This window comes from Myripristis murdjan, chromosome 18 (genome assembly GCF_902150065.1).
Source record: "Myripristis murdjan chromosome 18, fMyrMur1.1, whole genome shotgun sequence".
Classification (NCBI taxonomy): Eukaryota; Metazoa; Chordata; class Actinopteri; order Holocentriformes; family Holocentridae; genus Myripristis; species Myripristis murdjan.
The window spans coordinates 15,531,001-15,775,974 of NC_043997.1; the positions used below are offsets into that span (position 1 = coordinate 15,531,001).

The 244,974-nt window shown below is 41.9% G+C and overlaps 11 protein-coding genes, 1 long non-coding RNA gene and 2 other non-coding genes across 21 annotated transcripts; 4 read left to right on the forward strand and 10 right to left on the reverse strand.

The window, feature by feature from the left end:
- Positions 1 to 4,580: 4,580 nt before the first annotated feature.
- Positions 4,581 to 6,136, reverse strand: LOC115377087 (alpha-2 adrenergic receptor). The gene has a single exon (XM_030076965.1). It carries the CDS (start codon positions 6,134 to 6,136, stop codon positions 4,835 to 4,837), a length of 1,302 nt encoding a protein of 433 aa, XP_029932825.1. The 3' UTR covers positions 4,581 to 4,834.
- A 3,684-nt stretch (positions 6,137 to 9,820) lies between these two features.
- Positions 9,821 to 35,899, forward strand: LOC115377091 (uncharacterized). Its single transcript, XR_003929880.1, has 3 exons — positions 9,821 to 9,902; positions 11,009 to 11,076; positions 35,351 to 35,899. It is a non-coding gene; the product is annotated as an uncharacterized LOC115377091 (long non-coding RNA).
- Positions 35,900 to 49,526: 13,627 nt separating this feature from the next.
- dok7a (docking protein 7a) lies at positions 49,527 to 82,542 on the reverse strand. Its single transcript, XM_030075737.1, has 13 exons — positions 82,489 to 82,542; positions 82,327 to 82,372; positions 80,597 to 80,827; positions 77,867 to 78,067; positions 72,458 to 72,577; positions 68,440 to 68,538; positions 66,772 to 67,598; positions 64,700 to 64,748; positions 63,849 to 64,448; positions 62,950 to 63,038; positions 61,035 to 61,104; positions 54,115 to 54,272; positions 49,527 to 50,868 (listed from the first exon to the last, which is right to left on the reverse strand). The coding sequence occupies exons 1-13, from the start codon at positions 82,540 to 82,542 to the stop codon at positions 50,737 to 50,739; spliced, it is 2,676 nt and encodes an 891-aa protein (XP_029931597.1). The 3' UTR covers positions 49,527 to 50,736.
- Positions 82,543 to 82,967: 425 nt separating this feature from the next.
- hgfac (HGF activator) lies at positions 82,968 to 97,196 on the reverse strand. Of its 2 annotated transcripts, XM_030076963.1 has the most exons (14): positions 96,974 to 97,196; positions 96,773 to 96,839; positions 96,181 to 96,274; positions 94,226 to 94,299; positions 93,962 to 94,105; positions 92,744 to 92,875; positions 91,562 to 91,672; positions 90,813 to 90,987; positions 89,771 to 89,868; positions 88,127 to 88,391; positions 86,628 to 86,767; positions 86,152 to 86,292; positions 85,273 to 85,415; positions 82,968 to 83,858 (listed from the first exon to the last, which is right to left on the reverse strand). In XM_030076963.1, exons 1-14 carry the CDS (start codon positions 97,079 to 97,081, stop codon positions 83,685 to 83,687), a joined length of 1,866 nt encoding a protein of 621 aa, XP_029932823.1. In that variant the 5' UTR covers positions 97,082 to 97,196; the 3' UTR covers positions 82,968 to 83,684. The 2 variants fall into 2 exon arrangements, with proteins under 2 accessions (XP_029932823.1, XP_029932824.1); XM_030076964.1 differs by lacking the exons at positions 89,771 to 89,868; positions 90,813 to 90,987.
- A 4,073-nt stretch (positions 97,197 to 101,269) lies between these two features.
- On the reverse strand, positions 101,270 to 142,309 carry rgs12a (regulator of G protein signaling 12a). 2 transcript variants are annotated; one of them, XM_030076958.1, is made up of 18 exons: positions 142,140 to 142,309; positions 139,444 to 141,322; positions 137,538 to 137,630; positions 120,759 to 120,780; positions 117,656 to 117,831; positions 116,963 to 117,055; positions 116,476 to 116,619; positions 115,535 to 115,717; positions 115,297 to 115,447; positions 114,849 to 114,946; positions 114,332 to 114,535; positions 113,887 to 113,960; positions 113,651 to 113,777; positions 113,013 to 113,109; positions 112,579 to 112,637; positions 111,092 to 111,203; positions 110,280 to 110,840; positions 101,270 to 102,111 (listed from the first exon to the last, which is right to left on the reverse strand). In XM_030076958.1, the coding sequence occupies exons 2-18, from the start codon at positions 141,232 to 141,234 to the stop codon at positions 101,822 to 101,824; spliced, it is 4,275 nt and encodes a 1,424-aa protein (XP_029932818.1). In that variant the 5' UTR covers positions 141,235 to 141,322; positions 142,140 to 142,309; the 3' UTR covers positions 101,270 to 101,821. The 2 variants fall into 2 exon arrangements, with proteins under 2 accessions (XP_029932818.1, XP_029932817.1); XM_030076957.1 differs by having other exon boundaries at positions 115,297 to 115,450.
- A 2,278-nt stretch (positions 142,310 to 144,587) lies between these two features.
- On the reverse strand, positions 144,588 to 146,288 carry msantd1 (Myb/SANT-like DNA-binding domain containing 1). The gene is made up of 3 exons (XM_030075738.1): positions 146,035 to 146,288; positions 145,576 to 145,869; positions 144,588 to 144,882 (listed from the first exon to the last, which is right to left on the reverse strand). Exons 1-3 carry the CDS (start codon positions 146,286 to 146,288, stop codon positions 144,588 to 144,590), a joined length of 843 nt encoding a protein of 280 aa, XP_029931598.1.
- A 4,082-nt stretch (positions 146,289 to 150,370) lies between these two features.
- dtx4a (deltex 4, E3 ubiquitin ligase a) lies at positions 150,371 to 166,637 on the reverse strand. 2 transcript variants are annotated; one of them, XM_030076530.1, is made up of 9 exons: positions 166,329 to 166,637; positions 165,498 to 165,712; positions 162,251 to 163,424; positions 154,502 to 154,563; positions 153,969 to 154,130; positions 153,768 to 153,829; positions 153,345 to 153,665; positions 153,155 to 153,244; positions 150,371 to 153,044 (listed from the first exon to the last, which is right to left on the reverse strand). In XM_030076530.1, exons 2-9 carry the CDS (start codon positions 165,703 to 165,705, stop codon positions 152,814 to 152,816), a joined length of 2,310 nt encoding a protein of 769 aa, XP_029932390.1. In that variant the 5' UTR covers positions 165,706 to 165,712; positions 166,329 to 166,637; the 3' UTR covers positions 150,371 to 152,813. The 2 variants fall into 2 exon arrangements, with proteins under 2 accessions (XP_029932390.1, XP_029932391.1); XM_030076531.1 differs by lacking the exon at positions 166,329 to 166,637 and adding an exon at positions 165,926 to 166,099.
- A 291-nt stretch (positions 166,638 to 166,928) lies between these two features.
- On the reverse strand, positions 166,929 to 167,000 carry trnaa-cgc (transfer RNA alanine (anticodon CGC)). Its single transcript has one exon. It is a non-coding gene; the product is annotated as a tRNA-Ala (tRNA).
- An 8,287-nt stretch (positions 167,001 to 175,287) lies between these two features.
- On the reverse strand, positions 175,288 to 187,237 carry coro1b (coronin, actin binding protein, 1B). Of its 2 annotated transcripts, none has more exons than XM_030075847.1 (11): positions 186,654 to 187,237; positions 185,494 to 185,705; positions 184,067 to 184,189; positions 183,587 to 183,716; positions 181,788 to 181,969; positions 180,268 to 180,387; positions 180,058 to 180,162; positions 179,775 to 179,920; positions 179,591 to 179,648; positions 178,839 to 179,168; positions 175,288 to 178,234 (listed from the first exon to the last, which is right to left on the reverse strand). In XM_030075847.1, the coding sequence occupies exons 2-11, from the start codon at positions 185,695 to 185,697 to the stop codon at positions 178,112 to 178,114; spliced, it is 1,521 nt and encodes a 506-aa protein (XP_029931707.1). In that variant the 5' UTR covers positions 185,698 to 185,705; positions 186,654 to 187,237; the 3' UTR covers positions 175,288 to 178,111. The 2 variants fall into 2 exon arrangements, with proteins under 2 accessions (XP_029931707.1, XP_029931706.1); XM_030075846.1 differs by having other exon boundaries at positions 185,494 to 185,701; positions 186,654 to 187,236.
- Positions 187,238 to 191,805: 4,568 nt separating this feature from the next.
- trnar-ucu (transfer RNA arginine (anticodon UCU)) lies at positions 191,806 to 191,897 on the forward strand. The gene is given in 2 exon segments: positions 191,806 to 191,842; positions 191,862 to 191,897. It is a non-coding gene; the product is annotated as a tRNA-Arg (tRNA).
- A 702-nt stretch (positions 191,898 to 192,599) lies between these two features.
- Positions 192,600 to 206,810, forward strand: LOC115376486 (oxysterol-binding protein 1-like). Of its 3 annotated transcripts, none has more exons than XM_030076094.1 (17): positions 192,600 to 192,949; positions 193,712 to 193,883; positions 194,234 to 194,442; positions 194,628 to 194,796; positions 195,019 to 195,130; positions 195,528 to 195,711; positions 196,872 to 196,989; positions 197,979 to 198,036; positions 198,150 to 198,314; positions 198,817 to 199,067; positions 200,956 to 201,071; positions 201,370 to 201,473; positions 201,645 to 201,740; positions 202,006 to 202,193; positions 204,056 to 204,291; positions 204,423 to 204,461; positions 204,598 to 206,810. In XM_030076094.1, the coding sequence occupies exons 2-17, from the start codon at positions 193,747 to 193,749 to the stop codon at positions 204,738 to 204,740; spliced, it is 2,325 nt and encodes a 774-aa protein (XP_029931954.1). In that variant the 5' UTR covers positions 192,600 to 192,949; positions 193,712 to 193,746; the 3' UTR covers positions 204,741 to 206,810. The 3 variants fall into 3 exon arrangements, with proteins under 3 accessions (XP_029931954.1, XP_029931953.1, XP_029931955.1); XM_030076093.1 differs by having other exon boundaries at positions 198,817 to 199,062; positions 200,951 to 201,071; XM_030076095.1 differs by lacking the exon at positions 204,423 to 204,461 and having other exon boundaries at positions 192,601 to 192,949; positions 198,817 to 199,062; positions 200,951 to 201,071.
- Positions 206,811 to 207,608: 798 nt separating this feature from the next.
- On the forward strand, positions 207,609 to 212,793 carry LOC115376446 (N-acyl-aromatic-L-amino acid amidohydrolase (carboxylate-forming) B-like). The gene is made up of 8 exons (XM_030076017.1): positions 207,609 to 207,649; positions 207,823 to 207,879; positions 208,475 to 208,720; positions 208,824 to 209,019; positions 209,190 to 209,283; positions 209,444 to 209,551; positions 209,828 to 209,940; positions 212,470 to 212,793. The coding sequence occupies exons 3-8, from the start codon at positions 208,479 to 208,481 to the stop codon at positions 212,713 to 212,715; spliced, it is 999 nt and encodes a 332-aa protein (XP_029931877.1). The 5' UTR covers positions 207,609 to 207,649; positions 207,823 to 207,879; positions 208,475 to 208,478; the 3' UTR covers positions 212,716 to 212,793.
- A 5-nt stretch (positions 212,794 to 212,798) lies between these two features.
- On the reverse strand, positions 212,799 to 218,886 carry LOC115376447 (claudin domain-containing protein 1-like). The gene is made up of 4 exons (XM_030076018.1): positions 217,790 to 218,886; positions 216,728 to 216,835; positions 216,345 to 216,482; positions 212,799 to 215,667 (listed from the first exon to the last, which is right to left on the reverse strand). The coding sequence occupies exons 1-4, from the start codon at positions 218,079 to 218,081 to the stop codon at positions 215,447 to 215,449; spliced, it is 759 nt and encodes a 252-aa protein (XP_029931878.1). The 5' UTR covers positions 218,082 to 218,886; the 3' UTR covers positions 212,799 to 215,446.
- A 1,589-nt stretch (positions 218,887 to 220,475) lies between these two features.
- LOC115376485 (uncharacterized threonine-rich GPI-anchored glycoprotein PJ4664.02-like) lies at positions 220,476 to 231,609 on the reverse strand. 2 transcript variants are annotated; one of them, XM_030076091.1, is made up of 11 exons: positions 231,498 to 231,609; positions 231,201 to 231,265; positions 230,821 to 231,029; positions 229,371 to 230,306; positions 228,009 to 228,136; positions 227,713 to 227,777; positions 227,333 to 227,541; positions 226,514 to 226,818; positions 222,754 to 222,815; positions 222,512 to 222,657; positions 220,476 to 222,365 (listed from the first exon to the last, which is right to left on the reverse strand). In XM_030076091.1, the coding sequence occupies exons 1-11, from the start codon at positions 231,588 to 231,590 to the stop codon at positions 222,277 to 222,279; spliced, it is 2,307 nt and encodes a 768-aa protein (XP_029931951.1). In that variant the 5' UTR covers positions 231,591 to 231,609; the 3' UTR covers positions 220,476 to 222,276. The 2 variants fall into 2 exon arrangements, with proteins under 2 accessions (XP_029931951.1, XP_029931952.1); XM_030076092.1 differs by lacking the exon at positions 231,498 to 231,609 and having other exon boundaries at positions 230,821 to 231,042; positions 231,201 to 231,256.
- Between the last annotated feature and the right edge of the window lie 13,365 nt (positions 231,610 to 244,974).

The window sequence follows — 244,974 nt, forward strand, 5'->3', positions numbered from 1 at the left end:
TTGGAAGATAAACAACTTTCTTCCCAAGACAGAAACAAGTGAAATGTAAATGTCTTACTACCAATATTTGGCCTGTTCCATAGACAATGAATGGCATTCTGAAATATAGTGGCAATTTTTAATCTCAAACTGATTTTCTTTGTTTAGTTGCATGATGACATTAAAAGCTGTCACATTCTAACAAGGGTTTTATCAATATCAATTTATAATGTTTTCACTCTCAACCTGCCTTCCATGCATACTTACATACATACTGTATCTTTTCGAAATCAATTCTCAGAAGATTTTTTTTAATCTTATTTCTCAGGTTTATGGCATGAAGAGTGAGTTGTTTAAAAAATATTGTTTGGATTTTCCAGGATTATAACAATGACATATAAAGGTTCTTAACTACCATTTAAACTTTTATATGTATCTTTTTTAAAAATTAAACATAAGTTTGGTGTGACATGACCATTGCTATTATTATTTATTATGAATATTTTTTTGTTATTGTGAACAGCTCAGCTGCCAAATAGCTCTCTTGGGATTACTCTTGCAATCTGAGAGTGGCAAGACCACATTTGTCATGGCTCCCAGGGTCTGAAGTCTGGCAGTAAATTGAAGCCAGTCAAGTGTGGAGGAGGCATAGCCACAAAACTCTGAACCCTTGGGTTTTTGACAAAATTTGCCAAATTTAATGATCACAGTGAGACATTTTATCTGTGTTGGGTACCAGAAGCAAAGTATATATTGAAGCAAGGCATCAGTATACCATCCAAAAACAATGTGTCGTTTTCAACAAATCTGTTAATCTAGTTTGGGACAGCACACAGTTTTTAAAATGTCTAAAGTAATAAGAAAATGTGTTAGAAACTGATGACACAGACTAGACTTGTGGGTGTTTGAACTTTCTACCTTTTCCAAGTGCATTAGGCCCCGCACCTAATAATATTTTCGCCAAACGCATTTACATAATGGCTTCCTTTTGTAACTGTTGTGACTGTACACATTCAGAATAACTGCACAATGTTAATTGTGTCCTTTCAACAAAACTACTTATCCCAACAAAAAGGGCAAGGTGACAACTGTCTGAGTGAGGCAGTTCTGGCAAAGTGCATTCGCTCAAAGGAAATGCCAGCACTCCTCTTTCCTATTCATAATAGTTATCAGACAATTATCAGAGAGCTAACTTTGATGCTCAAGGTGATTGTCAAAGGTGTTGGAGGTGCTGTTTTGAGATTCAGTGCAAGCCAATGGAAGTGGTGAATTTGCACACAATAACAAATTAATCAAGGACACCTAATTATCTTTAGTATTTAAGAAGCATTACACAGTGGATGACATTTATAGATCTCTGTTGGCAGCCACGGCATTGCAGCATCAACAGATCTGTGGCACAGTTTACAGTAGCCTGTAACAGAGAGAAACATAAAGGTCACGTTTCCACAATTCATAGTAGTGACATGACTTCAAGGATTATGCAGTTACGATATTAGTCTCCAGTTTCATAGCCAGAGACAGAGCTGCAAACAAACCACTGTTTTGCCAAAATATGAATCACCTAAAATGATATACTTGCATCCCTGGCGGTGTGTCCTTATTTAGCCCTGTGTGTGTGTGGCGTTGCTTTGCCACAAATAAATTACCATAGGGAAAAAACACTTAATAAAAGATCAACAGAGTGATGTATAGCCTGACACCGTCCTCGTAGAATCACTGCATACTTGTGGTTGAGGGCATTAATAATAATTTAAGTTTGTTTCTCATAAAAAAAGGGAAAAGGGAAGGCGAGAACATAATATTTGAATTTTTGTGGATTGCTTACCTGGCACTGGCTCGTTCTGCACACAGCAGGCTGGAAAGTATGTTTTTTTTTTTATAGCTAGAACTCTTAGTACCTGGACAAGTAATTATGGAGTCACTCATATTGATGAACAGCCCAATCAAACCCCCGCAGATATACAATATTGTGGTCATTTTTTTTTTGTCTTGCAGTGATTCAGTGTTCAGGCTGTTTTATACCTTAATATTGACGTCTGAATGGTTTCTTATGGTCAAAACCGGTTATGACAAACTGCAGCTTTCACCTTACATGTTAAATATTTCTTATAAGCTTAGTTTGGAAGAAATCAGCCTTCCAGTGATTTCGAAGGATTTTTAAAATTTGTTTTGGCTTTGTTTTTTTCTTTATTTGACGGTTCATAAGAGGAGGGATGAGATTGACATGCAACGCGAGTCTGCAGCCACTTTCCAGCCAGACGCAGCACAGTCACTCCCGTACTGCTGTGTTTGTGCCGAAGCCCGCCAAGCCTCCTTGATGCTCCAGCATGATTGTCTGACTCAGATCGGTTCAGGGGTTAATACGGAGCCCAATGCGTTTTATTCACCTCGCCAAGATGCTGCCCTCACCAAAGCCTATAAATCTCCAAAAGAACATTGGCAGAGCAGCAGAGGTTTCATCTCTGTTTGACCTTATCAAGAAAACCATTCAAGGCAAGTCTTGTTGACTCAAAAGATTTTTGCACTATTAAATGTCACTTTTAGTCTCTGACAGTGAGAGAATAGTGCAAGGGCTGTCTCATGTTCGTGAACCTTAGTGTTAGCACTAAGGGAGGAGGAAAATATTAATTATACTATATAAATACAAGTTAGGGTATGACATTCTAATTTAAATAGGTCCTATTAATATTAATACACACACAAGGAGGCAATAGAGAAATGCTTGCCTGCTCACAGTTGAACATTTGTCTTCTATTAATCACTTTGCACCTCACTGCTCATTCTCGTCTCTTATTTCTACAATTGCACAGACTGGGATATTGTTGTTGTTTTTTGACATAATTTTTGGTGGCTGCTAACAGCAATTGGAACAACAGCAGATGGAGTTGTAACCCATTACAAATGGCTTTTGGCTCAGGAGACGCAGCCACAGCAGAAAGTCGCGGGAAGACAAAGAGTTTGGTGGAGGGGAATTCAGTTTCACCTCTTTCTCAGCCACGGGGGCTCTGGGGAATATTAGATTATGAGGCTGCCAGACCCAACATGGAACCTGTTGTACTGAGAGGGCACTAAAACCCTGTGGCCCTAAACGACTGTGGCCACCAGAGGGACCAACCCCCCCCCCCTTTTTTTTTTGACCCAGTCACTGCATCTTCACCGATTTCACAGCCCAACCTCAGACTGCTGAATCTACAATCTTGTGGGGATTTCCAAGCTTCTGCACTGACAACTGTCGGCAAAAATTTGTTGCCCTGAACTCCCCTGATGGCGAGGAGGCGAGAATGAGCAATTTGGTAAATATCAGTCTGTTCAGAACTGTTTACTTTTTCAACAAATTAAGAGCCATCACTGTTTACGCTGAGCGTATGCGACAAAATGAAAAAAAAATTTGCATTTCAGTGCCTCTGCATAATCCTAAGTGAATCCTAACTGAAAATTAAACTGCTCATCTCTTTGGGATTTAATGAGCATCTGTTTAGTTGTAATTTGATGAAAGGCAATAGCCTACATCAGCCAGTTCTGGGGCTGTTAACATTGTTTTATGAATTTAAAAGTTAAATACATCCCATAAATTACCAGACAAGAATGTTCAAACGTGATTTGGTTTGTAATTGATGTTGGACGAGTGTGTGGTTTCCTTGGTTAGTCTGTCACCGTGACAGTCTCTCAACCATTTTCAGGAAAAACAAAAACAGCATTTGGCAGCCTTGTGAATTCTACTCAGGCACGTGAAGCACATGTGCGTGACCATCCACACAGCTCCACTTTCTTTTTTTTTTTTCTTGCAACATCACAACAGAAGTTTACATAAGATTTCTTCAGCCTTTATTTTGCATGACAGCAGACAACTTAAGCGGAGGAAAGATGTACTGCACTTTGCAAAATCTAAATAAAAAAAAAAAAAACAGCAACAAAAACAAAAAATACAGAAACAGAGAGGTAGTTTCTTAAAAATAAATGCCTTTAGGTTTTGCTCTCAGAAATCTTCAGTAGTTTTTGGCCATTGTGAAAATATGGACCTCTTTTGCACATCATATAAATAACTAGCTTATAGACTGGAGCATCAGCTGTTGGCCTTTCAGTGCTGTCTCATACCCTAAAGATCCACTGAGAGATCATTAACCTTGAGAAGACACTATGGTGGATTACTCTGCAGTTGCATTAATCTAAGCTCCCCAGTGATCTGCATTATCATCACTTTCTAGAAAATGCTAGCACCTGTCACCTGGAGGTATAGACACACCCCAGGTGTCCAGGAGTTTGCAGAATACTGTTTACTTGATGCGTCTAGTGTAATTTCATTCATTCATTCTTAAACTTTAGTGTTTACAGCAGAGACACTGACATGTCTAACATCATGGCAAGCCAACAAAAATTAAAAAAGTGCAAATTTTACCCACTTATGACTGAAAACTGTGACTTAGATGGTCGTCTACAAGCATGAGGATAAGTGTGCGCCCCACTAGCATCCTTTTTCTCCTGATTTCTTCCAGTTAGCCCCGCCTCTCTCTGTGCATCTGTAGAGAGCTTGATGGAGATGATTTACTATAAAGCATTACAGCACACTTCAGTATTGCGAAGGAAAGAACCGTGACGCTCAATAACGTGAATGGGAAAGCCTGTAAGAAGCCAGAAACTTGGATGCAAATACATGTGAGACACCCAGTAAGGAGGTTCAAGGTGTGCACTGGTGTGACTGAATTACAACAGGACAATGAGACTGAACAGTAGGAAAGGGTGTCAGTAATGGGACACGATCGGTTTGTGTTTCTCACTTTGATATTTCCTTGTTAATGTCATATGGCTGAGAGATTGTCGTGATCAACGGCGGCACAGTAATCCCCCCTCAGATCTAAAAGGACTTTTTCCATGACTTGCACAGGATCTTCTGGAAGGCGCGGCGGAAATCCTGGTTGAAGATGGTGTAGATGGCAGGGTTGAGGGAGCTGTTGCAGTAGCCAATCCAGAAGAAGAACTTAAAGAGCGGCTCGGGTATCTTACAGGAGTCCCTGCACACACCGTACAAGCTGTAACTGAAGAAAAAGGGGAACCAGCACACGACAAACACCCCCATGACCACGGCCAGGACAAAGGTGAACCTCTTCTCCCTGGCCTGGGACACCTTTTTCCTGGAAACCGAGCTCCTGCGACGTTTCCTCCTGGAGGTGAACAGGTCCATGGATTTGTTGCTGGCTCTGGACATGCGGCTGGAGTTTTTGGAGAGGGAGCTGTTCTTCCTGCTGGCCCTCTTGGTCCTCTTGGAGTTCAGGTTCTGGCCTTTGTGACCTTTGCCCTCTGAGGAGGAGCTGTCCTCCATGTCAGCCTCCTCTGTCTTGTGCCCGATGGTGACGGTGCGTTGGCTGGGCGTAGGTGGGCACTGACAGTGGCCATTCTCTCTCTCTCCATGAAAAGGGGAGGTGGCTTTGCTCAGTCCATTCTCTGTTTGGGTAGCACCATCTGGCCTGGGATTCTTTCCCGACATGCTTCTGGTTCTGGTTTTGGCCACCTGGTATATTCTGATATACACCAGGATCATGATTAAGCATGGAGCAAAGAAGGATGCAATGCTGGAGGAGAGGATGTACCAAGTGTCATCGTTCAGCTCACACTGAGGCTGAGAGCTAATGTCATTATTGCTGTCGATCGATATCAGCGGCGGAGAGGATATAAAGGCAGATATAAGCCATACAATTAAGATTATACACTTGACACGTTTAGGGGTCCGCTTGAGGTTGTACTCTACGGCTTGCGTGACGGACCAGTACCGGTCCAGGCTTATTGCGCACAGATGCACAATGGATGAAGTGCAAAACAAGACGTCCAAAGCCAGGTAAATGCCACACCAAACTTTTCCGAAATACCAGTAGCCCATAAGTTCATTTGCTAGAGAAAACGGCATCACCAAAGTGGCGACCAGGATGTCCGCGGTGGCCAAAGACACCAGAAAGAGGTTCTGGGGGGCTTTTAGCGCCCTGCTTGTCAGCACCGCTATAACTACCAGTATGTTTCCCACAACGGTAAACAGGATGAGAAAACTTACAAGGGCAGCAATGCCAGCAATCGCTGCTAGAGAGTATCCACTGTCCAGCGTCCAGGAGGCATTGAGCTGGACCACCGTGAACGCATCCATTCCGCTGGCGTTAAACGAATCCATCCCGACGTTTTGCACTTTATATAGATCCCGGACTGGTTGAATGTTGTCATGTATTCACAGTCACCCCTGCGATGACGGGAGAGTCCATCAGAAATGATCAGCTCCGCCGTAAACGCCAATATTCATATTGGGCAACGTGAAAATGCGCGCGCGCGTGTCACGGAATAGATTAGTAGTCAGTTAAATGCCAAGTCAGCCTCATCCGAGACTGGAGCCGGGGTCTCAAAGTAAGTGGAAGAAAAAAAAAAATATATTTTCCCATGTAGTGTACTCAGCTCCAATTTCAGCGGAGTTGAGTCTCGTCCAGCCGCTGCTCTCTATCCTTCAGCATAGTGCGCTCTGCCTCTTAATGATGCCCCATGTGTTGTTCTCATCAAACTAACCCATTTCTGCCCCGCCCCTGACACAGTGCATTATTTCCCATATCACTGTGGGAATATGATATATGGCTCGGCCCCTGTGTCGGAATAACTCATGCTGAAACTAAAGACAGGTCTTCCCCCGCTTTTTTGGCAACCATTTCGATCGCATCCGCAAAGAGCCCGGCGCATTTTGCTTCGCTCTTTTGCTGTTACACATCTAGATAAAGTGAATTAAATCCTCACGTTTCCTCAAGGCGACGCGCACAATGAGGGAGAAGTCTGGGTGTAAACGTGTGGGCAGAAATTGAGGGAGTGACAAGCCTCTCCAGCGCCTTGGCAAATTATTATTATTATTATCAGAAATTATTATTATTATCATCAGGCTGGTGTTATTATTATTACACCAGTGCATTCGAGGTCAGGATTTATGCACTCAGAGAAAAGACACTCTCTAAGCTGTTCAAAGTTGTCTCTGTAAGCATTTATTTCTGCTAGGAAAGAAAATGACATAAGAGATTCCCAGGCTATTCAAGGTCACAGCCATTCATTTAGTGAGGAACTGCAGAAATTGAACGATATTAGGTCAGAAATGTATTAACCAAAACACTACTGGCTTCCTTGAAGGACTATTATGTGTCTATTCAAGGTGTGTGTGTGTGTGTGTGTGTGTGTGTGTGTGTGTGTGTGTGTGTGTGTGTGTGTGTGTGTGTGCATGCGTGCATGTGTTTGTCAGAAAGAGACTGAATGTGCGAAAGGATGGGGGGAATTTGTGAAGTGTGAGGTGCAGTGCAGTTTGAGGCTCGCTGGGCTACACACACACACACACACACACACACACAGCTGTATAAATTAGATACAGCTTGGGTTTCTGACAATCTGGTGCAATTCACCCTCCCTTACACTTTCATACAGCCTGTTTTTGGTGGGACCTCCTTCTCTTGATGTGTGATGCCCATGCGCACACACACACACACACACACACACACACACACACATACACCTCTCTTGCTCTCTTGCTTGCTCTCGCTCTCTCACTCTCTTTTTCTCTCTCTGATACACACAGGCTTGGAGTTTGATGAAATGCTATGCTTATCAACAACAAAATGTTTGGAAATAAGTAGAAAAGTCAGCAAATTGTATATATGAGAAACTCGGCTGTAGCATGCATAAATACAGGTAGGCTGAAAGGAATGGCCCACTAAAGAGTGAATAGATTCAGATTCAGAATCAGAACCTTATTCTATGACCTAAAGTGAACTTGATTTATGTCTTTCTTTGTTTTTGCATTGAAAAATATGGATATGAAGGATATGAATGCACCATGTCATTGTCTTTTCAGTACAGACACAGCCCTGTGGGATGACCTCAGATGTATATATACAGTAAATCATAGTTCTTTGTGTTACCATATGGCCAGGCTGGTGAGGGTTATTTCAGTGCAGATAAACAAACGCTCTGATATGTAAATCACGTAACAAAGTTCACTGCAGCAGGGAAGGGAAACACAACAAACAGACAATGCAATGAGAGGCGTGCCATGCATGTAATAATATACATTCAACACTGAATCACATACATAAACTATACAGTGCATGGACACTGAAGTCACAGGAGGGGACTCCTAACCCTGAAAGGGCTTAATGTCATGTTTTGGAGTTTTGTCCTGAGACTTGGGTGTGTATGTGTGTATATTATATAATATATATATATATATATGTGAAGACACAAAGATGAACTGAGACTATGAGGCTGGTCTTCCATGACCTCTGCTAACCCCTAAGAGCAGCATACATTATGTATTTCAGCTGACATAGAAAGTAGAGGCATTTATATTTAATTTAAGTCCATGGTTACCTTTGTTGGAATTCTTGGTAAACCCTTTTTTAATGCCATGTTAGAATAAATAAAAGATTTTGTGTCAAAATTCTGCAGAAGTTTGTTGTATTTGGTTGGCACTAGTGTCTTGTGTAGTAACTTATCATGTCAGTAAACTAATAAAACATTCGGTGTTATCCCTGTCCAGTGACATCTTTCTTCTAAATCCAAATGAGCTAAAAGCAAAAGATTAAATTAACATGAAGATACCCCCCCCACCCCTCCATGATTTACTGAGGCCATGCAGTCATGACTGTTTTTCATGTCACCCAATCGCACGTCTATAAATTCAAGAGATCCTCTGTACATCGTCTGTCACCTAACAAATCATGACATATCATATTAAGTCACATCATATCATATATCCTCCCTCCCCCCATGCCCTGAGGCTTCTGTGCTTCACTCTTCAGATGCAAACACGAAACGTCCTTACAAATTACTAAGATTATAACTGAGATAATGACAGTGTTCAGGGTGATCTCAATGAAAAATGACAGAAATGTTTCCAAAATACAGATGTGGTTTTGGTGCTTTGGTTTTTGCACTTTGGTTCTCCTCAAGGACTGTTTTATTAAAATGTGAATTCATACAGTTGCAGTGGATTTGGCAAAGAAATGTTCAGTTTGATGATGGGATGCCATAATGTCCACATATCCAGAGGAGAAGCTTTAGGGCTCGCTGGCATGAATCCACTTGTAACACACCAGATTGGATCGGTGTGTGTTTGTCATACAGTAGGAAGCTTCACAGATGTCAGTGAAGCAGGCTTAAGGAGATCCAGTGTTGGGATCCGCAACAACAAAGGGCTCAACACCACCAAAACCTCACATGTAAACATCAGGCTTCACAAGCTCCAACAAGTTAGCCAATTGCTTCAAGATATTCTGGGCACAGTTTGACACCTATCAAAATGTATGAGACCTGTGAATGAGGATTATAGTGAGTAGTGTTACTGCATGAAAGGTATATATGACTTTCTTCTTCGATGCATGAACGTGGTGCAGCTGCATGTGTGTGCATGTGAGCGATATGCTTACAAAACTGTAAGCTTGGAGTTATAACTGTAAGCTTACAAAACTAAAAAAGAAACAAAACAGAAAAATATTCAATTGTGGTGATGTTTTCCCAGATCCTACTGGGAAAAGGTTTATTTTTAGGGTTTGGTGATAAAGGGATACCTTGCGTCACGGTGTGGGGGGAAAATGATCTGCCTTTGTCCTCCAGCTTCTCCAAAATGGTTTATTAGTTTCTTAACAGTCTTCATTCAAACCCAGCTGCACAACTCATGTCAGTGTAGTTAAATAACAGCCAACTAAAGATACTGATATACCCGTTGTTGGAGTTATGGCGCCGGAAATGAATGTAAGTCAGTGGATCATCCTCGCAAGTATAACAGCAAAATGATGTCACTTTTTCTCTGTTTCTCTCCATCTCTCTGTGTGTCTAGTGGCTGTTTGTAGGATTGTGTGTGGGCAGGTTGGCTTTGTGCAAAGCGGAAGCCTAATGGGACCCTTGTGAAAGGAAACCGAGTGAGTTATTTCCCTTACTTATGTGCTTGTCTTGTGCTTGCCATTCAAGCACAGTATACTCTACCTGTCGTTGTGTTGATGTACAGAGCAAGATAATAATCATATTTGTCTATACAGCACTTGGCAAAACAGTTACAAATCACTTTACAATGAATTTAAACAATCATAAAGTCAACAGAAAAAGCATTAAAGCAAGGTTTGAGATATAAAAAGCAAGGCAGGGGTAATTAAAGGTAGATCAGAGCAATAATAAAGGGACATTATGCATGAACTAAAGATGGTTAGTTATTTAAAAAGGAGATAGAAGCCTGAGCTCCTCCGGCAGATCATTTCAAAGTGGTTAGCAGCTTTGAATTCAACCACCTGATTGCCTCATGTTTGTTATCAGCGCGTTGGAGCAGCCAATAGGAGCCTGCCAGGCTGCGATCTGGCTCATACAGTGTGAAAAAGTCTGTGATATACCTTGTACTAAACGCTCCCATACATTAAAAAGCAGTCACCGTGACTTCAGACCTATATTCAAAAGCGACACACGTGACAGGAAGTCATCAATTTCCAACGGCAGCCGGCGACATGAGACGATACCATGACAACCGCGATGAAACCTTTTCTCACAGCAGGCATTTTGACATGAAACAGCAGGGTCAGCTCAGGTATGACTAATGACAGTTAAGCTTGTGTTGCATTTTATTGTACCAGAGCCGTTCGTGCTGGGGCCCCGGCTCTGTTACACCTAAAAGGAACACAGCCTTAATTCATGTCATTGATAACACCTGTATGTGCCTGGCTATTCATGTCAAAGTGGCTGCTGTGAAAAGCATCTGTACAGACATTTGTGAGCAGTACTAGCATTCTAGTACCACACCGCCCATTGTTAGATACATTGACATCTAGCTCCAGCTGGTGTCTGCTGAATGCCAGTAACTTTAGACATTTTTTGCATAAAAAGCCACACAACATCACAACATCACCCAAACAGAGTTGGATATGTAGTAACAGGTCTGAACGCACACTGAAAACCATCTTAATATCAGCTCATAAACTAACAGGAAAGTATTGCAAACATGGAAAAAACTGTGAAATGTGATCTTGTCTTTTTGTTCCAGTTGAATTCCAACCTGGAGACGACAGCAGTTCTGTGGACTGGGGAAAAAAAACAATGAAATGATTCAAGGTAGGACCGGTTATAGCTTGTTTAGCTCAAACCACCGAAATGTAATGCAAAATCACTGCAACACTGCTGCACCTGATGTTTCAGTCAACTGACCTTCAGAGCAAGAAAACACAAGTATTAACTGGGCCTAATGTGTGACATATTATAGTTACTAGTTGGAGTGCTCAAGTGCACACAGGTGAGTCAAATCAATCAATCAATCTATACAGTGTTGCTGCGTTCAAGACAACTTGGAAAAAACAAGCTCAAAATTAAAAAAAAATGTATTGCATAATTTGATGTGCACGTATGCAATCACTGAAATCAGGGTATGTTTCACTCTGATTCTAGCAATATGTAGAATTTAACAGCTATTTTAGCATCTCTCTGTTTTTTTTTTTTTTTTTTTTTACGAGCCACATTATGACTAGCTACTGGCTGATAGGACCACACTGTGGAGTGCAATGCAGTCACAATGGAGCTAGTGTAGGTTGTTAACATTACCGACCGTCTCCGCCAAACTTCATTCGGGCATCTGTGTTTTCCCCCGTGTTAACCTGCAGCATGAACACAATGATGTCAGAAGTTAGCAATCTCCAGGTCGGAGTTGCAGCTTCCAAGTTGTTTTGAACGCAGCATAAATTTCAATTGCTGTGAACTTGGTCTCACCTGCACCTGCGTACAAAGTGTGTGTGCAGATGGGCTTGGATGGCTTGTTTGCTCGGACCTCCACAACAAAACAATGCTGTGGTTGTTAGCAGACTCAAATTGGACTTTGCGTGTCTAGATGTTAGTGTTGTGATGTTGCTTCTCTTACGTGCGTTTAACCACGCAGGTTGAATAAGAGCACTTTTGTAACAAGAGCCTGGGGGAGTTGAGTCAGTGGTGGGAGGTTACACAGATTCACACACACTTTGTCTGAATGTGTGTTTCTTGTGACTAGTACAGCACGACCACAGCTTCGTACCAGGACCTGACCTAGTTACTCTTGCAACTGTTTTGTACTTTTAACTTATTGATGCTTGAAGAATGTTCACTTTTTTTTTTTTTTTTTTTTTACTATAAGTCGCTCTGGGTAAGAGTGTCGGCCAAGTCTGTAAAGTGGGAGTCAAACTTTTTTGACCTTCAAGTCACAAACCTCTTGTCAGGTTGCTGCCTTCCCAGCACTTGAGCTGCTGAACTCACAAGAGCTTTCCCTCTCATTTAAAACTCCATACATAATTGTCCTGTGGCTTGACTTTGTTTCTTTGGGGCTTCGCTTTGTGGATACACTGTATATCAGGTTGTCAACGTGAATATGAATATTTCAACAGATAACTTGTGTTGCAATGTGTATTCCTCAATTATTAATTGGATGCTCCTCTGAATATATCAGTATTCTCTTTTCCTGTGATATGCCCACAAAAACAGACGTATCTGACGGCACTTTAAAATTGCTTTACCATGTGGGGTTTAAGATGCTCTGACCATATTTTCCTCTCAAGAAGAAGTGCTTCCATTTCAAAGTGGAGTTGTGCTCTCATTTTGCATGTGGAAATTAAAAAAAGAGGAGAATTAGAATTTAAAAGAGAGAGAGAGAGGAGGAGAAAAGACAAACCTTTAATTGCCTGTCAAGGAATTGCATGTGAAAATCTTCAGCAGTACACATGAGGGCAATTGGCAATCAGCGGGGCCGAATGGAAGCGTGGTCTTTTTGTTTCAGGTGTGTGACTGGGTAGCGATGTTGTGCTGGGAGTGTGTGTGTGTGTTCAGTGTACAGGAAGGGACAGTGATCCCCTTCAGCAAAGACAGTTTGTGTTCGCTCCAAGAAACTCAGCGATGTTTAGAAACGACGCTCGTGCTTTCAGCGATAACGACTGCTCCATAGGATTACTGTGTGTACTTTCCTGCTGTATTGAATTTTAAGCGCCCTGCGATGATTGCTCTCCACACTTTTCATTTTCTTCGATAATATCGGCGTTTGAGAGCTGCTGTTTCTCAGGCGTAAGGTGTGCATAACCATTTCCCATGCTTTTTTGCAATGACATGTCTTTATCTTCGTGTTCACGTGAGATAAAATTTTCCACCATTTTTTCCCGGCAAGTGGGATGAGAGGACTCACTGGAATCCAGTTCACTACATTATTTACATTATTAGCCATGCTGAATACATTTTGGCCCCTTCCTACATCCGGAAATAGAAAAAGTAACATGACTGAGAATTTATCTATTGTGGGTAACATTACTTACTTGAGTTTAAATATTTGCGATCTCCTCTCATGCCTCTTTCTTGTTCAGGTCCCTTAACTTGTGCTGGACACATCATGGGAAAAGTATTTATGCAGGGAAAGTTTTTACTTCTAAGATAAGCCACCCTTTCATCCTTCTTTGTTATTCCTTGCGTGAACACCAGCCTTTTTCTAACCCAAGGCAGCGCCGCTCACTGCAGGAGCAGATACCATTGAAAGTACCGGCTGCTATTCACTTTTTTGTGCCATCCCTCATTTCGCTCGCTTGCGTCACTTTCTGTTAGAAATACACTATATTACCAAAAGTATTCGCTCACCCATTCAAATGATCAGAATCAGGTGTCCTAATCACTTGGCCTGGCCACAGGTGTATAAAATCAAGCACTCAGGCATGCAGACTGTGAAACAAGACATTTGTGAAAGAATGGGCCGCTCTCAGGAGCTCAGTGAATTCCAGCGTGGAACTGTCATAGGATGCCACCTGTGCAACAAATCCAGTCGTGAAATTTCCTCGCTCCTAAATATTCCACAGTCAACTGTCAGCTCTATTATAACAAAATGGAAGCGTTTGGGAACAACAGCAACTCAGCCACGAAGTGGTAGGCCACGTAAAGTGACGGAGAGGGGTCAGCGGATGCTGAAGCGCATAGTGCAAAGAGGTCGCCGACTTTCTGCACAGTCAATTGCTACAGAGCTACAAACTTCATGTGACCTTCAGATTAGCCCAAGTACAGTACGCAGAGAGCTTCATGGAATGGGTTTCCATGGCCGAGCAGCTGCAGCCAAGCCACACATCACCAAGTGCAATGCAAAGCGTCGGATGCAATGGTGTAAAGCACGCCGCCACTGGCCTCTAGAGCAGTGGAGACGCGTTCTCTGGAGTGATGAATCACGCTTTTCCATCTGGCAATCTGATGGACGAGTCTGGGTTTGGAGGTTGCCAGGAGAACGGTACATTTCAGACTGCATTGTGCCGACTGTGAAATTTGGTGGAGGAGGAATTATGGTGTGGGGTTGTTTTTCAGGAGCTGGGCTTGGCTCCTTAGTTCCAGTGAAAGGAACTTTGAATGCTTCAGGATACCAAAACATTTTGGACAATTCCATGCTCCCAACCTTGTGGGAACAGTTTGGAGCGGCCCCTTCCTCTTCCAACATGACTGTGCACCAGTGCACAAAGCAAGGTCCATAAAGACATGGATGACAGAGTCTGGTGTGGATGAACTTGACTGGCCTGCACAGAGTCCTGACCTGAACCCGATAGAACACCTTTGGGATGAATTAGAGCGGAGACTGAGAGCCAGGCCTTCTCGACCAACATCAGTGTGTGACCTCACCAATGCGCTTTTGGAAGAATGGTCAAAAATTCCTATAAACACTCTCCTCAACCTTGTGGACAGTCTTCCCAGAAGAGTTGAAGCTGTAATAGCTGCAAAAGGTGGACCGACATCATATTGAACTCTATGGGTTAGGAATGGGATGGCACTTCAGTTCATAGTATGAGTAAAGGCAGGTGAGCGAATACTTTTGGTAATATAGTGTAGGTGTTTGTGTCCAAACACCAACTAAACCACGACGGGCCGCTCTGCTGCAGAAGTGTATCTGCCAAACTGCCGTCAATAAGAGGCCACGGAGAGACAGAGGAACCAGCTTTAGATGGGAAATATAAAAATCAAATACATAAAGGCCTATTCAGCTGCAGAATGATAACTGTAAAAAGATTTATTCACTCGGAGTAAATAGAGTGTCTGCGTTCCCATCACAGTACCAGTAATAAAAACATCCAAAACAATAACTATTGCTATATTTTTGGTTCAGTCTCGGAGTATTTTTTGGCTTCACAGACAACAATAAAAACATCTTTAACAAATCAGATTGAAGTTGTAAGGAAGACGTGGCTGAGAAAGTTGAGTAGCTCATGACAGCAGGGCTTTGTTTCCTGATGAGCACAAATACCTCACTGCGAACAAACTATCTGCACTTCAGCTGATGAGCCAATCACACGCGGAGCAGCTGGCGGCTAGAGACAACGTCTGGAGCAAACAGACATCGGTTTCTAAAAATTTATTGGTCAAATTAAAATCCTTCCTTCTCAGAGTCAATGGGGCCAGACTGCGTTTTGGAGAGTTTGGAAAACTGAGTCACTTTGTAGGTGAAAAGTGTGTTGTATCAAGCTCGCACGCTGTATACGCTGGCATTGCTGTATACTCTTCAGTGGATTTGCCAGCTTCTTCAGTCACTAATTTAAAAGAAAAATGTGTGTGCAGGGGAAAACTCACAAAAGAAACCACAGAGTGATATGAAAAAAAATGTTGTTAATGGTTTGGATTCCATACCGAACAAAAAGTGCACTACTGATCCAGACATGCTGCCTCCAGTGACAGTCATCAATATTGGAAAATATCTCCTATGTAGCATGAGGGCATACACTTGCCAACAGTTTAAAAATGTTAAGTCATGCACAGTTGACAAACTGATGGGTACACAACCTGCAAATCCCAAAAGCTGGCCATCTGTTTCTACTATCTACCATTGTCCTGTAATGGCAGAGCTCCCACTGCAGCGGGACAGGCGACATATTTTCTAAGCCCTGTAGACCCATAAAAAATATATATATATAATAAAATCCATTTATTAGGCAGGTGGGCTCATCCACAGCTATTACATATTCAAAATTCATACTGTATCAGTACAAACATGCAGTGATAGACAGAACAGATATAATAAAACAAATACATCAAAGGAAAAGGGGCAGATTCATTTCTTCATCTAAGCCGTAAGATGATATAATTCTATCATTATAGTCATTAGTATTCTGGTTGCAAATAGGCCTTAATTAAGATTAGACTACATATATGTATATACCACAGTTCTGTGTCTTTTTAAAAGAACACTTTTCAGAATATCCCTCCAGACGAGAGCCAACCATGTTAGCCGCTCACTTGAGCCGAGCATTAGATATTAGCAGCTGACTCAGGGTCACTGCTTTGCACATTAGAGCTCCCTTAATGGTCTTTTAATTACCACACTTACGCGCACTGAAGGTACTGTGTTAAATCAGTTTTCCCTGGCTTTCAGTGTCAGCCTCTCACAGGAGCAGTACTTTGAAAAGGACCCCACCATTCTTCCTTTATCATGTCTGCAATTTCCCGCTGGCAGACCCGCAGTCTGCCGGGTCCTAGCTCCCACTGGCAGCAGCAGCACAGCCCGTCGAATGCCAAATACCTAGTTACATCTCGTCCAATGCAGTTAAAATCAGTTCGAATAAAAACAAAGTGTTAATTCTTTTGGTAAGTGACAGAGCTATTATGCACGGTGCTTAATAATGCTGCTGTATAGCTCTGTGGATGGCAGGTTGCCTTTGAAATGAATATGCTTTCATGTATTTAATAAAACTGCCTTTAGCTCTTTGTTGTTGGGTCTGTGTTCAAGGACTTTTCTCTTTTTGTCTTCCCTAGTCTTTTTATCTACTTCTTCAACAACACTTAAAAATCTCATAAGCTGCATTTTTCTCCCAGTTTCATTTGAAAGTGTTAGTGGCCAGGTTCAAGACTCATCCCTGGATTTTCTATGTATTTCTTATCATAAATGTTCACAAAACTGCGTCTGAAAAACATTTTTACAGTTGTGTTGATTAAAGTTGACTGTTAATTGGAAAAAACAAACAAAACAGTGACTACTAGTCAAACAAAAGGGCACGCTTTGTCCTCAGGTGTGTGGGTTTTGTGTGTTTGCGTGTGACAGTGAGAGTGTGGAAGCATGTGACTGTACTGCATAATTTCATAGAAATAACAAGTACACCCGGCTTGTGACCTTTCTGTCTACCTTAACACACAAATACCCAGGAGACACGTGGAGTTCACCGCCCCCTGGCAGCCATCCCGTTGCCATAAATGACTTGACGCCCTCAAAAGCAGTTTTTTTTTTTAAACATAATGAAGATGGCAATGTGTCTTCACCACATCCACCTTATTATGCTGACTGTCATCTTCATGGAGAGGGACACAGATAGGACTCTTATTAACATGCTGATTGTGTAGCAGCATGCAGGTGCGGAGAGAGAATTGATTTTAGCGGCAGCACCCAGAGTCAGAGGAGAGATTTCACAAAGGATAAGGGGAGGCTTGCTTGCTGCGCCGGGGCTTCGGCACGGCGGCAGTAATGCCCTTGCAGCGGGCTTCAGCCACATAACACTGGAGGAGCAACGCCAAGCAGCCATTTAAGGGGAACTGAACAATGAACGAGCAAATGGGCTCTGCAGAAGTGTGAGAGGCAAATTGTCGGAGGCGCACAAAAGACACTTACGAGGCACGACAAAGATGTCTGAGGGAGGCGCAGAGCAGAATGGGCGAAAGCTCAGCATGACTCCCTCAGTGTTATGGGTGGCATGTCATACAGGCCCAATTACATGCTGCTTGTTAGCATGTCATAAGTTAGACATGTTAATCATATGGTTTTAAACATGGTGAGACTTTAAATTTGTGTTTAACATGTGAGATATTGTGCAGTATAATACAGCGACAACATGCAGGCGTAATGCCATCACACACCTCTCTGGGGTTTTATCTGCTGCAAGATGCTTCATCACTTCCACCTTGGATTGAGATTGGAGTGGTGCTTTGAAATTAAAATCTGAATTGTAAGAACTTTGGTTATAGCACCATTAGGCCAACAAAAGTCATATCTTTAAAGGAGTTTCTTCTTTGTGTTCTACCCCATCACCGTGTGAGCAGCTGACACTGTGTCCACGCCTCATTATTATAACCGTAAATACAAGCTTTCTGCTACTTGTATTCACTAGCTGCAAACTTGGGATTTGCGCTTTCTGTGTGATTTTTCTCACTTTGCCACACAACATCATCAACCCATAAGATTTTGACAAGCATAGAGTTCATCTTGTTGTAGGTCCCCAGACAGTGCATTTAAGCTTCTCAACACTTTTATCCAGTTTCTGCACTGTAGGTCCAGTCCACCGGGACCCCCACCCCAGCCTGCCACCCGTATGGCATCGCACCCCCTCCCACTCCTCTCACAGGTGCTGAGCCCACAAGAGGGCGGCCTCATGTGCCCTCTTCGGGCAGTGCTTGGCCAGTCCCCGTGGCCGGTCCGGCCACCAGACGCTCAGCTGTGAGCTCCCCTCCCATGCTTGGCTTCAGGAAGGGGTCTTGGTCTCCCTAATCCAGGTGAGGTGCCTGCGTCACTACTAGGACTTTCCATAGGGAGTCTTCTGAACCGCTCTTTGTCTGGCCCCTCACCTGAGACCTCTCTGCCATGGGAATCCCTACCAGGAGCAACATGCTCCTTACAGCACAGCTCCCAGGGTCACAGGGTCACGCAAACCTCTCCACCACAATAAGGTTGTGGCTAAGCCAGAAGGCAAGGCTCTTGATTTACCATTCAGTCGTTGTTGTTGTTGTTGTTTCATCCCTCACCTATGGTCATGAGCTCTGGGTGGTGACTGAAAGAATGAGGTTGTGGATACAAGCAGCGGAAATGGGTTTTCTAGGGGTTGGGGTGAGGAGCTCGGACATCCATATGGATGAGTAGTAGAGCCGCTCCGGGCACATCCACCCGGGAAGAGGCCTCAGGAAGAGGCCTCGGGGCAGACCCAGGACATGCTGGAGGGACTATGTCTCCAGGCTGGCCTGGGAGCACCTTGAGGTCCCCCAGGAGGAGCTGGTGGATGTGGCCGGGGAAAAGACAGTCTGGGCTGACCTCCTCAGCCTGCTGCCACCGTGACCCAGTCCTGATAAGCGGATGAAAATAGATGGATGGATGGACACTTTTATCCTTATTTGTTCAGTTCATTCAAATGACAGGCTAGTGTTAGCTTTAGCATTTGCTATTAGCTTGTAAATCTGTGATGCTTTTTGTCTAAAATGGCTTGTTGCTCACCTGACTACTTGCATGTTTGTTGGTTGCATTAATTTGTAGTGTTTGTTATTGTCTGTGTTGCATGTGTTTTTAGCTGGCGTTTAACAACTTACCCAGGCAACAGTTGGAAATGAGCATGTTGTCTAAAACTGGCACATTTACAGAAATGTTAATTAATGTGCACTTTCCCTGTGGGGGAAAAATAACAGCAACAAATAAATAAATAAAAATTCCATTCCATTCCAACATTTTAAATAAATAAATAATTTTGATGGTCTAAAAATGCCTGGTAATCCAGAACCAAATTGTGCCAGCTCTCAAAGTTTTGTCAAAATTGCATTTAATGTATCTGATATATAATGTTCCTATAAGATTAAAAATTTTACTTTTAAAGGTAGCACCTCCGTCAGGCCAATCAGTGTATTTTTAAGCCCTGGAGCGCAAGGAGGCGATACATCCACATTGCAGTGTTGCATTTTAGCATTTACAGATAATCAGGTCTGTCTTGGTACTTTGCATTCACATCAGTAAATTACAACATTTCAATATTATGTTGTCCGTGAACAAAATAATCTGGACTGAAGGGGTCATTGTGAGGCAGCATAATGTGTTCACTTGAGAAAAAAATGTCATTAATTCAGAAAAACAGGGTTGTTTTTCCGCCATTGAAACTTTTCTCAGAATTCTGACATAATTACCTCATTAATTCAGAAATCAGAGGGTTTTTTTTCTCCAGTGAATGCACGCATTGTGCTTCCTCACCACTGGTCTCCTAAACAAGATCCTCAAAAAGAAAGGCATCAATCTCCCAATCAGCAGCAGCAGCTCATCGGAAGCGCAGCATCCTGCCTGTAGCTAAAATGTGTTAATAATCATCAAATAACCTGCCGAGAATTATCACTGATTTAGACGGTCATGATCAAATCTTTCTCTCCCTGCTTGGTGAAAGAGCTGCGTACCCTCAGGGTTAGACGTTACATGTAGTCTATTCCTCTCATCTCATCCATTTCTCTGAGTTGAGGAGACGGAGTACATTGAAAGGGGTGAGCATTATGGGTTTAAAGCAGGAGATTTTTTTTTTTTTTTTCAGATTTGATTTGGCACAGAATTGCATATTATTGCGCACGTGGCTAGTGTGGAAAATACATTGAAGAAAGTAAACAAATCATCTCTTTAATGTCATGATGTCAGTGTGCTGATGTGTACACAGTGTAATAGTGACATCCATTTTTAATTCAACCTTTGACCCACTGAAGCTCCTCCAAAAAACCCACAGCAGTCTCTTGTCTTCGCTGCTAGAAAGTGCTAGAAAATGTTCATGTGTCAGAAACGAAGACATTTTGACACAACCTGGGTTCATTAATGCATGAGATATTGCTCTGCACTACTTAATAACTGACTAGCAAATATGAGGGTCCTATAGGACTGCATTTAATGAGAGGAGCACTAATTACTCCTGTGCACAAAATCTTAACGAGCACAGCTTTGCCCATCAAGATTTATCAAGACCACTTATGCAAATCAAGTCCGTCATGATTTTTCAGATTTAGTTACAGCGATGTGGCATTACTCCCCTTGGTCTGGGGTTCCTACTCAGTTTTTAGACCATCAAGAAGCGACATCATTATTAGGGTTATTATTAATATAGGAACCCTCACTGAAATAGAGCCCGCTCTCTCTCTTAGTTGTGCTCCTCACAGCCTGTTGTGTGTTTCAACAAATAGCACAGCAGCCAAGGCTTCCTCATGTGGACGGAGATTAGTGCCAGCAGAGATTGTATTTGAATTGCAGAATTTTCTATTTGTCACACTCATACTGAACATCTGAAAAAAAAAAAAAAAAAGTTGAATAATTGAATTCAAAAATTGAGTTTTCCAGGCACGATCTGAAAGGAAACCAAATGTCATCATTCATTTTTGACTTTAAGCACTAATTTGAAATCCGGTTTCCCAAGTCCAATTCCGTTTTGTTCATTGAGATTCACCCTCGTGAGACAGCTACGGTATCTGGGTGAAAGGGACTTTGGAGTTCTTGAGTGATGACTGAAAGGCGGTCTTGTCCTGCCTGGCTGCCAGCAGTGAACCAACACTCTCCACTTAGCCAGCCCACAAGCCATATGACACTGGGCCTGGCTCATCTCCTCCTGACAATGATCGAATCTTTCTCTCCCTGCTTGCTGAAAGAGCTGGATGTCCTCGGGGTTACATGTTATATGTAATCCATTATAATGTCATCTGTTTTTCTTCCACACCAGCTGACACTCCTCAAAATGCCCAATCATCGGCTCAGACAAGTAAATTCTCCTCTGTGTGTCCGTCCCACGTGTAAAACGCTTCACAGATCGGAATCGGCGCTACTTTATGCCCACAGCTGTGTTTTTTTTTTTTTTTTTTTACGTCACAGTAAATTCTTTGTAAATACGGCCCCTGGTTGACAAAGTCTCTCTGGTGTTGTCATCGCGATCTGGCATTTACAGCGGAAAGTTTATTGGTTCAATTAGCCGTTGGCCGTCACGCAGTAGTCACTCATGTTAAGTGTGCAACAATTTTTGTCTGGTGAATTACAAGTAGAGCTGTGACAGGGTTGAACGGCTTGCATTGACTAGAGGTCAGGGACGGTGCACGGCCACACACACACAAACACACACACACACATATGTGCATATACATTAAAGGTCAACTGCAATACAAGTTTCATTTCTGTCAGGAATCAGGTCTTTGCTTTGACCCTTTATTGCAAACACAGATGGCAGTGCAGCGTGGCTTGGTGGTATAATTTAACTAAGGACTTGTTTTTTCTCTTACGAATATTTTTATGAAATTTTTGAGCATGTAAAGAAAAACATACAGTACATTGTATGTGTACACCGGATGTAACAAAGGACCTGTTAATGTGTTGTTGTGTCCTAATTATTAGAACTTTGAGGTCTGTGGACATTTGAATGCCCTTTGAAAAACTCTGTATTTGGTTGTCAACAAGAATCATGGTGTGGTGTGAAAGATGAATGCCTCTATTTGTTGACAGCATGCATCGGTAATGAGGTGCCCCATACCCTGTCCCACAATAGGCGGCCTAACTAGACCGGCCAAACCAGCTTAAATATCTGAGTCTGTATTGTTGCTGGGTGCCAAACTTCCAAGACTGGACACTTGTTTGCTAAAGATAGAAATGCTGGTGTGCAGTGTGCAGAAAACTTAGCGTGGGATGATGTCGATATGTTGATGTGTCAGCAGGTCCACAACAATGCACAGATTGTACAAAGATTATTTTGCATAAAGTGCCAGCTAATCTGTGTGTTTGTGTATGTGAGATTGCAGCCGGAACATCTGTGGTTGATTAATCTGCTTTATAGTGTAACGGCTCTGTTTTGAACAGACTTTATTGGCACTGGCATCCAGGACAAGCGCGACCTCACTAACTAATTAGTGCTTTGGACATTTCTCAGTCGCAGAGTCCAGAGAGGGTCAGCAGCCACAGTAAACGTGCCACTGTCGAGTTTTACTGTAGTCCACCATACACATGGTTATCACAGCAATATAATTACATAATTTAAAGGCCCCCTTCACTCAAAAATGTGTTTTTCTTACATCTATGTCCCCTAAAATGTCTGACCTTGACTACAGCAACTTGTAAGGTGGAGGTGTCTGTGCACACCCCTGTAATCTGAGATTCAGACGTACCTCGGGCAGCTAGATTTGGTACGTCACAAATCCCACAGCCAGTCCAGTCAACTGACAGGGCGTTTTAATTTAAAAAAAAAAAAAAAAAAAAAAAATCAACAAAACCAACTCAAACAAGGCTGCTTCTAATATAGTGTAACTAAGAGATTGGCTGAAAAAATAACTTTTACATGGATAGATTATCAAATACAATACAAGTTACAAGTTGGTGTGCATGCAGGTTGGTGGGGTGCAGGGATTATTTGCATATTTCTAGATCCACGCATGCGTAATGAGTACAAGGTGTACAGTTATATCTAGGCTGTTTTAAGGCATGGAAGGAAGTTTTTTTCATGAAAAAACTTCTAAATATGTATTTTTGACGTACAGAGAAGTTTTTTAGTGGCTTAATCAATAGCTGGATAAAAACCTTTTGTGTTTCAGCTTTAAAATCATTGACCTGGATGTTTATGCACACACGTACAGAAAAATTGGATCTCCACCTTCTATTCTGGTATTAACACATCATTCAGAGATGTGTACTGTGCCCATGGCTGATGTCAACAAACTGCAATGCTAACTGACAATGGACACAATATGCAGTGTCAGGTCAGATTAATCACGGTGTTGTTTGGCAAATACCGGAATGACTTTCAGCACTTCCATATTCTGAGGGTGTATCACTGAAAAGCATCTGTGTTAGACCTGGAGCCACTGCACATTTCCAACAGTAGCTCGCTGCTATCGTGGTGCCCCCACAAACTTCTATTAGTTTCAGTCGACCCAAACACTCCAGCTCTACTTTACGTATCGCTTACTTCCCCCAGCAGAGAACTATCTCTCCGCACACACCCTCTCAAGAGGCGAAATTCTTGCACTTATTCATCCCCTTCGTCAAATAACATTACAGTTAAAGAAAAGCATCAATAATTAAGGAGCTGACCGTGAGCACAGTGCATGGTTTAGTAATGAACCCAGTCATGATAATCAACAAGCCCCACTGCCTCGCAGCGAACAAAGCTAATGAGCGGCGAGGGATTTGATCCATCAGGGCAGAGAACACAGCACCGCCTGTCTCTTCATGGGCCTTTAATAAGTTTGGGGCCAAAGGTGGGTCACCAGCTCTCCAGACTCTTTTTTGGCAAGTCTCGTTCAAACTGCACTTTTAATTTTTAATTTTTCCCAGCTTTGTATCTCTTATGATCGACATCAGAAGTAGACGTATCAGCCACCGTGATCAGCTGCAGCTTTAATAGGCTGGAATAACCGGAGCGGTGGAATCTTGGCCCTCTTCGTCAGGACGCCATCCTTACTGCCTCTTTCCAACAACGTCGGTCTCCTCTGATTGATAATTCAGCCGTATCACTCCATCATCCATCATAAGTCCAAAGTAGATACTGAGATCTCAAATTGACTTTACTTCACATTGCAAGGAAGCTTTGCAAATGGATATGTTTTATTCAGCGAGGACTGCCTAACAATGCAATATGTCATTCAGTACACCCATGTCATACGGCTGTAATATATACAGTACACTCTCTGCAGGACTACTTCAGGTGCATCATGAAATATTCATCCCGCAATGTAAACATGGTCTCGTCCAACCCTTGCAAAGACGTTTAAATGCCTAATTTGCAGCTGTCATTCAAAAATGGAGTTTGAGACCTTTTCGCCACCGAGCTTCGCCAGTTCGCATCCTGTCAACCCCCAGGAGCCGACGTGCGGCCACGCTGAGCGATTGTTTGGTTTTGTACCCAGTTGAAGGAGTGTGAAGTCAGCAGGAAGCATGCGCTGCACAACAAATCCCTTCTGTCCATTTCACCGAGAAGCTGCTGCGGCCAAACTCGAGCAATTATTCATGGCGCTCAATAATTTAGGGGACAGAAGATTTAGCGATGCTGTGCGTTAGACCGCGAGGTGAGATTTGCGGTCTTGCATGCTGCTTTGTGCTTGAAATCTTTTTTCTTGGCTTAGTCTTACTCATCAGAGCAGTCTTGAACAGGTCGGTACTGTAATTATCACATCAGTTTCAGACACGCGGTGGCCACCCAACAGTGTAAAAAATTGGAAATTAGTCGCATTATACTGTTGAACAAGTTAGGCCTCTTTGGGCAGGTTAACTTTTGTTTAACGGATATCTGCACTGTATGCCCTTTAAATACTTTAGATTACTTTTAGACTGATATTTGATTATTTTAGGATTCACATGATGGTCATGATGTATGTAAGACATAAACAAGCTGTAGGTTTTTAAGAAACAGCAGTGGCACATTACTGTGTGCGTAGCCTTATAGTGTTAACAGCTTTCTACTTTAACCACCATGAGGATTTCAGAGAATTATGCATCATTTTTACATAATTTAATGAAGATGAAAATTCAGTACCTAGCATTGGTTCATCTACAATGCTAAAACTTACATCTTCTCTAAAGTTTATGTTTGTTTGTTTTTTTTTACAGTATGAAGTGTAGAACTGATTAAAAAGGGTTCTAGGTTATATAAACAGATTGTTTTCATGCGTATAAACAGACTTTAATCAGGCTGTGAATATGCAGGCAGATAAGTGATGTCACATCAGGCCACATCTGACCACTTCTGTGACGGCCCTCTGCTTTGTTATGATAAATTTCAGCATGTGTGGAGAGGGTTAGCTTGCAAATTCAGTTTGAATAGATGTTTTGTTTGGATGCACATTAGTTAATAGCTGTTTATGCTCTTCATTTCCTCCCATTGTTCTGAAGTGGATCAGTTCAGGCTGGTTAAGCGTTAGTACATTTATGATTTGCACTCTTTTTTTTTCTATGACGTTTATTCAAGGGGTTGAATAGGCTGTTATCATCTCTGTGTTATGAATGTCTTCTGTAATTCAATCAAACAAATTCAGACTGTCCTTTTCACAGAAGTGTGACTCATGGTTTATGAGTAACACAGTAAATGAAGGAGCTCCGGGGCCCTTTGGGCACATGAGTTTTCTCTAACCACACCATCTCAAATGAACAACACGTTTAGGTTCCCTCGTGGTGATTTTCCAGAAGCTTGGTTGGTCTTGCACGTTCGTAATAAAGAGCCCGGCGACCACAAGAAGGTCTTTGGTTTGTTTTCTATGTGAATGCTCCTTTTCTTTCCCTGTTTCATAGATGTAGAAGTCAGGTGGACAGACACTCCAAGTTAGCAGAGACCTGTCCATGTTTTTCCTTGATTTCTGCCCAATGCATGCTGGGATAGATTTAATCCCCAGGAACATGAAAATGTATTAATTTGGCATGTGAATCTTGGCTTAATAGAGATTCAATTCAAATCATGATCCACTAGTTGGCGGTTTAAGAACATTTATTTATTTATTTATTTATTTATTTATTTATTTAACTTGATGGAAGTTTGTAAACCAATATTCAAGTTGTTGACTCGAAGCAACGAAGCACTTTTATCCCTAATTTTGCATCCATGAAATAAACGCGAGCAATAAAGTCAGTCTGTACTTTTTCCTCTGAAATGTGGAAAGAAATCAGACAACAGAATTACCTGATCATTATTTATTAATTATTCCATTAAAAAATCAGCAAGAGAAGTTGCAATCCATGAATCCATCGCGTTCTGTGAGATCACCACAATGTTAAATTTTATTGTATTTTTTTTTTTAAGAACGTGAATGATTCAGCTGAGAGCATTTCATATCATATCTGGCAGAAGTCAGAGTGATTTTCTTTATTTTTGCCAGCAGATGAGTGCAGTTGGATCAGCAGAATTTATAATTGATGCATCGATGCAATGAATGAATGGTAACACCCTCAAGAATTAATCAGTTTCTCTGTGAGAGAGCCATCCTTGGCAGCAGGACGGCAAAACTGCATGTGGAGTCCATCCTTTAACTCGAAGCACCGTCGGAGCGAGTTTCTGCTCGGCTGAAGTGTCTCAGCGAGGCTCTGACCCTGAGCTCCAACTTCGCTGCGAGGAAAGAATCACATTATTATGAATTATCGATTAACGTGTTGATCCTGAGCAACTGGGATGTCTGGCTGTTCATAAACACATCATTTATGCAACTTTAAGCACTTAGAAGGACTTTATACCTTCCCACCCACTTCTGCATTTTCCTCCAAAATTATAAGCAAGACCTAATGAATAATTGATCAGGCAGCATTTTTTTTTTCCCACCAGAGGGACACTTACCATATGCTGTGTCTACTTTGCTGTCATGACCTTCTGAAACATTTATGTCACTCATCTTTAGTCAAGCCTGAGCATGGAGGCTGCGGATGAAAGTATTTAGAGTGTGGCTGTCTTTATGCAACAATAAACAATTAAAACCAAAAAAAAATCATCTAGTTTTTTTGAGTCTTAAAAGGCATTTATTTTTACTGAAACAAATGAAAACAACCTTTTTTTCTCAAGTAAATCATCATTTTAGTGGCATTTACTTGAAGTTATGCATTAGAAATAAACAGGATTGATCTCCAAATGTAACTTTTTTTTTTTTTTAACAGAAACAAGATTTTATGACTAAACATGGGATCTGAGAGCGTGTTAAGATAACAACTAGAAATCCCACAGTAAAAGTAGGATGAGATCGTATAGGCTAATTAAAAACAACAAAGTACAAATAAATGCATTTCTCACCTCCTTGAAGTCTCAGGTGTTATTAGTGTTATATTGTGAATGTTTTAAACTTCTCAAGGATGCTACAGACTTCATTATTATGCATGAGATACATTACCAAATCCACTTTCTCAATCCAAAAAAAAAAAAAAAAGATGGTGCCACTGTATGGGATTGCCCTTCTCTTCATTAAATTATGATAAACCTCAGACTCATAATCCATCATACCTGCCTGTGTTTGTCCGTCAGTCCACTTTGAGAGGCAGGCAGGGGATCAATGTGTGATGGAGCTCAATATACACTCGTGCAGTGAATAAAACAGATGCAAACTGAACAGGATTAAGTGACCAGTCCGAAGAATGAGGCAGAAAGGAAAATGTAGATGGTCTTGAAACTTTCCCAGATTTCCTTTTTCCTTCCCAGAGGTCCTTTCCATTTGAAATTGTATGATGTCATCACATTCACCTCAGTGTGAACTCGGATTCGCCCCGCGGACATCCAGCAGCACCGCTACCAGACAGCTTGGACAACACTGTGCTTCATCAATTCGATCCATTGGGCATGAAATGTGATCTAAACAATTTTTTTTTTCTTTTTTTAAGAAAAAACAAAAACAAAAACCAACACCACCATCCGGAAATTATCTAGAAGCAAAGAGACAGCACGGAGATGGTGGTGAGAGCAGTTTAGCATGTGGTCAGATGGTTTTCACTTGCCTCATTGAATGCCATCATAGAGTGATCTCAAAAGCAGTAGCAGGTGGCGGTGAGGATAGAAGTGCTGGAAATGTACTTCACTGAGGAGATTTTGTCCTGTAGGCATAGCTTTGTGGAGAGGGATTCAATCAATGAAATGTCCTCGTCATACTGCAAAAAAAAAAAAAAAAAAACCTCCATATTAACAAGTTAGTGTCATATTCAGACTGAAAATCTTGTTTTTCTTCAAAGTAGTGATAAAAACTCCAATGCAGATTCACTTGTTTCAAGAAAATTTCAGGGAGCAAGTATAAATATGTTGAAACAAGGAAGATCAGCCCACTGGTATCACAAAAATGACAAAAAAAAAATCATAAAACAAGTCAAATAGCACTGGAAACAAGTGGGATTATCTCATCCCACTGGCAGAATTTTCACTCGTTTGAAGAAAAAACAAGATTTTAACACTGAATATGAGACCAGATGACTTGCTAAGCAGGAGATTTATTGCAGTGCTGTCTCTACTTGCTCTGTGTTTTCAGAGAAGCACAGTTGACCTTTACCAAAGCACATTTTGTGGCACTCCTTCTCCTTTAAGAAAAACAAATCCCTCCGTTCAGTTGTTTGAAACTAATACCAATGTTTAATGTATTCCCAGTCATTTCCGCAGCATATTAGGCTGTCATATCGCATACTCTGACTAATGTCTGGCCTTCAGATCGGAGGTTCAGTTAACCAGCACATTACTGTATTTCACACTGACCATAACTTTCCTCACTCTGTTTTGCCCCTGCTTACTTTCCTAATTAAAATTTGAATATTGTGTTTATCTCGACAGTAAACCGAGTGAAACTGCGTCGCATTTAGGCTGCTGCAATGCCGGAAATGTCAGTGTGATTCCTTGCCCAGGGTTTGATCGAGAGTGAGCCCCCCCCCCCCCCCCTCCTATCCACCCTAAAGTTGAAATCAAACCCACGCCTTTGCAGTTGGGTGCCTTCCATCACAGATTTTTTGATGGATTAGGGCCACGGCGCCTGCAGGAGGCTCAACAGTAGATTTTGGCACGGCAGATCCAACTCTGATTTACACCCACTCCCCGCACTCAGCAGATCCACGCTCGAACGCATTCCACTCGCGCCACGCCGGGCTTTCCCTCAGCCCAGAACAGACCGGGTTTAATATTAACAGTCTCATCGACGATAAGCTTGTGTGCAAATGGGCTGAGTTGGCTTGGCTTGAAGTACGTCGGTACACACAGCAGGAACCCTGCTGGGTTAACAAACAGGCAGTAATGGGACAGCTGATGCTCCTGACTTGTTCACAAGTTGCATTGTATCTGCTGGCTGTGAAGGGGAAAAAGAAGAGGGTGCTTTGTGCTGTCATCGAGGCCCTTTCACAGTTACATGTAATCCCTATAGGTTACCTCCACTATGGTGCACATACACTTTATCATGTTGTCACAGCACTGCGGGGTTCTCCAAGCAACACGCTGCGTGGGAATCATGGCTTTGAAGCATCACATGTAATTATAGCTTCTCCTTTAATGGCCTAGAGTTGCTCATTGTTGGCTGAGACTTGCCTAAAGAGGAGCGAGTATTTCCATAAATGTGTTGAAGGCTGGGGTAAAAGGGGAGGGGGAACCAGTGGGGTGTTGTGCCCACTTATATTGACTTTGCCTTCCCATTCTGGGACGGAACAGAGGGTAATGTAAACAGGGCAGAATGCTTTGTAGCGGCACTTATCAGTTCAATGAGCTGTAAGCAGCTCAGCTATGCCATACATCAGTGGATCTTTCTCACCCCATCTGTGTTAATAATGTCTGACACCGCATGAAAATGAAATAATGAATCACTGCCATCCCTCTTATGTCTCTACAACTCTATCGCCACAGTTCCAGGGTGAGTAAGTGGCTTGCTTGAATCACTCCGGCGAAAGCGAGGAGCGGCGCATGTGCAAGGCGAGGCTAGAACAAATGTGCTCCCGTCCCATCACCCTCCTTGAGAGGCAGCAGACTCGCTTCCTCAAATTGAATTCCCTTTGCAACAATAGCTCACAGAGATAATAATAAAACACTTGGGAAGTGAAGGTTAATAGATCTTCGACTCCGTTGCCTGGCGCCTGCATTAGTAACGTCGGTCCATTGCAGCAGCAGACCTGCGCTAAATTAAAGTTTGATTGCTATTGCGTCACTGAAAATTTAGGAGTGTATATTGGGTTTAAAGGGCCTATTAATTGATTCCAGGAGCTAAATCAATTCATGATTAGGGCCAGAGAGTTCTTCCATGAATCATATTTATTGGTATTCATATCAACAGCCATTACAGGGATGAGAAGTCAACATCCGCACATAGGTGACCGCGCAAATAGAGTCAAATAAGCGAGAAATGTGTCATATGCTGCTTTAGACTCTCAGTAGAATAGGCTCTCACACTGCAGAACATATCCATTTTAACATGTAGTCTCACAGTCAGTGTTAAAATGGTTGAATTTCTTCAAAAAAGTGAAAAAATCTGCCAGCGGAATGGGATAAACCCACTTTCCTATGCAAATGAGCTTGTTTCATGATTTTTTAAAAAAAATGTTAAGTTCTATTTTCTTTATTACTGAGCAGATCTGCCTCATTTCAATGTATTTATACTCGTTCCCAGAAAAAGTTCTCAAAGAAGTGAAATTGCATTGGAAGCAAGTGGGATTATCTTATCCCACTGGCAGAAAAACAACATTTTAAGTCTGAATATTAGCCTAAATAACTTGTTAAGATGGAGATTTTTGCCTATCTTGCCAACCCTATCTTACAACAAACTCCACAGAGAAAAAAACAGCATCCTTGATCACTTGAATGATCTCCACAAATCACTCGATGCGTCTTTTCTACTCCCAGTGTTCAGTGATGGATCCTTTTTAAATGATATCAACAAATTTGTATCACACAGTCACAAGGTGTCAAATCCGATGACTGTATCTCACTGTAAATGACTCAACTCATTATTTGTTTGTTTAAAAATGAGGTAAAATGCAATCGGTGCAAATAAAACTAACACGTGGAGATTTCATTTCAGTTAGTAACTGATATTCTTATGTAGTACTACTTGAAAGAAAGTGTTATGTGATGTGGGAGATTTACCATCCACGTTTGAGGGTTACACATGTTTATTTCAATCATGACATTTCATCCTATTTTCATCAATAGCATCTTGTTGACTGTGTATTGATATTTAAGCTACATTATGCCCAGTTACAACGAAGGAGACAGATTTATTGGGTTAGAGTGTGTTATCTGTACAGTCTGTTTTACTCATGTCAGTGATCCCCTCAAGGGCAAACTTTACCTTTGGGTTTCCAAGGGAGTTTCCTCCACTGCCGCTCTGTCTGATATGCTGCACGTCCATTCAACATCATTCACTGTCACTGCCACGCTCAGATTCAGTTTTCCTAAATGTCCCTGCTGCAGAGGAGCAAACACTTTAAACAGCGGCAGTCACGGTAACAATGAAAAAACATGACGACGTGTGGATGAGAATGGCAAAATTGAATCTGTGGAGAATATGAACTGTTTTGTGAAAGGCCATTCAGCCTGTAAGGGAGCTATTTGTTCTTGCTGTCCAGTGTGTACTCCCAAACTATTGAAGCCAGATTCAAGGACATTTGTGAAACAGAGTCCAGGGCTTTCAGGGATTTAATAGATGTGAGAATATATTTGCTTTCCTATCTAAGGCCATCTTTTCCAAGGAAACTCCTTGACAACAAACTTTCTTTCATATGCGCAGAATGCTTCAGACCTGATGAGAAGGACACAATCAGTTGATTATTAGTTGATTAGGTCTGAGACACATTGTGCACAGACTGCATATCGTCCTCCCTGAATATAATTAGCATCAAACAACACTGCGCTGTAAATGAATCAGGAATTTTAAAAGAAGCTTCATAACTAACCATCAGGGTTGCACGGGCAAGCTTTGTTCAAATCCACTGTATTTTATTTTGAAGTTGATTAAACCTCTAAATAAAATCATCTCTCAAACCGTAAAAAAGGAAAAAGAGTTGTTGAATACACAGTACACCTTTCATATTTAGTGCATTTTCCAAAAAATATCAAATACGTCCTGCTGAATTTCAGGGAAATGTGTATAAAATGATGCACAAGACATCTCAATGTTTTCTGTTTGATGCAGCGCTGCAGCAATGAAACAGTGGCATCTTGGGTTTGAATATTTAGCAAAATGTGATGTAGCTTCGATGCAGCATTGCAACCAGTAGATACAGAATATGTGACACTGCTCTACAATATGGAAAACATTGTGTTTTTTCTGGCTCCTTAAGGAGAAATCTTAGGGAAAGTTAGAGTTCGAGGGGTTTCATTCTTCCTTTACATTATGCTTTCTCATTTCCATTGCACGGCGAACATGTTGCCGAAGCTTTTTCATGCTGTCAGAAATGCCATGAATTCAAAATTTTCATGCCCTTTGTAAGGCTACACAAGGCGCATGGAAGCCTCAGAGCTTTTTCCGCGGGAGTCCTAAGGGCACAGTCCTTAATTGAAAGAGACAGGGAGAACAAGGGATAGGTAGGGAGCACATGAGAGGCTAGAGTACCTCCTCTCCTTCAACCGATCAAATGGGGGATAAATGTCAAGCCATCGAAAGGCCAGTCTCAGCGCAGAAATGAAGAGAGCTGTTGACTCCCTGAAATGCCAGCAAGTATTTTGTCTCTGTGTAATTCCTCTATTTGAAAGGTACATGTGAAGAACACTCGTGTATAATAGGGAAAGAAAGCAGTACAGCTTGATTAATTGCTCTGTGGGAGTGAAGTGGACTGCTGGCTACGTCAATCTGCTTGAAGGTTTTAGACAACAGTGGGCTTTTTCCTCTCCTTGATGAAAATCACGCATTTTTCTAAATACATAGCGTAAGTAATCACCACATGACAAAATGGTAACTGGTTTAGATCCACCTCTCGGAGAAATTCAATCTTTTTAAGCCCTTTTCAGCCCAAATGTTCGGCACTGAAACCGTGAGACTTCCCCTCTGCCTCTGCACACTTTCAGACGGAGATGTTGGTTTCACTCGGCTGCCCCGGCTCTCTCACAGTTATTGAATTTTGGGGAGAAATGGCTCTCATGCATTTATCATATTTCCCATGCTTGCCAAGCTGGGTCAAGTGCTCCTGCGTGGCGTGGATGTTAAACTGTAATTGGAAATGAGAAAGAAAGCAAAAAACCCATGGGTGAACCGTTGACTAGTATGCCTCATCACTTACCAACCCCACAAAAACACGAGCACTGCGAGGCATTTTCCTCTCACTGTGGGGACTGAAATGGGCCCCACATTTAAAACGGGGAGCAGGAAGAACATAAATAAGGATGGAGCTGATATGTGGCGAGACGAGGTACCATACAACAGTCTCCGCTGGCTCTCTGCCCAGAAGTTGTCTTAACTTCCACGCCAGCTTCCCGGCAGGCAGCCTCACTTATTCATGAAAATGCTGATAGAGACATGAGAATGAATTGATTCAGGTGCTGCAGCTGAAATGCCGGGCTCACTCCGGTTCAGCCAGGGGAATGCGAAGGGAAGGGTTAGCACTGTGAGGATAGCGATCAGGGTTTTCCATTTCCATCTACATCTTGATAAGATACATTGTTGGCAGGCTTTCCGCATTGTGTTTCATTCTGATGAATACAATAACATAGAGTTGTGGTTTTCAAAGTGAGGTTCAGTGACCCCCAGCGGTCCTTAAGGGGCTTCCTCCAAGGGGTCATAAGAAATGTGAGTTTAATGTCAACATAATTCCATTTTTTTTCTGGTACAAAACGTATGAGTGATTAAGTTAACATAAATGTAATTTACGTCAGTGTCCGAGTGTAATTTTTGAACAATTTAATACTCAACACAAACTAAAATATCCCTTCATATCAGGATGCAAAATCACTTACTAAACACCTTTCACATATCTATAATAGCTGACCTCAATCCATGTTTTTTAATTTTAAATTCTATATATATATTTTTTTTACTTTGTAACTGCACCAGTCAGATTGGAGTTCACATGATGCTGACTTCTTCTTTTCTTTTTTCTTTTTTTTTTTTTTGTGAGTGGACCGATGACAGCGCAGAAGAGGTGGGGTTTCCTGATGCACAGGAAGCTGACATTGTACCAAATGGTGTGGATGGTAGTAGATGGTAGTACTTGTTAGCAGATTTCCAGAAACTGTAATGACGGTGAGTCAGAATGGCAGCAGACTGGCTGTGTTGTGGGAGTTTCTGCAAAATGTTTGGGGAGATGGAGCTCTGTCTGCTGATAGTGACTTTTACTGGGAACAAAGAGTAGCTTGTGTATCTTTAATTAAACTTTAACTTAAAAAAAAAAAAAACATATTAAGAAGTATTTTGGTCTCATATTCAGTCTTAAAAATCTTGTTTTTCTTGAAACGAGCGACACAATCTGCCAGTGGGATGAGATAATCACTTGTTTCCAAGGCTAATCAACACACAATTGTCTTGAATCAAGTCTCATTTTCTTTGATCCTACTGGGCTGATCTGCTTTATTCTGCCTTGTTTCAACATATTTATACTTGTTCCCAGAAAAAAAAAAAAAATTCCTCCAACAAGAGAAGCTGCTCTGGAAACAAGTGAGAATATCTCATCTCACTGGCAGATTTTTTTTCACTTGTTTGAAGAAAAACAAGATTTTAACACTGAATATGTGACTAGTTAGAATGGAGATTTTTGTTGCAGCGTTGTATGAACACACACTAACAAAACACTAAACTAAAAGGCTGTCTTTTCGAAAAGTCCGTATTTTAAAGGAATGGCCACACTGGGGCTTGTGTGCTTTTTGCTTTTACAATCCTCAAACCCCTCCTCGGTACAAACAGCAGTTAGATTTAAGTGCTAAACCGTGTCTGAGGAAAGATGAGTCACACCATTAAGCCCGAGGATCAGCAGTCAAGGACTTCCTTGCCTTCATGCAGGTGACGAGTGTCCATCTTTCCTTGGCTGACGTTCGATGGAACAGCTCGTGCATTTGCCTCAGGCGATTAAACCTCAGAGGTTTTTCGCTGGCTTGTTTACTTTCAGCCAGTATAGTTTTCACCATTGTGTTCTTCCTCACCACTACAGAACGGCGTGTGGCGTAAGCGTCACCATGCTGATCCTCGTGTGCAGCAATGCTTTCTTGCTCTTGGTAATGAAAGTGTTGCAATGTTCAGCGATGCATTATGTTTTATATACACCAAGCTTTCTCATCCTCAGGTTTGCTGTAACATCCTGGCAGATCCTTTACCACCTAACAATGCTGCAATCTGAATCCAAACACAATCCCCATGCATAACAAAAACCCGCCAAACACAGAGCATATTCAACATTAATTCCCCTCGATGCTCCTGCTCTTGACTCCCCTGCCTCTGTGCCTGCATGGAGGACTGCTGAGAGATGGCTTGGGTCATCGCAGGGTCAAAGGTCATCCCTTCAAGAGCAGGAACATATGTGCCTGTTCCTGTACACTCCTCCAAATTACCATGGTGATTGTCTCCTTGACAGCTCCGCTGCTGTTTCATGCTTATCACTACCTGCTGAACAAAGGACAAACACCAGATACATCACCAGCTATGTGGACATGTGGAGATCAACCTCCTAACTGCTACTTTCCCGAGGATATAATTATGGTGTCTCTCTGTGGGAGTGGAAGTGGAGGTGGGAGCGCTGTCTTTCCATCAGCGACGGTGAAGCTGTAAAACTGCATTCCAGAGTGGGAAATGTTACACTGATTGAATTAATGAAGATGCTATTTGAGCGTTAAGTAAAAAAAAAAAAAAAAAAGATCATTAAAAAAGTAACATTTTTATGCTCAAATGAGATATCTTAGGTATGTCTAATCACTTTTGAAGAAACTTGGAAAGGTAGTGTATCTTTACACTGTTTCAGTGACTGAAAATTGACACTCACTGGATTAATGGGCCACTGTAAATAAAGGTCATAATTTAAAATTTTGTAGCAGTTGCTGAAAATCCTTTGACTGTTCTGATTTTGATGAAACCCAGACGAATGATGAGTTTTGGCACTGTGTGCTGATGTTTAAAAAATGACAAACTGTCTAACTGTCTTGAAACTTCCAGCTTCCCTATCAAATTACACTAAATAGTCCAATCAAGATGCAAACTAACCTACTAACTCACTCACTCACTCACTACTATTTGTCTTTATTTGACATATAAAAGCAGAAAGGCAGGAGAGGCTGAGTGAGAGGAGGTGAAGATGTGTGCTGAAGGTCCCAGGCTTCATTTGAACACAGGATGTTACAGTTGCCTGTTATGTGCTTTAGCCAAAAGTTTTAGCTCAAATGTTTGACACCAGCAAAACTTGGAGGGGTGTTGCATCTTGTCACTCTGACCTGGCACTTAAAAAAAAAAAAAAAGAGTGATTGCCTAAAGGAGGTGCTCTAATTAAAGCTTAAAACATCAGCCTGCCATGCAACTGGTCAGATTTGACAGAGACCTGAAGCTCATTACTGATTGGCCCAAGGGGTGCCTGTATCACTTGCAGGGGATGAGATGTATTTTAATTTATTGTAGCTCAAGGTATCTAGCAACTTTAAACTGCTCATCCGCACATTGTAATAAATGAAACATTCAGCTAAAAGTAAGTTCTTTAAATGAAAAGCCTCTTTGAAGATTGGATTTCTTGCTAAAAAGTGAAATCAGTCAAACAATCTTAGAATAATATGACTTGCATGCAAATTAAATGATGATATTTAACTTAACTTTAAAACATAACTATAGGGCTTAATAAACTCCTTGTACAAATGATCTGTCGGGTCATTTTTTTTTTTTTTTTGCCAGGAGACAGCCTTTTTTGTCTCATGCTTTGAATTAAAATGTTTCCCTCATCAAACACAAAACTACAAGGTTTTGTGTCACGGAAAAAGCAATCACAGGATATGGAGTGAGGGCAAAAGTTGTTGGAAGAAGCCAAACTTTTCAAACAAAATTTGATGAGACTGCACACACACAGATTCGCTGTAGAATTTAATGCTTGATTAAAAATGAACATCGTTTAGGGACAAAAGTCTTAACTCTGAATTCATATTCATGGAAATGGCCCGTAGAGCGTTCATCTAATTACTTAAATCTTGAGTGGATATTAGCTGACAATTACGATGCAATATTGGTTAAGAGGCCAGCGTCTCTCCAAATTTCACACTGATCGAACACGGAGGGCACGATTGTCTAGCTCGACTTCACGAGTCACTCAGTCCACCGGGGAATCTTCCAGAATATTTTAGTGTACTCAGTAGAACAATTTGCAGCCGTGTGTTATGCAAAACTAATGAATCAGCTAAGTGTGTGAGAAAGATAATATGGATCGGTGGATGGGATGATGGGCAGTCAAGGAAATGAGCATCACATCAGTGCCACCCAGCTTCTCTCTGAACTCTGCTTTTTGTTTTTGTATTATTTCTTCCCTGAATGTCTCCGTTTCTCTTTGCGATTTTGCTACTGATGGATAATTTACCGAATGAATCTTAAATTGTTCACACTGCAAAAAAACTCCATCTTAACAAGTTGTTTAGTCTCATATTCAGTGTTAAAATCTTGTTTTTCTTCAAAGAACTGAAATAATCTGTCAGTGGGATGACCTAATCCCACTTGTTTCCAACGCTAATCAACTCCTTTCCAGAATTTTCTTGAATCAATTGTCATTTTCTTGATACCCGTTGGCTGATCTGCCCTATTCTGCCTTTTTGAAAAACAAAACTCAATATGTGACTAAATGACTTGCTAGGGCGAAGGTCAGTCCAATAGTATACCAAGTCCCTCTTCTTATAGTGTAACACAAATGAACCTTGCTATGAGTAATACTAACCAGTTTTCTTGACCAGATAGTAAATATTGCAGCATTTTTAATTAGCTTTATCTAAACTCTTGAATATTGGAAGTAAGAGCAGAACGCCGTGGTTGTAAAAAGTGCTAAAGTGTATTCATCTCCAGAGGGAGAGAGCATCCAAGTGGAAAAACGAGGCACGTGTCAAAATCATAAAAGCAATCTATTGGGGCAATTTGTGCACCTGCTTTATAGGATTGTGAGGCAATATAAGCACTGACATAGCGCTCAAGTGAAAAATGAACACTCTTCTATCTGGAAGGGAGAGAAAAATACACGATGCGGGCTACAAGCATGGTGTCCCAGAGATGGAATAAAGCACTTCTTGTAAATTCACACAAATGAAAATGGTTCCCGAGGCTGTGGAGCAGCTGTTGAGAGAGCCTTTGAATCCTTCTGTCAGTATCAGGTTTTTCTAAGAGGCGCAGATTACAGGAGTACACTGTGCTCCTCGTGTGAGTTTTCCAGTGATGGTTTCCTGGCCTACAGAGTGGGGACAGGCGTATCGATTCTGTCCCCCTATTCAATCCATTATCAAGCCTTTATCAGGATAGCCAGGAAGCCTGTGGTTATCTAATTTCCCATTTTATAGGCAGGTTGGAAAACAGCCACCAAACTTTGCAATTATTATAAGATCTCTGTATTCAAAGCTTTCACTTGATTTTTTTTTTTTTATTCACCCCTTCAAAACAATGTATTTACCATGGCAAGCTGTGTACAAATACATTCTTACTTACAGCAATAGCTTGGGGGACTAGTTGCTGGGAAGGGCAGAGGCGCACACACACACACACACAGAGAGAGAGAGACTTGTGCAGACGTACACACATGAATACAACACACATGCGCCTGTAAGCTCCCCGGTGCTGTTATTCTTGTACTGTTAATCACACAGCATCATTGAAGCAACAAGGGGCTTGTTCTTAATCCTAAAGTCTGGTGTCACTCTTAATACGCGTTTTCCCACAGAGCATACCAACCCAAAATATCAGAGCATGTGAAGGAAATCCACAGCCATCACAGCCATCAATGCCAAAAGTTTTGCCATTCGATGGAAATATGACAGGCCTGCCTCATGTTTTCTCCTGATCTTCCTTACAGTCTTTCTTATCGTTTGGTAAAAACTTTATGTTCCTCCACCAGTTGAGGGACCACGCATTGGCCAAAGTCTATTTGTCTGTTCATCCATTACACAAAATATCTCCAACGCCACTGATGCAACTGCAGGGAACAATGTGTGTCACTGCTGTGTTCCACATGATCAAAATGAACTACAGGGGGCGCTACAGTGTTTTTGTTTGTTTGTTTGTTTACTTGTGTTTATGTTATGCACAGTATCTTGGATGCAGCAGGACAGCCCAGTCACGCAGAACAAATGTTGACATTATTTTATGTTGCCGCAAACTAATTTTACTTTGAAATGTAGTGTTTTCAGTTGTCTGTGGCCTGGTTTACACTGAAGCGATCCAAAACTGCTGTGTTAGGAGGCTGGTGCCGCGCACAGTCAACATGACTTTGCTTCTGCAGACCGGGGTTCAGGTCCTGTGTCAAGTGAGAGCCACTAGCTAATATGCATAAAAGGACTTAACCATCATTTTTCATTCTTCCTGATTTTAACCATTTTAACCACTGTTTTTATTCCCCCTTGATCTTATTCATTGTTTGATTGAACTTCACTGATCTCCTTGTTGACGTGTGAAACATAATTTCGTTTTTATGTGCATATTACGCATAAAAATGACAAAGAAATCTAATCTAATCTAATCTAAACTAGGAAATGTTATGTATTTGGTAATGTTCACCATGACGTTTACCTAACCTTAACCATGTACTTTTGCTGGCTAATGAAGCTGCCGAAGCAAACAAAAGTGGACAAAGTAGCGAACGACTTCACGCATACACAAATGTTAACTGTCATGTGACGTTGATACAGGCTCCACCACATTGGCTGTAAGGCTACAAGTTGATATGCAGCATATATTTGGTTCAGAAACACTGACAATGTGTTTGTTGGTTTGCAGAAATGTAATGCATGATGCATCCTATTCCACTGAATGCTGATTTTTATATATTTTTTATTATTTTTAATGATATTTTTAATTTCATGTTGCTTGAATGCTGAACAGAGACCTTAATGGCCATTGATATCTGGGCAAAAATTGCGCTGCGTATGGTTAAAAAGTGAAAGTCTAATACACATCTGTATCAAAGACTACATCATCTGAGATACATGACCAAAGGCATAAAGAATTACATATGAACTTCTCTGGTGCATATTCTTGACATTAACAAAAGTTAGTACATTTCTTGAACATGTGACAACTGATCATTGAGCTGATTTCATTTTCTCTTAGTGGAATGATGCAGCCTAGTGCTGTTTTTCTACCATTTTCACATTTTCAAATAATACTGTTTGGCCAAAGCGGGCTGCCACAACATTATTTGACTGTTGGTACGTCACACACACACCGGCACTGAATAGCTCCTCCTCCTCCCCTTTCCCTCTGCTGCGAACAATCAAGGAAGATGAGGTTAAAAAAAATTCTACTCGCTGCTTCAATGCAATTATGCATCATTGATGGTGGGGGGGTGTTTTGATTGTTTACTGGTTTATGCTGCTCACACATTCACACCTCGAGCTGCGCGGTGCAAACACAGAGTACAAATGTTGACCGCTCAGCAGTTCATTTCCATGTCATCCAAATGGAGATCAGTGTACACTTGCTATGCATAGCATGAATGATATTACACCTTACCCATAGGTAAAGACAAATTCAACATATTTACATGAGCTTGTGTTTGTTTGTGAGCCCTGCATGTCTACCTTATTTATCTTATCAAGTTGTAGATCCACTATAAAACTGCAGCCACACGTATTGTTGTCTGTAGACAGTCATCGAGGTTTCATATCATGAAAGACATTTAGCAGATCCTTCGGGGATGCTCAGTGTTTCTATGAAGCTGCAGTGAAAAATAATCAGCGTGGTTTCTTTTATCGTGCCATGTCAATAAGTGAGAGGCTTTAATCTTTTATCATCACACCATGTCAAAATTCATTACTGAAACGTACATCAAACTGTGTTTGTTACAGTCCTCCATGAGATCATTCAGTATGAACCGTTAAAGGCGCCGTCTTGTTGTTTCTGTCGCTCTCTCAAACGCGTTTGCGAGGCTGCATGGTGTGACAACTCCCACTCTGCCTCTCTTTGTGTGCAAATGAAGAGCAGAGCAGGAAAAAAGACTGACAATTAAGTGCCTTTTTAAAAACACATTTGTTGCAATAAGTAGTGATTTAAAAAGCAGCAATCATCCGCTATGCATCACGCTGGTCTCAAAATCAATAGCACTGAAAATCCCTGTAATGATGGTGTGACAGTAATGAAGGGTTTATGATAAGTTCTCTCCCATTGTTTTCCCTGTGAATCTCTATTTACGTGCTTGACATTCATGTACAGCTACAGTGACAATCTATTTCAGGGTTTCGAGTGCACTATGTTTGCCTTTAAGCTATAAAAGGCAGGCTAGGAACATGTGTTTTTAAAAGAAATTGTAAATTGCTTGTGTTCTGCCAACTTGGCCATCATCACTTTCTCTGTTAGGTAATGACGCACTTTGTTTTTCTTCTTTGAAGGAGGAGGAGTGAATTATGGACAGAAATAGAACTGCTGTCATAGCGATGCCAAGACTGACTGACAAAATGACTCAGGACAAGAGTTGGAATTGTATTCATGCAATCTTGTAGAGTTAATGGCAAGGAGGTATATTCATTCAATCTAAATAATGTATTTTAGATTACCATGTTTAGATAAACACTGGTATGAACTAACAGGAGTCACCAAAAATAAGAATGAGAATGAAAAGAGACTGAATTCATATATTTTGCTGTGAGTGGGTTGTTGTTCAGTCGTGAGGTCAAAATGACTGTTTTGCTCAACTTTTCTACATTAGTCACTCCCTTATTCAATGCTTTACAATACAGCTTATTATTTATTTACCAGCACGTTGGCTTCAAATGAATAAATTAGCAACAACTCTGCTGTGCAGCAGTGTTACTTGGTTTAAAGGACTTTTGACAACACCTCCTGCAGGGTTTTTGAGGATACTCTAGACAGTTGTGATGTCCATAATCACTGATTATGTAAACAGCCTCTGTTCTTTCTTTAATTTTTGACTGACATGACACATGGAACTACTATTATTTTCCCATCTATTTGTCATTAAATTGAATTAACAACCATACACAGTATCTTACACCTCGTGGCTAACTTTACTGCTACTGATATGAAGGTTAACTGTCTATAATTGCGGTTAATCAGTGTTATGTAAAAATAAATACAGTTTCTACCGAAACTACAGGACTAACTACATGAAACTGAATTCAAAATTTTCAGCAACACAAATTGAACAGTTTCACTTTGATGCAGCTAGGTTTCATGCAACTTTTCAGTGAATCGCCAGCGGTGATAATACAATGCAGCTCTGATCGAACGCAGCTGCATAACAACCAAAGTGGCATGAAAAAGTTTCATATCTAACGTCGACTTCAGTCTCAAAACATTTAAGCAACAAGGAAAACTCTGAGTGGCAAGCCCGGCACTGCCCAAAGACATGAGCTTATCTTGCGAGACCCGGCACAGACAAGATGGATGATGATGGCTGTTTAAATCAGACTGATCCACAGCCTGATCATCCCGCCGCAGCACAGGGAAGTCTCCCTGGGAAGGGGAAAAGGACAGGAACGACCAAGATAAGCTTAGTGCAACTTTCTCACACTTTGAACAGACAATAGAACAGAAAGACGCTCAGTGCGTTAAAGCCTCCCTCCTGGATTAGAAGTGCTGTCAAAAATTTGTGTGATTTGTACAAGTGCCTCACCGGGTATTACAGCCTTGGCACTGACTAACATATACCAAGATGATTTAAAACATTTTGCTGAGCAATTTCCCTGCATTCTTCCAACCTACACCATATTGTGCCACCAAAATCCTCAGCCATATTACTCATCCCCAAAATGTCAACTCTTTCTGCACTAACATGATGAACATCCCATTTCATTCCCCTCCCCACACAATAGAAAGTATTAATAATAATAAACTAAATAACTGGCTTGCATGGCACTACAATGTGATGCCAATATCAAAGTACAAGATTCAATTGCCGATAACAAAACAGTAATAACACAATAGTGTGCAGTGGTACACAGGCAGATGATAATGTGTTTTTCTGATACAGTAGGTCAGTGTGTGTCACACAATTGTAATGCAAACACGTTGCATTACATGTGTAGTATTTCTGCATAAATTTGTTATTGCTAGTCGAAAAATATGACCTTTTGCTGACCAGGAATGGTGCACAATAACTCAGGAGGCTATCTGGAACACTCCATAAAAAATGTGTAATTCGTATATTGAGGTCATCAATTGTGAAAATACAGTTTATTTAATAGTATTTCTCAGTGCTCAGTTGCCTTTGGTATGGACTGCTAAACTGACCTTTTTTTAAAAAAAAAAAATTGTATTAAGTCTCAATCTGTGGAAGCGCAGCTGAATCAACACAGAAGGCAAAGCAACACAAGTGAATGAGGTATTCAAGGTCAGCTGGTCAATGGAAAGATCATTTCTGATTCCCCATGTCACATCCCCTTTAAATAAATTACATTCTTCATAAAAGTCAGGACAGTGAAAGACGCTCTAACGTCATGTTCAGACAGGACAGGTCATTTGAAGGCTCTTTAATATGATGCTGGGTTGGATCATATTGTGTTGTGTGGCTGTCAGTATTATTATTATCACTGGTCTTCATTTCAAATGAGCTTTTCTGACTCATTTTTGACTTTCCGGTGACATAAACACAGCAAGGTTAAATAAAGATGAGTAAAATAAAATATGGTAAGGTAACTGCAAGGTAGGGTACAGATAAGGCCACGTACAGTAAGGTGCCAGTTAAGGTAACATAAAGTTAGACAGTAGGAAACTGGGATGGCTTACATTCAGGTTCAGATGAGGAAATAAATATTCAGGGGTATTATTAGAGCTACGGTTGGGAAGCTGGAGGATAATGTAATGGTTTAAAAGGACTTATTCGTTGAGGGTCTACTATTCACATTCAGCCATCAGGTCTTCACACTGCTTGAACAAATGAACTAAATGGAATACTAATGGAAATTGATACTTGGGAGAGACACCAATTTAGAGTACATTTTTAGACTATAGGTAGGCCCAAAATGTGCCCATTGGTAAGCTGAGCCACAAGCTGAGCCAGTCGGTAAAAACAAGGCTCACACTCATCTCAAGAGCATCTTTGAATACTGAAAGGCTCATCACTCCTAGAGACACTCAGCAGGAAGAAAAACACTCTCATCAGGGTTAGTCAATGAGTGCATTAAGGGAGCCACTGTACCATCACTGATATACCCACTGATTCACTATTAGTGTTGGTGTGTGTGTGCACGCACGCGCGCGCTTGTGTGTACGGATGTATATGTGCGTGCCTTCAGTCTCTGCATTAATAGGCGGCCGGGCTGTGTGGCGGAGATGACGCCGTTTGTATCCTTAAATGTCCTTAAGTCATGCTGAACTTCTGGAATATGCGAAGCTTAGTGCAATTTAGTGAATTCAAACGCAGCATGTAGAGTGTGTGACTTTGGAAAATGAGAGAAAAAAAAAACTAGCATGTAAACACCACATAAACAAATAAAACTCGAAACCTGACAGGATCAGCCAATAGAGCGGCTGCAGCCCGACGAGAAGAGAGGCAGGAAAACAACAAGATTAAGGCGTTTCCTCCTCAGATGCCTTGTGGGCACCGACTGCAAAAGCCTCTTTGTGTGGGACATTAGGGCTTGTAATTGAGTTGTGCTGAACAAGGCCAATGACCAGGACCCAATGACCACAGCAAAAAGGTCAGTGGCCAGAGTTTATTGGGTTGCAGCGTGGAAATGCTACCAAACCCTGGAGGCTTTGACCATTTGCAACAAATCACCTCCGACAGATAAACCGATCAGCTGCTATTTGTGGAAGCATAACATTTACTTAGACCCCATGAGGTTGTAGGTTGAAGCGCCAGCGCGTGTGTTAAGAGACCATTGTTCAACACTTAGTGAAGCCGACCGCAACACTTGTGACATTACACGCTTATGAGAGCACAAGAGCTGCTGCGAAAACTGGAGATGACATATGTAAAGCCTATGTGGAACAGGGAAACTAGGAAGGTCTGATCCTTATGAATGACGCAATGTTGAAATTAAACGCTTTCACATGTCACTTTCATGTGGCATTTATTTACATTTCACCTAATATCAGTGTCCTTTATGCTCTCCGTTGCTCCACCAGACACTTGAAGTAACAAGTGCTGACGTAATCTAATTTGCTCCTGTGCAGTACATAGAATCGGAATTGATTGAAGCAAGGGGAAAAGAGTGACATGAATATCAATATCATGTTGTGAGAAGGACGATTAGGCGGATCAGTAATCAGTGGGGAAACACTGTAGTTTGTAGCACAGTAAAAATCAATTGTCCTGTAATCAAATTATGTTAACCTTGGTCACTTTAGTCGATTCAGAGGTGGAAAGTCACAACCAACAGGTGTGCCAGTTGCGCTAACTATGAAAGAGCAATGCTTTTTTCAATAATTATGCAGGGAGTGCACCACATGCACTTTTAACTGGACATACGTACTGTGTACTTTGTGTTTTTCTATTTGTGCATCTGTATATTTGACTATTGTTATTTTTATTACGCGTGTTGTTTGGTCTCCTGCCGAGGAGCGACAGAAGTAAATCTGATGTTCAGTAATGTGCTCTGTCCCTATCAAATAAACAAATCAAATGACGTAAAATAAAATAAATATATACTTACTTTTTAATGCTTCCCAGAAGGGCAACCACATGTGCAGATGTCACTAAGAGGCTGCGGGAGGTCTTTCTTCAGCAGATACATTTTCAGAAGCAGAGGGCCTGTAAGTCACTGTAAATTACTGCAGATATTTCTCTGTACATTTGCACTGTAGGACTGTTTTTTTTTTTTTGTTTTGTTTTTTTTCTATTAAACACTTAGATATGGTTTAAACTGCTTTTCAAACTGGCACAGGATTCATCTCAAGTTACACAGTTTTTGCATAGTTTTTTTTTTTTTTTTTACTTTCTTTGTTGTAAGCATGTTTGAATATGAAATATATAAGTAGTCTTGCTCCAAAATACGAATTTCCGTGATCTCCTGTACTGTTTACATTAATGTTCTGATCCAACTAGAAGGAATCCCTTCTTCCATCAAGTTTCTCTCCCCTTTACGTCTCTATTTGAAGGAACTGCTCCTGCCTAACTCGTACTGTGCTTGTGAAGGTACACAGAGATTTGAAATTTATTTGCCAGCTCAACTGTTTGACTTGCAGTCTGCGACCCAAAGCATTTCATCAAGGTGCCTCCTCCCTGCAAAACCCTTTTTATTCTGTTTTAATAACCTGTAGCACAATTACTGCGGGGTTGAAATGAAAAGGTCAAGTTATGGTCTTTTGACATGAGACACATCTTGCAGCGCAGCGCGGCCGACTGGCTGGGCCACGGGCGGTGCTTGTATCTGCACAAACAATACTGTATTTAATGTTCTTCTTTGAGAATTATTAATGCGCTGTGTGGCAGAAATTTCCTGTCAGGCCTACCAACGCTGCTGCCTGAAAACCTACTGATAAGCCATGCTCACAGTTCCTGAATAATTTATGCAATTTAGCCATTACTTCTTCTAAGTCATTTGAAAGGACTGGCAAAATCAATGATGAACTACCAAAAAGTGGTGGGGAGAAAAATGACCTTGTATGAATAATTAACCAAATTGAGTTGTCTGAATTTGTTTTCTGACACACAGTGTGAGACTGACAAAGCAAAGCAAGCAGAGTTTGATTTGCAAGATTACTTATTCAGTAGATGTAATTTTCTTTGAGGCGGAGAGGGAGCGTTTGGATATTAAACAAATCCAGCAAACAGAACAGGGCCTTGTTTGTCATGCACTCTCTACAGCCTTTGTTATATGAGCCCCAGCTGGTAAAAGTGGATTTGAACGCCGAATCTCGTACAATCACACTTGGTAATGGTGAGATAGAGGTGTGTGTGTTGTTGATAATGAATTAACAAAGCCTTACAATACATTGCTTGATGCATCGACCAGAGGATAGATTGCAATCCTGAATCAGAGAGACCTCAGACCTATCTTACCTTTGCCAGGCACACTGGGAGAGATCAAAACTCTCCCAAGAGAATTGGCTCTGGGTGTTTGTATGGTGAAGCAGCCTCCCTGATGACACCACCAGTTTCTCTGAATGTCTGCACATCATTTGTATTGTATGTGCAGCATTTATTTACTTATTTTATTCATGAATATACGATTCAGCTTTTGCATTTTCCAGATATATGACAGCGGTGCTATCTCTTGCTCAATTTAATGAGTAATTGAGTTTATAAGGAACACTGCGCTGCACTGTTTGTTCTGGGTCACTGAGCTTGCATCCATGTGGCCAGTGGTTGTGTGACAAGTCAATCAGAAGTGTGTCACGCCGAGATCAGGCCCACTACAGTATGCACTTGAAAATATGCGCTGGAGAACAGTGCATACATATTCGCCTTGTGTGCACATTTTCAGTGTAGCCCAGTGTGTGGCTCGCAGTAGAAATAATGTGCAAGACCTGCTTCTTTCCCCAGCTTCACACTCTGCTGCAGATTCAGGCGGCTGCTGGGAGCTGAACTCTCACCATGACTGGCCTCGTGGCCCTGTCCATGGTGCTGACCGCCTCAGTCACTTTACTCCACAAAAAAGGCTTCGCGGCTGTATCTCAAATCTTCTTGCCACCGCGGCTGATACGATACCATCCTGGGAGTCCATTAGAGAACTGCACAGTATAACTTCTAGGCAAAAGAGGAAGAAACTTACTTATTTCCAAATTTAGGTTAGTAAACTATCTTAAAGGCAGATATTGCAGTCTCAAATGGGAGGACGCACCACTTTGTTTACTAATGTTAATGATGAAGCTGAGGACGGATAAAACCCTGACTGACATAGAATAGTGCTTTCACTATTTTTTAATGCCTTTTTTGGTTTTATATTTTCATTTTTTGTTTTTTCATAGCTATAGTTTCACATATTTTGTAGTTTTCATGTATTTTTACTGTTTTGTAGACCTTGTTTTATACGTACTGTAAACAGGGTGCTTGTTCTTGTTGAAATAAAGGTTATAATGGCAATGAGGTTCATGCTAAGACTAAAAATCTATAGAATTAATGTAACCCATTTTAATGCAGGTCTTAAATGTAATGTTGGGATATCAAATGTACACAAAACATAAGTAATAGAGTGAAATGCTCTTACATTTTGGGTTATGGTGGGGTAAAACAACATGCATCATTTTTTACCACATCCTAAGATGGTGGGGTGCACTCGCCTTTGAAACCACACGGTCTGGCTTTAAGTCCCAGTCTCAATTCAGAAGCGCTACAAGTTTTTTTTTTTTTTTTTTTTCTTTTTTGGCTTTTTTGGCTTTATCAGCTAACTAACTGGGCAGCTAATTTAGGCCGTTAATTTAGCTTTAGTTTTAGTTTGTTTTTTGTTTTTTTCAGCTAAATGTCCTGAGCAGAGCCTGTACAGTCTGCTGCTCCGTGTGTTGGAATCCAGTTCAGGGATGAATCTACATGATGGCATGTGTGTGTGTGTGTGTGTTATGAAAGAAAACACAGTGTTCATTGTAAGTGTGTGTTATACAACATCATGGATCTATTTGGTTGTTTATCTTAGTCTGTCCTACCTCTTGGTCTATCCTTTCATATTCTGGACTTTATTCTTTTATAGCTACCTTTTATTTTTGAGCTTACTCACTTCTTTACCTCTACTTTCTGGTACTCTTAATATTTTATCTTGCTATTTTAAGCTTTCATCTATTTTTTATCTACTGTTTGGTTTTTATTCATGTATTTACTGTCTTTTTCACACTTCACCCTTTTTATTACTATTTTATTTTGGCATTTTGACGTTTTTATCTGTTTCTTATTGGTTTTAATCCTGCCTCTGCTGTTTCTTCACTGCAATTCACTACGATTTATGATAGCGTTTCCTCAGTTCCTCTTTTTATTGAGTACTTTATTGCATTTTTTTTTCTTTTTTATGTACATGTGTGTATGTGTGTGTCTGTGTGTGAGACGGTTATTGTTTTATTGTGTGAGGCACTTTGCGTTACATTTGTTTCTATGAAAAGTGCTATCCAAATAAAGTCTGGCTGATTGATTGATGGGCTGATAATAACAGCTTTACAGCTGTCCATGGAAAATAGTCCCATATACAGTTTACCTCTAGCAAAACTGAACACACACTTCAAAGCAGTGGCTTTTAGCTGTTATAAATACTACAAGAAAAAAAAGTGGTGCCTCGGAAAAAAAGGCATTGTCCTTGATCTCTTTTCACAGATCTGTACATACAATATGTCTTTCACATTTATATTTCATAACAATCCACAACACCTAAATAGAAAGCATCATATTTACATTATCAAAAAAATATATATAATCCAAATACAAAGATGGCTAGGATGGGTATATTAATGCATGACTGAGTATGAAACTAAATTTTACTAATTTGACAGTACTACTACACATAACAAATCAAATGTTTTTATATCTGCGCTGTCAGTACAAATCCCTAGGTGAGCACACAGAAAGGAAGAAAAATAAAATGCATGTGTGATTTCCGCCACCCTGGACAAGTGAGCCTTCAGTCCTCTTCCAGTCCTCTTCCAAATACAGAGTAAATAATATTTGAATAATTAATGCCCAAGGTGCCAAAGAGTAATTTCGGGGATGGTGCTTTTTCACATTATGTTGTCACTCGGTGATTAAAAGTCCAGTGAATTTCAGTATCTCCTTTGTGTTGCATTATTTATGAGGAGTTTTCCCACAGTAAATCCCATAGTGATTCCATATGAACTATAAAGCAGAAAGACAACAGAAGCATTGAGGATGGTTTCACACGGTCAATACAAATCCATTAGTTACACCCAGGCAACAAAAATCAACATTAATGAGGGAATAATTTTGCTGTAACTCGTTTTATAAACAGCAAGCTGGCTTGATACTCTAAAGTTACACCATTTTGAGACTGGACAGAAACTTTTTCAGCCCTCCAGCTTCCTGCTATACTGATATGGCCAGAAACTGAGAAATAAATGAGGATAAACTCCTCAAAAAAGCATATTTCGTCTTATTAGGGCTGGCCTGAGTGAGCTGTGAAATGCCTCTGCTCTGGGGGTTTATGGGGTCAGTGACTCAGCTCAGGACTGGCACATCTTCCTCTAAGTTTGCCTGCGGCTACAGTGCTGACATAATGCCATTTAATGAGACGCCTGAACCCACAAAGGAAACCTATATTGAAATGCTCCTCCTGATTCTGTGTCCAACTTTTTCAGGAGGCTTCCTTCTCACGTCGCTTTGGGATTCCTGAATCAAGCCTGAGTCTGTGAAAAGTCTCAACAGCACTGCGGCAGATGGCATTTTCTAAGATTTGACTATGTGTAGAGTGGCTGCAGTAATTTTCTGTCGAATTCATCAAGGATACGCAGAACAATTGGTTTACAGAAGTCAAATCCCACAGTCAGTCTCTAAGGATTTCTCAGGAACAGTGGGAGCTGGAAAAACTCCAGGAGAGCCATGTTTCTGGCACGTTTTACAGTTTGATGTTCTGGGCTGGCCAGGAAATCTCTGAGCTCAACAGTTCAGTGATGAAGAAATCATGGTGGGACTCCCTTTCTTCTCAGCTCCAGAGTGTGCAGACCTTCCTCCCGGCCCAGAGCGTGCTGAGTGCCGACTTTGTGAGCCATCTCTGTGGCAGTGATGTCGATCTGGGCGTACTTGGTGGAGCTCTTCCCTGTCGAGACACAACACAGACCCTCTGTTAACCAAGGATTTGTCACAAAAAAATGAAAATTTGTTGCTGACTTTTGTATTTTGGCAAATAGCATTTTTCTCCACATTTTACAGTATGGGCTGCCTCATTTGAAGGCTGCATTTTGTGGACTTCATGCATCACAGTCACTTGACAAAGCTGTTCCAATCCAAAATGCCCTGTGGATGCAGCCCAACAGAATCTGAAGGACACAACTGGTGTATCCGTTGTTGTCCTCCATATCCCAAAATCCTTTTTGCACAGTTATCATTTTGGAAAGCTACAGTGGTTGCTCGTTAGTCGGTTAACTAGCATAACTAAGAGTAAACTGCTGATTAAACATGAGGATTAAAATCTTTGCAGTTTCGTCTATATGAATTTTTTGAATGTCAAGATGCTTTGTTGTGGATTGGGTTTAACGGGGAACAATTGCTAGGGAGACCATTGGCTTGCAAGAGGGTCAAGCTTTCAGTCCTTCAGACACCACGGGTCCTATCTTACCCCCGGTGCAAAGCAGCGCCAAGTGTGACTCAAGTGTCTTTACTAGTTTCCAGCCAACACCATCCAGCGCCTACCATTGCTTGAACAGCAAATCCACTTGAACCCATCTGTGTACCCATGGGTTTGTTGGTCTTAAAGTGTTGTTGGTATATTGCTATCTTCGTGCACGAGCAGATCTATCTTCCTTTGCACAGAGGCGTTCCTTCTTACCTGGAAAATGTGCCATTATAGTGGCAATCCACCAAGGTGCAAGCGTACCTGGATTTTAAAGGGAGAGCTGGGACTCGGATTGGTTTATTGCATGTTACACCCAAAACACACCCATGATTAATTGAGAGAGCAAGTACAACTCTTTTAAGCCATGTGCCTGATGCAACGACCCTGCAGTTAAAATAGCAAAAGTGGACTTGGACACACCCTAAATGCACTTGCATTGTTCTTCAGACTGTGCCCTTGTGGCTCCGTAATGCTCAACCTGAGCAAGAGCTATAACCATAGTCACTTTGATGACATTTACAGATAAAACTCCATGCCTGCTCTAGCGTTGCACTCATTCTCTGGCTGCTACTTTTGGCAGCAATTATGTCATATTATGAAAAGCACACAAAAACGCAGCATGAGTAAATTCACAAAATTAAAGGACGGTCTTGTTCAGTGCATGTTATGTGGAGTTTCTGAGCCATGGCTCCACAAAAACAACACTGAATCATCTCAAAAAGCAAGCAATGAAGATAAATTTAGCTAACCTGGCATGACAACTAGTCCTCCCTCCTCTGAAGTGTGACAGAGTTCAAACTGAGAGCCACTCTGTCCTCACTGCCAACATGACCGCCTCAGATATACCATAGACAGCATAAAGCTATGTAAATTACCATGTTTTGCTATAATCTGCTTTCGCGTTTTCGGCCGTCCGTAAGAGAATGGACTACTGCACATTGCTGCCGCTAACCAGCACCATTGTTTCTCACCCTGCTTTGTATGAAAATCAAATAAACAAGATGTCAAGATTCATGGCAGAAGGAGAATGACCACGCCGCTGAGTGACATGGTAACTGACGTGTTTGGCACGTTATTACGGTCTGTGAGCTGTGAACACGCGATGAGGTTCAACATGAGGAACTGCTGGAGCTATGTATTCTACAGTCTCATTAAGTGTAGGAAATCAACACCACCTCCTAACGACACACAAACACACCCTGGAGGATGATCCCATTAGAGCCAGTGAATTCACAGCTGCGATGTGAATGCCCTGTGACTCCCTTTCAGTGGCAAAAATGGACACCCCTCCTCCTGGGTGACAGATTAATGATGGCGCATGCCAGGATGTAAACTGTATTGCTGACATTAGATATTAACCTCTCTCATGTCAAACCTGGACTGATCCTCATATTCCTGAGGGTAACAACTCTAATATCTGACATGTCTGACAATTACATCCCACCGTGGCGTCTCTGCTAACAAGGCCTCAGCTGTCGTTTAGTCAGACGAGAGCAAATCGTCGCAGTCGTTTAGGGAACAATTCCCTTAACTCTAAATAAAATGAAATTACAAGGCCATCTTGTATTTAAAGGCTCTTTTCACCCTGGCTTTGATATTGATATCCTATCTTATTTCAGTTACAGCGGCGCTTGTCTCTCTCTACAGTATCCAAACATATAAAATATAACACTTCAAACTAAATGTAACACTTGATATCATTTGAATCTGGTGGGGATTTTCCTCATAAATCCAATCTGGAGTAGTTTACCAGTAATATTATCTATTAGTACTAATTACTAGTAGCACTAATACTATTAAGAATTATGCATTACATTTTCCTGTAACCGAATACAGTATGCATTGCAGTTATAGTTTCAGTAATCACATTATAATTAGTGATCTAACACACAGGCAGTTAAATGTGCTACTTTCTTTAACCTCTTTAAGCTCTTTGTTACAAGAGTTAATAAGAGCTGCAGGTGTTCAGCCATTCTTAAGTTAGTTTGTGTGATACTTCCCAAGCTGCATCATTCAGCTGCGTTACATTATGGAAGCAACCCCAAAGCGCTCCATGGCATACTGCCCAAGCACATGAAGCAACTGAGGGCCTGTTGGTGTAATATCTGCTCCCCCTAGATCCCCCTAGTCTTCTCGACTTTAAGCCACGTCAGAAATACTACAGCTATGATCAGAATGAGAATGAACAAGTCGCAATTTAAATCACAAATTAAAGGCTGCAGGCTCTGTCTTGGGCAAAAACCTTAGTGGCACTATGGCCTTACTGGCTTAATTGACTACACTGCCTGGGTGCCTATACAGCATTATACTAACTAACTGTTTTTTAGTTAATACATGACAAAGAACGTCTTTTTTTTAATAGTAATTCCCATTTTTTGATAAAGTAGTTTATTGTGCTCCATGGCTGTCTGCCAGACATTCATTATTATTATATCCAGTATTTTGAGCAGCTCAGGTCTTTACAGAGGTAAACTTTTAGGCTGAATGTGTTCTGCAGATCTTCAAAAACAAGTAATGACCCCTGATGATGGCTTGTTTCTAATACATGCTTGGCGCCCTCTTTGTTGAAGCAAATTAAAGCCCTGGGCATTTTGGACGTTTTACAGTAGACACAATGATCCAGGGCAGATCACTGGGGCTTTAGAGGCAAAATGGGAAATCAGCACTTTCTGTTTCCACAAACTGGCTCAGCCACGTGCTTACTCTGTGCTGGGAGATGTGTAACAGTCCCTCGGACGCCAGGAGCGGCTTCCTGCAGCTCCAGCTCCATGTAGTTGAGCTGCTTCTTGGATGTGGGACTAATGGGGATGTTCACGTAGGTCACGCCATCACCCCGAGGCCTGTCAGGAACTGGCACCTCTGGTGGGAACACAAACACTGCCCCTGCCAAGGCAGGAGTAACATCATGTTAATAGAGCTCAGGGGCACGGTGGTTTGATATGTCCATCACAGATTTAAGTCTGTGATTTTTCTACTTCTTCTTGTGCCACATGGGTAAACTACCAATTACAAATGCTCAGAAGTATAAACCATGACAAATACCCCCAAAACAATTGGTTGATTGTAAAAAGTTTTGTTTGGAGTTGAGTTAGTCTTCTTCTTTTATCAAAAGTCAGAAATCTTGTTGGTATTGAACGACATTAAACCCCCACAGACGTATGGTCATTTCGTGCTATGGGGCAGTAAAAATTCATACTTATTGCCCCTTGAATCCCACCATCACGCCAGTTCAGTCAAGGCTTCACAGCGTTGTGAGCTACAGTACGTGCAGAGGTCCGTGTCTGGATCCAGTTCCTCAAACATACTGCGATGAAAATGTTCCAGTGTGTTTACGGGCCCAAATGTAATCCCATTCCTCAGCAAAATCCTAATTTAATATTGGACCTCCATCACGATGATTGAGTCATTCCTCTTGAATGCTGGCCACTTTCCAGGCACGTCTAGCTGCAAGTTGGTTGAACTTAATAACATAATATTTTTACTGTAAATCTGGCTCAGGGAAAAAAAAATGCCCTAACCTGGAAAACATGACAGGAACCTTGCAAGCAAAATCCAGATTACTTGATAAAAATTTCAAAGCAACACAGTGACACATCAGTGACAGGTATCCCCATGTAAAATTAGCAAACGTGGATAGGAAAGCAGATTCAGTCATTTGTGCTGCCGCTCTGTGCCTGATGTATTCAGAAGCAGAGAGCTGTTTTAACTGTCAAACAGACTTTAAAAGCAGCTTCACTTTGAATCAAAGGCGTTGCTAGGGGGTATTACATTAGTGGTGATGGGTAATGCTTCAAGAATCTTTGCAATTGATCAAATGGCACAGTCAGCAGAGAATAGGTGTGAAATAACACTGAAAAGAATTGTTACCTCAAGCCATTTTAACAGAACAGCCTTTCCTGTCAAACGCACAAATTATAGCCACCGTGCTGCGCAGAGTGCTTTGAGCATGTGATTTATCCCGGTTCTTAGATGGTGTCCAGCGACAACAGGAAGCCCTCAAAGAGCTTTTCCTGTCATAAACCTAAAAGCTATCCAGTGTCAAGAGGCACAGAGTCAAATTCATCGCAGGCTGGTGGAGAGCCGGTGACCTGAACGCCTTATTTATACAGTGTGGCTAAACCAGGATAAAATATGTGCATATCTCAATTATATGACATGTAACCTCCAACAGTTTTTTTACACCTTTATCTGCAATGCCAGGAAGATAGCAGTGACCTTCAAAAAAAAAAAAAAAAAAACAGAGGCAAAACACAGTTTAGACCATCTGAGGTATTTGCATAATTTGACTATTTTTTGTTCTCCCCTGTGAATAGCAATGAGTGAAGAGCAAGATGTGCTTTGTCTCTGATTATAAATACGACCTCCAACAAATGGATGGATTAAAATAGACTTCAAAATACTGATGCCAAGAAATGTATTTAATTCACATTACTGCAAGTTGTTCCCCCCAGACTATAGATCTTATGAAAAAAGATAACTAACTGTAACGAACATTTATTAGGGATGCCTACATTCAGAGACAAAGAAGTCAAACTGTGCACTGAAGAGTCTGAGATTAACATTTTGTCTCACCTGCCAAAGGCTGGTAGACTATAGAAAATTACCATGCAAGAACAGGTTTTACTGGACAAATCGATTAATGTGCATTATTCACAATGAATGTAACCAAAGCATTTAATGTGATTTTGTCAAAACACTGTCAGACACTCAACATGCATCTCTGTTTTGGCCAGTTGATGCAGCCTTTCAGTCTATATTAGTGATCCTGTGCATTTCCTCACTGAGGTGCAATTAGCAGTATGATCATGCAAGTCTCGTTAATCAATTGGTCAATGTAGAGATCCAAGTGCCAGCTTTTTAAATAAGAAGATAAGTTTGGACACTCTGGTCAATAACTAGTTCAGTCAGAATGCATATATGACCATCGATTCAAAATCACTTATGCCTCACACTTCTCCCTGTACACAATATATTATTTTTTTTCAGTCACCCACCAGCATGTTTTGGCATTCCTGCCTTCATCGGGCTGTCACGACAAATAAGACTAATCAAAAAGATCAATCAAAAAGTCAAACCTCCTTTAGAAAGTAAAGTTAGCACTCATAAACTCATTTTTGCATACTTGATGTGCTTGTGTGACTTCTACCGCACTGCCTAGTGTTTACTTGCCCGCTGTATTCCTCCTGTGCACGGCTCTACGGGCTCTAAAGAGTACATACCATAATTCCATAATTCCCCTAAGCCCTGCACACTGCAAAAAGCATTAAACAAAAACAGCGAACTACCAGAGCCCAGCTTGTACTGAGATGCTCACACACATCAGAATATGTATTTAATATAAAAATTAATAATGCATACACTATAGCCAATGCCAGCCTATGCCTGTGAGTATCTGCTTCACTCTGTGTGTCTGTTATTGCTAAACAACTGGTGTTCGCAGGTTTGTGGGGGGGAGTATTGATCAGTACAACAAAACTGCAAACCTGGATCTGCCGTCTTGCTTTAGACCACCTCAACAGCAGTATAAATAGCAAGAAACAGACAAACAAGTACAATAAATGAACAAACACATGAACAGCAACGCAGCAAGAAGTGCTTTTAAACAGATTTCATCCTTCTAGATGTGCTTGGTATTGAGTCATCTCATCCAGAAACAAAAACACTGATGGGGCTTCAGGATACACGACCACTTTCCATTTCATAGTGACTTCTTATTACATTTTCTAATATCCCACACATCTTAAATTCTTGGCATGATTTTCGATTTCTCTATATGGCTACAGCTGTGTTATAATTATACAATCATATAGATACAGCAGCACAAATGATATGCAGACCTTGGATGGTATATTGCATTTGGGGACAAAAGACTTTCACCTGTTATTGATTCATTTTTTTCTAAATGGCAACAGAGCCCATTACCCACAGCTCAGAAGCATCAACCCCAAGAGACGCTCATACAATCATTGAGAAGCCATTAGACACCGGCAGACTGTTAGTGGGTGCAGCCTTTGGCAGCGTCTGAGAGGCTTGATACCTAATTGATCAGACACCAAGCAGCCCTTGCAGGACTGTGGCGCTTTATAATGGCTGCCATTACGACAGCGGGTTTGCCCACAGCTCCGAGGCTGAGGGACTTTTAGTCGTCGCTACACCGTGAACCGGGCTGAAGAGGGGAGGGAGTGGATTTTGGCACACGCTGCACTCTGTGAAGCCTCGGGGGAGGATGTCACAGGCAATACCTGGAGAAGCTTAATGACCTGGACTCAGGAAGGTCAACTGGTCTGGCAGGAAATCAAAGGTCTGGTGACAACTCTGTCCTCAGAGAGGCGCACATTTAAGTCAGGTTTCCCTCTTCCAGCTGTTATTTTGCTGTGCTGTCATAACAGTAAGCTCTATTAAAAACGTGAAAACATACCCAGTTGGACCCAAGGGAGCCATCATTTCATGCAAGACACAGAGTGAAACAAACCGAGGAGGATGAAAAGGTTGAGATGTGGGAAATGAAACAGCAGGCCTTTGGATTTAATTCAATTCATGATTCACTAGTGTGCAATTTTATTCATGAATAATTTTTGTCCCTCACCATCAATGATCGCTGCAAGGACTATTGATTGGGCTTAAATCTTGGGGAAACTTGGGGAAATGATGAGTCCAGCATTTTGAATATAAACCTGATTGGACCACCACCGCTCAATATCTCAGACACTGCAGGGTAAAATTTGATGACAGTAAGGATGCATATTAATATTGATATCAGCAAATCTGCAAATTTAAAGCGACTGGCCAACCACAATGCAAACAGGCCAAGAAGTGGGGGACATCATGGTCACTCGCTTTATTTATTCTTTTTTTTTTTTTTTTTTGTCAGTTCACTGGTGATTGATTCAGTACTTTTAGAGCCATATACAAAACATTTTTTTCTTCTGAACTGTGAAAAAAATCTGATAACAGAACTACTTAAACAGCATTCATTCTAAAAACAACACAGTTTTTTAAAGAATCGTGACTGATTTGATTCAAAACACTTCATATTGATTCAGGCCAAATTCAGGGTGATTCATTCCATTTATTTCTTTTAGTAGACTGACACGGCAGACTTTACAGTCGTTGCTATGAATGTATTGTTGCACTCCTACAAGCAGTGTTGGGGAGTAACTACTTACATGTAATGAGTGTCACGCAATTTAATTACAAAATAAATGTAATTGTAATCCGTTAGTTACTGAGAAAAAAAAGTTATTAAATTACTGTTACTCATTCATTCTGTTGTTTTGCATCTTCTCGCCATGCAGGAATGCCTTCTTTTGGCAGATTTACAAAACAACAAAGCTGTTTTGAGTCCAGCACCATCAGGGGTAGGAGCTGTCTCTACACCTGCACAGGCTCCAGTCACAAGGCAGTATGCACTCAAAGGCCTGTTTCTGATTGGTTCTCTTGTATGAATTTGCACCGCCTCTCATGTCTGCCAATCAAATCAATGCACAATGCAAAGTCGACCACTTCAAGGCGGGTGGCCATGTTGTCGCACAAATAGCCTTTCTGTGCAATATTTTCCTTCTCAAATCAGAAAATGGAGGTAACATTACTGTTCAGTGTGAAACTTGTTTACCAGCTTATTTACCAGCAAACAGTTACATTACTTTGATGATGTAATTAAAATGGTTACATTACTTATTCCATTTTTAACAGTGTAACTAGTAATCTGTAACCTGCTACATGTCAAAAGTGACCTTCCCAACACTGCTGACAAATAGGCTAATGCGACAAAAAAACAAAAAATGCCAGCAGGAACCCCTGGGCCTTTGATCTGAGACATTTTATATAAACAGAGACACCTGAATGCAACTCAAACAGTCCCAGATAACACTCTGGTGTAAATGCTGAATAGTCAAAGTGTAAGCTGAGATGGCTTGGCCTTCCATACACCGGCCAACTGCACCACTGTGAAATGAGGACACAAAGTTGTTTTTACTATGAAGTTTAACAATGCCGAACATCATATTTTTCCTTGTTTGGACGGGGGTTCAACCTGCTCATCATGTAAACCTACGGCACTGGATGTGGCCACCTACCACACGCCCTCGTCCCTCAAATGCCTGCTGGGGTGGGATGATGGGAGAGAAGACATGGCAAACGGAGGCCATGTGTGTAGGTAGATGAGAATGACTGATGGGTTTGGTGCTACGCCATGACAGCCACTGGGACTTTCTAGAGCAGGTATGCATTAGACTGAGGACCTGTTTCACAGTGTGAGATGCCTAAGTGGCCAAACCTCCCCTGACAACTGTCCTCTCACCTCACATCAGGGCAGGTATCCTGTCACACATCACTGCACTCCCTATTAGACTATCTGTGAGTGTGTGTGTGTGTGTGTGTGTTTTCTCTTGACACAATCCGCTCTTATGCAACTCAAGTTATGGAGTTACATAAAATGCTGTTGCAGAAATAAAGACTCAGCCATTTCCACGTACGCTGCGGTGAATCCTCCTATAGGTGATGAAAAGGAGGGGTCCCTGAACCCGCCCCAGTTTTTTCTAGAGACGCATTAACAGCAACAAAGCATCCCTGAACTGTGCGCTTTACAGGCCTGCATGCGATTCACTTCAGATAATAACACAACATAAATTAACATCCTGATCCCTTTCAATTGCATGAGATAATAACGCTAGCGAATCTGATTGACTGAGTGAATAAGAGGTTATGTAATTCACAAGAACTCTTTCATTCCTCAAGCCGTCAGCCTGTATAACATGCAATTCTAATTGACAGGTCTCTTAGCTGGTTGCTTGCAGTTTTACACTTTTATATCAAATTTTATTCTACTGATATGGAGTAAATGTTTTTTTTTTATTGTGTGTTTGTGTTCAAATAAGTTTTACGATTATGTGGTGGCCTTACTATGTATTTTACTGTGGATCTCATGGTGTTTTTTATGTTTGAAGCACTGGATGAGACAAATTTCCCCTTATGAGACAATAAAACTGATCTGAATCTCAATCTGATGTTGAGCTGTAGGTGCGGCAGCCAGTTTGCAGGAACAGTTTTTCTGTCTGTGTCGCAGTCCGTTACCCTGGCGAGGTTCAGCTAAACAATTTTCATCTGTTCTCTATCAGTGTGCTGGCGGCTTTTGTAGACACTGAATGAGCCTCGGTTTATTTTATTTACAAGATTTATTCAACTTGTTTCATGCACACCAAGAAACAAGTGGTGCGCGTATGTCGATTGATGTTGCTGATTGATCATTTATTCACTTTCCGCAGAGAATGCCCTGAATGGCAGGATGCACTGTCTGGAAAGTGGCGAGGCACAGCCGAAGAAGCACCTCACAAAAATATCAAACAGTCCATTGAGGAAAATGCAAGAGTCGGACTCTTTTCAAGCAGATTTTAATGAAGATTTTTTTCTTATTTTTCACTAACTAAAACTACTAACTGATGGGAGTCTTAGTGGGCATGATCATGTGACTGGGGATTTGCACAAGCATCTCTGGGAATGTGCGCTCTGTGTGCATAAGTGAATCAGACGGTTTTTTTTGCATTGATTTAAAACATAAATCAGAATGAATCAATTTAATCCATTTATCATCCAATCCTACTTTCAAGCTGTGCTATCATGGGTCAGTGGATTCGCAAATTCACTCACCTTCAGTCTCATGAAGGGATCTCTGCTGACCGTAACTGCCCATTAGCTCGTACTTGCTCTTCTCTTCTGTCTGCAAGATATGAAGCAAGGGCTGAGGATTAAAATCCACAGTGAATGACGATACCGAATGCCTTTATTACGTAAGATGTGCGATTATGACTTCTTTTCAATAACAGCTCAATGGACACGTCATGATCATTTCCAGACAGAGGCTGATATTTGGGGGTTTACGGAAAGCTCAGAGCCTCGTCTTACTTCAGTGGAGACGTCGTCTGCAGGGCCTCATCATAAACAAAGCTCACCCATGCCTTTCAGATTCTGCCCTGTGATCTCTGACTCCAGACAGCCACTGCAAGCACAGCTACTGTGGTGTGAAAACTAGTGGAGGAGAGCAACTATTTTGCTCTCAGTCTCACCAAGACCTAGGAAGAGATATTTTCCCTACGTGCCCCTGATGCAATGTATCCATCCGGACAGTTTCTGGGTGATTTGGCGAGGGTTCCAGTCTGTCTCCCTTTATCTCAGTTTAATGGCGCTGGTTGGATATGTTCCTTTGAGGAGCTCAAACAGTCAAAAAAAAAAAAGTTCATTCTCAAGCTCTTACCTGGCAAATCCACAGCTCTCAGGTCATAAAGTATCACTGGGAACTATTTCCTGCTGAAGAACACCAGCAAACTGTATCTGTAATTCATATTTGTTGGTTGTGGATAGATACAGTTTGCCCATGTTCTTCCACAGGACCAGCCAAACTCCTCGAAGGCTGTGGATTATGTCAGGTATCTTTGTTAAACAGCTCCTGTTATCCATGGTTTGAGCTCCACAAATGAACACCCATCCAGCTCTATTGTACTGGGCTGAAGGGAGACAGAGGAGGTCAGGGCAAAGTGGAAACCTCGCCACACAGAAATCTGGATCAGGATGGACAGATTGCACTACAGGGAAATGGGACATTTTTAATATTTATTTATTTTGTATTGAACTGTTCCTTTAACCAGGTGAAAGGTCAGAGCCCTCTGTGTATGCCAAACACAGAAGAATTCCTCTAAATGGGACCAGATGCTCAAAGCAAATGGGAGACTATGAGCCTACCACAATAGAGTCGATATCTGTAATAAATATCAATGGACTGGGTGACTCACGAGTACTCGTGTGTCTCTACTTTCAGGTGGTTCGGAAACATTTACAAGCACTCTGACACTTCATTTCTCAACTGCTTGCATAAATCCTCCAAATTCACGTCCCATTTGAGAGCACTCTGCAGGTCCAGTGAATCTGTTCACATTTGAAAGCATCCGCCATTGAGATGCTGCTTGACTCCTCCTTGCTCACGGCTCCTCGCTGAAGAGCAAGAGTTCCTGAAATATAAGCTGTTACACAATCCACTCAGCGCAGCAGCTGTGAACAGCTGCCTCGGAGCAGAATGAGTCTTATCGCACACCCACATATAACTCAAAATATAACATTATTGGGGTGGACTGTACTTGTTCTCAGGGACTATAGTGAGGGAATGTGCTGTGATGCCACGATTTTAGCTCATCTCGCAGCTGGTGAGCATCATGCAAACACTGCCGACTTTTACGACTGCTTATTCCTGTCCACTCATGTTTAATGCCATGGAGCAAGTCAGTGAACAATTAGTTGTCACAGCACAGAAATGCTCAGACAAAGACCGATTTTACATTGTTCTTCCACTGAAATCATGCCCGAGGCTGTTGCTTTTCAAGCTGCTTTCAAAAACTAATATACATGAGCTGTTAATGTTAATTCTTCATAATTCCTATAAATAGGTGTTCCCAAGTTATCACAGGTTTCCCACAAGTGTTTCAGCTAAACTCAGACCACAAAGCTTTGTACAGTCAAAATGTGCAAGCATTTGATAGTGGAAAGCGGATTATAGAGTTCTGGATTGCCCTACCTCGGTGTTCTTCTCCAGCGCCCGACTCTCCATGATCTCATAAGCAGGATCAACCTTGCGTCTTTCCTCTTTACTGTTTGGCCTTTTGTCTGGTGGTAAAGGAAAATACAGCATGCTTTAGATATACAAAATAAAACTGATTTGTCCTTTTCTTTCCTTTTTTTTTTTTTTTTTTTTAAAAATCCATTCTGTGAACCGAAGCGCTCTCTTGGTATAAATGCATGAATCCCTGCAGATCTAAGGATGGGAACACTCAAACTCATGGTCTGACAATACCATAAAATATTACAGAATTGGAAATAGCATCACTTTGCTGTCTGGTGTTCCCGTGTGCGGTTGGGGATAAGTGCTTTATTAATCATGGATAATGGCACAAGGGATAGTTACATCATATCCTGTGTCTTGGTAAAGAGGTTAAAGACTCGGCGGCCAGTTTAGAGGCCATCATGTCATTTCCTGTGCAAATTTAAAACCCCCATTTAAACACTAACATTGGAAAAGACAGGAGTTCCTCTTACTATTGATACAGTATATACATAGTTGAGGTCCTATGTATCATATCTAATTTGATTTTATGAGTTTTGCTATAACTGCGATTCCTTGTACTTTCCGCAGCCCCAAAGCAGCTCTATTACACAAGCAACATCACAAACAGGAAAAACAAGAGCAAACATCACAGATTGCAGAGAGGGGGAAAAGTTCAAGAAAGAAAGAAAACAAGCCAGTGGGAAAGGTTTTTTTTTTATTGATGTCAAAGAAAAGAAGAGGACAGAAACAAAGAGATAATTTCAAAGGATGCAGTCACTTGACAGGAGAGAAAAACACCAAAGGATGTGCAGAGGCTTTGTTTGTTATCAGTGAGTTCAGTTTAAGAAGAAGTTGGTGAGGAGCCCTCTTACCTTCGCTGTTCACTTTACAACTATTCATCTCTTTGTATTGACCCTTCTCGTCCGCGCTCGAGGATCCGTGACCCTGAACTCGGCTGTGCAGCTCCTCAGCCGCCACGTCGTGCTCCAGGTTTTTCTTCAGGCACAGCCCAGAGGGCATGGGTCCAAACTGGGTGTGGCTCCTCTCACCAACGGGCAAAACTGAGCCGTTATTGCTGCGATAGCTTTCTGCAGGTGTGACACGTGGAGGCGGGTGGCAGCGCTCTCCTTTACACTTCAGGCAGTTCTCATAAATAGCGCTTCTCATGTCTTGCTGTGGGTTCGGGTCAAAAGTTGTCTTCAGCGCTTTTCCAAATGCAGAGCTCATCGACTCGTACACGTTCAGTCTGTTTGCCTTCACCTCTAAACTTGAGTACCCTAAAAGCTCGGCTAAAAGACTGGCTAATTTTTCCCTTCCCTTCTTTGGCAGAGGTGTTTCCAAGTTCTTCTCTGAGCTGTGAGTGTTTTCTGGTCCAGGGCCGGCGTCGCTCTCCGCAACTGTCTTTACTTCAAAAATGGGAGTGCGTTCCCTGGCAGCGATGGCACTGCATGGCAATTTGTCAACACTTTGATCTGCTGGATTGAAAACATGATGTTCTGGAGGCAAAAGTCTTCATCAAACTTTGGGTTCTGCCCTAGACTGTAAATCATCTTGGGTATTATACAAATCTGCAAGTTGTGTCAGTCATGAATTCTTTTCCAAACATGCGCAATAACTGTTCAGGCTTGCAATAATAACTGTGTGCAGTGGGGACAAAAATAATTCACATTTTTGTTGATTAGATAGATAGATAGATAGATAGATAGATAGATATTACACTTACCTGGTAGGGCAGGTGTCGCTGAGCCACCAGCAGGTGTGTATGGTGTCCCCTGTGAGAGAATACAGAAGAAAAAACTGAATACTTTGACTATTTACGCAAACAGACTTAGCTGGATGGTTCTAATTTGTCCTGTAAATAAACAGCCTCATGGTCAGACTTTTGAATGTCTGATGTTTTTGCAGGAGTTTTGAAGGCTCCACACTGCAGTGGGGCAGGGCTTGTTTTGTTTACTTATTTCCAGATTTGCTTCATTTATTTTGTAAGGCTACGGCTGCCAAATGAGCTGGCAGATGACTGCATGCATCACACGGAGCATATTCCTCTATTCCACCAGCACACTTTGTCATGAAGGTTGCTCACTCACACACAGCACCAGAAAAAAGGACCAGCCACAACCTGCTAGGGCACGATGGCATCTGCGTCACATAACATATTTGCACCATTAATTATGCTAAAACACCTTTTATGTATTGTCAGATAAACTGAGAGATGCCAAAGGACATATATTTGATTATACGTGACTTTTTGCCTGAAATTGTCCCTTACAAATATGAGCCAATAGACACCACAGGGGTGGATCCTGTTGCAGAGGCTGAATCTGCTGAATGCCCTCCCACACTGTTCGTGCCTGACCCACCAACTAACGACCAAAACTGCATTTCTAATTTATCTTACCCTGCATAAGAGCTGAATGAGACAAAAATGATGCATGTTTGTGAGCTGTAACAGTGTTTCCACCTGCACTCATCACTAAATGCACTACCAGTAGGTGGAGCTGTAGAATTTTCTGTGAAATGACTTGACATTTATACACAAGGCCAAAGAGCTCCAGTTAGTATTTTCTCTCAGCATTCATGGGAATCTGCAGTTTAACTGAAGTTAAAGCTAAAGCTCAACTTTTCAGAAAGTTCTTGTGAGTTCAAAACACAAGAAAATGCTCAGACGGTGTAATCTGATCTGAGTCATAAAGTATATGAAGATCTGAGTAAAAACCGATGAGCATGAAACTGGTTGAAACAACGTAACACTGCATATCACAGCCAAATTGGATTTATCTCAAAACCCAACAGCTAAAATTGATTTAGTCCTCAATCCAACAAGTCTTTCTCTTTCTGTTAAGACTAGACAATGAGAAAAAAAAAAATCAAACGCGTTCTGAACAAGGAGAAATGTAAACCGACCAGCATGATGAAAGGCCAAATCAAGTAAGCTGAGAAAACCAAGACAACTAAAACTAGAAGCTCAGACAGAGGCAGTGTTACTAGTGGAGCCCCTACCCCAGTGTTTCATGTTATGTGTGTATTCCAATACCAAGTAAACTGTACACATGGATGACATCATGGATAACTACTGTTCCTGTGGTGCCAGAGGCGGATGCCCTGCTGTGTGTCTTTAGTATTTCTCACGAAAACACTTCTCAAACTCAACAGCGGTAACTAAGTTTCTAAGCCTTTCGGACAGTGAGGAGAAATGCTGCAGTAAACAGCAGCAGAGGTGCTCGACAGGAAGGAAAACTGACATGGTCTAATTTTGCTGGGTGAAATGACAATGTCAACCTCGACTGGCTGCTGAATGCCCAACTCGCTAGACAGATGGGCCGTGGGATTGTTAGTTGTTCTGACACGAAACGCAGAGCGGCATCAAAATCGCCCCGCACAATACCACAAAGGTCATATTGACAGCAAGCTACAGAACAGATGATACCGTGATGATAAGGCCTGCTCACACAAGCTGCTATGATGATGTTATACAACAGCACTTTTGCAGAGAGCACCGTTAGAGGACCATTTGAAAGAGACAGACTTTCTTTCTTTCAACATTTCTTTTTTTTTTTCCAACAGACGTTCGACACAAACAGAGAGCCAGCAGTTACGGAAGTGTCTTTATGTAAAGTGCTGTGTTCATTTCTTTGGTGAACTCGCATCAAACAGTTCCTACTGAGGGGGTTTGCTGGAATACAGAAAGGCAACAAAAAACTCAGAATTCAGCCAGGATAACAGGAATGAAACGTTAAGGCAAAAGCAAGCGCAAGTGCACATTTAGCCCGAGCACAACAAGATATTTCACCGTACCTTAACGCCTCCGCAGGCTGAACAGATGGTCACGATGGTTTTGGAGACGGACGACACAGAGCTGCAGGCCTGACACGAATCAGGGTGTTGCTGACTGTCGTTTGAGGATGCCACCATGGATTTCATAATCTCCTCCGAGGAGACACTCAGACACTGTCTTTCAACAGTACCGTCTGAGTTACCGCCAGAAATTATGCCACTGCTGCCATCACTGTTATTACTATCACTGTTTGATGATCCTGCCGTGAGGTTTGAGGGGGCGGGAGTGTCCTTAGTTGGCGTGGAGGGTTCATTGTCTTTGGCAGCCACATTTCCCTCCTGTAACACACTCCTAGGAGAGTCATAGAGGTACCTAAGTGATGTGGGCACCTGGTACTCATGTCCTGGAACAGGAGGGCAGGTACAAGGGCTCAGGTCTAGAGCCACGTGAGGAGGCAAACTGAATACAGACCCAAATTCCTCCCCAGGGGCTATATCCAGGCTTCCCGTGTAGGAGGAGAAGCTTCCAGAGTAAGAGGAATGGCTGCCTGTGGCGATGCCGCTGTCAGATGAACTCTGACGGCCAATTTCCTGAAGCTGCCGAGGGGCCTTGGCGGTCGGGCGGTGTCCACCTCCCTGGTTGACTGAAAGCTTGTCAATGCTCTGCAGTGCCACTTTAGCCCCCGACTGGCCAGCGCTCTCAGCGGGGCTGGAGGCAGCAGCCGGCTCGGCCCAAATGGCCAGCCGGCTGCTGATGCTGCAGTCTGATTGGCTGGTGTCGGAGGTGTCGGAGGAGCCTGATATGCTGCGGTCGTCTCCCCCAGCGGACGGGCAGTAGGTGGACGAGGCTGCGGAGGACAACATCAATAAAGCTTTGATGAATTTAATCAACATTAGGCACGGCACTAATGAAAACGTTTCTTTCATCAATAAAGCCTTTCAAAGCATTCTAATATCATTATGTGTGTTTTTCCTCAGCCACTTCTCCCGCCGGTATTCACCACATAATAAGCACAATAAATCACTGGTGTACATATTGTCAAATTTGCAACTTTATTTTATGACAAACTGCAGCATTATTAAAAGTCTATGTACTGTTTCCCAACAGTCATTTGAAAGATGAGGAGTCACTATAGTTCATGTTCCACAAGCACTGTGGATAAATTAGGAGCAGGGGCACATATGCAGATCCAATGTAAGTTATACAGTAAATCAGCAATATTTACAAAATGCAAACACTGTTAGTTGCCTTTTCAACATTTATTCTGTAAAGTCAGTCACAGGATTAATCCATTGAACTTCCCTTATATTGTGTTACGTATCATGTATCTACTTGTTGCAACGCTTCACTGAAGCTACATCTCACTTATATCGAGTGAAATATTCAAACCCAAGGTGTCACTGTTTTATGGCTGCAGCATTACATCAAAATGAAAATATCTAGATGTCTTGAGCATTATTTTATGCACATCTCCCTGTAATTCAGCAGGACATGTTTGGTGTCTTTGGAAACCTTGGGATCTCCACTAGAATTTAAAATAAGGCTCTGCGGGTTTGAACAAAGCGACGTGCATTTGTAATGACGAACCCACCGATGGGACTGACAGAGTTGAAGAGGTTAAACAATCTTCTGCTGCTTTGAGTTTGTTAGAAAATGAGATGTGTGTGTGGTCCGTAACGGGGCTGTACCTGTGCTGCTGCGGTGAGAGAGCAGGCTCAGTCGTTTCTCCAGCTCCTGGGCCTCATGGTTCACCCTCTCCTCTGAAGACGCCTGAGTGGCGCTGGGGTCTGTCACAGATGTTATTCAGAACATAAACACCCAAACAGAGGCAATGAATACCAAAAATACATCAGTTTATAGCAACGAATGCCAAAAGTGCAGTAATTTATAAGCAATTAAAACATCAATGGGGAAATATCCCACAGTGTTGATTCATAACTGGCAACTATACTGGAAGCTCGTCCTGACACTTCCTTCTGCTATTGATATCCTGTTTGAATCCACTGGTTCACGGCGGTAAATCACGGGGCTAATTAGTGATGAGGTTAGCTTAGTGTGTCTTGCTGTCGTCACTGAGACGCGGGATCAAATGTGACGCAGCTGAGCATTTTGTACCGCGGTGACACGGGCGCAGCTGTGAAAACACATCCAGCCACTCCAGAGGAACATGAGGGGACACTGTAACCGTGAGGTCTCGTCTTTTCGTGGCACACAGACTACCGTGCACAACATCGGGTTGAGAGAGGATAAATAATTTCAGTGAAAAGATGCGAGTGCGATTAAAGGCAACGTGGCGCCATTAAAGAAACAGCGGCTCCTTGGGTAGCGAGAGTGATGTGTGTCTTTTACCCCAGGCCATGGCGAAGAGTTCAACGGTGCTTTGGAGAGGCAGGGAAAGGGGTCACACAGGGGAACACCTTGCAGTGTTTGTGCAACACTACAGGCTTTATTAATAGCGCTGCCACGTGGGCCCAGTGGTGCGCACACTGCTCCTGGTCTCTAAAGACTGACTGGTAGTGCTGTGTAAAGATCTAATGTACCTCGAACGACCAAGGTCAGCTGTAACACTGAATCGATTCTTTCATCTGTCCAGGCGTGCGGCATTAATGTGGCAAATGTGCCAAACATGAAAATGGGTGAGATCATCAATACGGTATAATAGCTTCCTCAAATAAAAAGCAATCAGATAGGACAGACTGTCCAGTAACCGCTTGGAGTCTCATGGCACCGATGTTCCCTTCCACAAGGTGCAGGCTGTTCATAATTCTTTATGGACCTTACTCCCTTGTCAGCCATTTTGGGTTTATGTCACAGAGCTGGTGCCGGGGTAGGTACCACTTCCTGACTGACTGGAACTAAAATACTAATAATCACCGCAATGGCAGGCTACAGCAGTTTATTCTGAAGTGTCTCATTCATTTTAGCTCACATACTTTTCCGGTATTTCCTTCACAGCCCGGCGAAATGACACTGAGCAAGAAGATAGCGATGATGTGGTGCTCATCTTTTAACATTATGTGCATTTCAATGAGGTTAAAATGCTCTAAACAAAAGCTGAATAAAATAAGGCTTATGGCTTCTGGGAGCAGACAGATGTAATTTATCTTCACAGCAGACTCGTGAAAACACTTGCAAGACGTTCTGGCGGCTTCAGTAAAGTTTCTGCTGCCCATTGCGATAGATCTTTTTTCACAGCAGCCATTTCAACACGAAGCAGCAGGTAAATGCAGCCGTTGCTAATGACAGGAATTAAAACCGTTCCGTTTAAGTGAGTCAGCATGAACACCACCTGGAACTGAACATTACTGAATGTCATCAGCAACAGCACTTGTGTTTACCCTGCTATTTCATATCAAAATGGCTGCTGCGAAACAGCTCTAGTCCTCAAAACTACCAGCTTGTCCTCGACCAGTCGGGGTTTAACATCTCATCAAAATAAGTAAGTCCAATATTGTTAGGAACTGGACATATACTTGTTATTTCACAGGTTCCCCAGTGAAAATGTATTATATGAATGGCTCTTAACAATGACTGGCCTCTGGAATCCGTGTTATTATGAATCCAAATACAGTTTTGGGTAAGGTCCACCCCCAAGCGTTGTGATTGGTCGCAGCACTTGTTGTGCTTCCTGCCCATTGGCTAAAACAGCCTCGATGTGGCAGCTGTGAAAGAACCTAACCCAACCACATCCTCGACCTCTAAACCATGTGGGCATATCTTGTGTGGAACTGCCGCCTACGGGAACAAAGTTAGCAGACTGAATGGAGAGAATGAGAGACAGGACAGAGAGAGAGACAGAGAGCGAGGTGGGAGCACAACAAGCAAGGGTGAGAAACAGATAAGTGGAACGCGCGAGCAAGCTATTAATCAAAGCAGAGACGAGAAGAGAGATGGAGAACGAGAGAGCGTGCAAGCAAGTGAGTAAAAGAGATAGAGAGACAATTATGAGCAAGAAAGGAGGAGCACTTGGTGACCAAGTATGAAATGGGGGGGCTTAGGAGGCGAGTTTGGGGGGAGAAAAGAGGGGAGGGGGGGGGGCGGTGGAATCCTGTGGATGAGGTTACACACATGCCCAGAGTGATTAGGAGGGTTTGGCTGCTCCGCTTGTGTGAACTGTGACTTTGACCCCTCACTCTCCCTCTGACATCCTCCCTGCTATTTATTCTACTACACACAACAATAATAGGAGTATGAGCTCAGCCTGCGATTAGGCGCTGAGATGTGTGAAAACAAGAATACCCACAAGCCCCACAGCTGCCCGATCTACCTTTTCCTATTAGCGTGGATGATCAAAAATGTGTACAATTTGTAAAGCTGTAAAAGTGGACGGCAGCGGAAACAAACAATGTGGACCGGCTTTAGTCATCGGACAGTGTCACACCAAAATGTGCGATCAGATCAGCTGAAACAGAAGCGACAGCATATGTGGACGCTTGTCTACGTTTTTGTTTTGTTTTTTTTTTCTGACTTTTTTAAAAAATTTTTTACTTTAATCCCACTTGACAAGGCAGCATATAGCAGAGTGGCACAAAAGACGGGGAAATGAGAGGCAATTAGGCTGTGAGCCACATTCAAACTGACAATATGGTAACTTCATGGTATGTGGCTTCACGTGTTGAGTCACCAGGACATTGCCTCCTGTAAGTTTCCATAGGACTCAAGGTTATGTGTGTTTCTCATGTGATAAGTCACCGCTTATTTTATTTTTCATCTTATTTTTCAAGCTGGATTGCCAGCTGAGGAAGAACAGATAAGTTTAAAAAAAACTTTTTTAGTACAAGTTATGAACTGCCTAAAGAAACTATTCATCAAAACCCTTAAAGTTAAAGTTTGCACCATGGAAGGCAATGGAAAGCCGTGGGCTTGGTGCTCAAAGTACAAGCACACCTCTGTGTTGCATATAAAATATTGCAATTTTGTTCTAGCCAACTTTTAACCAATATTCCCAAGCCTTTTCCAATTACATGACACTAAGATCATGTTCCTACATACATTTTTAGCTGCAAATCTAAATGACTAGTAACAAAAAAAAAAAAAAATCCTTGCTGGCCTCTGGTGCAGCCCATCCTCCACCTCTCCCACTGGTAGCCAGCCTCTCTCGTCTATACATAGAAGATAATTGAATTTGCAGCTATAATAAAAGTTAGCATGGTAGTTATCCTCTTACATGTTTAAGGTGACCCCAACATTTACTTCCACCACCGTACACTTAAGTCAGGGGATAGCGAATTTCATTTACTGAAATTATAATTAGTTTCAAAGATAATTCAATTATTAAAAAAAAAAAAAAAAAAGCAGCCGTCATAATTCCTTCACATCAAAGCTCATGCATCCATGCAGGAATCCTCCGGCTTACTCTGCCCAAAAATGGATTCATTCCAGGAAGGCAGCAAATGGTGGCGTGAAACACCTAGCTTCAGCGGAGGTAAATCCCCAGGAGCCGAGACACTAGAGCAACATTTGCTTCAATTAAGTGGCCAGTTAAGTGTTTGCTCACCCTGCCAGGCAAGAGTGCAGCTAATAGCTAAAACGGAGCCAAATGGGAATGATTAACGTCATTTGATTGCATGGATATCCACTTTCCTCCTTTAATATAGTGGGCCTTACGACTAATTTGCCCCCCGCCGCTCTGCATGGATCTCTGAGGGTCAGTTGTTTTTTGCAGTCCTTCCTAGCTGAGCAGCATTAAACACCTCTGGTACTGACCCGGCAGAACTGGCCGCAGTCCAAAAGGGCCTCTGGTGGGGGAGATGCCTCTGACGATGCAGTCGAACAGAAAGCTGATCTGCTCGCTCTCCGTAGAAGTGAGGAAGAAAACACCAGCCCCTGTGGGAAACAGAGTTCATTAGCGTCTCTTCTGGTTGCATTTTCCCCAACTTTTAAATTCACCAAGTAGTTGCATTTTACTCGGCACACAGCAATGGATTGATATCAAAGATAAACTTGCATGTGGCATAGGGTTACATTAACTTAGTTATCAAAGTTGTGGCTTTTTTACTACATTTTTAGAACATATCAAATCTGTAAATATTCATTTACAACCAAAAATCTCATTTTTTTTTTTTACGACTCCCATTTCGCATTTCACTTTAATTTACTGTGTCATCAAATGGTGAAGTGAAGCAGCAAAGGTCAATGGCTATGCTCCCTCGTGGCCCCTTGACCTCGCTCTATGTACCCAACCTGCTGTTCATCACTAAAAAGCCACACTGGGTGTCGCCGACAAAGGGTCGTTGTGTTGCCTTGTCCCTGAGACCACCCATGTCAAGGCTGACCTCAATCACACTGCAGACACTCCCCTGGCCAGAGGTCACCGGCTAATTCCACTCAAGATGTCTGCGCCGGCCCAGATTGAAGATGTATGGGCCAGTAGATATGAGTCTTGCCCAATAAATATCTCCACTTATACTCTCCTCTGACTCAAGCCTTTTCTGAGTCTGAATGAGAATTGCAGCTTTTGTTTTGGCTTCCGCAAAACGGGAAAACACATCCACTCATTTCATGGTTTGGACTGCGGGTGATTCAGCATCAGCTGCTTGAATTTTTAGGATACAAAACAAGAAGAATAAAGAACAGGTGGGAGAGCTGCCTCCAGTTTATGACACTATAAAGATGCTATGTAGGAACAAAACAACCTCACTGGAACCTTATGGCTGTTTTTTCTCCAGGCAGTGAATGAATAGTTGTCCCAGTCCTCGTGCTGACGTGTTTTTCACTGTGATTCTTGTTATTTCTCTATTTTAAGTAAATCTGCCGGCTGAATTTATTGTATTTTACCGTACCTCAGCTTGGACTTGGTCTCGTAATTCACATTCAGTAAGTAGGGAGTGTAAATTGACTCAAATCTTTGCGGCGAGGCTATGACCGTCAAGGTTGACCTTTTTATTTTTACCCGGTATCGGTAGCGTCTGACAGTCATCCAAGCTGCCATTAAGTGACACCAACACTTGGAAATGAAAATGCTGAGTGCTCCTAAGTCGCTTTGAAAGTTCACGCAGGGTCCTGTTGTTTTTGACGCTAAAAAGCTGTGTTGTCATGACATCACAGAAGATCAAGGTTTACCAAGTAAACATCGACACAGATGTCAAAAAAAAAAAAAGACATTTTCACTGCTTTCTATCACACCTCGGCTGCTGATGTCATTGTCTCCTTAAAAACAAAGTCAATGCCCTGTTTTTATTGACTATTGATTTGCCTGCAGAGTCATTTATGCGTTCCTAATTGAAAACCTGAAATCACAGAGGAAAAACCATAAAGAATGCAAAGGACCGAAGAGCTGACAAAGCCTCCTCACGAGCCAAAAGTGAGAGGTCCAGCAGCACCGTCGCCCCACTTCTCCATCTGCTGTGGATAAACTGTGCTGAGAGATTACATATCCCAGGAATGCACGCCCTTCAACACACACAAACATTCAGAGGTGCCTTCATGTACCGCTACACCACTCACATTTCCTCTTCCCTGTTTTTTTTTTCCCTTCTGCCTTTCTTTCTTTTTTCCACGTTTCTATTTACACGAAATTGAAAGTGATGTGTGACCTTCTTTATATTACGCCAGGTCTGGTTGCTGGAGATGTAATCCAGCTAAATAAATCACACACCACATTCTTAAGTCTCACGTTTCCAGCGGGGGTCTTCGTGTTTCCAGAGCGCTCTGATGTCGTCTGCTAGCTGGCGTTCTTCTCGTGCCAGTCTCTGTCCCCTCCAGGTGTTGACACACACTCGCCTCCCCTTTAATGGTTTCATGTCTATTCCGAGATGAACACTACAATATACCTTATCACGGGCGTGCACACAGCTCTGACTGTCGAGTAAGCTTGGGGACTGCTTGTTGTTTCTTAAAAAAACAACTTGACTGGAGTGCCACATAATGTCGAATTAGCATGGGTGATGCAGCTCCACCACCGAGGAATCATTTCCTCCAGTCGAGTATTTTTTAATTATGAAGCAGATGTTTTCACAAGCCCTATCTGTCAAGCTTGAGCGGACAAAACACTAAGAAACACAAGCAAGTGACAAATAGTTTACTGTAATGAAATTGTAACCAATAGCTCACTAATACAACTTAAAGGAATAATTCACCCAAAAAAACATACTTTTAGACTTAACCCAAGTGCAATGTATCCATCCAAATGGTTTCTATGCGATTTGGTTTCCAATCTCCTCTGTCTCCTGAAATACTATTAAGAACCATTTCCTGCTAAACAACACATCTCTTCACCTCTAATTCAAACTCACTGGGAGCGGATAGATAAAGTTTGCCAGTGCTCTTTGGTAGGAAATGTATATTTTGAACTCCACCAGCATGTACCCACAAGGACAATCACAGCAGACTGGAGACCTGGAGGCCAGATAACACAGAAACTATCAAGATAGACAGACTACACCAAGAGGGAAAATCTCTTTTCTTGTATTTTGGGTGAACTGTTCCTTTAAGTGCTGACAGTACAGTTGACTTGCATGTAGGAGGGCTTGCGATGCCGCTTCTGCACTGACAAGCGGTTTAAACGCAGGAAGTGCAACAAGCAAAATGGAAAACTTCAAGCAAACGCCGTAATGCTGAAAATTGACTCCATGAGGAATCAGAAACCTGAAAATGAAGCTTCCACCAGCTAACAAAGCACTTCCACGACCAATTTGAATTGTAGAGAAACATGAAGTGGAAAAAGCAATCTTCCAGCGCAATTACACTGAAAAATAGCTTCATTTATCGGGCAGCTGATGGCCTGTGTCATAGGCCTTTCACACGTAAATGCAGTTCGATGATGACCTATTGAAAATCCCTACGGTTTCTTAGTGGCATCTGCGCATGTAGATGCTCGCCCTTGTGATACGGATAAAAAACACATCTGAGGGCTAATTTTTTGTTTCATAAAACTCCATTGAGCATCTCCTTAATGCGTCTGCCTGAGGGAGACCAGATGTACGAGCAGGGAGAGAAAAACACATCCAGTGACTCAGTGCAACCCTCTAATCCTCATGTTGACACTAACGTTTTCTGCACTGAGAGATGCCAGTTGGCATTGGGAGCTTCACACATAGGAATCAGCTCTGGAGAAAAAGATCCACGATGATGATGATGATGATGATGATGATGATTCAAAGCCACCAAAACGCCGAGCTCACCTTCACCTGTTAATAAGCGAAGCATCGAGTGTCGCGGAGATGAAATGAATCACGAGGGAACATATTTATTCTGCTTGACGGCTGACTCATCAAAGCGGGTTCACCAAAAAGATATCAGGAGATTTTACACAGGATTTATTAATGTATTCTTGTTTAGGCCTCTCTATAAATCACATTCATTCATCAATACTTAATAAATTATTAATGATCCTGATGCTATAGACAACAACATGATCGAAACTCTTTGTCCTCAAGCAGTTATTACCGCAGTCGATCATTCAAACTATCCTTAATTTAAAAACACTGCCTGAAGGACAACGGCAACCTTTTTCCACAAAGTTCTTGAGCCAACAACATTATTTATGCAGATGATTTTTGTTGATATAGTATTATTACTGCTTAAAACAGAAAGAGGATTAGGGCCTGTCTATTTGGTTGCTGTTATTATAACCCCACAGGCAAAATTAAGGAAACCTAATCACCAGAAACTACTAGCCGCCGACTTGTCCGGTCAGTATTTCTTTAAATCTCTCCGATCCCGCCACAACTCATTGGAGCCACTTAACCGCTGAGCCTCCATTTGCTGGTTCCAAACCGTATTGATTCCACATACATTACCACTGTCCTCGATTAGAGCTGCCACATTTCTTCGCCTCTTTCCCTCGTATCATCAAATAATAAGCACCTAATTGGTTTAACGGCATCTCTTTGATTCGCAGCTGCACGTCACATTATCGCACTGGAACAGTCGGAGAGACTCTCTTCTATCACGGACCCCGTTAAATGCACGTTACATGCGAATGATCTTGAATTACAGCCGATTATTATCCGGTCCGTTAGAGGAGGACAGAAGGAAAACGCGGTTCATGTAGTCTCTTATGACTTCATGAGCTATTAGCCCCTAATAATGCGACCTAATTTGATTCAAGACACATGTGTAATGTGATGAGAGTCGAGAGGAGCTGATAACAGCACCGCCGGCCTAAACTTTCACATTGCACTGCAAGCTCTTTACTTTGTTGCGGAAGTCCATGTTGTCTTTGACGAATTAGACTACATCTATCTTTAATCTTTTCCAAATTAAACATTTAAAGTCGAGCATATTTCTGGGTTCAACAGAACAATGTCTGGGTTTTTTTTTTTGTTCCCTAAGAGGAGTGGTTTGCACTCGCTGAACGATGTGGCCGGAGAGAGCAGTCTTAGGCTCTGTCCTGCATCGTCCTACAGCCAAAAGCCCGATGTTATTCGGGATCGGTTTACAGGGTTTCTGGCTATTCCAGATGAAAATAAGAGCTCTGGCAAGGTTTTTCATGATCCTAGGCAGATGTTCTCACTTCATCTCACAGTCCACATGAATCAATACTGAACACATTGTCTACCAGACCAGACCCATCAGCTATTGCTGCATGCCACCAAGTCCAGACTGGCACCCAAACACCTTCATATGTTTAGTGTCCACAAGTAGAGCTGTTTAGGATCGCCAAACAATGTCTGTAACCTTGCATTTTTTGAGGTTATAAACAATACAGGTGTTGCTGCCGCTGCACTGAGTCTGATCTGATGTCTCCTTAAAGCATCACATCAAACATTACAGTTTTAGTCGCTGTGTCTGACATGCTCATTCATGCTCTCTTTCTTATTTTGCGCTTTTCAACTTTCTTTTATTTCCCAAAGGTGTTAATTTCGCTGTTGTTCTTCCATGCTTAGCTTCCTTTCCCCTTGTTTTGTAAAGCACTTTGGTACACACTGGGTTTGTGTTGTTAAAGTGCTACATTAATAAAGCTGACTTGACTCAACCATATGTGCAATGCCTCTTAATTTTAGAGCCCCTTTGATTTTTGCTTTTCTTTTTTTTTTTTTTCTGCGTTTCCTTCATGCTTCACAAACACTTTATGATCAGAGGGACCATCTGCCAAAACACTAAATGTCATTTAACGGAGCCACATGACAGCTGAAAGGCTAAAAATGACAACAGAAACTGTAATAAACTCACAGTAACCACATCGCGTTCCCCCCTCAAACACAAATCCGTTTGGGACGGGCCCATATCTGCGCAGGTCCGGGAGGTTCCAGTGGCCGATAATAACAGGGGGGACGTCCCGGGCGAGGGCCAGTAAGTTGTTGCACAGATGAAGAGTTGCAGGTCCGCTCTCCAACTTGGTCCCTGGTAAGACTCCAACATTAAATCTGTGAACTGAGGGGGGAAAAAGAAATTGAAAAAGTACCGAACAAGGGCTGATAAAAGCAGCTTGTATCAATGACTTCATGAAAAAGACTGGAAATCAAAGTGAGCAAGGAAAAAACACTAATTTTAGAAACAACTTAGGCTTAAAAACATAAAAGCAACTCCAGCCATTTTTACCTGAACCCCATTTCGCTGTATTTTGCCATCGTACTGCTCGATTCTGACCAAAATCTTGACAACTGCTTCAGTTCAGTTCAAATCAGTTTTATTTGTGTAGCGTCAAATCATAACAGAAGCCAAACTTTGGCTCATTCCATGAACCAAAATCTCCCCCATGAGCAAGCACTTGGCAAAACTACAAACACTCGGATGTCTTGCCTGCGTGGCTCAAACTCATTCAGTCCACAGGCCATTAATGTGTTGAAAATGTACGTGCCTTGGCTGCATTTGGGGATGATTTTGGATCATCCGTTTGCCCTGTAAAACTGCAACGGAGAGCCACACACGCTGGAAAACACGACACATGTAGCTCTGTATAGTAAAGCAACTGTTGTGATTTTGAAAGGACTGGTATGATATGAAATATGATGGTATGACAGAAAAAGACAAGAAACTGGAGTTCAAGTTGAAAATAGCCAGAGTCATGCTTTAAAAGGAACAGAAAACATTATTTCATCATAAGATGATTAGTCCGGTGTGGATTTGATTTGATTCAGCACTAAAGTAGAAAAAAAAAAAACAGCTGCACACAAAGAGTGAGATCAGTGAACTGCGCTCTGAATGTAACAGGCTCAGATCTAAAGCCCAATGCAATCAATCAGAGCCGCTCATAAACATCTGTGTAACTGAGGCAATATTGTTGCTAATAAGCAGCAAAACAGGAAAGTTGGCCAGGACTCAGGAAGATACATGTCAAATTAGGATGTGGTGTGAGGACTCAGTGTGTATTTGTGCTGTGTTGTGTACACACATCACTGGTTTGTGTGTGCTTGTGTGTGTGTGTGTGTGTGTCGGTGTCCTGCGTGAGTCAGTGGCGATGCCCACACACATGCCCTAAAACCAAGTCTCCCTGATGGGAGTTTTGTTCAGAGAGTGCAGAGTTCCTCGATGTAGCGTCGCCTCCACCATCTCAGTGAGTGATCCCTCTGCGAATAAACTCTGCCAGGTGAGATTGATGGAGCCGATGATGGGAAAATGTCGGCCAGCGGCGTCGTGTCATCACTCAGTTTGAGGAAGATTCATATGGTGTCACGGAGCACAACAAAAGCGCTGCACATGGTGGCCGTCGGCCCACAGGCTGGCAGGTGACATTTCTGCAGGCCTGGCCACGCTCCACGCTGTGGTATCACCATTAGGACCAGGCAAGCATGCGCACGCCCACACACACACACACACTCCACTTCTCTCTCTGCTTCACACACACACACACACAGGCACACATGCACGCGCACACACCCACGCCGAACAGAGAGGCACAACTGCAACCTGTTGTCTGTAACACCATGTCCCACTCCGCACCATCAGGTCCCTTAACAATGTGATTAGTAACCGCCTGAAAATTCAGCTGGACGGCAGCCAGCAGCTGAGCGCGCAAAACGTGTCTATTAGTTCATCAAACTCGCTTATTAAAGAGGAACGACACCCAAAGGAGGCTCGGACCAGAACGCAGATACATGGAGGGCATTTTAGCACAACTGTGTCCATCACTCTGCTCTGAATAAGAGTTTGACTCTATGATGTTCAGTCCAGCTTGAGATATTTGCCTCTTTTTAATGCCATGACAATGTTAGAGTTAGACAATATTAGTAACATCGCAATATGGCAATGAGTGCAATATTCAGTGCAGTAATGGTCTTAAAAAACAAAAACAAAACATGCCAGCCAAAGCCTTGTTTGTTCAGGTGAAAAAAATGGAAAATGCCTCATGGATAAGCTTTGGTTCGCTGTGGCCGGTGTGCCTTTTAAACTATTTGGATACTGGAAGACAGAAATCCTCACACTGCTCGCATGTTTTTACTATTAATTTTATTACAAATGCCTAAAGGCCAACAGCATTTCAGAGGATTACTTGTAGCCTCAATAAAATAAAGAAATAAAAAACTTCCTAAGTGAGTCAGCAACTAATTGCCTCTTGTTCCCAAAGTCAAAACAGCACTGTGGTCACGTAAATATGTAAAATGGCCCAAAAATTCAAGGGGATTTTGGGATTAATTTGGGATTAATTAACGAAAACACTTGATTTTTCACAGCTTGAGGGCACATTACAAGGCATTTAACAAATTTCTCTTTGTTTCTGAGCAGTAAAAATCAAAGATTGATAAAGTTTGCTACTCTGACCAGATAATTAACTTGTTGAAAAGTACTTAAATCAGAGTTTATTGAAGAACATTGTGTTATTTTGTGAAAGCTGCAGTTTGGGACATTTTTTTTAGTTGCTTACGCACGGTCCTGAAATGACCCATGTACCAAACATGGTTATAACATTGAAAAAATACTTGACCCTCACCAGCCAGTAGCAGGACAGTGAAAGCTCCTCACCTTCTCCGAGGCTGTAACGTATGCGGACGTCCCACGCCAGCAGGGCCTCTTTGGTGTCGAAGCCCAGCACGGCGGCCTGGTTGAGGCAGAGGACGGCCAGCGTGTAGAGCACGCCCTCGTACCACTGTCCCGCCTCCAGCCCGCAGATGTCCTCCAAGGTGACGCTGGCCCTCTCCCTGTGGCCCTGGGCTTTGTCCGCCTTGTCTTTGAAGACCAGCAGCACGAGGCAGTCTGGAGGAGGGAAGGCACGGGCACAGTGCACCACAAAGGCAGAAAAACACAGCTTTCATTGGCCTTCACCTGGAAAGTATCTTTCTCATGTTTACGGAGGAGTCAACACCAGTGAAAACTGTGTGTGTGTGTGGAAGATGAAGACAGAGCCACATGAGAGTGGCTCACTCAGTGCCGGCCCTCTAACTATTGAAACAAGTCCAGCTTCGGCATTGCCTGGACAATGAAAGTGGAGCGGGGAGTGCAGAGCTGGAGAGATTTTGAATTCAAGTGGGCAATCACTCAAACATTTCAACATGAAAACCGCTCTGGCCTGTTTTTGAAAGCACCAGATTCCACTTTCTCATTGTTAAGAGAAACCCAGTTTACACCATGCCCAAAACTGATACAAACACAAATTACACTTTTGTACTTTAAGTCAAACTATGTGCTTTGGTCTGTTTGTAAAATGATCATGGGAATGTGAGGCGCATGTGCCAGGTTACTCATTAAAACCTTTTTTTAAGATGCATTCTGCCACACAGTAGCCACTTTGGTGTCTGCTGGTCTTTTGGCACCTTCGGGGAATCGGTATCAACTGACAAAACAACACTGTGTGTGTGTCTCTCTCTCCACCTCCCTCACACACACACACACCTCGTACACCTCAGCGAGGCATGAGCACAGACAGCTGGGAAAACACTGACATCAAAGGTTTGAAGAGGAGCGTCGGCGCAAGTTAACCTGTGGAGCATGTCACTTATCAAGCTGCACCACAGCACGTTCAAAAGAAACCGAGATTTACGGTGCAGCTCGTGTAACTCAATGTGCCATCACTTTCAGCTCCAGTTGCATAATCATCGAGCCCAGTGCAGGAATGAAAGGCCCGGTGCCTCCAGACACAAGCAGCTGGTGTGTGCGGAGACATTGGCAAGCTTCAGTGTCCAAAAACTTAAACCAGTCCCTGCAGATGTGCCACAACAAGGAATTCACTCAACTTGGATTCTAATCTGTGAGAGACGGTGTTTTAAAGTAAGAAAACCAACTAATTCATCAAGAATCCATTTCCCCAAGTTACAGACAAATGCTGAAAACTCCACAGCAAGCGTGACTCTGTGATTTTCTGTTCAGTGTGTTACAATCAGGAATGTTTTGAGGCCACTTTGCTGTGTTTGGACCTGGCTTTGTAGTACACACGCATCTAAAAATACAGCGAGGCTTACCGTGCCAGTCCTGGACAAGTCAGCTATGGGGACTGGGCCTAAGTTCTGAATGAGGACATGAAACCAGACTCTGTGGGAGCAGGGGGCTCCGTGGAACTGGAAAATATTCATTTCATGGCATGCAGAATAGCATCTGTACTATTCAACTTAGTCTACTATCTGCCTCCGCTGTGGCGCACTGGCCTACGTGCGCACTGGTCCGTTTACGCAATTGCGCAAAAAGTTTACACAGAGGCTTGAGGGATTAGTTACAAAGAGAAATGTGTAAAATTGACCGGCGAGCGTCCGTGGTGTTACCTGCTACCGGCGACGGCTTGCGAAGCACGACCCACCTAGTTTTCCACTGGAAGACACAGAAAAAAAGTAGAGAGAAAACTTTTTTAAAGCACGAGTAAAGGTGCGCTGCGGTTGTTGTTCAGTGCCCGTCAGACATGATTTTTTGTTTCTCATGATAAACACCTTTTTTCCATCTCTGAATTTGACATATCCCTCCACGACAACAGAATCCGTCATCTTCAGTCATGGTTCCTGACAGCTGCAGAGTCGCTGCCTGAATGAGGGGTCACTTTCAAAATAGCTGCTCTGCTTGAGGGGCGCAAACTCTCCCCGGGCAGGACGCACACAAAATGGCACTACTAGCGGCCACCAGCCTCCCGTGCTGGCCCCCGGGACTGCCCCCCAACCCCTTACCCTCTACACACACCACCACCCACACACCCGCACACACACACACACACACACCAGTTGCCACCACAATAAAAGCTATAGAGGAGGAAAAACTTAAAACAGCCCAATATAATTAAGACACATTTCACTCATACTTTACAGTACATTTAGAGGCATGTTGCCAAGCGTGTATAGACAGGTATAAAATAAAGTGAAACAAAATACATCGTTTGAAAGAATATTGTAGAATATGCTGAATGCTAGAAATACAAACAAAAAAATTGCAGAAACATATCACAAAACACTGTACAGCACTCATTTAAAAATACAACACACAGAAAGATATTTTGGCCATTACAAATACATTTTCCACCCTTTGTGCTCTTGGTCCAAAAACATATCTGTATCTGTTTTGGCTACTCAGAAAATCTCTACTGAATGTCATCTACAAAAACTATCTATTCTATTCTACTCTGTCTATTTTGAATTATATCTCTATATTCTGTAGTGTAAGGTAAACATATCCTTAATGAGCCAACAAACGAATTATTTTAAATCCACCTCACTGCTAAAGAACATTTTATCCAGAGGCTATTGCAAATAATAATAATAATAATAATAACATCTTAAACTATCTGACAACAGCCCATTTTCACTAGACTATGTAAGACACTCAAAATTTTATCAAGTCATTAAAAGTTTATTCAGTCACAAAATCTTTCACAGTAAAAAAAAGTTTGTTTTTGTAAGAAGTCAAAAGCCGTTCCACTTTTTGGCCAGCTGGTATGAAATATAATCACTTCTTCTTTGCCGCATCGCAAACCTTTTACAAAGTTTCACAAAGTCTCATAATCCATTCAAAACTTTTTTTTTTTTTTTTTACATATCCTGTTTACAGAACTATTTACTTCCACAGTCATTACAGTAAAAACAGACTAAAGTATCTCATGTGTGTATAAAATATCCCATATATTCAAGGTAGCGTCCATTCATGAAGCCTTGGGTTTGCGTTTGATCACCGAATGGATCCAGTCCAAATAGTTCACCACTTTAGTGTAGACACCAGGTTTCCCAGAGCGGCCGCAGCCCTCTCCCCAGCTGATGATCCCGTACAGGAAGCTGACATCACCCTTGGCACAAGCCAGAGGGCCTCCCGAGTCGCCCTGGAGAAGCACACACACACACACACACAAACATACACAAACATAAATACACATGAAAGCAAAGACACAAACAGCTGAGTCACACACTTGAAACCTAATAAATGACAAACCTCAAATTGCTTTCTGGGGCTCAAAATCTGTGTCCTGACACTGCAAGACTTAAACATAGTTAACTGTGACATTTCATTTGAGGGCAAGGAGCTTAAATATTTTATAAGGGAAGCTGAGTGGGTAGTCTGGCACTGCAGATATCTCTGCCGACTGTCTTGCCCTCTTTCATTAGTCACTTTAACCTGCCCTCACCAAATTCCCCTCGGGGGAATCCTCACTGCTGCCTGAAGTGCTGCTCTGTTACTGAAAACTCAACTTAACTTACTGAGATCCACACTTCACAACCTCAGCAAGCAAGACAACAAGTATTTCACTTCCTATGTATCTATCCAATACAGAAGTGTTACAAACATAATTCAGAGAATCTAAAAGAAAAATCGAGGGGGGACTGAAGTAAAGACCACTGAAAAAATGTGGAATAAACACATGCAGACCCAATTTCCTGCTTATTCCATGTTTGTATTTGTATTGTTTTTCATGCCAGTTGAGTCTAAAGGGTCCTCAATGCAGTTTTACACAGTGCAGCTTTAAGAGAAGGTGTGTGGTCTCAGCTGACAAAAAACATGGAATAAACACGTAATTTTGATGGGTGCATCCACTTGGTTCTCATCCTAACACACTGATAAATTAAATGCTTAATCCAGTGCTGTTGTCCATTGAACCTAAAGGGTCCTCACTTAAATCAACCCTCTGCAGTTTTGCATAGCGCACATTTTAATGTTATGATTGAAATTAACTCATAAGAATTCTGCACGTTCCTTTGCAAACATCACCTTGTGTGATGTTGGTGTTACACACTAACCAACTACTGAGGGGAACTACTGTCGAGATGGCCATGTTAAAATTATTAAAAAAATAAATATATAAATAAGACAGGGCCGCCGACTTTCTGCATATGCATTTTTGTCTTCTTTGACAAAAAATATAATGCCTTAAGTACGGCTCCAAATCAAAATCACATGAGGATGGAGGCCAAATCTAAAACCAGGAGGTTTACTTGCCAACAGAGGATAAATCAGCTGGTGATTTGTCTGACAAGAACGAATGGGAAGCCCCAAGAGAATGACACATCACGCCCAAACAGGGCTTGTATAAAGCCAGATGAATCAGCTGGAAAACCACCTCCTGCATCACTCCATCACTCGTGACTTTGAGCACACAGTCCGTCACAAACCGAGACGCTCTGTGCTCGCTGTCTTGAGAGGTTTGTTCTATCTGAGCAAACTTCTCCTCAAGGACGCACTGCATATCGACTTGGCATTCGCCCTCTGTCTCACGTGTAAACTGGACATTCATCAGGTACCTGGCACGCATCCACACAGGAGTTGATCCCGGCACAGATCATGTCAGAGGTGACGTGGTTGCCATAGACCTCTGGTTTTGTGCAAATCTGATGGGGAACCAGCCTCACTCCGCCCTCCCGCAGGTTCGAGTACTCCTTCGCCTCTGTCAAGCAAAAGGGAAAGGTGTAATTATAAGAAGCAAATGTGAGACAGCAAAATGACATTTCACAACAGCAGGGGTGTGACTCTTCGGCTTAACAGAGATTCAGTTCAATTCACCGGCTGGCAAATCAATATCTGAATCATTTTTCTGAGAGGATTTATTTTAATTTGAGTTTGTGAACCACAATTCAGGTAGACGATCTGATTCAGCGTCTTGAGCCAAAATTTTTACATCCAGTGAATAAACACATGCGATAATGTGAAACTGTTGTTGTGAAACATGAAAATTCATTCAGAGACATTATTGACAAAGTCTGAGTGAATTATGAATTATTCCATTTCAAACATTTCATACGGATTCAGTCCAAAATCAGAGCGATTCATTACGTGTTTTTTTGTTTGTTTGTTTGTTTGTTTTAGAGGATAACTTCAGTTGAATTGGCAGAATTTGTAATTGATGCAATGAATGAATTGTTACACCCTTAGTGGTAGGCTCATATAACCATGTTGAACTTAACTCTGCAGGACTAAAGCTTTTTCAAAATGAAACAGGCCCTGTCTCTCTCTCTCTCCCTCTCTCTTTCTCTCTCTCTCTCTCTCTCTCTCTCTCTCCGTCTCTTATGTTAAAAACAATGCCATGCCTTTATCTGTAAACTGTAAGAATCTATGAATGTAATTGTCACCATAATGACACTGAAACAGCGCAGAGATGTGATGATTATTCCCCCATCGCTTACTCTCGTGCATGTGTCCCCAGCCGCTGATAGTGCAGCAATAGTCATCAGGGAACGTCGTGTCTTTATCTGGGAGGCAGATGGGCCGTATGAACGGCGTTCTCCTCACGCAGCGTCCGTTCTCCTTCTTCAGTTTGACCAAAACTATAAAACACAAATGAGAAGGAAACAAAACTCTGAAAAATGTTGTTGAGACAATAAAGCAACTGCTAGACTTGTGACTCCATGGCTCATAAGATACTGCTACACCCAACTGTGTGTGTGTGTGTGTGTGTGTGTGTGTGTGTGTGTGTGAGTGTGTGTTAATGTGGGGGAGCACATGGACACAGCTGTTCAGTGACGCACAGCTGTGCACGCAGACTGGGGTCTTGCGTGGGTTTGAGTGTCTCTGTATGAGAGGGGGTATGCAAGTTTATGTGAGTCACTGTGAGTGTGTGTGTGTGTGTGTGTGTGTGTGTGTGTCAGAATTTGATTGTTACCAATGTCATGCAGTGTTGGATTAAACACTGAGAACTGCTTGGGGAAGATGTACTCCTCCACTCCGAACGTCCTGGTGTTGGGGCCGGTGACGTTGAAATTCTGCTGTCCGAACACCACGCGAATCTGAGATTTCAGCGGGCTGGAAGAAAAAGTTTGATATATTTACACACCCTAACTAAAGAACTAAAGGTCCTTTACATTTTTCCCATATGGTTTTATTCATCTGAAATTTTAATTGTGCACAAAAAAATCCATATGGCACACAATCGTAACATTATTTTTCACAGTAATGTATCAATGCTCTGTGTATCGTTTATGCACTTCATCTTTTTAATGAAATTGTCAGTTTGTCAGCTGTTATATCATGTAATATGCTGTATATTTTATTAGTCTAACCAGGTGTATTTTATGCTCTGTTTATACAAATTGCAAGAGCTACAGCTTTTTGATAAAGGTAAAATAGCAAAATAGGTAAAATAGCATTATAAGTGAATTATTATGGTGCTACAGAGATACCCCTTGTCAACAAATTGTATTTTCCAGATGTAAGACAAAAATTTTGTTTGGTATAGACCCCAGCAAAAATCATCACATCATCATTGTTATTGCAATTTCTGTCAAAATGAGAATTCAAATGCAAAAATTACCATTCCCACTAACATTGTGAATCACATCACAATCGCAACGGCTGTAAAATCAATCACAATATGATTTTTTAATCGTTCAGCCCTCCTTGCCCATACTTAGCACTATATAAAATGTTATTTAATTTCACCAAGCCATCTTCAGTCCCATAAATCACAGCTCCGCGATGTGCACACTCTAAAATGAAGTCCTCCAAGCTCAACATATCCTCAACATTTTCAAACAGCGATCCTCTGAAGCGGCTGCTGTCATCTTGATAAAGTGGCTCTTTGTTGCACAAGTCCTTCGTTCTGTTGTGCTTCTCCTTTCAATGCTACTCACTTGAGTCGTAATGCTTCAAATGCCTGACTGGAAACTGTTAAGACTTCCACAACGACAGCACGTATCTGTATCTGTTTTTTGACCTCTGGAGGAAACGTATGCATTTGCCTGCCCGTCCATCAGATGTTTTAGGTTTTCCTCGAACTGGATGCTTGTCTAAATATAGTGTGTCCATAAAACTGTGATGCTGAGAGGGGTCAGAGTCTTTAAATCACATGCCAGTTGAGTTGCAGCAGTCTGGGCATGTGAGAAAATAATGCTCTGCTCATAAAGGTGAATCTTCTGTTCGATGAAAGGTGACATTTTTTATTTTAAATTTTGCTTTCAACTTTATGAAATGCCTTGTCCCACACAATGTGTTTTACTCACAAAGCTCCTGACAGCCTTTGTTAACAAGGCAAACTGCATTATAAACGCTATGGAATCAGCGACAAATTCAGTTTAGGCCATACAAAATTGTTTGCATTGCAGCAGCACAGCAGTGGAAACATTAATATCCTTTTTTTTTTTCTGAGGCAGATCCATGACATACCTACGGAAGAAGCAGTGTGCGGCAGAGACGACCCAGCAAGACGAGATCAGGGTGCCGGCACAGAAGTCAGTCTTTCCGATGTAAATGGCTGCCATCCAGGGGTGAGTACCTGGCAGAGCCGTGTTGCCGCCCATGATTCGGCCCCTGGCTATCGACAACCTTTTCTTATGCCTCTTCCCACACACAGCCCTCTTGGCCGGCTTGGTGGAGGAAGTTTGTTTAATGCCGGGACGGACATTAAAAGGGGTTATTCTGCGAGAAGAAACTGTGTAAGGAAACAAGGTGCATTATTACTTCAAACTTAGTGACACTATGGACATGAAACTACTAATATATTCTTGTGATATTCTATAAACTTCTCTTAGACCTACAACCACTGCTGGTGCTAAATGACAAATGAACTAAACCACAATACGCTAAAATATCTGGCTGATGTGCACTCCTGCTTCTTATCATGTTCAGTTGCACAGTTAGCTGATTTTCCCCCGTAAGAAGCAAAAACAGCTACTCTATGGGACTGAAGCAGTAGGACACAGGGTTGCAAATCACTGCAAGCCAAGCATCCTCTTGCAACAAATCATATGTTGTTTTCCCTGCCGTGAGGACTCAGCAGACGAGGAAAGCCTGTGGATTCTGTGCATACCCATGGCATCATGACAGTAGGACAACTGTGCCAAATGGCCCCACTCACCACATAAACATTTGGCTCCACTTGACATGACATGTTGATTCAGTATGAGTCATTCCTAATTTCCCTTACCTCATCTAGCCCACGTCCGTAAGCAGCAGCTCTGCTACTGAACCAGTCAACTTATTTCTGTTCAACTTTTTCATGCGACTCAGCGCAGCTTGGGAGATAATTACTGTATTCTCTCCATTCTCATCTTTATCACCAGCGCTGGATTTCTAATTAAAAGTTAAAGCTTTTAATTAGGTTTTGAGAGTTTTGAATAATTTTATCTGATGACGAGTGTTGCAGCTTGTGTCATTCCATAAAGGCCGAGAATCATGCCTTAAGTTCAAATGAAGAGATTAAATGATATTCAGCTGCTGGTGGCATCGACAAACTGTCTACTTCTGGTGCCACATGATGACGAGGTGAAAATTTTAGTCGGAAAGCCAAAATGAAGACAGCCAGATGTATGCTGTCTTTGATGAGCTACAGAAGTAAATATAACCTTCACCTGTTCTGGCTTTTTGTGCTCTATAATTTGCAACAGGCTCATTGGGCACAAATTAACTAAAGTGTTAATTAGCTACAGGTATCATCAATCAAGGCAATGAATTAAAGCTTCAAACAGAGTTAGTCACACAGGCATGGCAAAGCATCCACACAGAAGCCAGAGGTTAGAGCAAAGTAGAGCAGTCTTGACAATCTGTCTGGCCAAGTAAACAGGACAGATTCGTTTACAGCCGTCACCATATGGCCCCCTACTGAAGAGGATGTATATACCTTTCCTGTGATGATAGCGACTAAATTATGAATAAGTAACAGATGCTTTTAAGTAATTTATCACCCTTGGATACTGGCTTTGACCTCAGAAACATGACGAGAAACGTGTTTTCTTATCAAATCATAAAACTGACAGTAAAACCTATAGTGGGAAAGCAAAAAAAATTTGAGTCCTGCGCCCCCCTACTCACACACAGAGACCACACAGGACGGAACATCACAGTGCTCCCAGGAGATGGCGCCGTGATTTAGCGTGTAGCACCATGGCATCTTGTCCCCGTCCGGGTTTCTGCACACACAGAAACACGGTGGATGTTGTGTGTGGGTGTGGCATCAGTGTTTTTTTAGCACCATACATTACTCACTAGACTTTCCTGAGTGGATTACAGGGGCTCATCCCATTTCATTGTGTAATACTGGAATGGAAATGGTCCAAATGATGTGAGGGTTGGTTTTGTGGCCAAGCCACAAATAAATTTTCATAAAATTTTTTGATTGCGCCAATATAATGTTGTGATTAAGAAATACATGCTCAGCCACGCTGAAGCTGCAAGATGCAACTTTCTCACATTAAAATAAATATAAACAGAGGTAGTTACATGTGAGATGTGTCAGTCTGTCCACCTGTGTGTGCATATATATTATGTTTGGAGCATTTTGGCTGTGTACCATTTGCTGTCAGCATATTATAGAGGTTTGATTGAAGAGTTTGTAGCTACCAAACTTAAGGCTAGCACCCCCAGCCCAGGAAAGTCCTAGCAACAACAAAAAGCAGCAATAGAATAGTCATGCTTAATATGGCAGACACAACCCATTCAAATATATGGTGAATATCAGGGTTGTTGTTTTTTCTTAATTATTGGAGATTTGGTGGCTTTACTGATGTTGGCTTGATTACTCATGGTGGAAAGTTGCATATTGCAGCTTTTAAGTAGATTTTGACTGAAAATTAAAGGGAGTTCAAGCTTTAAAATAAAGCCAGAAGGTAGCAACCATCACTGTGTTATGTGTTTTGGTTGTCAGGCTGCCAAGCAAACATTTTAAAATGTTGCCATTTTCAAATTCCCTCAGAAGGGACTTGCCATGCAATGATATTAGATCATTCTTATCACTAAAACAGTTGCAACTAGTTCTCATTCCTCATGATGCTACCAGAAAGCTATGCTTGCAGCTGGTTATTAGGATGTCCACATACACACACACACACACACACACACACACACACACACACACCTGCAGTAGGCATGCTCCCCCAGGCCCCTGAGGGAGGCGGCAGCCACCGTGCCCACATGGAGCTCGTCATGCAGCAGGTCCGAGTTCCACGGCAGGCAGCGGGCACCAGACACCGTGCTGCCCACCACGCCGCGGTAGTCTGTGCCCCTGTTGTTATAGCACTCTGTCTCTGGCTCTGCACCACACACATGTGCATACACACATGCACGGTTGCACGCAAACACATGCACACACACACACACACACACACACACACACACACACACACACACACATATGAACTGTGCCCTTTCTTTTATGTTCGAATCAGTATGAACAAGTCTTTAAAAACATTTCTGCAGACGTAAAAGACACCAGTTACAACAGGTGTGTGAGTGCAGGTTTAGAGGCTGCTCATGTCTTCACCTGCTGCCATTTATCAAGCTGCTTTCACACATACACATGCCTGCATGAACATGCACACACCCACACACAAACACACATACAATGCCATTCAATGGACCTTTAAATATTTTGATTTAATGCTTTGAGGATGGAGAATATGTAGCCATAAGTTAAATGTGTATCTTATCTGCTGTCTTCAACTTAACGTATAAACATTGCTTGATGGTGATGGTTATGTAACCCAGTATATGATCTTTGGTTAAAGGTATTTAACTATAACAATCTGTATTGAGCAAGCCAGAGAAAATCACTCATTTCTAGTGGACAACAGGGAATAGAATGATATCATCTAGTTTTCAGCTCACCAAAGCTGCAGTACGGTCCGCTGTATCCAGGCCTGCAGTTACACACTTCTTCACCAGTGGGTATGATCAGCCGGCATGTTCCCTCATTCTCACAGGGGTTCATACGGCACACTGGACACATCAAGACACGTCAAAACAAACTACGTGAGCTTGACACCACTGGCAATAATCTCCAGTTTCATAAGAATACACCAGCTTTTTGGCAAACGTACCGATGCATGACGAGCCCATCCCAGCGTTTTGCAGCATTTAATAAGTTCTTTGAAGTGCTTCCCAACTTTTTAGCATGCTGTATACGCTTAATGAAGCACAGTTGTCAAAAAGTATTGCTTAAAGATCCGTTGCAACATCTACCAAACAGACTTGTGGCAGCTAGAGAGCTCAGGCCCCTGTTTCCAAACCCAAGTGCTCCAATATCATCCAAGGGGCAAAATGCTCATACAAATAAGTCCTGAAACTATACAGTAAAAGCATATTCAGCCATGTTCACTAATAGGGAGAATTTCGTCAGTAAGCACTTATCTTACAGTGTAAGATAAGCAGCCTTAACGCCATAACAACAAACAGTTTCGGTCCAGGAAGCATGAAACCACCTCGCTGCCTTTCCCTTTCATGCCAGGGAATCCATTAACGCCTATGAACATCCCCCCATTGAGATGAAAGTACCTTACGGACCCACGGGGTGTGTCCCAAATGCCATTCCTGAGTCCCAGTGAGTCATATAATCTCTCTGCTCTTCCATGGCAAAGTTACACTTGTAACTATGGAGAGGTGATCAAAGAAAGGGTAGGGCCTGCCTTTCAAATCTACTGCTTACTGTGATGAGGTGATCTGCCTAAGCCTGATCACATTTGGAAAAAAAAAAAGAAAAGCTATTTCGTAGCGTTTGGAGGAGACTTGACACCAGTATTCTGTGAGGTGTGAAGAAAAGTTTTTCTATCATAAAAGATGCATGGTGCCCACATTGAAATTTTAGCTTATTGTCAATAATCAGAATAAAGCTCACTGAGATCAAAAGGAGTCGGAGGCAGAGTTACTTCACTTGCACACGGTGTTTAAGTTATTGTAAAGACAACATCTTATCAAGTTTCATTCTCATGCCAACAAAAGAGAGGAAAAAAGAAGAGGGGGAAAAAACGACGCTGAGGGAACAGAGCTACAATAGATGAGGGCATGTCTTACTTGTGTAGCGGACTCTCTCACACTTGATTTCCCCTGCCACACATGTGCACTGTTCCACATTACGGCGATGAATCCTTCCCCAAGACTCTCCTGTGTCATAATAACGCAGGTGTATGGTTTCATAGCACTTTTCTGCAAAGACAACACAACGCATAAAAGGCAATTGGTTGAAATGTGAGAAGAGGAGGGGAGGAAGAGGTCAGAGGAGAATTGCAGAGCAACTAGAGGCTTGTGCTTTGTGGTGTTGAGGAGCGAGATGCTTGGCGAGGTATTTTCCACGTTAGTTTTCATTGTTGTTGTTGTTTGTTTTAGCAACCAACCAACCACCCAACAACAGCATTTTCTTTGAATGCAGAGTGAAACCTCTTTGCAGATGACTCACAAATTAATGTTCATTTGCTTTCATTTTAAATCATATGTGAAAACGCATTTCTACTCCAAAGCTTTTAGCTGATGTTTTTGTTTTGCTCGTGTTCATCCCACGTCTCATTTGTTTTTGTCTATCTGTATTTTTATCCCTGCTTTTAATATCATTGCTATTTCTGTTGCTGTTTCGCTTGTTTTTATTCTCATTTGCAATATGTGATGTCTGGTTTATTATAAAGTACTTTGTAACTCTGGTTTTGACAAGTGCTGTATAAATGAAGTATTACATACTTACTTTGTTTTCTCTAAACCTGAAGCCTGATTACAGAAAGCACCGAGTCAATTAGAGTTACAAACTATTTATTTCTGTCTGCATCTGTTTTGCATTTCACTTCTCAGTTTAAAATGCATGATGTAATTATTATTTTTTTTTAACAATGATTTTTTAAACTGCTTCCTTGCTAACAAAGAAGCTCAAATGCGAGGACATTGACGTGACATGCACATTTGGGAGGCGACGTGTTTTGAGGGATGATTTCTACTTCCTCTTGTGGGTGTCAAGTGACTGTCAGTAAGTAGAGCATAAAGTAATCCAAACACTGACAAAACTAAACTAAAGCTTCATATTTACTGTGATGGGTTGTCTCGCCTGAGCAGTTTCCAAATCTGTGGAAGCTGTTTTTCATGATGCGCAAAAAATGAAATAGCAGATGGCCTCCTCTGAAGGTAGGAAATTGAGCCCTAAAATCAGGACTTCACCAGAAGTAATATAAAAGCTAGAGGATTGGCACAAACTTAAAAAAAAAGGACACAGGATAAACCTTTAACTACTAAATCGTGAAGGCAACCTACTCTCCTGACACAGCCTCCCGGTGAAGCTCGCGGGACACGTGCACTCAAACGACCGTCTGTGTGGGACCAGCGTGCAGATGCCACCGTTTTGGCATGGGTTCACCTGACACGGATCAGTGATTCTTCTGGACGTGTGGACAAAAACTGAAACACATCAACACACAAACACTTCAGGTATTAAAGGCAAAATATTCATAAGGATAAACTTGCTAATTGTATACTGTCCTGATAACATATTTGGATAATGTTGTTTTGTGAACTTACCATCTGGTTGAGTTATCTCAGGCGCACAGTAGTCCCACTGCAGGTCACGATCAAAATTATGCGTGAGAGAGCACCTATGACAGCGCAGACAGTCACTTATACACTCAAACCATAGACTACAGTCACTAGCCAGACACCTTGATGACAAACTACAGGCTCACTTAACCGTGAAATCCTATGAACCTGCAAGTAACGGCAAGCTGATTGTGAGTTCTGCCAGTTTGATGTTAAAGATAGAGTGCACCCAAAATAAAAAGATATGATCCCACTTATCTCTTGTATGGTCTATATATCCACATAGTTTCTGTGTGATGTGGCAATATTTCCAGTCAGCTGTCATCTTCCCCGTCTCCCAGAGGTTTCCTGGGAACTATTTCCTGCTGAAGAACACCAGTAAACTGTGCGTACCTGTCCTCGAGCATTACGAAATCAGGGTGACTTAATATCTACAGTCTGCCAATGTTCTTTAGCTGGAAATGGTTCCTGATGAAACGTTTTGCCCTCGAGGGCTGCGCATTGTGACAGGTGTCCGTGTCATTGTTTTCAAAAAGAGCTGTCGCTGCTGCGTGTCTCACATGTGAACTTTTGATGGTCTGAGCTCCACAAAACAAAACTAAACCAGCCGCCTTGTATTAGGGGAGACGGGAAAGATCAACTAATCACACTGAAAACATCTGAATGGATACACTGAACTAGGGCTAAGTAGGTAAATATCTTTTTTTTTTTTTTTTTTTTGTATTTTGAATGAACTGTTCCTTTAAGAAAAAAAGAAACTCTCATTCATCATCTCCAGATAGCGATGATTAATTTTCTCTGTCATCTGTTGATTCACTTGACATCATAATACGTCTGCGCCACTCATTTGATCAGCGTGATGGAATCATTACCTGAGATAGTGATCTGTCAATTAGGTCATGCGCGCACACATGCACACGTGCACACACACACACACACACACACACACACACACACAAACTCAACTCATATCTGTTGTTGGTGTGTTGCAGCAACTTTCTGGATTAACTGTGTAGGAGGAAGATGGATCTTGGGCCACATATAATTACAGCCGTATTGCTCCAACTTGCTGACACCCACTCTTTTTTTTTTTATTATTATTATTTTTATTTTTTTTACAGCCGGGTCACACCCCGCCAGAACGATGAGTGTCAGTTGCCTCTGCGACCTCAAAAACCATTTAGCGGTTATGTTGTTTGTTTTCCACAACAGGAATCCAATAATAACAAGATGATGTTTCTGTGCTACAATTTAAAGTAATAGGCAAGAAACTAAACTATTAATCCTTAAGTTTATATAAGAAAACAGGGATAACACTCAAAGTCATGTGGCCCTGAAAATAAATTAAAAACTGTCAGCCGTGATCGCACTGTAACGTAACATTCTGGTTGTGAAAACCAAATCAACAAAAAGGCACACGAGCAGTTTAGCAATGGGCAATTTGCGAAAGTCAATTATGTCATTAGCTTGTTAAAAATTGCATTATGTTTCTTGATTACACTGTAGAATGAATCCCCAGCCCCTGAGAGCTGTAATTAATGTAATTAGGTGAAACTACCCACCCATGTTACGTGCTGAATCAGCATATGTTGAATGGAGCACAGCTATTATTGTAACATCAAATAGGAAATGACATCTGTTATGCTATATGTTAATTTGAGGTAATGGTTTGATTTGTCAGGTCAGATCACAGGCGGTGACACAATAAATCCTGTAAGAGAGTGACGTAGACCAGCCAAGGGTCTGTAAAGTTTGTGGTTTGTGTGTGTGTGTGTGTGTATGTGTGTGTGCAAAACAACAGCATGACTAGGCATCCCTTCTTTGTGAGTTGTCTCGTCTAATGCAGTGTGGTAACTTTGTGTGGTTATGTACACAGGTGTACAGAGGAAGTGTTTGTTTCTGTATCCAAAACAGTCGGAAGCCAACCAAGACCGACTCACCAAGGTCTCGGGGAGCTGATCGTGATGCACTGATGATGAATCCTTCCACCCTGACGAAATGGGAATTTACATTCTTTGCCGCTGGTAGTGAGAACTGGGGAAATAGGAGAAAAGACAAAAACAAAAACAAAAAGTGAGTTTCTCGCCGTCTGTCAGGTGTGTCACTGAACCTTAACTCAACACAGCTGGGCGCAAGACTCAAAACAATGCAACAAATAACTTGTCTCAAAAACATTTCTCCACAGTTTGGGGGTAGGTATGTTATAAGGGAGCGTGTCTTTTTTTCCCCCTCCATACCTCACACACAAAGAATCCTTTGAATTTGTCTGTGGCTCAGATCCTGGACATGATCATGTTCTATTGCAAAGGAGGCCCAAGGCGGGTGCGACAATAAATCTCAATTCCTTCAGACAGCTAAATCATTGCAGCTTTGAAAGGGGATTAAAAACATGCACTTTGATGCATGCTTCAGTTTGATGCAGCATCAAAAATACAACTGTGATTGAGTGATTGCATCTTTAAGTGTCACTCTCAATTTTCTACTAATTGCACATGATTTATTTTTTTTTTGTAGGTGAATTACATAGCCTACCTTTGCGACTGTCCCTGTGTGGATCTTGATTAGTGATCACTGCTTCATATCCAGGCAGTGTTATCCGCTGAAATCAGGGAGGAAAAGTTAGTCCACTGTGTCCTCGGCAGTAGTTCAGCACACACTGGCGCACCCAAATGGGATATCCCAGTCCAAGATTTGCAAAGATGGGTGATCGCAACGGGATGATTAAAAACTTACCGTCCGTGCACTGAAGACACAAGGGAGAAAAAGTAAAAGGAAGTATGCCATCCTCAACTTCTGCCTTGAGTGGCCCCTGCTATCATGACAAAACTCATAAGCGCTCATTTCCTGAACTCGGAGAGGGTCTCTCTCTCTCTCTCTCTGGCTGTCACGTTATATCTGGGAGCTTCAGAGTCCTCAGCCTGCTTTTGGTCATAGGAAACGTGGGAAACCCTGCAAGTATTATCCTGTCCCTCACAAATTCACGCTGTATTGAGTAAACCCGTTGCGTCATTAGACGTGTCTACCCTAAGACATCCTATATCCCGTCTGCTGTCCGTCCACAGGCTCTGCGGACGCCCACGACTTTAACAAGCAACTCACCGAGAGAGGAGAGCAAACTTTTTCGGAGGAGAGGGGGAGGTGATGGAGCAGGAGCCCTCCGTGTAACGCGTTACTGTTCCCGGTACAAGTAACGTTACTGGACTGGTCAATTTTTATAAAAGCCTTAGTATAGGCTACATCTTATTATATGGGGGAGACACGCCAAAAGTAAGAGAAAAAAATTAACTACCATGTGCCATGTTTAGCAAAAATACTGCATGTTTTCACTAGCTTTCTTTTTGAAGTTACCATTTACGGTGCCACTTTCCAAAAGTTCATGACAAAAAAAGTCCAGCGAGCCTTGGAGTCAGTCCTTTTCATCTACGAAAAAGTCTTAGTCCAAAATTTGTGTAGCTTAAAGGAGTAAAATGTCTTGCGGTGTCTTTTTGTAAACCCTAAACGTCAATCCAGAATATTCCGCCGCATTAACAGTTCAAACCGTGACAGTTTGTTAACCAATCAAAATACAAGGCGCCGGTATCCAATTACAATTAGGCTCGTTCTCCAAACTCACACAGAGCTCCGCTGTCATGACAAGTTACTCTGTGGTGCACAAGTAAATTAACCTAACCAGTAGTTTCCTTGGTGGAAAAATAATATAATGAACAATGTGACAGCCACTTCCACGGAGAGGTAAATTATGGCATTGCTTTTGAAATTAATATTTCTTTGTTTTGTTTAATGAGTAGCCCAGCTGGTCACCTGGTTCAGTGGTCAGCTGTGTAATCTCACAACACGAATGTCCTGGATTAAAATGGTCCTTGTCCTCCTGTGTGGCGTTTGCCTAGTCTCTCCCTGTGTTCATCTGCCCTTCCTCCTGCATCCCCTCCAAAAAAAACAAACAAACAAAAAAAACAGATAAACTGGAGGCTCTCCCATAGTGAATGTGTGTGTGTGTTGTAGTATGGTATATGACATGCACCCAGTGCTGTCAGCATTCCAGCAGTGACATGCTGCGTCAAGAAAAACTCCTCGGTCCCATAATCTAACCCCTAATTTTCAGCAGCTGAAAAAATCTCTCTCCAGATGCTGGGCTGGGAAACACAAAGAGAGGGCTGGACAAATAAAGAGCACTTTTCCTCGCGTTACGTTGCCCCAGGTGATTTCAGTCTGTCTGGAAGGAGGAAATTGTTCAACGATGATAACTAAAACTGTTAATTATTGCCAGTTCTGACTAACTTGGCAAACACTGGGCAAATAGCCGGGCAAAGGAGAGAATCCAGGAATGTGACAGTCTTACATAACACAGTGCAACCTACAACACAGGGGTTTTCTGGGCTTTGTCTCTCAAGCCTACGGTTTGCCCCTCTGTCTTGGCAGCTTGCAGGTTAAACTGTGGGTGTCTGCATTTCCTGTAGAGGGATGTAGATTGTCTTAAAGTATTCAAATCTGATGACGCAGCAGGTTTATCCAATGCAACTTTAATTTGAGAGGGACATGATTATACTTGCAGGGCTTCCCGACATTTCCTTTGACCAAAAATGGTTCTCATGGCCTGCACAAGTTGTCATTGAGGTTAATGCAAAACTACAACGTGTAATTAAAGTAAATGCAATCTGGGAAAAGTTGACTTTGATTGCCTTTGATTGAGTCAGTGGACAGATCATGTGTGGGTGGAAAACAGGTGGCGGATCCAACCTGCCCACGTGTATCCAGGTAAATGTTTCAAGCGCACCTGAATGCAGTGGTGCAGCAGGAAGGTTTCACAAGCCATCTCTGAAAAAAAGCCAATTTGTTGTCCGATAAACCCCAAAAATGATGTTCCCAAGTATTAGTAGCACTTATTGCAGGTAGCACAAACAACTAAACAAGTTCTAGTGAATAAACAACTTTCAGTGAAGTCATACAGAGCAGCCAAATGTAACGCAACACCAAGTGGAGCTCTGTCCCTGTGTGCAGGAAATGGTCCAGTCCAGCTGCAGGTCTCTGGCAGCACGCCGCTCCGACTCTTTGGTCCAGCAGGGAAATAACAGCCTGTGAATAATACCTCGAGGTTCAACACACGGTTATGTTTAACTCCTAATAGAGGCAGTGGATTGACATAAATAGTCATATTTTCTTTATATATTCTATAGCTTTATAGTCACATAGCTAGTAAATTAGCGCATAGTGCCATGGTTTGTAAACATGGCAGGAAATTATAGCAGTATAAAAGTGTACGATGCATTTTGTGTAAACTATGACATCTAAACTAGTGGTTCTCAAACTTTTTGTTGTAAAGGATGCCCAAATTGATATACATCAGGTTATGGACCTGTATTTGATGAGATGTTGCCTCAGGGATCTGCACATCTTGTAAGATTTAATTAATCCATAACTCTCTATACTGTAGACTGGCAGATTAACAGTGAAGAGTGTAAAATCTATGGACAGAAAAGTCGTTCTTATACAGTCTCTCATTGGACTAACTAGTCAGTGAAATAATAGTGAAATTAAAATAGTCCTCACAGTGTTTCCCAGAGCCTGAGAACCGCTGATCTCAACAATTTAATGCTCAATATAAACCAATTATCTTTTCATATCAGGGCCTCTGGGGCAAAATAATTTCAAATGGGGGCTCACAGCTCAATAAAAGCCAATTTCGGGTTCAGCAACATGAAAAAGTTTGAAAAACCCTGAGCTAGAGGAGTTATTAATTGATTGTTAATTAATAGTAAAACCACATATTTCCAATTAATTGTGTAATGTGTCACTATCTAATTTTGATGCCTCTTTGCATGTCATTATATTGCTTGTGTTCCAGCTCTGCTTTCCCTTCCATGTTTGTGATAAAGTCCAAGGGCTCGCCGCTGCATGTTGGAAAAGCTGAGGCAACAGGCAGACAGCTGGTTAGAGGCAGAACATTTAAACAGCAGCAGCGGCTCTGTGTACTGACCTCATCCAAATAAGAAGTTTATATATATCATTCTGAGGGAAGTTTTTTTTTCATCCTTGTTTGTTAGAAAGATGTAGCAGAAAGATACCAGTGGATTTGGCTGAACTTGACAGATGGCCATTGGCCCAAGAATCAGTTGATTATGATTATGATGGTGATCCAGAAGTGGAATTGCCATCATTAGAGGATTATCTTGTTTTCTGTTTTTGTTTTGTTTTGTTTTTTTTAGCCAGAACAGTTACGCTGTGTTCAAGAGGAAGGTCTTACATCTTTGGCTTCCTAGTCAGTTGCTAAACAGTGTTGCATTCAAGTGCTCTGGGTATGTCATATCCGGAAGAGAAAGAATGAACAAACAAAAAAATTATACAAGTTCAAAGTTGCAGAATTGTTCAGTATTGGTGGATGTTTGTGCTCTACTTAGTGCCATCATCATATAGTGCACTTGTGATAATTTGTGCTGTCTTGCAGAAATTTCACCCCACTAACTCTTTGGGCTCAGGCCCAAAATCCCTCAGTTAGACCCTGTAGACTGCCTGTGGTCTGAGCAGAAACTGGGGAAGTGGGCAGCCTGGTTATTACATACTAATGATGAAATGACTGGGCCAAGTGTCCTAATTAGCATGTGCCTGGGAAGCCTTTCTGTGACTCATTACCTTGAATTGTGGGAGGAGATCCTCTGCCACTTCTTATAACCCACATTGCACACATACCAGCTGAAATTCCATTTTAACCAAAGACAAAATCGGCACATAAGACGACTACACCTTAGCGAGCACCTAAGCACACAGTTAAGATATGAAAAGAGGCTGCATTGCAACACTGGACACTTCCCCTTCCCCTCTCACATTTCTCATCCTCACTAATGCACCAGCTGAATCAGACAGCTGGGGGGTAAACATTTACACAGCATCCACATGTCCTCGCTAGCTTCACGATTGACTTAAAAGGCTAAGGGTGGGATGGCAAGAATTTCCCTGTTGCCAGAAATTATACAAGATGACTCCACTATGCTAAAAAAAAAAAAAAAAAAGGAGTTTCAACTGTATAGCCATCAATGCTTTTTAATCATTTTAAATTTTGAACAACCAAGTAGAATGCCACTGAAAACCACAGAAGCTGAAATTACAGGCAAGAAAGTACCATCATCATGTAATCACTGTAAAACATAGGAAGACGATATAACGAGGAAATAGTGAAATACCCAAGAAAATTGTGATTAGCTTCCCTTATGATCCTACAAACAGCGTACTGTCCCAACAATGTGAACTGTATGGCTTCCTTCATGGCTTTCCTCAGTATATCATGGCTCACCACAGGAACTTATTTTACAGGGCAAACTTCTTGATTCTTCATAGCTTTGTGCGTAATTATCGAACTATATCATAACATAACAAAACAGATCCCAAAAATTACAACCAGAACTAAAAACTAACAGAACAGGAAGATGCCAGAAATCTCCAACAAATATACAACATCTATAACCGTAAGATTGGTTTTTGGAGTGGAAATCGACAGCTTCAGTACAGGCAGTCCCTTTGCTCGTCTGATTCTCTTTCAGAAGACAGTGCGTCAGGCTTTAAAAGTGCAGGAGTGGCGTGGGGTTCCCTTCAGACAATCGTCGCCTTGTAAAGGTCCGTCTTGGGGTCTTTGCCCTCTGGCGGGTTGCGGCCGTTTTGGGGCATCTGGGCGTTCCTCATCTTGCTCTGGCACTGCCGCAGCTCGGCCACGTAGCCCTGGAAGCTCAGGCTGAGCTCGGAGTCCTCTCCCTGGGACGAGCTCAGCATCCCCTCCTCCAGATGGACGCCCTCCACGTCCATCACCTCCTGACCGGCCTGGGAGGGGTCGGCTCCACCGGTCGCAGATTTGGTTTGGGAGCTCACTGCGTCTCCTTTTGCCTCTGTGGATGGGAGAGAGGAAAGACAAGGGGAAATTAATAATATGCTTTGGGGGTCCAAGATGTTTGTTTTATGGAAAGAAACCATAACAACTGAAGTCAGTTTACTTGGATTTGTTGAATACGTCTGAACACAGATTATGGACACAGTAAAAATCCAGTCTCATTCATATTCAAGTTTTACTTCCTCTATATGAATCTTTGACTCACATGGGTCCATGGGTGACACAGCACTGAATTCTCATTATAACACATGACGGCTAAAAGTGTAAGGGACTAATAGACTTCGAATTATCTCAGAAATGGAAATCGTCAATCATCCTGCATGTGCATTTCGGTTTCTTTGCATCGCTTGAAAGAACACACCACTTTAGTATATTCGTGTAATCTGTTGCTGCGGAGAGCCGTTGTTGAGACATGCCTCATGACACAATTGTTTCCGCCGCAAATCTGCTGAAACTGTCTGGACAAATCACAGGAAATTATTGTCAATATGATCAGATGTGACTCGTTCATTGCTTTACTGGCACCATGCTATGTCACCACTGCGGGATATTTCAGCATCATCCTTTGTATTTCGATTTAGATGGACTACAGAGCAGCATTACCCAGACAACAAGCCCTGCGACGGGTTTATAAAACATTAACCTCCACGTTTCGAGAGGGTCTGTTGTGCACTTGGACTCCCACGGTCACCCGCTTATGCAAGTGTGTGCGAGGGGGGCTAAAGCCAGAGTTTCTGGGATGCTGGCATTAGCGTTCTGATGACTGATAAACTCTCCACTTCTCTCCTGAACCCGGTGGCCCCCTAGACTCTAAACACAGAGTCCTGAGTGAGTCAAACACAGCGCTCCAACACACACAGACCCTCTGAACTCCGCTGGCTGTGATTCACCGCTGTTCAGGACTGATGTAAACACAGCCCGAGAGTTCCTGCAGCTGACCTTACACAGACCTACAGCAAAATGACAGTATTGCTGGCATGACTGCATGGCTTTCACTTGAAACGGGCATCCTCTAGTCGCTCGGATGTCAAGTTCAAGGACTGTTCAGCGAGTTGCAGGGTTTTATGACGTAATAAATAAAGAGTACCGGGGGCAAGTCTGACACTGGGGAATTGATCAAAACTAGAAGTCAAGTAGCCCTTGTTTATCGCTGGAACCAGCAGCTCTATAGCTCGCTCTGTCGGTCACTTGGTGGGTTAATTGGGGCACAAAAGTTTCCCCACCCTTTGGCGGCCACAGTTTTCACCCAGGGAGGCTGGACCCTGGAGGCCAAGTGTGTGTGACTTCCAAATGGATTCACAGACTTGCACAAGATTTTGCGGAAAGGTTGGTCATGAGCCAAAAGACAGCTGATTAACTGTGTGTACCAAGTGGCTGAAAGGGGGCGTGGCAGTGGGAGTGGCCTATGACAAAAAGGCACATAACTTCTAAACAGATTCATGTAACATGGCCAAACTTTTTCAACACACACACACACACACACACACACACACACAAACAGACAGATGTACACGTACACACAGATACTTGCATTGGTGATGGTTTGGTGTGTGAATGCATAAATGGGTGGATGCATGCACACACCTGGTCGCATAATAACATCATTTGCGCTTGTTTTTTTCTTCATCATCTCATCAAGTCAGGAAATTGCTTACTTTTAAAACTTAAGACTGCTGCCATATCAGAGCAAATGAAAAGTTTCAGTCCAAAATGCTACGTAGACCTATCAGATATGAAAAAGAATGCTGTGAGAAATTTATCAGGCAATATTTGATAGAAACAAAAATGATCCTGCCCCCAAAAAACAGAGAAAAAATCTTATTTATATGCAAATGTCTTAAGACGAGTTAACTTTGATGCCAAAAGTCAATACAGGGGAGCTGATCCCATTTATTTTTAAACAGTGGATATCTCATTTTGGAAGGAAACTTCAGATCTCCATCACAGGGTTTTTCATCAGGGTGTGATGTGCTGATTCTAGGATGGAGAGAGGTGGAGAGCGCCGAGGCGTGCTGATAAAAATAAGCTTTATATCTTAAATAATAATAAAATCAAGTACTCCCAAGGACTTGATTTTTTTTTTTTTTTTAGAATAAAATATTCTGAAAACCTGTAGGAATGCATTTGACTCAAAAATGGCCATGGTTTATATATTAATAACAAAAAAAGTACTTTCAAGACCATTGATTTGACTGATTCTAGTCAGAATAGGAAAAGAGCTTTTTTGTATTGATTAATTTCAAGACCATTGATTTGACTGATTCTAGTCAGAATAGGAAAAGAGCTTTTTTGTATTGATTAATTATAAACCATGCTCTAAAAAAATATGTTTAAAAGTAGCCTACTGACAAGGCCATTGATTTATTCTCTAAATTACCCAGGACGTGTTTTAGTTTAAGACATTTTTTATATATATTTTTTATATTTTAATTTTTTGAACAATATTTTCAATGTCATGCGTCAACTGGCTGGATTTGGCACAGCGCGGATCATTTCTGAATCAAAAAGGTTCCCATGTATCTTCAGAATATTTTACACGGAATAAAAGATGAAAATAAATGAATAGATAAAGTAGGGCCAGTTTTCCCACGGTGTGTTAGTCGTGCGTATTTCCAGTGTCCGAGCACGCTGACTTGCCATGACGTGTTAAATGATGTCTTGGCACAGGCATTTAATTAACACGCGCATGCCTCCTGCGGAGCGCCGTGTCCGCGGCAGGGAGCGGAGATAGACTGGAACACGCCCAGCAGCAGTCTTCCTCTCCGCGGCTGCCTGCCAGAGATCTGCGTCGAGGCCCTCCCCTGACCGCCAGATGGATGATAAGGCTGGCCCAGGGTCAGCCTCTGCCAGTTCTCAGATTTGTCACACAGAAGACAGAGGAAAGGGCCTGAAGGAAAGCTGAGCCATATGGTCCCTGAGGTGCATCCTGCCCGAACAGTTTGAGTCGTTGCAGACCACTTGGCCATCGGGCAGATGTCCCATTTTACTTCCAGGGCTCCTTTAAATCTTCCCCATATGGGCTAAACTTTTCCTTTGACCAAAAACTTGAGCAATTAACTCATCTGATTGAGCGTGGATGCTGCAGGAGAGGAGGGGAGGCGCCCATCCTATATTAACTCACTGAATCTATCCAAAGCAAACATTTAGAAAACTATAATGGTGAAATCACTTCTTCTATCAGGAAGACAGCTTTAATGTTGACTCATCTCAAACGCACTGTGCCTTCAGATTAATCAGCATTATGTGAATGAATAGACTTGGGCTGTGTGTTGTCGCCCCCTAGTGGATGACTGAGTCACTACCCGTGAAAGTCGACACGCAGCATCTGCAACAGGGGGGAAAGATCACACTGATGGTTGTGGTGAGACTTGTATTCAAGCGGTGGATTTCACAGCCAGGCTCGTGTTTGCATTATCTATTTAATCAGGGACTGCTCTACAATCAAGTGCACAGGGCTGAAAAACCTGTCCTAAAATCTGGGGTAGAAATGTAAATGACGCCCACGCACAAGGCGGATGCACACCGCGCCAATTTCCACCCAGAAAGTGGAATTTATAAAAGAGGAGAGGGTGTAGTGAGAATCTGTGTGGCTTCAGCCTGCGTTACACTCTGCATACAAAGACTTGTGAGTCAGCGGAGCAAAGTGTGATATGGGCAGTGATGTGGCAAAGAGGAGGATAATGTGAAGAAAGGAATTTGGAGCTGTAATCATGTCATTACACCAAAGCAGTGTATTAGGTCTCCAGTTTTATGTAATGATGTAATCTATAAATATGTGGGTTAACATCCTTTTTTTTGTATAAGCATGACTCATTGTAAATAGTCTGGGTTAGTGTATTATTACCAGACTTGTACACAAATATAGGAATAACAATAATGCACACATCAGATCACAAGTAACACCTACTTGTGTCAAGCAATAAGCTGTTATAGCTCACAATATGTAGCACATGGTGCATAATGTGGCTGCAGGAGACGCTGCCGATGTACATCTAAACTGAGAACAAGTCTGACTTTCTGGCTCATGATAAAGACTGTCTCAACCAGGTTCAGCAGCTGGGGTCAGATATATATACACTGCGTACGCACAGAAACATGCATGGGCTATTTTCTACACAGAAATCAGTATGTATTTATAAAAAATGAGACTGTGTGTACCTCCCCGCGTACTTCACACCATGCCTACACAGAGTTTTGGCTGCAGGCTGGTGGAGAAGTGGTACAAAACAATGTGAAAGTGGGAATTTATGCAACAGTATCATTGTAACTTTATTATTTTAATATACTAAGTGTCCCTAACATCCAATTTCACTGTGCTTGTATGATTTTGTACAAGCCTGTTTGTTTTTTAATTATTATATTTATGAGTGAGAATGTGTCTGTTGCACTCTGTCACACATAATACAGATGTAATTGATAGATGGATTTATTTAGAGGCACATGTGTGATCAATTAATAGTCCTTATGATGAGTAAGTATGAGAGGAAGGCTGCTTTGGCGCTGTTAAAGGACCTTGCTGTCCTTTTAGTTGCCATGTCTAAAAATATGAATGAGCAGCAACAGGTATTTATATGGAAATTAGCTAATTAGGGGTGTGTCAACCTCCATTTATGGCTGATAGTGAGAGTGTGTATAAAGCTTTCTAAATCCAACAAAAAGTATCCGTATGCATATCTCTGGTTTGAGCATACAGTTTTATACATCTGTCTCCTGGTGTGTTGACGTCAAGCCATGGCTAATTGCAAGAGTGGCCATCAGGGCAGAGCAGGGACGTACAGTCTTAAAATGATAAGGAACAAGGAGAAAAGACTGTGTATGCATCTCTTTAATTTTGTGCATACAGATATTTTAAGCTTGAATCCACAGCTTTATTCACCTGGCCCCATCACTGCTTTACATGACAAGGTATTTACAGATTATTTTCTGATATTGATGTCAATGCTACCACTGCTGCTGCCACTGCCACTTCTACTACAGCTAATAATGATAATAAGAAATGGAACTGATTGTTGTATGTAATGTTTCACATATATCCCGAATCAAAATAAATTTTGCTGCTAATGCCAGTGCCGCCTATGCATTAACCTACAAGTATGAATTTTTGATTGATTTTATCTGCAGAATAACATGGTTTATAGAAATGAATACAACTAGAGATATTTGTTTTTGCAGATGAAATCATTTGTTCTAATTACAAGTGAACTCATACCCTGCACTGAACGAGTCTGTGCTCCTGATGCACGGATGCACCATATCTCTACGGCCCCCATGAGCTCATGTGCTTTGACTCTTTAGCTCAGGATCAAAAGATCCTGGGAAACAACAGCAGGCTAAAGACGTCCCTCTCATCCATTTTATCCTTCATATGAAAGCGAAACAAACCATCTTAACCGTGTTCCATCATATTTATTTTGATATCTACGACTGATTGTGATGAATCTAATTAGTTGAAATATTGTAACGAAATGACATATTGTTCCATCGGTGCAGTTCCTTGAATTCCTTTGGAACAGCAGAGGGCGTCAGTCTAACAACATGAATATTCACAAAAACTGGAGATGAGTATAGTTTCTGTAGCCACTGAGATAAGCAGATTTATAGAAATATAGTGAAGTGCTTGTTTGGACTGGCTGGACTCTGGCCTTATTCAGTGGATGTTCCTCACACACACATGAATGTGCATGTGAGCATGACCGTCCAGCTGAAGGTCAAAGGTAATGACTCGGTGATGTGTTTTCAGTAGGCAACTCAATGTTTGCAAATCTGCACACGGTGACACCGAGATGTCAAGCAATGTAGAAATAAGGGTACATTTTGAGTCATAGCCATTAGCTATATTTCTATTTTAGAGTGTGGGAGAAAGAGAGACGGAGAGGTAGAAAGATTAATAACAATAGTGACAGTTTCTATCTGTAGCTTAACCAATTGGTGGATAAGGTTACCATGGTGCCCGGTGGTGGGAAGAATCAGGCTGATGCACTTAGCAACCAGAAAAGAGGAGCGAGCCAGCAGAGAAGCTGCAAGGCTTCACCTCTTCTTCATTATCTTGTGTACATATCACCTTACATGAGGCCTGTCTATTAACGTGGCCGATGAAGAAAAAGGTCAGGCCCGAGCATGTTTTGTCCACCTTTAACTGAGGGCTTTGAAGTGCAGGGCGCCTCTTTGCTTGTCAAGCAAACGAGCTTTGCAGCACAGGAGTTGGAAAAGATATGAGGCTGTCTTGATGATTATTTCCCTTTTTAGAGCTCAGCACAGAGCTTCAAAGAGAGCTTCCTTGGGATTTCCTTTCAAGTTGAGAAACAAAACATGCCATTGTCTCTAATTGGGCATCTGAACACCAGCGAGACCGCAGAGAGAGGGGGAAAGCTTTAGGCCAAAATTGGTAAATTTGCGACAACAGTTAGGCAAGAGTGAAACAGTGCGATCCCTGTGAATGCCCACTTCATTTTTGCAAGAACGCACCACAGCAGCACAACACAATTCAGTCTCAGAGCTTCACACTTTCCCTTGGAAGACAAACACTGGAGGAGTGAAGACTAACAAAAGTAGGGAGAGGAAATGGAAAATGAAAATCATCTGCAGGGGATGATAATGATCTTGCACACCACACAGAATGAACCCACATAATGGCAAGCTTTGAAAACATAAATCCAACACAAGACAGACCAAACCGAACAGACCCACAATGCCACACTGACTGGTGATTCAAAGCTCCACGCAACAGGCAGTGACACACACCGCTGTCTTCCCACAAAGACAATACACTGAGCAGGTACACACACACACACACAACAGATCAAAGAGAATTAATGTTTGACAGTCAAGACTGCATGAACGCATCAAAACTGAAACACACACCGAGCGGCAACACAACAAAGCAAAACACACTCAGCGCACAGAGAAAAAGAGTGTGAGTTGATAAGCAAAGGATGCCAGAAGACAAAATGAGAGCGAGCTAAATGAACACGGGAGAAGGCATGCGGAGGCGGAGAAATGGTTGGGGAAATTGAGCTCATGAACGTGTAAAAAGACAGACGAGAGTGATTTCCAATTCTAACATTTATTAGATCTAATCAAACACAGGTACACAGTTTATTGGCAATGATTATCTACAACAGGCATCTAGAGAGGGAGAGAATGACCCAGATAAAGAATGACAGCCAATTCAACAATGTCACCAGCACTGAAGGGCACTTGTCCTCCAATGACCACATAATTATTTTCACCGCTGTTTGAGTTGCCGTAGCAAAGTTGACACCACTCGATGACTCACACATTTTACCGAGTTATGTAAGCAAAATACCTTTTTGTCCGTGACATTGTTGAATTGCGTTTACTTAGAGATGGAGGAATGGAGAGGAATACAGTATTTGATTTGTAACAAGATTTTAGTACAGACAAGTAGATCAATTATAATATTTGCTTCCACATAACAGTATCACGGGTCTCCAAAAAGTGGTTTGTTGTACTGTAATTACACATGATGAACTCTTAATGCCAGTAAACACAGCTGCTAATCTGACTTTCAGTTCTGTAGCAAGCTTCACACCCTTGTTCATTTGTTCTGAATTATTCTCTTTATTACAATATTCATTGACTACAGTACTGTCAAATATTGATCAATGATCCCTATGCATTATGCATATCATTACCGATAAGTCCTGACATCAATTACATCATTCTCATGCACTCAAAGGTACAAAATTAGTCACTCTCAATGTTCAGCTGGAACACACTAATCCCAATCATATAGCCAACCCAATAATTTGTGGTGCGAACGGAAAATAATAGCCAAGTAAATGTTACTCACTTAACTATATATATATATATATGTGTGTGTTTATATATATATATATACATATCAATATTTACAATCGATCTGAAAGCAGTTGAGATCAATCAGTCAAACACATGCTTGTCTATGTTTATTCAAAACAAATCAAACTGGGTTTAAAATGATTGGCAAACTGAGGAAGATTCATTTTCAACCTGTCAATAAAGTGCATCAGAGTCAGTGTAGTAGGAATTATCATGGAGGAGGTCAGGTCAGATTGTCGGGAGCAGCACACACATGCATGTACGACACACACACGCACACACACACACACACACACACATACACACAAACTCACGGAGCACTGTACTATCACACTCTAGAAGTACCTGAACTGGACTGTCCCTCTCCGCTTGCGTCTTGAGACTGAGAGCAGGGGGTGGGCGGGGTGAAGTTGGCCTCAGGCAGGCTGCCCTCAAAGGACGGCATGGGGGACAGCGACGGGGGCAGCAGGGTGCTGTTGGGGCTGCTGATGTCGCCCTCCCCCACTAGCGTCAGGTCGCCGTGGCAGTCCTCCTCCACAGTTCGGAGGCCCGGACGGGCGATCGGAGAGAGGTGGGTGCCGAAGGGCGGGTGGCGTGGAGGGGGCAGCAGGCACCGCCTTGTCCCAGAGAGTCCGTTGGCACTGGAGCTAAGCGAGGAGTCCAGGCTCTCTGATCGAAGGCTGGAACTGAGGGGCATGCGTTGGGAGATGCCGTTCTCCCGACCCGCACCCTGGCCTTGTTTTAGGGAGTCAGGAGTGGAGCAGGCGAGGTTGGAGGAGACAGAGCAAGAGGAGGTGGGAGAAGCCAGACGCAGGAAGTCGGGAAGCACCAGATCCTCTTTGCTGAGGAGTCCACGTTGGTCGTTGGCCCGGCTGCTCTGCGCTCGGCTCAGCAGTTCAAAGAATTCTGGAAGATGGGGGAAAAAAAAAACGAATGAAAGGCGTTACCTTGCTGAAACTTCTCAAACCGGTGGGCACCTGGAAGAGGAGGATTAGTTGGGTTTAACATGCAGCATAGCAGGCTCACATTTGACAGGGAAAATAACCCTCTTCTAGAGCTGCCAAGGAGATAACAGTTAGTCATGAGGCAAAGCAAAGCTGAGAAATCCACCACAGGTTATAAAAGAGAGAGAGAGATAGAAGGGAAAGAGAATTTACCTTCAGCTTCATCTATATTAATCTTTTTCTGTTTTCTCTTTTCCCCTGGGAGCGCAGAGTCTGGTCCACTTGCTCTCACAGAAAAGTCCTTTCCTGATGACCTCTCATCTCCCTGCAGACGCAACAATAACAATGCACTCTGTTAAGGGGAGTAGAGGGATGGGGGGGGTTGGAAGGGGTAGGGTTCGGTGAAGAGGCTATGCGTGCGCTGCCAGGCATCCTACTGAGCAAAGTGTCCAGACTTACTGAGACCTTCACATGATGATGATGTTGTCCGGCTAACTCAACATCTTAACTGACCCGATCTCTGTTCAAGAGCGATGCCGTCTAGTGGGTAAAGCTCTCAGCCATCCATCCGTTCATTTTCTATATCAGCTTATTCCTATTCAGGGTCGGCTGAAGGGTGAAGTTTGCCTCGAGTGCTTTCTGTCAGAAAGAATACTGGCACCACCCATCCCTAATCCTAACTCTAGCCTAAACCCTTTGTCCTAAGAGGAAAGTCTGACAGAAAGCGCTTGAGGCAAACTTTGCCTCTAACCTCGGGGTCGCGTGGGGCTCGAGCCTCTCCCAGCATGCATTGGGTGTAAGGCAGGGAAGCTCTTGGCCATTCAGTTTTGCTTTGGAAGTTACTGAGTGGAAGATACCCCTACTCCTCTTTCTATTTCCAGCATGTTGCCTCTGTTTCAGGCCAGCATGCAAGTGGAGAGCTAAAAGTGGGCTTGATGGTTGACATTTTTGACATCTGATGCAACTTTCCAACTTTCTTACATTCAAGTGAAATATTTAAACTTGCGCAAGTCTCTGTTTAAGGTAATGTTTTTGAATGTCTTCCAACTGATTTCAGGAAAAGTTTGAACGATCCAGCGTCAAATATGTTTGACTACTTGGTAAATAAAAGACGTTGTTAAGCAATGATGAGGAGATGCTGTTGCTTTCGGCATCCGTCCATTCATTCTAGTGTTTTCCTGGGAACAATTTTATAATATCTAGCAGAACACAGCCAGCTCATGTTCCTGTTGAATGCCCACCAAGACTTCTAAGCACCTCCCACACCCAATCATTATTCAATGAAGCATTGACGGGCAGGATATGCCTTTCTCACCCTTGAAACAACCAAGAGCACCCAGCGGAGGCAAAATTCTCATTTCGAATGGGGAGTCTGTCGAGAAAGATTATAACCGACCCCGCTAGTAGTACCTACACCAATTGGATCATATGGTGCCGTATGGTGCAATAGTTTGTTGCCTAAGCATGGAAATTTTCAAGGAGTGAGTCAGCTGCAAGCAGTGTTAGAGCGAAGAAACCAAAATACAGGAATTACACACCAATTAAGAGCTTGTCATCGCCTGAATGTTAATAAAGGTTTATTTGAGTTACTGTTGAATGACACTGAATGTGACAGAAGCAGCACAGCAACGGAAAAGGGTGTGACACCATATTTGGAGTTTTGAGCGATATATGAGGATAAAGAAGATGTAAGGTCTTACTGTTGCAGAGAGACTCCTGGCTGGTGGGTGGCCTTTTAAGGAGCAAGACTTGGACTTGTCTGTTTGGGACAGAGAGAGGATGTGTATCAAAAATTTTGATTGGGATCAGAGACACATAAGGAGAGAGAGTCAGACTTACCCCAAGAGGACACTTGGGGTAAGTATGAGCCATGAAACATGTCCTCCAAAACTCAAACAAATCACCGGGAGTGGAACAACGGAAGAGGGCACTGATTACAATTGGCAGTTAAATTCCTGGAAACCGGGGCTCTGTGCAGAAAGGGCAACAGTGACTGATGATTTCTCCACTTCACAGCATTTATAAGAGCTTCGCCCTGTCAGCAAGTCAGAGTGGCGTCTATTTTCAGTGTTTGTTGATTTTATGTCTGTTTCAGTTTGTTTGCCTGGGTTTTTAGCTTGTCAAGTCGTCTTACCTTTCCCCGAGGCTGGATCTGCTCGCTCCAACACAACACGCAGGCCGTCCAAGCTAGATATTGGGGCACCCAGGTCCAAAGGCTCAGTTTCTCCACTCTAAAATAACACATTTGAGAGGCTTACATGTTAGCTTGTTCACATAGCATGGTGAAGCCTAAATATGTTGCTGTTTAATCTCTCTTAATGCTTCTAAAAACACATTTAGTATATTAGTGTAGGGTTGATGTTTTAGGTCACTCCCTCAACTCTATGTTCGTCGGCCTTGTGATTCACAAGTGCTCGCTCAATTTATAAAACAGCTCTCGGATTTGGATTTGCTGTATAATACAGTTATAATGCCTGGAAACCCACAGGACCAGAATAAATCATCTGGCAAGGATTTAGGGGAGGAGTGAGGACTCGACATGTTTGAGGAGTGTCGTCATTCTTAATTATAGCCCTAGTGCTCCATCTTCAGAGCCTGGGTTGAGTCAGAGAGTGCTAACCACCGAGGAAAGATGGAAAAGGATGCGGTCGCTTCCCTCCCCTGACCATGAAACTCCACCCTGTGGCACTGTCATACACTGTACAGGCTGAGCTTCAGACTCACAGGAGCTTCAAACAGATTAAGGCATTGTAGCCACCGGGGACGACTTACTATTTTGGCCACAAGATCACTGAGGTGGAGGCCATATTTGGCCACCACAGGACGCAGGACCTCAGTGACTGGTTTGGTGGGTTTGGCTTTCAGGCCCACGGAGCGGTTAATGGGTACCAGGTCCAATCTGGGAAAAAAGGGAAAAGAAAATATAAATGTTACAGTATTAAAGGGTAAAAAAAACTAGAAATCACAGGAATTTAACATTTCCAAATAAACAACTCGAGTGTCTATACCTAAACAAAGTGCGCCGCTCCAGTCTCAAGTCTCGTGAGCTGAGGGTCAAGCAGTCTTGGTCCAAAACTAAAGGCTATGAGGAGAAGATGAATAAAGCATGAGTCACCAGCAGCAACACATAAAACCCCAATCACAAAACCAAAACACAGTAGTAATAGTATCTACTCCTCAGAATACGATTAATCTGTAGTTCAATCCTCTTTAATTTTGTCTTTTGAACTCAGGTTAGTTCAGTTCAGGTCGCTTTAGTTCAGTTGTAACAAAGATTCCCTGTCTCAAACACAATGAAGCATCGTAAAGTCACTCTGGATTGAGGAGGACCGACTTATCATAAACAGAGAATTGTTTCAATTCATCCACAAGATGCTTGCGGCGTTGTGCTGGCTGTTCAGCTATTGGCAGCAGATGCTCTCCACATTTGTTGGCGGTGTCTGCCTCCCTCACCTTCTCCCCTCCCACCAGGAAGAGGTCAACGGCGGCCACATTGACATTAATGTTGTCGCAGAGATCTCGGAGGACCTCTCTGATGGAGGCGTTGGGCCGCAGGGCGATAGAAGAACAGGAGCCGTCGGGCAGCATCACACTGCAGTGTTTGGGGGAACATTCGCGCACCCGCTCCCACACCGCCACGGAGTGTCGATTGTCAGACTAGAAATAATGAATAAATAACAAGCACACAGTTAGATTAATATGAAGTGCTTAGTTATGACTCATGCTTTTAAAATCAGTAAAATTAATCAGGTGTTTGTGTTATGAGAGTTTTCTTGCTGGAAGTTGAATTTTACACTTTACAGAAGATTCTTTGCATGCTAATGATGTCCATAAACAAAAAAAAAAAGAAAAGAATGAGTGGGCTGGCAAATGAAAAAAATATTTTAAAATAATCCTCTGGCCTCTTATGATGGTTTCCAGAGACACCAGGCTCTTTGTTGCCATGGTGATTCGTCCAGAGGAATCTTACCTCAATCTTGCCAGCAGAGCAGGAAGTAGCCATCTCCAGGCTGGTACCGGAGGACAATGAGCCCTGGGACTCCCTCCGCCCATTACTGCCCCAATAGTCTGCACCGAGGAGGATGAGTTCACACAGATAAGACGTATTACTCCCTACTCAGGTCAAATCACGCATACCTAACACCTAAGACACACTGTTAAGCTTTTACATGAAAATAACAGTTTCTTTGTTTTTGACTGTAGTTGAATCAAGGGAAATCTCTAAGCATTCACAGCTTTGATGCAGATAATTTTCTTTTGAATATGTTGAAAAGACAGCATTTCAACAAGCATGTCACTTTGGCAGATTGGATGTTTATCATTACAAAGGCCTGGTGATCCGTTTAACCAATGCATCACTATTCTGCCCATTTTGATTTGTAAAAAGAAAAATACATTAAATGACAGGAGGTTCTCACCTAGGTTAATGTCGCCAATGTCTTTCTTCTTGGGACCCTTCCCAAAGCTCCTGTTGCGGGACCACGAGAAGAAAATCCCTCGTTTCTTGTCAGCGCTCTCATCTCTGCCGTCCTCATTAAGTGACCTCCCTGACCTCTGCTTCCTGGCCTCCTGCTGGTCGGAGGAGAATCAAGATGCATTAATTCACTTGCCAAATTGGGGAGCGATTTGGACGCAATCAAAGTGATAGAGTGGCACCTTTTTGGGTGTAGACAAGGTGGAGCGGTCAGAGCTGGCACTGTGTTTGGACGGTGCAGGGCTGCAGGGGATCTGGTACGGGTCCGGCAAGGGACGGCCTTCTACCTCAGCTAGCATGCACTCCTGGTAGAGGGAGGACTTGAGGAATCGAGAGTAGCTGTCAAACTTCATCAGGTTAAAGATCTGTGGACGATGAGAAAAGAAGGACGTGTTTGTGAGAGACAGAGAACAAGAGGAGGGGTAGGGAGGAGCAGGTGAGATGAAGACAAGGGGGAAAATGGATTGAAGGATGGAGGAACACAAATGGAGAGACGGAGAGGGAGAAAGCAGGGAAGAGGAGAGGAAGGAGAGAACAGCCCTGGTGTTAACATATGGTTACAGCTGATGTTATGACAGGTGTCCTAACAGTTAACATTCTACTATGCTTATGTGCAAGTTGAAAATATACAGACCTTTGTGTGTATGTGTACGCGTCCATGTGTACAGTGTGCGCTACATTCTCAGTGTGGGTGTGCGGCAGTTTGTGTTTATCTCCCTGGTGAAGCCTCGGAGCCCTTTCGTAAATAAACCCAGATGGTCACCAAGACCCAATATGCTTGTGCGGAGTGACTAAAGGCTAGATGAGAACAAACCCCTCAATTGCACACTAAATCCCTCCTTACACTACTGCTGTGTACAAAAAGCACTTGTGCTAATCTTCTGATCATCAGTGTTGATACACAACCGCACAGTAATGTGAACAACAGGGGGCCTAGACTAATCAAATGATTAGTCTCTGAAACAGATGTTCCAAGACACAAAAGAACAATTTTATTAAATCAGCAGCCACAAATATGGAAACATCACATGTGTACATTTGAATTTACATTATTGAATTGAATTAAGTTCAACAAAGAGCTCCTTATATGCTGAGAAATGACTTGAGCTGCTCTCAGCTGTACCTGTAGCTGCTGGGTCTTGAACATGTCGGGCCACGGGGAGGTGAGGACGTCATCAGCCAGCTGGGCTTGGCTGTCGATGTTGACCGGTGTTGTGGCCTTGCTGGACAGGAAGCTGTTGTAGATCTCTCCCGCTCTTTGGGACAGCTGTGGGAAACAGATAAGATGCAGCTGAATTTCAAAAGCAGTCGCCGAAAGTCATGTGGCTACTTCTTGTTTAGTCTGCAAGTGAGTCAGTGTGAATTTGTATACAAATAAAAAATGAAATTTCTGTGAAAAAAAAACATATTACTGACCACATATACTCTACAATTTGACTTCCCATAAAGACATAATGTGCCATTTATTCAAAGCACTCTAGAGTATCCATAGTCTTCTGGCATGGGAGGAAATCAAATGCCTAACTTTGAGTTAAAGCAAACAAACAGAGGCACAAACCACAAAAACAAGCTTTGGCTCTATCTGTATCTGTAGCTGCATAAGGACTTACCTGCTTTTTATCAGTTGCTGGGACATGACTGAAATATTCACAGGCTTGCCAGAACAAGATATTCTCCTCACTGAATTCCTTCTTCAGAAATTCCTGTGGAGACAGACAGCACACAGTTTCTATATGATCTCATGCTAAGGCTCTACATTTCTCACTTTTTCATTTTAGCAGAGCTGTTGTTGTTGAGACTGCTTGTGAGGCTCGAAATCATTGGGTGTAATGTTACGAACAAAATAAAAGGCACAGTGTGGGCGCAGGGTAGTGTAGGCGAGTACAGTTCTGATGAGTGTTGGGAGAAGTTGTGGAGGGAGATGGCTCTGGGATGCAAGAACTTACTAGAGAGCTTTCAGGAGGTGTTGTGGGCCAAATTCAATGAAACATCTTTTGTGTGGGAGGTGCCAGCACGATAAGCCGAATGACATACCATCTCACCCACTCTTCTTCACTCTTACATCCACTAGAGAAAATCTGAGGTAACTATCAATCCGTTGTGCTATTTTGGGTGAAAACCTGTGTTGACACATCCTGTGCATTGTAAAATTACACCAGATGGGAGTTAGTGACTATAGATCGAGTATGGCTGATAGAAAACTATTTGTGGCAGCTATTCAAGGGTGAAGAACCTTTTGCTAAAATGTGGTGGGCTTCAATCAACTTGACAAACTTAAATGTCTGAGTCTTTGCCCAGCTTACCGAGAAGTAGCGCACACCCACGGGATCCTGGAGGAGACGCTCGAAGCATGTGGCCCAGCTAGCCACACGCCGGTCTGACAGCCTCCGGTGGCTGCCCGCTCCTGGCAGGCTGCCATTACTGTTCAGGCTGCTCTGGCTGCAGCATCCCTGCAACTGGACGCCTCCTCCACCATAGTCTGGAGGAGAGGAGAGAGAGACAGAGTTCAGGAGGTTACCATGAGGATTCCAGCCATAATCGAGCCCATTTTCCAGTGTGTCTGTCTTTTTTCTCTCCTTTCTAACAAAGTCCTAAAAGTCTTGCATTCTGTATTCAGAGAAACATTACTAATTAACAAAGGGTGTTTCTGCTTTGCTTATTTACCATATGGCTGATTTGATTTGTTCTCATTCAGTTCCAAATACCAAAAACTGATCCACGGAAATTACGGAGGCGATTGTGTGTCAAAATTTTTTGCTTGGCCCCTATCAAACTATTCAAAATGACATGGTTTTGTGAAGGAAGCTAGTTCCAATTTAAACACATTTTTGAATCACTGTACTCTCTTGGAGAGCCGTTATTAAATCACAGGACAGCAGAGGGTGTGTCAGTGACAGACGAATATGTAAATATTGGAACTGGGAAGTAGGCAAAACAGTCTGGCAGGAACTTTATCATCAGAGCAATATTGGATTGTTAAAAATAAAATAACAATATTCCTCCCCAAATGGTAATGTGACTAGTTGTGTGAGTTTCTTTCTTTCTTTGCTTTGTTTCTATCTGAAGCACAACCTTAGACAGCACTTCTCACTAATTGCTAGCATCCTCTGTGGTTACATCCCGCCTCATTTAAAGCTCCTCGACTGAGGAGGAGTTTTCCGCTTCAAACTAGTTCCTGTGAAATGCATTACAGTTAGGTGCTGGGTAAGTTTCTTTGCTTTTCCAAAACCTTTGGATGAACAAATCCATCTGACCTAATGATAATAAAAAAGGTTGTTTTTTTTTTTTGTTTTTTTTTATCTGCCAGGAGACCTTTTCCAAAATGAGCAAATCTGGGGAAAACTGAGCAAATCCTTCAAGCCACATTGCCAGAATGGTCCTTTATGGTCAGGAAGGTTTCCATGGTTACAATAGGACTTCATACAGACCTTCATTTCTTGATTTGTTTTTGAGGATTTGAAATCAGCATTTACAGTTCACAGATAAAAAAAAAATCTGCTGTGAAAATTCACAATATGAAGTGTGCAAAGTGTACTTTTTTGTGTTATTCAAGTTTTCTCTCCACCAAGGCATGATCAAATCGATTTTCCCTAGTGTCAGACTGTTCAGTCTGAATGCTGCAAACTAGAACTCGGCACAAAAATCTAAAAGACAGAGAGGAGATAGCAGAGATGTCAGTCGAAAAGAACATAAAGTCCTCTAGGCTGAAACTGCACTCCTCTGCCAAAGTGTGGTGAGAACGGAGAGGAATGGAGGTTAGAGGGTCAGCATCGGGGGAAGAAAATTACAAGTAAAGGAAAACACTAATCATTTTTCACCCATTTAAAAAGCCAAGAATCTGTGCCAGTCCACAGAGGAAAGAGGGTGTCCTAAAAAACGTTGAGACACCACGGGAATTTGGAGAGGGAAAAGGTTGTCCTCCCACAGACCAATTAAGACGAGGATAAATACAATCGTGAATATTTGCGGAAGCTAAAAAGTGAGGTTTTAAAAGGAGAGCAAAGTGTCTAAGCAGGGCGAACAGATCTGATTGAACCCCAACAAAACAACAGCAGATGCCACTTTGTCTAATTGAATCCCAGTTGGTAAGAAAGGAGCAGCAGGAAGAGGGAGCAGTATGTAAGGTTGAGACACGGCTGATTAAAGGGACACGAGGGTGGAGAATGAGGTAAAGAGGTTTGTGAAAAGGACCCAGGAGCTCACTGGGGTGTCACTCTGCATAGTTGTACATGCTACCGTGGCACCAGATGGCCACTTTGGAGCTGTGGACCCAACAACCATGGAGTAAACAGTAACAACAAACAATAGGGTCATAGTGGGATTAGTTACCACCACATAGCTGTTGTCATCGCGCAGAGAGTCACGGGAAAGCGGCACTAATTTAATTTACTCTCTCTGTTGAAAGGAAACGCTAGGTAGGTCAAGTGAGTCGAGTCTCATGTGATACACGTCTGTGTCTTTGCCGATAAGCCTGCACAAGCGGAGGTGGATGTGCAAATAGGTGTACTTCAACTCTGGCATTGTGAAGGAAAGCAACTGTAAATAGTGCATGACATCACTGGCTGCCTTACAATGTGGCCTTAATGCGGCCTTCAAACTTACATCCTGGTTTCTTGGCAAATTCCGCAAAACTGAATCAGAGGGTGTGTCATCAGGATTATGCTGTACTGCCGTTGAGCAAAACATGACGTCTGAGATACTGTAAGACTTTCTCTTCCCGAAAAAAGGTAAACCCGCTGTTTGGTGTTGAAATTCCCCGTCTACCATTTGCTGACATGCCCGCTGTTTGGGCTTGGGTTATCATATTAGGACTACGGCTCTGGGATCCAATGTTAACCACATTGTGTGCTGCTTTGTTAATGAGATGGTTTAGAGAGCAAACAGCCTTGCATGTCTGAGCCACATCCACAGTGAAAGGGAAAAAAGGCAGCACTACACACCGCAGCCTCAGTGACCCTGTTAGCAAATGTTATTAAAACCGCTATGAAAGGGGAGACCAGACAGAAAACACGCTAGCTCTGAGTGCAGCCCGAAAAACGCTCAGCAAACACCCTTTGTTAATGCGCCGCCCTGCCTTCAGTGAATACATTTACATCATCTTCACTTTATTAAATTGCTGTACCGAGCGGCTGCAAAGCTGCCTGTTGAGTGTTAAAGCCAAATAAAAGGCAAACCTGGACAAGCTGCATTCAAGATCACAAAGAGTCACCATCTCAATAAAAAGGGATCACGTGGGAAAAGCCTTATGATCTTGTTTGCAGATCTCTTATTCAACACAATCAGATTTCTCGGTTACATTGCTTGTATTCAGGAGCAGAGAAGAATCTTTTGTAATTACATTTTCAGACATTTTTTAACAATTAGATCATTTTAAATAGAAAATAGAAGTAAAGTAATGGTACTCACCACCATCTGAAGAAGCAGCAGACTGAAAGAGAACAAAGAGAGACATGAGTGAGAAGCTGCCCTCATGACCTCCTGCACTGAGACAAGGGAGAGGAGTCTTTGCAGATAGCAGTGTCTCTCCAGACATCCCACCAGTGGCTCTGAGGTGTGTAAGCATCTGGTGTGTGAGTAAAGAAAGCGTGTGTGTGTGTGTGTGTGTGTGTGTGTGTGCCACTAGAAAGGGGTTGGATCTTGGGTGCTTACACACGGCCATTAATTTGTAAGTGGGTGGACTCCTACACACACAGCTGTTCACACCTCCAGACCAGGACCCACCCCTCATTTCTCACTCACTCACTGACTCAGTGACACACACACACACACACACACACACACAAAGCCAACAATCTGCATTCCTGCACTGCAGTCACAAACCAGAGAAAATCAAGGGAGGGCTACTTGAGAGGCCATCACTGGCATTAATGATCTCCTTTTCACTTGCTAATTCAGAGAATGAATATTTTATAGGTCTACAGATACCCCCGACTAACAGGCAAATAGGACAAGCACCCTCAGTGGGCATGGAAATTTCACAGTAACGACGTTTTGTAATTGGGGACGCATTTATAACTGAAGCATAATGGTCTATAAAATTCACCCATGTCTGATCTTATAATGGATCTACAAATATTTACTTGGCAATTTCAATGGGAGGCCACTGCCACACAGCAGTGGGCCTCTGTAAAACCTGTTAGCCTCATTTTGGTTGAGCTATTAAAGAGAGATTTAAAGCCCAAACTGTGGTGCAGTTGAGGCAAGTATTTTTAAACGCAGGGGAGGATATGAGAGGAGCATCTTAGGGCTTGGTCCAAGAACACTCTTTAAATCAGCGCGTTGGAGGATTCATTTGAAACGGCGAGACTATTTCCAGAAGAGTATTTTCTGAGCTGCCACTTCAAAGTGTGAATGTTCGAGGCAGATAATGCGTCTAAACAAGGTACTTAACGCCAGGCTAGTGTTTTTGGTGTGAGCAATACTTATAATTTGTCTTCTGAAAAGCACTGAATGCAATATAATAAAGAACAAGAACTGTTGACTCTAATGAGGCTATTCTTGGGAGCCGAAGCATTTGCCATCTGAGAGCAAAATCATGTTCAAGACATGTTCAAATGGTAAATCTATAATTATCAGCGCTATGACAAGACTGTACATAATCATTCAGAGATAGTGGTATCTGTTTCTGGTCTGACTTATTTATAGTGTAACTGCTAAAATGACTGATTTGTGATCTTTGATGTGTGGTTTAATTAGTGGTTTTCAGTTTGGTCCATCAGTTGTGGAACAAGCCGAGGCATATTCTGGACCAGCCCAGTCATTTTAGTTTGTGTTGATGCAACTGGCCATCTGATTGCGGGGGATGTGCGCTTGGTCATGTGCAGTGGAGCGACGGTCCGGTCCGTTTTGGGAGTGACCACATGTAGAAGCTGCATCATACACGGACCACTAAACCACTAACTGTGTCTCATAGCGTCTTTACAACTCTACAGCTACTGGATCCAACCCCACACAGTCAACACCCAAGAGCCACCTCTTCTGTGGTGGCTAGCTTGTGTACAGTAATCATGGGCGGGTAGGATGAAGCCCGACATAAAGCCAAAACAGAAGAAAGAAAAAGAGAGAACACCCACTCCATCTGCCTAACCCTTTGCGTAGCTAAAAACAGCTAAACCTCAAACCTTAAATATATAGAGTTTTGCGACTGTGGGTCATTTTGAAGAACAGAAAGCCATTGCACATCATGACGCAAATTTTGGCTTTGAACACATGAAAGGTTCCCCACGCAGAAAACTCTTCAGGAGGCATATTAACTAGAGCCAGCCCATACCTCAGCCTTGACAATTGTAAACCCTTTATTGAGTGAGTTTTTATTCCTAAGATGACAAATATAATACAACAGCAGACGTACGCTGCTGCTTGACACAGCGGAACCTCCAGTCTTTCAACTCCAGTAAATCACCATGAATGCCACCATGACACACTGCTGATGAGATGGCTGATCGTCTACATCACGCACGTGTCAGTAGAGAATTATCTCATTGACACATAGGTCATGAGTTGTGTAATAAAGCTCAAACCCCATTTGACGACATCTAATGAATGGAAATGTTGCAAAATCCTTCCGTTTAGTTGACCCAGATAAAATACTTCCCCACATTCTCAAGATACACTATCATTATATATTGACTCTTAAAGGTGGACCGCAGAGGCAAACATACAGAGTCCCCTGTGTGTTTGTGTTTGTACGTGTATGCACAAGCCCACAGGGGTTAGACCACACACACCCCCATTTGTTTTTCAGCTCGTTATTTCTTCCTTGCCGTCAGGTCCCCTACAATGAGGCCAAAGTGATGACCCAGGAACAACACCGCCTCTTGTCCCCACAACTTCCTCTGTTCACACCTCTGCTGATGAGCTGGTCCAACATGGGTGGCTCTGGAAGAGAGATCTTCTTGATCCCTCTCATTAAGACTGAGGCAGTGTCCAAACAAAGCCAGGTCAATCTGAAAACGCATCATGGTAACCTGGCATTTTAAACAAAAAACAGGCCCTTTGGAACACACTCTCTAAAGTGTGTAAATTTGGAAAAAGCCGGTCCATTCTACTGTGGAGGAAAAACGAAATTTTATGAAGACGCTGACGTATTGGATTGTCATGTGATCAAGGTCAAAGTGGGGTCCAAGAATCCCTGTGGGTCTGGAGGGGCTTCCAGGGGGATCTCAGTAAAACAAGGAAGCGTAAATTCATTATTAACTCACTAGAAATTGCTAAGATACAAAAAAGGCATGTGTGATTATTTTAACCTTATTCTTTAATCTCATTTGTCAGTCTTCAAGTATGACATACATATTTAAAGCTTAACACAAACCAAAATTTCTTTTCATGTCAGGGTCCTGAGGGCAACAAACATGTCAGATGCTGTTCTGAAGCTTAGTGAAAGTTGAACTGGGTGTAGAGAACAGAAAAAAGTTTGAGAACCCCTGATCGTGGTTATAGTCTAGCACTGAACATGTGCAGGCTGTGCACATATGTGTTCTCATTGAGGTCTTGAGGCATATCAGTGTGGGCAGTGGACTTTTGGAAAATAGCCTGGAGACACTATGAAAAGGCAAGTGTGGTGTAGTATGGATGGGACACCAAAACGGCATTTGCAGATTTACCGGGCTTAGTGGGAACATGGCCTCTAGACCCTATGTCTAAGGCTGCTTGGGACCCCACAAAAAGCTCTCTGAATTGTGTGTGTAATCAAGCAAATGGACCAGAGTCACAAGCACATACTTTGGCTCCAAACTTGGAAGATTTGGTCCTCCAAGTTGGAAAACACTACACAAACTTAATTGTTGTGCAGCCCCCACACCGTCCTGCCTGGAGACTTGACACACCACTTACTGAAGGATCGTAGACAATCACAGCAAGACAAATTTTTTCTAGGATCTGAGGTGAACCACCATGATAAAAACACCCTATTCAGTTGAAGGGTTTACGAAGTTCACACACGCAAATGCAAATGTCCCCATTAACACCGCTCAAAGACTGTATTGTTGAAGTTTTAAAAGCAAGTTCTTGTATCTTTTGGACTTGTTTAGGCATGCCCCTGCCTCAAAAAAAAAAAAAAACAACAACATGGGATTGAGGTGCACCCGTCCATCACCTCACCACAGACAGACAGAAGGCTCTTCGACAATTTAACACAAGTCATGGCAGTTTCCCCACCACACAACTGGGGCAACAAACGATTCCCCACTGCTCGAAACAGCTGGTCTGAGCTGAGGCAGAGAGGAGCAAGGAGAAGAAGAGAGGCAAGAGAGAGAGAGTGTAATGACAAAAACAGCTGAGTTAACAAAAGGAGTCTCCGCACATCACAGAGAAGGAGAGGAGAAGGCTTGGTCGGCGAGTAGCTGAGTTTACTTACTGTGTTGAAGTTCCAGCTCTTCTTGAAGGAAAGTCTCTTTTTGAGACTCATTGTTCTCTAGTCTGCTAACCCCAGCGGCAGGCAGACAGATATGTGTGTGTGTGTGTGTGTGTGTGTGTGTGTGTGCATACCTGAACATTCCCCACCCAAACTCCGCTAACCATGTCTGTACAAGTTGGAGAGAGAGAGGGAGAGAGAGAAATCTGACGAGTTACCGGACAGAGAGAAAAGGGGGGGAGTTGGGGTGAAGGAGGAAAGAAAGAGTTCCATTTCCTTACTCCGCAGCTGTTGCTATGGCAACCTGCCCGACAATACATAGCGCCTCTGCCACAGTGGCATGAAGGAATCAGATGAATTACCCCCCCACACCCCCACACCCTCCACCCGCCACCCAAACACACACACAGACGCACACACACACACACTGTCAAAACCACATTGGCCTTCCCCCTCTTTTTGTTTCCAGTTGTGGTCCTCTCTTTACTTTAGAGAAATACAGAGTCGCTATAAATTGAAACCATATGAATTTTCAATCTCAATACATGATTTGTAAAATAAATAAATAAATGTAGAAAAAAAAGCCTATGCCTTGAACTCTCTGTTTCATTATTCCTCATCATGGAGCAACGTTCAGCCAAACAGTCTCCAGCTGAAAAGTGAATGTCTGAGACTGTAACAAAGCAAACAACATGAGACTCTGATGGTAATCATGTCAACTAGTGTTTCTGCGGCGGTTTCCTTCATCCAGCACAAAAGGAAAATTGGGTTTAAAATAAGTTGTGCTCTGGCATGACTCCCTCTCTCCTTTGCAGCAGTGTGCCTCCACTTTTTTGGCACATCTCCTCCAACAGCGTGCCGCTGTTTCTTTTTTTTTTTTTTTTTTTGACCACCAGTTATTCTCGAAGCTGAGGTGGGCCGTTCTACGGTTCTTTCCCATGGCAAATGAGCCAGCGCTATTCTGCATGAAACCCTGTTTTCTGGACCTAATGTTTCCATAAATCACACATTCGGATAAAGTGTATGTTAACAGGCTGGGCTTCATGGTAGATTTCTTCTGTTTAATTAGATTTGTCTATGGTCTATCACTTTGGAAGTTGGATGTTTGTCATATGTGCATGGTTGGGTTTATGGTTCGGATTGGGGTGCAGCAAGGGACAATCTGGTCTTCTTGACAGGGAAGTCACAAATGATACTTTAACCACTAGCGCAGTGAGAGTGTGTCTGTGTAAGAGAGAGGGGCTGGGGTGGGGGCGATGACCAGCGAGCAAGAAGGAAAAGGAGAGACGCAACATGCATATGCTTGCATGTCCAGATAACATCAGCCATGCAGTAATTAGAAACTCTTGTGGTTGCTGAGATGAATCAGCACAGTCATAGCCACAAAACCACATGGCCCAAGACAGTCTTCTTCACCCCTCTGCTGTCTGACCTCTGACAGTTCACACAGGCCACTGCAGCCAGGTGAACTCATTTATAAGCACATGACCCTTGTAAACAAGAGTAAAGTCTGTTGGAAATTTCCACACCAAAATGCCTTTGGGGAAGACGTTTGGCCACGGAGCCCCTCGTGTTTCTCACAGAACAAACCGAGGCTTCTGCCATGACCAAAATAGGCTTCATGTGAGCTTTCGGCACCTTCCCAATGTAATTAATTTGTCAAGCAGCTCTTGACAAACTTAACGGTGACAATGAACACTGCCTGTCACAAGACATGACCACTGGAGGATCAAGTTCTTAAACCTAGCAATCTGGACCGAGGAGGGAAAATAATCTAGCCCTGCTATCTATGGCAGACAAACTATTCCCCGAAAATAACATCAAGAAAAGACCTTGGATGGAAGCAACTTCCTTTTGAGGGAGGGAGGGCGAGGGTGCGGTGACTGATAAGATGGAAGAGACATTTCTTTCCCAACCAAGCAAGAAAGATGGTGGGGAGACAGAGACAGACAGAGAGAGAGAGACAGAGAGACTTACGAAACTGCTCTGACAGCATCTAAGTGGAGATACGCAGGACAGACAACCTTGTGTTTGTTTTTGGGATAGATTTTGAAATTGTAGGGGCCAGGGCCAACATGTTTACTGTGGGAAATCTCATTGTTTGTCAGTGCAAATCTGCTAGACATTCAGTCACATCAAGCTAGGATCTGATGACCTCAGCACGCTTATGTGATGCTGAGGGGCCGGGAATGACAAACAACAGGAACACAATTAGTGTCCCCTCAGATTTGCTATCTGCACTATGTCCATAAGCCTGAGTGACACTATGTTGAGTGCCAGGAGCCAACACCGAGTTCTCATGATCCATTCGTCGACAGCAAATATATGTAGATGTAAACCATTCGCGTTATGGTTGGTGCTTAAATCATATTTCCATTAACTGAAAATTGATGACAGTGGTGTGACATTCTAATGCAGTTTAGGCTGTTTCAGGAATTTTCTCGTGACAATGTTGACATTCTGTAAAAATAATTATATTGAATGAATTAAGTGACACTTAATTCAATAAAATTCTTACAACTTGATTTTGCTGGAATAACATGAAAGTAGGAGGCACTTGGTTTGGGGTAAATCTCCACAAGCACTGCACAATTCTTTGATTATTATTTGTTTGTCTTCTGGGTTTGGTTTTCCAGTGTTGATGGGCAGTTGACCTGAAGGTCCAAAATGACAAATGACACTGGAGACAAAAGACATTTCCACCAGTACATGAATGCAGCATTATGGTTACATAGCTCTAATGGTGCAAATCACACATCTGGATCACCAAAATCTAACCAATCAATCCCTGGTTTATTTAAGAGTTATATGTAATTTCAGCCAAATCCTTGTGTAATTTTCAATGCCCAAAAGAGATTAAAACAAGTAATTTCAGCACACTAACATTTAAACTGTAGTTACAAGTCTTTAAATAGCTGCACATGAACAAGTACTACAAGTACATTTTAGTGGTAACAGTCCATTTGATACTTTTTTAGCATCACACACTTCCTTTAACACTTGTGTCGACACAACTTCTTAATTCATGACACAAGGTAGGGGATATTGAAGCCAACAAAAAATCCCACATATTCCACTTGTAATAACCAGTAGGAGGTGGTTATGAAGGGTTAGTTTACAGACCATCTAAAATGAATGCAGCGTCAGAGTCCTGGAGTGGCCTTGCTCATGCTAGTTGAAATAAAATATCTAATACTGCAATCTATTACTCAAGTTTCAGGCAATTGATAATTTGAAATTGGATTTAGAAAGGTTCCTTTGCAGTGTGGATGTTATTGTGGTGAAAGGACATGTTTTAATTGCTTTTTGGTTTCAGCTATTGGGCAGTATGTTTGCCCCGTGGGTGTGTGTTGAAGAGCAGAGCTCCCAGCAAATTGAAGATGAGCTCTACAATGCAGCAAATGATGAAATTCAAACACAATCGTTATCACGGTATAAACAAGGAAAATAAAACCCATGTTGAAAATAACGGGAGGGAGTCAACACCTGAAATCATCCAGTTGGCATGTAGGTGTAATCCCCTCAGCAAACAAAGGGCTTGTTTGTTCTGTCTTTTAAGTCTGGACTGATTTGCATGCAAACGTGAGCCATCGTCGCAGCATGTTTCATCTCTTAATCTCTCTGATCGTCACTAATCTAGTACCTCCTCTCCAACATTAACCACTTTGCCACAGCAGATGGGGACGGCTCCACTCCTGTCTGGTCTTAAGTGGCATTACGACAACTTGTGCAGTGCTGTATGTGTGTGTGTGCTTGAGTGTGTTTTGTGTGTTGGCCACTTGTTGCTGATAACAGTGCTGGCAGGGAGTGTTAGCATTCCTCTGAATGGACATGTTTACCTCTTTCTCTGTTGCTGCCCTATTTCTCTCAGGGTCAGGGAGTTCCCACTCCAATCAATATCAGAATTCCCATCAGAATCCCTTTCCCAGCTTATTACATTGATGCTACATTAACTGCCTGAACCAGAACAGTTCCAGTGACTTCATACTGAGGCGTGCCACGGCATTGGCACCATTACCTACACTCAAAGTTTCTGAATAGCCTGAATGAATGCATAGCACCCTGAGAACTCCATGCTTTAGTGTTAGAATTATGAATGGAAATCTCAGCATCTCCCGGGTGGTTAGATGTGATTCCTGATTTAAAATGTGAGAGATGTATGATCTGATTTCTACACAAGGACTGAACACCTCAAAAATGAGACAGCAGAGGGGGAAACTAGAGCCGGTGACCACCCCTCTCCACCCCCAATCTATTATCACGGCAAAAGGGTTGCACGCACATCTGCCTGGAGGGCTTGAAGTGGGTAAACCACATAAGACGCCACCACACCCTCATTCTGCTCTTTTTTCCCCCCTTCTCTTCCATAAATGACACCATAAATGACTTTCCAACTTGAAATCTGACACTTATAATTAGCCCCCCTCCAACCACCACCACCACCTTACCACCAAAATAACTTCACACGAAAGCTTAGTGTGCAGTGTTTTGAAAATTCGGGGTGCTTCCCTGCATTTGTTGTGTAATTAAAAGTAATTACTGTATATCTGTCTCCTGGATGTGTAACAAAGGTAGGCCTTGGCACTGAAAAAGAAAAGGAACAAGTGCTACTTCCTGTGGACAATGCTTAGTGTCCTGACCTTCCAGGCTGCTGTCTAAACCTTCTGGTCATACAGGGAACCTGAGCTGGTTGACTGAGACTGGGAAAGAATGGAAGGATGCGGGGTTGGTTTAAGTTCATTGCTCTGGGCTGAGGGCTAATGGAGGCTGCTTAGTCCCCATGGGTATTTGGCATGGGACAAGTTCATGGCAACTCTCACAGGGGCAAAAATAGACATGTGAGGAGGGACACAAGACAGAGACACAATGGATTTCTTTGTCTGCACACAACATCTATTTTCTTTGTTTACCATTCTTTCAGACAATTGCTAATCTCTGTAACATAAATAACTGTGCTGATCCAAGGTCAGCTTATCTTTAAACCTCACACTGTAACAGATCACAAGTTGCCTAGTCCTGCATAATTTGCATTTCAGGGTAGCCTTTATATTCACCATAACACATGCTGCAGGCTATGACATGAACTGAACATGGCGCTTTACTCAAGCAGCAGCAGGCAAATCACATGATGACCATGGCATATAAACAGGCATATTGTATTTCTTTATATTGACTATGGGGTGAAAAAGTTATAGAAATAGCTCACCAAGGAAAGTTAGTGTTTAGGCTGCCAAAGTAAAGGACGAAGTCAGTCCTTCACAGCAGCACAAAGGGAATACTTGGCTGCCCCAGCAATCCATGTTTATGACTTCCACAGTGCTAAGTAGACAAGGCCTTGGCCTGGCTCTACTGTGTCTTACGCCAACACAAGGCCAAGAGGATACCAACCACATTTACTTTCTAAACCTCCCTGAAAGCCTCAAACAAGACTGTCTTACTTTGTGCCGTAGACATGGGCAAACGTGTCCCAACGTCAACCCAGCCACAGGTGTGAGGTAAAAGGTTGAATACGGCAAGCAGCCTGATATATTTCAGACATGTCCAAACTGTTACAGGGGAGGTGATAAAACAGTTTGGCAGCTCTAAGCTGTTCCTTGTTGAGTAACCTCCACACCCTTGGCAGTAGATCCACCCTCAGTCAAGTAGAGGAATTTAATAATAATATGTTTGAGGAAGGTAAACTATGTGTAAGGACTGAATCATACGCAAAACCTCTGCATCACATCCGTAGCTTTCCTGGAGGGAGCCTGCACCGTGCAGCTAATCAACGAGGGATGATGGAGAGCTGTGCTGAAAACTAAACCAACATATCATGTTTCTGTATGGGCTGAAAGCTAGATGTTGATAGATGATGTCATTGTGTTGGTGTGACATCATCCAACAATGCTCAATAACAAAAAGCCATCATAGAAGCCAAGAATGAAATTACATTGCGTCTCCGTCCAGAGGTGGCTAGGCAACGGGTATTTTCCGTGGTTACGATTTGGTCAAACAGCAAACTCAGCAACCACAGCCACATCTGGTCATCTGGTTATTGGCTGCTGCATATTCATACCGCGAGCAGCTGGACAGTCAAATAACTTAAACTCAAGTTTTGCTGTGCTAATGTACTGTTTTTCCAGTTGGTGGGATGAGAGTGAAGCAGTCTATTTAATTGCAATAAAACCTCTGCGGGAGGAGAAAAAAAGAAAAAAAGAATCATAGTGGAGACATTTAGAAAATGTCAGGCTGCTTGCTCTTTGCATCCTATAATGCTAGCCTAAGGACACATTACGTGAGCGCAACTGTCCACCCACACTCCAGAGCTGGCCATGTGATGTCAGTGAGATAAAAGTGCGTCGTGTTCTCTTGCCTTTGCTAATCCCCGGGTACATGTTATTCCTGCTCATCCTCTCAAGTCACAACATTCACATCAAACACTAAGGATAAAATTCTTACACTGAAAGTATGACATGATATCAGATTCCAAAAATTATGATATTACTGACAATCATACCCTAATAAGATGCATATCCATGTAAGCCAGGCTCACTTGCATATATATATATGTAAGCTCCTTTAAAAATCATGATCAACAAAGATCGTGCAGTGCTGTAAGAAAAAGAACAGTTGTACCAAATGTTGCTTTGAGAGAAATGAATAAGACGGGCGGTGAATCAGAGCAGGAAAAATGCCTATAGGAAACCAAAAGGGGCAGGGCAAAACCACAGGCAACCACTTCAAGTTCAAACTCAACTAAGGCTGCTGCATAGTCATCTAAAAATATCATGCCACTGAACATTCAGTGAGGACTTGATTCCATCTGACAACAACAGCCCATGATCTCCAACCCCCACCCCGCCACCACCACTACTAATTGCAACTTCTCCCAACTGCGCCAATTCATTTTGAAATAGGTCACTTGTCAACAGTGTACACTTCATTCAAAGGCCCATTACCGACACTTCATGGTTAGATGATGAGCGGAATCCTGGGTCACTTCACGAAAACCCTTTTAGCGTGACACCTAATGTGAAGTCAGTGCGCATCCCGATATGGAAGCTATACTGCATTTGCTGTATACAGCGGCACAGTGTGTATCACGCAGCACATGGGAGTTCAGCTGGCACTGGCCAAAACATTCCTCTGACAGACCACACAAGCTAACCACTGTACGCCGCTCAGACGCCACAACAGGACCTACAAAGAGCCCAAAGAAGGAGAAGTAACCGTTGGAGAGGAGACACCACCGGCATTAGAGATAAAGATGGCATCGTCAGACAGGCAAAAAGTGAGGAACAACTAAACGACAATAATGAATAACGACAAAGAGAGACTCCAGAATTTCATGCAGAGACTTACAGAGTTGAGAGTTAAAGTTTGCTCCATGTATGGTGCTGTGCGCGTGTGTTTGGCTCGTCTTCAGCGCTGCTCCACACGCCTGGTGTGTGTAAACTAGTCCATCTGCTGGCGCTCCGTGGTGTGTGTGTGAGGCTGTGTGTTTTGCAGTGGAGATAGAGACAGAGAGCTCAACGGGGGAGGAGAGAGTGTGCAGGAGAGCCGAAAATCCTGACAGCTACTGAGAGTTCAAAAGCTCCCTCTCTTTGCTGCTGCTTCCTCTCTCTCCCTCCCTCCCTCTCTCTCTCTCACTCTCTCTCCCTCTCTCTCTCCCTCTCCCTCCCTCCCTGTCTTTCTCTCTCTCTCTCTGCTGTAAACTCCCTCCCTTTCCCTCTTTGTCTACCTCCCTCCCTGTCTCTGTGTCTTCATGCCGCCTCTTGGTTTCTGCTACGCCCACAGGATAGATCTCTTAGCCCTAGGCGTGCAAACAAGAGCTGCTAATATATCCCCACACCTAGGAGGGGAATGGAAACCACTCGCTCATGGAGCAAAGGAAGTGCCCCAGATGTCCCAGCAGACACACACGCATAGACAAAACAGTGTGCATTAAAACGAATGCACTCACATTATATTAACACCTCTAAAGACACCGCAACAGAATCTGTGTGAACGCAGCCACAGCAGCCTGCTAATGGTGTCATCCCTGAGAAGTTCTTGACGTGTTAGCACACACTGTCATCTGGTGAGCATTGCTGGCACAAAGCATCTGTTTGGAAGTGGAAACAGGGAGCCTGTGATGAGGAAGAAATCAAGCTCAGATTGGTGGTGCGGTGGGCTGTGGGGGCACACGCAGCTGAGCTGTGACAAACTCTGCGCAAAAATAAGGCACGGAGGTACAAAGCAGCACATTCTTCGACATGCTCCAATATAAGAGGATCTGACAACAAAGGCTCAGCATGCATCAAGACACTCCATCACCAGATAGAGTGTGAAAACAAACCTATACAAATACACACACACACACACACACACACACACACACACACACACACACACACTCACACACACAGTTTCAGAATAATATAGCATCTTCTTCTAGTGAGGCAGAAAAGCACAGAAATGATACAGGCCAAAAGCGTAAGGCTATATGCCGCTCTAGCTTGGTGCGTGGGCTCCAACAGCTACGTGTCAGAGCCTTCGTAATGTGGAGGAAAAATAACAAGCATTTGCTCATTCCCCTGCAAGCCGCGCTGACGCACACCACTGACCACGGAAAAAGCAACATGGCCACACGCGTGCAAATTGTTCTGGGCTTCCCCATATCATGCAGCGAGGCCACATCCAGGGCTTATCCGCAGGGGTCGTTCCAGAGCGCTGGTGGTGGACTCTAAGAGTCTCACGGTGTCCTTGTGAGTCCAGATGCATGTGCTGACCAGGAGCTTATCTCAACTTTGATACTCTCAGCGTGAGAAAAAGTCCTTCAAAACATCCTTCAACACAATACGTGAATAAAAGAAAAGGAAAGTAATTCTAGTCTGTACTCCTACCACTGCTCAGTATGCACATTGCCAATGAGTCATTTAGGGTCCACAGTTAAGGTGCATTGTAGTTTATAGGCTTTATTTCAGTGCAAAAATGAAAATGCATTTTAATCTTGCCATGACATCAATGTGACAGTATGACAGTCAGGAGTTGTCACAGTAGTTGACAAAAGCCAAAGTTCTGACATGCTGAGACTGTCAGTCAGGTTGTTGTGGACCACTCCACATACCAAACTACTGGAACATGTTGTACTACAAGGTTTAAAGCCACTTGGCCATTGCTTATGAACATCAAATTTGGCATGACCCTAGAAATATGTCAGCCGTGCTAAAATTGCAGCAAAATCAAGCTCAATTGATGTAGTCTGAGTCAGGCATTAGGCGAAGTTTTGTACATCAGTATTAAACCTAACTCCTGTTATGCCTGTCTACGGTCTCTGAGGTCTAAAGTATCAAAGACGGAGATTCTGATACAGACCATCACTTTTAGACTGCTGCTAACAAGAACAGAAGTGGTTCTCATCCTCTGTGGTCAAATAAAACTGCCAGCCTTTGCATATGTGTAAATCATTACATGGACACAATTAGTAATGCTATTGGATGGACCAAGGTTCGCTGTAGGAGGGCCTTTTAGATGTGGATCATTTGATCTCAGAACATAAACCCTGAGTGAAGCTGGGTGCTTGAAACGAGAGACGAGAAACAAGTGCATGGTGAGAAAGTGATTGCTTTTGCAACTGTAAAACCTTTCCTAACATGTTATTACCTGAAATGTATAGGTCTACAGTGACTTAAAGTTGCTAGTGTAAATTACAGTTCTTATTTATACTTACTTGGATGAACTAGGAGTGGGATGCACAATGGGAATTGTGAATTGTGTGTTTGGGTATAATCTGACAGCAAATGTCGTCCAAACCCTCCTAAAAGGGGTGGGAGTTGGAAACCTTTAACTAGCTGTGAAAATGCAAGTGAAGAAAATGCAAACTGCAGAAAATGCATTTCTCAACAGCTAATGTTGAGGTGCCTCTTAATAATAGAAAACTGGTCATCCAAGGCAGTATAAATAGGTTATGTTAAACTGTATGAATATGATGCAGGGTGTTGCTAGCAAAAAGCAGGCATATTAAGTCCTAAATAATAAAAGTGAAACAATATACAGCAATTTCTTGGGAAAACCCTACTACAGTAAAGTCTTTTATCCCCACTTAGCAGCTGTCATCTGACCGTAATGTAATTTGGCTTGGTGAATAGACTGAAGTTCAAGTTTGCCAGGAAATACTTAAATGGAATCCTACTCGTGTTTTGAATGCAAATTGGAGATTCCCTTGCGACAAATGGTTGGAGGAAAACCAATTATTTCTTCTGTTTGACATCAAAAAGTGCTCTGTGCAACCAGAGGAGCATGGTCAAACTCCTGTACAAAGAGCCAAATTCAACTTGCTGGATGAAGCCTATCAAATGCAGTTAAAATGAGAGACATTGTATTAACACAGTATTAAGTAAAAGCTTTAAAATGAACAAAATCTGATTTAAACGCCAATTTTGTGCAGCATACACTACAAAAAACTTCAACATTCTAATCCATGGATTATGAGGGAATTTATCTTCATATGGAAGATCACATTCTTGATGCTTCCATAACACCCCGAACCAAATTCTCACTGATTGTTTAAATTGATCTTTGCAACCACCTGCAGCCAACATGCCTGAGCTTGACCATGAACAGATGTCATTGCCAACATGTCTGGTGACTTTTCGACATCCCAGTCCCTCAGTGGTGTTTCATGGTGGCTGCTGACTTTAGAGAAGAGCAGTGAAGTCTGTGTATGGGTGGAAATAGCTTCTTTTGGCAAAGAAAATTCAAGGTGAACTGCACTGAAAGTTTGAAAGCATCCACCTCAGTGAAGTGCTCCTCCGCAAGACACTGAAAACCTTCCAGCTCTCTAGCTCACCCTGAGCTTTGACTTTGGAAGGCAACCTATTCTTCCTGGACTGTGGTTGACAACAAATACTCATGAAATGTTTCATGAGTCACTCTTACCATGCAGTTTAACTATAAGCAGCATAATCAACAAGTCACCAGAATCCCATTCATTTCTTTTAGAGCTGAGTAACCAGGGAACCTCTGCAACTGTGTACAGTCAACAAGCTTTTCAGCTGAGAAACATTGTGCATGGCTGAACTTGTTCACTCACAATTGAGTGTTGAAGAGTTTAATTTAAATGTTCTCTTTCCTTTAATAAATTCTACCTAATTAGCACTTTCTATCCTGCGATGTTAACTCATCAAAGCAATGTAACACTATGAAAGGCAACGCTAAAGCAGCTAAAAATATGAGTGGGCTGTTCAAATTTCTTGTAACCGCACAGCCAAGTTGCTCACAGTAAGGATGAGGAGGAAAAACATTACAGTTTGTAGTAGTTTCTCTTGAAAACATAAACACATATTGACATGCAATGTAACCATGGTAACCATCTCACGCTACAATGAGCAATCTATCACCTGTGCATGAGGTGGTGTGGTGTAGAAGTTGGGCTGTCAGTGGGAAACTGGCATATTGTCAACTGATGTATACATTAGGTGAGCAGACACTGCAAAAATCAAAGCTATTTAAATACATGATTGGCTTTGACTCAAGCAAAACTATATTAATGGAAACATCTTGAAAGTAGGATGTATAAATAGTCCAATTTAAAAAGATTTCACACCACAATCAAACCACACCAAAAAATCTTACAAAGTAAAAAGCAGATAAAGAAAGCATGCAGAAATTCATTGTGATGAATTTTGTCCCAGCCCTGCTAAGGCATTTTTACACGGGTCAGCTGTGCAAAGACGGCTAAAGAAAACATCTAAGTCTACAACTGTCTCAAGCTTTTATGGCAGTCTTTAGTCCTGTGGCTGTGCATCTGGGGCAGACTTGCTGAAAACCTTCTGGAGCTTTTTAACAGCACGTCTGTTTAATGTGTGTTAGGAAAACTCTAAAGGTGGAGATTTGTGGTGTGCCTGCGTGAGTACAATGTGTGGTCTGTGGGTGTGTCTGTGTGTGACTCTGAATAATGCATGAATGTACAGTACAGCATGCCATTTTTTAAAAATTTGCTCAAATGTGTGTTACTGTGTGTACAGGGCATTAATGTGATGCTTGTGTGTGTGTGTGCATACATCTATCTGTATGTGTGTGTGAGTGTGTGTATGTGTGTGTGGGGGTGTTTGAATTTGAATATGTATTTCTGCTCGTGTAATATATGTATGCATGTGCTTCAGTGTGTGTGTGTTTGTGTGTGTGAGAGAGAGAAAGAGAGAGAGAGAGAGAATAAAACAGAGGACTGGTAGAATCCCTCAGCAACACTAATATGAGAGAATGTGAGCACGTCATTCAGTCATTCAGTCGTTCGGCAGCACTCATTAGCAAAGCCAAACAAACAGGGCCATGCCTCTGGCCCGCACAAAGACCACATTGTGTACCAGCCCTTGCCACAAGTGTAGCACCAAATGCAGAGTTCAAGGCAACGGAAATGAAAGGTTAAAAAAGAGCTGAAAGCGGACCAGAACGAGAAAGGGGGATGGTCGAACTGAATGTCCACATTAGTCAAGCTGACCAACTTTTCTGCATACGGACCCCAAGAGAATGGGAAGTACAGTTCCCATACAAGACTACCATGGTCATTGTGAAGTAAAAATGTTATGAAAGGACACTGATGTAATAAATTCAGCAAATGAAACTGGGCCAATAGGGACTATAGGGAAACTGATGATGGCACCCCAAGTGAAAAGAGTGGGACACTTCCCATAAAATAGTGCCATTGTCCTGTCACTGTGTAATCCTTTTCTTAAGGAAGTACAGTACGTTGGTAAAGTGAATTAAACCTCATCCATATCAGAAATATCCTCTAATTCAGACACTCTGAAAATAAAGTATAAAAGTTCATACCATGAGAAAACAATCGATAACAAAAAGAGCTCTGTGCCTACCTCAAGGTCATCCAGTGATCGTGCCAGGCTGAGACGTTTGGCAGGGCGACGTTTAGAGGCACGGACAGCACCCATGCCCCAAAACCTGGAGCCCTATCAGAATAAAAAAAAAAAAAAAAAAAGGATGAGCAATGAATTAAAGATTGATACCCACTTCTGACCTCACATATATTTTGTATGCAAATTTGGATTTTATTCAGGTTAGTGGTTGTTTTCATGCATGTCCCCTCGTGTGAGTTAATGGACTGTCAGCCACCATTACTGGCTTCGTATTACCATAACTACCAGTCACACCCCTTCATTTCGCTTAGAACTGAAATTTAAAACACTCAAAATGGGGCCTGACTGAGATAATGTGATTTTGTTCTAGACAGAATTTGTTTTGTGTAATTATCGATAGTCCAGACAAAATCTTGAAGTGTAAAGAGTCACAGATCATGGTGCTTCATCACTGTGAGCCTATTAGAAAATGAAAATGCACCTAAATGATAAGTGGCTCTCGTTAAGTCAATTCCAAACAATATCAGGAAATACTTAAGGATTTCAACTGATTTGACAGACTTGGCGGCGGAATTGCAAGGCCCACATGCTGTACACTCAGATAATGAGCCTAGAGCTTGTTATCTGCTCAGTGGCTAGCCCACATTACACTGCAGGTCTGTTTCTAGTCTGCTCAGACAGAAGTACAATGCGATGGTAATTTCACCAGCTAACATCATGAAGAAACCATTGTTTTCCACCTGCCTATCGCATCAGGAAAGATATCTATTTAACTTAATTCTTTTCATCTGCGCCTTTTCCTTACTTTTCTCTCTGATGTGCTAAATGGACAAGAGAATGCATTTTAGACAGCATCCCCTGTTGTTATTACGATTTAAGAAGCTGAGGCTCATGTCTGAGAAAGAATAAAGAATTGCAGATAATTACAGCAGTATGACATGGGCTCTACCCTGTAATTTACTTGGCTTCCTGTGCAAGATTGTCTTCTTTCTGATCTGATGCAAGCTGGGGGACAGAGATGCAATTCAGGCCTGCTTTGTGGACACAGGACAGTGCCTCTTTGCTTATGTAAATGGGCCAAATTGAAGTTAACAAAACTGTACTTTAGTCACATTGTGCTGCTCATATTTAGACAACACTTTCTCAGACACACACTGCACAGTTCTTCAAATTTTGTCTGAATTTTAGGTATTCAGACCTTTCAATATAATGTCCATAAAAGTGGCTGTGTATAATAACAGAAAAGAAAAGTTATGCATACCCACAAAATGAAACTCCTTATGTGTCTGTGAATAATTACTAGAAACTGGTTCTCACACAAATCTGAAATTGTACTATTACCCTGTTTCCCCAGGACAGCCCTATTTTCTCAGAACTAGATAGCAACACAGGGACATCTTGTGGGCAAAGAGGAGAGCAACACTAAATCAGGCTCCATCTCTCCGCAGGTTCATGAAAATGACGTCATTGACTAACAACAGGTGCCCTCTGAGCTCATTTCACACTCACCACCAATTGACTGTTGAAAAAGTGATATTGTATTTCATGTTAGGCGCCACCAAAACCAGACTTAACACCTCTTGTGTGTCTGGAAACTCAACTCCCAGAGACCATTTAATACTTCCCGTGGCATAATGTTGAACAGAAATGAGGCAGACACAGATGTTCTCCAACAATGGAACTATTTAAGGATTAAGGATTTAACACTGATACTGAGAAACTAAGAGAAATTAGTTGTGAAGACACGCTATATATAAGCAAAAATGTGACTCATCATAAATGTTTAAAATACAATGCTAAAAAGAATTGCACAAATCATATTTTAAGTTTACGTTAAATGGCTATGCCTGAAATATTTTGTCTTTCAATTAAAAATGAGTGGATGTTAAAACGGTATCATACTAACTTTGTTACTGCCGTCTTTCCGTTGTTTCCCACTCTGTTCAAGAAATCTTCTGGTCCACTCTTCTCTCGGAGGCAACATCATAGCCTCGGCTGGCTGGTACCTGTCTGAGGGGATCTGACTCATGGGGGGTGGCAGAACATTTGGTGGGCTGGTGCTGAGGCTCATGCTGGAGGACCAATTGTTGGTCGACATCGGCTGGGGCTCAGGATCACCATTGCGGACTTTAGGCCACTTCTGCTTTGAAAACCACCTTTGGCTACCTCTGAGAGGGTTTGGCTTTTTGCCCAAAGGCAGAGGAGGTGGTGGAGGCTTAAACTGAAACTCAAGCCTGGGAGGGGGACCTCCATAAAGGCTGGCAAGAGAATCAGGGCCAGGTAACGACTCTGAAAGGGAATGTGTGCTAATGCTGCTTCCTGGATTAAGATTTAGGTTTGTGCCATTCTGGGTGAGGTTTGTTGGGATGAGGTCTTCCACCGGAGGATAATCCCATGGACAGCTGGGGAGGTGGGCCCCAGGGTGGTTTCCGATGGCAGAAGGGAAATCCCTGTCCGCTCTCTCCTCAGGGGGGGAAGCGTTGCCAATTCCACTGTCTCCGTTGCTGCTGGCACTGCCCTGTTTGCCAGTACTGCCATTCTCCTTGGCCTGCTGGTGTGCTTCCATGTCCAGCTTGACCCTAAGCCTCTCCACAGCCTCCCCCATGTCACTGTACAGGACAGACACAAAATGAAGGACATCAGGAGGAGTGTGTGGGAATTCCAAGCAGCCCAAAGCATCTGGGTCTGGAGTGCAGTCAAAGCCAAAGCGCCCGGCAATTCCCAGGTGGTCTTCATGGTGGCCCAGTTCGGGGTCAATGAAGAAAACATGGCAGGAGGCCCTCAGAGGACCGTCCTCAGGGACATTGCCGTTGGAAATATGAGCTGTAGTGACAAGGCAAAAAAAGCGCATGTCTTCAGCACACACAGCCCCTAAAACCAGGTTCTCAGCAGGGAAGGCTGCCAGCACAGCTCCTGCATCGTCACAAAGGCGGATACAGTCAAACATGACCTTCATCATCACCAGAGTATGGGTATTCTGCTCTGTACCCAGCTGGCGTATTCGCTCACGAATGGCCTGTAAGCAGTCCTCCTCGGATTCATTAGTATTCAAGATCAGCTCTGTGGAGCTCAGGTAGCCTACCACCATGGTCATGTTTAGAATACCCCAGTCTGGGTTAGCTTCCTCTGTGTCTGTAAAAACAGAGTCTGTGTCCCCACCTCGAGCTTTTTCTTCCTTTGGCTGCTCAGCTAAAGAGCTCCACTGTTGAGACCACTGTGACATATCAGGCTCTGACACTGGCCTCTGTTTGGCTGTGACTGCTTGACTCAAGTTACTTGAGGAATGACTGGAATGGTCTGAGATGGTGCGAAGAACTGCTACCTTCTGGAAGGGACTCTTTCCTTCGCTATCCCCAAACCCTGCATCACTAAGAATGGGGTTGCGCATGTTCCGGCTTTCAGCAAGCACAACCAGCTGCAAGGGCCCTTTGCAGCTGCCAATCAGCTGAACCACAGTCTCATGTGATGCAGTGGACACGTCATTTGTGTTGACGCTCATGATGCAATCTCCCTGTTTAAGTCCAACCTGGTCAGCAGGGCTCCCCTCTAGGATGCCACTCAACAGACATGGCCTTTGTCCTGAAATGGTAAAGCCGTATCCCGCCCGTCCACGGACAACCTCCACCCTCCTGAGCTCACCAGGAGGATTTAAGTCCAGACGCCTCCTTGCACCCTCGGGTTGTACCAGTATCCTCATTTTGCTGTGAGTAGTTTGAGATCCAGTGTGTGGGACCCGAAACAATTGTCTATTGCCTTATTGCCAACACTAATGTGTTGTTGTCATCCTAAATATAAAGTGGAGAGAAGAGGAGAAGAAAGTTTGTTACAATCCCATATTATAGGGACAGAGAATAATTCAATTTCAACAGATTCGTATAATGATGATATGGAGATATGGTGAAACAATGCGGTTGACATTGTAAAGCTGGGCAATATGGACAAAACAACAACTTTTTAAAAAAATCAACAATTATCAGTAATATCTTCAAACATATGCAAAATCACATTCACATCAAATTGCTCTTCATGCACTGAAATAAACAGGAATATAACATGAGATTTTTACTAGTAACCTATTTACCTTTAATTACTCAGTAAAATTAAATACGTTGAATTTATAGAGCACTTATGAAAACATAACTGCTGCTTGATGATAATCATTAAACCTCCAGAGATAAGGTTAGAGTGAGTGCGAGTTTCATTTTGACCAAAAGTACTTATTTTCCCAAGTCATATCATGACGTTAAACTTCTTTTTGCAGTTACTTGTTAAAGTTAAAACGTAGGATGCGTTTGGGTCCCTAGACAGCTTGCAAATAAGTCGTATATCCACCCCTCCACCCACCCACATGCTCCCCGAGCAGGGCGCCAGCTGGATCACCCACTCAAAAACAGTTCAATCACAGCCCGACGCTTGGTTTCGGTCAGTCATTGTGTTTAAATGTAAGGACTAAAACGGCTACATTTGAACACACTGAAACGACACCACAAAGATTATTTTCTAAAGGCGCTACATGGTTATTTTCTTCTTTTAAAGTAGCTAGTTTTTAAAAACAAGCCCTCAAAAACTGAAACTATTGATGAAGCAAATGTTTACTATTACCTTTTCAAGCTCGGTAAAGTTAAGTCCGCGGGTTTACATGTCCAAACGTGTACATTTCTCACATAGTGCGTCTAAAGTTTTCTTTTTTCTCAATGTTTTTTTTTTCCCTCCATTAATTTAGTAATCCATACGCCGACGCGAAAGCACCACCCTCCTCCATTCACTGCCGAGATTACAAAGCGTCTTTCATAGTAACCATGGCAGCGTAACGTCTCCGCAGCACGTGACGTATCCCTTTGGCCAACCACCACGCCTGTCATGTTCAATATTCAAACGTTTAAGTGACCCGATTGGCTGAGACTGACCGGAGCTGACAGCCTCATTTTGCACCACTGTAAATCAACTTGCAACGTCCAAACCACTTAAACGCACCAGTGTGGTTTAATAACCGCGTCTAAGAATGCAATTAAGTGTGTGTCAAAGTGAATCACGCCGGAAGGTTAAATTTAGAAACGCACAATGCTATCAATACTCTTCAACAAACTGGATTCAATTACGCAAATTAGACGGCTCACCCATTCCCGTGTTATTTTTTTTTGTGCAGATTAGAGGGCTTACCAGTGCCTGTGTTATCCGTGCAGCAGCATGCATGTGGCTCGCTGCAGTCACTGTGTAACCGCTGGTGGCTTGTAAACAATACATCTGGCCAAAGGGCTGCAACGGCTGCAAGGGCACTCAAGTCACATGGGTTTACTATGCTCAGCCCACATGCACAGGCTGGCAAGGTGTAGGCAATGGGAAGAAACTGGACAACTATGTCATCATATGTGAACTTAAAATACCTGTTAACAGTTTTTCCCTCAGGGTGTGCTCTCCCTGTGTGTTTGAATTTAAGAGTTTATGTCTGTATTTGCCACAGGACAGATTTTATTTGCAGTCTGACAACTGAAACATGTCTCTTCAGTGACATAGATGTATTTCCTTGAGCTGTTCTGTTGACAGAATGGGATCCTATGATATTTGCCTGTTCAGCTACCCTGGTTCCCAGTAGACTGTCATAGGTGCTATCACAGCAATCACTCTCATGTATCTGTTTCATTCTCTGTGGAGCTGTCTGTCTGTGTGAACCAGCATCACTCATCAGGATGACGGACAAGCTGCTCTGTCTGTTGCTGGCCATAACAAACTGACTGTTTCCTAGACACTATGAGCAACATTTGAAAGCAAAATTTCAATGATGAAAAACATTTTCATAATGGAGTGACGTCCATGGAGTTGACAATGTCGTGCAATGTTACCGATATTTCTCCAAGTCTTCTCAAAATCATCTGGAAGGCAATGTGTCTCAAAATGTTAACACAATCAGTTTTTGCTCTTTGAGTACTTCTGTATTTTAGTAAAGAAAGTCTGCTTCAGAAATTAAGCCAAGTCACTATACTGGTGAGAGACAGGAAATTAAGACAGAGCAATGCAGTTTAATTTAACGGCAGTGCAACGAACAACAGGAGGCCTTCACAAATGAACTCACTGGGATCTCAGGAAAGTGTCTGTGCTTTTATTCATATGTAAAGAGGACAGTATAATGGTGTCTGTCTTGAAATTAGCATTTATATGTGATGCGCAAAGCACAATGCCAACTAGATTTAAAATGTGCATAATGTTATTTCCATGGCCTTTTGTGTGGCCTTCTTTAGAACAAGCAGTATGTAAGCAGAGACCCAAGACAATATATAATCTGTGTGGTCACACAAATACATATGGAGTCAATTCAAATCCACTTAAACCAGGAAATGTGTCTTTATTGATACAAAGTCATTGTAGCTACTGTCAGTCATCAATCTTTTCCAGTTTGTTTTTCATGCAGACTTACATGAGTCTGGCATCATAAATTTGACTATCCATAGACAGCAATTCAGTGTTATCAATGGGAGACACAGTTTTTATTTTTACTATTAGAGAGCATATATCTGACATATTTCAAAGCTGATATTCAGTGAAATTACCTTTCATCAGAACAGTAAAGTTTGTGTGGCCATGTTGCCATCTGACATGTCGTTTCTAATTTCTCCAGGAACAGCAGGGCTCATTACATCCAGTACTTAATTACCATCTAATTCCCTTAACTAATAAGACAGCATGGTGCACAAGGCCCCAAACTCTGATGTTTTGGCCTCTAACCTCCCCTACTCGTAATTATCCTGGCACAGCAACAAAATTAAAGTGATGAGGTTTATTTTTGCATGACTGTTGTTATCTCAATAAAAGCATAATAGGATATTTCACAAATACCAAGACACAGGATCTGATATAGCTATACCTTGTGCTATCACCTTGCATGAACACAAAGGCTGTAACCTCTTATAGATTATAAAGTGTGAACAATAGGTATATCATTGACTTTATTAACGTTATAAATGTTCAACTCAAATGTAAAATATATACATTGTATATTCCTTTTGTGGTAAAGCAAGGCTTCAGGTGAGGCTGGGCTGGGATGGAGCCAAATCTTCACGCCTTGCTGGAATCCTTCGCCCCGCTCGGAGTCCAGGTTGCGGATGTGGCGGAGGGAGGCTGGATCATCTTCTCCAGGAGGTTCATCATACGTTCCTGGAGCTGAAGACACTGGACCTGGAGGAGGTTCTGCTGGTGCATGGCCCGGCGCACCTCCCTGCACGTCTCCTCCACAGCCCGGCTCGCCCTCCTCTGTTCCTGCAGCATGGCCTGCATCACCCGCAGTTTCTTCCTCTTCATCGACAGGTGCTTCATGAAAGCCCGCTTCTTCCTGGCTGGGGCTGGATGAGAGCTTGGGAGGAGAGAATCGACACTTTATGGCAGACAGTTGTTTTTTTCCCGTTAGAAATTCAAGAATATTTTATTACTATCATCCAGGACAAATCCAAGAAGTATTTGTGAACTTCCACTACTCTTTCACAAAACCAGAAACCAGAGTGCTAAGATCTCAATCTATGATTTAAAGGTGCATTATGCAAAATTGCTGAGGGTCAGTTAAAGTCAGGACTCTTTAAGTTCAACTGAGAAAAACTGTGGAATAACAATGAGCTTAGATGGTTGGGTCTGCATGGTTCACTACAAATCACTTATACTTTGCAGGTTTATTCTTTGAATTCTTTCAATTTATACAGCACATATCTGTGTCTTAGGTCCGGTGTCTGGCTTTGGACGAGAATTGTTTGTATTCACAGATATTTATTAGACGGTCTCAAACCACAGAAATAGCATAAATGTATTCTTAATTTGAATAGCACACATTGTGTAATGAAACACATTAGACAATGTGACAAAGTAAAGCCTTGTAAGTTATTTTTTCAGTGTATTTGAATTCACTAACTGGTTGATTGTTAACATGAAGCTAGAACACAGAAGTATAGTGATTAAAAGACTCACCCTCTTCACCTCTTTCTCTCTCTCTCTCTCACACACACACACAAACACACGCACACCTGCGTCTCTCTCTTAAAGCCTAGTTCCTTGTTACCTGGAGCCCAGTGTGTGCACACTGTCAGAGCTCAAAGAGTCCACTTCTTGTTTCATCTCCATCTCGTCTGAGGAGCCTGTGTACTCTGGCAGGAAGCCGATCAGCCCCTCTTCTGTCTGGGGCACCAGGGTCTCTGCCGACTGGGAGGAAGTGGACGGACCTGCAGTGGAGGCCTGAAACTCAAAGGAGTTCATCCTGCCGTTCTCCAGTGGCTTAGAGAGGATCTTCTCAATGGCCTTGTAATATGGCCAGTCTGGTGTCTCCCCACTCTCACTGCTGGTGCATTTCAGTCTCCTGTGTGAACAGAACAGATGTGGTTACATGTTTATTGTCAAGTTATCATTATAGTCAAGAAAAAGTTTTCAAAGTGTGCAATTTCAGCATGCATAACAAGTCCCAATTCTGGATGAATATGTAGCTCAGGTTCACCGAGGAAGGGCAGACTTCTATTACACTTGCCTGTATTGGAACGACATGTTGGTGATTTTCATCTTGATCTCCTCTTTGTAGCGTTGCTCTCCAGTCAGCTCGAAAAACCTCTGGGACATCTTCTCATACACCTTTGCGTTCCTTTTGCTCATTTTCAGTTCGTTGTGGTGTTCCTCCCACACGTAAAGAAGGGCTTTCATTTCACCGTCAGTCCAGTTACGGGCCCGCCTGTGTTTCTCACTGTGTCCCGGCACGAGGTAGTTGAAACTGTCCTCTGAAGCCATTTTGAAATAGTTGTCCAGGCCTATGCTGGCACAATTAGCAAAAATAGAGTCTACAGAGGTTGAGTTTGAAAACCTTTTCCTTTGCTAAGGCCTCTGTAGAGGTCTGCAGTGAGGGAATGAGACCTGTAAACAGGCACACACCGTTCTGCCTGTGCCCTTCCCCCTAGCTTAGCTGAAAGAGGACTCAAAATGGGGCCTAAGGCAGGAGAGGAATCCGGTTAAAAGCTTTTAGTGGGGTTTTCGTCACTGTGATGTCAAGTTGCCTTGGCAACGGTGAAGGAGGCCCTTCATTTTCCCTCCCTCTCCCTCTCCTCTAACCACTCCCATCCGCTCTCTTTTTCCCTCTCCCCTGCTCCACTGGCAGCACAAAAAGCTTTTAGCTGAAAGGCAGCAGTGGAAGCGCACAAGGTTGCTGACAGTTTTGAAATATAAGCCGCAGGGGACGGAAAAAGAGAGCGAGACTAGGGGTATGTGTTTCCTTGGCAACAAGACATTGGATCTGGCACACAGCCAAGACATTGCTCCATTTAAAAGCTTTTAATAATAGACAAGTCCTTTTGAAACAGGAGAGGGAGGATTTGCTTGAGCTGACATTGCACAGAAGAGGAGAAAATACTCCCAGCTTGCTGCATATATACCTAAATAGCAAGCAAAAGTGCTCCACTGAAACGCTGTGAAACACTTTGGGAGCAAATTACAGGGGAAGACAGTAGGCAAAACAGCAACATGTGGTGATAAACGTACCATTAGCACCCCTGCAATGGAATACAGTAAGTCGACCGTCCTAATCAGCTTTGCTTTCATAGCCTTGGTCGACGACAATGGACCCCTGCAGAAAGGGTTTCTCTGACCAGTTGGAGACCCTTCCCCTCCCCCTCTCCTGGTCTCCACACAGGGGGCGGGTCTCTGCCGTCTATCCTAATACTTCCATGTCTTTGCCACTCTTTTGTCTACCATGTGCACTTCTCCCTGTGCCCCTCTCTCTGCCTGCCTCAGAGACTCCCTTGCTGCTCAGCTCCTCCCATGATACTATGTTATGCCACAAAAGTTCCCCGGCTGACACAATTAAAAAGCAGTAAAATGAGTGTATAGCCCGGATGTCTCTGTGGTGCATGTGACATCCCAAACTCCTCTCTCTGTCCAGCATCTCAGCCACAACTCCCTCTCTCTCCATATTCATCTCTGTCAGCTTAAGTGAGCAAACAGTGACACGAGCAGAGATTGTAATGCGGTAAAACAGTCAGTAGTCATCTGTGACCCGTCTTCACTCCATCTTTATTAGTAGCACTCGTTGCTGTCACTCTGTCTTAACTCAGTTTTGGCCCGATTAGACCCTAAACCCATCTGCTCCTCAGAGGCCTGACAGACGGCCAGTCCATTCATCATACCACAAATTGGCAGCCTCGCCCAATCCATCACATCTGTCGCTTAAGATAAATGTAAGCTCAGTCTTTGCAGAGACGGAGGAGCAATTGAAAGTTGATGTGAAAGGCTATGTGTGTTTTCTTTTCACTGCGGCCTTCAGGGTGTGTTGAAATCTGATGGCTTTTTGATGCTCGACTGACTTCTTGAATGTCTGTGATTATTTCTGTGTTGTGATAAAAATAGGTTAGATAGCTATTTCACACACAAAAAAAACATGTCTTCTGGATTTATTATTATACCTAAATGCCAATATACAGTAAGAAGTCTTGTGTTCTTAAACTGGAGTGCACATTATGTTTTTTCATTACAGCAGCTGCCTAATCTTTCTTGCCTGTTGCAGTGTCATGGCTGAATCCACTTAGGATCCATTATAAGTGTGTTTAGTTATCTGCATACCTTTTTTTTCTCGTCCATTAAGGTGGACATAATCCAGACTACTAATCCAGGAGCCAGACTAATCTACAGATAAACTGGTCATACGCGTCCCATGTCTAGAATTAGAAGTCACTAGTGTGAGTAATCAGTAAAATCTAACTACATTACAGTAACATAATTGGCTCAATCAAGACAGAAGGTGTATAACACAGATCTCCAAGATTGTTTTTCAATTTGTCCATGTACGGAAGAGAACTGACCAAAATCCACTCTACAAACTAAATTTCCAGAACAAGGATCTATTTTTATTATTCAGAGAATTAACAAAAACACTTCCAAGTACAGCTTAAAATGCTGTAAAATTGGAGACAAGCTCCACTGTTTGTATAGAACAGAATAGAGCAGTGTAAAATCTTTTCAAGTGCTGGTGATGTACTTTTAAAGGGACATATCACTTAATTTCACTTAGTACCATAATGATTTATTACCAGTCCATCCCCTATTGCCTATTCCCAGTCCAAGTCACTTTGGCTTAGACTGACTACAGAAGTCTATAAATGTTTGTGTATTGGCTGACTGCCATATACAGTATTTTACACAGTGAACAGTCGCATGTTTATTAAAGCTTGACAAAGTGGGATGATGTCCCAACATCTTGTCATAGTGAGCAAATGAGTCCACAGTCTATGGAGTCGGTGTCTTTTTGTGCCTCAGTAATCAAAATACTGCATAAATGGATGATTAGTAAACTTTAGTGATTTACTAGGCTAAGTGTAGTACATCAGTGACACAGGCGCTTGCATGAAGTAAGGCTCAACTGGGCATTGTGTCAGATTTACTTCACCACCATGTTCACACACTACTTTCGGCACTCTAGAGCCGGTGGTGTCAGCAGAGGAGGGTGTGCACTGGCGGTGGTAATCATTGCGGCTTCATATCATATGGTGTTAACTTCTGCAGGTGTCCATGACTGTCCCGTGTCCTCAGATGGCCTGCAGTGACCGCGGTCGGCTCTGCTCTGTGGCTTTAGCTGCTGTTTCCTATTTGAGGTAAGCTGCTCAACCAGTTGGGGTTTGTTGTGATTGATTACACTGTGTGGCTTTGCTGGTTTGTTCATTGTTTCTGTAAAAAAACAAAAAAAAAAAAAACAAAAACAAAAAACAAGGTTTTTACTGTGATGAGATTTTGGGGCTGCTCTTGCGCTGTTTCCACTGATAATTAATGGAAATTCTGTCATCTGTGATTCAATACATCACCGTATATCAGTGCACAGACTTAAAAGCAAGTGGAAACTAGAAACTAAATGAAATTACAAGTTATCTGTTGTGTCCAATAAGCAAGCCAGTGAGGCTACACAACAACTGTTCAAGCTCATGAGGCCTACGTGGGAATTGTGCGCATAATGGATCAAAGATGGGTCATCATGTGGCATGCTGTGGATTGGAAATTCAAAAATAGGCCAAATTAAAACAGTGGCAAGCAGCCATTCACAGGTTCCAAGCACAAAACATAATCTTTGACTTACTGTGACCTTAAGATAAATCTGAAAACATGCCATATGTATAAACTGTCACACTGTTGGTAAGTAGGACTCAGCCACCTGGGGATTTGAACCCTTGACCTTTGTTTCCCCAGAGCAGGTGACTTACTGACTGCACTGGTGAGGCATAGGTTTCCTGTACACCTTCTTACAACTTGTCACAATGATATCACATGTGCCAGACTGGGGTATCTTCTGTCTGCTTAAACTTATATTTAGTAATACAGAAAATGTGGTGTTTACAGGACCAGGTATAGTAATTTGTTCAATATCTCTGTGGCCTCACTGACATTTTTAAACCATATTTAAAACATATGATATCCAGCGTCTAAACAGGTTCTGTGATTAATTTGGTATCACTAGAGTGAAGTTTTTAGGAGATTTGGACATTAATTGATTTTTGCAATGAGGCAAACTTTTACACTTCAGTGGGTGTGCTGAAAAAAATCAGCTCGTTAGGACCCACAGTGTGCTATTAATGATTTTTTAAAATTTGGTTGAAGATGAGTGTTTAAAACCATGCCCCTTGTTGCTAATGAGTTTGGTTGCTGTAGCTGTTATAGTTGTGGAGATGCAGATACTTTTAGAAAAGAAAGAAATAAATAAAGAGGGGAAAAAAACAAATCCAAGGAAATGTAAGAGGGCTACCACACCTTTGCTGCTTGGATCCCTAAGAATAATTATTAGAGAACTCATACACAGGCAGTCAGACAGAAACACACACACCAGACAATCGACACTGTTTTCATTTCTCATTTTTCAGTTTAATAGTCCCACTGCACTTTATATTCAAGTTGCTTTTACTTTATACATATTACTACTTTCAGTGGTCAAACTCTTGTTGGCAGCTTATTCATTTCTTTCCATAACAATTTATACAAAGTTTTGATCAACAGTTTTTTTTTTTTTTTTAATGTTTGTTTTGTTTTGTTTTGTTTTTTTACAAAGTGATCATGAACCTCAAACTACCGCTGAACAGTGTAGATGAACAGTCACTGGGAAATTAAGGTTTTACATAGCAAACTCAACAGTGCAAAAACTGAATAGACATAAATCAGAGGTATAGCAGAAAAAACTATACTCCTAAACCCAGAGGGGGCCTGAACCAGCTCAGACTGATTTCTGATTGATTGGCTCTGGCCAAAACATTCTGGGACATTTTTCAAAAGGTATCCTCCAGTCAAGTATATATGACAAGAATTACATTTGTAATTTTACTCTGTGTGATGCAATAGCAGGTTCATGGGTTCAGAAAACCCAGAAAGTGATACAGTGATGAACTAAAAAAAAAAGAATGGTACAGCTGGCATAAAAACATTACATAATATCAGGGAGTAAACCAGAATACAGCTCTGTTATACATTTATACCTTAGAAAAATGTTTAATGTAAATTTGTGCACATAAAACACATACATACAGTGCATACATAAAGTATTATAGTATAAAGTATAAATGTTTTTTTGTTTGTTTTTTTTAATGTTGGCCTACATTAGTATGTTAACACATACTGTTGTACATCTTGTCTAAAGTACCTCATATTAAACAGGTCCATGATGGACCTAATGCAAACTGACCGGACCATTTTGGCCAAAGCTGGATCCACAACAAGAGATAGTCTTTTGCACCTGTTTATGGCAAAAACATAACATGGGTATGACGAAAACAACAGATGACCACACTCCAGTTTTGATACCTTTGAGGCTGGTGTGTGTATATGTGTGTGTGTGTGTGTGTGTGTGTCCTACCCAAAAACAAATACAAGCTGTAACACTGTACCTCAACCAGTCTAGCTTTGACTGAAATAATCCGTTTCCATTTGAGCATCTTAATAAGTAGAAAGACCACACTTTGTGCAAATCTGAGCTCAGGCAGCAGGTCCAATCCTAGCCTTCAGTGACCTCACTCCTCCTGGGGGGAATGGTAGTAATCCACGGTAGCGTCTTCTGTCAGTCTTTAACATCAGCGCAGATACAAGAAGACAAAGCTATCAAATGCACTCATGCTCTGAGGGAAGAACAATTAGGAATGTCAGCTTGTGAAGGTCAACCTATCATATACAAAATATTGGAAATGATTGTTAATACTGAAGGGGACTGGTAAATGGCATTAAAGTGTCAGGCAAACACCAGAACGGCTTCACTTTCCCCCATATCTCTCTCTCTCTCTCTCTCTCTCTCTCTCTCTCTCTCTCTCTCTCTCTCTCCCTCTGTCACACCACACGGAAATTAATGCAATCAAATACACCATATAAAATGATAAGTCAAAATGAAAATGTAAATATAAAAAAATGATATAAATGGAAACAATATCACATATCAAGTATCCATAATATACAGCAATACAATTTCAAAAATCAAGCCTAAAAAGGAATGTAGTTCTGGATAAGTACCACTAGAGGTCAGCAAACATCCATGCTCAGATGTCCAGTCTTAACACTTGAGATACTTTAAAAGCACTGTTGTCTGCAATGAAAAGTTTCTTACGGTTTCTGCCTGTGGACTAACAGTTTAAAAAAACACTGATATTCGATTCGTACGTCTCGTCCCTCTCCTGCTTCCCTTCATTTTAACCTCTTTTGACTTCTTTTTCCGCTACTCCACATAGCAGCAGTAGTGATAAACTGGTCACCAATTCAGCAAAATTCAGAGTTAGGTACATTCTTGATATCATTTGTTGATTTCTCACAGTATAAATGACTAACACTGAATTGTATGTGCACAGTGATCTCAAATGTCTCACTGAATAGCATTTGCAATCTCGACACCGTTACTGCATCAGGAAAGAAAGAAAAAAAATTAATTCCCACTTATCGAAAACTGACTCATGCAGTCGTAAGATAAATTTTAATCTCAGCAAATACTGCTGAAACTCCAGTCTCTTATTTCTGTAAAATGTCCAAACTTTTGCATCTTAGTTGATAAATCCACAAATTCTTGAGCTGTTTTTTTTTTTTTCTTTTCTTGTTGTTTTCTATCTGCTGCTTTCTGTAGTGTGAAAAGTTCTCTCTGTTCGTTTTGTCAGGATGGGTTTTTGAAAATAATCTGTATCTGTTTAACTGTGAACAGACCGTTGTGTTTGTGTCTCAGGGATTGTGTGTTTATAGACTCTGCTCAAGTCTCTCGGCCTGTCTCTCTCTTCTGATTTGTCATGTCTGGATCTCGGCTGTCTCTCTCCGGCTGTCCGCTCAGTCTCTGGGTAGGCACTCCTCCTCAGTGATCCCCTGGGCCTTCAGCTCCTCAAGGACGTTGTCCAAGTGTCCCGGGTCGGGGTAGCCATGGCCTGTCAAGTTGGAGCCAAACTCCGTCTTGTGGTGCACCTCGTTCCAGATGACCGTGTCGGATTCCCCGGTGGTGCTGGACGTACCCACCGAGAAAATCAGCCGGCGGTCCCATGCCACAAGCAGCAGCCTCAGAACCTGGCCAGAAAGAGAGAGGAAGAGATGGCGTCTCATGATCTGGTAATGCAATCCACAGAAAACCAATTGGGATACATATTAGCCAAATAGAAAAGATGATCATCATTTACCTTGCGTCCCTTCTCGCTGTCAGGGAGGTAGCAGTGTCTGGGGAATCCACGGGCAGTGAAGGGTTTCCCTGGGTTTGGGTGTTCTGGGCCCTGATGAAAATGGAGAAAAATGTGAACCTCTGCCAAACACAACCAATACACTTTTTTTTTACTGATATTATTCCAAGACACATAGGTGGTCTGTCTTTACCTGGATGCCAGGAGGGATGTTGTATATGATGCGGATGGTTTTGCAGTCAGGGTGACCAGGCAGGGAGTGGGGAATGACATGATACTCCATCTTTCCAGGGGGCTGGTTGCCAGTCTTGACTCCATAGATGGTCTTGCAGGTGGGGCACTGCAGGCTGCCATCCTTGTTGCCGTTGTTGTACATGGCAACAAGGCACTGGAGGTGGTATTGGTGGCCACACTGTGCCAGACGGCCCACCGACTCAGCTCGGGAAATTCCTCCCACACCAGGGCCCTTATATCCGGATGGACCGGCCAGGGCCTCCATGCAGATAGTGCAGTCCTGAGTTGGGAAGGCAATTACGATTTAGACTCATCTTTTGTTTTGGGTTGGGTTAAAGGTTTTAGGTATTAGGCTAGTCAATTGAGTAAATAATCAACTCACTTCCTCTGGCGGATTGCGGACCTTCTGAAGGTACCTCTTCACCACCTCCTCAGGAGTCTTGCCTAAAAGAGCAAAACAAAGAAAGAAGGAAGGAGAGTTAATTACATCATGATGCCCCAACTATGAATGACTGTGCAAGCTAAATGTAAATAGTCTCTATGCTTGTGGGAGAGCTTGGGAGAGTATGCGTGTACAACCCACCTTTGCGGGCTTGTTTCTTGGTGGTCTTGCGGCAGCAGTGGCCCAGGCCGGGCACAGGCTTGATGTCACTCTTGCTTACAGGTGGAGGGTGAAGCACCAGCTTGGGGGGGCGGGTCAGGCAGACAGGGAGTCCTGCTGCGCTCATCAGGATGCCTGTGATACCTAGGCACAGCCAGCAGAGGGGGACGTGAGACACTGAAACTGAGGTCCTCCCATTGCGTGAGTGGATTGTAATGATTCTGAGAGCTCTTTATCCAGGGAATAATCTATTCACCATATTTGGTAAATCTGGCCAATGGATTAAGCTAAAATATCAGTTAAAAATGGGGCTCTCTGGAGCAGTAAAACAGTGTCTGGCAGTCAGGTTTGCCAAGTAATAAGGTATAACTTCATCATTTAAAAATTTTTTTTCTTCTTTCAATTTTGATGAACAGAACTTTGAATCTATTTTGTAGATCCTTCTGATCCACTTGATTTCAAGTTCCCTGATGTGTTTGCTGAAAATGGCTCAAAGTGCATGGGAATATTCATACCTGCCAGCGCAGGGTGCACAGGGCTAGATCCATTCAGGTTCTTCACGGGAACTGTTGGTACTCTGAAACACAGAACACATCGGGAACATTAACCCAGACAGCACTGACACACTGACAACCAACATGTGACCAACTTGCTCACCCCACCTCAAATTTAAGGCATTAAAATCTCATGAGTCACATGTAAACAGGTGGAAACCGGCACACCTGCTCACAGCATATGCTGGTTTCTGGTTCAGGCCATGTCAGCAGGATAAGGAGCTTTTGCCGAGTCATGCAAGGAAAAAAAAAAACAGACGCTCCTACCAGCCTGGACTAACACCTTGACATACCTTCCAGGCAGGACTGCCCCTCTGTAGGGCTTAAGGCTTAGCATGTGTATCAGAATAAAACACAGTTGGCTTTGGTCTTGTAAATTATTGTTACAGGCAAGTTTGTTTTACTATAGGCTCAAATAAAACTCATGAGTTTTCTTGTATCAATGTTTTGTGAAACTTGACGGTCTGTGGCAGATTGCACAGATGCTACAAAACACAGAAGACTTTAGGGACTTAAGAAACAAATGGTGTGCTCATGTCATGGGTTATGGATCTCTAAACAGTCAGTTCAACAGCTTTTTTGTCATATTTGGTTGAAAATAAATGGACTGGACTCCTATTCTATATTCTAACAATAATGTTAATAGCAGTTCATTTCAAACTAGTGAAGTATCTTTTACCAATCTTGCTGTATCTCTGTTAGCAGTCAAAACACAAGCGTTGCTCATGATAAAAGTTCACGATAAGCACAGTAACTTCCTCTCACATTCTGATAAAATGATCCAATCAGAGATGTATACTTACGGTCTTCCGGTTTTGATAATAGTCATTTTTTCCCACTTGAAAGCCGATACAAATCTTATTCCAGTGCAAATTTCCACGTCTGAGTATTTCTATCTTTCTCTCCACTGTTTTCTTACTATCCTCTGTCTTTTCCTGTCTCGAGTCCTTGGATCCTTCAGTTTTAGGAGTTGTCGTCGTCTTTCTCACTGTCTCTGTGTCAGTGGTTGTGTGCCGGTGTCAGGTCCCCTTCCCCTCTTATAGAGCTAATCCACCTGTTTCCATCTGTTGACTAACCTCTGGTTGTAGGCCAAATATACGTCACAGGAGGGATTACCTGTCAGTTATCACGTCACATAAGGCTGCCATAAGGCTGACAGACTGAGGCAAATACAACAATTACATTTACTAATATAATGCCACTCCATAGCTGTCACAATATGTTAAAATCATAAAGGTGAGATTGAAGGGCAGTGCAGTAATTTGGATGATTTTGACTATGTTATGTTTGTATGATGTGCCATACAAAGGGGAACAACAGATTCGTAGAGTAGGAAGGTGCGTGTGTGTATATGTATGTGTGTGTGTGTTTGTTGGGGGGGTCCTATTGTGCCTCATGTGCCAGAGGATTTTACTTCAATAGGATTTACAGCAGGGGATGGGTGACATCAGATAGAGGATCTTGTAATGCCGGGGTAAATAATACGACCACTCTTAATGTAAATAGAAATAGCGGACTCTCAATGATGATGGTAAAACTATTCCTCATCTCATAAATTAGGATAAAATATTGTTGATGGCACACAGTGGCCAATGGAATCATGAGGCAACGAAACCCAAAAGTAAGTGAAAGAAATCAGATTTGATTTTTTAATCTTTTTTTAACTGTGGTATGTTATTTCATCAGTTATCTGTCATAGGTTAAATTTTTAACATTATTTTCCCAATCTTGTTACTCTCACAACAACGTGACAAGTGATATGTTTTGGTTCTGAGTCCAAACCAGTGGCTCTCAACTGGTGGCTCGTGGTCTGAAAGTGCTGAAGTACTGGTTGATTCTATAGACCATGTGTGTGTGAATTCACTTAGTTTAAAAAAAAAACAAAAAAACAAAAAAACAAAAACAAAAGTACAGATCTACCATCTCCCACTCCCATCTCCACAAATGCAACTATGACACTGAACATATTAAACCTGGTTTTGCCAACACCAAAGATAACAGAAAATGGCTATCCTCTAGTTAAAGAAAAATGTCTCTTTTAATACTTTTCAGCAAAGCAGGTAAATATTTTATTGTCTCGGTGTTGTTGTTATTATTAGGCTTATGAACATATTATCGCTGTCTGGGAAAAAAACAAGAGTTTTGGAAGCCTGAATTAATCTCTTGCTCCTGATGCAATGGCTTTTGATTATTGGGTTTTCAGCTTTAATTTCACTTTCTTTATTACAACTGTGCATTGAAACACTGTGGAGCCTACTTTTATTTTGTGAATTTAATGGCACTTGTTGTGGATTAAGAGCAAACATGGACCCTGAAGCTAGACCAATGGAGAACCAGTCGTCAAAACCATGACTGACTAGAAATTTGATGCACCGTCTATACTATGAATAAGGCCTAAATGGTATGATCTTGTACCTGCTGCAACATTATACCTCTGTTGATAAAATTACTCTTGAATTAATGATATGGAGAAAACGTGATTTAGTGATATTTTGAGGCACAGTGCGGCACCTGTGCACTGATGTTAGTTTGTTTACCAATGAGCAAATATAGTGTCTGAGCTATTAGTGTCCCATGTCTTAAGACAAAGTCACATGCATGCTGGCGGACTGGGTCAAACCTGAGCATGGTAAACAGGAAGTTATGCCACAGACCAGTGCTTCCTGAACATAATTATGGTAGAAGGTGAATGGGAGTCACCGGACATAAATAAGTTGTGCCAGGCTGCAGACGTGAGCGACATGATAGATGGAGGGCAGAGAAAGCGAGGGAGGAAGAGAGGGAGAGAAAGGGTCGGGAACAAGAGGAGGAGAGCAGTATCAATTAGTCACGTTTCTTTGATCCTGGCTAATCTAGCAGCATTAGAGCGGCCTCCATCTGGACCACTGGATGATGGAAACACACAAGCTGCAGCATATGGCACCACTCACACACACACACACACACACACACACATACACACACAGAAAATCACACACACATACACATACACTTGCACATTTGAGCTCACACCTTGAATCTAGTAAAACAAAAGAGTCAAACCTTGGAAGCCAGACAAGAATCTGCACTCAGATACAAATGAATGAAGTGACAATGACACATTTGCAGAAAACAAATCCACCAGAGGGGAGAGGAGAAAGGGCTCGGGCAGGTTCTGCGGACCGAGGGCCACTCTCGTCACCGTGCTAATCTCTGACGCTGAAGACCACTCAGAGCTGACAATTCACTTGAGCGCCATCTGTTCCACTTCACTCCATGCAAAGTGTCTCCAGAGCAGAAAACGTAACTACGGATTTGGTGTTGATAAAGCCCCACTTTGGCAAACAAGCTAATTGGCATATCCTTTGTAAAGAACGGTGATAGGGTGTAAATGTATTTTCAGACTGCATTCCAGCAGAGCGATAATGAGTAACACCTAAATGTTGCTTACTTGAGTTGTTGTCTGATGCTGAAACAGGGGAACGTTAGGACAAAAACAGAGACAGTTTCATAAATACAAGTAAATGCTACAGCGAATAAACTTCTGACTGAGGGTGTCGTGAAACGAGCATTCGAATGAGTTTGGAAATCTTCCACCTGCTTTCCTTCAAAAACTGCTTCACTTAGCAATCACATACAGGCTGCTTTTATGCACATTTGTAAATTTTATGCATATTTCTTGTGAACCTGCAGGTTTAAATTAGCAATGTTCCACATTTATGTGATCTATATATGCACCAGTTTATTATTTATTCCAGATAAGCATCATAAGAATGGATTTAGCCCTTGAATTTAACTGCGGTTAAGCTGAGTGAACCAAACATGTATTGGGCCAGACCTGAGCCAAGCGGCAAGGAGCATTTGATTCTTATCGCTCAAGTTATATGACTGTTTTGAGCCCGTTTTTGCTTTTCCTGCAAAAATAAATCAAGCGCAATTTAAGCAGCTCTACTTTACTTTCTTGAAACAACATTTGGGGCTAGCATCGCCCGTGTCTGCGCTTTGGCTGAAATAACAGGGACAAAATAATGGTTTCCACCTTTGGAAAAAATGCAGCGGCAACAAGAAGCAGGGCACTTTCAGCAGCTTCATTACTTCACATAATGAAGGCTATGCTTCACTCTAATGCCGTGTTACTCATTTTAGGTCAACAGCAGATCCATTCATGTGTGATGAAGTGACACATGAACACATTATCAGCAATCACGTTACGGCAAACGCGGACATAAAAAAAATTACATTGTTGCACTATTTGTCTTCTTTAGACATCCCAATTTCCATGCAACTTAAACAAATTGCAGCCTAATTAGCGGCGTGTACTCCATTCATTTTAGTAATAATGGGTTTAACAGTTTGTCGCACAAGTGAAAAGGTTGCAAGACTGAGCTGAGGTGGGTTTTTCCCTTCGCTGCAGAAAGAGGACGGGTGCAGAGAGAATCCCAAGCGGAGGGGATCAGAAAGACTCTTGATCTGTGACGTTGGAGGTTTTACCGCAGCAGCAGCAGGCGCAACCATCTGGACTGGACTGAAAAGTGCTCTCACCTGATGTGTTTAAAGAATGGCTGAGTCACGCAGATCATATATGAGGATGGCAATGATATATCTATTGTATGTAGCATGTAGTTTATTAGGGTTCATGCTTATAGAGACACTGATTACATTCACTTCTACTTTCTGAGTATTTCTTTAAGCCAGTAACTTAAGTCATTGTTTTTCCTAGGTATTGTTATTTCAATCACATCCATTGCAGAGTAAAAACACTATGAGCATCAGGAAGTGGAGCATTGTTAATTAACTGCAGAGTCAGTCAGCAGAGATGAAAAGAATAGTGTTTTTTTACTTTGTTGGTGCACTTTTTTTGTAATGTCTGAAGTTTGAATGCTGAGGAGCAGATTAAGAAGGTTCAAATCACAGGCGATGAATTCAGTTTCAACTGTACAAATATTTTAACCCTTGGCTTTGATTCGTGTACAAATGTGAGGCTTAGCTGCAGCTACGCTGGTGTTTCACAAAGTTGATTCGGCTCATGTGATGATTAAGAAATATGGAGCCCAGGTGGAGGGCAGGTTAGGCTGGCTGACAGGGAACGGGGCCTGAATAATCCTCAAGCATGGCGCCATGTGTCAGCGTCTGATCACACAGCATCATCAGCTCGGTCCAGGCAGATGGAGGGACTTCATGTATTCAAAAGACCTGAAGTGCATTTGATGTTCTGCGTGTGTTTTACTTTATCATCGTGTCCATGCATTTGTACATCTGAGGCGACGCAGCTGCTTGACAAGTTCAATCTGGAGCACGCTGAGTTTTTGAAATGTTTGAACGTCTAGACTTAATGACTGAGTGAAAAGAAAAAAAAACATAAAAGAGAGCTAGAAATAGAATCTGATGAAATCTGGACACTGAAATCTGTAACGTGCTCACAACTCAGCTCTGCAAACTATAAACTGCCACTTTATAAATCTGCTGTTTCACGGAAAATAATGATTTTTTTTTTTTTTTTTTTTTTAAATAGAATAGCATTGTTTCTGGGGCCAAAATCGTAAGTGCATCTCCTCCTGACATGCCTAATGCTCCTTCCAAGTCTTGCAATTTTGCTAACCAGCACCCTCTACCCATGAGACCTGGACACTGCGGCATTTCCTCACCTCTGTCATTAACACTGACAGTCGAACCTGATGGTCATCCTGTGTCATCTGTGTTCACATCTCAAGCTTTTGCAGATCTGACATGTCTTAATGGGGTTCAGCGCCTCCACCGTGACTAGTAGAGGTTGTATTTGGTCTGATCCACTTTTTTTTTTTTTTTTTACATTGGCTGTTGCTATCTATTTATTGACGTCTGTCATGTCTGCTGTGTGCAGGTGTGAGACTAGCTAATTGCCCCTTGGGGATTAACAAAGAATCTATTTATGTACCTAGATTTTTTTTTTTTTTTTTTTTTTTTTGTGCATCTAAGAGAAGTTTTCAAGACTTTTACTGACATTCAAAAACTGATGATTTGGGCCAGGATAATGAATTCCCTAATGGCTAGTGATTTTAAAGGCAAAACAATATCCAAAACTTTTTTTGTGATAATCTCACTACCATCACCATGGTGTTTCTGTCGTCAACCAGTCAATCTAATTCCCAGTGAATGAGCCCGGTCATTAGAGGGTTTGGACAAAACCAAAATACTGGACAAATTTTTGTGCACCTTAATTTTGAATTCCAAACACACACACATACACACACACACACACAAGTATAAACATCCATAGGCATGTACACCCAAATTCAGCATCTCCGTCTTAGCATTGTTCCCCAAATGAGAACCAGGACTCAGTCGGGTCCACAATAGTTGCTATGGTAACTAACCCAGTGCTTACACACACACACACACACACATACACACAAACACACACACGCATGCACACACAAACAAACAATCAGGGGGCATGGGGCCTCTAGGAATGAGAGAAGTCTGGGAACAGGGTGTGTGTGTGTGTGTGTGTGTGCTGGGGGAGGTGGGAGCACTGAGGTACTAGTGAGGGGGTACTTATGCATAGTTTATTCTAACCCCACCTCACCCTTCCCCTGTCATTAACTGGGTGCATGACAAATCTCTGTAGCACTTGTGAGAGCGTGGATTGTTTGATATGAATGCGCTGTATTGTTTTTCCATGGAAATGAACTGCCCGAAAGATTAAAGGCTCACGAATGCTAATGAGTGCTTATGTCAGACATTCTGTAATGACTATGTGGGACGTGTAGCTGCGCACAAAACAAATGGGAAATTCTTGTCTAACCTGATTTTCTCGCATATCCTGTGTATTTGCACTTGTCACCACCTTCCCTTTTCAGGAAGAATTGTTCCTTGTATATTAATAAGACATGAAAGTTAATTTCTCCAAAACCATCGCACACTTCTGCTACCCACTAAAACTGTCTAATGAAGCTCCTCGGTCCAAACCTGGTCCATGAAATTGCCAAAGAAATGAGAAATGTTGCTGGACCAAGTGATAATAATGTCTGAAATTATTTGAAGTGGCAGGATGGAACAGCTGTCATGATTTGTTATGTGCAACTTCTGGAAAATGTTACTTATAGCAGGGGATTTGAAACTTTTTCATGTTCTGGACCCCAAAATTGACTTTTAATTAAGTTGCAGACCCTAATATGATTTTGCTCTTGGGACCCTGACATGAAAAGATAGCTTAGTTTGTCTTAAATATTAAAATGTTTATATGTCACACTTGAAAATTGATAAATTCTGGAGATTTAGAGTGGCGAGATAAAAATGTAATGTTAAAGTAATCGTGCATATTTTCCCATACCATACCAGTCTGAACCTTCTGAGTTTATGTTGCTGAGGACCCCCTGGAGGTCCCTAGTCCCCACTTAGAAAACCACTGGCCTATAACCTCAGTATTCAAAGATAGATCCATCTAAATAAGGAAAGAGAAAGTATCTCTCTGCTGCTGGTGCTGTTTTTGAGAAATAATAAGGCTTTGTTTTGTCAGAGTGAATGAAAAGAAACTGTGATGCTTGTTCTGAGTATTTTGATTTGTCATTTTTGTGGCTTGCTATATAAGAACTGACAAAAAAAAAACACAATTGCTTAATATTTTTTAGACACTGATTAATTGTTTCATGGGTTATGGATCAAGCTGAACAGCAGCTACTGGGTGCAAACTAAATCAAACTGCTCCTTAACCCGGGTGCTGATGTGCAGCTACAGTGGTTGGCTACTTACCCAGAGGCGATAAGGGCACGTGATTGAGCCATGGCAATGCGCTGCAGCGCGGGACGGCTCAGCCCTGCCAGGCTGGCACGGGGCGGCAGAGGGGCTGCACATGCGGCAGCGCCAGGCGAAGCCACCGGGCCCAAGACACGCGCGGAAGGCGAGGGCGTGCAGGTGGAGGCAGTTGTAGAGATGAGAGGAGGGCCTGGAGTGGGCACCAGGGAAGCGGCAGAGGAGACAGACAGGGATGATGAGGTAGGCACGTGAGGTGGGGAGGTGGCGGCAGTTGCGGGTGTGGTGGAGGGGGGAGGGGGAGGTGGTGGAGGAGGCGGGAGAGGCGGAGGAGGAGGTCGGGTTGAGGAGAGAGAGAGGGCGGCTGTGGCTGAGCCGAGGAGAGACAGAGAGTGGGCAAACCCCCCTCCACCACCGAGGCCAGCGCTACCAACAGCAGTGCCACCAAAGACACCTCCACCCCCTAAACCCATCACACCTGCCCCGCCTGCAGCCCCACCTATGGACGTCCTGTGGGGGGAGAGCGACCGTCCAAGGGATGGTGGTCGAGGGAGGGTCAGTGAGTAGGACCCTCCTGGGATTGGGTAACCCCCCATTTTGGGACTAGGTGGTTTGTTCTGGGGCGGTCTCCGACCCAAAGTGTGGGCAGTCGACATGGTGCCCGCTTTGACACTCAGCACCAGCATACACTGCTGACAGGCGCAGGGCTGTCCCAACGATGTGATGGCTGAAGCAGGAAGTGCCCCGCTGGGATAGGCGCTCCCGTTACCTGTCCCACTGCTGCTCATTCCAATCCCCATGCCCACTCCGGACATGCCCACTCCTAGCAGTCCTCCAGGGCTGGCCATGGACATGGGGCCCCAGGCATGATGGGACTTGGGCAGGGGCCCAGACACCAGCGGGTAAGCCAGGTCAGAGCGGCGCTGGATGCGTCGGCAGCGCTGCGTCTGCCCGTTGATTTGGGTCATGCTTTGGAAGTCAATGAGGTAGCAGAAACCCAGCGGCGCCAGGTCCAGCCAGGGCTGCTGTCGATCACGTGCCGCCTGGATGGCGATGCCCACCTCAGTGTCGTAAGCCGTCCAACTCCCAGCGTCGTTCTCCCACTCCCACAACCAGCCCTGGCCTGGCGCTGAGGTGGGGTCGTAGAAGCTACGTCGCACCGGTCGAAGGGTTCCTGAAGCCGGACACAGAGGACGTATTATAAACATGTTACCCTCCTGTAATAACATGGTAGAGGTACAGTTATATCATTTTTTGATTTATCCTCTGAATAACACATCAGAGGTTAATGCTGTCAGCCAAATTCAGCTTTATAGACATTTACAGAACATATATTGAGTCATTTCTACAGCTGAGTCCAGTCTATTGATTTTGGCTAATGCAATGACTGAAGTGAACAATAATCACAAAGGCTTGTGATGACAACAGGGTGAAAGAGGAGTTAAATGTTTGTTGGACACATGGCTGCAGTAATATTTGCTGTGGACAAGTAGATTACAACCCTAACAAATTCAACATGTCTGTGTGTGTTCACTAAGAATTTGGGCAAACAGGCAAACAGGTTGCCCCTGGTAACAGCACACGGTGTTCTGAATTCTGATTGGCTGTCGGCCTTGATCCGACCCAAAGCCGGCTGTGTTTGCTTTCCCAGGGTGTCCAGAGAAACTCTACAGAGTCTTCATGAAGCCTCTTCCATACCAAATCCTGCTTTGGGAGCACAAAGTGCCGCAAAGGTTGCTGTAAAATAGATGAGCTGGATCTCAAAGTGAGAAATGAAGCTTTTTTTGGGACCAAGAATCAGTTTGGCCAATTCAACTTGAGATTTTTCATTCTTCCTGCCCTCCCTGAGTGTATTTTGCCACCTCAGGTACAAAATCATCCTCCCAGTTTATATGATCAGCAACAACAACAGCCAACACAGGGGCATTTATCAAATTGTCCAAACAGTGGAGACAAAAACATTCATTTACACAGCAGTCTCCGGTAGATTCTATAAAACCTACATATCTGCAAATCAGACACAGAAAAATCAATATGAAGAATAATTCTCAGTTCAGTCAAGTTCAGTGTAGGAGTTCAATAATGTAATGCTGAAGTAGGGCAAAACACAAAATTTGAAAAAAACATTCTCAGGCGAAAAAAACAACATTGACCCAGCGTAGAATATACACACAACAGAAGCCATTATAGAAAAGCTTCATTTCATGTTTTTACTTTGTATGTGGCACAAGATAAACATTTAGCAATGCCAGGAAAATAACAGGGCCATTCGTTCATTAAATCTGCACCCATCAACCCCTTCTCATCACTGACCTGAGGCTTCTGAAATTCACTCCTCCTCCCCCTCCCTCGTTCCCCCGTCTCCTATTTAGATTGGGGCACCCTGCCCCCCTGTTCCTCACCCTTGCAGTTTTTGCTGGGTTTGGATGGTAAAATGCACAAAGGCCTTTCTCAGCCAAAGCAAAGAGAGGGGCAACACTAGAGTCTCTGCCAAAGTTAAACATCTGAGAACTCCCCACTTTGTTTCATGGCACCCTGTTCTCTGTTTCCCTTGCTGTTGTTATTAATAATTCTAAGTTACTGTGAATACACTACATCAGGGGCACCTACCTTGTTAGATGTGTGGCTTTAGCTTGTGCAAAGTAAAATACTTCTTTCGCCTGTGGTCTTTGTGTAGAAGACAGTTGAATCTCATCTGCAGGGCATCCAGTGTAAAATACTATCACCCTAACTTTACATTCTAGGAGCATAGCATCCAGTGTGTCTGTGACTATGATATTTTTTGTGCTACTGTTCCCTGAATGCACCCTTGCACACACACACACACACACATACACAAATACACAAGGGCTTTCTCTACTGACTCACCACTGAATATGGACACGCTTCAATACCACTGATGTACAGTAACCACACACATTGAAACACCTCTGTCCTTTTCATTCCTTACATGGAAGGTAATGTAGGGAAGGCTGGAGATCCTGAGGTGCACATTTGCTGCCACCTCCAATCAATTATTTAAAATCACAAAAACCAACAGAATAAGGTGGAAAGCTTGCACAACAACAAATGTCTGGGCAACTTGGCCAGCAAAATATCCTCATAGCAGTATCAGTAAGGCCCTGGAGATATCAAGTGGAGCAGCCGCCAAATGAGAAATAAAAAGGCCTACACCTTAGGCCCGGCTACACCGGTACAGCCTGTGCTGCTGCCTTTGTTTCGGCTGCCAGTCATGTCAGGATCTTACCTGTGTCTTGTCGGAACTGGTGCATGGAATGCAAGTCGATGATGTAGGGCGAGAGGCGAGAGTCCACCTGGCCGAGGACAACACTACCACTCCGCGGGTCGCTCCGGATGACTGCCTCGATGTGATGGGAGACAGCCGGGCTGTAGGGCCGCCAGCGTCCGTGCTCGTTCAGCCATTCCCATACCACTACGGCGGATGCTAGTAACATCCTACTCCTGCAAAGGCAAAGAAATAAGAGGCATCAATGCAGGCAATGCAACGGGATGGTCATTTAAAGATTATGCTCCGCCGTGCATCCCTGAGCAGAGCGGCGCTGCATCCATCTTGGACAGTTTGCGAGCCAGATGTGTCTCCTATCTCTGGATATATATTTATATATATAAATAAATATATAGGCTGTTTTTGATGACACTATGCATACACCGTACCTTCCATGTTTATGTCCTGGAGACGCAGCAATGACTCCGTCCTTTTATCATCACATGCACAGCAACGGTACACAAGCAGTATTTCGGGGCGCAAAACCTTGCAGGTTCGTTGCATTTTACTCCCTATGCAGATAAGTGACGTCTACTGAAATCATTTCTCCGGCACAATCAAGTTAGGGTGAGAGAAAATGCAATTTGGATGCTCACGGTGGTGCGGCACTCGTGAAGTAGGTTACTGTGACAGACGCGCTTTGATCGTGCAACACAGCAGCCTATCTCTGTGTTTCGCTGTTTGGGCTAATCGTTACAATGTAGCTGCAATTTATGGACGGGAGCTGCTGCCAGGGCACAGGGACCGGCACAGAGGATGAGCTTATTCGGAGCAAATAACTGAAATATTTACCAATGTAAGGGTTAAATCGCCTCCAGTATCTCCAATCAAAAGCCAAACCAGTGTTTGGCCGCTTTAGCGATAATCCATATCTCTGTGTGTGATAATGCCTTGGGTTTGTAGCTTCGTCTCGAGGAAAAAAATCCAGGGATTCGGGTTACATAATTGTTTGATAATGTATTATCGCGATTTTGTTTGTTCTATTTTGGCCGAGACACAGGTAGTGCTGGCTCATCCATGATGTCTCGGTCGAGTGGCTTGTTAACTCAGAACCACCCGATGAGATGGAGACACCACTGGAAATAATTTGGTCGGCCTTCCCCCGGCGGAAAAAATAAATGTGTTTGACATTTGCGTGCGTGTAGGGACTAGCATGCACACTCCCACGCCTCCAAAGCCCCCGTTATCCAATCACATTCAAGCAAATCTTTGCTCTCGCCGAATGTTTGGCCAATCGTGAAGATCTTTATTATCTGTAGCGTCTTTGTTCGTTTTATTATAGCATCAAATGTGTGCAGTGGTGCATCTGCCGCGATTCACATTTACGTGTGTATATTTACCCCCAGGTGGTTCCAGATATCGAAACAGGAGATGAACAAGTCTCAAAAAGTGTGGAGATGCCGGGGATTGAACCCGGGACCTCATACATGCGAAGCATGCGCTCTACCACTGAGCTACATCCCCATTGGTTGACACAGGGGTAGGTAAGGCTTATATAGTATAATATCGCGGCAGACTGACAAAAAAATATATTTTATATGATTGATTTGATGTCCAAAGAAAGTAACCACCAGTATAGTCCAGTAATTTTAGGCCAAAATTGGGGTCAACCTAGGACAAATTGCAAGAGAAGCAAATTCAACTGATTTTGTATCCTCAGTTTGTCCTGAGTGAGGGAAAAAAGTCCCAAGGAATCCTATTGGTGGAAAGTTTTGAAAATCACCTATATATGACCATATTATGCCAAGAAACACCCTTTTTAACACACAGGGAAAAGGGGTTCAAAATTTTACTTTCAGATATCACTATAAAAATTCACAAGTTGATTACACACACAAAGACAAGAAAAAAAGTCAATTACAAGTTCTTTGAATTATTCTATATATACTATATATATAGTAAAAGGTTACTATATATATAGTAACCTTATATAGTAACCTTTTAATTCACTGTTTAAATATCTGTTCTGGCATTTATTCCTTATGTTCCTTATTAGTGCATATCAAATCAGATAATGTGTGATATGCATGTGTAAACAATAATTCAAAGAACTTGTAACTGACTTTTTTTTCTTGTCTTTGTGTGTGTAATCAGCTTGTGAATTTTTATAGTGATATCTGAAAGTAAAATTTTGAACCCCTTTCCCCTGTGTGTTAAAAACAGTGTTTTTGGTAATATGTGGTCATAAATAGGTGATTTTCAAAACGTTCCACCAATGGGATTTCTTGGGACTTTTTTCCCCTCACTCAGGACAAACTGAGGATACAAAATCAGCTGAGTTTTTTTCTCTTGCAATTTGTCCTAGGTTTTTTCATAAAATGACTGGACTAGTATGGAAAGTTACGCGTCACAACCACGCGTTTATAGCCACAAAACGTCCCATAATTAAATTAATATTTCTCCCCAGAGGTGCAGAATTCAGCTGCTAAACCTACATACAGAGTTTTCACACAGGAAATTGTTTTCACACAGTGAATTTATTGTGAGATAGAAGGTGTTTTTCACTACAAAAAGAGCAGAAAATTAGCAAACGGTACAAATTACATGAACTACAAAATGACCAGAAAATTAGCAAAACATTCCTACAAAATTACAAAAAAATGACTCAAAAATGAGGAAAGAAATAGGACAAAAACGACCATAAAAAGACCAGAGAATAACCATAAATGTAGCAAAATAATACAAAATACAACATCTGAAAATTGTATTTGTAACAATTGCATTTACATATTTAAAATTAAATTACAAAAACATACCACAGAATTACCTAAACATACAAAAATACAAAAACAAAACAAAATTAAAATTAAAGTAATCCGGAAAAAACGCCAATTTCATTAAGATGGTGAAATAAAACTTTTTTGTTTTGTTTTGTTTTGTTTTTAAAGCCCAGCCACATGCTCTGTGGAATTAGATGAAGAATTAGATGACAAAGGCAGCCAGTGTCTTGAAAAATGGGGGAGATACATGTATTTGTAATATATGTTAGACATATGTGTTCATATATGAAGATGAACCAAATAAAAATACATTTCATTATAGGTGTCTTTAATTACTTTGGTGACCAATCAGCCACTGCTACTCCTCTGATGTCTAAACAGGAAGTAGAATCAGAATCAGAAATATTTTATTGATCTCCAAGGTGAAACTGTGTATTGGGAATTAGGACTGATTCTTAAATCTCAATGGATCTGCCTCATTTTTCACATCCTGTGCTTCTGCTCTCACAGTGCAGTCACATCACTGTCCTTTTCCTCACTCCTCTTCTCCTCAGACCAGATGGCGCTTCCGGAGAACTGCTTCAGGTCTATCAAGAAACCGGCCCCTCCGCTTCCTTCCCCTTTCCCCTGCCCATCTTCCACGTTCTCGCCCTTTCCCTTCGCATTTCCCTCTGCCTCTGCCTCCTGCTGACCCCTGAGCTTGGCTCGCTCCCTCAGGTCCGAGCCCTCCATACTCGAGTAATCATCTGAGGAGTCGTCCCCATTGCCCCTCGCCTCACTGTTCTCCTCCTCCTCCTCCTCCTCCTCCTCCTCCTCCTCCTCCTCCTCCCCTTCATCTCTCTGGCTGCCCCTCTCTACCTTCGCCTCATCGTCCTGGTCTTCTTGCATGTCCTCTCCGTCATCCTCTGCACTATCGCGAGGCCACAGTTGCACCCCAAGGCGAGTCTCCAGGAACGTGACTGCCCCCCTGGCCCGGTCCCTCAGCCCCCCCTCCTTATACACCATGCGGCGGACAGTGTATTGTCCATGGGTGTCCCTGTTCAGCTTCTTGTACAAGAAGAGCAGCAACAAAACAAGGAGGCCGAGGCAGATCAGGAGGATCACGACAGTCCTATCGGACGTGGTGGAGTCTTTGACGTCACTGTCTGAAGGCATGCCTAGAGTGGAGGGAGAAATGGGTTGCTCTGTGACTTCTGAGACAGCATGGCCACCAAAAAACTCAGAATCAGGTAATTTCTACAAAACAGCAAAGAAAATTCACACATCAAATCCTTCTGCTTTGTAGCACTTTTCAAGTCAACAATTTGATTCCAGATCGCCCACTGGAAATAGATCTTGATATATATAAAAATATACATATTTATTAGACTTAACTGCATAACTGTAGGCCAACACTATTAAAGGTTTTCTTAACCTTTTAACTGTGCAATAATTTGTATCTGTAGGACTTGACCACAGTTCAACAGTGCAGTATCCATGTGTATATGTGTGTATGTAGGTATACTTTTTTACTTAGGCTTAATTTCTTATTTCTGTTTGTAATGTTGTAATATTTTGTAGGATGTCTGCACATATTTGACTTAATGCACATTCTGCACATTTTTTTAAATAACATCATACAGAATACACATACATTTTTTAAAAATTGTAAGGCACATATTTTGATATTTTTTATGTCTTTCTATTTCTTATAATTTAATTCTTCTCTTGAAAATTGAGCAAATGCAACTGACCCAATTTCCCCTCAGGGATCAATAACATATTTGTGATTCTGATTCTGTTTCTGATCTATAAGGAAGTTAAGATAACAGGAAGGACATTTTTGTATCTTACTTGCACACATTTCTTTGTGGTGTATTAGTATACAGTGTTAATGGCTACCAGAGGTTATCAGAACATGACAAATTCATATCATAGTATCAAGCTGTAGATCGAAGCAGATTCGCTTTAGAAATGCATAATACCTTCTCAAGAAATTCCCTTCAAAGTGGAAAAATTCACAATGGCCTGCCCCCGCTTTGGGCTCGAGTCTTCAGTAAAAAATTAGAGGTGCTGTTTCTTTCAAAGTAGTTGTGATGATTTCATCGGGCGGAGATCCATTGGTGAATTTGGAGCATCTGAAAAGAAATTACATGTAGTAAAAAAAAAATTAGTGAAAAAAACGCATATGCTTGCAGCCGACAGCTTGAAGGGGAAGTAATTTGGTTACAGCATCCATATTGACTTTAGACAGTTAAAACATGCCTTTATATTGTTATTACCATAGCATTAAACCGCTCGATTGGTTTGTGTTTCACTCACTCAGGCTTGAGCTGCTTATATAGAAATATCAGATATGATTTGAAACACCTCTATATTTGATCAGGATGGAAGCTGCAGCATATTCAGAGGGTATCAGACTGTCGTTTGGCATTGAAATCTAATCTTTGTTAATTTACTCCATTGGTTTTCATGTATAGCATGAGACACTACCATCATTACAACAGGAAAGGCACCATGTTGTGCTATTTGACATGCTGTAACCACACGCGTATGGCTGTCATGAACGACGCATCTATGGCAGGAAGTGCTTTTGCCGTCTTGGTTCTGTACAACTAGAAACTTGGTATGGTGTGACTGGGTGACAGGAAGCCAGCAGACACTTGCTCTGCTGCTGGTTTCCTGTCTACATAATAATTAGGCAGCATCAAGCACAATGCAAAAGCACAATGAGAAACTTTTTAGTTACTTTTGGTATTTTGGGCTGTCTGAAATAAGTGCAATCAAAATCCAGCAGAAATTTAGATGCGCTGTAATTGATCTGGTTAACTATCATTTAGTGTATGTGATAACTTCTGTTTTGCCTGCATTACTGTCTCATAATGACTATTTCACAGGCACAGTATTTTAAATAAACAATTCAAGTGTTTAAGCTGAGAGACATATTAAGATCAAGTGCGGGTAGTGAGTTATAACTGTGTGAGAAACATGCAGAGAACATAAGTTCGGGGCATTTACATTAAGAAACAGGAAAATGTTCTGTATGGAGCGCAGCAAAAAAACAAAAGATATTGACAAGTTTATAGAAAAGTGACGAAATTGTTGATAAGGCACATATATGAGAAAGGAAGTGAATGTGCAAAAACATACCTAATCTGTTGGCAGGCAGAGAGGATTCGGAGGGCTCGTTTCAGTGCCGCTTCTTCATAAGGGTGTGGAAGTGTGTGTGTGTGTGTGTGAGAGAGAGAGAGAGTGAGTGAGTGAGAGAGAGAGAGTGAGAGAGAGCAAGAGAAAGAGAGAGAGAGGCAGAGGCGTGTGAAGGCACAGATTCAGATATAAGTGACACATTGAGAGGGGGGTGGTGAAAACACGAAAGCACTAACATGAAAATATGCATCTATAAATACAAATGAAAAGAGGAAGAAAGTTCCCCCCTCCCCAAAATAACATTGTTGGTGTGAATAGAACTGACTTAAAACAAAGAATGAAACCACACCCTGAAAAGTTAACCTCTAATAAGGATTTCAGTGTTGGAAAGTGTCTCAGTTCACAACTCTACAATTCACAAAATCCACCTGACGGAAATATACCTGATGTTTTAATTTCCTCCGCAGACTGGCATTGGGGTGTAAAATCCACAACCAAAAAACTGTTCTCAAACCAAGAACCAATCATTGTTACACAAAATCTTGTCAAATTTTTTCAAACATTACATATTATAAGAGAGAAAGATTCAACAGCAGCTATGTTTTGTATCAAGGCAACATCTTCATAAGACACAAAAGCATCTGCATGCAATCCAGTGGCCGTTTCCAAACCACTTCTTCGACAACAAAACAAGTCTAAACTTTTAGCATTGGCCGAAACAATACCAGAATTTCACTGATGAAGACGGGAAGAGAGTGTTGTTCATAGGTTCATGCACCAGTGCATATACAGTGCTGTGAAAAAGTATTTGCCCCCTTCCTGATTTCTTATCTTTTTTGCATATTTGTCACACTTAAACGTTTCAGATCATCAAACAAATTTTGACTTAAATCATGACTTAACTGTGATTGACCACATTTTTTTGGAAAGCTGAGTTCAATTTCATAAGCCACACTGAGGCCTGATCACTGCCAGATCTGTTGAATCAAGAAATCACTTAAATAGAACCTGTCTGACAAAGTGAAGTAGGATAAAAGATCTCAAAAAGCAACACATCATGCTGCAATCTAAAGAAATTCAAGGACAGATGAGAAACAAAGTAATTGACATCTATCAGTCTGGAAAGGGTTACAAAGCCACTTCCAAGGCTTTTTAACTCCAGTGAACCACAGTGAGAGCCATTATCCACAAATGGAGAAAACTTGGAACAGTGGTGAACCCTCCCAGGAGTGGCTGGCCTACCAAAAATACTCCAAGAGGCATTGACGACTCATCCAAGAGGTCACAAAAGAAGCCAGAACAACATCTAAAGAACTGCAGGCCTCACTTGCCTCAGTGAAGGTCGAAAGAACGAGACTGGGCAAACATGGCATCCATGGGAGAGTTCCGAGGCAAAAACCACTGCTGACCAAAAAGAACACAAAGGCTCGTCTCACATTTGCCAGAAAACATCTTGATGATCCCCAAGACTTTTGGGAAAATATTCTGTGGACTGACGAGACAAAGGTTGAACTTTTTGGAAGGTGTGCATCCCGTTACATCTGGCATAAAACTAACACAGCATTTCATGAAAATAACATCATACCAACAGTCAAACATGGTGGTGGTAGTGTGATGGTCTGGGGCTGCTTTGCTGCTTCAGGACCTGGACGACGTGCCATAGTTGATGGAACCATGAATTCTGCTCTCTACCAGAAAATCCTGAAGGACAATGTCCGGCTATCAGTTCATGACCTCAAACTCAAGTGCACTTGGGTTATGCAGCAGGACAATGATCGGAAACACACCAGCAAGTCCACCTCTGAATGGCTTAAAAAAAAAAAAAAAAAAAAAATTAAGGTTTTGGAGTGGCCTAGTCAAAGTCCGTACTTAAATCCAATTGAGATACTGTGGCATGACCTTAAACAGGCCTTTCATGCTCGAAAACCCTCCAATTTGGCTGAATTAAAACATTTCTGTAAAGAAGAGCGAGCCAAAATTCCTCCACAGCGATGTAAAAGACTCATTGCCAGTTATCACAAACGCTTGATTGCAGTTGTTGCTGCCAAGGTTGGCACAACCAGTTATTAGGGTTAGGGGGGCAATTACTTTTTCACATAGGGCCAGGTAGGTTTGGATACCTTTTTTCCCTTAATAAATGAAATCATCATTTAAAAACTGTATTTTGTATTTACTCTGGTTATCTTTGTCTAATGTTAAAATTTGTTTGATGATCGGAAACATTTAAGTGTGACAAATGTGCAAAAAAATAAGAAATCAGGAAGGGGGCAAATACTTTTTCACAGCACTATACATTCGCTCAATAGTCAGGCGCGGGGATGTCTCACCTATTTCTGATTGGATGCTACCTTAAAGTTGTGTAGAAGAGGATTTGTTTCCCAGCAGGACAGTGACTCTAAACATGTATCAAAGCTGTGCATTGGCCTAAGACTTTGGATCTCACTGAATACAAAAATAACAGTGTTTGATGAAATCGAGTCAATCATGAACCAGGTTGAGTTTACGTTTAAAAAACTTTTTTTTTTTTTGTTTGTTTGTTTGTTTTTTACCTATGTAGTATGGAAACGGCTTCCCCTTTTCAAAATGAAAGGTCACATTCAGAGCCCTGTGCACATTGCTGACATTTTGTCATGAAATAAGCTGACCGCATCCTGTTGTTTGCTGCTGGCCTGCCACAGCCACCATACCCAGCACAGCCAGCTCTACAGTAAACCCTAACAATACAAAGTGGAGGCATAACTTTACATGTTACCAATCACAAAGCCGCATATCAAACATTCGACTGACACAGTGTGCATCTTTTGAAATCAAAACCACACAGGGCTCGCAGTGCTCTCAAAATGATGCAACCCCCTCTGACTCTCTTTCTGCATGTTGTGATTTTGCAGCATAAATTCAACACGGGTTAAGATGATTTTTTTCAACCCACACAAAATAAGTCATAATTCCGCAGCTATATATTTTTGTTTTTCAGATTTACTGGAAATGCAATCCAAGAACCTCTTTTTTTAGCACTGGACCTAATGAGTAAATACATAAAAACATAGAATTGCCATAAAAATAGAGTCATGTTGGATACAGTGGTGTCACTGTGCAGCTGTAACTGTATTGCTACTTCTGGATTTTTCCCCATGAATCATTTGCTCAAGCTGGGTAAAGCTGGATGGATGGGATCAAGGTGAGCAGCTATTTTCAAGCCACTCCTCAAGCTGGACATTGACATTCTTGCTCTGAGGGCATTCCAGAGTTGATTTTGGTGCATGTTTGGCATCACTATCCTGTCTGAAAAGAAACTGAGACCCCAATCAGAGGTTTTTTGCCCCTCTCAGGCCAGTTCTTGCTAAGTATTTGCTTGCATTAGACTATATTCATTTTTTATCTCACAACATGCAAAACCCCAAGGTGATACTTGCAGGTGGCTCCCAAACAAGAGTTTAATTTTCATTTCTTCAGACTCTTTTGTGAGTCTGCCACACCTGCTCAGACTTGACTGTTGTCCCTTCAGCAAGATCTTCTCTCACAGCCAAGCGACTCTGCTGGTCTGGCAGTCTGGATCATGACCTCCTGACCAAGGGTCCTGTCACCCAGTTTTGTCGAATACACCCATGTAGAAGGAGTCTGGGTGGTTCCATATTTTCCCCATTGCCTAATGAATGTAGCCCTTCCATGCTTTCTAAATATTCTGTCTCTGAATTCTTTAGGCGGTTCCTTGCACTTAATGGTTGTTTTTTTTCCCCCCAGATATGCAGTATCATCATTTGAATATGTATTTGTTTCATTCTAATATTGTCCAGTCAGTTCAACTGATCCTGGGGGCAAGGGGGACAGATGCATCTTTACATGACTGTGTGCAAGAGAAAAAAATTAAATTGGACATGAATGCAATTAAGAAGCGATTCCATGAATACAAAGGAGGAATGAATGTTTATTGGTTTGCACAGTGTAGTCTCATTTAATCTGCTACTGGTTTACAGCCACACAGATAAAGGTTTTCAGATAATCAGTGCATAAAGGAATATAACTTACCTAAGTAACCAAGGGATGAGCTTAGTGTGGAATGTACTGTAGCTTACACAATCGCTGATTAAAGGGTGATGCAACGTAAAAGCAAAAAGTACCATATAAAAAGGTTTTCTCTAATAGCTTCCCATCTTTAGACACTAATACAAAACTGACTATACATTCGCCTAAGACTGCAACAGTTCTACTAATCTAATCTGTTTTGACTTCATTGTAACTTTCGTATTCAGTGCTATGGAAACACTTGTAGTTTTCTTCTGAATAACAGTTAGTGTTTGTTTTTTTTTCATGTGCTACTCACTTCAACAAGTGTTAATTTCTACATATGTAGCACACCTCAGTCCCTGTGTCCCCTGGGCTTGTCTTTTTCGCTCACAGCTCTAAAACAGATGCTTGGGGGCAGCACTGAGCACTGAGGGGAATTCCAGAAAGCGGGATTAGAGACTAAACCAAGTTTGTTAACTCAGAGTTAAGGGAAACTTGGTATTTTTGGTCCCAAGGAGGAAGATTAGATTAACTCTAGGCCAGTTAACCATGGTAACTGGCCTCTGAAACTAACCTGCTCGGAAAACTTGAGAGAAAACTTGTCAGACTGAAGCATTTTTACTTGGGAAACAGCTGTCAAGGACACGGCATGCACTGTTTTTTGGCAATCCCATCCACATTTAAGTCCATATTATTATTCACAGTAACCGGTTTCTTCATTGGAAATTGGTCTGGCTTTCTGGCTTGGCGATAAAGTGACAACTCTGGCTTCTCTAAATGGTGTTTCCAAGAGAAAATTAGATTTTAGATTTGCGTCAGTGTTAAAATAGATAACCTAATATTTTATTGATATCGCCTGTTGTTCCTTCATCTTGCATCTTAAAATAGTCTGCATTTTATTCTTATGCTTCACATTTCCCTGTCTGTGTCTGCTTATGGAGAAAAAGGAGAGGTGAGAAAGTCCTCTGATTCACAGAGAGTCAACAGCACAAGTTGGGTTAATCCTCTGCACCACACTGTGTTTAGCAGTAAGGTCCCTCCCCCACCATCCGTTGCACCTCTGCCACAGTAGCCGACAGATTTTCACACATCTATCCAGCCCTTTAGTGTGTTTTGACATTTTGAACTGCCGCCGAGTTTTTTTTTGTTTTTGCCAGTCTGCTTTAAACTGAAGAGTGTGTAATATGTCAGTGGGTTAATCAAATGTGTTAAATTGCTCAAATGTATGCATTTTTCACCATTTAATGTTTTTTTTGTTTTTTTGTTTTTTTGTTTTTTTTGCAGCTGCAGCCATTTTGTGTTTTTTCACATGTTCTGTATAGGTTTGCATCAACATTTCCAATTCAAGAGGCATGCAATGACACTCTGGTTTCCTTTTTGTTGGTTGCCATGGTGAATCCTTTCATCTGTGCTCCATAGATGATGTTTTTTTACGTTCACCGTGAATGTACCTAAGGTAGGTTCAACCAAATCACAGCTGGTTGAACTCACTGTAACCAGCTGTTCTGGAAACACTAACCCTGAGTAAGTCACGTCTGGTTTGCCCAACCCTGAGTTCAGGGTTAGGGTTGGAGTTGGTTAATTCCACTTTCTGGAATGTCCCTCTGGTCATGGTTCTTTTTGCTGCCAATCAACTGCTCAAAGTGTTAAGTTTGATGCTCTTTTGGAATGAGCTGAAATATTTTTAAATTCCAGCGCTCCGTTTGTGCTAAAACCCTGCCAAGCTGCCAGTGCTGTTGAATTTCAGTGCACACAACAGATCGAGTGCTGTAAAGAGAGGCTCCCAGTGGACACATTAGCTTGGTTTTGGCCTTGTGACATCACAGAAAACTCATCCCCTGTGATATCACAAATCTGCTGCGTGTTTTCTCTTGACAACATGAAGTACAAGATGACAAGTGTTACCTTTTCTGTCTATGTAAAAGACCACACATAAATACTCAACTACATTTGCATCAACTCTCATTCACACTATCAAAATCATTATTTGTGACTGACAGATTTTCCTGCCTTTTACCCTTATACAAAGACTCCTATTACAAAGAAGTACAACAAAGCACAAGCCACGCATTAAGTCAACAATATCAGGTTTGATATGACATCAAAAATTAGCAGCTTTAACTACCTGATTAAACAGCCCTAAAAGATACATGTTGTGAGAGCTTCAGAGGAAAAAAAAGGAATATTAACCCTAACCCTATTGTAATTCATCATTTTTCTATGTCACACTAATTTAGGGTGGAGCCTCCACCTGCTATAATGACTGTTCATCACAACCTTGCACAATCATTCCCACAAGGCAGTGGTGCCACTGAGACATGTAACTTCACCGAAGCCCTTGAAAATGAAGACATATTTCATACCACTAAATCAATGTCCAACCAAGTGGGCAGATTTTGCAGATCTTGAAGCTGCACTATATGCACCATCAAAACAATATATAATCCTCCTTCATAAGACAAAACATCATGTCACTGCCAAATTTCACTCTATGCAGATGACACACATTTCTCACCTGCTGAATTGTGGAAACAAATTGTGGTGTCTTTTCCTTCACTACAGCTGACCCGGTTATGGGCAACTGTGATCACAGTTAGTTGCTACCCTACACTTTTAGCTACATTCTCTCACTCACACAGCTTAAGGTACTGTTGATACTAGTAAGGCTATGGTTTATGTATTTAACTAAGAATGCCCTTCGAGTGTAGTGCTGCCGCCGCCTACTCATACGTCTCCATCCTCGATGCGAGCCAGCTGCCTCTCCAGCAGCTCAATTCTCTGGCTCTGAGCAAGTACAACTGCACGTAAGGCCTTCATTTCCGCCAGCAGCTCGTTCAACACATCGTCCTGAGAAAAGAGAGGAAAGAAAAGAGGGATAAGGAAATAAATTTGGCCATGAAAAACATCACTGAGAACAATAATACACCTATATTTGAGGCAGGCAATCCTAACCTTGGTGTAACTTTGAAGCTATATTAACTGTAATTGCAAAATCTAGGACTGTTTAGACAGCTGGCAAAAACATGTAACAAGCACATAACCTTGGCTATCAGAGACTATGAGAACCAAATGACTCAACCGTTAAATTACGTTTACATTCCACCTTTCTCCCCTGCCGAATTGTGTTTTTCCATCGTTTTTCTATCCACTTAACTTACACAATTTGATGTTTTAACCTATGAAATATGGTAATTAACCAATAAATCACCATGTTTTGGATTGGACTTTGACCTTTGTTCATGATGTCATTATAATGAGAGACCGCTGGGGCAGACCATGGAAGCAAGCACTGTGTTTCATTTGGGGTGTAAGATTGTGACAATAGTTAACCTGAGGGTGAAACAAGCTGTCTGGGACGTCCGCTAATCTAAACGCTGTCAGGCGCTTTTAGCAGAGAGTCATGGGTAAATAAAACCATGGAAAAGATGAAACAATGCATCTTTTGGCTCACCTCTCTCTTTGGCCTCTCCGATGTTCCATCCATCTCTCTGGCCACTCCTGGCTGTGACACGACATCTTCTGTCTCCCTGGTGGCTGAGGTGGATGTGGGAGTGGCTGTGGTGCCTGCTGAGGGTGGGGCAGCTCCTGTACCAGAGTCTTGCGAGACAAGCTTGGGCTTGCTCCGGAGGGTATCTCTTTGCCTGGACGGGGGAGCAGTGTAGCCACCGCTCAGGGAGACCAACAGGGGTGGTGCGTCTTGCCCAGCGATCCAATCCTCCGCCAGGAGAGAGGGCTCCAAGCCAGCTGTGTCGGGGTAAAGGTCTCCCTGGAACAGGTCTGACTGAAATTGTAAGACGGAAATGGAGAAAACAGAGAAGGGATTTTACAATAGTGTTATTAACAGAAATCCTGTGCACATAGTTGGCATTTTCATAATCCATATGACATGATAAAAACGTTATTAACCCCTTTCATGCATGGTGCCTCGCCCAAACATCAAGTAGCCTATTACAGCTGCACTCAGATTCTGTTTCTGTTTTTCAGTTTGTGAAACCAAGTCTGGGCAATGTTGGGTTCAAACCATTTGGATGGCAGAAAGGGGATTTTCAAAAACAGGTAGGTGATAGTGTGATACCACACTGTAGACTTAAGGTATGAAGAAGCGAAACCACTAAGTCTGCTGGGAAAGTTAACACGGCAATCTTGAGTTCAACGTCTGAGTGGGGCTTTATTAGCAAGTTTTCAAGGCTGTGCATGGCTTACCTTTCGTGGTACAGTCATAGAGATGGGTTCAATTTTCCTTTCATGCAGCTTGTAGAACCTGCAAAACAGCAAGAGATAAACCATCTGATGTGGCATAAATATGCAAGGGTGTGAGAGAATAGAAGTGAGTACAAAAAAAGAACAAAAGACCAAGGAAATAAACCTCATGACTGAACCGGTTTACCTGGCAATTTCACACTTGTTGACGTCAACACCTCTTTTACTAAGAAAGCCTGCACCTCTCTGTGGTTCCTTGCTGCTGTACAAGCTGAGGAAGTGAACATACGGCGATTCATCTGTCACTTCAAAATAGCGGATGGTGCAGTCCCCCTGGAAGACAACACAAAAGATTAGTGGACTTCACCAAACTTGGAGATGTATTAACTAAAGTAAATGGATTGCATTTCTTCAGTTTTTTAAGGCTACGTGAATCAGTGTTCTGAATCCTCTGAATCCTTGGGCAATACCTTTCCACAGAGGTAGACCATGTTTGTGTCCGGGTCATAGAAAGGCAGCAGAACGCCGTTGCTCGTATCCATCTCTTGCACTGCCATTGGCTCAGAGAGATCTTTCTGTAAGGCAAAAAAAGGCACAACCATTGACTTGACAACCTCAAGGTGATGGCCTCTCCCTTGTGTAGTTGCATGACATTGCTTGGGAGATCAGGTAAGACTTACCGTATCCCACAAGGCCAGCTGTCTCTCACTCATGCGGCTGAAGCCTGTGGTGAGGATCTTCCCATCAGCGAGGAACACGGCTCTCATTGGCCTGCTGCCATCATGGACTTTCTCTCTCACCTAGGAGTCATGTCAGCAATAAGAGACAAATATAGTGTGCAAATGTGGCAATAACAAAAGCCTGAATTGTGCATTTAGCAATATTATTTCTCTCCTTTTCCTGTGTGGTGTCATTATCAAAAGTGAAAACCAGCTTAGTGTTAGTAGAGGCTTGCCAACTTTGAGCATCTTCACTAATAATGCAACAAGTTTCAGTTTTCCAATGACAGTCACAGATAGAGAAAACAGCCCCAAGCTTTTAGCAGCACTATTTATTTAGACAGCAAAGGGTTTGAAAGTCGTTATTATGAGTCAGTTGTTTAAAATGAATAACATCATTACAAGGCAACTGAGTGCCAGCAATGAAAGGCTGGGCGTGGATGGGTTGGGTAATGACATTTAATGATCTAATGATTGCTGAAAATTGGTGTAATGTGTGGACGCATGATAATTAAGTATGCTTAAGTAGCTGTGTGGATCACTTTTCATTGTAAATAAACTATTTTATTAGAATGATGTGCTATTTTCTAAATATTTCCATGTCTTTTTTATTGGTAAGACTGTAATAATAAAGCTGTGATGTATAATTGGGACTTGTAAATAACTTGGACATTTTGTCCAAGTTATTTATTCAACGCACTGACTATTTCGCTGAGCTGGTAGTCCATTAAGCACAATTCATCATTCCGGTGAACAAATAACATTCCACATGCCATATTTTGTTGAATTTGATGAAATGCCAGCATTTATTTGTTTAATTAGTCTGATGTTTTGATGGAAGAAAAAAAGATATATTTTGTTAACTCCAGCCTGTGATATGGTGATATGGTGTTATGGTACTTAAACATGTTTAACTTTGGATAAAAAAACAAAAAGGGCCTCACTGACTGACAGTGCTTGTGATGTGATGTCACTATTAGGAAGAATAACTGACCATGATATTGAGGGTACATTGGCCATACCCTTATAAGTAAGTAGACTTAAGGGATGCTAGAATGAGTAAGGATTTGTATCCCTTCACTTAAAGCTCTCCAACGCCACATCTCAGAAAAGGGGTGGGAGTAGTTTTACTGGCTATACATTTCATTATATGTCCATGTTTTTATTATCTATTTGCACACTGTATATGTAACTATAGCACATGCGTTATATGTGGTGCACATGTCACTGCTTAAAACCTTTTTTCCCTAAAGGGCAGCCACTGCACGTGACAGACACGTAAATAGGTAGAGGTCACCAAGCACCTGTGAAAACCCTGCAGTGCCACAGATATCAGTACATGTGTGAGCAGGCCTTTGTGGCACATATACCAGTAAGAACTTTATCATGTCTAGATGGTACACTACAGGCAAAATAACAACAGTGAAGTGGGAGGCTTAGTTTTTTATTAATTAATATTCAGCTGGCAAACATGGTCTCACCTTGAGGACGGTGCCCCTTCGTGGGTCAATGATGCGCAGGGCCTTGTCCTTGCAGACGGTACAGATGGCACTGCCGTCCTTGTTCCAGCTGACGCTATAGATCAGATCTGGGTGAGCTTCGTTTAGCTGGTACACAAGCTCCCCCGTGCCAATGTCCCACACACACAACACATTATCACAGCCTGGAAGGGAGACAGAGAGGAACACAAGATTCAGAACTCACAGATGTAAACAAATCTAACAAATTCAGCATGAAACACAAAAAATTCAATTGACATTGTGGAGAATGTGTGAATTAAATTCTATGTTTATTATTGAAGTTGTAGTTTGCAGAGCTCTTGTTCTACATTTTCTACATTATATTGAGGTGTTTCTAATTTTTTGTCCTCCCTATGTATATACAATTAGGGGGACAAAATAGTAGAAACAGCTCTAAATAAAATGAGGTCCAGTAACAGCAGCACTAACTATGAGCTCAATGCCAAACATAGAACTGAATGTACACCTCTATTACTGTGACAAAAAGAAAACCTGAGTATTATAGGCATCATAAAAGTAAACTTTGTGACAAAACAGTCGTATTAGATGATCACGGTGCCCAAAACCATGCAATGTCAAAATATTATACAGAGACCTCGAACTGAAAAATGAAGAAGTTAGACTGTGTGCTTGTTACTTTACCTTTGTGTGCTTATTTTATACAGTAGGCTTGTGTGGGATATTTTTAAATACAGCGAAGTGTAATTATTTCTCAGGTTAACTACATTCTCTTTTAAACTTGCATTGCATACTCTGAATTGCTGAGGAGGGAAATCCAATTCCTTACTTGTATAATGCAGGAGGAATCGAACTGGCTGTCACAGAACACCAGCTGAGTAAGCTAAGAGCCGTTCTTCAACTCTCACTATTAACAAATGGGCGAGTATGCAACACTTTGCTGTGGCTGCCTAATGGCTGTCTGGATGGCTAATGTCAAATAATACATTTGACAAAAACAGTAAAAAAAAAAAAAAAAAAAGTAGTTAAGAGGAAGAACTAAATATTACTCTTACAAATTTTTGAAAAGCTATTGTTTGAGTAGTTTATTTTGCCATTCTGTTGCAAAGCTAAAAGGAAGTTGTTAATCTGTTGCATGGCACATTTCACTTTAATTGATAAAATGAAACGTGCAGATCAACTTTTAGGGTATATTGATATGCTCTGGCAGGTCCTTAGTATGACCTCCTCAGTTTAAATGGATCTCAGCGTCTTGTGTTTCAATCAATATGATCTTTTTTATGTACAATGGACTTCATTAGTAACTTATGAAATGTCAATGTACATCATAAATAGTATTTTAGTGCCTGTCTGACTTACAATGTCCTGTATAGATGTCAGCAGAAACCTTTTTATAAAATGTGCCACACTGCAAGGCAGTATAAAACCAGTTTCAGACCAGTACACTCCCTCCAATTTGCAATATTTTGATATTTCATTCATTAGCCAAGCAGAAAAGGCCATAATGCTTCAGTCGCAAGACACTGCAAAGCATTTTTAAAAAAATGCAATATCTTAGCAGGTGACATCTGAAGTGGAAACTGAAACACCAAAATAAGCAGTACCTTTGAGTAGTAATTGTTGAACAGTTATTTTTACCACTATTTTCCTTTAAGAGTAAAACCAGTCAAATCATGAAACTGAATTATTCTCAAAACAAATTAGTGAGACAACTGTAAACACTTTTAGGTGTTTTCTGCTAAAGGAATTCAGCTCTTAAACTCCTCAGCGGACTGACAGCAGGTGATTACAGATGAGGTTACCTGCAGTTAGGATGATGTTGAGAGCTGTTGGGTGCCAGGCCAGGATCCCCACTCTTTTACTGTGGCCTTCAAGGGTCAGTACAGCCTCGGTCATGGGACTGGTCAGGCCTCCGTCCGGGATCTGCCACACCTAAAAACAACACGACACCAGAAACAGTGAGCCGACAAGCGCTGTAAGTGCAGCAGGCTGATCGACATCACAAACCCAGCTGAATACTTATTAAAGACTATTTGAGTGCCACTTTAACTTCTTAAACACTATTGATTAAGATGTTTTTGCATGGAAATATAACAGGTTTTGTGGGCACTATAGCTTTTTTAAGTCCAATATTGATTTTTCCTGCCGAGCACTCAGTAAGAGCTGCATGCATTTGTTAGCCAGCAGCAGCAAGCAATACTTTGCAGATATTTGATATTCGATGCAAATTAAAAGGCCAGCATCAGCCCAGCGTAGTAAAAGGCCTTCTAACAGTTACCTACCTTTACTGTACAGTCCTCTGAGGCACTTGCAATAATGTTGTCATCATGGGGACACCACTGGATGTCCAGCACTGGAGCTGCATGGCCGCACACCGTGGGAGAGGACTGATCGATTCTGCCGCTCTGTGGGAGACAAAAGTACAAGCTGTAACGCTGTGACATTTGCTCAGATGAGTTTTTTTGTTATAAACTCAGTTTGCCTTCTATGTGATTCTTGTCATGGACTGTGAAAACTGCTGCATGTGCATTAGGCATGAAGTAAGCCAAATTATTAGGGCTGGACCCAAATAGTTGGATATTTGTTCATTAGGAAGGTATGGAGTTTTCAAGTTTCAAGTCAGTGCTGTGTTTGTTTAGTGTCAGATCTATAGGCTCACTCAAAATGTACAACACAAGACAAGATTTTTTCCACCCGTGCTCAGAGAGAACATGGCCACAGTAGGATACAAAAATGAGCGTGCTAAGACAGAGACGTAGTGAGCCAGTGTACAAGACACAAGACAGAGGGAGGACGAGAGCTGTGTGGTTGAGCGAAGCCTCAGTAAGTTGCAGCTGAATGGACAAAGGGCGGAAATATGCAAAAGAAACATTCTGCAAAAGTTTTGAATCACCACAACCATGATAAGTTGTTCATCACACAGCCATAATTGTGTGCAAAAATTTATGCATCATGGGGCCAGTGCTTTCTGAGATTAGCTGCAGACAGCCCTCCCCTGACCCCGGCTGAAGCTTCGAATATTTGCTTATGATTATCACCGAAGCACCGCAGACCAAAAAATGGTACTTGGGACAGCCGTGTAACAGAGCACAATAGTCACATGGTACAGCAAACCCCACCCAGTTTAGGAAGCACATCGCCACAGAAATTTCTCTCATAAGAATTCACAGTCAACAGAATATGGAGTTTGAGGGCTTGGACTGATCCAACCAGCTACTAGATGGATCCAAACATGACATTATATTGTTACAGTGTGACAGTTTTACATTTTCTTAATGTTTGACCATATTAATGTGCTTGCTAGAAACTGCAAGTTGCCAGTCTAGCATGCAACTTGGGAATGGTAAACATCTCCATAGTAACAGCGACTCTCTGACTAGAAATTACAAATTCACTTTTTTGGATTATAGCTAGTGTAGTACTTAAACAGGAACTAAGGAATAAGACATTTTTCTTAATCACTCGGACTTGCGTTGTTTGCAGAAAAACAAACCATCATTCTATGGGATAATGGCAAGTTACCCATACACGGTTAATATGTAATGGTTGAATATAAATTCCCTATAGTGAGTGGGCTGCTGCACTCTGTTGCTGACTCCATTAAGCCTCACAAGATCATTAAAACTCTGGGAGATAGAGGCATTACGATATTGATCCACTGCTGTTCTGTGCTGTGTGTGATGGGGAGCGATGTGCAGCTATGTCAAACCTTGCTGATCGGCACCACCAGGAACGCCCCTCCTCCACCTGCTTCAACAATAACAGCGATGAATTTGGGATTCACAGCACAGAGGGAACTGTCCCATGTGACTCTGGACACTCTGACATCGTCGATGCAGTGCTCCGCCTTCCAGGCCTGGGCAAACACGTGGCGGAACTTGCTCTGTCGGACCACTCCTCTTCGGAATGACATTTTTCTGCATGGGCAAGAAAAACAGGACATCTGAATTCCATAACAAACGCAAGCAAGAAAACATCTAGGGCAGTTTTCATAAGAAACAGCTTTTGAATGAGCTATTTAACTGTGTGGGCCAAGTTACAGAGGTGGCTCATTCAATCACTAATGGCTATAATATGAGTGTTTTCAGGCAATACTTGAGTATGAATCCACCAATATAACAAGTTAAATCTTGCTGTTTCTCATCAGGTAGTTGACTGCATGTGTGCATCCACGATTAACATGACTACACACACAGACTTTGCTCTGTGCATCAACCCGGCATTTTGCAAATGTTAATGACTAACAAATTCTTATTCAAAACGACAGGCAAATTCCCCCATAGTGGGAGGCTGCTCTGAAGTACAGTCAGGCCTCAGTGGACAAAAGGGCATGATCCGCCTGAAACCAAAACATGGACGGGAAGGGGGTTGGGCACGCAGAGTTGACCACTCAGGCAAGGGAGGGAGTGTAATTCTATCCACCGGGTTGCCTCCTAATGCTTTACAGTTGTCAAAGCAAATTACATCGGAGCAGGTACACAGCAGAGTCTACCTTTTACCACGGTGTGAGAGTGAAACCTCATATCACATCCGAATCTACCTGCTTTGGTGAATTACAGCTGGAATAGCCCTAATTACAAAAACACCAGAACACCCCTATCAGGGAAGTGCATCACAATGAAATTTCCACATGTATATTATAACACCAACATCTTATTATGAAAATCCTGTGTCTAGTTTACACTGTTTTCAACGAGGCATCACCAGCAACACAGCGGCCTACTACAGAGAATGGGGAAGAGGTTTAAGTGCATCTACCTAATACCACAATGGGGCGTTTTGATAATACTATTTAAAAAAAAAAAAAAAAAAAAAAAAAAAAAAAAAAGCAATGGATTTAACACAAACATTAATTTCCAAATGCAATACCTGAGTTGTGAGCAACCTCCCTCCTAATTGGAGAACAAACGCCAAGGACTCGGGCGTGACAGGAGGCCAATACAATAATCCGCCGCTACCAGCAGTAACTTAATCCTTTCCTGTGTCCAGGGAAGCGGCTACAGTCCACCTAACACGATGAATGGAGGAAAATAAATAATAACCAGATAATACTAAACTGTCGCACGCGTTGGATCGGTACACCGAGCTGCGAGATATAAATAAAAAAATGAGGAAATGAGATATATATTCATCCGAGGTGCTACAATTCAGTTTCTGCCCCGCGGGGCTGTCAGGAGCTGGGATGCGTGTCCGCGGTGGAAAAGCCCGACACGGAGGCGCATGTCCCGGCGGCGAGACGCTAAATGTACCGGGGGCGCGGCGGGGAGCGTGAACGCAGCTCGACCGATGGGTGCGCGGTGGGAAGAGGTGCTGACGGTGCCGCTCCCTCCGCGCCTGGCTGCAGATGGGATGTTTTCGATGGACACACTGGAATCCCAGACACTTCCGCCCCTGGCAGGATGTGTGAGAGAGGTAGGCAGCACCCAGCGCCCAGCGGCCGCATCGAGTTGCTCGGCCTCGGCCGCCCAACCGGAAACCACCTGCCTGCAACACCCGGGATTTACTACAGTTTAGGCTACTGATGAGAGCTCGACCATAATATGTGATCCATACACTCTATCCACCTAAATGTTTTTTTCTTATAAAAGTTAAACTGTGACAGAGATGTGAATTGCCCTCTCTGTGAATTTGCTTCATCAAAACCTGTTCCCACATCATCTCCGCTCCTGTAAATTTACATACAGACTCTGTAAAGATGTTAATAATTTCATAGTTAACGTTTTCTCATTGCTGTGCCAATAGTAATAAAGGTAAATGCATTTTTTCTTATTGATTCAGTTTAACTTCTTGCCAAAGTCCATATTCACAAACACAAATTAAAAAACAATGCATGTCATGTTTCTTCCTCACAAATCAAAACAAAAGAAGCTGTCAAAACAATAAATGTATGCAATATTTTCTAAGTCTCTAAGAGAGTGGGTTTATTGTCATACACTCGTGTTTTTTATTCTCATCTTTTTTCTTGATGGTAGGTTTGTGGGTTTTTTTTTTGCTGTATTTCTCTCTTGTGTACTATTTTATGTTTTCTTGTCTTAATGCTTCATCTGTTTGTAAGCAATTTTATCATCTTTGTTCATGACTCGAAATAAAGATTTACAAACAAACAAACAAACAAACAAAACAAAACAAAACAAAACAAAACAAAAAAAAAAAAAAAAAAAAGATTGTTCGCTCAACCGGAAATCAAGCAAAAACTGGAATTTACAACAATGCTGATTAGGCTGGTCAGCTTTTAATATTATTACAATTTATTGATTTATTTTTTCTAATGAAAAAAATGAATGTAACATGCATACTTCATGGACTTGAATATAATCAAATAAAGGAAAAAATGTGTTACTGACGTCTGGCAACACCATACCACGCAAGCGCGAAGCAGAAGCGCCTGATTTAGATATTTTTTCAATAATTCACATATTCGTCTACATGTGTAGTGCTTTGGCTAAATATAAGCCTAAAAAATGAAAAAGCATACTTTCGCTGACTGTCATCCATAATGACAGATGTAAGACTGTATTTTATCACATTTATGCTTTGTACCAAACTCTGTTTCTGCTTTGCCAGGACTGGACCACAGAAATTAGGCCAATTCGAATTAAAAAATTAAATTAAAAAATAAAAGCGTATAATTTGTGACTTTGACGCGACATAATTTGAATATAGGTGTTAGCAGAATAATAATAATAACGATAATAATAATAATAATAATAATAATAATAATAATAATAATAACAATGACAATAATAACGATAATAATAATAATAATATGTTGTTGTGGTTGTTGTGGTTGTTTTACAACGGAACTGTTGCATTTATTTGGGACTCATAAAGTTTATTCTTTATTTTCCATTTTGTGCTTTTAACTTGCACATTTTCGTCATTAAGGGTTTTACTTAGATATTGGTACCGGAAGTTGTATGTGTCAAACTGGGTAACTTGACACACTAACAAATCTCCTTATGCTTGTGCTCCATGCCACACAGTCCTAGGGACAATGCGTGACCTTGTAGCACCATCTAGAGGTTAACACGAAACAAACGGGCCAAATCAAAATTTGCTAAGACGGCTGAACCAAAAAAATAAAAGTACCTTCATTTCGCCTTGGAGATCAGCAACGAAAGGCTTTATCAACCAAAAAAAACATGTAAATCAAACTGGGCTGAGGAAAGATCAACTTTGTTCATCTTTGTGGAGCGCAAATGTATTGATGCAGTTATATTGTTCGTAAACATGTTCATTTAACGACTGCTTTTGTTAAATTCACGCAGATATTTTTTATACCAATTAATTTAATCTTTTCCTCCTTTATTTTGTTGATTTATTGAATTTGCAACATCTACCAGAGACCTGCTGATCGAATCCCGTTTGACCCGAGATCGTTGCAGTCTCTTATTATGACTACAGTGCATCAATATTTTTACACAAACCCACAGTCCTCTTGAGAATGAATAATAAAGTTGTTTCGAATAGTAACAAGCAATTAAAAGTGATGTTATTACTTCAAATTCTATTTACTTTTACAGTACAGGCACTGGAGGAAGCTGCTCAGATGGGAAAATGAAGGGGAGAGAGATGGGTGGTGCCGGTGCAATTGCAGGAAGTGCTTGATGAGGAGGAGCCTGGGAGACGGCCTGAGGTTACAGTCCCCCCTTGAATTTCATCTCCCCAGCAGTGTTTGGTGGCAGGATGAAGAGATGAGGCTGAGCTAAGCTGCCAGAATGCAGAGTTGGTCCTCTCCACATGGCCACAGGAAGCTTCTCAGGCCCTGCCATAGATGCATCTAGAGGTGGGATACCCTGCTTCAGAATCTCTTGTTCCTGCGACTTGCAACACCTGAACATGGAAAAACATAAAACAAACAATATTAATAAACGTTCACTTGAAGCACAAGATTCATCACAAGTGGGTGTGATGAATCTTGTCCTCCCTGTCTTGATGAACTCTGATGTGCTATGTTTTTACACTTTCTGAATGCTGGATATTGGGTTTAGCACTCTACTTAAAATCACTCGGTTGAAGCGCAACTGTCTTCTCCAACCATCATTTATGAACATGCTCATTTACTCACCATTGTGTGACTGTTGCAGCATTCACTGTGTTCACTGTAAGCACGTGTCACCATGGTGAAGCGTGCCAGCCTCGCTCCTTCACAGCGCACAGCATTTGGATAGAGAGTACAGAGCCTTGTGAGGATGACCTCCACCACTCTGTTGCAGCCAGGCCACTGAGCAGGACTGTGTGCCCCAAAGAAACACCTGCAAATTACAAAAGAATACATATTATTAAAACAAGATTATTTCACTTTGTTATTTTTATTGTTTCATTTTTCCTTTTTTTTATTTTTTCTGTTTTGTTTTTTTCTTATGTCTTATATGTCTTGTGTTGTGTAGATTAATAATAAAGCTGGAGACCATAGCTTCTGTGTTTGCTTGACTGAACAAACCTCCTAGTGCTCTTGAATTCCTGTCTTGAAGCTAATCTCTAATCAATTGCACATCAAAACCTAAAAACTGACTTACATTTTGGGCTATAATGGAGTTGTCTTGAATGCCCGAGGCACTTCTAAGTGCTATTCTTTTGAGAACTGAATGATATTCATCAGTCTTCAACACGTCATAACAAGGTGGGTTTCCTCTGCTTTGAAGCTGCATAGTTAGACTTTAAGGCAGCTGGGTATACCATATTACTAGCAATTATATTCAGTCATGCTCATCCTGTACTGTTGATCTTATGACATGCTCTGTCTATGTTTATTTTTGCTACAGGCTCAAAAGGTCAAAGGTCAAAAGATCCCAGAGTCGGAAGTAAAGCATTGTAAGGGAGTGATACATGCTGTCACTAGTATCAGGCATAAAATACAGCAAGGCACAACAGTACGACAAATACTACGGTACAGTATGTATGCTATGTCTAGTATATCATACCATTATACCATAATGTACACATATATTTAGTAGTAGATATTAGCTGTACCACTATACACAGCTTTTGTCCCAGCAAGGTCAAAAGCATTTTTTTCAAGTAAGTTAGGAGTAACTTTAATAGTGGATGAGGGGAAGGGGACCTGGACTGGAGCGGCCACCCTCCTTTAAAAGTTTCTTTTTGTCTGCTAACTTAGCTATTTATTCATTCATTTACAGTAAACATAACAACATCAGGAGAAGTAAAATGAAATAGTAAAAGTGGGCCCCACTTTTGCCCCACTGTAGTATACTGAACTTGAGGTTCATTTAATAACTCAGCTCTCCAAAGTTACCAAAAGGCAGGTTATTGTGTCAGATCGGTTAACATAAAATTGCCTTCATGCAATGTTAGCAGGAACTGGCCAAAAAAAAGAGAAAAAGGCGTCTTAGCCAGGTGACTGGCCGTAAAGTACAGTAGAACAGTACAGTGACGCTAGCCATTAACCTTTCTAAGCTACATTCTTATTTCCATTGGCGTTATTCAGGAAAGAAAACATATATTTGCACATTTATTTACAATTCTTGGTAGCGATAGGATAGGAGCGCTGATGGGCTTTCGCTACCAAGAATGAGCTCTACTCACGGGAGGCAGGGAACAATGAGTGACCTTGTAGCGCCACCTAGCGGTTAACACGAAACAAACGGGCCAAATCAAATTTTGTAAAGAGGGTTGAACCAAAAAAAATTAAAATTAGCTTCATGTCGCCGCGTGTTTTAACTTGAGTTCAGCAACGAAAGGCTTTATCAACCAAAAAAAAAAAAAAAACATGTCTCCTCACTCCTCGCAGGGTATGTAAATTAACTGGGCTGAGAAGATTAACTTTATTCATCCTTGTGGAGCGCAAATGTATTGATGCAGTTATATTGTTCGTAAACATGTTAATTTAACGACTGCTTTTGTTAAATTCATGCAGATATTTTTTGATACCGATTTATTTTGTTGATTTATTGCATTTACATGTGTATTAGTGTTTACCTCGGGAGGCGGTACCTATACAAACACGTCAAGCTGTCGTATTAATGGCTAAATAGTGAACTTCTGGCCACGTGCAACAGGTGGCTCCGTGGCGCAATGGATAGCGCATTGGACTTCTAGGCATACACTAGCGATGTGATTCAAAGGTTGTGGGTTCGAGTCCCACCGGAGTCGCACTTTTTTCACGTGAATGAGCAAACACATAGAGGTTGTCTTTTAAACTGATGAAAACCAATGACTTACAATAAACGTTAACATAGCCACACTCACATTAATGAAGCGAGACGTGTGTCTTAACCAGTTAGAAAACACCAATTAATTTATGGCAGACAATTCGTCAATGTGTCAATGTGTAGACGAAGTTAATCGATAGAATGAGTCGCTACCCAGTTAGTATCGAATACATATGATTTTTTTTTTGTAATAGAATATTATTAAGAAGTGAGCTATGCCATGACTGCGTTGTAGGCGTATTGATTAACGTTGCTATTGTGCTGCATTTTTTGTATGCTCTCTACGAGAATTTCTCTGATCATAAATATATGTACAGTGATAATAATACAAAGGGTTTATCGATTACAACTCTGGTGGGGGGAGGATTGTCAAGGCGGGTTCAAAATAAAACTTACTGACAGTGTGCGTGCAAAGAACAAACATAAATAAATAAAATGTATATTTGCAGGAAAAAAACTGTAATAATACAAACACATCTTGATGCGCTTTTGACAACACTACACAGCGATGCAACTGATTAGTTCGCCTCTGTACCTTCTAAAAATTTATATAAGACTAAAATTTATATATATTTTTTCAAATGTGGGAAACAATGGGCTTTTACTTTCGAGAGAAAATTCAGTCAACATCCGGTCAGGAAAGCTGCGAGTTTCCAGACGAGACCCGAAGAGTGTGACACCGGGTGTAACCAACGAGCTAACGTTAGGCTAGTTAGATGTAGCTAGCGTCTAGATTTTGTCGTCGTATGGAGCCCTAAAATGCACATTACACCCGCAGTCGCTTAGCGTTGTCGATTAATGTCACTGTGGTCGCCGTAATTCACAGTCACGCAGCTGTTGTCGTCGACGTCGTCGCCGTGGCTGTTTTCTAGCTGACCCTTGCTGGCCAGCTCGCTAACTAGCTTCCTCGGCTAGCTAGCTTATGGGTGTCAAAGTTAGCCGTGACTTCACCGGGTGTCTGGTTGCCTGATCTCACATTACGGACACGTCAAGGTAAACATAGCCACCAGCGAGTTGCAGAGCTAACTAGCAGGCTAATGCTTGTCCACCCTGTGCTCATTTCCTTTAAAAACACAACTATGCAAACGTTAGCTAATAAACTAAGCAGCCGTGTCAGTTGCGTCCGTTAACTTTGGCTAATGTTAACGGAAAGGTCATTGTCATTTTTCCTGTCGATCAGCTAATTCCTCTTAGCTTATCGTTACTCCCAGCTAGCGCTAATGTTGGCTAGCTCATAGCAGCCTGTGCCAAACCCGTCAGTGACTTGGGAGTAGCAGGAATTTAAGTTGACTTTAGCTGGATTTCGTAAATGTAACGTGTCACAATCATGTTTTTTTTTTTTTTTTTTTTTTTTTTTTGTGAAGTTTTGATTCTGCTGATCGATGAACCTGTTTCCCAGCTCATAACGTTGTTTTACCGTTATTCTAGTTATAACCATAGCACGCCTGTCTGTGATTTTGTTTAAATCACATTCAAACATAATAAACACTCTTACGTATTTTACTCTGTTGTGTATCTAATCAAGGGTTAGACTTTGTCACTTTGTCTTCCAAAATGTTTTTTGCAGGGGTCATTATGCAATCTGAACTCATTCCTTAGTTGCCCTTTGACTTGTCACATCATAACTTGTCACATTGCCATACCAGCAATTGCTATCAACAGCAATACATCATGATAAATACAAACTGTGATAGAGTTTGTGTAATATGAAAGCAAATGTCATCCTGTTTATGACTAACTTGTGTTTTATTTAAGGTTGCTCAAATCTGCATCTTGATTTGGGGGCTGTGATGTCGGAGGTTAAGACCCCCACTCCAACGCCAGCTGGAGACACATACAAAGGATGGGTGTTCAAATGGACAAACTACATCAAGGGCTATCAGCGAAGGTGGTTTGTCCTGAGCAACGGATTATTGTCATACTACAGGTATGCTGTCTCACCAAATTCACATAGACTTGAGCAAGTAAATGTCTTGCTTGTGTCACTCTTGAAAGGCATAATGCTTTATTATGATGTAGCTACTGTATTATTACAGTTAAGTTAGATTTTGATCAACCTCGGTTAAGTAACCCACAAGAAATATGTACCCTTACCTCATCCTTTATCAACATTTTTTTTTATATCATTTCAGTTGAATTTCCATGTAAGGTGAAATATTAGGAATAATAATTAGGAAAATATCATTTGTATGTAATGACTACAAATCCAGCACTTGTTAGGATTGTTGTGGTGATAGCATGTGGAGGTATTTACAGCTCTTTGTTTCTGATCATCAGGACCCAGGCAGAGATGGGTCACACGTGTAGAGGCACAATCAACTTGGCCACAGCAACTATTGCCGTTGATGATGCCTGCAATTTTGTGATCTCTAACGGAGGAGCTCAGACTTACCACCTAAAAGCCAGCTGTGAGGTGGAACGGCAACGCTGGATCACTGCCCTAGAACTGGCCAAAGCCAAGGCCGCACGCATGCAGGCCGAGTCAGGTAAGCCAAGACTGTTTTCAAGAAGAAGGCAGAGAGAATAACAAACTAATTTGCAGGCCTATTTTCTGAACTGGTTGCTGTCGTAGAATGAGAAGTGCTTTGGGGACAGAACACAGAAGAAATCCTTTTGTTGCCCCCCTTTATCCTCACTTGTAGCGCTCACGTGTGTCTTTGTGTTTTCACAGATGACTCAGGGGATGACTTCTCGCCATCCTCTGCTTCGGTGCCCCCAGGACAAGGAGGCGGGACACAGAACTCCGAAGTCCAGTCCACGCTCAGGACACTAGGCAGCAAAGTGGAGGATCTTAGCACGTGTAATGATCTCATTTCCAAACATGGCTCTGCCCTCCAGAGGTCAGTCTCAAACTTCTTTTTTTTTCTTTTATCCAGCAAATGTGTTCAATCTAATGAGCTTCTTGTGTCTGTTCTCATTTGACTGTGAATGTGCAGTACCCAAAACATGTGCATGTAAAAACATATCTGTAAACAGCTAGCCACCATACCAACACACACACACCCAAATACACATGTAGCACTGTGTGTAGTTTTCTTAGATACTCTACCACTTTATTCCAGGTCTTTGTCAGAACTGGACAGTTTGCGTCTCACTGGAGAGGCCGGGGATAAGATTCGGCAGGTGACAGAGAGGGCCACCCTGTTCCGCATCACCTCCAATGCCATGATTAATGTGAGTGTCATCCCTTTCCTCAGCATATTTGTATTGGTCTTTAAAATGCACGAATAAGGCATGGTACACTCAATGATAAATCCCTATACACAGTAACTCAGTCATTAAAGACAGCGTCTCACCCCACGAGGGTTTGCAGTAAAAGTGACCTTATTCATGTTTGTTTGTTTATATCAAATTATTATTAAATGGATTCCCAGTGATGTATTGAAATGCATTCAGTTATTTCCTGTGGATTGATTTTGTCTGGGGCAGAGGAGCCTAAATGCATAGTCCATCTGACATGTGCTACAAAGCGGACAAAGTAATTGCTCAGAGTAACTGGATTTGGGATACTAATGTGCCATTGTCTCAGAGTCTAGTTCCTGTTGGATCTATGTGATGTTTTGCCCCTCAGGCATGCCGAGACTTCCTTGCACTGGCCCAGGCTCACAGTAAACGATGGCAGAAGGCCCTGCAGGCAGAGCGAGAGCAGCGGGTTAGACTGGAGGAAACTCTGGAGCAGCTGGCCAAGCAGCACAATCACCTGGAGCGAGCTTTCAGAGGGGCGGCGCAGGCTAACACTGCTGCAGACAGCAAAGGTAAGAGCCTGTCAAAAGCAGACCAGGGCCCAAAGGTGAAAGAGCAGGAGAAGTTTACACCCCAAGCTACAGTGACAGTGTAGTCAGAACAGCAGAATCACCTCCCATCTCCCATTAGATCTTGAAATAGGGTTGTGTGATATGGCGATGTATATTGTGCGACAGAAAAATGCCTATCGGTCACTGTTTGGCTCTATCGATGATTTCGTTGCATAATTGCATTGCATAGTTGCATAATTTAATATGATTAAGTACCTTTTTATTTTTCAAATATGTAATTCATTTTATATAATTATTTATTCATGTAGTTTATTGAAAATGTGCTATATTGTGATATATTATTATGAGGATATGAAATGACCCATATCAGGATATGAAATTTAGATCATGTCACACAGCCCAATGGCGAAGAGTCTTCTTGTAAGGAAGCAATTTATTACTGTATGGAAGCATTTTAAATTATATTCTACTAGGGCATTTATTGCCATTTTTTTCATCTTATCGTAAAGGCTTGGCTGCTGATCCATGTTATTAGTAATGAGGAAATAATAACCCAATTCATATATTTCATGATTATTCCCATGTCCCATGCGACAACCCAGGATCTGGCACAGGCACATTGGTGATTTAAAAAGAAAGAAAGAAACAATCAAACCACAGAAGAGTCATGGGAAAGTTCTAAAATTTGACTTGTGAATGTTTGTCACACTTGAGTTGGCTGTTGAAATTATATGTCATACCAGACAAGGGCGGGACATGATACCTGTCAAGCATTTACACTCAGAAAATGAATAAGAGCAGATTTGATGTGCTTGAGCTGCATATAATTAGCCCATGTAGCGATATCCTGTGTTTTTCTTGTAATTATTTGGTGGATGTTGCCTCTCTAGGTTTCACTAAAACTTCTAACAATCTTTTGTATGTTATTTAGACAATAATTTTCTCATCTTTATTGTATAATGCAGGGAGGGCTTAGCCCTGCTAGCCCATTTATACCAGCCGTCACTGTGCCATACCTAAAACATATATGTGTGTTGGGTTCGTTTATACCTCTGAGGGCTTTGATTGTGCTCGCCACTGAATCTTTAGTATGCCTCTTGGATTCCTTCCAAGAGAATAGAGTCTGTATTACTCACTGACTGCACTGTTTATCTTATAAGGCTCTGCTGGACCAGGAAAGGGCGAGGCAAGCGATGAGGATGACGACAATGAGTTCTTTGATGCCATGGAGGAGGCCCCTGAGTTTATCACTGTACCTGCAGACCCCCAGTTCCATAAGTAAGTAGAGTCTTATGTACCCTGCTGTTAAAAAAGATGAGTACAGATAGAACAACATGGGAGGGAAGGCTTTCACTGTGGGAAATCCACCAGCCTTAATTGGCGTTCTTTCTTATTGAGGGTTTATTTGTTCAAAACATTTCCTTGTATAAAAAGCAGAGTCATGATGACGTTGATGGTAATTTTTCTGTCAGCGATCTGCACATGTTTCCCATTGCTGGCACATTTTCTTCTCAGGCAAACGTTATGCCATATATGCGTCACACGGAGCAACATTTCTTCAGTCATTTACTTTGGCCATTCTCTTCTGTGTGAAAATAATGCCGTGCTGCACCACAGGTGTGTGTGGCTCCTGCAAAATCTTACTGCAACTCTTCAAAACTGCACTTAGGACGAAGCAAGATCACTTAGGTCTGCTAGACTCCGTTGTGCTCCTCTAGGTTCTGTGTTAGTTTATTGTCACTAAATGAAGACAACATGATGCTGGTTTTCATGTCTTGTCAGCCTGCTTGAACTGAGAGGTTTGCATATCTGTTGTGATGTTGCCAGCTCAAATTCTACAGACTGCAGGGTGTCACTAAATTCTCAGTGAGAAATAAATCAAAACATTACTTTTGAATGAATTTTTTGTTTCACTTAATGCAACTGTAAGTTCTGTTTTTCTCTGAGCTTCATTAGCACAGAGTTAATAAAATCCCGACACTGTTCAGTGTTTTAGTGATCGGTGAAGTGTGACACCAAGAGCAACAGCTCACACCAGTGTAGACCATTATAGCATAGCTGCGACAACACTTCCGCACAAGGTTTAAATTAAGTTGTGTTATCGCATATGTTATGCAGTCCCAACCCAATTGGTGTGTTGATCAGATACAGTTTGTTTTATAACTCTGCTTCCTTTTATGTCACACTGTTTGTTTGAGTAAACTGTGACTCATCCGCATTATCATCAAATCTCTTTTTCTCCACTGTTTCCTGAATCTGTTCAACAGAAGGTCAAGCAGCAACATTAGTGGCTTCAACAGTGAAATGGGTCCTGACGATCAGTCGGTACGTCTCAGTCCGTCCACCACTCTACTAAGGTTGCAGATAGAATGGTGCCACATTGCACAGATGGCAATTAAGTATTTTGATTAATGCATTTTCTTGTTGGTCTCTTTTAGCTTAATGAGGAACCACTTACGATAAACCAAGAGTCACCATCTCAGGAGTTGGCACCACTGAAGAAGAGGCGGACCCGTATCCCAGACAAACCCAATTATTCCCTCAATCTGTGGAGCATCATGAAGAACTGCATTGGCAAAGAGCTGTCCAAGATCCCTATGCCTGTCAGTATTTCTACAGATCAAATATTTAATAGGCTACTTAATACTTGATATAACATGGTAACTGTGTACAATCCTGACACCATGTTTGAGCACTCAAATATTACCTTGGACATAGATATGACTTAGAGTAGATGCTTCTGTACAAATTAGTCAGTGCCTATCATATCCCCTTGAACTCTACCCTTAAATCTGTTCCTCAGTGACCTTGTAGTTCAAGGAAGCTACGTCACAATTACACTGAATGAAATTTTCTCGTAAACCCAAGATGCCATTGTTAATGGCTGAAAATATATAAATATATATTTGTCTTGTGCATTAATTTCATCATTCATAATTCATCATTTGGTATCTTTGGAAACCTCGGGATGTCTGGTAAAATATAAAATAAAGTTTTGCGGGGTTGAACAAAGCTCATCACACAGCAATGACAACCACTGATGGAACAGGTGGGGTTGAAATGGTTAAATACACATTAAAACTTAATCCTTTTTCCTTTCTGTAGGTGAACTTCAATGAGCCCATTTCCATGCTGCAGCGCCTGTCAGAGGATCTCGAGTACCACGAACTGCTGGACAAGGCGGCCAAGTGCCAGAATTCCCTGGAGCAGTTGTGCTATGTGGCGGCCTTCTCCGTTTCATCCTACTCAACCACTGTTCATCGCACGGGCAAGCCCTTCAACCCACTGCTTGGCGAGACATACGAGTTGGATCGCCGGAGAGAGAGTGGCTACCGCTCCCTCTGCGAGCAGGTGAGGGAGGAAAGAGTGATATCAAGGAACTAAATATAAACAAGGGTTTAGATAGATTTCATGAAGGAAACATTTTTAACAGCTGCGGGGGAAGAAGAGCACGAGGTAGAGAAGAAATATGTAGAGCAGGTGACCAACTGAAGAAGTGGGTTAAATGGCTTGTAAGAACGGTGCAGATGAAGGGAGAAAGATGTGATTTTTAAATTGGGCATCAGTAAAGACAAGATTAGACGTAAAAGGGGGGAAAAAAGATGGAATGGGTTGAGGAAGGGGTTAATGGAGGAGAGATTAAGAAGGCGGAATGGAGGCCTGAGGCAGCAGTATATTAGAAAAGTAGAAACAGAGAGATGTTTCTTTTCCCAGAGGAGCAAGAAAATGAAAAGATAATCCAGCAAATAGTGCCTTCAGGAAGCAAATCGACTGATAGGGCAGAGGTGTACTCAGAGCAATATGAGCTTTTCCATGCTGGTTCAGTTCAGACACCCAGGTTTCAGATGAGATTGACCCAGTGGGATAAACCATTGAATTCTGTTGTAGATCAGTGTGTGTATAGTGAAATAGCATTTGTGATTATATTTGTGTATTTGGATATTTGGGGGTTGTAAAGCCACATTGCCCTGAAGTACAGATGTTCCTTGGAGAAAAGGACGTACTGGTGAGCAGGGGAATTCGTGAAGTCCAGTCAGATAGAACAACAACAACAGTGTTTATTCACATAGCACTTATTAAAATCAGCATTACAAAGTGTTTTACAATGAACATATGAAACACAACAATAACATACAGTGTAATGTAGAATAAGCAGGCAGGCATAAGTAATAGGAGTAAAACTTAAAAATAATGGATGAATAAAAAGACATAAGTAAAACACCTAGGATAAAATGTCAAAACAATGATTAAAACTCAAAATAGGGCAGTGCAAGGTTTAAGTGCAACATCAAAAATAACTTATGCTTCAGACCAGGCAAGCAGGTTTTACATTTTTGTTTTTGTTTTGTTTTGTTTTGTTTACCTGGGAGTACACTTGTAAAAACTGGGTGGTCCTGTTGACATATTTCACCTTCAGGTTTAACTCATGCCACAGTGTTCCAGCTCAAAGAAATGCAGCGTTTTCTCAGACAGTCCACCCTCGCAGTCTCTCATTAAACCACACTATGAATATGAATGCAATCCAATTGATCATCGCTGCACTGGCTGCAAATGAGCTTGTGGCATGGTTACACCTGTGATACTCAAACAGATGCCAATTATTATCCAAAAACATCACGGGTTGAGAATGTAGAACTGAAATGCCAGTTTGTACTGAGCTCCAGTCTCAGATGGTAGTGTGCCTTTAGATCAGTGTCACGGGAAGAGGTGGAGTGGATCAAAAACATAATAGTTCACATTGTATCACGGTTTTGAGTCATGGATCGTATAATTTTTTCAGATCAGATCACAAAAGCAGACTTTATTTACATGACCATACTGTAGGTGCATTTGTGTTGCACTTAAGAGGAATACACAGCACACACTGCTCTTTCCTGTTTTTTCACTACAACTCTGCATCAAATGTTGAACATTTATACTTAAAAAATTACCAACAGTAGTAAAAATTTTACTTCACTGTGATACACATAAGTGATCAACTATGATCCTTTACACCTCAAGTAAAAGCGGTGTATTGGTTCAAAACGTGAAATGCAGGTGTCATTGCTTTTCATTTCATCATGTGGCTTTATATCCCCTTGCACTGTTTAATTTAGTTTTTCACAATAAAGAGAACATTAGTTTTGTCTTAAAACAGCTTACATGCATTGAGCACAACAGGTTTGGTTCATTTTTTTCAGCCATTTGGAACTTATGAAGCATGTATCACGCACTAAACACATGATATGATTTTCTCCAGGTGAGTCACCACCCCCCAGCAGCAGCACATCATGTGATCTCTGATCGAGGCTGGACCCTTAGGCAGGAAATCACAGTTGCCAGCAAGTTTCGCGGAAAATACCTTTCCATTATGCCTCTAGGTAAGACACAGACAGGTTCTGAACAACACAGACGTCTGTCAGGCATAAATACAGGCCTTGTGTGAATGTGTCCTAAGACTCTGGCGAGGTATGAATGTTTGCTGTGCTTGCCAGGAAACCATGGTGCATGAAGCATTAATTTCCTTGTTTTGATGCGACAGGTGGTATTAAGGGTGTTGTTTCAGTGCTTAAGGAGATAGTCCACATCTATCATGATAACATTCATTGGCCAAAATTGTTTGTCCTGTCAGTCTTGGTTGGTTTCTTTTCACCTATTTTCACTTGCTCTTCCCTGTAGGCACAATCCATGCTATTTTTGAGAAAGGCAACAATCATTACACATGGAAGAAAGTTACTACCACCGTGCACAACATCATTGTAGGAAAACTATGGATTGATCAGGTGAGATTAACCTGTACAGGAATGGCACAGCTACAACATGGCTTTTAATGAACAGCAGTACCCTCAAATAGACTAGAGGTGTTCATTTAATTTTAGAGTATTTAAACATTTTCTTAAAATTAAGTGTCAGTGATTTACTTGTTCCTTCCTCTCTCTTCCTCTCCCTGCCAGTCAGGAGAAATCGATGTAGTGAACCACACAACAGGAGACCGCTGCCATCTGAAGTTTGTCCCATACAGCTACTTCTCCAGAGATGTAGCCAGAAAGGTGGAGAATGACAGAGAATTCTTTGTCTGATTCTGGCTGCACTGCAAAATAGTTCCCTCTCCTTTGCTGTACTTTCCCTCTGTGTTACTCAGAACCAAGTTCTGCTTTTTTGGTGAAACTGTCTGTTATGTTTTCTACATGCCTAAGCATTTTTCTGCCCTAAGCCCTCACTGTGCTGTGACGTGTTTATTGTTCAAGATCATGATGATTTCCTTTCCTTTTCTCTCTCTCACGCTGCTTTACCTGCTCTCTGACTATCTCTCAGGTGACAGGTGTGGTGATGGACAAGGACGGCAAGGCCCATTATGTGCTGTCGGGCACATGGGATGAGAAGATGGAGTTCTCTAGGGTGATGCAGAGTAGCCGAGGAGGAGAGAACGGCACTGAGGGCAAGCAGAAGACAGTCTACCAAACCCTCAAAGCCCGAGAAGTCTGGAGGAGGAATCCTCTGCCGTGAGTATTGCCTGCATGGCTGTGTGTACCAACATTAGTTCTGAGTAAGTTCTAAGTTCAACTGCATATCAAGTAGTTGTTTGTTTTTTAAATATAGCTCTCTCATACATGTCTCAAAGAGCTTCACACAGCATGACACGGTCATGTAGTGTATTACATCAGACACCTTTACAGTAACATTTACAATCATGGCAAATTCAGAAACCCATGCAAACACTGCAGAATTCACACAGAAAAGGACTAGGGCCAAGGTTTAGATTACTGAAATGGAACTGAATAGTTTCAGCAGAGGATAATACAGTTGCTAATTCATTATTATGACCCCCACCAGAGTTCTGGGCAAGGCTCGTCAACAAGACCTGTGGTTGGTCATACAATTTGTTGGCCTTTTGCCCTTTGTTTAAAGCAGGCTTGACATAAGCTCTCACCTAATCATAACCCCAACCTTAACCATGTGGGCGTATCTTTGCCAGAAATCTGGTCAGGCAACTAGCAAGGAGCCATCTTTAAAGTTATTCAAACAATTGAATAACTTAATTGACACTTCCAGTGTGACAAAACAAGCATTATTAAAGTTATTGGTAATGAAAGATATCTACACAGATAATTGTACCTCCAAAACCAAGTTTTTGCAAGAGCGACAAAGATATTTTCCAAATTTTTAACTTTGACAGCAGAAGGTGTTTTCTGTTAGCCGTGCATTTGGCCTTCTCCAGCATGAGAAAACTTTTTTGTTGACGCGCTGCCATCAGCAAATGCATACAACTGTTGCCATGGCAAGGGGATGCACAGACTTGCCATGAGCACAAAGGCCCATGCCCATTCTACTCAGTCTCAGTTCCTTTTCTATGTTTCAGACCCAGCGCTTTCTTTCTGTGAAGCAACAGCTCTAACCACTCAGCCATTGTGCTGTGTTCCTCGCTTAACGACAGAAATTTTCCATATAGCAAGGAGATAAAAGACTCATGGGTTTCAGCATCGGCAAAAGTGTAATGAGCAGCTGGACCATCTGCATCATTTTAAGCCAATCATTTTCTTTAACATCATGAAGCTGTGTCTTGCAATTTTGCAGTGGTACCAGTTTTTCCAATGCAGTGAATACCATCAACAGACTCATCATGCCTCTCTGTCATGGCTGAACAATGTCAATTTCTTATGCCACAAACCATTGTCTCAAAAAACCTGTTTGTACAACATACCAAGGCATCTGCTCCTTTGACTTCCACTCAAATAAAAGAGCCTGTGTCTCGGCTTGCTGCACATTTTCAACCAGTGATTGTTGTCTTCCCCCCTGTGGAAAGGTCTGGTTGTACTCTCCATCTCTAGCAAGTAGATTAAATTTGTGTTCTACAAGACCATAATATTTTTCTTTATCATCCCAAATGTCATCACCTCAAAGCCTCTGATCACACACAATCACATCAGTAATGGCAGGATTTCATTTAGATGTGAGATCTCTGATCCAGCCCACTGGTGATGGACCCACTGTTGAACTGCATGTCACCTTCTCACTGCTGCCTTGGGAAAATTGGTAAAAAATAAGCCAGAGTAGCTCTACTATTGCAGTTAGATTATGGGAATAAATAAATGTTTTTTAATTGAATTACTTAAACCACAAAATGTTGTTTTTATGTGGTGAGCTCAGCATCTTGCCCTGATAAGCAGCACTTAAGCAGCTTTATATCTTGTCTGGCCTACACAGGTGCATTTTTGTGGCTGCTGTTGGGCTTTCATGTTATTGGTTGTTGTGGGTATATGCTTTTATGTTGGAATGTTAGCTCTGCCTGATAAGAAAATTATCCATCTGTGGCAATAAAGATTGACTGGAGATGTTTCCATTCTCTGTCTCTGCTTGTGCATAGCGAGGGGGCAGAGACCATCTACTTCTTCACTGACTTGGCACTCACCCTCAACGAGCCTGAGGAGGGTGTGGCGCCCACTGACAGCCGGCGCAGGCCTGACCAGCGGTTGATGGAGGATGGCCGCTGGGATGAGGCTAACGTAGAGAAACAGAGGCTGGAGGAGAAGCAGCGCAGTGTGCGCCGGGAGAGGGAGCGGGAGGCCGCCAGCCAGCGCACCTCCAGTCAGTCAGAAGAGGGTAAGAATGGCCCATTTCAACTTTGCTGTGCTAATGCCTTACTCCTGTTCTCCTCTCTGTCTGCCATGGGAACGATCTTGGAACTAAGGTTAAAAAACTATCTCTATCATCCCCCTCTTCTCTTCCAAAAGCTGTCGATGAGGACTCTTTTACTGACCCCTCTCTGAAAAGCAAGTATTTCTCTTTTTATCCTTTTTTCCTCTTTCTTCTTCTTTCTTCTAAGTACTGATTCTGTTACAAAAATGTAACCTCCAAGATGTTTTTCTTTGCACTCTTTTTAAAGAACTTTTTTTTTCCTTCTACCAGGCGCACCCCATGACAACTACAAGGCACTTTGGTTTGAGCGCTGTGAGGACCGCATAACAGGTGAACAAGTTCATATCTACAAAGGAGGCTATTGGGAAGCCAAGGAGCGGGGCAGCTGGGAGGCCTGCCCAGACATATTCTGACCCTGGCACTGTGAGGAAAGTGCCCCAGACAAACTGGTCCATTGGAGCTGACCAGCGGACAGCTACTGTAAAAGCCCGCTCCCCCTCCAGGCGATGGCTGGTCCCCTCCAACGGCTCTGTTCTAAGAGATTTCGAGGACAGACACTGCAATCTGACCCAAAGGGAGAACAGGGTTTTCCCTCTGGCCTCATCCCATTTTGGTCCCCAACTAATAGCCCAGAGTTTCAGCACCTACCACTGTCGCTATCATGATGTGAAAGGTCTTGAACAAACACTAGACAGCTGAGGCTTTGTGGTTGTGAGAGCTGGTTGAAACTAGTTGTGTTCTGCTTTGACTCACCTTCAGTTTGTGAGATGTGAAAGGGGTGAGGAAAAGGGGAAGGAAATGGAATGGGCAGCGCTTCCTAAAGTAGGTCGTCCCTTTTGTCCCCCACTTGATCTCTTTGTGTCACTGTAGTAGATCAAGAGCAGAAGCGGTTTAATCGACACATCTCCGCCACCATTGTGTGCCGATAGCACTCTGTGAGATAACGTAGTGTTCCTATCTTCATCCACGGCCTTGTGTGCATAGGTAATAAAATAACTCTAAAAAAAAGGGGTAAAACCTGGTTAATATATATACATATATATAGTTGAAATAATTAATGTCATTCAAATGTTGATCGGTGGCCTTCATGAAGTTGGAGAGGGTTTCTTCTTTATCTCTCACTGATTGTGTCTTAACGTAATGAAGTGACGTAGTGTGTGTGTGTGTGTGTGTGTGTGTGTGTGTGTGAATGATTGCATATCTGCTCTTCCATCACTCTGCGATACTGCTATCATGCAGTATAGTGTATTAGACAAAAGCTGGACTGATTGTCCAAAATTTCATTTGACCTCCCTCGAATTCACTTTTTTTGTTTTTTTATTTTTGTTTTTTTTTCCTTAGCAGGGACTGGTGTACCATATAGTCTATGTTAAGGAAAATTATGATGGTGCAATTTATATTTTTTTAATGTTGGATTTTTCTTCAATAATACAGCTAGAAGGACTAGACACCCTCTTTGCAGGTTCTTCATCTTAGAAACAATGAATCAATGAATAATGAATAATAATTAATGAATAATGCTCAAATTTACAGATGGTTTCTTGTATGAAAGTGAGAAGGTAAGAGAACGATTAGGGGGAAAAGGCTACAAAGTGTCACAATGGCAAAAACGTTGTCCCAGTGCTGAGAAAATTACCATCAAATTATGGGCTAGTGCAGTGCTATCTAGTAACATTTTCACAGTAAAGGCATAACATTTAGCCATTTTGTGTATAGAGCTAATGGTCACTAAGTCATGTGGCAGTCAAAGTTGTTTTCAAAAGAGTGGGTTGAAGTACTTTGTGTGATTTTGTGTTGTACAGACAAACGGTGTGAATAACACAAGTGAGCATAGAAACCAGAGAATGCAGTGGTGAAAGTAACTAAAATGTCACATGCCCCAACATACACACATTTGAGTCCTCTGACAAATTCATACTTATGCAATTATGTTTTGACACCAAAAATATGGGATGTACTGTGTGAGTGAGTTTCATAATTTTGTTTGTAAGTGTACTTAAAAATGAAGAATAAAGAAACAAAGAATTTAAAAACATTGCAAATAACAATGATTTTATAAATGTATAGAAAATCGTATTATAGTATTGATAACTGTCAGGTAGTTTTTTTTTCTTGTATAATGATTCCTCATATTATTGGAAGAGGATTGTCTTCATTTTCACAAAAAGGGATTTCCAAACTTATTGTATGAAAGCAGACACAACATGATGTTAAGTATTTTGTCTTAACAGAAGATTAAAAAAAATGTATCTCCTAAACAAATGCTGTTATGTCAAACACTTTGCTTTTCATACTATCCTTTTAATTTGATTTGTTCCATTTCCAACATTTTTTCTTTTGTTATTAATTGGGTAACACAATTGAAGGATGTTTGCCAAATCAGTTCAGTAGACATTTCTGTCCTCTTGTTCAGTAGAAGCTGTGCAACATTGATGGGGATGGCTTATGTTCATAATGAAATAATAAAAGCAAACAAAAACACACCATCAGTTTCTGTTCCTGTTGCTTTTTAATTTTCTTTTCATGATATGTTATACTTATATATGTTTGCATATCCAAAAACAAAACTACAAATTTACATGAAAGGCCCCTGGGAACTTTTAACACACCTGATTCTCAGTCACAATATTTTACAATAAAACTTTCTTTTATTGGCTCTGATGTTTTTACATCTCGTATTTAAAATTCAAAATGCTAGCAAAACAATGGCCAGCTTGCCGAGATGTTTTTTTCTGAATTTCTTTGAGCTTCTTTAGGGCAGTTATCTCAAACACTGGCTGTGTGGCTTGAATTAGTTCATGTTTTGCAAAGCTCAAATCCACGGTGCCTAACAGAGAACAGTTGTCTTCATTTTTTCCTATGACACAAGCAGGCCCCTCTCCTGCCTGTGTCATGCCAGCAGATTTATTTTTAGCCAATTTCTGTGAAAGGAGGACTGGAACCTACCATCCTATACATGGGGCAGAGAGAAACAGGGACCACGATCGGGGGAGTTAGGAAAATGGGGAGGGCTGTACGGATCGGCTGACCTCACAGCTGTCAGGACCAAAGGAAGCAGCCGATGCACCACATCACAACCACAGGACACACCCTGCCTGCCTACATTACAGTATAGGACAGTACGGTGGAAAGAAGGCTGGAGAGAGGCAGTGGGAGTTTGCATAACAGCATACAGGCCGCTGCTGCCTGTACATTACTATTGAGAGGGAGGGAGAGATGAGAATGCTGAATCAGTGAATCTGCATGAAAGCCTGGGAGAGGGTGGAAGAGGGTAAACGGCAGGGAGAGAGGGAAGGGACAGATAACAGCCCCGGTAGACCGGGTAAGGTGCGCAATGCCTTATCAAAACCACCTGTCATTCATTAATCTCTTATCACTCTGAATGCGGGGCTTAAAATTGACTGTTTACCTCATTTCAAACATTACCTCCTCAGCTAAAAGCCTGAGGCGATCAGTGAGACTTTACCACAATACTGCTTTAAAATACTTTTCTAGAGTACATCTGTGAAGACGGAGCGACCCCATCACTTTTCACCAAACCAGAAAAGTGAGGTAAGGTTTCAAACAACAGTGTTTGTGCTTTGTGTTGCAGTGATACTGGTGCTGTTTACGTAGGAGGCAGTGGCACCAGCCTCAGTCACCGATATCTTCCACTGGAGGGCAAGTGAAGGAAATTAAAAAAGACATGACGTGTGACATTACTTTGACAGTGACTCATACAACCAGAGTGATAGATGCACTGTATGCATGTATTCATGTGCTGCACATGTATTGTTGATGGACCTGACGGTGGACAGCGTGCATACACCTCCTGTGGTGACATGTGCACATTGTATGGACATTGTACTAAGGCACCACTGAGCGACTGTAATCCAAAAAGCTGAATAATGAATCCAGTAATGCTATGAAACACTACTGTTATTACACACTACTGTTATTATAAAAATATGTCTCAGTATAGCCTTTGTCATGGTTCTAACATTTTGGCATAGAGGGCTAGTTGCAGGATTATTTATCCTCTTTTTTTATACATATATTCCTAATACAAAGTACTCTTTAAGTTCCTACTGGTCCAAAACATTAGAAAGTCCTGTATATAGGCCATTTGCATGCACCTTCATGTTTGTTATGTCTTGCCTGCCCGTAGTCAGATGGAGGAAGAGGTGGTACATTTGTCAAGGTTGTCCCGGGTTGCTGTGTGTGGTGGTACCCATGGAAACGAGCTGTCCGGGGTGTACTTGGTTAGGGAGCTGCAGAAAACAGAGAAGCCTCTTGAGGAGGAGGACGAACTTGTCTCGGTGCTGGTGGTGCTGTCAAACCCGCGGGCTGTCCAGCAGTGTCGCAGATACACCGAGACTGACCTGAACCGCTGCTTCACCCATGCCACCCTCAAGTAAGCGAACATGGAGACAGATTTGGGAGCAACTGGTAGTGTCAGTGGTCATGAGGATGTGGACCAGACATACTGTAATCAGATGGTTTTCTCTGTCTTCCAGCGGCCCTGAATCAGACAAAACCCCGTATGAGATCACCAGGTCTCGGGAACTGAACTCTCTGCTTGGTCCCAAAGGAAGCCCCGAGGCGGTGGACCTCATATGTGACCTCCACAACACCACTGCCAACATGGGCCTGTGCCTCATTGCTTACTCTGATCACGACTGGATCTGCCTGCACATATTCAGATACCTGCAGGCAAGCAGAAACTATTCTAACATGCGGGAGTGGAAATAAATAATCTAGTTTAAAAATTACCCGCAGAAAGTTTTAGGAGAGTTATCTCTGGAATGGACACTTGGCACAAACAATTGGATCTGAGATTAGTGATGTTACCAATGTAATGAGGACTGACATGTTGCTTTCAGAGACAGATGCCAGATATACCAGTGAGGTACATCCACTTTGATTTCCCCCCAAAAGAAGCATACTCACTGGAGTCTGTAGGAAAACATGGCTTTGGTAAGTCTTGAAAAGTCTCATTCATTGTTAAAATACCTTTACCCATTCCCTGCCCTCTGTTTTTGTTTTTTGTTTTTTTTTTTTTACAACTGTTATGTCTCATTGGGCTTGTATGAAGCATGTAAATACATTCTATTCATGTAAAATGTATTGTCTGCAGCAATAGAGATTGGCCCTCAGCCCCATGGTGTGGTGAGGTCAAACATCTATACAACGATGAAAGCTGGTGTCCAGCATGTGATGGACTGGGTCCGTTTCTTCAACTCAGGTACCAGGACCAAATCTGGCCCTTTCTTCATGTCATCTTAAAAATGGGCAACGTCTAAAATTACCACAAAAGCTAAATATAAAATCTAATAAGCTATTTTTAGACCACCGGTAATAGAACTAGAAGTTTGCGCTTGACTATAGATGAGTCTCTCAAGTATCTTTGCATCTCACCGATACAAAACATCTCGAGCCCTGCGAAGGTTGTGCATCTTTTGAGCCTCTTGTCATGTTGTTTAAAGCCTTCTTACGTTTGCTCTGCTTTCCTTCCTTTGAGGTACTATCTTTGAAGGAGGGTCTGTGGAAGTGTACACCATGGTTAAGAATATTGACTACCCAAGAGACTCTGAGACTCACAGCATCACAGCAGCCATTCATCCTCAACTCCAGGTATTATAAGAAATGTTGGTTTTAGCGGTGACAGATGGCTTCAAGACAAAAGAAGGCCTTGGTTATCGTGCTAATGTCATGTTTGAGGTTTAAAGGCAGGGGATAAAATAACAGAAACACTTAACAATACATACAGAGATACCATTTATTGTATAGTGGAGCAACTTAAATCCTCGGTGGAATGTTGTCATACAATTACTATGCTTAATGTATTTCAACAGCCCTTTGAGGAAGTTAAGAAGGCTGAAATGTACTCGGTGCTCTTTGCTCCAGAACCTCCCAGACATGTAGGTCATGGAAAGTGTTAAACCATTCCTGAATTTGCTGAGCAGGTTTCCTGATGACATTATCCTCTTTGAATATGGGTACTCCGTAAGTGAACCGCGTTACATCCTAGTACACAGCTAGTGCCTTGAAAATGGCCTATAATAATATGATTTGTCAAAAGTTTGGTTTTACAGGCTGCGTTGCAGTGAAGGGAGGCCAATTTCTGAGCTTGAATTCGACCGCTGTAGCTGTTCTGTGATTTGCCTCTACCTGCTTGGGCATCATATCCACATTACTTAAGACTGTTAAGCAAAAATCTCTTGTGTGTGTCTTTTAATAGCACTTATTATCATCTCTACAATATTGATATCAAGGTATTCAGTCAAAGACACTGTGATTTTGTCAATGTCTTAAAGCCCTAAGAGTGAGACAGGACTTATTAGACCACATTACAGCTTGTGTTGTGCAGCAGGGGCCCACACTTGGAGCTGCCTTGGATACAAACAGGTAGCTAGTTGCAGATCTGCCATAAATACCAGAGTTGTGAGGTGTCTGATGCATTATTGGTTGAGATTTTGTCACAGAGCTGTTGATTCTACCCTAGGGGCAGTTTTTAGCTTCAGTTTTATAATTTTGTTGTGTTAAGTCTGTCCATCCCCCTCTGTGAGCTTTGACTTTATTGCCACTTTTCCTCTTCAGTGATGCAGTTTGTCTACATGTTGTTCTTTTCAACAGTGGCCCCTTGCCATATTAAAGCACCACACTAGTGCCTGTCAACAGTTGTGATTACTTCTTGGCTGAGACAAATACGGGTTGCAGTGTATTTAGAATATGCTTTGTTGGCTTGTTGGTCAAGGCTACTTCCTCAATTCACTCCAAACCCGCTCTGAGAAACCTGGCCGGCTGCTATGTTCCGGGAATTCAATCTTGTGAAAACCTGACCAGGAAGTGCATGTGTCCATAACAGTTTAACATTTCAGGCATTAATCTTCTGCATCTACATCTCTGAGCGGTTTTGGGTGAACTCCAAAATGCTCCCATGATTCAAAGTTGGCCGACTGGAGCTAGCCGCTCAGTGCAGGTGTGCGTGCCAGGCAGAAGAACAGGTGCTCACCTTACTGAGTGTGTGAGGAACGTGTTTCCTTGTTCTGTGGTGCAACTTTCAGTGAATCTGTGACTTCCTTTGAAATTGGGTTCTGCCATCTGAGACCTCAATAACAACCACTCAGCAATAAATCTGAATGTTCCTGGAAAAAAAAAATTGTTCCTTTTAAGTCTGTATATCTGAATTGGTTTACAGTAATTTTAGTTAACTTGAATGTCGGCCAGTTTTTCACACGATGGAATTATTGATGCAGCACTGATCAAATTCTAGTGAGTTTTTCACTTTTTCTTACATGAATTGCAGTGAACTGAGGCGTTAGCCTTGACTCCTAAGCTACCAGAGCACACATTTATACAACTGTTGTTTGTGACCAAGAAGTACAATTATGATTAGTCCAGTACATCCAGTGGTTCAGTTCCTGTGGATAGCATTTCATGTTAGCTTAGCATAAAGACTTAGAGTCTATGGGAGTCATTATCCTGGGTATGTCAAAGTCAAAAAATAAACCTTACAGCAGGGGTGTCAAACACTTGCCATGGAGGGCCAAGAGGCTGCAGGTTTTCATTCCAACCAACAACTCCACCAGGTGATTTCACTGATTAGTCCCGCCTCTCTGTTTGGAGGAAGAGTGATCAGGGAAATCACCTGGTGGAGTTGTTGGTTGGAATGAAAACCTGCAGCCTCTTGGCCCTCCATGGCATGAGTTTGACACCTGTGCCTTACAGCAACTCCGAAGCGGTCTTGTTTACAACATGTATTGTGTGTTTAAAATACCCTTGAAATTTAAAAAAAAAAAAAAAAAAAAAAAAAAGACAGCTGCTGTAAGGTGTATTTTTTGTTTGACGAAGCTAGGCTAATGACTCCCATAGACTTCAAGTCTTTATGCTAAGCTAACACAAAATGCTACCCACAGGAACCGAACCACTGGACGTACAGGGGTGAAAATGGTATCGAACATCTTGTCTCAGTCTGGGGAAGTTGGAAAAAGGGTATTTTGCGCAAAATGTGGGAGTATTCCTAAAGCCTGCCAATGCTTGTTGTCATACAAGTTAATATTTACTTAATTTTGTCCACTCGGTGTCTTTGTGTCATCTTTCAGCCTCTTTAGTTGAGAAAAACTCTTTGGCCTCTAAATGTTGGCCCTCCTTTTCTCGCAGGACCAAGATTTCTGCCTCCTCCATCCCAACGACCCCTTGTTCCAGACTTTCTCAGGAGAAACGCTGAGGTATAAAGGGAAAGAACCTCTGTATCCTTTCTTCATCAATGAATGTGCTTATTACGAGAAGGGGATCGCGCTCTCCCTTGCCAGAAGGAAGTGTGTGAAGATGCCTCCGATCCAGGTGAAGACGGAGCTCGAGCACCAAGAGAACGAATGGGAATTTGCGTCGGAAGAGGATGAGTGACACTGTGACCTTCATAACTCTTGCCCTGGACAATATATTTGCTAGTATGACTCCCGGTGGACAATACAGACTGATGTGACTACAAAATAAATTAAAAAAAAAAGTTTATTGGAATAATGACAGCAGTTACTTGGAACACGGACAAACACGTGCGTTTGTGCACATACACACACACTCACACACACAATTTTTAAGCGTGCCATTAGCCGATCCACACAGGTTCACTAATGGAGAATGCAGGGCACATTCACCGTGGTTTCACAATAGCAAAGTCATACAATAACATTTGCCATATATTTATGCTACACCAGAGTCAGGGATTGAACCATTTGTTGCATTTAAAGGCAGGATATGTGGATAAGTACAATCTGTCTGAAAACTCCATGATTTTTTAATCAGCGGCTTGATGTCTGAACACACACTCCTACCAACGACCACTTTTTTAAAAAATATTGTATGTGGTGTTATGTATTTATGGACACATCATCTGTTTCCATATACAATGATTTTAGGTTTGATGATTGTTTTTTTTTTTCCTTTCTCCATTCATTTGATTATCGAGACATTTCCATTATCTTCAAAACAGGAAAAATCGGAAATCCTCATGACCAACTGCAACATTCAGGATATGTTCAAAAATAATTTAAGTGCAAAGGAGGATAGTAGCTTATCTGAATATGGCCTTAAAAATACATTCATAATGCTTTATAGGATAAAATTGAGTCTTGAGTCCCCCCCTACCATGATGATGATGTAGAAATAAACCAACTGAAAATCAAGGACAAAAGATAAGTATATGGCAAATAAATAAAACATTAAATAAAGGTAAACACAACTCATATCATAAAAGGATATAGAGACCAATAAATATTAGGATATAAGGTGGAGTAAACAATACATGAAAAGGGGAAGAGACTATTCTAAGTAATGGCTCAGTATCATCCTCAATACGTCTACGAAAGTCTACAAAATCAGTCAAAACATTGAAAATATTCTTAAAAATAGCAAACGAAACATTGTACTGGACCATCAAATTATAAACGTAACCACAGTCTGACCTGAACGAAGCATGCCAAGTTTGGGAAAGTTTGCTTCCGTCTGTCTTATCCAGGGGAGGATGAGAGGATGCAGCTAATGCCTGTGCGTTCGGTCCACAGCATCAAACTGCATGTTAACTTAGTTAGAATAAAGAACATCTTAGTGGTTGAATATATAGTCGAGAAAGATGGCTTTGCGTTTGTTTGGTTTTTTTTTTTTGGTTTTGGTTTTAATATCCAGGACTGGTCTTGGAAACTACTGGACTTATCGTCCAAAATGTTTTTGTGCACACTTTTGGCACAAGAAGAACTTCTTGTGGTTGCTATGAGTAAAACCTTTGCAAAGTGTTTATTATAGGTACTTCCATTCACCATCTACCTCACTCGACCAACACCCCTCTCTCTCTCTCTCTCTCTCTCTCCCTCACTACATTCACCATCTACCTCGCAGCTCTCTTGCCATCCCTCTCTGCTTATACTGCTGGGTCACTGTCACTTTCTTACCTGATTCACTGTTTAGCTCGTTTTTTTGTTGTTTTTTTATGCAATTGTGGCCATGTCTGCTCCATTTGTGGATGAAAAAATCCAGGACCTACATTTTACCACTGCTGACAAGCAAAAAAAAATGTCAGATCAGGAGTTTAATTAGGTCACAGAGCCTCACATCTCCATGGTAAAAAAAATGAGGAAAGAGAAACAGAGAGACTGTAATTTTGAATTTTGTTTTTTAATTAGTGCTCTTTTGGAAACCGGTTTCTGTCAATCGCAATATAACTTCCAGCGAAGAGCAACAAACGCCTGGCTGGCCACTGTAATGTATTATGAGTCACGCAGTAATTCAATTTGTGGTTTGTAAAGCATTTGAAACTACATGTAGCTGCTGCGTCTCCCTGGCTTGGAAAAGAGGAGATACACATGGCGTAGATCTGCACTCTACTGCGTGCACTCTCCTAGTTTTCTTCTTTTTTGTCTTTTTTGTTATGCAAGTTGTTTCCCCGTTCACACATTCATTATGTTAACTCAGTCAACATGCAGTCCTGTTGCTGTTGTACTATTGCTATCTCATCTGACTCTGGACACGACAGACAAAAATATAATTTTCCCCCGAACTTGGCGTGTTCTTTTAATGATTGTCAGAAATAAATACTCCACTCAAGTAAAAAAACAAAGGGAGGAGAGAGCTTTAAATCCTTTGTAACAGTACAGTGTATATATATATAGTAACTGCTGATTCACTTTTCACTGTGCTCTTAAAGTCTGACCTCCACCCCATCCCGAGAAATATAACAACTTCACCCTTCAACTGTATGTTAAAGCAGCTGAGACAGGACTGCTACAGTGATGATGACGGCAAACCTCTGCCTAGGGATGCTAACTAGGTGGCAGCTGACCCCAAACATATAAGCCATTATGTAAAAGTCCTGAAGTAACCAATCATATGCTGTAACATACATCTCTTTCTGGGTCACCAACTGACCTTTTCCAAACCAATCCTTCGTCCCCACAGAGATAAAAATCAAATCTTTTAATGCAGCACATAGGATCATTACTACAGTGTACATGCACTTTAATCCACCAGAGGGCAAACTGAGCAGATTAATCCTCATCTCCTCCCTCTGAGATCAACTGTAAATGTGATTTTTAAACAGGGCAAAAACCAAGAACTGATGACACCAGACTTATCTGTGGTCAGTCTAGGCCACCCGGTAGGCGGTCATGCGGTAGTAGTTCTGACTGTGGCTGCGTGCCGCCCACACCAGCAGTGCTGCGGCCATCATGTGCAGTGGGGAGGAAATGAGCGCCAGGTAGAGTGACCAGCCCAGAGAGCCGTCCACCTTGTCAGGCAGCACCGACACCCGGTGGAGCAGGTCCATCCCAGCCAGGTAGCAGCACACCGTGGCAAGGGTGCAGAGCCCTGCAAGGCACAACATGACAGACTGGTTCATCTCCGATCGTATTTGTCAGCTCACATGTTTTTGGCTGGTGAATGTGTTTTCTTAGTAGACATGCATTTGTTTTCACATCGAATACATACATGCATCCTAGTAGGGCAGAACACTGACTTGAAATATTACTGATATTTTAGTATGACCAAGTGAAATATCCAAAATGCAGAAGTCATATTTTTTTTTTTTTTTTTTTTTTTTTTTTTTTATAAAATGTGACTTAATACCTTTTATCAATTAGGTATTGTGGTGCTGTAGAGATACCTTGGCCTAAAAATCTGATTGTGCAGACATAAGAAAACAAATTTGTTTGGTAAAGACGCCAGCAACAGTTATATTATCTTTTTTTTCAGTGAAAATTAAATTTAAGCAAAAAATATCATTTCCACTAAACTGGTGAATCATTTCACAATTGCAATATCTGTCAAAATTACAATATGATTTTTTTTTTTACCATATTGCTCAGCCCTACATCATTGCAGTTATTACTGCAGATGAGCACCCTCTGCACGCTGACGCAGTCTTCAGCTGCAGCTCAAAGCGTTTTGTTTTGCACTTAACAGATCTGATGATTGGGTGATTCATAAGGTGCCATCTGCCACCCACCAGTACTGTATGCAAGTCTGTCCAGTTCAACAGGTCTTACCAGCCAGCAAGTGGAGTACTCCTATGCCCAGGGTTGGAGTGAGGCTTCGGCAGAGGCAGGCACAGAACCCAATCAGGCCTGCCAACACCACCAGACCCAGGGACACCAGAGGCAGCAGAAACTGGCACCTCCACAGGTCTGCGCACAGATGCACACGCAAGCACAGGAAGCAAGAATGAGTCAGTGAGCATCCCACGCTTCATTTGCCTGTCCTCTTATATGTGACAGAGAAAGGCACTGCAGTTACGGGCAAAGCATTACTCAGTATAGGATAGTGATGATAATTCATAGCCTAGTGAAAAGGGTGTGTTGGCTATTTGTTCCAGCACTGTGTAACTCAAATCACTTGGAACAGAGGATCAGCTGTTTGTCACTGAACTTACAGGTGCGCAGCATGTCTTCTCCACTGTTGTGGTTCCCTGGTTCTTTGTACTTGGGAGTGAACTGCTGAGGTAGAGTGAAGCTCCGACACTCCATCACCATCTTGACATCTGAAAAAGAGTTGAAATACTTTAGAGGATAAAAATAAAAGCACTGATGGGGTGTAATGCACATCAGTTCATTAGGTGTCTCCCTATATCAAACCATATAATTTACCTATATGTCTGACTATATGTTTTAAAATTATACATAATGATCAAAACTGACTTGTGTAACTGTAACTTAATTGAAATATACTTGGCATTCCTGAAATGTAAGTTGGAGTCAGGTGACTGACAGCATATACTGTAGGAAAATGTGTTTCCAATGACCTTGTATGTATTCTACATGGATGAATATATTTAGGGCCCGAGCCCTCCAGGGGAGAGGGCCCTATTGTTATTGTACTTTTGACAGGCTCTGTCTAATTGTCAAAAATATGTGCTGCTTTAGAATATGCCCAAATGATGTGGGCACCAGTGACCACCTAAGGGTCCTGAGATGGTCAGCATTATCAAGGCTGTTGAAGTTTATTTTGCTCATAACTTTTATACTTTCTATTTTTACCTCCTTACCCACCAAGCAGCCAGGTGTTTAATTCACTGAGTCATATTTACCAATAGAAATATATCCAGTTGGAGACCATGGGGACAATTTACCAAATGGGGGTCCGTGGATCTAATGGGGTCACTGACATAAAATGCATGGGAAAATAATCCTGGCATGCACTGAAGCCCAGAGGGAATTACCAGCCCTGAATGCTCTCTTGATGTGACTTTTTTTTTTTTTTTTTTTGGGTATGGCTTCCAGATAAGATGCCTGGCTATTTCTGGTTGCGCTCTGTTGTTCTAACAAAAATATGAGATCAGTTGGCTCAAGTCTAGTGGTGAGCTGTTGAGAGCGCTGACAGACAGGCAGCAGAACCAGCTGACGCCCATGTTTTGTTTTTAAATCTAGATGGAATGTGTTTGTTTTCGCAGTGCAGGTATGGTGGTATCAGTGGCTGAAGTATGAGTAGCCTATACCTGTCTCCTTGAACCAGTGGGCGTTGGCGGGAACGAGGACGCACCGCCACCACAGGCCCACGGTCCCGTTGAGGCGGAACAGGGTGTCGCTGTAGGTTTTCTCGTCAAACTCCCCGTCCATGAACTCCTCATGCAGGGAGCGCAGCTCGGACACGTTGGCCTCCCCGCGGACGGCCGGGCTGCTGTACTGGTACCAGTGCTGCGTCCCGATGGCCACGGACAGATACACCGTCGCCAGGATGCTGAGGACGCAGCTGATGACCAAAGCCGTGGCGTAGCGGTTGTCAACCATTGTTCACCAACTTCGACACACGTAAAAAGGGATTAAGTCGATCCCAGCGGCCGAGCGGCTGCGCATCAATCCGTGTCGATTTGGCAATTTGCGACGGCGCTCCTAACCCTGAATTATCCCAGTCACTCCAGCATCCTCGGCTCTGCGAGGATACAGAGCAGCACCCAGAGACTTACTTCTCAATGATTGATAATGACCGCCGTATTCATCTCCAGCTCTGCTCTCTTATTCAGCGTCAGTAGCCCTGCAGACCGGCTTGGATGCGCCATCTGTTCCCGTGTCCCACTTCCACAGTCCGCCGCCGCTACAGATGGTGGGTGGTCTGACGCTGCTGCCACAGATTCGCTGTGTGCGCCACAACAACCACACGAGTCCTTACTAAAGACACACAGCGAGAGGCAGTGTCAGCAGCACCCAGAACCGCATGCTACAGGCAGACGGCATCAGCCCGGTTAATGGAAGCGGTACCGGTGGACGCCGAGCTTGATTTGTTGAGTTGTAAACACATTAATCCATGCATTTTCCTCTTCCGGCTGCATGTACACATGAACCCTGGGTATTGTAGGTCTTAGTGTTTCTCCTCGGCTGAAACCCAGATTTGATCTCTCACATCCTATCTGACGCCTGTTTTTATTATTTTTGGTTGCTATGAAAAATTGTGGCACTGTTGGCCTCAAATGAACATGCCAGAGGACCATCGCATTATGGGATAATCTCATTTTAGAGAAATAACATTTGATTGTAAGGCCATGTGGAGCCCGGTGAAATAACATGTAGCTGAGATTTGATTGTTGAGGGCCACTGGCAAGCAGGATCATTCACTTAACACAACACAGAGGGAAAGACACCTAAATTAAAGCCAGTGGCGCCATAAAACCCAGGTGTCATCATAGACTCCGATTCATATTGTAATAAAATATTGCCAAAGTGCGTCCTTTTCTGAAACTAGAGCATACTTTTAGCACTAAAAGGCGAGACTACTTTCAGGTCTACCAACTTGTCTGCCATGTTTTTAAGATATGTGCCCTTTAGATCCCCCAGGTCCCAAGGTTATTATAGTAAACTAAAACTAAAACTACATGTGAAAAACATTTTAGGTAACTGAAATAAAATAAAAACTAGACTTGAAAAAATGGAAACTAACTTGAATAATGTAGTGCACTTACAGAACTAACTAAAGTAAAATAAAAATGTACAGAAAATGTCTTTAGTTTTAATTATTTTTTTTTTAGTGAATCTAAAAAAAATAAAATTAAAATTAAACATTTTACCATACAAGCTGAACTGAAACTGAACTTAACTGAACTGAAAACAAAAATTAAAACTCCAATAAAAACAAAACAAAAACAAAAAAACTAATGAAAGATACAAAACTATAATAAGTCTGCAAGGCCCTCTTGTAGTCGCTCCTCTTGGTTGTGGAGAGTGTGGATATTTTCAAAAGAAAATTTACAACACAACTTTTTAGCCTGACTTCTATCTAATGTGTTTTATTTCGGCTTATGGTTTAATCACGTTTTTATGAGGAAATATTGGCAAGCACATAATAAAGTGATGTATTTCCATTTAATTTTTAGTGCCATTTCTTCTTCCTTATTTTTGTTTTTATTATACTATACTTGGGTCATAATTTTTTTTTTTTTTTTTTAAGTTTTTCATTTCTATTTAAACTCATGCCCCTTTTTACTCTTTTTATGTTCAGCACTTGGAGTTGCACTTGATGTATGACTTGTGCTGTATAAATAAAGCTTGATTGATTGACTAAATGGTATTTTTGAATGATTTTGGACAGAGATAGAGTTGCTATTTGTATTTTTCATATCTTCATATCAGTATTACAGTAATGGGTCCATACTACAAGGTTCAAATCTGATGTTGATGCATGTGTCAGCCTCATTTTCCAACCTTCCTTTGTTGTTAAATCTGAGGGAGGAAACACTGCTGAGCCTATTTTGAGAGAGTCGGGCGGGTGAGGTGATGCATCCCATCACTGCATTGTGGCTTCATCAAAATGTCTTGTCATAGATGCCATTTGCAAGATACTTGTGACTGTTACCCTTTGCATGGTAATCAGTGAAATCGGTTTTGATGGATGTGCTGATGTATTTTCAAAAGCGGTTTGGATTTCATGGCATGTTAAATTGGCTGAGGCGGGTAGCTGAGCCTCTGGCGGAGGCCCCCACTGGCCTAAACACAGAGGTGATTGAATTCCAGGCATTGTATACTGTCGGAGATAATGGCACATAATGCTGCATTGTGACGCATGTGCTAGTTTTGCATACCTCTCTTTCTGTAGAGGAATACTTAAATTGTTTCTTAAAGTCACTAATGTGTACCTGTAACAATGGACTGTGCAATCTTAGTTGGTTATAATAGCTTGTCAGTTTATTTGCATGATTTCATGATTAAAAGAGAGAAAGACCATCCATGTTCATTTTACTTTACACCTTTGTCTGTAAGATCTTACAATAGACATTAAACTAAAATGTTATGTTCAACACAAAAGCCTTTATTGACACAATAAATATGCCACCGACTCATTAGGAACATAGCTAAAATAATGTAGGGACATGAATGCCTTGATTCAACATATTTATTATTACGTGTGTGTATGAGCTAGCAAGAGCACTACTGCGCTATATTCATATTTACAAACTGTGCAAATTGTGCAACTGAATAAACTTGATTCACACTCGGCACTAGTTTGTAGTATACATCATTAACGCATACAATTAAGGATTTTTGTTTTTTCATTCAAACATTTGTCCGTTAATATCCTACATCCCAGTGTGGTTGTCCTCAACCCCCCTAAAAATACTGTAGACCTTTTTTTTTTTTTTTTTTTTTTTAATAGTTTTGTATTCTGATCACCAGGAAATCGTTACAAGTAACTTGGCAGAGAACACACACAGTAATATAAATACCTATATAAAATTTAAAAAAACAAAACAAAACAAAAACTGACTGGATAATCATACAGGACCTTGTTTTGGTATCATAGTACATTTCATGGTTACCATATAACTTTTGACATATCTGATATCAGGATTGCGCACATGTTCTCACCTATCATCTATAAGGACATTCATGTATGCACACAGTATTCTTCACAGCCAGTGTGATTGTGGTCCACCTATCTATCTGTCTATCTATCTTTGTTTTATGCAACCTGTACAGTCCTTTAACCTTCTGTCCATCATTGCAGTGTTTGCCCGAGCTGATACACTATGAGCCCATGATTGGCTGCATGTTTTCCTTCAACGAGCCTCTACTAGGACTAAAACATGAATATCACGTACATTTTGAGAGTCTATAAACAATAACACGTTTTTAATAGCAGAATAACTTGAGTTAGTGCATTTTGAGTAGCTTTGAGGTTTGCGTGTTTTAAAATACACACTTCTATGTCCAAGATAAACTCTCCAAGGATCTTTGTGACTGCATCTGAAAGTTCCTGCACACAACAGAACTCGGGATTGAGGCTCTAATTCAGATGGTGGGTAATGTATGAATTAACCATCTGATAGACAAATGTGGTCTATAGTTAAACAAAAAGTAACTAGACCTGCACAATTCCACATGAGCTACAAATGCATTTATGAATTTGAGATAGTGATTCCAGAGTAGTCTGTTTTTACCTGTTGGTTAAAAAGAATTCCATAATGTAAAAAAATTATTTAGGCCTTGCTGTGCACAAATAACAAATCCTCTAATATGAATTTGCAGTCGGACAAGTAATCCTGTAGCACTCTTCAATAGGGTAAACTGTACTCAGTGCAATTCTTTTGACTGTCTCAATATCCTGAGTTCAAATGCTCTAATTTGTATTATAATATTCATGGACTGTTATTTCTAGTGGACTGTCTTTTTCTCCAGTGGACCATGTGTCTAAAATTGTCAGCATCTTGACTTGTCCTCATTCTATCCTTCTGATACATCCACAAGAGCAACATGAGATAAATGATTTCTGAATAGCGTTCCAAGGTGTATGCCCTCATCTGCACAGATGCACAGTGACTGAATTCAAACCTGGAGGCCATCTTCTAAATCTGCCTGTTCCATTATCATTGATAGCCATTTTCGGGCCATTGACATTTTTCAAATCTCAGATTTATAATAACAACAAAGTCCTTTGTCATACCAGTGATGGTGGCCATTGCCCCTTTAACATGTCACATGGACATCAGCACTGAAGCTATTGCTGGTTTGACAGTATCCATGACAACACCACGAGGAGGGATGCGGTGAGGAGACTGATCTTGTGGCTTACTCCACTGGAAACCGCTGTAAATAAAGACAAAAGTGGGAGAAATGTTGTGTTTAACCAAAAATTATTATTATTATTATTGTTGTTGTTGTTGTTGTTATAAGTATGATTTTTTTTCTTTACTTTTTTGTTTTTTGATCAAGTACTACTCAATGTTGCTTACATGTGCCATCCACAGTGATGGAACTGGTGTCAATTTTGAAGGCTGTGATGTTCGAAGCTGCATTGACCAAGACTTCTCCAACTGCAGAAGCGTTAGGAGCACTTCCCCCGAAAGAAAGAGCCACGTTGTTGACAATTGATCCATTACTGCAAATGGAATGACAGAAAAGGCATTGTTTAATTCATTGTAATGTTATAACAATTACTGTGCAATTCTAGGAATGTTCATCATAAAATAATTACCTGAACGATTGAGCAGTCAAGAACCTGAAGGCGGTAAAGGCTGCCTTGTAGAAGGGCTCAAGCTATAGGGATTAAAACAAATTCATTAATTACTTATTTATTTGTGATATTTTGTCCTCACTTGTGTGTTTCATTATTTTATTTGCTGCATTTAATTACATTACAGCATTTCCTACTTATCATATTTCCCCCCAACAGAGTTTCTCCATTGACCACAACAGTACATGGAGGAAGGAGGAAAGCATAGAGGCATATAGTAACATAAACATATAGTAACATAGTCCATTAGGTGAGCAGGTAGGTAGGAGCCGTTTTGGTTGCTGCTTCATTGGCCAGTGTCAAGGAGTTGAATTTGATGTGAGCAACAACTGGGAGCCAGTGGAGGGATTTGAGTTGTGGAGTGGTGTTTGCTGATTTGGACTGGCTGAAGACCAAATGCGCCGCTGCATTCTGGATCATCTGCAGAGGCTTGAGTGTGCCTGTTGGGAGCCCTGCCAGAAAGGAGCTGCAGTAGTTGAAGTGTGAAATTACAAGTGCCTGTACCAGGAGTTGTGCTGCATGTTCAGACAGATATAGTCTGATTTTCCTGATGTTGTACAGGGCAAATTGGCATGAGCGAGCCACAGAGGCCACATGCTCCTTGAAGGTCAGTTGGTCATGAATTATAGCACCCAGGTTTCTGGCAGATTATGTGTTGTTGTATGGACGGACTGGCTGGTAAGCCGAGGAGTTCAGTCTTTGACAGGTTGAGCCTTCATCCATGCAGAGATATCAGTGAAGCATGCTGATATTCAAGCCGAGACTGTGGGGTCATCTGGCTGGAACGATAGGAGGAGCTGAGTATTGTCAGCATATGAGTGGTCTGACAAGGCATGTGAATGGATGACTGCACCAAGGGCGGAGGTGTATATTGAGAAGAGAAGGGGACCAAGCACTGACCCTTGAGGTACCCCTGTGGACAAGCAGTAGGATTTTGACACTTCCCCTCTCCACGACACTCTGAAAGATCTCCCTGAGAGGTAGAACTCAGACCAGCAAAGGTCAGATCTGGATAAGCCAAGCTCAGCGAGTGCAGAGAGGAGGATTTGGTAGTTGACTGTGTTAAAGGCAGCAGATAGGTCGAACAGAAGCAGAGCAGAGGACTGACCGGCAGCTCTAGCTGATTGCAGTGTTTCCATTACAGACAGTGAGGTAGAGTGTCCTCGTTTGAAGCCAGACTGTTTCAGATCATGGAAGTTATTCTTGGCAAGAGATTCAGCGCTTTAGTATTAGACTGTGTTTTGGACAGAAAGGACAGGAGTGAAACTGGCTTGTAATTTTCAACCAGGGATGGGTTGAGTGTAGGTTTCGTTAGGAGCAGGGTAACACGGGCCTGCTTAAAAGCTGTGGAGAACACACCCGTTGTGAGTGAAGAGTTGATGATGTGTGTGATTGCAGCGATAAATGTGGGTGAAATGTCCCGCAGGAGGTTGGAGGGTAAAGTGTCCATAGGGCAGGTAGTAGGACAAGAGATGAGGATATTTTTGGAGACTTGCTCCTCAGTGACATTGGAAAACGAGAGGAATGAGGTGCCATTTGGTGGAGGTGGCATACTAAGTTGGTCAGGCGCAGAAGACTGATTAGTGATGGCAAAAATCTTCAGTAAAAAATGATGCAAAGTGGTCTGCAGTGAGCAGAGTTGATGGTGGTGGCAGTGGAGGGTTAAGGAAAGAGTTAAAGGCTGAAAGTAATTTACAAGTGTCTTTGGTGTTGCTGATTTTTTCCTGATAATAAGCAGTTTTGGATGATAGTGTGCAGAGTTTGTCTAGAGAGGCCTTAAGGAAAGGAAGTCAGCTGCTTGTGGTTTTTTAAGATGGATGTTCATGTCTCCCATGTCAATGAGTGGGGTGACCATGGTTGCATGGTGTTGCAAGGATGAGTTGTTGTATCGAGGAGAAAACTTTTCCAGTCTGTGGAATTGAGTTCACCACCTCCACGCTCATTGGGGCAAGGTGTGTGGGAGAAAGTGGCGTCAGCTGAAAGCGCAGCAGGTGTGGCTGTGTTCTCTGGGCACATCCAGGTTTCGGTCAGGGCTAGTACCTGAATGTTATGTAGGTTTACTAATGCTTGGACAAATTCTGATTTATTTACAGCAGATTGACAGTTCCATAAGCAAAAGGAGGCTTTCCTAAGAGAGCGGAGGTCCCCAGGATTGGGTCTTTTGGGACAGATGTGATTTTGCAGTTGCCCTGAATGACAGGGATGTGATGGTAGCACATGGTGAGGGAGAAGCCAGCCATGAGAGCAAATAAGACTCTTATGGCCCAGCAGTTTTTCTGCGTCCTAACTCAGTGGACTCACGCAAGTGGATTCACAGGTTTTTACCGAATAAGGTCTTCACACAAAAAGGGCTGACGCCACTGCTGACACTACGTAGCTGTGTGTTTAAAATACCAGAAAATGCCACAGCGGTGCCTAGTTACAGCTCGTCACTAGGGCTGAATCTGCCCCTCTCAGATTTCCACAACAAAGGAACAGATAGGCGGGATGGCGGCATCAGCTGACCCACCTAACAAACTCAGACCCTGCGTTCCAAATCGCATACTTCTACTTTTTACTTTTAGTATGTACTGAAGCTGCCCTTACAAAGTATGCAGTGCAGTATGCAGTATGCATGCGTATGCATACTATTGGCACACACTACATACATCGTCCCTGAAGTCCAACCCACTTCTGCCGCCGTCCATAGTGCCATATTTGAATGTTGTTGTCTAAATGCCGGTGCTGTTTCATACTGCGCTGTTGTCTGTCATATTTTTTATCTTCTGTCTTCCTGTTGCTTCTGCTGTCACTGAGCAAGGTGAGTGCGATATGTGTGTGTGTTGTCTTCTGTATGTGGGCGTGGCTTGTGCACACAACTCAGTCAGTGCAACGTAACATCCGCTGCGAAAAAGGATTGTGGGTCAGAATGGCCAGAGAAGCATGTTGAAATGCGTACTGCGAAATCTGACCGGATGTAGTAGAACATCCAGGTACTCCTGGCATACTGCATCTGACATACTAGGTATTGGGACAAACTAATTCTTTTTTTTTTTTTTTTTTTTTTTTTTTGCCTACTAAATAGTTTGGTAGTATGGGTATTGGAACGCAGGGAGTGAGTGAAACCAGGAGGTGCTCAGCCACAACAAAGCCAGGCTACAGCGAAAAGTCCTAAGCTAACCCCAAAAACAAAAATTCAAAAACACTTACTGACCAGTTTCTACCTCCCTTGTTCTAGATCTAGGCTTGTTCTGCTTTTGAGCTCATTCCAATCACTCTTTTTAAGAGAGTGAAAGTGAAAATCCAGCCTCTTTCAGATTTCCACAACAAAGGAACAGATAGTGGATGCGACATTAGAAGGGGAAACACCCCGACAGGGATTTTGTGTCTGTTTTTATATACTGTATTGATGGAGGGATGCCTTTTTCCTTTGAGACCAGCCAAATTTAAAAACCATAATTCTAACAGGAGCAAAATGCCATCCCTTCAGAAACACAAGTGTACCAATCAATACGCGGGCATTGTGAAGCAGGAAAGGAAACATAACTACACTGAAAAAAGGGGAAAGCATAACGTTTATGCCATTAAATCAATATAAACCATAAACAGAATGAATGCTTTTGCAAAATTGATTTTTACATGGTACAGATTTTAGACCAAAATTCCAAATACATGTATGTTGACACTTGCACATGTTGCACGTGCTGCACTCAAAAGAAGCCATTCTATAGAAGAGACTTACCTGTGTTTTCAGCAGGGTAGCTCGATCTGTAAACGCTGTCGATGATGTATCCAGCAGGTCACTCGTAAACGTCTCATCAGTTTTGAAAGACAGTCGCTTCACAATGAGTGCTTCTGTTGTTGTAGCAGGTGTGGTTGCGGCAGCTGTAGTTGCATTAGTAGCTACAGGTGTAGTTGCATTAGCTACAGGTGTAGTTGCATTAGTAGCTACAGGTGTAGTTGCATTAGTAGCTACAGGTGTAGTTGCATTAGCTACAGGTGTAGGTGCAGCAGGTGTAGTTGCATTTGCTGTGGTGTTTATATCCTCTGTGAAAGCAAAAATAACTAAGTTAGCAACAGTTTGTTCTTTCATCTTGAGTGTTTAGAATGCATCATTTGGCAATCTAATATCTGAGGAAAGAAGTCTGCCTCCATGTTTAATGTCATTAAGTCCTTGATGCTGATCACACAATGCTAGACACTGTGTGAAAATAATAGTGAAAAACAGCTGTTTTTGCAAGCTAGCACATTTTTCTCATTCTGATTTGGCTAATGGAAAGAATCCTGAAGTTAGTGACAAGCATGTTCATTGAATACAAGGTAACCGATTAGCTAACTTTCCCACACACACTCGCAGTTGAAATGGTGTGGAGGATTGTACACCGCAGAACAGTGTGACAAATGTCTTGAATCTGAATCCAAAGTTACTTCCTTTCACAGTCGCTAACATTTGCTACCAAATTACTTCTGTCAGTTTGGACAATCATCTGAAACTCTGATGGACATAAATTTGGATACTGTGTAGAGAGAAATGTGTTTACTTATTTAATGGTTTACTCACTTGTTACTGTGATGGAGCTGGCATCCAAACTGATATTAAACTGTGAAGTGATGCTGGTGTTAGCCACGTCTTGTCTCACGACCTCTGTAACTTCACTCGCCTGCGGTAGTTCTTGGACGGAAGCACTTCTATTGAACACAGCCTCAACTTCTGCTTCAGTGTCCACGGTCGTTCGTGCTTGTCTTCGTGCTCTGGCAGGGCTGGCAGGGCTGCATGACAGGGGTCAATATAAAGTTCAGGGTCAAATAATGGAAATAATTAATGATAATAATAACTTATTCAAAAATGGAATATTTTCCACATAAGAACATGCTATTGTCCATGATCAAGAATGATAACCATATAAGATGCTTTAAAAGAAAGTAGAATTAGAATTTTACCTAAAACGCAAAACAATGATACGGAGGAAAAATTCCCCAAATCTCTTCCTGAAGATGAACTCAAACTGTGAAAAGAAAGCAAAAATGAGACACAACTTGAGTGAATTTCAAGAATAGCATTCTGTAAATATAATTGAAAGTAATGGCAAATTTCAAGTAAAATCATGTCCACTTTGTATTGAAGTGTTTTTTTTTTTTTGTTGTTTTTTTTCAGTTGCAATGGTCAGTCTAATTGTACACTCCCAACACCAACAAAGACAATAATAAAAATGCTCTGAATTTAAAATTTGACTTACTATTGATACAACTTTCTTTGCAAGTGCTTTGAATTCAGGAGATTCGCGGTTTCTCAGCTCTTCTTGGAATGGCTCTTTCACGACTGATTCCATAACTATAGTTGGCTCAGGAGCTTCTGTGGTTGTTGCTGCAGTTGTTTTTAAAGGAAAATACTGAATTAGAAACACGTCTTAAGTAATTTTTAAAAGCAAATATCCAGGACTGTAACTCTAGTAAAAAACTGACTGAGAAACTTTCACTTGTAGAGTGATATTTGAACCAGTGTATAGTAATGGGGTTGTGTACTTGTGCACTTGTCAGAATCTTGTTCGTGATAAGCAAGGAACAACTTAGTGACAAGAATTTTCACTTAACGCTGCCACACATATCCATGCACTGCTAATGGAAAACATGGTCTGTTGTATCAGGACTGTAAGAAACTGATTAAAAGATTTATGAAATTAACCTTGTGATGCTAGCCTTGTGGTATGATTGAGATTGGCATTTTTCTGCTGCAGTTTTGGTTAAGTGACAGGAGCTGACATGCAAATCACATCTGCCAGGCCATAACATGCCCATACTACTGAGGTTAGAGAATGTGATGAGGGAGGCACGAGCCACAGTCATACCTAATGGTCAAATGTTTTGTGTATTTGTTGAAATCACTAGGGCAGACATCCTCCATTCCCAATAATTTTAATAACATTTATTTTGCCATGATGGAACCGTCAATTACCCAGTTACCCAGTCGGAGCCCCAAAGAAGTCTGCCAGTTGGCCTATTAGCAATGCTGAGTTCCCCTAATCAATGCTAGTTCTGCTAAATGCCGTTTCTGTACACTGAGTCGGGTGATGTCTTTATGTATGTTTGCTAAAATAATTCCTATTCACCAGCATAGTTTTGGTGCAAACTTCATTCTGTCAATCTGGGCACTTACGTATTTCTGATTTTGTTGTTAAATGTTTTTTTATTCTGTATGAATTTGAAATGTATGCTTGTACATTGCAAACAAACAAACAAACAAAAACCCCTCCATTTTAAGAAAGTCATATTTCACATGAAAATGTTTTTTATTTCTTGAAACAAGAAAGGAAATCTGCCAATGAGATGAGATAATACTACTTGTATCCAGTGCTAATCACCTTGTTACATGAATAATCTTTAAATGTCATTTTTGTGATACCACTTAGCTTTGCTCTGCTATTGCATTGGAAACATGGGATTATCTCATCCCACTGGCATTTTTTTTCTGGTAGTGGCGGTTAATTTATTATAGTTGACACTGCATTAACACTTGTTTAATCACCATTTGCAGCTGGCTGTTGATTTACAAGCTGTTGTTGCCCTTTTAGTTGTTAGCTCAACAGTTGTAGTTGGCTTACCAATTGTAGTTGGCTTAGCAGTTGTTGGCCCAGCAGTTGTTGTTGGCCCAGTGGTTGTTGGTCCAGTAGCAGCTGTGGCTGCGGCAGCTGTAGTTGCTGCAGCTGTAGTTGCATTAGTAGCTACAGGTGTAGTTGCATTAGCTACGGGTGTAGCTGCAGCAGGTGTAGTTGCATTAGTAGCTACAGGTGTAGTTGCATTAGCTACAGGTGTAGGTGCAGCAGGTGTAGTTGCATTAGTAGCTACAGGCGTAGTTGCATTAGCTACAGGTGTAGGTGCAGCAGGTGTAGTTGCATTAGTAGCTACAGGCGTAGTTGCATTAGCTACGGGTGTAGGTGCAGCAGGTGTAGTTGCATTAGTAGCTACAGGTGTAGTTGCATTAGCTACGGGTGTAGCTGCAGCAGGTGTAGTTGCATTAGTAGCTACAGGTGTAGTTGCATTAGCTACGGGTGTAGGTGCAGCAGGTGTAGTTGCATTAGTAGCTACAGGTGTAGTTGCATTAGCTACAGGTGTAGGTGCAGCAGGTGTAGTTGCATTAGTAGCTACAGGCGTAGTTGCATTAGCTACAGGTGTAGGTGCAGCAGGTGTAGTTGCATTAGTAGCTACAGGCGTAGTTGCATTAGCTACGGGGGTAGGTGCAGCAGGTGTAGTTGCATTAGTAGCTACAGGTGTAGTTGCATTAGCTACGGGTGTAGGTGCAGCAGGTGTAGTTGCATTAGTAGCTACAGGTGTAGTTGCATTAGCTACGGGTGTAGGTGCAGCAGGTGTAGTTGCATTAGTAGCTACAGGTGTAGTTGCATTAGCTACGGGTGTAGGTGCAGCAGGTGTAGTTGCATTAGTAGCTACAGGTGTAGTTGCATTAGCTACGGGTGTAGTTGCATTAGCTACAGGTGTAGGTGCAGCAGGTGTAGTTGCATTTGCTGTGGTGTTTATATCCTCTGTGAAAACAAAAATAACTAAGTTAGCAACAGTTTGTTCTTTCATCTTGAGTGTTTAGAATGCATCATTTGGCAATCTAATATCTGAGGAAAGAAGTCTGCCTCCATGTTTAATGTCATTAAGTCCTTGATGCTGATCACACAATGCTAGACACTATGTGAAAATAATAGTGAAAAACAGCTGTTTTTGCAAACTAGCACATTTTTTTCATTCTGATTTGGCTAATGGAAAGAATCCTGAAGTTAGTGACAAGCATGTTCATTGAATACAAGGTAACCGATTAGCTAACTTTCCCACACACACTCGCAGTTGAAATGGTGTGGAGGATTGTACACCGCAGAACAGTGTGACAAATGTCTTGAATCTGAATCCAAAGTTACTTCCTTTCACAGTCGCTAACATTTGCTGCCAAATTACTTCTGTCAGTTTGGACAATCATCTGAAACTCTGATGGACATAAATTTGGATACTGTGTAGAGTGAAATGTGTTTACTTATTTAATGGTTTACTCACTTGTTACTGTGATGGAGTTGGCATCCACACTGATATTAAACTGTGAAGTGATGTTTTTGTTAGCCACGTCTTGTCTCACGACCTCTGTAACTTCACTCGCCTGCGGTAGTTCTTGGGTAGAAGCAGTTTTATTGAACACAGCCTCAATCTCTGCTTCAGTGTTCACGGCCGCTCGTGCTTGTCTTCGTGCTCTGGCAGGGCTGGCAGGGCTGCATGACAGGGGTCAATATAAAGTTCAGGGTCAAATAATGGAAATAATTAATGATAATAATAACTTATTCAAAAATGGAATATTTTCCACATAAGAACATGCTATTGTCCATGATCAAGAATGATAACCATATAAGACGCTTTAAAAGAAAGTAGAATTAGAATTTTACCTAAAACGCAAAACAATGATACGGAGGAAAAATTCCCCAAATCTCTTCCTGAAGATGAACTCAAACTGTGAAAAGAAAGCAAAAATGAGACACAACTTGAGTGAATTTCAAGAATAGCATTCTGTAAATATAATTGAAAGTAATGGCAAATTTCAAGTAAAATCATGTCCACTTTGTATTGAAGTGTTTTTTTTTTTTTTTTTTTTTTTTTTCAGTTGCAATGGTCAGTCTAATTGTACACTCCCAACACCAACAAAGACAATAATAAAAATGCTCTGAATTTAAAATTTGACTTACTATTAATACAACTTTCTCTTCAAGTGCTTTGAATTCAGGAGTGCTGCGGTTTCTCAGTTTGTCATTAAATGGCTCTTCCACGACTGATTCCATAACTATAGTTGGCTCAGGAGCTTCTGTGGTTGTTGCTGCAGTTGTTTTTAAAGGAAAATACTGAATTAGAAACACATCTTAAGTAATTTTTAAAAGCAAATATCCAGGACTGTAACTCTAGTAAAAAACTGACTGAGAAACTTTCACTTGTAGAGTGATATTTGAACCAGTGTATAGTAATGGGGTTGTGTACTTGTGCACTTGTCAGAATCTTGTTCGTGATAAGCAAGGAACAACTTAGTGACAAGAATTTTCACTTAACGCTGCCACACATATCCATGCACTGCTAATGGAAAACATGGTCTGTTGTATCAGGACTGTAAGAAACTGATTAAAAGATTTATGAAATTAACCTTGTGATGCTAGCCTTGTGGTATGATTGAGATTGGCATTTTTCTGCTGCAGTTTCGGTTAAGTGACAGGAGCTGACATGCAAATCACATCTGCCAGGCCATAACATGCCCATACTACTGAGGTTAGAGAATGTGATGAGGGAGGCACGAGCCACAGTCATACCTAATGGTCAAATGTTTTGTGTATTTGTTGAAATCACTAGGGCAGACATCTTCCATTCCCAATAATTTTAATAACACTTATTTTGCCATGATGGAACCGTCAATTACCCAGTTACCCAGTCGGAGCCCCAAAGAAGTCTGCCAGTTGGCCTATTAGCAATGCTGAGTTCCCCTAATCAATGCTAGTTCTGCTAAATGCCGTTTCTGTACACTGAGTCGGGTGATGTCTTTATGTATGTTTGCTAAAATAATTCCTATTCACCAGCATAGTTTTGGTGCAAACTTCATTCTGTCAATCTGGGCACTTATTTCTGATTTTGTTGTTAAATGTTTTTTTATTCTGTATGAATTTGAAATGTATGCTTGTACATTGCAAACAAACAAACAAACAAAAACCCCTCCATTTTAAGAAAGTCATATTTCACATGAAAATGTTTTTTTTTCTTGAAACAAGAAAGGAAATCTGCCAATGAGATGAGATAATACTACTTGTATCCAGTGCTAATCACCTTGTTACATGAATAATCTTTAAATGTCATTTTTGTGATACCACTTAGTTTTGCTCTGCTATTGCATTGGAAACATGGAATTATCTCATCCCACTGGCATTTTTTTCTGGTAGTGGCGGTTAATTTATTATAGTTGACACTGCATTAACACTTGTTTAATCACCATTTGCAGCTGGCTGTTGACTTACCAGCTGTTGTTGCCCTTTTAGTTGTTAGCTCAGCAGTTGTAGTTGGCTTACCAATTGTAGTTGGCTTAGCAGCTGTTGGCCCAACTGTTGTTGTCGGTCCAGCAGTTGTTGTTGGCCCAGCAGTTGTTGTTGGTCCGGCAGTTGTTGTTGGCCCAGTGGTTGTTGACCCTGCAGTTGTTGTTGGCCCAGCAGTTGTTGTTGGCCCAGTGGTTGTTGACCCCGCAGTGGTTGTTGGTCCAGTGGTTGTCGACCCTGCAGTTGTTGTTGGTCCAGCAGTTGTTGTTGGCCCAGTGGTTGTTGACCCTGCAGTTGTTGTCGGCCCAGTGGTTGTTGTCCCTGCAGTTGTTGTCGGCCCAGTGGTTGTTGACCCTGCAGTTGTTGTTGGTCTGGCAGTTGTTGTTGGCCCAGTGGTTGTTGACCCTGCAGTTGTTGTTGGCCCGGCAGTTGTTGTTGGCCCAGTGGTTGTTGACCCTACAGTTGTTGTTGGCCCAGTGGTTGTTGACCCTGCAGTTGTTGTTGGCCCAGTGGTTGTTGACCCTGCGGTTGTCGTTGGCCCAGTGGTTGTTGACCCTACAGTTGTTGTTGGCCCAGTGGTTGTTGACCCTGCAGTTGTTGTTGGCCCAGCAGTTGTTGTTGGGCCAGTGGTTGTTGACCCTGCAGTTGTTGTTGGCCCAGTGGTTGTTGACCCTGCAGTTGTTGTTGGCCCAGCAGTTGTTGTTGGCCCAGTGGTTGTTGACCCTGCAGTTGTTGTTGGTCCAGTGGTTGTTGACCCTACAGTTGTTGTTGGCCCAGTGGTTGTTGACCCTGCAGTTGTTGTTGGTCCAGTGGTTGTTGACCCTGCAGTTGTTGTTGGTCCGGCAGTTGTTGTTGGCCCAGTGGTTGTTGACCCTGCGGTTGTTGTTGGCCCAGCAGTTGTTGTTGGGCCAGTGGTTGTTGACCCTGCAGTGGTTGTTGACCCTGCAGTTGTCGTTGGCCCAGTGGTTGTTGACCCTGCAGTTGTCGTTGGCCCAGTGTTTGTTGACCCTGCAGTTGTTGTTGGCCCAGCAGTTGTTGTTGGCCCAGTGGTTGTTGACCCTGCAGTTGTTGTTGGCCCAGTGGTTGTTGACCCTGCAGTTGTTGTTGGTCCCGTGGTTGTTGATCCTGCAGTTGTTGTTGGTCCGGCAGTTGTTGTTGGCCCAGTGGTTGTTGACCCTGCAGTTGTCGTTGGTCCCGTGGTTGTTGACCCTGCAGTTGTTGTTGGTCCGGAAGTTGTTGTTGGCCCAGTGGTTGTTGACCCTGCGGTTGTCGTTGGCCCAGTGGTTGTTGACCCTACAGTTGTTGTTGGCCCAGTGGTTGTTGACCCTGCAGTTGTTGTTGGCCCAGCAGTTGTTGTTGGGCCAGTGGTTGTTGACCCTGCAGTTGTTGTTGACCCTGCAGTTGTCGTTGGCCCAGCAGTGGTTGAACCTACAGTTGTTGTTGCCCCAGTGGTTGTTGACCCTGCAGTTGTTGTGGGTCCAGTGGTTGTTGACCCTGCAGTTGTTGTTGGCCCAGTGGTTGTTGACCCTGCAGTTGTTGTTGGCCCAGTGGTTGTTGACCCTGCAGTTGTTGTTGGTCCAGTGGTTGTTGACCCTACAGTTGTTGTTAGCCCAGCAGTTGTTGTTGGTCCAGTGGTTGTTGACCCTGCAGTTGTTGTTGGCCCAGTGGTTGTTGACCCTGCAGTTGTTGTGGGTCCAGTGGTTGTTGACCCTGCAGTTGTTGTTGGCCCCGTGGTTGTTGACCCTACAGTTGTTGTTGGCCCAGTGGTTGTTGACCCAGCAGTTGTTGTTGACCCTGCAGTTGTTGTCGGGCCAGTGGTTGTTGACCCTGCAGTTGTTGTCGGGCCAGTGGTTGTTGATCCTGCAGTTGTTGTCAGCCCAGTGGTTGTTGACCCTGCAGTTGTTGTCGGTCCAGTGGTTGTTGACCCCGCAGTTGTTGTCGGCCCAGTGGTTGTTGACCCTGCAGTTGTTGTTGGCCCAGTGGTTGTTGACCCTGCAGTTGTTGTTGGCCCAGTGGTTGTTGTTGGCCCAGTGGTTGTTGATCCTGCAGTTGTTGTTGGCCCAGTTGTTGTTGACCCTGCAGTTGTTGTCAGCCCAGTGGTTGTTGACCCTGCAGTTGTTGTTGGCCCAGTGGTTGTTGACCCTGCAGTTGTTGTTGGCCCAGTGGTTGTTGTTGGCCCAGTGGTTGTTGACCCTGCAGTTGTTGTTGGCCCAGTTGTTGTTGACCCTGCAGTTGTTGTCGGCCCAGTGGTTGTTGATCCTGCAGTTGTTGTCGGCCCTGTGGTTGTTGACCCTGCAGTTGTTGTTGGCCCAGTGGTTGTTGACCCTGCAGTTGTTGTTGGCCCAGTGGTTGTTGTTGGCCCAGTGGTTGTTGACCCTGCAGTTGTTGTTGGCCCGGTTGTTGTTGACCCTGCAGTTGTTGTCGGCCCAGTGGTTGTTGACCCTGCAGTTGTTGTCGGCCCAGTGGTTGTTGTTGGCCCAGTGGTTGTTGACCCTGCAGTTGTCGTTGGCCCAGTGGTTGTTGACCCTGCAGTTGTTGTTGTCCCAGCAGTTGTTGTTGGCCCAGTGGTTGTTGACCCTGCAGTTGTTGTTGGCCCAGTGGTTGTTGACCCTGCAGTTGTCGTTGTTCCAGCAGTTGTTGTTGGCCCAGTGGTTGTTGACCCTGCAGTTGTCGTTGCCGCAGTAGTTGTCATTGCCGCAGTAGTTGTCATTGCCGCAGTAGTTGTGGTTGCAGCAACAGTTGTTGTCCCAGTGGTAGTGGATGTTTGAGCCAAATCAAGGGCCACTATTTGTAAGAAACCAAATAATATCACGATTAAAACAGAGATGTTGCTGTGTGAGAAGATAATCTTTCACTTCATATTACATAGATCAACTCACCAACAAAAACTAGAAAAATGGATATGACCGGTCCACGGGCCATCCTGGTTTCTTTGGATTCTATAAAATCAAACAACACAGAGACACACCATGTACATGTGTTAAACCACATACACTACATTATGTGAACATGTAATAATGTAATTTATTAAATTTATTAAAAGCCTTATATGTCTTATGTAGTTTAGTAGTTTGAGTTTATTCACACATTGCCAAATATTACATACAGTCGAGCAGTTAATGGTGAGACCCTGGCATGTATGAATGGGTCCCCCGAGATAAGCTATTTAAATATGTTATTTTATCTCTCTACATAAATTATTTTACTTTTTATTATTAGAATTTTTCATTATCTTATTCCTATGAAGAGAACTGGATTTGTGCTTTGATTTCAAGTTTAACCTTCTCTCTGAGTTCTAGTGACTTAAATATTGAAGAAAGAGCTGCATTTACTTCATTATGTTTGGCCCATACACAATAAAAAATGTACACAATGTGGTCTGGTTTCCTGGTCCTGTTTTCTTTATTATTTAAGGAAAAGAAAGAACATATACCCTCACCCTACAACCCAAGTCCCTTAGAGCATCTTTATCATGATGAATGGACAAAACAGTAATTAATATTGCTATTTTGTTTGCTTTGCTTTTTCTTATTGTAAATTTGCCTTTACAGTGAAAAATAATACATAATATAAAAGCCTCATCCAAAACTCTATTGTCCTTTCTGCTGTTCTACATCTTTTTTCAATGAGCTGGCCAGGGAAGTACAGAAGGAGGCAATAATTTTTATAGGAGAAAGAAGTAGGGTTTGTGAAAGTCAGCTGTTCTTTTTTGCTTGCTTTGTCAGCTACCATTTAGAAGATCTAACTACAAATGGAGGAATCTCTGCCCTCCTGTCTGTGGTCTGTTGATCTCCCGAACTAATCATCTGATCAAACTTCCAACAAACGAGTATTGCTAAGGACCCATGGGAGTGCAGTGTTCACTTTGAAGATGATTGGAGGAACGTTTGCCCAGAAAATTGAAGGAAACACATACACATAGTTCAATGGAGGCCAGTCCAGTGGAGGCTGGTGGAGGGGCAGTGCAAGAAAGACAAAGGAAAGACAAACTATTCCGCCCTCCACAGCACTGAGATTACTTCACACAAGACATGCACACACACATATAAACACACTTTCTCACTCCAGGTTTATTCCGCCCATGAAACCCACAACTTACCCTTCATCTACTCTTACTAAAATGGAAGGAATCTCTGTTTGCATATCTTTTTAGTCTGTCTGTCAGTCAACTTCACTCTTGGTGGATGTATTGCTGATGACCCATAGAAGTGCAGTGTTGAGTGTGAAGACCGAAGACACCCGTTTTGAGCAGGCACTGCACTAATATTGAATAGTGGCGTGCATATTGTGTCTGAAGAAGAATAGTTAATTACGTATTTGACATTAAAATCTATGTGAGTTGGTATCTGTTAATATGCTGACAAAAAAAACAAAAACAAAAAACAATTAATAAAAGTTTATTTATGGGTTTAAACTTGGTTTGAATGATTATCAAGAGGCAATCAAGGATTGGGTTAGGGCCAAAGTTTCATTTAAGCAGAAAACCATTCTCTATGTCATTTTATAAAAGCTAAAAGACCTGTTTTATAAACTCTTTATTGAATCTGTATTATCATATTCCAGTGTGGTCTGATTTGAAAATCTGACTTTGTAAAGGTTTGGTGACCTTGTAAAATCTTTAGAGAAAACCAGCCTCGGCTCACTGACATTTACTAAAAATGCCTGGTAAACAGGTGCATGTGGTCTACAGGGGGCGCCGCCCCCACTGCTATTCCAATTGTGTAATCCATATTTTATCTAAATTTTGTTTTAGCAGTTGCTGTTGTTGTTGTTGTTGTTGTTGTTGTTGTTGTTGTGTTTAGTGGTCCTTGATTGGTTGACATCGCATGCTGAAAATAACTGGAGTGGGCTATCAGAGGGACTACAGGAAATGCGCCTGCACAGTGTCACAGTAACAGTGATTATCTTTTGATACTGCTTATAGACTAGACATCATATACAGGCCTACATATACACACTGAAAATAAAACTTCAAATTTCTCTCTCCAACTAAAACCTTGCAACCTTGCATGTAAACAGCGCAAGAAAGCTTTGATGACTGTATATACTTTACAGTGAAATTTCTGCTAAACTAAGTTGATCGAGGCCCATTGCAAAATAAAACTGACATTGTGAGATTAGGGCAGAAAGATTTGTAAAGCTTTATTTTCAAAAGCCCATTTCGATCTATTTGGAGGGTGATTTAATCTATCAGACATGCACACCCTTTGGCAGTAAAGTGTTATGGTATTGTTCGCTGAGTGCATTTGGATGCAGCAGCATTCCGAGTGAGAGCTCACATCTTGATAAGTATTCCCTTGCGAATTCCACCAAGCCTATTGCGATTGACCTGTAAAACAACACCTTCAGGGATGTTGTGCAATCAAAAATTCTACAATTGTGTAATAGGGGCAGGTACGTTGTATCAAGTTTCCATATATGTCCCCTTATCATTGTTACAATTTTGCTAGGATTCTGGATTATTTTTTTGTTTTTATTTTTGAATGTACTTTTTTGTTCGTTTCTGCAATGTTTACTGTGTTTCAGTCGCGTAAAGAGCAGGTTTCTTCCTATTTTTCCCCTGAGGTTTCTTCCTATTTTTCTCCCTGTTAAAGGGATTTTTTAGGGAGTTGTTCCTCATCCGATGTGAGGGTCTAAGGACAGAGGATGTTGTATTTTTCTGTATTTTTCTGTAAAGCCCTTTGGGACAAATTTGTAATTTGTGATTCTGGGCTATACAAATAAATAAAATTGAAATTGAATTGAAATTACAGTCAAATTAGGGTCCTTCTCAATTTCTATGCTAGCTCAAATTAATCAAGGCGAGTGAAATCTCCATTGGGGCCGTTTTCAAGATAGGATGTTTGCCTACATCTTCATATCACATGCAAGTATCAGTCCTCATGAACATAAAAAATATTACTAGATGGAGTGACGCATAGTCCAAAACCAACATATTTCCCCACCACACCACTCAGCAGAAGAGTGGTGTAGCACACAAGGAAACCACCCTTCCACCGCAGGACTGCCACTCAGTCCCCAGCCACTCAGCTGCCCCGAAGCAAGCCACCGGAGCCCTGCTGCTGTCTGGCTGACCCTGACCTCTGACCTCTACGTGGCAGGGCAGAGGGAACGCATCACATTGGCATAACACGATCACTTTGGTAACACTATACACTTCTATCAGCTAGTTGGTATTAACTGATATTAACCGATACGCAGACAAATGAACAAGAACTTTTTCACTAATCAAAAACAATACCTTGAACATTTTAATTTATCATTATATCAAAGGTTTTCACCGCCTCTGGTAATCACATGTAAGTGTAATTTGGTCATATAAAGTGGCAGTATGGGAACATACCATTAGTTATACACAGGGCTCTTATAATTGCACTGATTATGTGGTTACATTTGCTCTTTTATCATGCAGCGCCTCAGGTAAGAAAATCCTGACTTTCCACTTCACTTGAGGGCACAAAGACAAGCGCATAACAGCACATAACAGAAGACACCATCTCTTCAGGCAAGATAATTGTATGAGTAATAAAGGATCGTGCCAATCTCCACTTTACATATGCAGGGGTACACACACTGTTTTTTTTTTATAGTCAAAAAACAATAAGTAAGCATCAATTAATATCCAAAGAATAAACTATAGATAAATGATGGAGGGCATTAATGATGACAGACACACAGCTGTCTTAAAAGTTACTAAAAGGATAATATCTATTAGTGGTTAATTGTTGCCATTGCATCTAATGACTAAAAAATATAATAAAAATAAATTAAAAAATAATAATAATAAATAAATTAATTAATTAAATAAATAAAAATAATGATAAAGTTTTCATCAGTTTCTGGAAAAGGTAAACTCTTAGATTGTCTAAGCGGGCTACAACTATAGGATGGTTAAAAGTAAAAATAAAACAGACATCTTGGAAAAAATAGACAACATGGTACAAAAATATTACATTGATAGCAACATGCGATGTTAGACACAGTACGATGACATTTTATTTGGAATTTCTCTTTTAAGGGACGGATTTGTGAAGGTTACAGAAAATGTCATTACCAGTTTCTTTCCTATGGAAGAAAATACTGACATCTAAGAAATGGCATCTGACTTGTCTGTTCATACAAACAATGATGATAATGATAATAATATTAAGAAGAAGGAGAAGAAAAAGAAGAAAAAAAGAAGAATAGATTTATGGTTTACTTACCCAAAGTTTATTAATTCTTCTGTTTGATGTATTTTATTTTACACCTGTATTATTTGTTTCACTGTGCTAGATGCTGGTAATTTATTCTGTGACTTAATCCATCACAGGTGCAGACCGTTTGTGGCATCTCATCGTCATTAAGGTTTTATATAGCGTGAAGTGAAGGGAGGTCACATGACATATATGACATATTTCAGAAGCTGGAAAAAAAAAAAAAAAACTAGACAGGATTCAAGCCGTCAGTTACTGGCCGCGTCAGGTTTCTTCGCTCTTGATCCAATGCCACAGTGTCGTCTATTGTTTGTTTAGTTAAGGTGTGTTTTTAAAGTATTCCATTTATGTGCCCTAACCAGCAGACATCTATTATGTTGTACGTGAGATGTTGAAGGAAGTCCCAGCAGACTGACAGCAACCTATGACATTATGACATTATGGCACATTATTTATGTCCTGTGCACACAATAGAGGTTTAATGAAGCAAAATAAACCAGGACAAAAGCAATACTCTAATATGTATCATGATTTGCACAGTCAAACATTTTGAATGCAAAGATAGATAGATCCATCAAATTCCACAGAACAAATCAAAGAGACAACCACGACATTAGGCATTAAGCATAAACTAATATATATCTATATCTATATATATCTTCTTCTTTTTTTTTTGCTTTTCATCATGGCTGACATATATCTATATATAAACTAATATATAAACTAATATATACTAATATATAAACTAATATATATCTATATATCTATATATATCTATATCTATCTATCTATCTATATAGATATAGATATAGATATACATATACATGTATACATATATACATATATATACATATATAGGCATAAACTTATGCAACATCATGACTTCAGTTTGAATTTAGTTGGTGGATGATTATTTCAATTATAAAGGACATCCTTGCACTGTAGCTTTGAGAGGCTTTTACTGACTTGAAGTAGAGGAGTAAAGCCTGATTTATATGCCCTGGTTTGCATTTGTCTGTCCTCCCTGCTGGTTTTAGAGACACAAATAGAAGCATCAAAACTGAGAAATCCATTCACGATTTGCTGATATTACTTTAACTATTAGGATCTTGGTGGTTTAGTTTGCAAAAAAAAAAAAAAAAAAAAAATTTGCCGTTTTCACGTGTTTGGCAATATTCACATGTGAACGTTTTCACAAGCAAAAAAAAAAAACATAATGTCACATGTGAACTTGCACTTTTCACATGATTTTTCACATGTGAAAAGAAAATCGGTCAAGTGGAATTAGCTTTTCCACATGTGAAATCAACGTGAAGCCACATGTGGTTTTGGAAACCACATGTATTTCTTATGCTGTTTTTTCACGTGGGAAATTTTAACATTTGGTTTCAGACTACATATGGAAAAACCGACATGAAAATCACATGAAAAAATTGAATCACGTGGTTTTATTTCACATGTGATTTCATGTGTTTATTATTTTCCGTAAGGGAAATATGATAACAACTTTCTTTCTTTTTTTTTTGTTTTTCATCATGGCTGACATTGTCTTTCCTATGTAGAGCATGACCTTTTTTTTCTTCTTTTTCATCTTTTTTTTTTCTTTTGCAACATCTTTGGTGCCAAGGAGCCATTGCTGTGGTGTTTTTACACTACACATCCCATAGTTCGCAGTGGACACTGCTGTTCCTGCCCACACCAGCTACCTTTTTTGTCTGCAATTTATTCCTAACAAGCTACTTTCAGAAACATAAAATGCACTGCTTCTTGCATGGGCACTGCAGGATTTTCCCAGCCTTCCTCACCCACGCATTCAAAAGCTCTCATGACCTGGACATCGGTTGATTCACTTTGTGATAGCACAGGAAAATGGATGTTTATTTCTCTGTAAATGAAAAATATTATTTAAAATTTAATTTGGCTTTGAATCTTAGTGTCATTTCATTGCATTATTCACAATAAATAAAAAAATAAATAAATAAATAAAAAAAAAAACACAGATTGAGATGGATTGAGAGCAATATAGATTTTCCATTCCTCACTGGAAAATTGCAGGGCAAAACCACAGAGAGAACAGCAGGAAAAAATAGAAGTTGTCCTATTGTGCTGGTGAGATAAGATGTTCAATGACATTTATCTCAAAACAAGATAGAAACGATAATACAGTCTTCAGAGGTGAGTCAAAATGTCTTGGCTTTTGTGAGCCAGCATTATTTCCGTCGATATGATCTGACCTGTCCAAATTTATAATTTACCTAACCTGCTGTAAGACTAGGATCATTTCGATGTAGGGGAGGTTGCTGCAAGTTAATGTCCAGGTGCTTTCATACCTGGTCTTTGTTGCTGCAGTGAATCTTTGTAAAGGATATTAAATCACCTTATAACTTGAAATGAATCAACAGGACATGCAGATTTCCACGATTATAGTTTTTTATTGCTTGTGAACCATTTATGAGCACGATGGCATCAGTTTCTCAACGTCACAGCTCACATTGGTTGCATATAATTAATGGGAATGCTCATTCACTCAAGGAACTCAGGACGAGTTGGCAGCAACCTCAGAAATGAAACAGTTCCTCCTTTGTTCTCACATGATGAGACGTCAGAGAGATTTGTTTTTAGACTTTTGGTATGATTTTTTTGAAGGATATGCTGCTTATAAAATGTTTCTTTTCATGCACATTAATAGTATAAGGCGGCAAGCTCAAGTATTCTGTGTGACCCTCATCAAAGAAACACCATATCCCATGAGATAAGATAAGCTGTTGTCCATTAAAGCTGCTTGGGTGCTGCCCCTAATGCAACTCCATTTGTGAAATACACATTTAAAAATTTTTGTTATATTGAATAAAAAACAAACAAACAAAAAAAAAATCATCACACATGAGCGAGATTTAGGCGTAAAACATTTGTTTGCAATGTACTGTTGTCCAAAGTAAACCAAAGATAAATTAAGTCCATTTTTACTGTGATAAACACACAGTAATTATATGACTATGTTACTATAGTCACTCCATAGTTCCATAGACTTTATGTGGCTAGATTTAATATGACATTTTCAATTTCAAGTCCCTCTCTGATATCACTGTTGACCTTATATGACTTCATCAGCGTTGAAAGGCTTACCAATTATCAAATTATATTTTAATATGGTACTTACAATGTTGAAAATATGACCAAATGTCACCTTTTGTTTAATGTCAGCTTTTCAATTCTGGCTGAAAATCAGTGCTTTGGAGCATTTTTTCCACGCTGAATTGCTGTCACTTTTGCTTTCCTGAGGATGAGGTTGCAATTCTCAACCATTCTCAAGCGTTATCAGGAAGTGTGGCGGTCCCACCCCAGCCAACCAGAAAGACTACATATCATCGTCTAAAATGGCCTCATTCAGGCCAGCCACAATTTGCTCTCACTAAGATATCATCCAAGTTTGATGTTAATTAAATGTGAAACCTGAAAACGCAGATTTATCAATCGACCCAATCTGGTATACACAGTGAGATACTGATATTGAACTCCAATGGGTGACTAAAGGTGTGTAACATGTGCTCCCATCGCGTTGTCTTGGCTTTGAATCTGCCCCGCCCAACACCCACCAACCAAACGACACTCTCAAATGATGTAACTTGAGTCATCTCGACTAGACTTTGAGTTGGCAGGTGGAAGAATACAAAGAATGCAAGGATTTCAATCCTTGCAAAATCTACGAGGCGCTCACTTTTCAACACTAATGAACCAGCACCTGGCATCAGCTCAGACTAGACAGATAAAGGCAGACAAAAATATAAAAAGACCATCTCAGCTCATCTCATCACACCTGTTATACCTGCTGTATTCACGTCACTCCGTCCTGCTTTTGTGTTTTCGCTCGTTCTTAGGCTGCCTTTGGCTTCTGCGTCACATCCATAACTAAAAATATACCATTTGCTAAACATACACGCAAAACTCAGCAGTACACTCAACAACTTGTGTGTTCTTTTCTCCCGTTCAACGTTAACGTCATCCTCATTCACATTTTGTTGTTATTTGTGTGCTACGCAAATGCAGTGATGGTCAGATGAGCAGAAATTGGTGTGGCTTCCTGTTTCTAATGTCTCAAATCTAAATTAAATGAATAAAACATGTAAAAAAGGTCTCATTTCTGTTAATGTTCTTACGTCTGAAGACATTTAACGCCTAATTTCTGTCCATAAAAAAAAAAAAAAAAACAGAAATAGTGAATATGAATGTTGTTCTTGGGCCAAGTCTCCTTGTAAGGTATAAATGAAGTCTATCTCTAAGCTACAGTGCAACATTACAAATAACCAAGAACATGTGGTTGGACGAGTATTGCTAAATACTATGAAACTTCGGGGATCTTTGACTGACTAACACACGAAACTTCCGTGTCAAGTTTCATCAAACATCAGCTGCCTGTTTATGAGCTTGTGCGTTATTCCAAAACCTCTGGGCCAAATGTGTTTATGGTTTGAGGGTGTAATTTAGATGAACGGCGATGCTATGCTATACAATAACAATACATGCTATTACTTACATGCCTGCACCAGGTATCTTAAATGACAGTCTGTGGAGGAGCAAGTGAGTGACGGGTGAAATGTTTAGTATGCCTAATAAAAATGGCTGTGGGTTGTAGTATTCACAGAAGTTCATATAGCCTTTCTGTAAATGTTGATTGACATTTATAGAGAATCAGGAACTTCTTCCCTCCAACCTTGCCTTACCACTTACCTTCTCCGCTCCAACCTTGCCTCGCCACATTTTTCTCATTCCCTCACTATCAACTACCATCTGTGCTTATAGTGGCTTCCTGACAGCCACACCTTGGATCAAACTTTTGACATCTTGTTGGCAAGGTGACACTTTTTAAATGTCACCACATCTTCTAATTGCATTATTGTAATTCTCTTTAACAGAATTTATGGTATGTGGGCCACATATAACTGCTACAGGCTCCATATTGT

What these genes read in the sequence shown, in the direction of transcription:
- LOC115376486 (XM_030076094.1), top strand. Translation starts at nt 193,747, where the DNA reads ATGTCGGAGGTTAAGACCCCCACTCCAACGCCAGCTGGAGACACATAC. An exon ending in CATGGCTCTGCCCTCCAGAG is followed by an intron (nt 194,797 to 195,018) that starts GTCAGTCTCAAA and finishes ACTTTATTCCAG; the next exon opens with GTCTTTGTCAGAACTGGACA. An exon ending in CCAGAGATGTAGCCAGAAAG is followed by an intron (nt 201,741 to 202,005) that starts GTGGAGAATGAC and finishes ACTATCTCTCAG; the next exon opens with GTGACAGGTGTGGTGATGGA.
- msantd1 (XM_030075738.1), bottom strand. Translation starts at nt 146,288, where the DNA reads ATGGCTTCAGAGGACAGTTTCAACTACCTCGTGCCGGGACACAGTGAG. An exon ending in AACATGTCGTTCCAATACAG is followed by an intron (nt 145,870 to 146,034) that starts GCAAGTGTAATA and finishes CTGTTCACACAG; the next exon opens with GAGACTGAAATGCACCAGCA. An exon ending in GTGCACACACTGGGCTCCAG is followed by an intron (nt 144,883 to 145,575) that starts GTAACAAGGAAC and finishes TCTCCTCCCAAG; the next exon opens with CTCTCATCCAGCCCCAGCCA.
- coro1b (XM_030075847.1), bottom strand. Translation starts at nt 185,697, where the DNA reads ATGTCATTCCGAAGAGGAGTGGTCCGACAGAGCAAGTTCCGCCACGTG. An exon ending in TGGTGGTGCCGATCAGCAAG is followed by an intron (nt 184,190 to 185,493) that starts GTTTGACATAGC and finishes TGTCTCCCACAG; the next exon opens with AGCGGCAGAATCGATCAGTC. An exon ending in AACAAGTGTGAAATTGCCAG is followed by an intron (nt 179,649 to 179,774) that starts GTAAACCGGTTC and finishes GCTGTTTTGCAG; the next exon opens with GTTCTACAAGCTGCATGAAA.
- dtx4a (XM_030076530.1), bottom strand. Translation starts at nt 165,705, where the DNA reads ATGTTACTAGCATCCGCCGTAGTGGTATGGGAATGGCTGAACGAGCAC. An exon ending in CCAGTTCCGACAAGACACAG is followed by an intron (nt 163,425 to 165,497) that starts GTAAGATCCTGA and finishes GTCCGGCTTCAG; the next exon opens with GAACCCTTCGACCGGTGCGA. An exon ending in TGTGCACCCTGCGCTGGCAG is followed by an intron (nt 154,131 to 154,501) that starts GTATGAATATTC and finishes GGCTGTGCCTAG; the next exon opens with GTATCACAGGCATCCTGATG.
- LOC115377087 (XM_030076965.1), bottom strand. Translation starts at nt 6,136, where the DNA reads ATGGATTCGTTTAACGCCAGCGGAATGGATGCGTTCACGGTGGTCCAG.
- LOC115376485 (XM_030076091.1), bottom strand. Translation starts at nt 231,590, where the DNA reads ATGGAATCAGTCGTGGAAGAGCCATTTAATGACAAACTGAGAAACCGC. An exon ending in AAGAGAAAGTTGTATTAATA is followed by an intron (nt 231,266 to 231,497) that starts GTAAGTCAAATT and finishes TTCTTTTCACAG; the next exon opens with TTTGAGTTCATCTTCAGGAA. An exon ending in CAGCTCCATCACAGTAACAA is followed by an intron (nt 226,819 to 227,332) that starts GTGAGTAAACCA and finishes TTGCTTTCACAG; the next exon opens with AGGATATAAACACCACAGCA.
- LOC115376446 (XM_030076017.1), top strand. Translation starts at nt 208,479, where the DNA reads ATGGAGGAAGAGGTGGTACATTTGTCAAGGTTGTCCCGGGTTGCTGTG. An exon ending in TTCACCCATGCCACCCTCAA is followed by an intron (nt 208,721 to 208,823) that starts GTAAGCGAACAT and finishes TCTGTCTTCCAG; the next exon opens with CGGCCCTGAATCAGACAAAA. An exon ending in GGTCCGTTTCTTCAACTCAG is followed by an intron (nt 209,552 to 209,827) that starts GTACCAGGACCA and finishes CCTTCCTTTGAG; the next exon opens with GTACTATCTTTGAAGGAGGG.
- rgs12a (XM_030076957.1), bottom strand. Translation starts at nt 141,234, where the DNA reads ATGAGGATACTGGTACAACCCGAGGGTGCAAGGAGGCGTCTGGACTTA. An exon ending in TCCTGGTGGGAGGGGAGAAG is followed by an intron (nt 113,961 to 114,331) that starts GTGAGGGAGGCA and finishes TTCTCCTCATAG; the next exon opens with CCTTTAGTTTTGGACCAAGA. An exon ending in AGATCCAGCCTCGGGGAAAG is followed by an intron (nt 112,638 to 113,012) that starts GTAAGACGACTT and finishes TGTCCCAAACAG; the next exon opens with ACAAGTCCAAGTCTTGCTCC.
- LOC115376447 (XM_030076018.1), bottom strand. Translation starts at nt 218,081, where the DNA reads ATGGTTGACAACCGCTACGCCACGGCTTTGGTCATCAGCTGCGTCCTC. An exon ending in CCACTGGTTCAAGGAGACAG is followed by an intron (nt 216,836 to 217,789) that starts GTATAGGCTACT and finishes ACTCTTTTTCAG; the next exon opens with ATGTCAAGATGGTGATGGAG. An exon ending in AGTACTCCACTTGCTGGCTG is followed by an intron (nt 215,668 to 216,344) that starts GTAAGACCTGTT and finishes TGTGCCTTGCAG; the next exon opens with GGCTCTGCACCCTTGCCACG.
- hgfac (XM_030076963.1), bottom strand. Translation starts at nt 97,081, where the DNA reads ATGAGCGCTTATGAGTTTTGTCATGATAGCAGGGGCCACTCAAGGCAG. An exon ending in TGAGAGAGTCCGCTACACAA is followed by an intron (nt 91,673 to 92,743) that starts GTAAGACATGCC and finishes TGATGTGTCCAG; the next exon opens with TGTGCCGTATGAACCCCTGT. An exon ending in GTCCTGTGTGGTCTCTGTGT is followed by an intron (nt 88,392 to 89,770) that starts GTGAGTAGGGGG and finishes TTCCTTACACAG; the next exon opens with TTTCTTCTCGCAGAATAACC.
- dok7a (XM_030075737.1), bottom strand. Translation starts at nt 82,542, where the DNA reads ATGACGGATTCTGTTGTCGTGGAGGGATATGTCAAATTCAGAGATGGA. An exon ending in GGGAACGCGATGTGGTTACT is followed by an intron (nt 72,578 to 77,866) that starts GTGAGTTTATTA and finishes TGTTTCCCACAG; the next exon opens with GGGCTGGTGTTTTCTTCCTC. An exon ending in ACTGCGGCCAGTTCTGCCGG is followed by an intron (nt 68,539 to 72,457) that starts GTCAGTACCAGA and finishes CATCTGTGACAG; the next exon opens with ACCCCAGCGCCACTCAGGCG.